This window comes from Cupressus sempervirens, chromosome 4 (assembly GCF_028749045.1).
Source record: "Cupressus sempervirens isolate cs-2001-9-10 chromosome 4, ASM2874904v1, whole genome shotgun sequence".
NCBI classification, from domain to species: domain Eukaryota; kingdom Viridiplantae; phylum Streptophyta; class Pinopsida; order Cupressales; family Cupressaceae; genus Cupressus; species Cupressus sempervirens.
The window spans coordinates 906,228,361-906,516,718 of record NC_143121.1 but is presented as its reverse complement, the minus strand read 5'-3'; the positions used below and the strand labels follow the sequence as shown (position 1 = coordinate 906,516,718).

The window sequence follows — 288,358 nt, the reverse complement described above, 5'->3', positions numbered from 1 at the left end:
TTGACGTTTGACATATTGGCACCTTTGCCATTGAAGTGAAAGGGGGAGAAGCTTAGTGAAACCCTTTGAGGAGAAGATTGAAAAACCTATGGGGGAGCAGATTCATTAGAGAAAATTGTTGCAAGATTGTATTATAGTTTGTAAAGGTTGTTTATGTTGAGGATATTCAAAAAATCGTGTTCAGTTATCAAACAAGTTACATGGTTGCTTTTGGATTGATGGTTTTTCACCATATGTTGCCATCAATGTCAACGGGGGAGATTGTTAGAAATAGAGGTTTGGTTGGCACTTGGATCTATTGTTTAAGACTTGTATTGATGACAGGTTTTGTCATTGATGATAACATATATGTATGTGATAATGACAAACATAGATTTTGTATATCGCAAGATGATTGTTAGTACAAAAAAGTTGGGACGTGATAGATTAAGTATGTGAGCTTAGATTTATGTAGAATAATGAGTGTAGACATCAGGTCTATGTTCCTTGGATCCTATGTTGAGTTCTGGATAAGTTATAGTATGGTTGGTGAATACTAGTAGTATATTAGTGTACAAGTTGGAATTATTGATAGAGATAGGTAATCATATATTTTTTGTATCTTATTAGCGAGATGGAATTAATGTCAATGAGCTTGGATCATGGTAGAACACTTGTTTGTGTAGCCATGTTTGTGATAACAAGGCTTTGGGATTATTTTGGAAAGGTTGTTGTGTAACATCATTATATTTTACTAGTAGCCAACAATATTAAGGAAGAGTTTAATTTATCATTGTAAAATGTAATATTTGTATTGTATTTGTATTGTAACTTGTGGGAACTATACTGTAATATGTGTAATGATTCTTATGAAGGTGTGTACGCCTTAGCATGGATCTATATAATTAATTGTATATTGGGGAAACCTTAACAAGGGAATCTAATTAATTATTTGTAAGGGTGTAAAGGAAAGTTGTTCTCCTTGGTTGAGAATTATCATGTATGTAATGTATGTGGTTAGTGGATGTGAGCTTTCATGTTGGATGATTATAACATAGCAATGATTGAGTTGGTTGATTGTGGGGAGCTTCAAAGGAATTGTTTTGGCAAGTAAGCTGCAAATCAATTAGTTCATTGATTTGGATATCTTATCCGAAAGATTTGTTCTTCACACATGTTGAAGCATTTAGGTAGTGGTTCTATTTGTTTCTTTATCAACCTTTAATAGGGTTAGAACCTTCTAACAAGGGTTCAAGGTCTCATAACAGGGAGTTGTCCTCTAGCAAGGACTGTTGTACTAAATGCATTGTAATCGGCTCTTAATAGTGTCACATACTTTCACAAGAGACTTATATATCAGTACACTATCTTGTGGATACCATCACCACCGGGGTTTTCCCTTTGATCAAGCGTTTCCTTAGTCAACAAATGTTTCCTATTTCTTTGCATCATTCTTTTAATTGTTAGAGTTTTGTTTTGATTTAAGTTCAATTGGTCACAATTGATTCACACACCTCCCCCCCCCCCCCCGCCCCCTCAATTATGTGTGGACTTTACTTCTTAATAGTTAGAACAATTTCTAATGTTGTTAAATCAAAAGGCACAAGATTTGATTGACCTCTTAGACCAGTGTTTTTGCCAAGACCAATTGACTATCTAATTGCGACCTCTTAGACCGATATTTTTTCCAAGACCAATGGAACACCTAACTGCAACCAATTCTAAGAGCCCTTAGGAGTACGAAGTTTCATCTCCATCAAAAATCCTTTAGATGCATCTATGTCTACAAGAATTTGTGCATAGGTAAAGTGAAAGATATCAAAAGAGTTAGAATCCACCATTAAAATATCTCCTAAAGCCACAACCTCTTTCTCGAGGACAAAATCCAACCAGAGATGAAGAGGAAGATTAGGAAGACGAACCCAGATTGGCATCTTCCAAAAAGATTCAAAAGATGGGTTGAATCCCATATTTCAAGGATTAGCCATCAAAGGAAAGTGATTTTCGCATGTAAAAAAGTGATCACAAAGAATGACCTTCATATCCTCTAGATTATTGATTAGGGCTACAAAGAAGCTTTTTGCCAAGGGAAAGATGTGGACTCAATCAATAATATAAGGTTCCCAATGCTTAGAAATCCAAGCATGGAGCCCTGAGAGAGTGGGCCAAAAAACCTTAAAACAACAAATAATAGCATCAATAACAAGAACCTTAGTCCTCTAATTAATATATGATATTGTTTCTTCATCGGGATTCAAGAGAAGATAATGACAAACTAGAAAAGGTTTAGCCTATGCCTACTAGAAACAACTCTAACAACCCCCTAAACTTAGAGTTTGGGCATAAAAGGCATACACAACCTAGCACAAAGGAAGCAAATAGGACATACCCACAAAACCCTTTGATTAGGTTTGTAGACCTACCAAAACCGGCATTCTTCACAATAACCTTCTCTCCAATTGCCAAAGCCAAAACAAGCAAAGTCACAAACAAACAAAATGCCCCTTAATCCAACAGGACCCGATGCACTGCCATCGCCAACATGCAACTTAGTTTTGACAAAAATTGTAGTCACTCCAATAGCCAACTTTGCCATAGAGATATCAACTAGAGAAGATCCAGAAGAAACCTAGTCGACACTATCAACCACAGGAAGAGAGTGTGGGGATCCTACGTCAGAGGAACCAAGGCCCACAATCACAAGAAAACCAACAAAGGAAAGATCCTTAAAGGCTAAAGATAATGCTGATTTGTCATGAGAAATGTTGTTTAGAGAAGATAAAGGCTTCAAATTCGAAGCCCTAAGAGGGACAGCATAAGCAGGAACCATGATGCAACGATGAATATCTTCAATATTTTGTATGTAAAGATCTTCCTAACAAACAAAGTTATGATTGGTCATGATATTAGCTTACCATAATAATGCTTAGGTAAGGGTCCCATGGGAGGGGCCTGGGCTCTATTTTTGTGGAGCAGGTGACCCCATGATAACATTTAAAGGAGGGCCAAAGGTTTATTTAGAATCTTTTCCTATAAAATAGGAGCCCCAACTTTTTAGCACTCTCAGTTTAAGGGGGTGAAAATAGGGTGGGGCTAGAATTAGCCCCACTAGCTTAGGGAAGGATTTTGCCATTTGTCAAAAAAGTCTTCAACTTCCCACCAAAATGAATTAATCTCTTTAATTTTAAATTTATAAGACAACTAGATTCCTTTATTTTAGAAGCTGGTCTTTTAAAGAGGATTCAGTTAAAAAATTCATGGGACTGCTTCCCTCTAAATATTACTAAAATATCTCAACAACACCAGCTCTATTTTTAAGGAAGCGAGCACCCATAGGACCCTAGCCTTATCCACTAATTGTTTTATTTGTTCTCTAATTATTAATGATTAATTGATTCCACTTTAGTATGTTATTTTTGGGATTGTTGTTTTTATGCTCAAAAAGGTAAAAGGAACATTACAGATCTCCCTTTGGGTTTTGGTTCAAAATTCACTTACACACCACATGTTGATCCACAAAGCCTACAAAAGGTAGTTGTCTCCCCTTCTAGTAGACCAAATGATGTAACAACCTTGATTGATTGTATGCATGGAACAAAGACATATATTGTGTTTCGGCGAGATGAATTATCTTCATCAGAAGTTCAAAATCAAAATGATCCCCCCACAATCACACCACATATTAATGAACAAAGGATAAAGTGTACCTTAGTTGATAATAGATCAAGTCTTAATCTTTGTAGCATTAACATGTTAAATAAGATCAATATGGATCTCCCCGATTCAACCTAATTCTTTCTCTATTTCTAGTTTTTATAATGTTGGTAGATTGTAGTTAGGTATAATGTGATTAACGTTGAGGATAAATCTAGGGTTTTGTGTGATCACTTTTTAAGTTGGGATGGTAAATCTATGTTGATAATTAAACTATGACATTATGATTTTAATCCCTCTTCTGAACTATCCAGCAAGATCCGAATATTGGTTAGACTTCCCAACCTTCCCCTTCATCTATGGGTTAATTCCCTATTAGAAGTGAGCGAGGCTTTGGGGGGTTTTTGGATGTTGTGTTGTGAATCTTAAGTATTTTCCACTCCACTTATACCTACATTTTGGTTGATCTAGATGTTTCTAAAGGTCTCCCTAGCGAAATCAAGATTGATTCTTCCATGGGGTCCTAGATTCAGTTGCTTGACTATAAAGGCATTCCCTTCAAATGTCAAAGATGTTTCAAGATTTTTAATGTCTTTGCTAAGTGTAGATTAAAGAAAAAATCAGCTTCTTGGTGGAAAGATGTTCTTTCTAAGAAATACACTCTTAGGAAAAAGAGTTTTTCCCCAGATGGTTGTGCAAGACTCTTAGAATGTTGTATCTAGTTTTCCTCTAGGAGATGATGTTGTTCATAGAGTTGATGATATTCCTGCTCAATGAGGTTCTATTTGTTTTGAATTCTATCGATGTTACTGTTGTTGTCCCTCACAAGAGTATTGTTGATCAAGTTTTGGGTGATGGTTGTCCCATCAAGAAAAATATTCATTTTGTATGCATCATCAAATTTATGACCATTCTACTAGTGCATGTCAACATTTCAAGTGTAACTCAACAACTTATCATAATTAGTATAATTCAAATGACCAATGATAATAAGTGGCACATTCGTCATGTTCCTTCTAAAAGAGCATTTATTTCCTATTATGTTACTCTTGCTATATGATATTGTTAGCTTACCTATTGGATAGTAATTTGCATTCACAGTGGTATGATTTCATGTGCATCATTCTTGATAGCAACATTATAGCCTAATTATTCTTCTCTCTAAGTTGGTGGGCAAGATAACTTTTTAAACATTCGTCACAATCTCTCTTTTTAGTGTTCACACCATGATATTCTTCACCAAAAAATCCCTCTCCTAGCAATGGGAAGGTATGAATGATTGATCTCCTTTATAGTCTTGAAGATGTCATCTTTATTAAAGACAACCTCTCTTTTCAAAGCTAAATATATTTATGCAAAAAAATCTTCCTCACGTTTGATAGTTATGTATTATTTGTAAGCATCCCTTTATACTTGTTACAAGATATCCTTACAACCATAGCTTCCTTGTTTGAAGATTCATATTATTGATAGAATCTTCTTCCTAACTTGCAATACATGTGTTTTCTTGAACAATATCTCCTTTGTATCAAAGGTGTTTCATCCTTGATGTGGATCACTATCTTCCTTAAAATATCAAAATAACAATATGTTTTATATCTTACGGGGGTATATGAGGCTTCATTTTTGCTTGTAGCAATTCACTGATGTGTCCCTGAAGTGGCATTACTATGTTACATAATACCTCATTTTTGCTTGTAGCAATTCACTGATGTGTCCCTAAAGTGGCATTACTATGTTACATAACACCTCAGAAGGTGAGATTTTCAATCTATATCTAGCAAACTTTGTAGCATTCAATCTTTGTTCTTGGATATCTAGTAGTGTGGTTGCTAATGTGAGCATTGTTGTCTACATCTCAAACGTTGAATACCAAGTCTAGTGTTGCATGCTCATGTGATCCTTTTGTTGCACTACAAATATCACCCAACACAACATAACTTGTTGGCCAATGGAATTCATGCTTTCTCTCATCAATCAATGTATGTCCTTGTCTCTTTTGATAAGTCCATGTGTTCTCTTGTAATAACAATCTGACAATGATATTAGCCACTAAGATAATTTTATTATCAAGGTCTCTTCAACTAGTTGACTTGGAACCTTTTACTTGCTTTAGTACCAAAGTTGTTTTCTTTGTGTATATTTGAAGGTTTTTGGATGGAATGATAGGATCCTACACTTGGGATCTTGATCATCACTCAACTTAGTGTCATTCGATCCCTAGCTTTTCTTGCTCTCAATTGCTCTATCTCTTCATCTATAATTTATCATGAGTATGTGCATAAGTTAATAATCCTACTAAAGTTGGGGCTAAATATATGTTGTAAATTATAAGCCATAAAATTTCACACCCTTTTTGGGCTCTTACTTTATTGTGCTTCCTTTTGGGTCATTTTGAGTCTATATTGGCTTTATTGCATCCAACTTGCCATCATATGCTCACGAGGTGACTTGATCCTATGTCCTGGGCATGTGTGCTTTGCAGTCACTTTCCTTTATCCTATTTTTGTTAGATTATGGCACCTAGTACCTTATTCCCTCCAAAATGGATTGAATTTTGAACATTTTATAGTTTCTTTTCTTAAAATTTGTGATATGATCTTGAACTTTTGATATGAACTTTCAAAGTCCGACTAAATGTGAACATACATTGAGAACTCTACATGGAAATCATTCATCATTCTAAAATCTTATTCCACTACTTAAAGTTCAAGCATTCTTGATTCCTTTAACAATTGATTTGATTACGAGGAGCATCAAGCTATAATAACTTATCCCTAAGCATGTTTTCATGATGGATTTTTCATTATTTGTTATGTTAATGCATCAATACTTGGAGGAATTATCTAAAGAGCATTGTATCACCACCATCATCAATGCCTATAATTTCAACTTAGCACACCATTCAAATTCAACCTCCACCCTACGAGGGACAAGTTCTCTTTTTCATCATTATAGCTTTATGGAGGTGGAAACACCAGTATGGGACTTGATTTTGGCATACCTAGATACGACATAACTATTTTTCACACTTCTTTATGTGCAAGTTACAAATTCAACAACATAAAGTCATAGATTTATTAAGAGAAAACTAAGACATACTTTCCAAAACTTTGAATAGGTGAAAACCCTTGGTTTGTGTCAATTTACACATGTGACCAACACTCTTGGGCTGAATTTCATATGGTACACTCTATAGATCATCTTGATCCAAAATCAAAAGATTTAGTTAATAGAAGCACCTCTAGGTCTATAGTGCCTAACACACTTGACTAATACTTTAAACTCCAAATTTTAGTGGCAAGTTCCTATTCACATCTCATTTCAAGATTTGCACTTTTGGACTGACTTTCAATTTCATATTTTTTGTTTATGTTGAATAATATCAATTTTCCATCATTTTACCGGGTCATTGCATATTCACATCAAACCAAATTAAACACAAAAATGATTAGCTAATCTCCTTTATGACTGAAGTTAATCTTGTTGGTTGTTGGCTATTTTTCCTAATGAATAATATTGGTTCCATATCTTTATTAATGTCTCTCAATTAGGATCGCATTTCCTACTATTTCAAAAAGTACATGAATGTATGCTACATTTTTGTTGTGTCGATTCTGAGGGTTCACAAACCTCTTTCCTAATGATCCATTAACTCTTTTTTACTCAAATCAACACACACTCAACCCTAATTAAACACCTATAAAAAAATTCCCATAAAATGGAAAAAGAAATCATTTTCCTATTTAGCTCACATTAATAAGTCTAAAATAACAAAAGTACAGATCAAAGAAAGAAGCTAAATATCAATCACACCCATAGGTACATTACATAAATAACTAGCGATGACATCTTGGAGTGCAATGGATATAGATGAAAAGCAAATGGAAAAAATGGAAATATTTGATAAATATATGTGTCCATTAACAAGTTGACACTACAAACAGTGTCATGTCCCCAAATTTTAATGTAATAATTGAATTTAATTAATTAATTAATTGGTCTCAGAATCTAAATAATATAATAAAAGGACCTTTAATTAGTTACTTTGATTTATTAATATGGGGCCCAAGTTAATATTTGTATTTGTGATTTTGATTGATTTAATATATCTCGGACATATTTTATTTTAGTTTCCATTGGTAAGTGTTGTCGTCGGCTATCTTTGTACACCCTCGGAAAGGTTTTTCCCGACAGGTATTTAAGCACAGTTTGTAGATAGTTGTAGGTATGCTATTTGGATTATTTTCTTTGTACTGCGAATTTCTGTTGGAGTTCTCTATTGTTCGCCATTTCAGAAGTGAAAGATCTTCCCTACTTGGCTTTCTGATTTCAGTGGGATTCAACCCTCACCCTATTCCATCGCCTGTAATACTTTGCTCGGATCTGGCAAATCGAAGCACCATCTTTGTCTGTGAGTATTAATTGGAGAATATCAGTATTCAATATCTATTCATGCTTGGCATTTATTTGATGGAGTTGTGTTCTAATATTATTTGCATATGAGTTTGTATGTTCTTTCCAATTTCTATAAAATACCCGACGTACTCCTCCATCCACCTCCCTTTGTACCTCTCCCTCCAATCTCCTCCCTCCATTTGAACTCCTCCCTCCATCTGTTGTACTACCTCCCTCCATCTGTACTCCTCCACCCACCTCTCTTTGTACTCCTCCCTCCACCCCTTTGTACTTCCTCCATCCCTCCGTACTCCTTGTACTCCTTCCGCTATCTTCCATCCACCTCCCTCTCTACCTCTCCCTCCATTCACACTCCTCCCTCCATTTGTCATATTACCTCCCTCAATTTGTACTCCTCCCTCCATCCGTCGTATTATCTCCCTCCATCCACCTCCCTCTATACCTCTCCCTCCAATTGTACTCCTCCATTTGTACTCCTCCCTCCATCTATACTCCCTCCATTCGTACTCCTCCCTCCATCTGTACTCCTCCCTCAGTTCGTACTCCTCCCTCCATCCATACTCCTTCATCCATCCATACTTCCCCCAACATCTGTCGTACTACCTCCTTCCATCTATACCTCCCCCTCCATCTATTGTACTCCTCCCTCCATCTGTCATTCATACTACACTCCCCCCCCCCCCCCTCCATACTCCTCCATACACTTCCATATTCTGCATTTCATATTCCATACATTTCTATTCCCTTCGTACTTCAATTTTGATCTTCCACTACCAACCACCGTACTAGGGTCTTCTTCACCATATGTATGGCACACTTCATATATCCCTCTGTATTCACAAAAAGTTTGATGTACAGTCTTGTATCCACCGTCTTTTTGTCCAAAGAAGGGACATTACAGTGGTATCAGAGCTGGTGATCTTGCTAGCCTATTGGGATGATTGAGAAATTTTGGTATTTGAATCACATTGTGGCGCTAGACAGCGATGGAGAGTGGTGGTTGAAGGCACTACAAAAGATTGGTGAAGAGCTCAGCAAGGGTGTTGATCTTCCATTAGATATATTGGAAGTATGTTTGTGTTAGGTGAACTAATTACCTTCAAGATTTATACATAAAATCCTCTCACCAATTAAGGATGTCTTAAGTCAACCCAAGCTTTTGAGACACCATGACAAGGATAAAAGATTGGCAGTTGCAGCATGTCTCAATGAGGTCTTGAGAATTCTAGCACCTAAATCACCATATGATGATAACACCATGATAGAGATATTGCAATTGATAGTTGATAGCTTTCAGAGTCTTGATGGCTTCAGTAGTGACCCTTTTGGTAGGAGATCTACAATATTGGAGAATTGTACAAATATCAAGGTAAGTAATCTTCTCTTAGATCTTGAATTGCAAAATTTGGTCCATGATATGTTTCATCACTTTTTGGTCACCATCAAGGAAGATCATGATACTACGATTCCAATTGCTATGGAGAGTCTTATGATTTCGTGCATTGAAGAAATGGATGAAATATCTCGACCCATCACATCTATGTTATGGGTTGTTCGTAATCTAGAATGTATCCCCTCTATAGCAACATATAGATTGGTCAGTAATGTTTTCAAGCATTGTGAAGAAAAACTAATGTATCATTTGCACAAGTGGGAGAAAATGGATAACGATAAGGGTGATGCTTTAAGTGAGGAGAATGAAGGCATGATTATAGGGCCATTCCAAGAGGATTTGTAAAATCTTGCTAGAGAGGATCAGGTGTGTACACTTTATACCTTAGCAGAGCTAGAGTCTGAGATTCATTTTCTTTTCAAATGCCCCATATACTACGAGATTAGAGGGAGATTTTATTGTCTATTTAGAGATTGCAGATCCCTTTTGGATTTTTTCAGGTACACTAATTAGAGTTGCATTGCACTCTATCTCTACGAGTCCTTACAGCTTCGTGACCATACTTTACAGCTTTCATTTCCCAGAAGTCAGACCCAGGCACAGCTTATTATGACCTTCTCACCCTTAACTCCAACTCGGGGTGTGAAGCGACCGTACAGTTTCCCTAACACGAGCTGTTTCAGATCGGTGAGACCCCACAGGGGACCTTTTTGCCAGCGACACTCCTCTCGTGGCACTCAGCTTCATCACAAGGCTTCTAGTAGCTACACAGATCAGTCACTGTTGGTCTTTTTCCCTGTGAAGATGGAGACCTAATCTTTTCCGTGATGTTTCTTGCTTTATTCTTCTTTTGTTGTGCTTGTTCTTTTTTGAACACCGTTTGGTGCTCCATTTGTCTGCTTTTTCCTTGTTGTAAGCTTCCAGTCCCATAGACCCACTTTGTGGTCTTTTGTTGGACATTAATAAATTTATCTTATCTTATCTTATCTTTATCTTATCTTATCTACTACACCAACATGGGGAGAACACCAAAAAAATGAAGAGGTTGCTTGCATGAATCTTGTGAAGACATGGACGGATCAAGTTGTGCCCATCATCGAAGTTGTACCCAAGGTTGTGTCTATCACCAAGGCACTATCCGTTGAGGAATTTTTGTCAATTGCTAAAGTTGTGTTCATCATAGAAGTTGTGTCTGTTGCTGAGGCTTGTTCTGTCATCAAGTTTGTGTTTGTCCCCAAGGCTATGTCTATCACTGAGGTTGTGTTTGTTGTCGAGGCTATGTGTGTCACTGAAGCTATGTCCACCATCGTGGTCTTGTAAGTCGGTGAGGTTGTATGTCTATCACCGTCGTGTCCATCGCCATCATGTTTGTCACTGACATTGAATTCGTGTCTGTCGTCGAATTCCTGTCCACCATCATGTATATCACTGACGTCAAGTTTGTGTCTATGCTCAAATTCGTGTCCATCATTGCCGTGTCCGTCATTGACGTCAAGTCTATATTTTTCATCGATTTCGTGTCTGTCACCATCATTTTGTCTGTCACCAACGTGTCCATCATTGTCATGTCCATCACCGACGCTGAGTTCCTATCTATCATCGAGTTCTTCTCCATCACTATCATGTTCGTCACTGACGTAGAGTCTATGTCCTTCATCAAGTTTGTATCCATCATCAAGTGTGTATCCATCACCATAGTTGTATCGATCAATGGCGTCATGGCTGTCTCTATCATCATTGTGTGTCTGTCATTGTGGCTGCATCGATTGTAATAGCTACGTTTGTTGCCATTGAGACATTGCTCGTTGTTGAGGCTCTATCCATCGTCGAGGCTTCAACCAAGGTTCTGTGTGCCATTGAGGTTTTATTTGTAGCTAAAATTTTGTTTGCAGCCGAGGTACTCTTTGTTCAGGTTTTTTCTGCCAAGGTTCTCTTTTCTGAAGTACTCTTTGTTGAGGCTCCCATCATCACGACACCCTTCACTGAAGCTCCTATCGCTGAGGTACTCACAGTCAAGCCCCCCTTCATTAACATTCTCACCACTGAAGTTCTCTTCGTCAAGGTTTCATCTGTCAAGAATATAATAGTGGTCGTTGTGATTATGTCAATGAGTAAGTTTGGGCCAGCATCAATGTCATTATGCATGACCATACCCAAAGAGATCATTGAACATAATGATGTGAAAGATTTCATCAATTTGTGTCATTGGGATCCTAGTGAAGGATATGATAATGTTTATATCAGAGTGGCACAAGGATGCTTAATGATAGTGTGGTGCAAGGGAGGTTTGATGACAATTCACTCATTTGGCCTACGTGTTTGGTTTGGGATCCTGGTGACTTAGGATACGACAATATTTATAGTAGACTAGCACAACAAAAGTTTGATGGCAATGTGGTGCTACAGAGTATTGATGTTATTTCACTTGTCTTGTCCGCGCATTTGATTTTGGACCTTGAAGCTGTTGGTGTTTCATTAGATGATAGATTGCTTGAGGGCAAGCAATCTTTGGGCAATGAGGATTTGTCATGTTCCCAAATTTTAATGTAATAATTGAATTAAATTAATTAATTAATTGGTCCCAGAATTTAAATGATATAATAAAAGGACCTTTATTAGTTACTTTAAATAATTAATATGGGGCCCAAGTTAATATTTGTATTTGTGATTTCGATTGATTTAATATATCTCAGACCTATTTTTATTTTAGTTTCCATTGGTAAGTGTTGTCATCGGTTATCTTTGTACACCCTCGGAAAGGTTTTTTCCAACGGGTATTTAAGCATGGCTTGTAGGTAGCCGTAGGTATGCTATTTGGATTGTTTTCTTTGTACTGTGAATTCCTATTAGAGTTCTCTATTGTTCGTCATTTTGGAAGTGAAAGATCTTCCCTACTTGGCTTTCCAATTTCATTGGGATTCAACCCTCACCCTATTCCATTGCCTATAATACTTTGCTCAAATCTGGAAAATCGGAGCACCATCTTTGTCTATGAGTATTAATTGGAGACTATCGGTATTCAATATCTATTCATACTTGGCATTTATTTAATGGAGTTGTGTTCTAATATTATTTGCATATGAGTTTGTATGTTCTTTCCAATTTCTATAAAATACCCGACATACTCCATCCACCTCCCTCTATACCTCTCTCTCCAATCGTACTCCTCCATCCATACTGCTCCCTCCATTCGTACTCCTCCCTCCATCTATTGTACTACCTCCCTTCATCCATACTCCTCCACCCACCTCTCTCTGTATTCCTCCCTCCATGCCTCCGTACTTCTTCCTCCATCCCTCTGCACTCCTTGTACTCCTTCCACCATCTTCCATCCACCTCCCTCTCTACCTCTCCCTCCAATCGTACTCCTCCATTCGTACTCCTCCCTCCATTCACACTCCTCCCTCCATCTGTCGTACTACCTCCCTCCATTCGTACTCCTCCCTCCATCTATCATACTATCTCCCTCCATCCACCTCCCTTTGTACCTCTCCCTCTAATCATACTCCTCCCTCCATTCGTACTCTTCCCTCCATCTATTGTACTACCTCCCTCCATCCGTACTCCTCCCTCCATCTAGCGCACTACCTCCCTCCATCTGTGCTCTATCCATCCATACTTCCCCCAATATATGTCATACTACCTCCTTCCATCTGTACTCCTCCCTCCATCTGTACCTCCCCCTCCATCTGTCATTCATACTACCCCCCCTCCATACTCCTCCATACACTTCCATATTCCACATTTCATATTCCATACATTTATATTCCCTTCGTACTTCAATTTTGATCTTCCACTACCAACCATCATACTAGGGTTGTCTTCACCGTATGTACACCATAGTTTATATATCCGTCTGTATTCACAATAAGGTTGACATACGGTCTTGTATCCACCGCCTTTTTGCTCGAACAAGGGACATTACAAACATTGTAAAAGAGAAAATGTAGTCCACTGATTATTAAACAAACAACTAACTCAATTGCACAGGGGGGTACAATGAGAAAGTTAAAAAAGTGACACAAAACCGAATAGTTAAGAGGCTTTCACAAAGAGAGAGAGAAAGAGAGAGAGAGAGAGAGAGAGAGAGAGAGAGAGAGAGAGAGAGAGAGAGAGAGAGAGAGAGAGAGAGAGAGAGTACAAACATTGTAAAAGAGAAAATGTAGTCCACTGATTATTAAACAAACAATTGACTCAATTGCACAGGGGGTACAAAGAGAAGGTTAAAAAAAGTGACACAAAATCGAACAGTTAAGAGGCTTTCAGTCGTCTTGCAAGCTTCTAATGCACTTGGAACCATTGATCTATGAAGTTAACACATTTTTCTCATAGAGGGAACACCTTTGGCATGATCATTAAATACTTTTAGCCTTGTAAAGAATAAATATAAAATATCTCTAATTTTTCATTTTATTTTTTAAAATGTACAAAATATTAGTGTAGCACCACCTTTGATAAGGTTGCCTCTAATCCTTCAACTTTTTTATTATAACTAATAAGAACCTTCCCAATATAAAACAAATATATGGTTTTAATACCTTTGACAAACAAAATAATCGAGACTAGAGGAATATGATGTGGAAACGAGAAATAAAGTTGTTAGAAGCACATAAACAATAAGTCTCTTTTTTCAAAATTTACTTTCTTTGCTTATGTCAAAAAAATTGAAGTTTGATTAATCTCCAAGCTATTCATTGCAAGTGACAATGATGTATCGTATTACTTTGATCGTAAGCTCATTGACATGAACAACTAATTACACTAGATATTCTAGTATATAATTGAGTTGTGAGAGGCATGGGAAATGAAAGGATACCGTATCATAACTATTTGTTCCTTGAACAACATCAAAATGGAGATGAGGAATGAGGTTGCAAGTTCGGAAGGAGGGAGTGGCCTCAAAAGACTAGGCATTGCAATATAGAAAATGGTGATAGAGTGTCACACCTCCTCTATAAATGATGTAAAACTTGTTGATGCCTTGAGTGCACTTTACATTTTGTGATGAAAAATCCAACATTATTGAAGATGTTGGCTAACCTAGATGGCATAGAAGTTTCAAGTGTGTTGATTGATATTCTTTTGTTAGATGTCTCAACACAAGTCCATACAACAAGAAGAAGAGTTCAATTATTCATGTTTGCAGACAATTATCAAAATTTTAGATTTTTGGGATCATATGGACTAAATAATTTTCAATCAAGATTTTTTTTATGCCAGTTCTTTCAATTTCAACCATTGGTTTGAAACCATAGATATACTTTGCTCAAGTGTTGCGCAAAAAGAGCACCCTTGGTAGCTTATATATTTAATGTTCCACAATGTGTCTAAAAATTCAAAACAAACTTATTCATGACTATTTTGGCTATTTTATACATGTTTTGGACCCATCATGATGTTCTAAATTTTGGGTTACATGGCCGAAAAGAAGGTTTTGAGAATTCCATAATTTATAAAATGCAATTAAGGCAAATTGCATGTATTCATTGCTTAGTTACTACATTGTTAATTTATGTTTGAGTTCTTGAATATATAAGCATGACCCCTGAAAACAATAGGATTGAACAAATTTTGGATATGTCTATAAGAAATATATATAAATACTTACTTATTTTAGCCTATCAATAGAAATTGAGTTGAGATAACTACAAGCATGCATCCAATAAACAAAGCAACCATAAAATACCAATTCAAAACTAATTTGTCAAACTCAAATGTCATGACAGGTATTCATTGTTCAATATTCAAATTATAAAATCAACAATTATCATCGTATTAGTCAGCATCATAATATATGACATGAGATGATGCAAGTAAATTAAAAGAACTACAATGAAATTGGCCATATATATATATATATATGCTGGCCACTTCTAAAAAGAATGAAGATTGTGATGCTAGTAGTAAGTAAGTCAAGTTGCTCTAACTCTACATCCCACAACTCTATTGTTCTAAATCTTGTACATTTACAAGATTAGCAATCCAACCTCTTTGAAAACTTAATAATCAATTTTCATCTTCATATGTGTGATGACGAGCAATAATAAAATTGAGTAAAATCCACTTGATTTGTGTGTTTTGTTTTCAAAATTAGGTTATGAGTTCAAGCTTGTGTGCTTTAAATTGTTTTGTGGTTCAGTTTAGGGCTTAGAGATAGATTTTCAGGTTGACCAATCTAACATGTGAACAAAAAAAACTCAAAAATTCATAAACTTGCTGCTAGCATGTTTTGGGATCTTCAGTTGCAGCCTATAGAAACTAATAGGCATACCTGAACAATTTCGGCCTACAATTGCATAATCTTATCCGCACCCACAGGGCACTGAAACTGAAACAAATCAAATCCAAAATCTAGGGCTGCAGGGGAGCGGAACTGGTAACAGAGATTTATTATTAATGGTTGTTCTGTTTTTCACCAGAGATAAATAGGCTTCAAAAATCCTATACCTAGAAAAACTTTGTTAGCTGTCAACATTTGGTCTATTAAGCACATCACGGCATATCAAATCCAAAAGTCGAAAGACTCAAACTTCATAATGATTCATCTGCTCATATATTCCATACTCTATTCAATCAGGAGCAATGCCGAAGTCCACAACAAGTTTTAGGCTCTATTGCTGGCATTCAACACTTCCATATATCATAGCCAGTCATTCAGCAAAGAGTAACCTCTGCCGAAAGGCATTTACAGCCACCCATATATTCGACATCAAATCCTTGAAAGTTCTACATAAGGACTGCTAAGAAACTCAGGCCTGCTTCCAAAAGCCTACGTCCCAATGTAGGTCTGAAGTTTCAGTTGTAGAACTCCACAATGGTCAACAAAAACCATGGGAAGGCCAAGAAGCAACAAGCTCAAAACTTTATCATAGGACTTCTGAAATCTGATTAACCATCACAAGATATCTGCTCGTGCATAAACATTAAATAATATAGAAGAGGACTGATCATGATACCCAGAACATAAACATTGACTAACATCAAAGAGGATTAACCCCTCTCTCTCTCTCTAATTAAACAGGAAATTCTTAATACATTACCAAACTGCTTAATTGTTGCAAATCTGAGAATACTGAATGTTATGTCTCCTAGCCTATTAGCACAATCTGTTATTTGCATAAATGGAGTCCCATTTGAAAAAAAATTGGCAAATAAATCTTACGGAGATGCATAGGATGCAACCTTGAAAATTTCTTTTTCTACAAGGAAACAAGCAAGCAAAGAAATGCTTAAAACAATCTTCCATTTTACTCTTCACTCACTCTTTTTTCTGTGCTTACATGTTGAAACAATCCATAATCCAGACTAAATAGTCCATGGTAACTCAGTGCAAGATCAATCCAACAGGCTATAAAAGTTCCTAGGTTCTAGATGGTCCGTATTTTTTACGAGATTATGTAGTTAAGCTATGAGTCCAGAGCATTACAATCTGGTTTCTAGAGTATATAACAATCCATATTAAACCTGCCTGGCAGCCTATGGGAGATTCCAAGTTCAAATCTTAGCTAGTATGTGGCAAAAACCTAATTTGCAATAAGCCAATCAAAATTGCAAGACAAACAGAGAAAAAAACATTAAAAATTCCTCTCAAAAGTCTATCTTCAATTTCTTTTCAACAAGCGACCAGGGCGTAAGGAAAACATGAAACCCAATCATCTTATCACCTTTCTTCCATTTCACCCTACCCAAGGGTTGCAAGAAGATGGACAGATTGCCAAAAGAAATGAGACCGCGAATTCCAAATAAATAGCAGGGATGAAAAAATCATATAAACGCTCCTCCCCCATTTACACTCCTCACCTCCAAATAGGACTTCACTCCCACTATAGACAAACGGAGAAGATAAACAAAATAATTAATTTCCGTACGCTTCTTCTTTATTTAGCATACCATAGTTCCTCACAACCCACGCTCAAACAAAAGAACATCACAATAGAAAAGCTCATGAAACTCATTACTTATTTGTATCCACGCAAGTCTGTTAGTTCGCCTAAGAGGGGAATAGCCACCATTACTCCACTCTTCCAACCTACTTTCCATCATCCCCCAGACACCCAAATTTTAGATTGCGTATTTAACATTTTCGAAGACAGGAAGAGTGGGTCCTTTCATCCTCATCAATTCTTACAGAAGCGAGAACGCTAAAACAAAAAATCCAAAAATGTTTTTATTTTATTCCTTAAGCCCGCAACAATCTCTTTAATTCAACCCGAGAGAACCCCCATTTTTCTGTGTTTCAATTTCATGTAACTTTCCTTATTCAATATACATTTTAAGTTGCTGGAACACTAAAATAAGACAACATTCACATACCTGTCTTCGGTGTATAATCCGCCTCGATCTAGAGCGCGGAAAAATAATCTTTACCAGTCCGAGCGCATGCAACTTGTCTTCGGAGCTATTAAAAAAAAGTTGCAACAAATAAAAAGACTACCTGTATGTTCAATAATGAACTATAAGATTTAGGTTCCATTTGGCACGGGGAATATAAAAATGGGAATAGCAATATCTATTCTGGAATATTTATTCTCGAACAGAAAATGGGGTTGCGTATTCGTATTTTTGATTGGTTCACCCAGAATTTGATGCGGAATACACAGACTCAAAAATTTATTTTTTCTAAAATTTTAAAAAAATTGGAGTAGGAATACGTATTCTTATTCCACCTATTTAGGTGGAATAGCAAATCCTCATTTTTGGGCCAAAGTTGGAATATGTATTCCAATTTTTTTCCTATTCCAATTCCGATTTGGTGCATCCAAACAGAGAATTCAAAATTTTAAGAATATACATATGCCTATTCCACTTGTATTCCCGTTGCCAAACAGTAATGTCTCCACCTCCACTTGGCGGGCAACGTCTATGCAGCACCCCAAAGACCCATTTACTATAAATTTCAATTAATTGAAAAAATGAAATGCAATCAGTATAATTTTTTCTCAAGAACTTCGTAGCTAGCAAATGAGTCATTTTGGTGTGGCATAGACAATGGTTATTAGAGAAGTATAACAATTGAAACTAGTTTTGTGTTTTTATTAAATTAATATATTTAAAATATCATATATTCATATGAGATATCCATGCATGAGCAAGGCAATAGGAAAATGTAAAAGTCATAAAAGAGTTGAGTTGCAACTCTTCCAAATCATGATGAATGCTACTTCAATTATGAATAGATTATATTTTGAAGGCTAAAAATAGTTTAAAACAACACAAATATGAAAAATGATTTCACCACAACATTCATGATGGAAAGAGATTTGCATTGACTATTTGAATACTAAAAAAATGACTCCCCATTTGCAAGTTATAGCAAAAACAAAATGTGTCCCCTTCACAAGCACTTAATGACTTACCTATTTATCGGTAGTTAAAATTTGTCAATTAGAAAAATGTAATGCTGGCTATGATTAGAAGGTATAGATTGGTTGCTCAGGTTGATATTTTGTTGTATTAGGAAGTAATGAGTTTATCTTAAGTTGGGTTACTTAATGAAACTTTATAGATTTATGGGACATTTGGGAGGAGACTCTTCATGTTAGCTACAATGTATTTTTCTTTCTTTGAAATTATCAGAGGAATTCAATAAGAAATGTTGAACGGTGATAGGGGCACTCTAGATTTTGGCTATCTCTATGCTTTTCTTGGCCTCCTAAGTATCCTAGCCTCTTCAATGTCCTCTCAAGGCTCCAATTTCCCAATGAATGTAATGAATTCAATTAATAAGATTCAACTCTAGAGTGTTCTATCAATTTAAAGAATTGCTCACCTACTTGTCAAATTGTCCATACCAACTCTATACTCAATCTTCCATCCCTCCAAGATTACCTTGCAGGAGTGCGGAGTCTTCCAATCCCATTTAGGAATCTTGAGAATGATCCAAAAAGATCAACTCTTGACAACTCTTCTCTACTGATCTCTTAGTTTTTCCAATTAGCCCACTAGCCTTTTAGGTCTCCAATTAGGCCTCTGTTTTGAGTTTTTGGGCCTGATGGAGTCTCCGATTTTTTATATAAAAAATTGTCATAAAAAAAAAATCGCATTTTCGGAAGGAAGAATTCAATAGTCAAGGAAAAGGGAGAAATTTTGCTATGTCGCAAACACGAAATTATTGGATGAATGTGACAATCTTCAAAGGTACAAATGAATGAGAAATCGTGCAGAATGTTTTGAAGTGACATTCAAATTTGGAGATCATTGAATTTTCCCGTTATATCACTAGGGCATGCCAGTTCAATATCGCAACAAAAAAATCTTAAAGCACAAGTTGCATATTTTTTATTTTGTGTTTGTGGGTTTTCACTTGGCAACGATGGGACTTCCAATTAAGAAGCATCAAGCGGACAAGGATGCGAAGCTAGTCATGCAACCAAGCCTAACTCTAGAGCCGGAGGATCAATTGGACATTCTTCACAGTATGTACACTACTGCTCAGGAATTAAGAACTAGCTACGCCAGTGACTGCCATGAGTTGGAGATTGACGAAGAGAAGGCCAAACTGCAACAACTATTGGCAGAGTTCCAAGACTTGCAGGGAAATCAACATTTTGACAAAATTGTTGAAATGATGTGAGAACTTTAGCCCTCTTGGGTTTTTGGTTTTTTGTTTGTGATTTTAATTTTAGTGGCTAGTTGCAATTAGTTATAGATTAGTTACAATTTTGAAAATATTTGAAGCTTTGTGCACCCTTTTTTTCTATAAGAAAGGGTACGAGGACCTTAGTTAAAAAGAGAGATGGATCAATATAGATAGAAATATAGATACATTACTGTAAAGGAAAAGGTTTTTGGCAATTTTTGGATAGGTATTGCAACCAATCGCAGCCCAATTGTACCTACTTTTTGAATTAATAAAAATATCTTCTTTTCTATTCCAAAGAAGGGATTTGGTCTTCATAACTGGCATTTGTGAATTGTCCTCTTGGATTCATATTACTATTAATGGATTGAAATTGATGCAAACCCGTTATTATTAAAGTTTATATGCATGTGTCTTCTTTGTGTAATTGGTCTTCATACATTGAAGTCAAAAATAATTAACTAGGGTTCTCTAATCTCAAATTCTTTGTCCAATAGTTGATGGTAGTGTGCTTGCCTCCAATCATACTGATATTTACAACCTATTTTGAATTGGACTCTATTTCTCAATTGGATAAGGAACTGGTCTTATTAATTCATCAAGATTTGTATCATTTTGTGGTTGGTGATATTCGCCACTATATACATCTACGTACTTTGCGCACATTCAATAAATTCTAAATAATTTTCTGAAAGCATTCAATTCATAAATTTTGATTTCTTCTTGAAAGATTACTTTTCATTTTCAAGAGTGTCATTTTGGAAACTTTCATTTAGAAGCATTAAACTAGTTTGATAGATCATATTTTAGGTACACCCACCTAGGTTGTACAAGGCATAAAGAGTAGGGGTATTTGATTCTTGAAGAATCAAACTCATTCGTTGGCCAAATTGTGTTGAATGTCTCAGCATTGAATAGCAAGCTCATAGGATTTCAACTAACAATTTGAGGAACCAACAGGCCTTAGTTCAAAACTTTTCCAAATGACTTACCAAGAAAATTCTTATTCATAATACCCATTTGGGAGCTCTACAAGATTTTGTAGGTTTTGGGCCTCTACCCATCCGTACAGTCTGAAACCCTAGTTTGGGTCTTTATAGGCCTAATTATAACTTAATTCACTTAGTTAACTCAAAGACCATTCAAGTGTATTCAACTATGCTTGATCCTACATCAAAATCTTGCCTACAATCCATTTCACACCATTGTGACATTGGATGGTGGATTTCAATACACTCTTGGAAGAATGAATAAATTGAAACTCACTTCACATAGTCGAATTGTCGCTCCACTCACCTAGGGCATGAGTTTAAGGATCAATGATTGTAGTTTTCGGCTTGCAACCAAAGAAATAAGAAAGTACATAGTCTCCACTTAAAGACATCCAATGGTCATGAAGATTTCATAGTGGAGTTTCAAGAATGAGACATTATTTGGCCAAAACCCTAGTCATAGCAATGAACAATCTAGTTGAGTTTTGATTTTTGTTTTGATCAACCTAAACTATACAAAATACAACCTTAAAGAACAAAATGTAAGAAAAAACACTTAACAAGCTATGTACATTGACATAAAGCCATTCCCAATCAATGATACACAAACTTCTCATTTTGCTACTTGATTGTGCATGATAACCAAAAAACTGTCACAACTTGATATTCTAAGTTGCTCAAAATGGCACCCAACCATATTAGAATGCCTTATGAGGTCTTAAATATACCTACTCAACATGTTTCAACTTATTTTGAGCACCCATAAATAAATAGACACAAAATGCAACTTTTTACCAAAAGTTGTCAATGCATTTTTGCAAAGTTGCAAATGTTGTCATGACGGGATTTTGCAACTTTTGTATCTATGTCTTGTCAATGAATTTACTCCACTGAAGGGTATATAATTTTATCTTAATCCATCCTAGCCTTATCTAGGCCCCAACTATGACCTCCTAATCACTATGATACCATTTTTGGGTAGCATGCCCATTTTTTGGCCTAGTTAACATTTTTTTTCCCCAAATGAGCAACAATTTTCCAAACTTGGAACAACTTTATTCAAACATTACAAACTCAAACCAAAATATATATGGGCTCCTCAACTATCCCTTATTCACTCCATGACCTATCTAAGGTCTTGCAAGCCAAAAACGTGTAGGGTTTATCATCAAAACCCTGGGTGCTCCTGCACCATTCTCCCTCAATGAAAAAAAATTCAAGCCACATCAAGGGATGGTAATGCCAAATCAATTCCTAACTTCTTGATGTATGTTTCCAGTACCCAAGTAGCTTCTACATCAGGCATGATATTCTAGTTGACCAAATGCTCCATGTAAACTTTGTGCATGGTCTTCTTTGCAGATCTTGATTCTAGAATCTTCTCTGCTTGTGGACTAGATATATGAGGTAGTTGCTTCAATTTAGTGTTCATATGTGCTTCATTAGAAAATCCCCCAGCCTTCTCCATATTGGAACTCTTATAAGGTACTAATTTTGTTGCACTGAAGATAGGAGACAGAGCTATGCTTTCTGGTAAATCAAACTTATACCCATTATTTCCATATTTGGCTAAGATCTTGCATGGACCAAGTCTTATCATTTGTAACTTGTTAGGAACTCCTTTTGGTAGCTTTGACTTGTTAAAATGCATAATTACTAAGTCTCCCATTTGTTATTGTGCATCTCTCTTCTTCTCATCTACTTTATCCTTGATCTTGTTAGTGTTCTCTGTCAAAGACTATTTAACCTACTCATGGATCTCTTTCATGGATTGAGAAAAATATTATACATATCTACTTCTCTTTTCCAAGCCTCCAAAGTATATAAGTTCAAACACTCCCTTAGGATGTAAGCCATAAACCACCTCAAAAGGACTCTTCCCTATTGTTATATTCATAGTATCATTATAGGTAAATTCAACTTGGTGGATGATCTAATCCCATGTCTGGCCATACTCCTTGATTAAGCACCTTAAAAAGTTTCCTAACATTCTATTAACCACTTATATCTTCCCATCTATTTGGGGATGGTAAAATGTCCCAAAGGAAAAATCAGTGCCTAGCCTCTTCAACAAAGTCTTCCAAAAATGGCCTATAAATTGAATCTCTATCAAATACTACACTAATTGGAAAACCATGAATCCTTATTGCCTCTTTGAAAAATAGGTTAGCTTTTTGGCATGCATCATGTGTTACCTTACAAGGGATGAAATTGGCCATCTTATTGAACCTGTCCACCACAACATATATGCTATCATATGCATTCTTTGTTTTAGGTAGCTCTGGAACAAAATCCATACTTACACATTCACATGGCTTGTTAAGAATGGGAAAGGGTTGATAGAGTTATGCATTTGAAGAAGTTCCCTTAGCTTTTTGATATATGGTGCAAGTTTCAACATACCTTCTTATGCCTTTGTGCATTTTTTTGCCAATAGTAAACTCTTTGGACCAATTCTAGTGTTTTATCCAAACCAAAATGACCACTTAAGATGTCATTGTGTTTTTCTTGACTTAGATTCTACCTCATTAACCCTCTTGGGACACAAAGTTGTCTACCCATAAACAATAGGCCTTTTTGAAAGGTGTAGTCTACATACTCATCCTGAAAAATGATTTGCAAAATTCTAACATACCTTGTTCGGATCAGAGAAACCTTCATCATCCTAGTAGAGCTCCTTAAAACTATCAACACCTATACTTTTGAGTTTTATTTCTTGAACAATCAATAACCTCATATTTAATGCATCAACCACTTTATTGTTTTTCCCGTTTTTGTGTTTAATGGTGAATGTATAGGACTGAATGTATTCATCCTAGTAGAGCTCCTTAAAAATGTCAACACCTATACTTTTGAGTTTCATTTCTTGAACAATCAATAACCTTGTATTTAATGTGTCAACCACTTTATTGGTTTTCCCATTTTTGTGTTTAATGGTGAATGTATAGGACTAAATGTATTCTACCCACTTCATATGTCTGTGTCTCAACTTATCTTGAGAGTTGAGGAAGCTCAAAGTCTGATTTATAGTATACATAACAAATTCCTTGGGTAGGATTTAGTGCCTCCATTTATTTAAGGTTTGAACCAATGCATATAGCTCCAATTCATGGGAGGAGTACATCTTCTTAGCTTCATTGAGTGATGTAGTACAAGGCAAAAAAATCCCCAAAGGAGATGTCCTCACCCCCAACAAATAACCACACAGTGAAATATTAAAAATAACATAGAGACTTAAATCCAGAATAACACCAATTCTCATAATAAAATCATAAGATTTACATCCAACATGTCTGACTGTAAGGTTTTACGAGCTATAGCCAAATACATAAGCAATTATAATATTAATTCTACAAGACCTTACAAGATCCAAACCCTAGCTAGACCAAATCCACAATCTGGTAGAAAACTCCAAGAAGAATCTAAACTTATGCTCGCAAGCCAACAAGCAACCTTCTTCTTCTCCAAGCCACACTTAGCTACTAGCTCTATTATACTTTGCTCCTTCTCAACGACTCCTTCTCTATGTTGGATGAATAATGACTCTAGACTCCACAAGACCCTCTACTTATACTAAACTAAGCCACAATTCAGCCTAGCAACCCTTACATTAAATAAAAATTCATATTAAATACACTCTCAAGCCACAAGTCAACTTGTAATAGACATTAAATACATGAGATAATTAAATACTTAGGACATGCCCCAAGTTTACAATGCATAGCTAACTCAAAAGGCCACATAAGAATTTTTGCACTTAGACATAGGTCCACGTGCCATCCAATAATCCAAATCCAAGAGAGCACAAGCTAACTCCCTCAAATCGAAGCTCAAGGAAACAATCTCCAAAGTCTGCCAGTAAATCAGGAACACATGACCAATAGTCACCAAATAACTCTAACTCCAAGATGATTACTCCAAACTCTATGTGCACTTAGGACAAGTTTTCTCAATATGCCTCAAACACATCCCCAACTGCATGAACCATAACTCCATAAATCTGAGCCTGAAGCCCCTACATACAATATTGTTGACTTCCCTAGGATGATCTTGCATCATTGAATTTTTAACTATAAAATGCCACATGTCTATTCTCTTGACTCAACACTTCTCCTATTGTTATGTTGCTACGATCACACTCCATTGTAAACAATTTGTCAAAACTAAATAATGTCAATACAGGTTGGCTAGGTACCTTCTCCTTCAAAGTTTCAAAACCCTTATCAGCTTTCTTTGTCCATTTAAACTTGGCTTTCATACCTCTTTTAATAGTGTTTAAAACTAGTGCACATATATCACTAAAGTGTCTGATAAACTTCCTATAAAATTTAGCCAAACCGTGAAAACTTCTCACCTCACTAGCTATCTTGGGAGTAGACCAACTGAGAATTGTTTAAACCTTGATGGGGTTTATTTTCAAATCACCCTTTGAGATCACAAAACCAAGATAAATAAGTTCTTGCTTCATGAATTCACACTTACAAAAATTAATGGTTAGTTTCTCATCATGCATTTTTTTCAAAATAATCTCCAAGTGTTTTAAGTGCTCTTCTTTTGTCTTACTAAATATCAATATGTCATCTACATAGACAACCACAAACTTACCAATGAAGTCCTTCAACACTTCATTCATCAACCTCATGAAGGTGCTAGGGGCATTAGTCATCCCAAATGGCATAATAAACCACTCATATAGCCCCTCCATGGTCTTAAAGGTTGTCTTCCACTCATCATCTTCCTTATTTAATGGTACCTACTTTCAAGGTCTATTTTAGTGAAACGCTTTGCTCCTTCCAAATATTCCATTAAATCCTCAATTCTACATATAGGGAATCTATATCTAATGGTTATCATATTAATACCTCTTGAGTCAATACACAATCTCCAAGTTTCCCCTTTCTTGGGTGTTAAAACTATTGGAACTGCACGAGGACTAATACTTTTTCTAATTAGACTATTATCGAGAAGCTCTTGTACATATTTTTTAATTTCCTAATTCTGCTAAGGTGTCATCTTGTAGGCATATTTTTTAGGAAGAGAAGCACCTAATTACATAAATTTTATGACTTATATCCCTTTGTGGTGTCAATGATGTTGGATTTCCATCACTTATAGTGTCTTTAAACTTAACTAATAGGACTTGCACCTCTATAGAGATTTTTAACTTTTTCTCTAATAGTTCATCCTTAGGCTTTACTACAAGAGAAAATCAAACACCGTCACCTTCCTTTAGGGTGTTTAGGAACTCCTCCTCCCCAACTAATAGTATATTAGGTCTTATTGACATCATCTCCTCTCCCTCTGCTATGGACTAGATTCTAAAAGTCACTTCATCCTTTTTGAAAGCATATGAATTTTTTTCCCCATCATGTATAGCCTTCCTATCATACTACCAAGGTCTACCTAATAACAATTGACAAGAACCCATTGACAACACATCACAAAACACCTTACCTTATAACCTCATATGATGAACTCTACCCAAGCTTTCTCATTAATTAAAACATGTTGACATTTACTGTGCCATGTGACTCTATAAGGATTACTATAGGGAATTATCTACAACTTTAGTTTACTAACTGCTTTCTTTGAAATTATATTATTAGTAGAGCCTGAGTCAATAATAAATTTACATACCTTATTTAAAATTTTGCACTTGATCCTGAATAAATACCTCCTCTAACTTGGTTCTTTGATCAGAGTTCTTCGAGGACTTTTCAAGGCACCAATAGATAGGTTGCCCATGTTGATTGCAATTGTAACCCTTCATTGAGGAGAAATGTGATCCTCTCCCTAATCTTCCAAACCTTCCTTTGCTACAACTAGACCCCCTTCCTCTGTAGCTCCCTCTGCTACTAGAATCGCCACCTTGCTCTACCGAATTGGGTTCCCCTTGGGATATTTGGGCTACATTCCTCCCACCAAAACTTCCCCTTTGACCTCTATTATATCTTCCTCTGCCTTTACCCCTATTACCTTGTTCATGCTTCTTTTTTCTCTTCCCTTCTACCTTGAGTGATAATTGATAGCACTTGTGGACTATAGTAGGAATTAATAAGCTAATTTCTTCCTAGATATCCCACCTCAACCCATATGAGTATCTTGAAACCTGTGTACTTTCATCCTCTACCACACTAGCCCTCAAACACAATTTATGAAACTCTTTTGTCTATGTGCTCTGATCAAGACCTCTTTGTCTAAACTTTTGCCTCTTTCTATTTTATTGGCATTTTATGGTTGACATGTTGTAACTAATTTTAACTTTAAAGAAAAAAAATACTTGTATAAAAGGGCATAGGGTTAGGGATTGTTTCATTATGTGTGATGTGAAATTGCTTCTTGCGGTGGTATTGAGCTATAAGGGATTACAGATTGTAATCAAGTTGTAATTACTGGATTGTAATAATATTGAACTTGTTGTTTGGTCGATGTAGCCTAGGGATTGGGTGAACCACGTTAAATTTTGGTGTCTTCTGTTCTCTTCTATGCAATCTATTATTTTCTAATATTGTTTATATTTGCATGCAATTGTTAGTTATGCACGTGTTTAATCCTAATAGGAAGTTGTTAGTACCATCAAAGTTACTAGAGGTGCCATCAATAATGAAGAATTTGTAAGTGAATTTCTTATAACACTTTTATCTATTTATGCTATACGATTATTTGCAATTTACGTATTTAGAGCTATGCCTGGTAATAATATCACTCTTGGTGGTTTAGTTGGTTGTCTGATTGCATTTGAATTAAGTAATTATGACAATAGTGTGCCTAGGATTGAGAATGTTTTCAAGTCATCACTAACCATTGGAAGTTCAAAGAAAGAGAAATACTAAGGATGAAAGTGATTTAGAATTAGAGGAAGAGTTGGATAAGATTGAATCATTTTTTGTAAGGAGACTACCAAGAGATAAAGGAAAAAATCAAAGGTAAACTACCCTTGATATGTTTTAAATGTAATGAAGTTGGTCATTTTGTTGCTAGATGTCGTAACAAGAATGTGAATGATAAAAATGATAAGAAGGAGCACTAATTAAAAAATAACAAGGATTACCAAAACAAATTGAAGAATTCATGCTATATTGCCAAGGAAGAGCACACCGAGTTAGACATAGAAGATGAAAAAGGAGTGGAAGTGGTATATGTTAAAGAAGATCCTAATGAGGAAAGGTATGACTAAAAAAATCCCTTATTTTTCATGTTAGTGAAAATAATACATGGATTGTCAATAATGGACATCCACATCACATGACTAGAGATATAAGTAAGTTTTATAAACTTGAGGAATATGATGGTGGAACTGTGTTGCATAAAAATGTAAGTAAGGAATAACACTAAACAACTAATGCATCTTCCTACATTATCATGCAAAACCTCAAAATATGAAAGAAGACATGTAAATAAGCAACATGAAACAAAAAAAGAGCATAAAAGCATTCAAAATATCACTATGCAAACCTTATGAAACCATCAAGTGATTGATGATTTCACATTTTTGTGGGATGTGGTTGCTCACAAGTCCAGCAGCATAACAATAAGGTAGACAGTGCTTGTGAAAATGAGGAGAGGGCTCTCCTTTTATAGGAAAATGGATGCAATGGATGGCTAAGATTGAATCCAAGATGGATGGCTAGGATCTCTCAGGATCAATGAGGTGTCCATGAGGTGGAGGCCAAGTAGGCTCCATGTGGATTAGGGTTTTGACCATTCAAAGGGGGAAAGATGCTCACACATGTGTGAGCAACCTTTGATGTGACATGTCAATGACAGGTGTAAGAGGTGTGTAAGATCATGTTTCCTCACACATGTGTGAGATACCTTTGAAAGTGATGGGTCAATGACATGTGTAAGAGGGTTGGAGGCTCAAGGTTTCTCACACATGTGTGAGACACATTGGTTTACATGTGAAGGGGGACAATGTTGTAAGAGATGTAAGAGTCACATGTCACATGTGACTAGGGGTTGCTAATCCTTTGATTAGGATTGTGCAAATGATTAGTGATGTGATTAGAAGGGAAACTAGGATTAATTAATGGGAAAGTGGATTGACCTAGGTTAGAAGGATGGGTTAGGTTAGGGAAGTGAGGTTAGGTGAGGGTTAAAGTTAGGAGCCATGTGCTCAAATAGGATTAAATTTAATATTTAATTCTAAGTGGGATTAGGAAAGGATTAATTAAGTAAATGAAATGCTTAATTAAAGTGAATGGATTAGCATGCAAGGGGAATAGGTTAGGATTTAAATAAACCTTAGTTTATTTAAATCAAGGTAAGGCAAACATAATTAAATAAATGTAAAATTTATTTAATTAAGGTAGGGGAATTAAATAAATAATAAATATTTATTTAATTGGTCAAGACACATGATTTGGACAATTTTAGGTGTCTACATTTTGCCCCTCTTTGATATAGCATTAGTAATGTTATATCAAAGAAGAATAAAATATAGTGGCTAGGAGGATAAGACTAGTAGCGTGATGCCCCAGTCATGAAAGGATGAGGAAGGATGACGAGGATGGAAGGGTATGGAAGGGTATGCCCCCTCGAGAGGACATGCGGGTTAGGAGAACACAGATGTTCTCTCGAAATGGAATGGAGGGGAAAATGAAAAGAGTGATAAAGCTATGCTGCAATGGTGTGAACAACCTAAGTTTGATATTGTACTTAACACTATGCACCAAGGTATGAGGAACCAAGATGACAATGTGTCTAGTACGTGATAAAAAGGGGTCTAATACAACCATATGCCTTATGAAACCATGATATGGAAGACCATGATTCCTGGGATAGTAGGATGCGAAGAGCATGATACATGCAGAAAATACTAATGCAGACAAGTAACAAGAAATCATGCACAAGAAACCAAAAGCGAACCAACATTTTGCCCCTAGTCAAGCTGAAAACCCATGAATGGACTGATTGATAACGATTGATTAAGGATGGAAAAGCTAATGTTAAGCGTAATGCACATCCAAAGATTGGGAAGGATTCATCCCATGATAATGATGTTTAAATATGGTCAATGGATTATCAGCTGATTGGGTCAAATTGATGAATTGATTAAGGATTGATGGACAAGATTACAAGATTAGATTGATTGAATTAGTATTGATTGCATAGTTGATATGTTTTTTGATTTTTTGATTTTATTGCGGATAGAAGAATGAACATGGATGAGAGTGGAAAAATAGATATTGATAGGATGCAAAATGATGAGAGTAGGATCGATATTGATGTGAAAGAATTAAAAGAATGGAAATTTGATTGAAGTATGAATTTGATTGAAGTGAGTTGGAAGAATTAAACTGAATGTGATATGAATGAATGCATATAATGGATAGAAATGAATCCATCCCATAATGTGTGAGAGAATGGATAAAATGAATGGATTGAATGAATGTGAGAGAGAATCAATAGAATGGAACCAATGACAAGGGAGGATCAAGGTATGGTAAATGGAGGAAAAGCAACGTGATGTTGGTGGATGCAAGGAATAGTGAAAGGATATGAGGGGCCAAATGATATGGTGGCAAAAAAATGCGGGGCCAAGGATCATGTTTCGAAGGAGTCCAAATGCCCCATACCAAGGATATGAAAATGGACGGAAATATGGGGGGAAAGGATGCGTGAAAATGGAAGGATAGTGCGAAGGCTAGTGTATGGAGGAAGAGAAGGCATGTGCTCTTCCAAAGCATGTATAAACCTTTTTTTGTTGTGCCTCTAGTATTGATCATGAACATGGGAATGAAAGTGGAATGAATATGGGATATGGGAGGGAGGGTATTAAAAAGGGGATGATGATATGGAGAGTATAACTGAAATGAGGGATATGAAATGGAAGGGAATGGATGAGATAACCAAGATCAAGGACATATGAAAGAAGGATGGAAATATGTAGGAGTATGGATGGAAAATGGACGAATGAACATGACAAGGACTATGGAATGCGAGAGATGGATGGTATGTCAAGATCCGCCAATGAAAGGAAAGTGAAAGTCAAGATCAAAGATGGAAGGGGATAATGAATGGTAGATGGAAGCATGGAATGATATGTATGGAAGCTTTGGTATGGATGGAGCTTGCCCCCAGTGTAGAGTGCAAGTGGACAAGGAAAAGTGAATAGATGGAAGGATAAGTGGAAGTGGAAGGCAATGGATACATGATAGGAGAATGAAGGGAGGACTCAAGCATCTAGATATATGGATGGTATCCCTTGAATTTTTATTATTCCTTTTGCCTTTTTTTTTTTTTTTTATTTGCAAGGAATTTTGATTATTTTCTCCTAGATGTTGGTAGGGTAGTGAATGGAGGAAAATGGCCTATGAAAAAGGTTTGATTAAGGGGGTGGAGTGGGTGGGAGGAAGACATGGTTGATGGATGCTAAGTTGGAAGCCTTTTGAATGGGTGGATGAAGGAGGCAAAAAGATCGTCATTGGCACACACCTTGAAGGGTGATGGAAAGGAGGAAATTGTGGGGGATAGGTAGGAGAAAGTTTGGATTTTGGGATATAGGGACCCAAAATGGAGGAAGGAGACGATGGATTTAGGATGGTGGATTTGGGTATATAAGGACCCAAAATGGATTTAGAAAATGGAAGTGTGGATGATTCATGAATGAGGGAAGCCTTTGGATTAGCAGAATTGGATGCCATTTGGAATCTTTCTTTGAGATTCATTGCTACATTAAGTAGCTTTGGTATCCACAAAATTTTTGCATTTTTGATTTTGAGCCTTTGTGGCTTTCTGATTTTGCTTTGGATCAAATTTTTCTTTTCTTGAACATGTCGTTTAGAAGGGACATGTTGATCCTTGGGATTTTGTGGATTTTTGACTTTATTCTCTTTTTCTTTAGCATCCAATTTGCTTCCATTGGCTATGGTATGGGTGCATGAAGGTAAATGAGATGGAGAGCGTATGGATGAGGAATGAGGGAAGGAAGTCAAGGATGTGTGCCTTTGTTGATCTTTAGTAGGAGTATGAGGGGATGAAGGGGAAAACATGGATACAGTGGATGGACGTATGTAAGGACCCAAAATGGATGGAAGTGATGAAGGGTTCAGATGTGGACTATAGGGACCTAGAATGGATGGAAGTGAGGAAGGAAGGGGAATATGGATATAAGGTCCCAAAATGGACTTGGAAGATGAATGATGGGAAGCTTTAAGTCTGGATGGAGGAATTTTGGATTTGGAAGGAGTGGAAGGTGTACCAACATCTTGAGCCCTATTTTCTTCGATGGGATACTTATTATTTTCAATACAAGATGCGAGTCCAGGTATATGGGGTTCATGAGTGGATGGGATAGGTGTGATAGGATCATGAGATGGAGGGGAATCATGAAAGGAAAATGAAGGGGTGCTTTGATCTTGACTTAGAAGAGGATCATGTAGTGGAATGAGTGGATCATGAGATGGAATAGGATCATTGAATGGAGTGGAGAGAATGGAACCATGAGATGGATTGATTTGATCTTGACATGGAGGAATGTTATTGGATGGAGTGGAAGTAATAACTTCATGAAGTGGAGGAGCTGTGGAGGCTAACTCTTGAGATGGAGTGGAATCAGTAATGTGCATGGTACATGGAGTGTCTTGATCTTGGTTAGGAATGGAAACATGGGATGGACTAGAAGGGAAAAATGGATCTTGAGGGATAAGGGAATGATGGGATGAAGAAAGGCTCGGATCTAGAGGAGAAGAGGCATCTATAATGACATGCTTTGGAGGAAGAACTTTGGGTGCTTGGCTCACTTTATCTTGTTCTTTACACTTAGTCAATAATGATGAAAAATACCCCTTCCGAGGTGGGGATGATGTGGATTTTGGAGGACTAGGATTGTGGAGGGAATTGCATGGAGGGTTGGGGTTGGATGGGACATGAGGACTAGGATCTTCGAAACATGGGGGAAGAGGACACATGGCATGGAAGGTGGCCTCTTGCTATTGGCTTGCCAATAGATAATTCTTTAATTGTTCAATTTCCATGGCAAGGGCATTTGTGTTGGAGTTGTGTGGGCTATGAATGGAATCATATGGAGTTGAAGGATAATGAGGTGGATTTCCCTTGTCAAAGGTAGAAGAATAATGAACATGAGGTGGATGAGAGTTGGATATGAAGTGGTGAGGATGGATTTGATATGCTGGTTGAATGGGAGGTATAACTCCATATTGTCTTTGAAGATTGTCAACCATTTGATTAAGCAAATTCAAATCCATAGATGTTAGAAGAAGAGTGATGAAAGATTTGATGAAGGATGGGATATAAACTTAGGACTAGGAGAAAATGTTGGACTTTTGACTTGATTCGAATTGGGTTGGACTTGATATTGATTGTAATTGATTTGATTGGATTTGATATGATTTGATATTGATATTGATTGGATGAGGGTTTGATTTGATATTGAATAAAAACCCTAACCAAGTGAATGTGAGATTTGAATGAAAGTCCAATGTGTGTGACTATGCTCCTATGTCCAAAGTAGAAAGATGTAATGCAAAGTTGAATTAGAAGAAGCTTTGAATGAAATTAGGAAGATTGAGTGTGGAGGAATATGTAAATGGATTGAATTAAGAATTGATTAGAAATGAATAAATTTGACAAGGGATTGGAGTAGAAGAATGATGATGTGGAGGAATGAATTAAGAATGCATTATGAGATTGGCGGAGGAAATTGGATCTGGATGATGATGAAGCATGACTAGGATGAACATTAGGAATGAGATTGAATGACGAGGAAATGATTTGGACAAGTGGAAATGATTAAGATGTGGAGGAATGGTTCGAATGATGTATGACTGTGATAAAGAAGATGTGATGTGGAAGTGATGTGGACAACTTGACTAAGAGGTCTTAAACCAAGACTTTTTTTTGTTGTTTTTGAAAAAAAAAATTGAATGTTTTTTGGATTTTTGAAGTTTTATGATTTTTTGGATTTTATGTTTTACGAAGTTTTTGGATTTTTAGGTTTTAAGATGCAAAAGCAAACAAGAAAATATGTACAAGGCAAGTGTGTTTCAAACACATAAGAACATCAAAAACACCAACAATCCTATAAAGTTTTGACTAGGATGTACAAGGATGAACTAAAGGGCGTCCTCGATATACGCAAGGTACATGAGGCCCAAATTTGTAGATGAAAAAAAATACTGCCACACAGCCGGGGGGAGACGGTAACCCAAATCTCCTCCTTCACTTCCCAAAGGTATAAAGTTCTTTGGGGCTTAGCCAAGAGTGACAATATTATGCTTCCAAGAGAGGTATCTTTCGATTCACCTCCCAATTTTTATACTCTTCCAAAACACGAGAGTTGAGGTCATCCCAAGGGGTGATGAAATCCCCAAGCAGACCTCCTAAAAAGAAAACAAGACCACTTATTTCTTGTGCACCCAAGATCACCCAAAGGCGCGAGGGGAGAGAATACGTAAGTGGCCTTGGGGTTCAAAAAGACACGCGTTCATTCCCAATGAAACTTTAGGTTACGTAATCTACTTGAAGACACACGTGTTTAAAGCATACAATGTTCTTTCCTATTTGAAATAGCGCCAACATAAATGAAATGCGGATTCGTCAACAAGAAAGTAAATCAAGCGTGTCCATAAGCAAAATGTTGAAAATGAAATCAAGATTGTGTGAGTTCGTTTTAAGCACCAATTCGAAATGTTTGCTAACCTAAGCATACATGTCCATTCCCTTAAGGCATTCAAGATTGAATTTGATTGTTTGAGTGTTTAACCATGCATTAAAAGATGAATGTTTATGCATACAAGTTCATTCCAAAATAAAATTAAGGCAAAATCTACAAGAAATATGATTAGTGACAAGATATCCCTGCAAAAACATAAGTTAGTGCATAAAAAATGTAGAGTGAACGTGAAACAAAGTTAGCACAAAGTTTTTCTTTGACAGAAAAAACAAAGATCTAAATAGCATCAAAAGTTCATGAAACCAACATCAACGTGACAAGCTCGAGATCAGCTTTCTGGTGATATTTTGTTTTGCAAAAATGAAGTTCGTATGCTCAAGTTATGAGCAAAAACGTGAAGGCTACTCCCTATGGTCTAAAAGGGCATGTGGACTGCTGATGCAGTGTTGACGTCAGCGACCTGCGAGGTTAAATTTGATGGTTAGGAGAAAGTCAAGAATTTTTTTTATATTTTTGAACATTTAAAAAAAAAAAGAAATCATGAAGAGTTAATTAAAAAGACAAAAGTTAGTTTATTAACAAAAGGCTAAAAAAAAAAATTGAAAAACAAAGTCCCCTTTACAATGCTTAGATAAATATTTTTTTTAAAAAGAAATAAACAAAAAAAAAGTTATAATAATAATAAAATAAAAAACGGAAGGGTTTGAAATGGGCGGAGGGGTCTGTGGCAGCAGGCTGAGGGAAGGGGAGAAGCGGCGGCGTTTGCAGAGGGGGGGGGGGGGGGTAGGAGGTAAGCCGCGGCAGAGGAGGCGGCGTTTTCAGTAGCTACAGCGGGGGAGGGAGATTGCTCACGAAGCGGAGGCGTTCGCAGGGGTTTCGGGCGGAGCGGTGGAAGGTTTGTGCCGAGGCGGTGGGTTGAGGAAAGGGGGGGTCAGCGACGGGGCAGTGGCGAGGGTTTGGCCGAGGCCGAGGGAGGCGGTGGTGAACGTGGATGAGGGTTTCGCGCGGCGGCATTTTCAGAGGGGGCCGAGCGCAGTGGGAGTCGACGTGAACAGGCGCGGCGGAGAGGTTGCGGGCCACGAGGGCAGAAAGAGGAGCGACAGGTTGGGAGCAGCAGCGGGGAGGAAGAGATGAGGCAGCGGGGGAGACAGGGTCGTGGCCGAATTGGAGTTGGAGCGGGAGCGGCAAGAATTGCTGGGGGGTGGGCCGTGGCGGTGACTGCGTCGCTCGTGGCTAAAACAAAGCTTTTTAATTTTAAAAAAAATTAATTTTGTTTTTTTTTTGTTTTTTTTTTTTTTTTTTTCTTTTTGATTTATTTAATATATAAATAAGAATGATTTTAAAAAGAAATGTGCATAAATAAGATAACACAAAATGAAGCCCACTCCTTTTTAAAATTTAAAATTTAAAATTAAAAAAAAAACTTTTGACTCCCTTTTTTTTTTTTTTTTAGTTTTTAAATTTGATTTTTGATTTTTAACTAATCTAACTCCATTTTTTTTTTTTTTTGCTCTCAACTTAGACAAAAAATGAAATGAATGAAACAAAAAATCTACCCACCCTTTTTTTTTCAAACAATTTATATATTAACAAAAAGGGAGTTTTTTTTTTTAAATTTTTCTAATAACGTATATTTAATGCATATGTACCCTCGAACTAGGAAATAAAGCCATAGGAAATGAAACATAGAGTTTTATATGTCAAAAAACTTTCCTTAGGTCCTCCAAATGCAATGAAGGGCTCCTTGACTTGATTAGAGGCTCCTCATGAAACTTGATCTCCAAATGCATGCTTTCAACCTACAAGCTTGAACACTCACAAAACACTAAAAAACACATTAGATGGTTAGTTCGAACCCGTGAAGTGGGTCCCACCGGGCGTGCCAAAATGTGTTGCATAAAAATGTAACTAAGGAATAACACTAAACAACTAATGCATCTTCCTACATTATCATGCAAAACCTCAAAATATGAAAGAAGACATGTAAATAAGCAACATGAAACAAAAAAAGAGCATAAAAGCATTCAAAATATCACTATGCAAACCTTATGAAACCATCAAGTGATTGATGATTTCACATTTTTGTGGGATGTGGTTGCTCACAAGTCCAGCAGCATAACAATAAGGTAGACAGTGCTTGTGAAAATGAGGAGAGGGCTCTCCTTTTATAGGAAAATGGATGCAATGGATGGCTAAGATTGAATCCAAGATGGATGGCTAGGATCTCTCAGGATCAATGAGGTGTCCATGAGGTGGAGGCCAAGTAGACTCCATGTGGATTAGGGTTTTGACCATTCAAAGGGGGAAAGATGCTCACACATGTGTGAGCAACCTTTGATGTGACATGTCAATGACAGGTGTAAGAGGTGTGTAAGATCATGTTTCCTCACACATGTGTGAGACACCTTTGAAAGTGATGGGTCAATGACATGTGTAAGAGGGTTGGAGGCTCAAGGTTTCTCACACATGTGTGAGACACATTGGTTTACATGTGAAGGGGGACAAGGTTGTAAGAGATGTAAGAGTCACATGTCACATGTGACTAGGGGTTGCTAATCCTTTGATTAGGATTGTGCAAATGATTAGTGATGTGATTAGAAGGGAAACTAGGATTAATTAATGGGAAAGTGGATTGACCTAGGTTAGAAAGATGGGTTAGGTTAGGGAAGTGAGGCTAGGTGAGGGTTAAAGTTAGGAGCCATGTGCTCAAATAGGATTAAATTTAATATTTAATTCCAAGTGGGATTAGGAAAGGATTAATTAAGTAAACGAAATACTTAATTAAAGTGAATGGATTAGCATGCAAGGGGAATAGGTTAGGATTTAAATAAACTTTAGTTTATTTAAATCAAGGTAAGGCAAACATAATTAAATAAATGTAAAATTTATTTAATTAAGGTAGGGGAATTAAATAAATAATAAATATTTATTTAATTGGTCAAGACACATGATTTGGACAATTTTAGGTGTCTACAGGAACTATTAAACTTGGGAATGATGTTCCATGTCCTATGAAAGGTAAAGACCTACATTGATGCTAAATGATAAAATTACATGCTATGATGCATATTATGTTCAAGGACTAAAGTATAATATGTTGAGTATTGCTCAGTTTTTGTAATACATGTCAGAAGTTGGAATTTTAGAATAGAAAAGTAAAGATCTATGATGACAATGAAAATTTGATTGAAAATAGAGAACAAATAAGAGGTAACCTATTTTACCTTGATCCTACTATTAATACATGTATGTTTGCAAAAGTTGAAGATGTGTGGTTGTGGCACAAAAGATTATGTCATGTCAATTTTTAAAATATGGTCAAACTTAGTAGAAAGAAGAAAGTGAGAGGTTTACTAAATCTGCATAAACAAGAAAATGCTATGTGCAAACAATGTCAACTCAGTAAGATGACTAAATCTAGTTTTTCAAGAAAACAACATTCAACTAGTGATGAAGTTAGTTCATATAGATTTATGTGGACTAATGAAAGTTGACAGCTACTATAGAGATAGATATTTTATATTGTTTGTTGATGATTATTTTAAAATAATAATAGTAATATTTTTGAAATTAAAATTTGATGATTTTCAAATGTTCAAATGGTATAAAGCTTTAGTTGAAAAAGAAATGGGTAAATAATTGAAATGTCTAAGATCTAATAGAGGTGGTGAGTTTATTTATGATGAATTCGCTAACTTTTATATTGAAAATGAAATTAAGAGATAGTTATCTACACCAAGGACTCCACAACAAAATGAGATTATTGAAAGAAGAAATAGATCAATTGTTGATTGTGCTAGAACACTGCTAATTGAAAAAGGTGTTGCACAAACATTTCAGAGCGCAGCCACAAGCACTGCACTATATACTCTAGTTTAGTTGAAGAAAGAAACAAGCAAGACATCGTATGAACTCTGGTATGGTCATACACTGAATGTAAGTTATTTCAAAATATTTGTAAGTAGGTGTTATATCCATACAAATGCAAGGACTAGGAAATTTGATTGTGATGAAGGCATGTTCCTAGCTTACTCTACTTAGATCAAGGCTTACAAATATTTGAATAATACTACTAATACCATGAATGGGAGTGCAAATGTGAGAATCGATGAGTTTGCAAATAAGAATGATGAAGAGAGCATAAAGGAACCTAAGGATTACAACAAGTTTCTTTATTTATTTGAAGATGCACCTAATATTAAACCTAAGAAATTGTCAAGAGCTACCGAGACTTGACCTACATTACCTGAGAAAAAGTATGTGAGAAAGAACAATTTTCCTGAATAAATCATTGGAGGTAAGAGTGTCGAAGTCATGACTAGAAGTAAGTTGAAGGATAATACTTATTTGATCACTAAGTTTGAGACAAGACCTATGAAAGATACACTTGATAATGAAGACTAGATCAATGCTATGAATGAATAAATAGATCATATTAAGAAGAGCAATACATGGACATTAGTGTTGAGACCTGCAAAGAACAATGTCATTGGAATGAAATGGATTTTTAAAAATAATTTGAATGAGAATGGAGAAGTTGTAAGGAAGAAAACCATATTAGTTTAGAAAGATTATGTCCAAGAAGAAGCTATTGACTATGGTGAGACCTTTGCACCTGTAGCAAGACTGGAAAGAGTTAGAACACTATTGGTGTATGCAAATTATAAGAAATTAAAGGTATATCAAATGGATGTTAAGTCTACATTCTTGAATGGAATCCTAGAAGAAGAGGTATACATTCAAAAGCCAAAAGGGTTTGTAGAGCCAAATCAAAAGCATCTAGTGTGCAAGTTGAAAAAAGCATTGTATGAACTGAACCAAGCATCAAGAACATGCTATGAAATGCTACATTCATATTTGATTAAGAGTGGATTTGTTAGAACAAGTGAAAAAAGTAACCTGTACTTGAAGAGTGATATTGAAAACAAGGTACTCATTGCTGAAATATTTGTGGATGATATCAAATTTGGTGGTAATGATTTGCATAAAAATCATTTTTTGATTAGATGAGTATGGAGTTTTAGATGTTTATGTTTGGTGATATCAAGTTTTTCGTTGCTTTGCAAGTTCATCAAATAGGAGGTATATATGTGACTCAATCTAAATACATTAAGGAGATCTTGAAGACATTTGATATGGATGAGTCAAGGCTAGTCAGTACACCTATGATGACTAGATGTAAATTATCTAAGGAAGATACTACTCTTGAAGTGAATGAGACACAATAAAGATCAATGATTGGGAAGTTACAATATGCTGTGCATAGTAGACTAGATATTGCACAAGAAGTTGGTATATTTGCAAGGTTTTCCTCTAATCCTAATGAAACACACATGATTTTTGTTAAAAGGATATTCAAATACTTGAAGGGAACAAAAGAATATGGATTGTGATACAAACAAGAAGGTGATTTTGAACTTAGAGTTTATACTGATGTTGATTGGGCTGAAAATATTGATGACATGAAAAGTAAAAGTGGTGGCGATTTCTTTTTATGAGAAATGTCGATTACATGGTTGAGAAAGAAAAAAAGATGCATATCACAATCTACAGCTAAAGTTGAGTATGTTGTTGTTGCAATTAACTATTCAAATATTGTTTAGATCAAGCAATTGTTGAAAAGAGTACAAAAGAAAGTTACTAAGCCAATCACTATCTATTGTGATAAGACAAGTTCAATAAGCATATCCAAGAATCATGTGATGCACACAAAAACCAAGCATATATCTATCAAGTATCATTATTTGAGGGAGTACATATAAGATAAGAAAATAAGGTTGGAGTATGTGAAGTCTAAGGAGAAAATTGAAGACATATTCACAAAGCCACTACTTAAGAATGCTTTTGAGTACTTGAGAGGTAAGTTAGGGGTCCTTCCCCTATCCAAGATTCACTAAACAAGGATCCATTTTGCATCGATTCATGGATAAACATATACTTTCTAGAGCTGATGCAAAAGTCCACTCTTTAGGGATTGTTTCCTAAAGTTGTTAAAGTGATTATAATGGAACTAATGTAATATGTACATACAAGGTACATGGTATAACTACAAGGTTTTATAAGTTTCACATTGGAATTTATAGTTACCTTTGGCATTGTTGCAAAAGGGGGAGAGAATCAGTAAGAAGAAAGATGAATTAATCAAGAGGAGATAATCTGTAATAAGAAAGAGCGATGATACCCTAAGGGGGGAAGTTGATATGAAAGTGAAGTACATACAACAGAGGAGAATTTGTCATGACACTGAGCTAGAAATGTTGAACCTATTGCAAAGAACCTGAATTAAGTTAGAGAGCTCAAGAGTCGTGTTGTTGTCAATAGTTGCATTTGATTATCTTATTATGTAATATAAAATCTTATGTTTATTTTTTGTCATCAATGCCAAAGGGGGAGATTGTTAGCCCCAACTGATAATGTTGATTAATGTATGTGTAAGTGTTAAAATCTTGGATCATTGCAAATGTGCTAACACTGCCATAATATTTGGTATGTATATTCCAAATGTAATAATCATTTACAATTATATTGAGAATAAGCCATGAATAGACATTTCCCTTGATGGGGCATGTCTATTCGATAATCAAATAATAATTTATATAATAATATATTAATTTTTTTATTAATATGTGTATTCATATATATATATATATATATATATATATATATATATATATATATATATATATATATGTATATATATATATATATGTATATATATATATATATATATATATATATATATATATATATATATATATATATATATATTAAAAAAGTTACATATATAAATTATATATCATATATGATGAACACACATATATAAAGGATAAAGACATCCGAATTGACTAAAATTTTAATACTCCCTCTTAGTTGAGAAGGATAAATACATTTTGATAATCAAAGGTAAAGGACGATCAATATTTGAATAACCCAAAGATGATCAATGAGATGATATCTAAGCTTTTAGTTATTAAAATACCTACTATGCATTTATAAAAACAACCCAAAGATAATCAATTTGTTGATATCTAAGCTCTTAGTTTTTAGGCTCACAAAATGCATACTTACCTCATACCCAATATGCATCTATAGGAACAACTCAAAGACAATCAATTTAATGACATCTAAGCACTTAGTTGTAAGTCTCACAAGATGGATATTCTCATGATTTAAGTACAACACTTACTCAAAATGTATAACATAGAATTTAGTCAACTAAATGTGCCAAACATCAACACTCCCTCTTAGTTAGGGAGGATAAAAACAAGACAAATATTAAACCATTGGTAATATTAGGCATGACAAATTTTAATGGTGTAGGAGCACCTAGGTTAGGTCACTAAGAAGAAAATAAGGGTCTAAGAGTCTAGATAAGAACTAAGACCTAGTAGTTAGGAATAAGGAGTAATGAGTGATGCATGTGAAACACTAAATACTAATGTAATGCATGAGATGAGCATATTAAATGTAATGATGCATTTTTGAGCAAAAAGTGTACAAAGTTGATTTAGAGGGCCAAATAAACATGATAGGGTAGGAAGACATGGGAATGGTTCAAATATGGCCTACATAACTTCCATGTATGTTTTTGATTCATAAGGCATAGTCCTACTAAGTGTAAGATGCAAAAATGCAAAAATTGTCAATTTTGCAAAAATTGCATATTGACAATTTTGCAAAAAGTGCAACTTTTCTTGTCAAAATTACAAAATTGGTTAATAGTTACTAGGAGGTTACCAATGAATTAAATTTGGTTGAGTTAGCTGTGGATTAAGTATGTAAAGCTCTGGAAGTCACTTTTGTACAATTCATAATTTTGGCACTGTACGAAATCATACAACAGAACAACAACTTAATGGTAGATGGAATGAAAGTTTGAGTTTTGGATTGTTATGTGATTAGATCAGTGTTTTTGTTTTGGAAATATAGTTTCTACATTGTTTTTAATAAGTTTTAGTTTTGGTTTGAATTTTTGCACAATCTATTGGTGTGCACAATAAATGTTTTCGTAAACAATCTACTTGTTGGCTTGTATTGGGAAGACTGGGCAAAATTGCGTCTACCAGAATTACCCATGGTTGAAACCTCATGAAACCTTGAGGAATTCTAGTAGAAATATTTAATATCATGTGAGAAAAAATATGGAGTCAATAGTGATTGCCCAAGCCTATTCCTTGGAAGCCCAAGGTGAGATAATGGTGTACTCGGCTAGAAATTGAGCCAATGAGGGTAGTTTACTTGCAAGGGTGTTATGGAAGACTAGAGGATGGAGTGAAGGTACTGTGGTTGAAAGGATAAACTCTGAAAGTTTCTAGGAAAAGAGTAAGAGCATATTTACTCTTGATTGGTTTAGATTGTGACTAAACCCTAGCAAACCCTAAAAAGTAGGGTTAGGACATCAGATAGAAGTTGGGACCTACAACCTCAAGAATATTGAGTAACTTGGAAAAGGGTATTAGCATCAAAAGTTTAATGGTAGTCTTCTTGAGGAAATGTTTTCACAAATCACAATTTAGTCCATTAAGAGGGCTAATTGAGGGTTACTAGGCCTAATAGAAGATTTACAAGAATTTGAAGGGATCGTATTAAAACCTAATGAATGGAGTGTGAGAAATGGTTGGAAAGAAGTCCAAGACACCCTAGGAAGAGCCTCTAACCCTTGCAAGAACTAGTAAACCAATAAGGAGGCATAAAATGAAGTTCAAGCTAATGAGCAAGCTTGAATAGATAGCATGGTCAAAGGGAAAAGCTTTTCTTAGTTGATTAAGGGTAACTTATGTAAGTAGGGGATTGCTAGGAGTGTTGATCTACTATCTACATTATCCTAGGCTAGTACTATCATTTAAGGATATCTTTGATCAGAAGATATCTGCCATTTAGATATCACATTTGATATCATGAGTATTGGTCTCCCAAATACATGATATTCATCAATTACTCAAATGTATGATATCACATCTAATATCAAGAGCATTGGCCTCCCAGAATATCAATGATATATTCAACAAGTACTCAAATTAAGGTTTGATATCACATAATACAAGTAATTGTAAGATCCTCACCTCTTAATGATAGACACAAGGGTTAGGCCTATTAAATCATGTAGTCACATGCATGATACCAAAAATTACACAAAGTCAAAACTCCCTTTGAATATTAATCTTATGAGATTCTCATCCAATGTCGTTTCCAATGGAGCACCAAACTCCCTCTGAATTTGATATCAGTCCTCATTTTCCTTATTTACAAGTCCCTTATATCCTTCAGGGCACGGCATGGCCCTTTTCATTTTCTATATTAGACCCACCTTTATTACCATTCTCATGCTTGTAGTGATGTGGCATATGGGTCTCTCATAATTTCCTTTATTGATTGCTCCTATTCCTTTGCAATGCTAGAGCTTTATATTATACATGGTTTCCAAAGTGATGATTAGCGATGGTTATTTATCTCCCTATCAATTTATGCCTTTGTCCGCAAGAATAGAATAATAACTTCCATTTACTAAGGGTTTGATTCCTAACATATCTCCATCTTTTGTCCCTATCTCATATTTTCTTAGCCTTTTGCGCAAACATCTAGAGGCCAAGTGTATGCTTTGAATTGCTTCTTATGTGTTCATCAGATGCAATTTGAAATTCAATGCCCCAATAAATTGAATCCATGTTGAATAAAATTTCTTTTATTTTGTTACATCTTCCATGCTCTTTCCAATGGTGGTGTGTCATCCCTTTGCACTTGTGTGTCACGTGAACTAGCACAAGTTCATAGCAAATACTTCATGTGCATTTCTCAAGCGATAGATGCAAACTCTGCCCATAACAATAAGCACTTATGATGCCCAATTTCATTTCTAATGGTAGCTTGGGAATTATAATTGAATGATTGAGAAAAATATTCTTCAAAAGTGAATACACTTCCTCCCATAAAAATTGTGGTCTTGAGATATAAATATCAATGTCTCCATACTTTCAAAATACTGATATTAGAAGTATTATCTCAATACTTGATTAACAGTCATGGCATAGTAAGATATCTTGCAAAAAGTGATAAACACTCCAAGTATTAATGATTTTGTTGATATTAAAGATAACCGTTCATGGTAGATTCAAATTGTATATGATGACTATATATGCTTCTTTTAACTCTTGTTGTTTATATCAGATTGATCCATGTTGGATACTAATGATATCACCATAATATTCTAGTTTATAACCTAACCACCATGTGCATAAACTGACTTGTTATAGACTATTCAACAATATATATATAGCCTTAGTCTTTTACCATTAAATGACTCTCTACATATGTGTTTCTCCTTGAACCTTTGTTCATTGATTTGATGGTAAGTAACCCACGAAATTGGTTCCCTAACAATTCCCTTCCATGTTTATTCATCTTCCTTTTCATTCACACATATGCCTTCTTAATATGAGGTGGAGAGTTCCCTTTTACGACATGCGTTTTAAGGTTATGTGATGGATATACATCATAATATAATTCTTATATGTATTTCATATTAGATGCATTATTTACCTTGACCAATTAAATTGATCCTCTTTTCATATATATATTTTGTTTTATGTAGATGTCTAACGGGGCCCATGCATTTACCCGTGAATTGGCACTCCTACTAGCATCCACTGTTTCTCTAGGCACGTGCATCTAATGGTCCCAATGCTGACAGGATTTGGTAATTTGATCTCTTTAATTTTGTCTATTTATCCTTTTGTAATCTCATTGGGGTCATTTGTTTTGTAAGTGGGTACTTACTTGGCACTTGATTCCTTTATATACCAACTCCCTTGAATATTTTTGCACATGTGGAAATGATGGCTTTAGTGGTGAGTCCCTTGTAACTCCCATGATCCATACAATGTCTTTAACTTTGATATATCCTTCATACTCTTATATTATTGGTGGGTCCCTTCATGATTACAAGGAACGAGAGTTCTATACTTATGTTAGTTATTTTTACTATCTTCTCCCATTAATCCACTTCTCTATCCTTATTAATGTTAGACTCCATATGCCCTAATCTTTGTCCATGGTGGTCTAATTACTAGACAACTCGTTTACTGGCTCTTCTTTAGATTTTGTCTCCCACTCTAATTGAAACTTGCCTACGTTAGTGGCGGTCTCTATCCCACTGCATTTTTCATTCTTTCATTATGTTTGAAAGGTAGTATGATAATCATGAATGTATTTCTTATGGGGACGGGCTTATCTGCAAACAAAATGCACTAAAGACAAAACAAAGTCGAACTTCTTTTTTTTTTTCTGATTCACGTAGTGATTTTTTTACAATTTTTTTGTTGTTTTCAACTACAAACTATGCAGATCATGAAGATTAAATGCTGAAATTTTCGGAAATATCCATGATGTTTTTGATTTTTTGAAAATTGATCAACTGTACAGTTTGTAAGAATGATAGCCACATCCTTTCCTATGTTAGTGGTGGTCTATATTCCACCGCATCTATTATTCTTTCGAGCCCGTGGCTATACAGCCATGAAAATGCACTTCCTTTACATTACTTTTTCTAACTTTTTAAAAAATTAACCAAGTCCTCTCCTTCGTATGGAAGTGCATTTTCGTGGCTGTATAGACGTTGCTGGGTTCGGTCCATCGCAATTGCTCTTTTGGTTTAGTTGACGCTTCTAACTGAATTTCAACTCCTCTTTTCCCAATTCTTTTGTCTAAATCGGGACAATGACTAGGGCTCCACTTCTTCAAAGAGAGACCAATTCTTGGTTTAAATGCGTTGGCAACCATTGCTGTATGACATGAAGACTTTTCGCATTCAGATTGTGATTAATGTTATCCTTCTGACATATCAATATGACGACGCCACAATCTTTGAAGTGGACAAAGATACCTCTTATTTCCAACAATATAACATATGCTCTATTCGAATTTCCTCCTGGTTTCTAAGGCCTTGCTATTACAGAAGACAACCCAACAAATGGGCTCTCAAAGACTATGCCCAAGCATGTTAAGTTCTACAAGAAATGTTTGAATCGTGTGAGAAGCACAAAGAGAAGTATCGACATAACCTCCTCAAATTACATATATTCTAAACTGCCTCATGCGGCACAAGCTTATTTTACAATGCATCTTCTTCACTGAAAAAATAGCCCAATTCGCATTTCCATTCAACGTAGCCCTTCGTAGGTCACACAAAGATTTGGACTCCATGAATTTAAAGCCGACGCGGATCCTTAAACCCATCACTTTATCCTAGCCAAAAGACAATGGGATACTGAAGCATTGAGATCTTCATGCTCACATCGCAGCAGACAAATGTTTCCCATGGAGAAAGATATTTCCGCCACTTTCATGCTTTCATCATTGGAAAATGACTTTCACTCCATGTTTTGCGAATAAATGAGCAGTGGTCTCACCCATGCCCTTTGATCCACCAGTGACAATTGCAACCTTGCAATGCAGTCTTCGACAGAGATAATCTATAACCTTTCCCATAGACATATTTTTGAATCAAGTGTACATGTTCAGGAAAGCAGCCACATAATCCTCATCAATTCTAGTCTCTCTTTTATGATGGGCTTCCTACCATATTCCAAATTAAATAATTTGATCACGAGTGATGTATTATCGTTAACAATCCTTTTATATACTCAAGGTGGAAGTGGCCCACTTTATTTCCCAGGGATAACAATGAATCATTTTATATATGAATACTTCATGTTCGCAACTATGTTACCAGAAACGAGAAACGAGAAACCTAACCGCAACGTAAACGTGACGAGAAACGAAAATTCTGAAAGGTTGTGTAAAAGAAACGTGTTATATATATATATATATATATATATATATATATATATATATATATATGCACACACACACATATATATAACTAACCAAACTAATTTATTTCTTAGAAATTGATTCTTAATTCTATTTTAAATTGTATTAATAAATTACGAATTCAATTGCACAAAAAAACTAATAGTTGACTGTTACTAAAGTAATTCTCTAGATTTTATAAAATCTTAAAACTTTTAAAAACAAACTTGATTAATAACACTCCACGTTTCTAAATATTAACAAAATTAAAACTACTGCTTTGTTAACAAGACTGAAACACAAACTAAAATAATACTAAAACTAAAACCACTAAAACTAATTTAACAAAACGAAAACTACTACTTCAGAGCCTGTTAAATTCAAATTCCCTATGCGCACTATAAAATATATTAATAGTTTTTTCTTTATAACATTATTGTCACACAGCACAGAAATTATTAATAGTTTTCCACACAGAAACGGCCGTTGCATGACGGGAAACCCGTTTCGCACGTTGCAACGTGAAACGGGGCTTCCCCGTCACGTTTCTGGCAACTATGATTCGCACGCAGAGAGATGAGCTTCCAATTCGCACACAGATAAATAGGAACACACAAACTCATCATTCTCACTTCTAAATTTGTTGTACCTACAACTTCATCTTCTCAACTATGCAATATTGTTGCATCGTGTGGTTCATATGTATTCCTTCATGCCTTTGGACCATACTAAGCATTATTCTCCACATTGCCATAATATGTGGTATGTATATTTGAGATGCAATAATTATTTACAATCATTTACATTTATATTGAAAATAAGCCATGATTATTGAGATGAAGGGAATGTCTATTCGATAATCAAATAATAATTTACATAATAATATATTCACATATATATATATATATAAACTTACATATATACATTATATTTCATATATGATGAACACACACATATATAAAGGATAAAGACATCCGAAATGACTAAAACTTTAACAATATTAATCATATCAATTGCTATGTTTTCATTGATGTCAAGCCTTAGTTGGTTAGACATAATGCTAATTTAGTAGAGTGCCATATCATTTCATTTATGAAGAGGATTTGAAAAAATTACAATGATGTAAGTATTGATAGGTGTATGGTATTCAATTGGCACTTGAATGCATTAGACTCTGACAGCATAATGTTGGTTTAATTTCTTTACATGATCTCAAGCAAGATGTATGTTCAAGTTACATTGATTGAATTGCATGTTGAATAAAAGAATACAATATTAACTAAGCTACTATAGTAGTCACCGAGCGCCAGAGAAAGAAGTGTTGAGTTTAGTGTTAAGTGAGTCATTTCAGTGTTAACCAAGTTGTGTATTGACTGAGCAAGTTGTAATGATCACCGAACATGAACACGAAGAGAAAGTTTGTAAAAGATTAATCTAAAGCCAACCTTTGGGGAAAAAAAAATGCTTGAGAAGTCTAAAGGATAAGGACAAAGAGCAACAACTGGAATAATTTAAAGAAGATCTACTAGAAAAGATTTAACAATTTGAAATGGAGCACAAAGTTCAAGATGGAAGTCTATTTTTTGAGTGTATTGATTTATTGAATTCAAATATGATGGAGATCTACAATTGTAATTAACTAACAAAATTTAGAAGATTCTGGAATGGAAAAACTAATCTATTTAAAGGGATGAACAAGATGTTATTTATTGCTAATGTCATTGATCATAGGTGATTGTTGTTGATGCAAATTGAGGTGGAAGAAGAAGACATAAGGTGAACCAAGAAAAATAGTATTGTGAAGATCAAGCAGATGAAGTGCTAAGTTGAAGTGTGAAGTGTGTGAATCAACCAGAAAAAGATAAGAGCAAAGCAGAGATATGAACAAAAAAAGGTAGTGCTAAAACCTAACATATCATTTAACCATTACTTTCTTACCATTGTAGCACATAAAATCTCTTAATCGAATAGACATGACAAGTCCTTAAAATCTTATATGGTAACATTCAATAGTAATTTTTGTAAGTCCTTTAGAGAAGACCACTCTTTAGAAATATCAAAGAATGATAAGGTCTAGATGGTCTTCGGTGAAAACCCTTTAACAAGGTCGTGCACTAAAAATGTGCATGCAACCTTTAACAAGGTTTATTCTTAGCATAGCTCACTTCAGAAGAGTGAAAATATTTGGGTTTCTGATTCCTAGGTGGTTTTTCCCTTCATAGAATTTCCACATTAAATACTTGTGTTAAATGTGTGATTATTTATTGTGTTGTAAAGTTTGTTTCATGTAATTGTTTAATGTTGCAACTCGGTACATGCTAGATGATTACTCTGATACTCGGTATATTAAAAAACAATAAGATAATAGTTTGATATGAAATTATTATAAGTTTGAATTATGATGTCTAATGTGATAACTGAGTTATTGATTTGAAAGTTTATGAAGTTGAAGTTGGTACATGAGTATTTTTAAGGCCCGTAGGATAACTATTGTAACTGATTCAACCCCCTCTCATAGTTATCTAACAAAAGAAGCCCAAGCTTCCAAAAATAAATAAATTAATTAATATACAATTTACAATCTAAAATTAAATGAAAATTAATTTAAATAATTAATTTGTCTTATAAAATAGAAAATTACTATACTCTAAATTTTGAGATATAGCTCCTCCATGAAATATGTGTCCCCCCTCTAAGAAAGTGTTGAAGTTGATGAAAGCTCAACCCCACAACTCCCAAGGATCACCTGCATGCAAACGTCTATCATAGAAAGAGAGAAGCAAAAGCTATGGAGGTTGGAATTCCTAGATCCATAAATGAGACATTCTTGATGAGCAAAAAGAGATATTGCCATAATCAAAAGTGAATGAATGTGATATAATGACAAAGAGAGATCGTCCTTATAAAAGGAGATCAAAACCCTAACATGAATCTTACCTAGGTTGCATTATAATAATTAATAAAATAACTAATTATTATATCCTCAAAATTTAGCTTAAGTAAACTAGAGATAATAAGTGACATAATAATTAAATCAATATGATTTAATTAATAAGAAAAAACTATATTACTCTAACACCTCTCTTGAGATAAACTTAGGGAGTAGCTAAAAAACCTAGAAACTACCACTGAAAGTAAATTTAGGTCCCAACAACAAATCTTGATGAGGTACCCAAGCACAACCAAATCTCTGAAAAGAGAGAAATAGAAAAAATCACATGGGAAAAACCCTAATCTAAAAAGAGATGGAAATAATGTTGAAAAGAACTAGTGAAGGAATGAATAAGCCTCCAAACTAGGGAATGTCCTAGAAGATAAGAACAAAGGATGATCATGAAGAAGACTAGTGAAGCATGAAGCTACAAACACTGCCAAACTACTAATTGAAATAACCTCTACTATATAGAACATGATCAGGTAGAGAAGACTAAGTCTAAAGAGCTGATCAATCAAAGATGGAAGGTGTCTCCATGGCCTCCAAAAATAGGAATGAAATAATATCTATATGATAAATGATTCATCTCACCGAAATGCATAAGTATCCAACCACTGCAATCGCCTAGTACATAGGATCAAATACTCAATACATAACTCACTCCATCGAACCAAGAAAGCAATAGAACCAACATAACCCCCTATGATGCTGAGAGGTAAGACATGAACACTAAAACTTAATGCAATATCTCCTGAAGAAAGAAGAACCAGGAACATCGAGAGTGCAAAAGAAGTACAAACACCTATAATGGCATGTCATTGACACATCATGAGGCTAATGTCGTGGAAGGAACATTCACTTGAAAAAGGAAGATGTCAAATATGGTCTACATGAAACCCCCCAAGGCACTTTATAATGTAGTGCGAGTACGAAAAAACACAAAGATGTGCAAGATCCTGAAATATAATAGAGTGACACTTTATCTCAGTGCGTTTGCAAAACTACTACAAAATGATGTCAACAAGGATCAAAAGAGACATAAGGTTGATACAAGAGATAATAAAACCCATGAAAAATCATTTGAAGCAACATGATTAATCTGGACCTAAAACAACCAATATATCCACCAGAATGCAAAAAAAAAAAAACTGAATGGGATGTACTTGCAGCAAAATCTGGAAAATAGAATGTCTCAAGATATGCAAAATAGAACCTATGACTTTGACTGCATAAATTGGCAACCAAAAAACATCAAAATTCAAAATAAATTGTACCATCACAATGGGCTCAGAATCATCTTTCTAACAATATCTCATTTGTGAAAAATGGAGTTCAGAGGAGCAAGTGACAATCAAAAAACCACAGGTAGGTCAAAAAAGAGTCGAAAAGGCAAAATAAAAAATCACCACCTCAAGACCCATGCCAAAATGCATCAGAAAGTGTTTTTTCTAGTACCAAAAATTATCTTAGGAAGTGTGCCAAAATGCATTGGTTTTCGTGCCCAAGTGTTTCAATTTGCATGCAAAAATCTAGATTTTTGTACCAAAAATTCTTGATTTGCATGCAAAAACATCTGAATTTCAGTGCCAAAAAGCTCAATTTCTACATTAAAAATCTCAATTTTTAGGAAAAAAACATGATTTATGTGCCAAAAAACCTAGATATTTGAGCTAAAATATCACAATTTCTATGCTAAAAATCACAAAATCAGTGCCTCGAGAAATGTACCCAATCTAGGAGCAATATTTGTTTTGCCTCAAATTCCAACTGTGTCCTAATTGGACAAATTTTATATGAAAATAGGAGTTTTTGGGTGCTCTCAGCTCAACAGTGAGATTTGTTTTTTCTCAACGTGCACTAAAAAATAAATGACCCCCCAGATCCAATACAAAAAACTTCTAAAAATTGAAACCCTTTGAAAGAAAAAATGCAGATCTAAAAGCCAAGTCAAACCTCTCATAAACAAAACAAGGGCATGAAGATTTGAAGCTCTGATACCATGTTGAAATTGATGAAAGCTCAACCCCACAACTCCCAAGAATCACCCGCATACAAACACCTATCATAGAAAGAGAAAAACAAAAGCTATGGAGGCTGGAATTCCTAAATGCATAGATGAGACGTTCTTGATGAACAAAAAGAGGTTGCTATAATCAAAAGTGAATGAATGTGATATAATTACAAAGAGAGATTGTCCTTATAAAAAGAGATCAAAACCCTAATAGAAATTTAATCTAAGTTGCATTATAATAATTAGTAAAAGAATTAATTATTATATGCCTAAAGTTTAGCTTAAGTAAACTAGAGATAATAAGAGACTTAATAATTAAATCAATATGATTTAATTAATAAGAAAAAACTTTATTACTCTAATAGAAAGTTGTAAGACACAAAATTTCAATACAAAAATAGGGAAAATGGAGACCCTCAACAAAATAAGTGCATGAGTAAAGAGTTAGAAACTGACCAAACTTTCAATTTAATCTTATGAAAAGAATAGTGAATGTTCACAATATGTTTGTCTTTCAATTTATTATAGTTCTTAAATTCCAACAACACAAATATTTTAAAGCATAAGGCATTAACTATTAGAAATACAATCATTTGCTTGTTTCAGTGTCTTTTGCACTTAAAATAAAATCCCTACAATTGGTTTAGATTAACTACCTAAGTTTTCATTTTAGTTTCAAAATTTATCCAACTCAAGCTACCAAGCATCAACACTCCCTCTTAACTAGGGAGGATAAACACAAGACATATATTACACCATTGGTAATACTAGGAATGACATATTTTAAGGGTATCTTTGATATGAAGATATCAACCATTTTGATATCATGAGTGTTCATCTTCGAGAATATTGACATTGATATTCACCACTTACTCAATAAGGTTTGATATCACATATGATATCAGGAGTATTGGTCTCCTAGAATATTGATATTCAATATTCACCAAGTGCTCAAAAATGTTTGATATCACATCTGATATCATGGGTATTGGTCTCCTAAAATATCAATGATATTTGTAAAATAATCTTTGAGTAATGGCCTTCTAGAATGTTGAAATGCAAGATATTTACCAAGTATTATGAGTAATGGCCTTCCAGAACATCAAGTCACATGATATTCACCAAGTACTCTGTGTAACGGCCTCCTAGAAAATCAATTTGCATACATTCACCATGTACTCATTATAATGTTTATAAAGTATGTGCATACACATTCTCATAATGCTTTTCATATAAGCATCCACCATGCAAAGTATAATCTATCACGATCTGCATAGAAATTGTAAGATATGCATCATAATAGAAAATTAAGTTATTGTGCGATCATCACCTTTCAATATATTCTACAAATTAAAGAGATGATCATTTGAAAGTCATCACTTCCTCATGATGTACACAAGGGGTATGTAGTGCCTACCCCTTGTTTACTTTTCATGTTATATTGCCAAATTCTTTTAGGCTAGCTTTATGGTTATGTTTTATGATTAGGGGTACTTGGTTACCTAATTTGATTGGATGATATTTCATACTCAGTTGATATATTTGATGAGCTACTTGATACTCAGTTATTTCATGTATTCATGATTACTCTTTCGATGATGATGGTCATATGTTCATATAGTGATTTCAATTATCTCACAGTGATAGATAGATGAACGATTTATATGTAGTTTCTATGGATACTTACCACATACTTGCATGTGTATGGTGTACATGTATGTTTTACTCTATGTTTGACATTTCTCATGTGGTTGAGGGAGGGAGTCTTAGTCACCTACTAGTCAAGATCTACACAATGCACCACTCCTTGCCGTTGCTAGTTTAGTTTAGATTTATATATATATGTACATGCTCAATTTTTATGTAGATTATGGGTACTGGACATCGACTTCCCTAAATTGCTACAATGACTATGTCTTATTGTAGTATCTCAATGGTAAAGAGGGGAGATAGTTCTTGAGTCCAAATCCCAACCCTAAGCCAATTGTCCTAGAAAGTAGGACAAGTATCTGAGTTATTTACCCTTCTGAATTTGTCAAGTGATGGGAATTCAAGATTTTGACCCTTGAGTTTGATTTAGTACTTTGTCGTTAAAATGAATTTTCTTATTTAGTTTTATGGGTTTGTTGTGATTTTCAGTTACAGTTAAATCAAATAAAAAGATTATTAAATGATTCGATTTAATGAAGAATTATATAAAGAACAAAAGAAAATTTTAATTATATTTAATTAATTGACAAATTAATTAAATTAAATAATTAAATTTTAAAAAATAAATTAAATTTTCCAAATTTGGTGTAATTATATTTATTTAGTTTAATAATAATTTATTTAGGAGTTTCATTTTAATAATAAACTCTAAATATTATTAAGTTAAATTAATAAATATACTATTAAATACATCTTGTGATTTAATAAAAGAGAGAGAAAATAAATTTAATAAAGTTTATTTTAATTAAAAATGCAAAAAGTTGCACATGAAATTAAAATAAATTAAATTAATAAAGAAAAGGGGTTTGCGTATTTGTAAAATTGAAATCCTAAAGGAGAAAGCTCTTTATTAAGAAATTAGAGCTCATTTCTCCACACACAGGTTTGGAGGAGCAAATTTTGAGAAAGAAGGTTTTTGAGAAGACAAGAATTCTTGCAAATTTTGAACATTTGTTCAATTAGCATCAAAATCAAGGTAGGATCTTGTTGATATTCTTGACAGTAATTTCCTTCAAATTTCCTCTGTCTTCTCCATGGTTGTTATGGATATGTTTTTAGAAATAATTATGGTTGAAACCCTTGTTGTTAAAATTATTGTTCTTTGTCATTGAAAAGGTCTGTGAATGAAATCAATTCGAATTGCTTGTTTGAGAAAACTCTTTTGGATAATTGGAATTGATTTAGAAAATTATGAATCAAGATGGACTTTGGAAAAGAAAACTAGATTTTAATTTTAAAAAAATTGATAGTTCATAATTATTTCCCTATCAAATCTATACTAGGTTTTGTTTCAAAAATAATATTATATAAAATTACCATAGTAAATAAAATATTGTGATGAGCATGAGCTCATAGCACAATGGTAGTTGTGAACCCGTGTTGATTAGGGTGTTCACGGTTCGAATCTCAGGATGTTCTCGCACACACAATGGGGAGGATATGATGTTGACTTTGCTTAGCGATAGAAGATGATGATGTAGTAGGCGGGAGTGGTGGTTGGTGACAGGTGTTGCCGATGATTGGTGTCTAAGTGGAGAACATGCTAGATACTTTGCACGGGGGTCAAGTTTGGAGCTAGCGCGGCTGCTAACTCACTGGTGGATGTGAATGACACAAGTTGGGAGACATAAGGAGACTGCCATGGAGTGATAAGGAGTGTGTAGCACTTGGAGTGATAAGGTGATTTGAAGAGACAAGGAGGTGTATTTTCATGGAGAGATAAGGTGCAACAGAGTGATAAGGGCAGGAGCAATAAGGTGCAACAAAGTGATAAGGGCTGGAGAGATAAGGTGTAGTGGAGCAATAAGGAGATGTGATTTGGAGTTAATGGAGAAATAAGGTGAAGTAGAGAGATAAGGGTGGTTTTTAGAACCAAATAGATGTAAAATGGTAGGTCCATCCAAGGGTGTTGGCTGATCAATGGCTGACCAAAATACCACATCAATTGTCAGCTCAAATAGTGACGATCTGGAATATTCAAAAATCACAAGGATGGGTCCCCCATTGTGACCCCACTAGTTCAAAGCTCCAGTCAAAAGCGACTATCGACCAAAAATAAATAAAAAACTATTGTGATAATTTTATATTAAAATGATAATTTTTTTTTTTACCCAAAAATCAGGTTTGCGATGTGTTTGAGGGGGGGCTTGGATCTTGATTTTCCTTCATTTTATACATGAAAAGTATATTTTTGAAAAAGGGATCAAGGGCCATTACCTCCCCCATCCCAAAGCTACTCGCAGCTTGGCTGCAAAGGCAGCCAAGGCTGCTAATAGCAACTGTAGCTGCTATGGTAGCTAAGGTTGCCTAAGCAGCCAAGGTTGCGATAGGCTACAACCTACGAGCCTTAAATTTTTTTAAAACTTTTTAATTAATATTTTTTTAATATAATTTTATTAATAAGTTTAATTAATATTAAATATTATTATTAAATATTAATAATTTATATTATATTATTAGATTAATAATTATTGTTATTAATAAATTAATAATATTTTTCTTAATAAATTAATATTATTGTTATTAATAATTTAATAGTTATTATTATTATTATTTAATATTAATTATTTAATTTAATAATATTTATTTATTAATGGATTTGGTTATAAGGTTATTAGTAATATGTAAATATAACTCAATTGTTTTAAAGTTTGGAGAATTTTTAATGAAGTTTGGATTTTATTAAATGGTAGTTCATTTTAATAAAAAAAATGGGTTTTTATATTTAGATGATTTTTAAATAGATGCTTGAGTCTTTGGAGATACTCATGAACTTGAAAATATTAGCAAATATGACACTGGAAAAAATGAAAACTCGAACCGTATTTGTAAATTGAACCAAGTATGTTTTTGAACCAAATGATTTATGAAACAACTTTTAGTGTGATGAATGGTTTATTTTATTGGGGTTGTGTTTGACTTATTATGTTGACTAGTTTTGGATCTTTACCAGAGGCTTGGGAGTTATTGTTTTGTGTTGTTATATGAGATGTCATGGTTATATGTTTTGATCTTTGAGTTATGGATCGATGGTTGTAGTATGATTTTCAATTGCTTGTATAGAGTTGATTTGGTCATTGTGACCTTATGAGCTTTTCTGCTATTTTGAGCTTAGGGTAGGTTGTCTTTATGTATGTTGGGAAGTTGCTTGCAATGAAGGTCAGAGCCCTAAAGAGGTTGCCTAGGTAACCCATTGTAGGTTTTTCTAATAGTGATAACATTTCATTAAATGAGTTTTAAAATGTATTAATAAGAGTTAGTGATTTACCTCGCCCATGCCTCGAGTGCTAGTACAAGCTAGGATGGGAGTAAAGAGGATGCTTGGTTGCAGCCTTGCCTTGTTAGTATGCCTTGTCTATATGAAAGGATATTGATGCCATATAGAGTCGCTAGGGGGCTAGAGTCCATAGAGGCTACCTGGGTAACCTTAGAGTTGACTAATGCGATGACACTTGCCCACTTACATAGTAGATTTCCTACATGTCTTTGTTGCCTCTAGGTTTAGATGTTACTTGTGTCTTGGTACCTCTATAATAGATTTCTATCAAGTTTTCTTTGACCTAGATGTTGGTATAAATGACTTTCGATTGATATTCATATGAGACTTGAGATTATCTCCTCAGCACGGTGGGAGTGGGCCAGTTGGGTTCCACGAGGTCGGGTGGTAGTGTTTCTTATACCATTGAGATCCAATAATTGGATGTTGTTACTAGATGTACTTGTGTAGTTGTTCCTTTCTTTCTAATCTTATGTTTATGTTTGATGGTTATATTTTGATTTACTGTACTTGATTATCTGGAGATCTTATGAGATGTTGTAATTATTCATGATGTATATTCTTTGAGCTTTTCATACCCTGTGACTTGTACGACGGATGATTATGCATTCTAGCTATGCCATGTGGTATCTTATGTTATTGTATATTATTTCATTAAATTTGTACTTATGGTTATTCTATGATGTAGATTTTGTTATGTATCATATTTAGTATTAATAAAACTTATGAATGTGATTCGACATCATGGAACCCTTAAGAGATGTAATCTATTTATGGATTGTTTGTATGTATGTAAGTTATTGCTTCTATTATCTCTTGTTGTTATAATCTTTAAAATAAAATGTTTGGCAAACTTAGTGAAACTTTAGGTTAATTTATTTTGGGTTCCCTAATAGGGTGTTATAAGGTAGGCCCATTAAATCATGAAGTCACATGCAGCATGAAGTCAAAACTCCCTTTGATTATGTCATGATCAAGATCTTCAAAGATCAATTGAAGCATATTCTCTATTTGCTCCTTCAGATGAATGTGTTAGACTCCCTCTAAAAATAAATATTCTAAACTCCTTTACCTTTGAGGAAGTGTCAAACTACCTCTAAGTTTGAAATCAATCTTGCTTTTTTCTTCGATGACATTCTCAGAAAAGATAAAGGAAAATAGCTCTTATAGTAGTAAAATCACCTTTAATAATTTCTCAATACTTATATTAATATTATAAAGAACACTAGAATTTTGATTCTATACTTAATTCATAATGAATTAATTCTATTATATTTATTGTTATAATCACATTGATTATTTTCTTATAATATTAATTTACCATATATATATATATATATATATATATATATATATATATATATATATATATATATATATAATGTCAACAAAATGAAATGAATAACACTAAGTCTACCTCCTCTTATTTGATTGATGGGTCCCTCTCATATGTGTAGTATTGGTACATGGTACCCCTTTTGGTGACCTGACATATCACAAGAGCTTACCCTTCATTTACTTCAATAATGTAAGGAAGTTTTAAATTTACTTACCTTAGTATCTATGGGGTTTGATGATTGGGTATTGTTCTCCCAAGTCTATCATCTTTTATTTCAAATCACACTAGGGTATAACAAAGGACCAATCACTAAATAGTACATAATTTAGAGATGCATAGAAGTTATCAATAGCAGGGCACAACTCTACCCAAATTCTTCTTGACGAGATCAAGGTACTTATACACTCTATCAGAGATGGAGTAGAAAATGACTCTTGTAACCTCAAGAGTTTTCTCATGCATTGTGCAAAATGGAAACACTAATCCAAGCTTGGTTTTCTACTTGACATGAAGTAGTAGCAATATATAGTCTTGGAAGTTAATAAGGGAATAAGTATTATTAGACCATTTAGGCTCACTCATTTTAAGCCATTGTCTGAAAGCATTATCCCAAATTGCAACAACTATGGAGGTTCATTCTTTTAGTGAAAATTATCCTCACAATTTCTTTTGACAGCCCCATGGGTATGGATTCAAACTTGATATCCGACATAAAACCCCAATCATATTCCTTATTATGATACTGATAAATTTGGTTGATATCTTTTGACTTTGAAGGGATTTTGATGATGCTTCCACTTCTATTTTTCATGGTCTAATTGGGAGCTTCTACACAAATTGTAATTTTAATGGAATTTCTCTACCTAATGCTCCTTCCTGCAATTGAAATTGTATTTGGGATGTGAGAAGACAAAGTGTGAGTTAATATTTTTATTTTTATTTTCACCACATAATGCAACTAGATGTAAAGACAATCGCTGGCTTCAACTAGAACCATTTTCCACCTCTACCTAACCCAACGTTCACATATAATTTTCTCTCATATCCGCATGCTTTCAAATTTTGAGAAATACAACATGAATCACATCCTTAATATTTGGATACATTGATGTCATCGGCTACCAACTTTGCCAATATGAACACTTCCTAACACCAAACATATAATTTAGTGTCTCAGAAAATATATTTCACTGACCCAATACAAATCCCTTCTTGAGTATATTATGTTCTGTAATATATGCAACACCATCTACCATATATTATGTTATCTCTCTTCTAATCTTTATTCCTTTTCTTACATTTGCAACCAACCTTGCTCTAACACCATGCTGGTTTTTCATGGATCATTCCAAATGTACTAAGCACTATCATATTGGTATGTGTTTTCCAATTTGCAACAATCTCTTATTTATATTGATAATTAAGAGGAGACATGTCCCTTCATAAGACATGTATATTCATAACATTATGTATTGCATATATGTAACTTCATTTTAGTCTCAAAATTTATCGAACTGAAGCTTAAAGTTACATTCTTTACTGATTTAAAATGATCTAAATTTATTTTCCTATATTATAGTCTTTTTAGATATGAACAAATAATTCAATACAATATTTGACTCAAAGACAAATACTTTTGAAAGAGAGATATATACCATACAAATATTCAAACAACTAACCTTTAGAATGTGATAGTAATTTGTTCAAAATAGAATACATGTACTTAAAGGTATATGAAGTTTTATCATGACAAATATTAGTTTTGTATTCTTCGCAAAAAGCATAATACCAAAATGAAAATGCAATCTGCTACTTCAACTTTGGATTTTCAGACTTACCATATTTTTCACTTCCCAACAAAATAGTTTTCCTTTCTTGATGTGGAGATTCCCTAGGATACTTACCAAGCTTGTGCATACTATGAAATTAAATGCAAACGCCAATAATATGAAAATGAAAATGACAAAATAATTACATCTACTCTAAAGCTGAAATAGATGAGGTTAAATTGTTTAACTTGTGTAGAATAAACTAGACAATGAAGATAGAACGAATTCTAGCTAACATTCAATAGATGAGATAAGGGGATCACAATTTACCATTGTGTTGTAAGCTCTTTCCTATACATCTTCTCATACTTGACTTGTATTTGTGGATTATTTTTCTAAAATTGAAACTAATAATAGTTGGCATCTTAGGGTTGATGCACTAACCTTGGAGTACACAAATGAATATCCATAACACTTCTGCACACAAAGCTACAAGGTTTCTTTGATACAAAAAATGAAATTGCAATCAAAAGATTGACAATATATTGCAAAGCATTTGTGTGAAACCAAAATTCGCATTCGCAATCAAAAAGAGCTTTCAAAAAAAGATATTTCATAGAACGTTCTAAAACTGAATCTATAGGCCTTTCGCCAAACACACACAACAATAATCCTCCCAATAAAACCTTCAACATAGAGACAGTTGCATGCCAAATACACTAGTAATCAACCATTTACATGGATTCATAATGTCATACAATCATAGTAGACATATTTAATAGAAGAATTATATCTTCATGATATTAAAAAAAACTAAACTAAAGAAAAGTTAAAAAAAACCCTCGAGAATATTTTGAACAAATAAACATAAAAAACAACAACACAGATGATGAAATGTTAGACTATATGTTGAAGTAGGAGATGACATATATATATATATATATATATATATATAAGTAAAATCATTTTCAAGGGGTGAAGCTTCATGTAGCATGATTTCTAAATAGTGGACCAGAAAATACTAAAAGCAAGGTCACATCTAAGAAATGGTAATCTCAGTTCTTTAAATGGCAACATTTCTTAAAGCAGGTGTTGAATATCAAAAAGAGACTCTTATAGTAATAGTAATCAGATGCTTTTTGAGGAAGTAACAAACACAAGACACAAATCCTCAAGGGTTGTGTAACAAAGATAATATGAAATTGAGGAATTCAAAAATATCAAGCCATGTAAACAATAAAGAAGAAAATAGGGTAACAAGTATATCACTTAAATGCTCAAAATAAATGCCACTTTTAATCTTTTTGAGGCACCTTCAAACCTTTGCAACTTAACTCATCTTTAAATCATGACACTATAAATTCAAAAGAATCTACATGATTCATATAATGAAAAAAGAGAAGTATGGGTGTCAGATGCCAATGTCAACCTTGTTCTAACCCTCTTGTAGAATGAAATTGTAGTGGGGTAAAAAAAATTAGCGATTTTCCATGAAATATACATTCACATAGTTTATGAATGCCATGGCTACCTACAACTCTCTCAAGTATTTAATACAGATGATGAAATGTTTTATGCAAAGCCCAACATTCAAAATAAGCATCTCTTTTGTATGGGTGGGCTTTTGGGCATAATATTGTAAATGGACCATCATGTTGGCTATATTTGAAGCTAGGTTTTTGGGTGTCTTTAGGTGTGTTTAAGTCTGTTGTTTCATTTGGGTGATGATTGTTGGAATTCTTTAGAATAACTTAGAGGTGGGGGGGGGAGGTTGAATCAGTTATCTAAGGTCCAGATGTACAAATAAAACTTTTCACAACTTAGTTAACCCATAAAACATTTACCATTATGCATGCATCCATAAGATTATGCAATAACTTAAAACTTGCAGCTTACTGTCAAACCAATTTGGAGAAATGTAAAGCATGAAACATAACAGATTCAAAAACACACATAACACAATGATTTACGTGGAAATCCAATTTGGAAAAAACCACCAATAACATGCTACCAATTGTTCACTCTTCTAAAGTGATGCCTTGTGAGAGGCCAACCTTGTTAAAGGTTACAATACACACTGTTAAGTGTGACCCTATTAAAGGATTTCAATCACCCTATTAGAAGTGACCCTTATTAGAGGACTTTAGGCCATTCACTTGGAATGCTACCCTGTTAAAGGATTTACAAATGACTATTAAGTCAACCTTAATCCAAAGGATTTACCTAAACTGATTGCAATTGCTAGAGAGTAACAGTAAGGCTTGATCTGATACAAACTTACAACTATACTTGCAGATTTTAGATCTCAATGTCAGTCTTCCATTCTTCTTGGCTTAAACTCATTGCAGCTTTGATAGCTTGTTCACCCTTCAAGCATTCATCTCCTTAAGACTTCTTGCTTATTATTCCATTGCAGACTCTTCTTCTAAGTCACTTGATGAAGCAAAACCCGTTATCTCTTCCTCTCCCTTAGGTTCTTTCCCATGACAACCTTTGCTTCATGACCAAACATTCCTTATAAAGGAAATTAAGATATTTTGTGACTCATTCTCCATCATCCAAATTAGGGTTAAGAAGGATTAGGTCGGATACAATGTATCTACCCCATATCTTGTCTATTCTAGAAACTTCCTCTAGAATCCACTTGAATTCACCTCAAAATGGCTTACCTAGAATTCTGTGCCACCAGCTCATCATCCTTATCTTCCACTTGGTTCACAACATCCAAGAAAATAAACTTGTTGACTTAGATTCATCAAATTCACAATCTTTTAAATAATGCAGCAACTCAACACTATCTCATTTATGATGCTCGACACACTGAGTTACTCGGCATCCACTACAAAATCACTCGGTATCAATTAAAGTTTACTGGTGCTCGAAACCTACTAAACTTTACTCGGCACTAACTAATTTTCTCAGCATCCATATTATAATTTTCATTTATTCAGCACTAACTAATTTTTTGTTTAGCTTGCACTAACTTTGCTCAGCACCTTTTATCAACTCGATCAAGCTTAGCAGACAAATTTTGTATCACATGTTCTTCTATTCTTTCTAAGTGTAGCCAACATTTGTAACCTTAAGTAGATAATCAATACATCATGTTACCACTGTCTTAACTGATCCTTGTACTTCATTACATTAACATAACTCAACCTTTCCTCTAGGTGTTGTTGTTACATCTATTGATCAAATCCTCTTCATCAATCAACTAAGTGATAGTACTTGAATCTATAAGCAATTGTCTTACCAGCAAACAACAGGTTTAGCAAGTTTGACATCAGTGAAAAAACAATGATTGAAACATATAACAATCTCCCTCATGACAATCTTTCTCATATGATATTTTCAATCAAATTTCAACAATCTCCCTCTTTGGCATTGATGGCAAACCAAATTGATGAACCCAAAAAAAAATCAAATGATGAACATCTTGTTCAATCAATCTGTCTGGGTTAAAATAGTAAGACAATACCAAAAATAAATTTTGTATCAGCATTACTCCCTCTAAGACAATACCATCTTCTGATTAGGTTACAAAAACTCTTACTTATAATTCCCTCTAAGTTTCTTCACTTGCATCTCCCTCTTACTAGGTAAATCAGGATTTCTCCCTCTTTCTTGTACTATTCTTTCTATCTCCCTTTCTGATCAACATAACATTAACCTCTTTGTCTATCAGCAACTTCTAAATATATCTCTCTTGTCCCTCTTGCATTTGATCAACTTATGTGCTATCTCCCTCTTTGACAACAATGCCAAAGACATATATCATCTTTACATCTTATCATGTAGATATAGATTTGTGCAATGTCTCCAATTTCTCCAATGGCTCCCTCTGTCACCTTACTAATGATTGTTGTGGAAATTTCAGCTCTTTTTTTACTTTAGGCATATGCTAAAGTAAGATCCTCTGCATCAATGTGTAACATATGTCAATTAAATGATTTGATGTAGGGCATCCCCTTTGTTACTTAGATAGCCTTAGATAGGGGTATCACCCCTAGTTTACCTCTTAGATACTCATGAGCATCCTTAGGTAATGCTTTTGTGAAGATATCAGCAATTTACTCCTTTGTGTTAACATATTCCCTCTTCACCTCTTTATCTTCAACTAATTCTCTTACATAATGATACTTGATTGCAATGTGCTTAGTTTTGGCATGCATAATTGGGTTCTTTGATATGTTTATAGCACTTGTATTATCACAATAAAGTATTATAGATTCTGTGATCTCCTCCTTCATTCCTTTGAGTAGCTATTTGATCCATATAATGTTTGTACAATTTACAGTAGTAGCAACATATTCAGCTCCAGTAGTAGATTGTGAGGTGCAATTTTGTTTCTTACTAGTCCATGTAATTAGTCTCTTGCCTAAGAAAAATGCTCCTCCACTGGTGCTCTTTATGTCGTCAATGTTTCTAGCCCAATCAACATTAATGTAGGCTCTCAATTCAAATTTTTCATTTTTCTTGTAGTATAGACCAAACTCCTTGTGTTCCTTTCAGATATCTCATTATTCTCTTCACAACCATTAAATGATTCTCCCTGGAATTAGTAGAGAATCTTGTAATTATCCCTATAGATAATGTAATGTTAGGTATGTTATGTACAACATATTACAATTTTCCAATCATAGACCTGTATATGTTTGATTTACTTCAGTTGAATCATCATTCTTTGACAACTTGTGTGCTGTCACCATAGGTGTACTTACTAGTTTGGAATCCTCTAATCCAAAAGTCTTCAATATCTCTCTAGCATACTTTGGCTAAGTGTCGTATATACCATATTTCATCTGATATACTTGCAAATCCACAAAAAATTTGATCTCTTCAAACATAGACATTTCAAATTCTTGCTTCATCTGATTTGCAAAATCCTTGCATAAAACATCTTGACCTCCAAATATGATATCATCAAAAAATATTTTAGATATCAAAATACCTTTTCCTTTATCTATCTTCATGTATAGATTACTATTATCACCAGTCCTCTCAAATCCAATCTTCACAAGATAGCTATGAAGTCTCTCGTACCATGCTCTTGGTGCTTGCTTTAAACCATATAAAGCTTTGTGAAGTCTACATACCATGTGTTCTTATTGTTAACATCAAAAAATCCTTCTATATAAACTTCTTTCTCCAATATGCCATTCAGAAATGTAGACTTAACATCCATTTGATAAACCTTAAAACCTTTGTATGCAGAGTAAGCAAGTAGAGTTCTTATTCCTTCCATTCTTTCAACAAGGGCAAATGTTTCTCAATAGTCAATTCCTTATTCTTGTGCATATCCCTTGCAAACTAATCTTGCTTTGTTTCTTGTCACTTCACCATTCTCATCTAGCTTGTTTCTAAATACCCATTTGGTACCAATCACATTTTTGTCTTATGGTCTAGGAACTAGACTCCATGTTTTGTTCTTCTAAATTTGTTCAATATCTTCTTCCATGGCCTTGTACTAATCATCATTTTCTAATACATCTTTTATTGTTTTGGGCTCCTTCATGCTTAGCAAACATGTATCACTTCTTAATCTATCTCTTGTCATTGGCCTAGCATCTTTTTCTCCAATGATTTGATCTGCATGATGATGTCTCTTGATATATTTAGACAATCTTGGCTCAGCTCTTATTTCTCCATTCAGTCTCTCAGCTTAAAAATTACCATGTGCATCTCTGTTAGGTATCTCGGCATTTCTCTCATGTATACTAACTTCAAAGTTAGAGTGTGCATTCACTTCATTATGTAACTCAGCATCTGAATGTAACTCAACATTCATAGGATGTGATTCAGTAGTCACTGGGACTTGTTCTTGATTTGTAGCATCTTCTTTAGTAGGCATACCTTCATAAAAATATACAAATTATTTGTATACTTCTAGTTCTTTCATAGGTTCAGCTTCATGTGTTTTTGTATATTCATCAAAGTTCACATTTGCACTTTTCACAATTTTGTTAGTGTTAGTATTCAAACACTTATAAGCTTTACTTATTGTGGAGTAACTAAGGAATATACCTTCCTCTCTTTTTTGCATCAAGTTTACCGTACCTGAAATCTTTAAGAATGTAACATTTGCTTCCAAATACTTTAAAATATTTCAAATACCTTAAAATATTTCACATTGGGTGAGTGTCCATACCATAGTTCAAAAGGTGTAGAATGAGTACCTTTCTTGACTTGCACACGATTCAAAGTATAGACAACTATACTTACAGCTTCTCTTCAATATTTCAAAGCAACATTCTTCTCCATCATAAGTGTTCTAGCACAGTCCATTATAGACCTATTTCTCCTTTCAACAATTCCATTTTGTGGAGGGGTTATAGGTGTAGATGTCTGTCTTTTGATTCCTCTATCATTACAAAACATCGCAAACTCATGTGATGTGAATTCTCCTCCTCTATCTAATCTCAAGCACTTTAGACTCTTACTTGTTTCTTTCTCAACTCTTGCTAAGTACCACTTGAACATTTGAAAAGCATCAAATTTCTATTTCAGAAACATAACTGTCATCAGTTTAGAATAATCATCAACAAACAACATAATGAATTTATCTCCTTTGTAGCTTTGCACATCTATTGGTCCACACAAGTCAATATGAACAATCTCAAGTATTTCTTTAGAGGTATAAGTTTTACTCTTAAAACTTGACTTTGTCACTTTGCCTAGCTGACATTGTTTGCACATTGTATTGTCAGGTTTCTTCAATTTAGGCAAACCTCTTACTTTCTTCATGTTAATGATACTAACCAAGTTATCAAAGTTAACATTACATAACCTCTTGTGCCATAGCCATACATCATCAGATTTGACAACTAGCTAAGTAACATCATCTATATCAAGGTAGAATAGATTTCCTCTAGTTTGATCACCCTTTCCAATCAATCTATCATCCGTATCAAATATCTTAGCAGTCTTATTCACAAATTCAACCTTACATCTTGAGTTATTCAGTTGTGACACACTCAAGAGATTATAATTCAGTCCTTCAACATAGTAAGCATTGTCACATGAAATATTGTCTATGAGTTTGATGGATTAAACATGGTGCATCATTACCAAATCTTACACTATTTCTTTCATAACAATTTAAGGTAATGAACTTACTTTTGTCTTTAGTCATGTGATGTGAGCACCCACTATCAATGATCCATCTATTATTCTTGTTCACACATGTCACAAGTGCAGTTGCCTCATCTTCATCAAATTTGTCCTTCATTGCAACATACACCACTTCATCATCATGATCATTAGTCCATAGTATCCATTTCAGCAATGTAGCATGACTTCTTTCCTTTTTCCCTGCAGTCCTTTTTGTTATCTTCTCTTCTGCTCTTATAATTGTTACCACCTTTATAGTTCTTCTTCTGTGGACATCTAGTGGCAATATGACTAACCTCATTACAATTAAAACAAATGATGGGTAACTTACCTTTGAACTTTCCTTTTCTACTATGGAATCTTCTTGCCAAAAATGCTTCAAGATGATCAACATCTTCCTCATCAGTGTCACTATCACTAAGACACACATTTTTCCTTTCTCCTCTTCTTTTGCTTGTAGGGCTCTTCAAAATCTTTCAACAGTAGTTTAGCTTTGAAAGTAGATTCAAGAGCTTCAAGTTTGTAATTATCAAAGTTAGAGAGCTCAAAAGTAGTGAGTCTACCTACTAGACCTTCAAGGGTTAGATCATTTCCTAGCATACATCTTAGTTCTTGAATTGTACTCTAATAGCATAGACAGGTAGCAATGTCCTCAAGACTTTACTTCACATAGTATCACCATCTATTTTACTAGTAGCACCTCTTATTGCACTCACAACTTCTTTTATCCTAGCAACATATTGACCAATATTCTCACCTTCTTCCATTCTCATGTCATCAAACTTACCTTTGAGATTTTCAAATTTGGCTCTTTGAACATTCTTGTCTCCTCCATAGATAGTGGTTAGGGCATCCCAGATTTTCTTTGTAGAGTTACAGCCTTTGATATCATCAAATCCAGCATAGCTTAGGGCAGAGGCAATCTCCAACATTGCCTAGTTGTGTTCTTTCTTTTTCTTCAAATCCTTAGCAGTAAGAGCTCCCGTTGGATCAACATGTTCCACATCAATAATAGTTTGTGCATGATCTCCAATACCTCCAAGGTGTAGCTTCATCAAACTTTTTCATGTAGGAAAGTTATCTCTATTGAGCTTGGGTACATCTCTTTTTGACATGTTGATCTTTGTGCTCCTAGTACCTTCAAACTAGTCCTCTTAAGCAGATGGCTCAAATACCAATTGTTGGAATTCTTTAGAATAACTGAGAACAGGGGGCGAGGGGAGGGGGGGATTGAATTAGTTATCCAAGGTCTAGATGTACAAATAAAACTTTTCACAACTTAGTGAACCCATAAAACATTTACCATTATGCATGCATCCATAAGATTATGCAATAACTTAAAACTTGCAACTTACTGTCAAACCAATTTGTAGAAATGTAAAGCATGAAACATAACAGATTCAACAACACACATAACACAATGATTTACGTGGAAACCCAATTTGGGAAAAACCACTAGTAACATGCTACTACTTTTTCACTCTTCTGAAGTGATGCCCTATGCGAGGCCAACCCTATTAAAGGTTACAATACACACTGTTACGTGTGACCCTGTTAAAGGATTTCAATCACCCTGTTAGAAGTGACCCCTGTTAGAGGACTTTAGGCCATTCACTTGAATGCCACCCTATTAAAGGATTTACAAATGACTGTTAAGTCAACCTTAATCCAAAGGAAACTGATTACAATTGTTAGAGAGTAACAATAAGGCTTGATCTGATACAAGCTTACAACTATACTTGTAGTTTTCAAATCTCAGTGTCAATTCTCCATTTTTCTTGGCTTAAACTCATTGCGGCTTTGATAGCTTGTTCACCCTTCAAGCATTCATCTCCTTAAGCCTTCTTGTTTATTATGTCATTGCAAACTCGTCTCCTAGGTCACTTGATGAAGTAGAAACCTCTTATCTCTTCTTCTCCCTTAGGTTCTTGCCCATTACAACCTTTGCTTCATGATCAGACATTCCTTATAAAGGAAATTGAGATATTTTGCAGCTCATTCTCCATCGTCTAAATTAGGGTTAAGATGGATTAGGTAGGATACAATGTATCTACCCCATATCTTGTCTATTCTAGAAACTTCCTCTAGAATCCACTTGAATTAGCCTCAAAATGTTTTATCTAGAATTTTGTGCCACTAGCTCATCATCCTTATCTTCCACCTAGTTCACAAAATCCAAGAAAATAAACTTGTCAGCTTAGATTCATCAAATTCACAATCTTTTAAATAATGCAGCAACTCGACACTATCTCATTTCTGATGCTCGACACACATTGGATTACTCGGCATCCACTATAAAATCACTCGGCATCAACTAAAGTTTACTGGTGCTCGACACCTACTAAACTTTACTTGGCACTAACTAATTTGCTTGACATCCATTAGAATTTGCATTTACTTGGCACTAACTAATTTTCTGTTCGGCTTGCACTAACTTTGCTTGGCACCTTCTATCCACTCAGTCAAGCTTAGCAGACAAATTCTATATCACATGTTCTTCTATTCTTTCTAAGTGTAGCCAACATTTATAACCTTAAGTAGATAATCAATACATCATGTTACCACTGTCTTAACTGATCCTTGTACTTCATTACATTAACATAACTCAACCTTTCCTCTAGGTGTTGTTGTTGCATCTATTGATCAAATCCTCTTCATCAATCAACTAAGTGATAGTACTTGAATCTATAAGCAATTTTCTAACTAGCAAACAACAGGTTTAGTAGGTTTGACATCAGTGACAAAATAGTGATTGAAACATATAAGAATCTCCCTCATGACAATCTTTCTCATATGATCTTTTCAATCAGATTTCAACAATGATGTGGAGCATTTCTTACATGTTCTTTTCTCCATGAGCTCTTTTTGAACCTAGAAAAAATTTGTAAAAATATTATGATATTAATATAAATATAAAGTTTTGCCCAAAAAAAGAGGAATAAGACTAACAAAAAATTCATATTAAAATATGGGATATGCTTTAAGCCTAAGGAGGTAGCTTGAGAATCTTAAGGAATAACACGTGCTCATTTCATAGAGAAGCACATACCATATTTATTTTCCTAAAAATTGAAAAGGGAAAATATTCACCAGACCTCCATTCATAATAACTTTATAAATATGTGAAATATGAAACATAATATAGATATGTTCTAGGAAGCAGTCTTTATAACTATGAAGTAATTCATAAAAAACACCTATGAGCTCTTCTCAAGCAAAATGTATGCACACACACAAACACACACACACACACACACACACACACACACACACACACACACACACACACACACACACACACACACACACACACACACACACACACACACACACACACACACACACACACACACACACACACACATCACCGTGAGTGCAATAGACAAACATAATATCTTCAAAAAATATATCACAACATTATCAATGTTAACAAATATGCATACCTAACAATACAAGGAGGGAAACAAAAAATTGCATGTTGATTGATCTGTTCACTCTAACAATAAAACCAAAAAAGAACAATGGGGAAGATTGCATTCATCTACGATCCTCAAAATAGCACAAAGAATGATTTTAAATTATTTGTGATCGAAATTCAAGATGAGCATAGGTTGTCAATTGTCATCATAAAACATTCTCTAAGATTTTACGTGGAAGAAGCCCATATGCATAAAGCCCTCATTTTTTTCCCAATATGTGTTGTCATTTCCCACCATGACACTTCACATTGGGTATTCTGACATTTTGTTTAGATTTTGGTAGAGCCATTCAAGATGAAAAAATATATCATAATCATTATATTAAAGAGGCAAAGAAATCAACAAAGACGCTGACAATAATTGCATTGGAGTACAATGTGTTTACTATTTAAACATGTTGACAATTAATATATACCCAACTTCAAAATGGCAACAATTACGCAACAATATTAATTGTTGAAAATAATACTAGTTGACAATGTAGAAACAATTATTTACAATTTCCGTTAAAATTCTACAAAAAATTACACCTCATTATTGTAGTGTGGGAAAAAAGTTTGGAAACCCTAGTGCACACCTTATGAATCAATTACAATTAGGGAATAATTTTTTTTTTAAATATGTAAACAAATTAGATACAAAGCAATATAAGATGTAAACAAATTTAAAACTTTCTCATTAGTCAACAAGTACCACATAGTGGCTTAGTACTTGCCTTTAGTTTTTATATACATATAGTTTTAATATAGTTTATAAAATATTTTAATTAATAAAAATATTATATATTTATAGTTTTTATAATGATATTAATTATAATTAAAATTTAAAATTTATTTATTTAATATTATTATTGATATATATGTTTTATTGCATATATATCATGTGATACTATTATATTATAAATAAATTATAATATCTTTATAATAATAATATATAATAATATTTCAAGTACAAGCCTACAATGCAATGGTAACTTGTGAGCCTCTCATGTGGGAGGTCTTGGGTTCGAATCTACCTTCGCTTAACATATAATAATAATTAATTCCAACAAATAATAATAATTAATCTAGGCTTCAGTCGTTTACCACTCAAAATTATATATATATATATATCTATATATATTATAATAATAATATTTTGTAGCTGACCAATTAAAATGAGTTATATTTGATCTTTTGTAATTAATATTATATTTTTACCAAAAAAATGTGAAAATGACTAGCAGAGCAGATTGCAAAGAAGAGAGAAATATGACCATTATAAATAGAGACGCACAACAAAGAAATCAAAGATGGTAGCCAAAGAAGTTAGGGTTTTTGGCGAAATTCAAAGAACCACCAGTTTGAACAATCAGAAACCCTAGCAGTAGATAGGATATGGCAATGAAAGACTCCGATCTTCGCCCATCCTCCATTAAAAATCTTGCAAAAATTGATTTCGCTATTAAAATGTCAAATCCGTTTGCCGTCTTAGACAAAACATGTGGATTGGAACTTCAAGACAAGCAACAAAATGATCACAAATTGAAGTCTACCTCAGAAGCAAACCTGACAAACAATGATGAAAAATTAGGGCATCAGACTTTGGAGACACCTAACGGCAATTTTAGTAGTTGAACCAAATGGCACCCATATCAGGTCTCTTCAGCTTCTCCTTCCCATGCCAATATTAATTTTAATAAACATATGGCTATAGCTCAGACCGAGGATAAGGGATCCCAACTTGCTTATCCTTTCAACATTTAGTCTTAACAGACAAATTCATTTTTTCAACCTTACCAAATATGTAGATTATAATAAAAATACCTTGTATGATCAATAGCCATGCTTTCTAGCAGATCCCCTTGTAGATCTTGATTCCCTCCACAAGAGTCACCCCTAGAAGATTGAGAACTCAAGTATCAATCCCCCCCCCTTCTACCCCTAAAACATATATCCCACCACAGAGAAGGAATCCAGACTCCAATCCCCATTCTCATTCTACTACTCCGCCCCTTTCTCTTTTCATCACTATCCCAGCCAAATCTGAAGAAAAAGTCATTATTATCAGTAATCAGGATAGCGAAAAACAATGGCAGGAGTGTCTAAATGTCAATGTATTGGCATTCTGGAATGGGCCTAGATTAGAAATGCTCAATCTTATTACTTGGCTTGAAGTTTTCTACGAAGAATAGGTAAGTATTTCTCACCATTCTAATAAACTATTATACATTCACTGTAAGGATGAGTTTATCAAAAAAGACTTCCTCTATGTTTTTGATTGCTTCTTCAAAGGATATGTGGTTAAATTCTTTGAATGGTTTCCAAATTATAAAGAAGATAATTTAGATTTCTTGATACCCACCTAGATCACCTTCATTCCACTCCACCAAAACTAATGCATATAGAAATAATTGGGAAAATAAGTTTTACTAGAGACTTGATTGGTTTGGATACCTCTTTCAAATTCTGTAATAATATTAAACTCTTAATTAAATGCAAAGCAAAGAACATGAAATTCAATCCCATTAACATAATTACCAACAGATCTCTCTATAAACTAAATTTCCAGAGATGGGAAAGTAAAATCTTAGAAATTATTAGACTAGATGATGAGAGGAAAATAACCTTCAAAAAGATGCAATCTACTATAGATCTTCCTACTACCTTCTCCATGATGAACATTAGAAATCAAAGATTATATCAAAAGAAATCCAAGATTATATCAAAAGAAATCCATAATTGAGATAAACAAGATGGAGGTTCATCAGGACATAGCAGAGAAAGTAGGTTTAGAAAAATAGTTGGGAGAAGTAGGAAAAGGCAAGCCAACTAAGTCAAACCCTCCCACAAAGGATCTCAGTAGTCCTCCACACACCGCAAAGAAAGATCAGGAAAAAGAACTTAAGTTTTCTCAAGAGGACAAAAAGGGGAGATCTCAAAATTTAGAATTGGAAAATCACCCTATATATCAGTTAAGAATATAGGATCTACTGAGATGACAATCATGAAGGAATCAAAGGGCACTAGGCCTAATAAGGAAATCTAGCCTAAGCAAGATGACATAAACTACAAAGACCTCAATGGAGGATTAAATGAAACCAACCAAGCTATGGCCAATACAAGAAGACAAAATTCAATAATGAGCAATAAAAACTGTAAAACAAAATCAAAGAATGCGAAGAAGGGTAAGAATCCAAAAGGCCTCAATAGAAAAAATAATTTTTTCAGATATAGCGCCTATGAGCCAGGATAAAAAGTCCCCTGACAGCATAACCAATAGCATAGAAGAGGTTGAAAATAACCTATTATTCTCTATTGAAACTCAAAATAATGAAAAGACTAAGCTTGTGGAAGGAAATATGGAGACCTTGTAGAAACAGCTAGAAGAAACTATGAAGGATCACAAAATCTCCAACATCAAGGCAATAAACATGTTCACTAAATTTTGGCAAACTCCTTCTATGAGGATAGATTCTCCAGATAATAACCTATGTGAACATAAGGCAAAGGATAATGGACATAGTGAAGCAAAATGAATATTAATTCAAGATCTCCAGAATTTTCTAAATAAGGATATGGAAAGGATAGAAGATTAGGAAATGGTAATGCTAAATGAGACTGAGAAGGAACACTTGGAACTTTTATCTAAAGAATTGATCCAAGTATTTGATTATGAGAATCTAGACAAGACCAATAAATCACAAAAAGAGGATCTTATGTAGTGAGTGTTAAAACTAGGTGGAGACAACTATACTTTTAAAGATCTAAAAAAGGACTTGATATTAATCGAGGAAGAAGAAAAGAACAGTATAACCTTCAAGAGGTAAGAACATAAATTACTTACAACATAGGGAGATGGTCCTGATGAGTATAGTCCTATAAAAGAAGAAGACTACCAAATGAATAACCATTTAATCAAAGAAATTTTAGCAGGGGACAATTAGGTAATAGAAGTATTTGAAATTGTAGAAAGAGTAAACAATCAAATAAATTTGGAAAATTTGGGTTTATCTATGAATCACAAAGGTTTAAAGACTCCAAATTGTGGAAAACTAAAATAGAAACGAGGATGAAAATCATTAAAAGAGTTAAGGGAGGTAGCAGGACAGGCAAAGGAACAAACTAAGATCATAGATATTCTACAAGGCAGGAAGGGGAAGAACCTTCCCAAGGAACAATGAAAATCACTACATAGAATGCTAGGGGCCTAAATGCCCCTAGCAAAAAATGCTTATTGAAGCATAATCTAACACTATTTGATACAGAGATTCTATTAATCCAAGAAACAAAATTAAGCAAAGAAGAAGGTCTAAAGTTAGGACAGGAATTAGGAAATTGGAAAGTAGAATTTAAACCACCATAGGGAGCCTTAGGAGGACTGAAAATTATTTGGAATTCCCAAAAATTCAATATAGAAGACATAACCTCCTACTCAACTTGGATGGGAAGCAGAGTTTCTAGCGCTAAAGCCAATCTACAGATGATAATTATTAATGTCTATGGGCCCACACAAACAACAGACAAATTAACAATTTGGAGCGAGATCAACTCTTTCCGTAATGCATTACAAAATGAGAACATCATTATTGGGGGAGACTTCAATGCAAGATTAAATAGAGATGAAAAATATGATGGGATGAGAACAATATCGAAAGCTACATAAGATTTCAGAGAATGGACAAAAATGAATTCTCTCATTGACATTCCAACAAAAAATAGAGTGTATACATGGAATAATAGAAGAAAAGGGTTTAGTTACATAGCAGAAAGATTGGACAAATTTTTCTTTAATGGAGAATTAAGCAACCTAAATAGAGAAATCAAGGTAGAAATTCTACCCATGGCAGGATCATATCACTTCTTGATTAAAATGAAAATCAAGGAATAGACTAAGCCCAACAGGAACCCTTTCAAATGTGAAAAGATGTGGTTTATGGACAAAAACTTTATGAAAAATATACAAAATTGGTGGCAAGAAGAACACTTTTAGGGATCCAAAATGTTTTGCTTTGTATCCAAACTAAAAACTAGAAAAGAAAAGATACTAAAATGGAATAAAACACAATTTAAAAACATATTTAAAGAAAAGTTAGACATAGAAGAGAAACTAGAAAAACTAAGAAAAGAAGTTATCAAAAAATGAATGAATAATGAAACCTACCAACTAGAAAAATAATATCTACTAAAACAAGAAGAAATACTAGCTAAAGAAGAGGTGTACTGGAAACAAAAATCCAAAGAAAAATGGCAAGTAGAAGGATATCACAACACTAATTTTTTTCATAACAACACCCTCCTTCATAGAGATCATAATAATATATCGAAAATATAAATTATGCAACGTGAAATGATAAAAAAACTAGATAAAATAGCAAAAATCTTTGTGGAATACTTTAAAAATATCCTCAATAATTATGATTCTTCTAATAGAATAGAACAAGAAGAAATGTTGAAAACTATAACTGAGGTAATTTCACTTGACAACAATATAATCCTCAATAAACCATTCACATTGCAAGAAATCAGAACAACTCTTTTTAATATTAATCCTAACAAATCACCTGGACCTGATGGATTTCAAGCTTTCTTCTTCCAAAAATGTTGGGAGATAGTAGGAGAAGATTTATGGAAAGCATTGGAAGTGTCTAGGAACGAAGGAACTCTATTAGCAAAAATCAACCACACCTTCTTGACTCTCATACCCAAGAAAAACAAGTGTGGAGAACCAAGGGACTTCAGACCTATTGCACTATGCAATACTATCTACAAAGTCTTCAAAAACCTTAGCAAATCAGCTCAAAAAACTCCTTCTTAAATTAATATCAAAAGAACAAATAGGATTTATAGCTGGGAGATCTATCCTAGATGGTATTTCAATCATTCAAGAAATGGTTCATCAATAAAAAATTATGAAGCATGTATGCTACTAAAATTAGATATACAAAAAGCTTATGATAAAGTAGACTGGAGATTCCTTTGCAAAACTCTCGAAGCTTTTAGTTTTACGAAACAATGGATAAACATCATCTTTCAATGCATCTCCACTCCAAAAATCTCACTCCTCATCAATGGAACCCCAAAAGGTTTCTTTAGTATATCTAGGGGGCTTAGACAAGGTGACCCTATTTCCCCTTTCCTCTTCATCATCATGGCAGAATCTTTTGGAAGAGAAATCAAATCTGCACAACTTCAAAATAAAATTAAAGGAGTAAAGATCACCAAAAATGTGGAAAATACCACGCACCAACAATTCACTAATGACACTATTTTAGCTAGATCAAGTACTAAGAAAGAGACAGACCACTTCAAAACAATTCTAAATAATTATTCAAAAGCCTTTGGTCAAAAAATCAATGCAGAAAAATCAAAAATCTTTTTCTTGGATACTATAGTAGACAGACAAGACTATAATGCAACAAACTAGGATTTAAAGAGGGTAACTTCCCTTTCAAATATCTAGGAATATATTTAGATAAAGGTAACAAAAATAACCAAGGATGGGAACAAACTTTGGGAAAAATAGACAACCAAATAGAAGCTTGGAAAGGGAAATGGTTGAGTAAGGCTAGGAAAACAACAAAAATTAAGGCCATATTATCAACTATACCTATCTATCAACTCTCATGCTTACAACTAACTAAGAACATAAATCTAAAAATGAAAAAGAAATTAAGAGATTTCTTTTGGAATGGCCTAGAAGATAGAAAGAAGGCAGAATTGATCAGATGGGAAAAAATATGTAGGCCTAAAGAAGCAAGAGGTTTAGGAATTAAACACCTAGAATGGCAAAATGAAGTGTTTGGAGCAAAACAAGTGTGGAGAATGTATCAAGAAAGAGATAGCAAAAGGGCTAGAATTCTATATAATAAATATCTTAATGCATCTAACAACACTTCACTATTTAGAACTAGGAATCCTCCCAGAGGTTTGATAGCATGGAATTTCTTTATGAAGTGTTGTCCACTCATAACTAAATTCACAACATGGGATATTGGGAAAGGTGATAAAGCTTTATTTTGGGAAGATTCTTGGAATGGCTACCCCCCCTTGAGCACTCCGATATAAACCATAATACCAAAATTCACTTTAAAACTATCTAGGGCTCTAAAGTTAAAGATTATATCAAAGAAACCCAAAGCAATGAAGAAACCTCATGGGAGTGGAAATCCTTAGTTGATTGTGGTCTAAATCAGACAGATCAGGAAATCCTAGAAAACATTTTGAAAGATCGGTCGATCATAGTTAAAAATAGGGAAGATAGACTTATCTAGGCAACATCTAAAGATGAAAGTTATAAAGTAAAAGAAGGATATAAACAAATTACAAACTCTCAGAGATGAGAATCATTAAATATCTCAATGAACCTCTGTTGGGATCTAATAGGGCTTCCCAAAGCTGGCATCTTCCTATGGGAAACCACCCAAAAAAGAATCCTTACAGTGGACATAATTAGAAAAATGGGATTTGAATGTCCCTCAAGATGTATTCTCTACAAAGAAGAATCCAAAACAACAGAGCACACTAGTACATCTGCACTTGTTTTTCTACCAAAATTTTTGACCAAAGCTTTTTTTTTTCAGTTTTCATCCCCGTGTTGGTCGAAAATGTCCTAAGTTTTCCCGAGTTGGTCAAAATTTTGACCAACTCAATCACATAACAAAGAAAATTGCAAGTTGGTCGAAAATGTCATAACAAAGAAAAGGTGAATGAAATTATTATTATACTGAGCTTCATTCCCATGTAGGTTGAAAATCATGAGTAATAGGCTTGCAGGCTACCTTCCCCTCCTTGCCAACCCCAATTTACTTTTATTCTTCTGTGTTGGCTTCGCCATGATTGTTGATGGTAGGGGAGCCAATGTCCATGACTGTAAACTAGCAGGAAATGCCATGGTGAGGGATTCTCTGACTCATTACAGATATAGAACAATCAGTGACGGCGATGGGGTTTCTATATTTGGGGGAAGTCATATTTGGGTCGATCATTGCTCATTTTCCAGTTGCACAGACGGACTCGTCAATGCCATGGACTGGTATATTAGTTGAGTTGAAGGTGCTTTATTAATAAGCATAGGGCCCTACTATCCTAATGGGCAGAAATGAACTTTTATGCATATGCACGGGCATGAAGATACATGGAATTTGATGTTGGCAATAACCTGGTCTATCCACTCCACCTTCTCTCCACCCCCCCCACTATCTACTCTCCCACAGGTCTGATTCGAACTGCCATAAGAAGCATATGGCAGTTCTGGATGTTAAATTCATCTCACCCATGGCACAGGGAGGGCCATGAGAAGCATAGGGTAGTTCTGGAACTGCCATTACCATCTCCAACAATTTTATGACTCACCATGACAAGGTTTGAAATTTTGAATCTCTGTTCACCCATGTTAGGTCTTGTTTTGGGATCCTTTCTGCAAATGAACAACACGTTTTTAAGTTTTAACATTTGGAAAATTTAGAGAACATTGTAGTTGTAACAAATTCTAAGTGTCATAATGCATGATGAATGTTAAGTTTCTTACATAAAAAGTGGCCAAGTTTGTAGTTCTATTTTTTGTCTTGCATGATGCCTATCTTACGAGGATATTTTCTGACCAACCAATCTTGAATGTTTTCCTTATAGGCAGCCAGGGAGCACTCCTCTGCACTTTGCTGCTAGAGGAGGCAACTTGGATTGTATATGGGAATTGTTAGCTTGGGGTGCAGACCGTATCCAACAAGATTTGTCATGGTAAGATCTTGGTTGATTTTATTGAAAATAATAAATAAAACATTTTACCTACATACCCTCATATTTATTATATTTTTGTTTTGCATTTGATTAGAAAAATGTACAACAATCCAGTGATATGTAAGGGTGCTATGGTGTATTTATTATTGTTTCTTTCTTGGCAAGTGCATACCTTATGCAGTAGCACTAAAGTTTAAGCATAGAATGTGTACAACATTACTGAATCCGGGTGCAGCAAAGCTGTTAGTTTGGCCTTCTCCATGGAATTTTATAAGAAAACTCAATCTCGAGGCAAAACACTTACTGGAAAAGGCCTTGATGGAGGCAAATTGAGCGAGAGAAAAACATATTGTTTGGATCCACCTCTTTAGCATCTTCATATACAGATCAAGAAGACAATATCGATGATTGTCTTTCTGATGTGGGTTCATGCTTTTCGTTTCTTTACAGCTTATGGCTTGGAGTTGGATAGAGTTAGGCCAATATTTGGAGTTATAGGATTATTCAATAGAATTGGGCCAAAATTGAAGTTAAAATTATGTTGTTTTATTTTAAATGGAAATAATGCATGCTGAAACCGATAATGTGTTATGAAAATCTACAAGATAGTGATGGTGGGGTTTGCTACATTTGCTTTGATCAACTATGTACCATTGAAGTTCAGGATTGTAGCCAACAAATGTGTGCTCTTTGCACATTGACATTATTTTGTCACAATAAACCAAATCCTACCATAGCAACTTCTTCTCCTCCCATCTGCCCTTTCTATCATAGTAGTAGCGTGCAACTGGTGGTTGTCCCTAAAAAAGAGGCTAGTGCAGACATAGAATCTTCTAAGATGCACAAACCAAGACAGTCAAAGTGTGTCAACGAAGGAAATAGTAGCTTCAAAGGACTGTCAACAAAGGGATCTTTTGGAAAATTAAATGGAAAGGGATCCAAAAAAATTTCTGATTGTAGTGATTGGATGGACAAAGCCTTGATATCTGAGTTTGGTGAACAATGACTACACTCCCGAATGGCAACATATCATACCAGTCTTTGTCCCTCACTAGGTTCATCATGTTCATTCGCCTTGCAAAAATTCTAGAGAGGATTCAACAATCCTACCATATACATGTACATTGAAAACATGTTGGTGAGATTCATAGGCCTCTTTCCCTACTTAGACATCTCCCACACTGAACCCACAAAGAGACGTCCTTCTTCCTCTATCACACTCTTCAATGACTCAATCCTTTTGGCATTCAACAACCCTACCACACATAGTTTCCTCATGTGTCTCCAATAAGGCCCATATGGAGCCATTGCCATGTCCTTGAAATTATACATGAGGTATTTCCCCATAACCATTACAGGTCTACTAGAGAACACTAGATCGTGGGTTTTCAACAACTCTTTCGCCATAGCAGAAGAAGAAACCACAATTCATGTGGGAAAAGAATCAAATTTCAACATCATAATGGGACCATATTTCTTAACTAGTTCACAAAGGTCATGATGAGGAAACCTTTTCAGTTGATTCAGATTTCCAATGATGGGCTCTGTGTCAACCCATGGTGGCATGGATGGAAAGAACCAAAATCCAGAGCTAAGCTATAGTTATGGATCTAGATACGAGCTAGAGGGTTACTTTAAAAATAAGGGCAGGATCGATGCTCCTGCTTGCTCTACCATTGCATTACTCTCTTCGCTATAGGTGTTGCTTTTGTTTGGTCAACTAGGTTTTCAACGTGCCTCTGCTTATGTCTGTTCTTGGGTTGGACTTTCTCGGTGGGTTGGCTTTGCTCGATTCAGGTGAATCTGACCTCTCCATCTCCGTTCTTGGGTTGGACTTGCTTCGTGGGTTGGCTTACTCCATTATTGGGTTGGACTTACTTGGTTTAGGTGAATCTGACCTCCCCATCTCCTTTCTTGGCTCCCTTGTTTATGAAGGGCATTTGCTATATTTTACTATATTTTAAGAATTTTTGTGGGCATGTTAAACATTTTTCATTTCTGTCAACATTCTTACACCACAATCTTTGGCATTCACATCTACCCTCATATTGTAGTCTTCATACTGTCTTTGAACTAGGTGTGCTTGATTGATTTTAGTGCAACTCACATATCTTGCGGTGTGTCCAAAACAATAAGCATCAAACTTACCAAATCTAATTCAGTGTCTTTGCCACATAGTGGGCATGCAATAAACAATAGTGTAGTTTAATACCATTTCAATTTCACTTGTTCATGCAAAAAATTGTCTTCCATTTAATTACTGTAGTAAATATTGGACTTGGTAGAAACACATATGGCAGCATGCTCCTCTCCATTTAATTCTAAGGAAAGAAACACTCACAAACACAAGTACCAACAATTCCAAGCTCAACAATAAGAAGACATGAGACAATATATTAATAAATTTCCAATGCAGCTTTCATTGTATCCAAATCTCTAGGAACAAATTCCTCTCTATAATGCCTTGCTAGTATGCAATATTCTTGCTGAATACTAGGAAACCCTTTCACCATATGCTTCTTTTGCAGCGAATTTGGTCCACCAAAATGTAAATCTCCATGCCATAAATGATATAGCTAGGATTCGTCTAAAATGTTTCGCTGAGCTTCTTCTTGGATACTTATCAATGATTATAAATACCAACTTGTTCTTTAAGAACACTTTACACATTTTCTTTATCATCTTCTAACACTTTATAGCAAAATGACCATGCTTTTGCAATAAAAACATTGTAAATTTGACTTATCAAACCTTTAGTTTCCTCGCTAGATGGCATTCCCCAGCAATCCATTGGATCCCCATTTGTCAAATTGGTTAAATGTGTGTGATCAAGGGAAAATTCATGTTTCTGAGTCACATTTCAAGTAAATATACTAAATGTAACCATTTTGGGTTGATAGAATGGTTGGAAGAGTAAAATGCAAAAAGTTGCTCAAAAGTTGTCAAGTGACTTAGTAACTTTTGTTGACAACTTTTCACCAATGGCTAATTTTAGCTAAAAAGTTGGTTGAGAGAAGTTGGGAAGGCTTAGAATGTATTTAAACACTCATGTACATGCCCAAAAAGATGGTGTGGAAGGATCTGGGTTGTAAGACAACAAATCTGATAATGCAAGATTTTCTCTGCAAATTGGTGGTTGCAAATCTTCTTTCTAATTGAAATCATATTGGACATAATAGAATACTATTCTAACATTCATTTGGTATGGTTTGAAGTTCATTTAAACCATTATGTTCAATTCACCTTAATTGTTCCTGTAGACTATTATATCTAACAATTTCTTCACAGTTTGAGGGTTATCATGTGGATATGACGCATTCCACTTTATGTGACAACTGTTCCTTGTGGAATGGGTTTGGAATGGTGTATTATAGGATGTTATAACACTAGGAGTGCAGAGGAGATCATGGAGATTACATGTTAATACCCTAAGGTAGAGGGTTAAAAGGGAAACTGCACATTCTTGGTGCCATGTATTGGTAGGGCCTTGCAGAGACCCTCTCATCCATCAATCAATCTCTGGATCAACTGTAAAGTGTATATTAATGTGAATCAGGACATGATGCCCAAGTTCGATGCAGGCATGGGGAAGAAAGCAAGAAAAAATGCCCTCTGCACATGGACAACTAGATTTTGTGGCACATGCTTCAACATTTCTTCTTCAAAAAGTAAATCTCAGTTATAGCACTACGTCTTATTGTTCTTTAAATAGCATAAAAATGCACTGCATTAAGTGTTTTAAAAATAACAGGTTAAAACAAGAAGAATTACTTAACACATAAGATTTACAATCATCTTTTCCTAATGTAATTGGATATCCCATAGTGATTAATCATTAATGTCTCTAATTAATGTATAATTGTTCATAATAGTGAGCTTCTTGAAGACTTGGTGGTGACATTGTAAATATTTGCGCTTAGTTTAAATGGTTTGAGCTGTAAATTGGTTTAGTTTGTGATGAAGGGCGAGGGGAAGCATTTCTATCACCTTAGCTAAAAAATATTGGAGAGAGCTCAATTGAAACAAGAACAAGGTAATAAATATGCTTTCTTCTCCAAAGGAAGTGGATTGCCTAAGTGGGTACATAAAAATAGAGTCAACCATGGCAAGAAGGAAAGAGGCTTCAAATGTAGTTGTCTGTATAAGTCCTGTTTTGGAAAGGCATCATTGCATAACTATGAGAATTTTTGTAAGAGTTCAGTTCCCATGAGGGTGATGTATTTTTGGAATGGCTCATGGAATGATTTTTTTGTCCAAGTTCTGGATTCACTTAGAGTTGAGTTTTTGGCTGACATGCCCACTGTAGAGTTGGCAATAGATGGCTCACCATATGTTGTTGATTTTTTGTGAATGTTGCAAATAGATTCGAGGGTAGGCTGTCAAAGGTCCATTGCTTGGATTGACAAGAATGGCTCATACTTTTTCCCCAAATTTATCATTGAGGATAATGCTGATGAAGAAGTTGCTTCTGAGGTTGAGGTTGAGATTGAAATTTGAGTAAGTCTAACAGAGGCCTCAAACACCGAGAATTGTGATACAGTTGCTGCTAATATGGATTGCAATACAAAGTTTGTAGCTGTGAAAAATTGTTTCCTTACTAGCCTAAATAAAATTGGACTTGCAACTAGTGTTACTGGTATTTATCAAAATTCACATACAGGTAGGCTGGGACAGGCTCGGCTGTAGATTTTCAACAAATAGGTTGAGATAACAAGAAATTCTCGTAGTAAAGCAAATGTTAAATATGCATGGCATGGGGCATCCGATACAAGTATATCATCAATTATACTACATGATTTTAGCAATAACAGATTAATGAATGGTGGTCCAACATATGGTGTCAGTGTTTATCTTACTCCTAAAGATTGCTCCTACCTAAGTTATGAAAGATTATGTTCAAAGATGATGTCTTTGGTGGGGATTTCTTTTAAATGTTGAATTCCAAAATATTCTTTCCTTTAATACACATATTCTTTATTTAAGAAAGAATGTTTGACTGAATATTATTGCTTATTCTTTACAGTGTTCCATTTTCAGACTTGGACATTAATGGGGAACAGTATGCTGTGTTGTGCTGAGTTATTTTTGGGAATGTTGAGGAAGTTCCTCTTGGCTCTCTTCAGTTTCATCCGAGTTGTGAAAAGCTTGATTCTGACATTAACGATATCGCCAATCCAAAGCATTACGTTATTTGGAGCACTTACATGAATACACACATTCTGCTAGAATATGTTGTCAGTTTTAAGCCTCCTCACCAGTCTCCTGGTATTGTTGAATTGTGCTTTTTAATACCATCTCAATTATGCTAAGCGATCTGCAATCTAGACAGTTGTATGTTTTGTTTACCTAGAGTAATAATGTGTTTTGAATGTTACAGCTTGTTTAGATAAATTGGGAGCAAGTGAACCTGCTTCTGATGTTTGCAGAAATGCAAGGAGTGATGCTCATGTAGCTAATGGATTTTCTATTTATGAGATGGTAATCTGAAACGGTCTAATTTCATAATTATGTTGATTAATATGTGTCACATACTTATTTTTTGTAAGAGCTTTCCAACAGGTGGCTTATTGAGCATGTACTTTCTTAATTGGTTTCCAGGAGCCATGCATAAACACAAACAAAGAAAACCAATATAAGGTAGAGGCGCCTAGAAGAGACCTGTGCGAGATCCCGGCATGGGGAGCATGCCATTTATGGAGTTATTGTCTATCATTAGAAAGTTTCTTCCCACAGCTAAAATAAAATTATTGGAACATCAATGCAATATGTACAAGGTAGATCATTGTTTATCAGAGTTTATGTTGTCATTGAGGTAGTGTTATAGTTTCAAGAGCAAATGCGCATAAGACTAGATCTATATAGTGCCTATAATTATCAGGTAGGAAGAATTAGCAAAGATACATTCATAAGGAGGGTGAGGACAATTGCCACTGATAAGTTGTTGATTAAAGTTATTTGAAACTTAAAAGAGTAGGTATTTTAGTTTTAAGCATAATTTGATATGGGTTTATTTGTTGCACTGAGTTATTCTCCTTGAAATCTTGTGGAAGTTGATTAAAAGGGATGTTGAATTTGTTTCCTATCTAGGTTGAAGACCCTATGAAATTGTTTGTACGTAAATACACTAAATAAATGGCGATTGCACATAACTGTCCATGTCTTGGTACAGTGTTGCTTAAAGTTAAGATTCTTTTCATTTAGTGTTGTTTGCAACTTTGTACATGGTTATTGTGATTTACTTACCATCAATAATGTTTGTCTGTTTATTGCTTTCAACTAGTTCTGTTTGTAGTTTTAGATGATTGGTTCATTTAAAATGTATAATTTCTTGCAACATAAATCTTGATATATATAAAAAAGAGTTTTCTTTATCATTACTGGCATTTTCATTCGATTTCTTGGTTTCTAACTTTTATTCTTTGGAGTCTTGGCCTGATCTGCCTCTATCTTTCATGGGTGATAAACTGATTGTTGTTGACTCCAAATTGTGTTTCAAATTTCCTCAAGGTTAATCTATATACAATGACTAGTATCTGATTATTTGTTCTTACATTCTTTCTACTTGTGTTAGTCTACTTGTATGCAATTTTCTTTTATCTTCTACCAATTTATTGCTTTGTTGTTGGCGATTAATATAATAGATAAATTTTCTATATGCCATTTTATATATTTATGTATTTCAAATAAACATTTTCCATTATAAAAGTATTCTACCTTGGAAATTACTAGCTAGAGATTAAGGGTGGTGTTCTGTGATGCTGAGAGAAAATTTAAAAACTCATATCATATCCTTTTAGGAACTGGGTATCACAAATGAACATGTCTTCATAATGTACAGAAAAACTAATATCTCATCTGTCCAATTTTTATTTATTTATCCTTTTCTTCCTTGAATTCTTATTATTTCTGTTAAGAAGTTGTGTGCTTTAGTAACTATGAATGTAGAAAAATGTTTTTTTGATGGTGCTTTGGAGACATTTGTCAAATACATCTTTATCATTGCATCTAGCTTGCAGAGAATGTGTAAGGACCAACCATTTCTAGCTGGTGCTAGAGTTCTTTAAAACTAACTACTAGAATATGTTTAGCTTTCCTGATTATGGTCTCAATTTTTTGATATTTTTAGTGTTGCCTTCATAATTGTATTATCTATGGTTATAGACACATCTTCAAATTAAATCTGTATTTCTGATTGCAACTTCCTCTTGTTGGGTTTATTCAGTTATGGTTGTGGAACAATTTTTTTTTTCATGAAGTCTAACTGCTTGATAGGTATTGAACTTTATACACATTGTATGACAAGTACCAGGTTTAGCTACTAGGCCAATCCACTGTTTTAAGTACCAAAATAAATTTGAATAAAGAAATAAATAATAATCATAATCATAGATTGTATCGGTGAATAGTATATTGTTTGCTTGCAAGATATTGGATCCCTCTTTTATTTTTCACATGCCGACATACTTTGTCTTTCATTCTCTTTTAATAAACTACTTTGATATCATTGTCTCTTTTATTATATGTAGCTTTCATTATATGTAATTGCTGTATCATTTTTATTTCATGTAAATACCCTTTATGCATTTTGATGGAGCCTTAATTTAACACAAAAATTAAGGCCCCCATACCCATTTCAATCTGAAAATTGCTGCAAGAACAAACTCGTAGACTTGGCAGCTTTACCAATTTTGGGGCAGTAACATTCACTTGCTTCATCATTCTTTAACATTTGGATTTAATTAAGCTTTTTTTGAAAAAGCTTATATCCATATCCACATACACCTCCACTTTGTATAGTCTAGAATAGTCAGAGTGCATATTCTTACCTTAGATATTTTAATAATATTCTATATCAAGCATAGTTTTAATCTAAATTTTAAAAAATTACTCAAGAAAAAAATGGCTAGTACAAACGAATAAATGAGTAGTAATCTCTATCTCCAAACTCTTGAAAGTAGACTTCAGTGTAAGCTACAAAGTCCTTCCTGCATTGTTAGGAACATGGTCTCTTTTATGCAAGTACAATGACCAAGCAAATAAATTAAAGTTTAATGATTTACAAGTGTTGCTTACACAATGATTTGAAGCATCTTTTTTTAGGAGAAAGTTGAATTCTACACTTCTCCAATCCAGGAAATGATCAAATATAAATAGTGTTTTACAATGTTGTACGAGGTCACAAACTATGTGGCTTGAAGCTCACTCCTCCACTCTCTACCGACACATAATAGTGAAGCTCCCAAATTTTGTCTAGACTCCAAGTGTGGTCGGTGCATCACAATTTGTGTTGAAAGAAACTGATGGCAAAGAAGATTAATAAGCCCCCTATTTCTTAATTTCAAAGGTGCCCACACTATTTATATTTGATCATTTCTTGGATTGGAGAAGTGTAGAATTCAACTTTTTTTTTGAGTTTGAGTTGAGCTGCTGCTTTTTTCTTGCTATTGACAATGAGGATGAGCATATGTGAGGAAAAATGGATGGGTTTAGGTCTAAATAAGAATACAACAACAAGTGTTTCTAGGAGGGCTACATGCAATACCCATGGAGAGGAATCTCCTTATTTTGTTGGGTGGGATGAATATAGAAAGAACCCATATGATGAAAAGCTCAATCCTAAGGGAGTTATCCAGATGGGCCTCGTAGAGAATAGGGTGATGGAGATAGCCCAAATTGTTAAGATTATTTTTTCATATGATTGTTATTTCTGGATTGAAGATTGCCAAAATTGTTATGTTGATTTGTTTTCTTATGATGTAGTTCATAATTGTTAGCAATGTTATTTCTAGATTGGAGTGTGTACAAGTTGTAACCTTTAAGAAATGTTCCATAATATTATATAATCTTGCTTTTATGATTAAGTATGTTGTATTTTCAATCAATGTAGGAAGCCTTCCAGGGTATTCCTTAGAATAGTTTTGTATTTTGTTTTTTTGGTATATATGGAGAAATCAACATAGTTACATGTCAAATGCTTTGACACCATAGATTGTAGTTATCATTTGATCTATTGGAAAAATGGTTGTCAAAGCACCCAGAAGCATTAATGGCATCGACTGAAAAGAGTTTATTCAAAGAATTGACACTTTATCAGGACTGCCATGGGTTGGAAGCTTTCAGAAAGGTAACATAAGACTTTCTAATATCCTTAAACAAAATTTGTTTTGGACTACTGATCATAATTTTCTTTCAAGTTTGTCAAATTCTAGGATGAATTCATAGTTTTGATTGTATTTTGAAATTTAAAGACTATGCATCATCTCCAAGTGCATATTACAAGTACATTTCAATTTTTTTCATTTCTTCCCAAGTCTTGTAGTGACTGTTTCAACTACAGCATATGCCTGGTCAGGGCAAGACATTTTTTGTTGGCCTATTTTGGTAAATATTGATTACTGAACAAGTACAATTTTTTTACGTAAATCGTACATGTGTCCTTGTTGGAAGAGTGATGTGAAACAAGATAAAGCCTCAACAAACAGGTTATTCCAAAGAATTTGAAATGATATTCACCTTAAAGGATTTTGGACTACATTAGCAAACAAGAATTTGTTTGACCTTGGTTTAAATGAGAAAATGAGTTCTATTGCAAGTGGCATTAGAAATTTTAGTTTGACATTAGGGAACCATTTTTGGTGCCCATTCCTACTAACATTAATCACATTATCCACCATCTTGACCAAGTCTTGGTGAGTACTTGCCAAGTTCTGACCTGAGACACTCTTGTACGGTTAGAAGCCTTAACTTGCACAATGGATTTGGCAGCCAAGACTTGTGAATCGAACTGTCAAATTTGCAAGTATGCTAAAAAATAGGAAGACAATTGAATATAAAAAAAGCATTAGAACAATTACATATTAGTTTTGAAAAATTGCTCTTGTTTGTCTGAGCTTTTCTGTCAGGTGTGAGTCATAAATTGGCTTGCCAAGCCTAAATCTTGCAACTATGATGTCTATTTGTGATGTTTTTTGTCATCAAGTCATACATTTATATTTTGTGAGCTTGTTCTGGCAAGGAGAGTGGAGAGCTATGACATTAACATTCTTTAAATTTTCTTCTTTTTAAGCCAGAATGCAAGGTGGAAGAAAGCCAAAAGCTTCATTCTTTTCAAAATTCCATTTTTTCCCCTTGTAGCCAGAACTTAATATTATGTGCAAGAGACAACACAATATTGTTCACTGGTTTCTCTTATTTAATACTTTTGGCACAATAAGTCTATCAATTGTAAATAATAAATATACTTGTGTAACTCTAATTTGGTATGTTTTGCAGCATCTCATTGTCACCTAACTCATATGGATAGTCATGACTTAACTCATATTTGCATCTTCTAACTAGATTTTCTTTAGCTTTGTGAATAAAGTGTCATATGGAAACCTCATAAAGTGCCCCCGTTTGTTGCTATATAATTATCTTGATAGGTTCACTAGATAAACCATTCTTCGAGGGCACAAATCATGTCTTGATCTCTAAAAGTTTTGATGATAATTGCACTAGCTATGTTTAGTTCTTTTTCATGGTACAAATATGAGATGGATTGTTGTGGCACTGTTGGCTCTTGATGGCAATCACACCACCTAATGTTACACACATTTGTTTCCATTTACAGCCTATGGAGATATACATTGACGATGAGGCAAAATTGACACTTCATGGTTTAGTTCAGGTATTGAATTTATTTGAGTTTAATAATGTTTGATAAAATAGTAAACTGTTCTCTCTTTTGTTGTGTTTGGTATTTATGTCTTGAGATTCTTCCAGCACTACATCAAACTAAGCGAGCTAGAGAAGAACCAGAAGCTGAATGATCTTCTTGATGCACTCATCTTCATTCAAGTTGTGATATTTGTCAAGAGTGTTAATAGAGCTGCAGAGCTGAACAAGCTTCTTGTGGAGTGCAACTTTCCATCAATCTGCATTCATTCTGGAATGCCACAAGAAGAAAGGTATGTTTGATGCTATTTTTCTTTTTGAATCTACCATGGTACTTAATGTAACAATTCCCTTTACTCTTTAATCTGGGATATGCAATTGAATTGAATTTGTATAATTCGGTCGTCTCACATTGCTAGTTGCTTCATTCATAAATAAATCTTGAAATGAAGGCATTTCCCCAATTCATAATTCAGGATCTATTCACACCAATTGTCTGTATCAACTTCTATCACCCAAATCTTGAAATGAAGGCATTTCCCCTCTACTAGACAAAAATTGGCACAAACCCTAATGTAACATCTAGGACTATTGTATGGTCCCCAACATGACATTTCCAAACTCCTCTAAGCATCCCAAGTCACCACTCACAAGGCCACTTCATGAAACTCTATTTCTTGATTATGTGACCTAGTAGGTCTAGAGCCCTAATTAGGCCTCCTGTTGAGGTTTTTGGGCTTTCTTTCTAAAAACTTCCAAAAAACCAATGGATTCTGATACCCTTTTCTCCATTCTAAAAAATTCAAAAAGCTATAGTACCCCACTCTGTCTATACAACACTTTACTATAATCAAGTCTAAAAATGAGGTTTCAAGAGTGTGCATTAGCATTAGCGAAGGGTTTGGTTTTTCACCCCTCAAAACTCCTCCTCAAAACTTCTCTTCTCACACATAGCTTCACCAAACATTTCTCCTCCTAGCAAGGTGGTAACCTAGACCCCTTCAATTCAACATGATGTCAAATCATGCACTTCTTCAGTCTGCTGGTCCCTAGCCAGTTACACTTCATCTGCCTAGGACCTCAACGAAACCTCCTCATACCTGCACTTAAAAATTTGAACAAAACATAAATACAAATCCCTAAGTGTCTAGTAGCCATTTTTACAATTTATTTACATGGTCTACCATGTGGAACAAGAACTATATGCAAGTTCTACGCCCAGCCCTATCCAAAATAGTTGACTGGCAAAAACAAGAAGATTTTCTAAAACAAAGAAAAACTTCACTCCAACACCTCAAATTGCAAACTTTGATTCAAATTTTATTGTTTTAACTAATCACAAGGTGCATTTGGCTCTGTCAATTCATGATCAAGGAAAGAAAGCCATGTTTGCTTGAAATTTGTTATCACAGTCACAAAAATTACTCCTAAACATGTCACAGTCTGTGCAATTGACTCCTCCCAACCTATCCTCGAGATTGACAAGGTAGTTTCTCCCCTTTCACATATGTTTAGGTCATTTTTAATCCTTTCCTAACACTTAGATTATACGTTTTGTGGCTTGCCATTAGACACAAAGTTGTCATGACAACTTTTTTAGTTTTTGCCCTATGTTGGTTTTAAGACCTAAAACACCGCTAACACCTTGAGGAAAGTTATATTATTGTTAAATAAGACTATTTCACTCACTTTCATGACTTTTTTCCACCTTTGACCAACATTTGACCAAGTTGGCCTATGTAGGCAACTTTAGCTTAAATGCTCAAAAACACTCTAAATGACCTTGCTATCTTTACTAACCTATGAAACCACTAAAGACTACTGACCCAACACACATGGGGTTGTATTCTAGACCTTAATTCTTGGTGGTTGGCTAAAATCACCTACAAGCTAAAATTGGGCAAACTAACTAGGTGTCCTGCACTAGTTTGCATTCTTGAAGCCAAGTTAGGCATATGTTTTATTCATGGGTGCTGTCATTTTTGGGCTATAGGTTCAGTTTGAAGAGATTTTTAACATGCAGAAATGCTTATATCTCCTAGCTACAAAGAAATTCTTTTGCTTGGGAGGTCATTGGTCCTACTATTACTCTAGGTAAGTACACTTAATGGTTAAAACTTAATTTTGATGGTAAGTGTCTGGATGTAGTTGAGAAAAATGTCTAAAGTGTACTTGTAGTTCTTTTTTTAATAACTATATCAAAGATTCAAAAGCTCAGTCTTTCCAACAATTTTTAGATTTATTTATCTGCAGGATTTTTGTAGAAACCTTATTGAAAGGAAAAGTTTTGTGTCATGAGTATTTTGTAAAGAAAATTCATCTTATTCTTAGGATTTTTTTTGTTTTGTTTTGGTATTAGATTACCTTTGTATTTTCTAATCATCATACAGACTCAATTTGCTATGTTGTTTGCTTCCTAGGTTAGCTTTATATTTTTTGAGTTTAGATGCCCTTAATTGTATTCTATCAACATAATGTTCATTGTAGATATTATTATATATTCTTTCTTTCATATTTTTAGTGAAGCATGGATGCCAAGCCATGTCTATTCCTTTGTTAGTGTGGATTGGCTTCAACATTTCTAAATGTGTTATCATGCACTCGTTTGGAACACAAGAAATTTTTTTCCTTAATGTCTAGTAGTTGTAGCACATTGGCTTTTGTCACCTTTTTCATGGGTTAAGTGAAGATTAATCTGCTGAGTGAGTCTAGAATATGGCAGCAGAGGGTAAGCCATTTGTGAAATACCATTGGCTTTCAACTAGTTTTCTGACATCAGTGCCGGTGCGAAGTAAAAATCACAAAATTTTAGTGCAAAGTAATTCCTATACATTGCATAATTACTGCCTCTCACTTTTGGGTCATATAGGTGATGTGCTTTCTACAAGGCACATTGTGTCAAGTTCAAGAACCCTCATCTACTCAATATCTACATCTGTAATAGAAACTTTCTCAGGGAGTTTGGGATTGTATTTTGATGCTCAAGAGAATAGCTACTCTGATAACTCTAATGGTCGTCTATTCAATATCATTGTCAATGATAGTTGGAAGGTCGATTCATTCCTATCTAGGCCAGAAAAAGTTGATGCCATGGAGTTGTTTGGGGTTCACTTTATAGGAGGTGACAGACCATATCTGATTTTAGGTTCAGATGATCATATAGCCAAGGTGCTCTTTACAAATTCCTTCCTGGTTGACGTTTGTTACTTTTTGTATGGATCTTTTTGAATAATAGTCCACTGCTCATTTTATTTGGTGTACTTGTATCAGGTGTGGGATTACTAGACAAAAAGTTGTATCCAGACTCTTGATGAACATACCCATAATGTATCAACAGTTTGCTTTCATCCTGAACTTCCTATCATTATCACTGGTTCTGAAGATGGTACTATATGCATTTGGCATTCAACAACCTACAGGCAAGTTTATTGAATTATTTTTTCACTGGATTTTTTAAAGCAAAATGTAATTTTGCATATCATTTTATTTTATAGTCATCGAATCATTTGTAATAATAAGGGCCAATACAAATTTATTAAATGATTATTATATACCCATTTTTTTTGTATGGGGCCTACATTATGTAAATTAATTTTGTCTTGGTTGAAGGTCTATTTACGTCCCATTTTGACTGTTGTGTCCTATTTTTGCAATTGCTTCCTAAACACAAGGCTTGCTTCTTGAGTAAATCCCTCTAAAATTTTCAAACAATAGTCATCCCTATTCATTTTCATAATTTGCATCATTTGAGTTAACAATCGAGTCAACTGCTGCTACCTTATAACAAGTCTTTCAAAAATTGTTGCATATTATTGTCTTCATGAGAATATCTTCTGTCAGACATGATTCATTCTTCCACCTGTCTCTTGACTGGAAAATCTACAATAGGAACTCCTTATGAGTTTCTTCGAGGATTAAAAGTTATTCTTGGATAATACCTATTTGTCTATTCAACATGATGCATGAACTTGTTCAACTACCCCAAAAACTAGTAGGATTGTGGCTGTAATACCACTGTAATATGCTTACGTTTCAATTTCCAACAGATTTGGATTTTTTTAACTTGAAAGTGTTTTATCAAGTAGTTGATGTATGGTCTCCTTCTCGGACTTAGTCAGCCACTGTTTCCCATTAGCCTATTCATGGGTTTCTATAGGCTAGTTGGTAGTGGTTAGGGGACCTCTAGCTTTCTTGGAGAGCTCAACATCAGTTTTTATGGCTTCCGACAGAGGTGTGGTGATCAGTTGGTGTTGTTGTTATTGGCGACACGCTTTGCAACATTTTTTGGCATTTTGGGTGGTTCTTGGAGGACACAACCATTTTAAGCAATTCCCCAATTTAGTGTCTGATATCGCTCTTCAACATCAATATTTCCTTGGAATGATTAGAATCAGATTTCCTTTTGCAATATGATCATGGGGGTTATCTTAATTATTAAACAAGCTATAAAGTAACATTATATTATTTACTTCAGTGTTTTAATTTTAATAAAGTGATGTTACATCCCACCAAGTTGGATGCCTACGAGAAAAAGGCACTTGGACATAATTTGTTTTATAATTGTAAAGACATTTGAACGGAAATGAATAAACATTTTAACTTATATTGTTCTTTTAGGATATTCTGGAATTTGTTTACTAATAATATTGTCAAATTTATGGTCACTTCAGCATTTGTTGTTTTGAATCTTTTTTTTTGTAGATTCCAAAGTTGCTACTTCACAGGATCTTCCCCAATGTGAATTATTCTTTGTGGATTGATGGGAAGCTTCAGCTTGTGGCTGATCCAATTCAAATTCTTGAAAGGTAAGTTTCCATAGTTTGTTTCTGATTGCTTTTGCTCCAATTGTATTCCTAATTATGTATTTCATTCTATCCTCCATAATGAGACAATTGATCGATTAAACAATTGTATATATATTATCTATTATGCATAAGTATCATAATGGAAAGAATAACAACATATAAATAAATATGAGCAATAATATGTTAACTGCTTACTAGATAACAAGTCAGCAAGATTGAAGTTCCATGCATTATGCATCATATCGAATACTTGAGTAGTATATAAGTCTGCTGACTAGTTTCATCAACTGGGAACTAAAAGTCTCTCCCTTGATTGATTGCCTTAGTTCTTTTCTTTGATGTTGTGACATGATTTGGTTAATATTTGAATGATTGATATTAGACTGATTGAATTGATGTATGAACTAATTGCTATTCTATTTGCTTGATTCCCAATTGATGTTTGATGGATGATTGAATTATTTTCTCTGATTTGATAATTTTTTGTATGCTTATTATTGCTCAGTCATATGTTGATTGATGTCCTCTTGATTATTTATATTTATTAATACAACTTCTCCTAATTTGTGTATCATCCTGTTACATAGTAATCATGGACCATCATTGGATATACATATGATCATTGATCAATTATCACTTGGTTTTTGGTCTTCATAGTAGCTATCATACTTATTAGCATTTGGGAACCGAAATACCCACTACAGATTCCTCATTTGCTATTCTGTATCACTCCATATTGATTTAGTAAGTGGTTCATTAACCAAATCACTTCTTCTCATGATGTTGATGTGTATTGACTACTCTTCAACTTCTTCCATGTATGATGCAGATTGATATCTTAGCTATTGGTGAAAATAGTTCTAAATGATGATTTATCCATAGTTGTGATTCTCTAATATGAGTACTATCATTAAACATAGAGTGTCTGATGTCGATGAAAGCCTATATATGAACTACTTGAGCTCTTCCTTTCCTCTTGTTGGCAGTTGTAATGATTTTTATGCATCCATAAACAAAATCCACATCAACCTCTGATTGAAGACAACATAATTTATAGTTTAGAAACTATCATGTGTATGCCTATTGCTCGATGAAGATAAATATTGACTTAATTCCTTTATTTTGTCATCTCCTATGCTGCATCTTCTCAGTGTGAAAACACAGGTTGTGATCATGTGTTTGACTATTTGTCATCTAGCGGTGCTGATGTATGTAACTTGATATCTTTTTGTTTTGATTTGTTTAATTTTGTAACAATATTAACTAGTTCCTATTGTATTCAGATTGGTGGAGGTTCTTACTCATCTTTGCATTTGAGTCATGGCATGGGTGGTGGATACTTACGTGGCAATGGCTCATCCTATTATTAAATTGTAAGTATAATTGTCAGATTTTCTACTGTAAAATTTTAGTCTCTGATAGTGAAGTCTAATCTTTTGTTTGTGAGAGCTTATTGGGGTCTGAGTAGTAGACTATAGAGCTGTCTTAGTATGATGTCTCCTTAACACATCTCTATGGCATATAGATATGTGATCATGAGGTTGTCATAGGCTGGAATAGAATTAGGCTCTGAGAGGCATAACTTAATTTTTTTAAGGCAGCATTCTTTTTATATGAGAAGAGGCTCTTGTAGCTTGAGGTGGCAGAATGAGAATAGAACTACAAAAATATTATACAAGCTGCTAGTTGGTAGCTTGAGAATTTGAAGAGATTCTAGTGGCAGCATTTACTGTTTCATAAATTAAAGATATTAATATCTCAAGTGTGGGAAGGCATAAGATGCAAAATGAGTAGCACATTATTGTTTTCTTGTATCTAGAACGTTGTTATTTTTGTAGGAATTTTCATAGAATGACTCTTGCAGGTAGAGGTTCTATGCATCATCTCCAAGTGCATATTACAAGTACATTTTAGTATTGTGGATCTTATGCTGATCTACAAATGTTTGCATGCCTTTTTGGCACTTTTAATGATGGGATGTTGTTAGATCAGCAAGATATATCTAAGTTTGAACCAGTATATGGAAAACTGGAAGATTTCCTTTGTGATTGTTGCAAAGTGCTTCATTATGCCCTTAATGATACTGTCAAAGCTTGCCATTAGAAAGAATGTTGGATGGTTTGCTTATAATTGAGATACAAACCAAGTTGGCATAAATGTTTCCATTATGAGATAATTATTGGTTTTTAGATTTGAGGGAAAGGCATGTCAGATCCTCTACTATAATGCCCATGTTGCTATAGAACTTAAGTGGTTTAATCTAGATTGATTTTTGTTATGTTTAGAACACAGTGTGAATAATAAAGGAGGGAATTAAACCCTCCCTGAGGCTCACACTTGTTGAAGTCCACTTCAGCAATGGCCCTTCCTATGAAATTGCTGCCTAAAACCTTTCTAATGAGATAATGTGTTATGAGCTCTTCATCAGTGGGATGGAACATGAATCCAGGAGGCACTTGTGCATCACCCATATCATGACTGTAACTAAAGTTAAGAGCCTCTATTATTGAATTCTCTTCCCTATCACCCATATTCACATTCCATACCACTGATGAAGAGCTCATAACACATTATCTCATTAGAAAGGTTTTAGATAGCAATTTCATAGGAAGGGCCATTGCTGAAGTGGACTTCAACAAGTGTGAGCCTCAATTTTTTTTGACCAAGTGTTGGTCGAAATTTCGACCAATGCTTGGAGTTTTCTACCAAGCATTGGTCGACATTTCGACCAATGCTTGAAGTTTTCTACCAAGCATTGGTCGAAATTTTGACCAATGCTTCTTGCAATGTTGGTCGAAATTTTGACCAATGTTATGGAGTTTTCCACCAAGCATTGGTCAAAATTTTGACCAATGCTTCTTGCAACATTGGTCAAAATTTTGACCAATGCTGTGGAGTTTTCTACCAAGCATTAGTCAAAATTTTGACCAACACTTGGTAGAAATTGATCAGAAATTTTGTACAATTTTTGACCAATGTGTTGGTCAAAATTTTGACAAGAAAATTATTGACCAATGGATTAGTCGAATTTGGTTGAATTTGGTCAAAATTTGGTCAAAAATTTTGACCAATAAAGGTCAAAAAATGACCTCAAATGTACTAGTGGCATCTTCTATATCATTGTAAATTTGTGAAGGAATGTTGGATATGGCTCAAATCAAAACTTAATTAGACAACCCCTCTTCTAGAAAAATGACAAGACCACTTAATAGGATGGCCAAAAAACTCAAACAAGAAAGTATATGGAAAACTGTAGAGCATTACTGCAGCAATTCTAGCTTGGGAGATATGGAAAGAGAGAAATAAACGAATCTTCCAAGACAAAGAACTAAACTTTCTATCTCTTTGCAACAAAATCGAGGCTATTATAGTGGAGGTAATAAATAGCGACATAAGGAAAAAGATGATAGAAGAAGGATCATTCACGAAATGGGATGCAAAAATTAAAAAACATTGGAAACTCTTAATCAATCCACCCCTCATATATAAGAGGAACAACAATACAACCAAAAAATAATGCAAATGGGAACCACCATTTGGCTTCTAGAGGCAATCCTGGCAAGGCAGGAATAGGGTGTATAGTTAGGGAAGAATCGGGGAACTGGCTAGAAAAAAGAGCAAAACCTTTAAGAGTTACTTCAAATAACATGGCAAAACTATAAGTAGTAGAAGAAGGTCTAAAAATTTGTATCAATCTAAGAATTAAGAAAATTATAATCGAAGGCGACTCCCAAATTGTCCTAAATGCACTCAAAAAAGGGGCAACTCCAAACTGGATATTAAACTCCCGATTGGAAGAAACATTAAATCTAGTAGAAGAATTTGAAGAAATTAGATTCTCTCATATTTTTAGATAAGGTAATTCTGAAGCAGATAATAATTTAGCAAACACGGGCACATATGGAGAACATATATCAACTTTTAATCATAACTAGTTCACAATTTTATACTTAGTTTATATCTTCTAGTGTCATTCCCATTGACACTTGGTTTCATGATTTTCCATATCTATGCAAATCTTGGATCACGCATTTGTGGAATCATAAAATCATCCTCACAGGGATATCATGAATTAAAGTATCACTTTAATTATAATTTTGAGAGGAGACTTATCATCCAAAAGCATGTCGATGGTGTCACCACATTTTGTTAGTACTTGTCATAGTTTGGGAAGTTTTTTGATGTATACTCTATTCATATTAATATAATATCCTTACTTAGATTATATCAATTTGTAATGCAACTGATATGGTTATGGCTTTCAGATGGCTTTGTTTTTTCAACATGTTTTGGCTTCTTCTTTCATTCTCACAAGTTTTTCATTTATCAACAAGTTATTCACATTCTTAAAAATCCTTTTAGCATGTAACAAGGCTGAATTTGGTACAATTATATAAGATAATTTAATATTATTTAAAGAGTTCAAAGGCTAAAATGGAATATCTCAAAACATTATTTCAAAACTACTTAGCAATATAATTACTAATAAGAACACTACTCATAACACGCTTTAATCTTCTCATGAACTTCAATTAACTAAATTTAACCCATAAAACAATTTTCTGAGTTTAGATTATATCTTCCTTTTTTTTGTTTTTTGCTCTAACCTTCAAATTTTGGACCATCCCTCTAATCTAGCTGGATATTTGGGTAATTCCTTCCTTTTTAAGGCTATTCTAGCTTGGTCTTTAACTTTTTTTCTTTCTTATGATTAATGTTTAACTCTGCTTAGTGGATTAGCCTGTGCTATTTTTCTTTTTAATAGGTCTCCTCCTTCTTCCCAAAGTAGCATTCCTTTGGGTGTTCTTGGATTAATTTCTCAAATTTATGGAGCAGAACTTTAAAGCAGTTCATAATAAGGTTTCTTTTATCTTCTTTCTCACTGGGGCATGCCCCTTTTTATTTCATGTATAATAAAGGACATTGGTCCCATGCTAGATCGGAGGTTTTCTTTCTCCGTTCTTTCCTACCAATGCCCGTTAGAATGGAGAATCTTGTAATCTTTATTTTTATCCAAAATAATATAAGGCTCTGGCCATTTACCAATCAAAATAATAATAATAATATTTCTTAAATGATTATATAATATAAGAAATATCATATTTTATATTTTTAATTGAATGACAAAAATTATATTATAAAATAATGCAATATTAAAAAAAAAAATCTAAACCAACCCTCTTACATTAATTTTTTTAAATTAAAAATGGATCACATTGACCTTAATAAAAACAGCTATACAATTCATTAAACCCGATCAATATAAGAGCTAAATGAATTCACCCAATCAAATTTTAGAACTATATTTTCTAAAAATTGTAAAGTTAAAAATCTTGCATCTATGCTATGCAACATATTAGTTTGATAACAAAAGTTAAAATCAATTAATTCTGACTCATACAAACCAAAAAAATTAATCACTAGTTAAAGTGTAAAATTCAAAATGTATCACAATAGTACTTAGCCTACCGACAAGTACTAACAAGAGATGCAATGCGTCAAAGTTCCTGCCAATAATTGAAAAAGAAGGAAAATAAAGATTTATAGATAGAAAGGAAGCATATGGAGAGAGAGCTAAAATAGAGAATGATATGTTATTATAAGGACAATTAAAGGTAGAATGATAGAGAGAGTTGAAGAGAATTTAAAAAATATTAAAAAATATATTATTTTCAGAAATAAATAAATAACAATAAAAATTATATTATATGAATGAACTACTTGTAAAGTTTTATTATGCTATGATCTTGATTGGTGTAAATCTCAATTTTATGAGTCTTGATAATGCAAACGTTAAGATACTATTTATTTATTTCTGGATGTTTATTGATGATTTAAATAATTTATTGAAACAGTATATATCCCTAATTTTTATGTATTATGATCTGCAAGTGTGAGAGTACGATTTCCACTGTTATTGATCTACTTCACACTGCAGATCATAATACATATATATGTATAGGTGTATAGATGAGAAGACGTGATGAAAGATCACGTACCAACAACCCAACGGTTATGAGTCAGGTCACAATGTTTGGCAATCGAAATACATTAGTTAGTATTCCTGTTTAAGCTTCCACTCACGGTGGTAAGCAAACACCACGTAATGTAATCTGCCAACTATGAGTGTAATTTGTATTATTTGTTATCAGCAATATAAGGTCTACGTGAGCATTAAGTTATTGGCAGAATATAATAAACATGTTCCATCAGTAGTATTAAAATAATCATGTGCTAATAGAGGTATAAACATATTATATTACATTATATTAATGCTTAATCTGAACTTGACTATATATATAATAATAGTAATAATGAGATGTGTGTGTGTGTGTGTGTGTGTGCGTGTGTGTGCGTGTATGTGTATGTATGTGTGTGTGTGTATATGTATGTATGTGTGTATGTATATGTGTGTGTGTGTATATGTATGTATGTATGTATGTATGTATGTATGTATATGTATATATGTATATATATCTATATATATATGTATGTATATATGCATGTATGTATGTATGTATATGTATATATGTATATATGTGTATATATATATATACATACATACACACACACACACACACACACACACACACAATTACAGTAATTAGTTATGCAAAATTTATTTGAGGATAGTCATAAAAAAATACATATTCAATTTCACACAAGCTAACATTTTTAACAATCCCTCTTTAGCAAGGGAAATTGAATTAAGTTTAACAAAAAATATAATCATCATTATGTTTTAAACTAAGAGAGAGAAAGAAGAAGGAAAACATAATGGATTTTCATAGTGTCCGACTATCACCCAAAAGACAAATGAAGGTTATCAATGTGTTCGGCAAAATCCGGCCCAAAGAACAAGGATAACCCAAACTTCCAAAATAATGAGTTTTCTTGGTGTCCGACTATCACCCAAAAGACCCATGAAGGTTATCAATGTGTCCAGCAAAATTTGCCCTAAAAGATAACAACAATTTCAACCATTGTTTGAAAATAGATCAAATAAAATAAAGTCATCACTTTATCATAGGATTAGAACACGCGAAAGGTCGTCACCTTTCTCAAGAAAAGTCATCACTTTTCACAATACAAGCTTGCAAGCAAAAATAAAATAAAATAATTTGTATTCATGAATAAAATGTATTTACAATAACATCATACCAAGTTTTCCTCGGAAGTACACAATTTTCAACTTCGCAAGCGGTTTGGTGAAAATATCAACATTTTGTTCATTTGTATTGATATAACTTAATTTAATGATATCTCTATTGACCATGTCTCTTATGTAGTGATAGGGAGTCTCATATGCTTTGATCAATTGTGGAAAACTGAATTTTTGGACAGTTTGATACAACTTTGATTATCACAATGAATCACAGTTGGTTTTAGAGGTTTTCCAAATAGCCCAAATAGAAGTTTTCTTAACCAAACTGCTTCACGTGCTCCCATGGAAGCGGCTACATACTTAGCTTTGGTAGAACTCAAGGCAACAATTGGTTGATTCCTATTGAACCAAGATATCATCACTGACCCAAGACTAAAGCAATAACCTGTAGTGCTCTTGTGGTTAGAGGAACATCCTGCCCAATCTAAGTCAGTATATCCTTCCAAATTTATCTCAACTTTTTCATACTTTAATCCAAAACTGATAGATCCTTGTAAATATCTTAATATATGTTTTGTAGCCATAAGGTGGATCTTCTTAGGTTTACACATAAAATGACTAAGGACATTTGTAGCATAGCATATGTCATGTCTAGAATTCACAAGATACGTAAGAGATCCAATTATTTGTTTGAAGAGAGCAGGATCAATGTCCTCAAATTTTGATGCTTCTTCTTTCAGCTTGTGTAAATTTGTTTCCATAAAAGTAGATAAGGGCTTACTATCCATCATTCCAAATCTGGTCAGAATATGTTGAGTGTACTTTCCTTGATGTAAGAAAATGTAGTCTTTCTTTTGATTAACTTCTAATCCCAAGAAGTAGTGTAGTAACCATAAATCTTTCATTTCAAATTCAGCTATTAGATCTTGTTTACATTTTTCAATTAATTTATCATCACCTGTTATTAGCAAGTCATCAACATATAGAACACGTATTACCATACCATCATCTGTGGTTTTGAAGTATATGTTAGAGTTAGCTTTATTTTTTGAGTATCCAAATTTGGAAAGGTAGTTATCTATCCTTTCATACCAAGCTCGAGGAACCTGTTTGAGACCATAGAGTGCTTTCTTGAGTTTACATACATATAATTTTTTATCTTTTATGGTGAACCCTTCAGGTTGTTCTATGTAGACTTCTTCATTAATGACCCCATTTAGGAAAGCAATTTTTACATCCATTTGATGAATCTTTCATCCTTTTGATGTTGCAATTACAATAATTATTCTTACAAAAGTGTAACGAGCTACTGGTGCAAAGGTTTCTTCATAGTCAATGCTAGCTTTCTAGGAGAATCCTCGAGCAACAAACCTAGCTTTGTGTTTTTCAATACTTCCATCAATGATGTATTTGATTTTGTATAACCATTTTGAAGATACAATTGTCTTGTCTTTAGGCCTATGTACAATATCCCAAACATCATTCTAAATTATGGAATTGTATTCTTCTACCATGGCATCTTTCCACTCTTGTAACTTTAGGGCTTCTTCAACTATAGTTGGTTTGATTTTGTTTCTTTCAATTATAAGAGCAGTATAACATGATTGATTTCGAGTTCTCTTGTTTTCTTTTGAGATCTCATGTGGTTCCACATTGTTTTCTTCAAGCATCTTCCTTGCCCATAATTGTCTTTTCTTCCCATTAGTTATATCTGGTTCTCTCTCTTTAGGTGTATGCTCCCTCTAATTTTTAGTTTGTCTAATTTCCTCATCATCTGAGATTGATTCATCTTCTATGCTAGTTGAAAGTTTTAAGGCAAAATCCTCTTCAAAAATTACATCTCTACTTATTTCAATTGATCTTTGTCCAGGAATGTAAATTCTATAACCCTTGGAATTTTCACAATATCCTATAAATATACCTCTCTTCCCAAAAGGTTCAAGTTTAGTTCTCTTTTCTTTGGGTATGTGAATGTATACTAGATATTTGAATATTCTAAGATGACTTAGATCTAGTTTGGTCTCTGAGAAGACTTCTTTAGGTGTGGTATTCTTTAGAAATGAATGTGGACATCTGTTTTGAATGTATACTGCAGTCTTAGAAGCTTTTGCCCAAAATGAGGCATGCATATTCTGATCATGTAACATAGCTTTTGCAGCTTCAATTATGGTTTTATTTTTCCTTTCTGCGACACCATTTTGTTGAGGATTATAAGGTACTGTAGACTCCCTCTTAATCCCAACAGAATTACAAATTTTTTTGAAGATATCTGATGTATATTGTCCTCCATTGTCTGATCTTAATGTTTTAATCCTTTTACTTGTCTGATTTTCTACTAATGCTCTGAAGGTTTTGAATTTTGATAGAACTTCATTTGATTCTTTGTCTTTCAAGAAAAAGATCCAGGTCTTCCTAGAAAAATCATCTATGAAGGATATGTAATAAAGGAAACCTCCTAGAGAAGGTGTGGGCATGGGTCCACAAAGGTCTGAATGGATTAGTTCCAAAACTAATTTTGACTTATGTTCACTAGAGGAAAAGGGTTTTTTTATGATTTTCCCTAGAGCACACCCTTTGCAAGTTCCTTTATGAGATGAGTCTAGTTTAGGAGTACCAGAAGTTATCTTATCTAAATTAGGAAGAGAACTGAACCCAATGTGCCCAAGTCATCTATGCCATAATTCATTAACATTGGATGTTTCAAGAATAAGAGCTTGAGTTTGAATATTGCTTAATTTATATAATATTCCAAATCTGGACTCTATGGTAATACCATTTTTCATATTTGAGTTATTAGGCCAATATAGTACTTTGTCTTTGTTAAAGGTGACATGATATCCATCATCGGTTAGAATTGAGATAGAAATTAGGTTCCTTTTTATGCCCGGTACAAATAAGACATCTTTAAGATTAAGTGTAGTTCCATCTTTCAATTTTATAGAACATGTCCCAATACCTTTTACAGGATAGGTACAATTGTCTCCAATTGTAACTCCTTTAGTGATATAAGTTCCAAATGTATCAAACATATCTTTGAATCCAGAGATGTGATAGGATGCACCACTATCTATGATCCAAGCTTCTTTATTTGAATTTAATTCACTTGAAAGTGTGGAATAGTATAGTTGATTTTCATCTTCCTTTGTTTCAGCAAGGAAGGCTAGAATTTTCTCTCTATCTAGATAGTTTTTGAAGGTGTGTCCTATTTTCTCACACTTAAAACACTTAACATGAGAATGATCTTTATTAAACTTATTATTATTATTATTAAATTTCCTTTTATTGAATTTTCTCTTTCTTTTGTTTGACACAGTGTGAAGAGCCTGATTTTCTCCCTCTTGATTTGAAGTGATCCCTCTAGAGATTAGCCTTGATTCTTTTGCTATGCATTCATTTTTCAATAGATCAAAAGTAGGAATTGAAGGTCTGCTTACAACTTGTATGAGAGTATTCCAAGACATTGGAAGCCCTCTTAGAGCTATTAATGAGAGTTCTTGATCTTCGATTTTGTTTCCAATGGAAGATAATTGTTTCTTTGTTTCGAAATTTTTTTCAAAGTAAGAGTGAATAGAATCTCCTTTTTCTATTTTAGTATTTAGTAATTGGGATTTTAAGGTGATTAGTATACTTGATTTATTTATCTCAAATGTATTTTTTATGGTCTTGAATACTTCATATGCACTTTTGATCTCTGATATGGAAGGAAGGATGTGATCTTTAACTGAATCAACAATGATTTTCCTTGCTTTATTATTGTGTCTTTTCCAGGTGAGTTTTTCGGTTTCATCTTGAGGTATTGGGATATCTTTTTCAATGTATTCTTCAAGTTCCAGTTCTTCTAGAATGGTAATGATACGAGTTTTCCAAGAGAAGAAATTTGATGCACCTTCAAGTCTGTCTTCCACCCTAACATTCTTTGCCATTATTTCTTCCTTCAAAAAAATTGAGATTTCTCTACCAATTTGGCGCTGATACCATGTAAAGTTTTATTATGCTATGATCTTGATTAGTGTAAATCTCAATTTTATGAGTCTTGATAATGCAAACGTTAAGATACTGTTTATTTATTTTTGGATGTTTATTGATGATTTAAATAATTTATTGAAACAATATATATCCCTGATTTTTATGTATTATGATCTGCAAGTGTGAGAGTACGATTTCCATTGTTATTGATCTACTTCACATTGCAGATCATAATATATATATATATATATATATATATATATATATATATATATATATATATATATATATATATATATATATATATATATATATATATATATATATATATATATATAGGTGTATAGATGAGAAGACGTGATGAAAGATCATGTACCAACAACCCAATAGTTATGAATCAGGTCAAAATGTTTGGCAATTGAAATACACTAGTTAGTATTCCTGTTTAAGCTTCCACTCACTGTGGTAAGCAAACACCACGTAATGTAATCTGCCAACTATTACGTGAGTGTAATTTGTACTATTTGCTCTTGACAGTATAAGGTCTACGTGAGCATTAAGTTATCGGCATAATATAATAAACATGTGCCATCGGTAGTATTAAAATAATCATGTGCTAACAGAGGTATAAACAGATTATATTACATTATATTAATGCTTAATCTGAACTTGACTCTCTCTCTCTCTCTCTATATATATATATATATATATATATATATATATATATATATATATATATATATATATATATATATATATATATATATATATATAGTCAAGTAATAATGTGACACACACACACACACACACACACACACACACAATTATAGTAATCAATTATGCAAAATTTATTTGAGGATAGTCATAAAAAAATGCAGATTCAATTTCACACAGGCTAACATTTTTAACACTACTCATTTCTACCAATTCAATTATAAATTGAAATATTTAATTTAAAATAAATAAATTGTTGATTGCTAAATTTAAACTACCAAAATATCTAGTAAGTTTGAGGGGTAGTGTTAGTTTTACAATGTGTAAAATGATATTAAAAAAGTAGAGCAAAATTGTAAAATGGTAGCTAGTAAAATATAGTGTAACTTTAAAAAAATGACATTTTACAATTGTCAAAAATAAACATTAATGTAAAATTAATAACAAATATACTTAAAATAAGGAATAAAAAACATTTTTGAAGGTGAAAGATAATATATATTTTTTTGGAAAAATCTAATCAACTTCTCACAAATGTAGAAAAGATAAAGTTGTAATTAATGTATTTATGATAGAATTAGAAAATATTTATATTTTTATTCCTTACCAAAAATAGTATGATATGAAAAATGTGATTTATAAAATAATGAAAAATTAAAAAAAATATAAACATTTGAAGTTTCTTTTAATCTTTTAAATTCTATGATTTGATTGGTCAATTGAATTAAAAAAAAAATTGAATGAAGACATTAGTATCCTACCAAGAACCAAATGTTAAGGATTACAATAGCTCAAACAGTCATCACTAAGGTCGTGAGCAACTAAACATAGCAACCTATCCTGTCATTGCAGAGGAACTGATAAAAAATTTCTTTCATTCATCTATATGTCCAAGCTGAGGATCTGTGAAAGTTCCCCGCCGAGGAGGGAGGCGATTAAAAAATATAACAGTCAAACAAGAATCGAGTTGCTATCCGTACACAGGATGCCAGGCGCTATTTCAACTTGGAATAAATTATCCGGTTGTCTGCATTCCCCAAGTGCACTACAAAATTCGAAAACACTGTTTCAATACAAGTTCAATTCCAGAGAAAAAAAAATTAAAAATATTCTATTGCGATTAAATTATACTTATCGGGGATCCTGTAAGCTGATGAAAATCATAATGGGTAACCAGAACGGTCTGCAAGCAATTCAACTAAAAATGCAGAAAAACATTTTCGTCCTACACTAATCTGGCAAAATCTGACGGCAATACCCTGGAACCTTACTTCTGAATTTGGGCTTCGGCTAGGGCTTTGGGTTTAAACTGTTAAAAAAAAACCACATTTTACACCATAAGCATCAAGGTTTGTATCAAATCCCGAGAATATTACGAGCACAGGAAAATCGGTTTGTACCAAAAATCCCAGGCTTTTCATCAAGAGATTTTAGCAAATATAGAATTGCCACAGGAATGGCAGGAGCTTTGGTTTTTTCAGCAACACTGCCTTGTGAAGAATGTTTCCGTTATTCTCAAATTGGTACCAGTTCCTCATCACGTAGATGCTCTTTCAAGCCTATGTATTTAAGTCTGCCAATAAAGAAAGTGCAGTGCGGTGTCAGTTGGAAGGTTGTAGACGAGGCATCTTATTTCTCTTCTTCTAACACAGATCATGCATACAAAACGAGAAGAAAAGTGCCTCTCGCCGCGGTTAATACAGAAAGGTTGGAGAAGTTTGATTTTGATGTTGTGATTGTTGGAGCAGGAATAATTGGTTTAACCATTGCTCGACAATTCCTGATGAATACCAATCTCTCTGTTGGGATTGTTGATGCGAAAAAGCCGTGCGCTGGTGCTACTGGTGCAGGTGTGTATGTCCCCCTTATTTTTTTTGAATCAACGTTCTTGAAGATTTTAAACTGAAGTTTCTGACAGGATCGCAAATAATGACTTATTTCTGCTTGGATCACGTCTTTGATGCGAGCGTGATAGAAAGTTTTATTCCAATGTTTTTATCAAGTTTTCCCTTAAGATCGTTTCTTCAACTTATGGTAGTTTTACTTTTACGCTTCTATTGGATTATTTTGGTCTTTTTCTTCATGATCTCCGTGCAGTTTTTTTATCGTGATTTGTTCTGATCATCGTGCCGGTTACGTTGAACTAGGTCAGGGATATATTTGGTTGGGCTATAGGACCCCAGATAGTGATAAATGGGAGCTGGAAGCAAGAAGCAAACAGTTGTGGGACAGATTTGTGTATGAGCTAGAGGCTTCTAGCCTTGATCCCCTAAAAGCACTCGGATGGAAGAAAACAGGTGGGTGATTTTGATTCATAAATCTAATGATTAATATGTTGCATATGTCAATTAATCGTTACTGATTTTACTCAGGAATGAGGGAATATTATAAATTTTTGAGGAGGTATAATTGCACACGTCTCTAAATCTTATACATCTTAGTTAATGTTTTTAGATACTATTAATTTGTTATGTTGGCGATGATAAATCTTTTTAACCCACGGTTTACAGGATTTTAAATGTGCTACTTTTACACAAGATATTGGAAAATTGAATTTAGACGAAATGTCATTTTCAAATAACAGTTGACTTTGGGAAGAACTGACAAAATTGGGTATTAAAAACTTTTAGAAATTAGGATTATACCGAGCAGAGTAGCTACTTGTCATTTCGCTCATAGAAATCAGACTAATTTAGTTGTGGAGTGTGAGTTTGTACTTCATACATTACAGGAGTATATATAATGTCTCCAAATTGGAATCCTAAACACTAAGTAATTTCATAATTATTTAAAATGATACTCAAAGTGAAATATGGTAAGAAATACAATTTTATTTTTTTGTATGATTTATTGAAACCTGAGATGAAACAAAGTATTTTCTGATTTGAACCGAGTCAGAAATATAGACAATTAAGTAAGTAAACTCTACATTTTTAATCTGTTTAGCTTCATGATTTTGAGCTCTCTAAATGCTATTTTGTCTTTGAAGAATTTGCATTTCTTTTGTGGGGATCTAACTTCATATTACTAGATTGCCATTTTGATTCTCAATCATTTGTATTTATAGTTTCATAGTTTCTATTTCCTTCACTGGTTTTCTGGTTTGCGTTTGTTTCACAGATTCTAACAAATATGTCCACAAGGGTGAAATGTTTTTTGAGATTGGTTAATGGTTACTCCGCCCAACACTCAATCATTTGTATTTGTAGTTTCATAGTTTCTAGTTCCTGCACCGGTTTTCTGGTTTGCGTTTGTTTCACAGATTCTAACAAATATGTCCACAAGGGTGAAATGTTTTTGAGATTGGTGAATAGCTACTCCACCCAACGCTCATACATAGCACAACAACAAATACTAGCACAAAAAATGCAAGGAGGAAAATGACCCACTTTCAATTTCTTCAATAATAGGGAATCATAGGTTTTGCACGGTCTAAAGGAAAATCTACAATTTGGATCACTAATCAACATCAATGGAGCTCTCCTTTGTAATCTTTGTTCCTCCCTTTATTTGGCACCAATAATCATCTTCAAAGAAAGAACTTTCCATTTTTATAACCAAATACTTTTTTCATTTGAAAGTTGAAATTTGGTAGCGCAACTTTCAGGAGCCATAAATTTTTACCTGAGCGTCCAATTTGCTAATATAATATGTCATTGGGAAGCTCTAGTAGAGATATACAATGTTGAAATACCTGAATATCAGTTCATCCAGTTTTCAAGCTTTTCTAAGGTTTATAAGGTCTTCAAATGTGAGTTTGAAGTTAACCTAGCTACACGGAACGGCAAACCTAGTGATCAAAATTTACTGTCAAAAAGCAGATTTAAAGAGGAAGTTACAAATTGTTTAAGGTTCTGGCACCCCATCTCGGAGTGTGTGCTATTTTAGGGGGTCCCATAGGCTGCTTGGGTCTCAGTTTTTATTAAATTTTTTCATTTCATCTCAAACGGTATAGGATATTGAGATTATTCTCTTACCATTCACATTTTTTTTGTAAACTTTGGTCCATGGTGTCAGTTTTCATGTCCATACATGCCTATTTAGGCTGAATTACTAAAAATAGCAGGTGATTGTTTTTGGCCTTATCAAAATTTTGACTGTTCTTTACTGTGTCAATGTCGTCATGGTCTTCAAAGAAACTAAAGAAACCTGCAAAATAGAAGGACTATTTGGGCAATACAAGATTGCCCTTACCCTACATTGAAGATGTCCATTAGGGCAGGGTGTTCTTAAGTCACTTGTATTATCAAGTGTCCTTGATGGCAAACATGGCCACAAACATTCAGTTTTGATTATAAATACTAATAAAAAAGTGCATTGCCTCTTGTGTTTGTTAGAAATAGATAATACTGAGAGGAGGGGGGGTGAATCAGTAATCTACAAACTTTTGCCCACAATTGAATATTGTTAATTACTTTATAATGTGCATATGAAAGTAAACCAACAATGCTGAACGGTAAATATAACCATGCACATAGAGAATTCATAATACCATTATTTTGTTAACTAGGGAAACCTTGGCCAAGGGAAAACCCCGGTGGGGATGAAACCCACTAGATGATTCACTAAACAGTAGGATCCTGTTAAAGATATTAACCTTGTTAGGAGTCTGTGAAATACATATAGTGTCTCGAGTCCTTATTAGAGGACTAGGCCTTGTTAGAAGCCTCAACCTTGTTAGGAGTTGGTGGATCAAATACAATGTATGCAAGAAGAGCCCACTGACCTAATATGCAATTATACAATTCAGTTCTTCACAAGAATAGATATACATACAATACTTTTGTCTGCTGTATTTCGCACTTGCTCTGATCATACATCAGACGTAGTTCGCATATCATCGACTTCACATCAATCACAAATCTTGCATAGATCATATATATGTCGCATAGTTCATCATACATTGCACCACTTATCTTCGCAAGATAAGATCTTTACTTATACCTTGCGCATTCATAATTCACTGCTTAGTCGGCCTACATGCTTTCACACGCTTGACATAATATAAAATAACTTATGGAATAATATCTATATAGTCGGCTCATCATGACTTAGTAATAATTTTGTCACCAAAATATTTCCTCAAGTTGTACAGTCCAATTCTCTGCTATGCTCTGTTCTGCACTGTTAAATACCTGTACTGATATTTCAATCATAACTTGCGCCGTACTGTTAGTACATACCTGCACACTAGTACCCGTCATCATGACAATGTCATAGAGCTTTCCTTAATTGCGCATAAGCTAACTCTCAACGAGTCGTCTGTACACATCACATCTGTTCTTTGTGCTGCTGCAAAGTGTCTAACACAGACAATTTTCTATCTCTAAATGCATAAATGAAATGTTGAATACATGTTGCCATAAATGACAACAATCAAAACATCTAGCTGACCATATTGCCAACAGTGTTTGCATTCTTATAACCTTGTTTTGGACTTAGGTTAGTAGATTGATATTGGTTATTTTGATATGAGCTGTTCTTGTCATATCATTTTGTATTGGCACTAGGACCACAATGCATACTGCAAGATACTTATATTATCATTACATTTATGTTTGTGCTTTGGCTATCGTATGCATGTAGCAAGTGTGCCTAATGTGGGAATTGAGCATGTGAGTACAAGGTATTTCTCCACTTGATTATGCAGGTCTGAATTATTTGTAGCAGTGGTTATTTCAAAGATGTCACATTGGGCCATTCTATTTAATATTTGCTGTATTCAATTTGACTACGGGATATGTCGTGTTTGACCTATGCTAACTCAGATCCAAAGGCTCTGATTGTTCAACATTTGGAGCCCTTGCCTCTTCTTTCTCCACCTTCTCTTTCTCAACTCTTGAATCTTTACTCCCTCTAATTGCAATCAAATACAATGCAAAAGTCTCCTTCCACCAAGAAGCCTCTTTATACACCCTCTTCTTTGAATAAATCGCAGCAACGTGTTTGCTCTAGAAGCATCCTCTATATCTAAAAGGAATGCCCTCATAGTCAACTAGTTGCACCCACATCCCACTTGCAATTTTTAGAGATAATTATGTTGGAAGGGCTTTAGTCATGCCCATTTCAATAAGGACATGAGAAAAGATTGTGTGAGAGTATCAAAGTGAATCCTTGTCCACCGCCAAAAATCTTCCTAAAGAATTACATATTGCTTCTATTGGAAATTTGTTCAGCGCTCCCCTTGGAATTCGTGATAAGGGCTTAACCGCCTCCTGTGTACTGTAAGTTTAGTGGTTGTATCGGGCATTGACAAATCGGTCTATGGTGCAACAACAACCCCACTCTAACAAGTGGTATCAGAGCTTTGTCATAGGTTTGAATCCTCAGACTCTTAGGTAATGTTGAGGGGGAGATTGTTGGAAATTTGTTCAGTGCTCCCCTCGGGATTCGTGACAAGGGCTTAATCACCCTCTGTGTACTATAAGTTGAGTGGTTGTATCGGGCATTGATAGATTGGTCTTTTGTTGCAATAACCCCACTCTAACAACTTCATAACACGAATTGAACCAGAACTAAAGCAACAAATTTGGTAATCTTACCCACATTGAGATCTTGTCAAAAGATTTGGTTACTAAATAAGTAAGGTACTATGGCTTCATCAACAACATATACTTGTCTTCTCGTCTGTATTGAGTGCACAACACTTTCTGCCTATCTTGCTCATTGTTAAACCTGAGCTCGAAAAAGCCCCACATTCCTAGGTATATCTGAACATCTGCTTTGAGAAACCCACTCCAATGCTCTGAGATCCGTTTGTGTAGATCCCCTAGATTGCGCCAGAAACCCTTGAACCTCCCTATCAAACATCATTTTGTAAAAAGCTTCTTGTTTTCTTCTATCTCTACTTTAATCTTCTCCATCCTAATCAAAATCCTATTTGCTAGGGGTTCAAGCCATTTTGGGGTATTTCCTTCACTATTCCCCTTGCAAGCCTAGTTAGCTATTGTGGTGAAAGAACCAGTTTGCAACACAGTACCCCCTTTTAGGTCCTTGGATTGCACCTCATTTCTTTTACCTATTTCCTCAATTGACAATCCTTGAACCACGACCAAGGGACGAAACCCATTGACAAGGGCTGGAAAGATTAACTATTCTCAAACCCTCAAAAGTTCTCATTTTTCGTCTGGGCCAATAAGGAGCCATCCCCATGTAATAAATCATCTTTACTTAAACTTCCTTGACCACTAGTGCAAGGCAGTCGAAAGATTAAGCCATTACACACCAACGCTTGCTAAGACCTCCTGTATGTAGGAGGTGTTGTTGATATTCCCGTGACACCATTACCATGCAGTAAGGGTGAAACCCTAGTTGCAGAAGCAGACAAATGTATTATCTCGGTCATAAAATAATATAAGATATAATTTTTGTTTAAGGAACCTGATCGATTTAGTTTATCTTGGGGCCCATTTTATTTTTATAGGTGTTTGCCACGTTGTGTGCTGACACATCATTTCTCTTCGGATTTTTCCTCAGACGGGTTATATATGTCCGTTGGGTCGGATGTCTTTGGTATGTGACTTGATTTGTTTTGTATTTGCGAATTATGTGGAATTCTGTTTTTGTTCACCATTTCGGAAGTGAAGGACCTTCCCTACTTGGCTTGTGCATTTTTGGTGGGTTTTAGTCCTACTCTTTTCTGCTTGATAGATTACTTTGCCAGGATTTTGCAAATCCGAGTACCATTATTGTTTACAACTAAATTTTCTTTTTGAGACAAGTTGAATAGTTCTTGTGCATTGGTGGATATTTTTACATCTTTGGCAATTCTCTTATAAGTTTGGTAAGTGGTATTTCATTAGATCGCATGACCCCTTTGGAATTTTGTCACTGCTCTAGGAAACCATCTCGCTCCTCCAACGCACTATAGGTCAGTCTTGGCAGCTCATCACACACCATATGCCACATATCCTTGCTTCCACACAGTCACTATCACATCCCTAATAACCATCAATGTGTTGTGATCTAATTATAACATTGCATGGGACCCCATCCCCTTTTTGTTCGCTTGGCCTGCTTGGTTTGCTGTCTTAGGTGGCTCTGAGATTTAAAAAAAAAATTTCCTCTTGGTCCAAGTAAGAAAGTGGGGAAATTTGCATAGGACAACTCAAACAAGGAATTTGCAAAATAAAAATCACATTGGAAGCTTATTTGCGCCCATGACACATACAACGGTGAATGAAAGGGTGCAAAAAATGTAATCCCTCACGAAGACTCGAACACACCTAAGCGTGTATTCATGTCAATAGAGGAGCATAAAAAATGAAATATTTCTAGCAGGTTCTAGTTACTTAAGTTTGGCCAGAGAATGCCTTCCACATACCTCATTCAAGATATCCCTGGACATCGTCAACAGATGAGTTTTCCATGGAGAAATTCTCGAGCAGTTGGTATATGTAGCTATGACACTATTGCAACCATACTCAAATCTTGCCCGAGCACCCACAATAGAAGACAAGAATGTTGGGGATATGTGGTGTCAAGGAACAATTCAAAATATCCATGTTGGTAGATGCTTATCACATGTTCAAACTCAAGCTTGAAAGGTTAAGGAAATTTCAATGGTGGATTCTCAAGTGAGCTTTCTAGGCAACTTTCTTGATGGCACCTCCGATATGTATGGAGTGAAGTTCAACACTTGTTGAGGATGGTCAACAACAAAACAAATCCTTCACTGGGTAGGGAATGCGCCTGGGCACACTTAAAACCATGTCATGGATTTTGTCTATGGTGGAAAAAATCCTTAACCTCCACAAAACGTCACTTTTCCTTTTCCTTGGTCGCATATTGCACGTTGTCACAAAATTCCTGCCATGGACAACGTTCGCGATGAAGTCAAATTCCCACTTAGGTGTTCATTGGAGCGCATTTTTTAAAGATATCATGGAATGTTTTCTGTGGATAAATATCCACGACATCCTCAAAATGTAAAATCCCTTACTTGCCTTTTACAAATTTGCTGGTTGAAAATGAGAAATGTTTGGATTTTGCATTTCTATTTTTGATTTGAAAACTATACCTTTTTAAAATTCTTTTCAGACATATATGAATTGACAATGAACAATATTGCAAAATGACACTCTCTTAGAATTCTCTAGAATTTATTTGCTCTAATTGAAATGCTGATGGAAAATATATTTGAGGTGCAAAATACAACAAATGATATATGAAGAGCATTTTTAAATTTGTAGGAAGCCACCACAAATGCGATTGAAAATTCAAGTCATTTGCATTCGTAAAATTTTGAAATAGATAAATAACCACTAGAACTTGATTGGCACAATCAGCATTATCGATTCCCCTTGAATTAATGAATTGCAAACTCAGAAACGCATATGCTGATCACCATGTGAGTGCAGAAGGTGCCATGATATCCAAAGTGGTATGCTGTCAATGATCCAAGCTGAAAGCTGAATCTACATAGCAGATCGCAGGTACTATGGTCGCCTTGGTTGCTGAATCACGTGCCGCTGACTGAGCAATCTCCACACAATTGAACCTGAATTGCAGACCTGTTAATGGATGTCGTCCAGACCAAGGGAAATGGTGTTGGTTCATAGTTAGCCTCCTAGAACCTCAAAACGCTGTTCCCAGATAACAGTCGGCAACTCTAACTTCTCTTGCCGATTCACTTCTTTGCCATAATTTGATAGCAAACCCTCATGCCTGCTTCCCTTTCAAATATGATAAATTTCTTTCTTCACACAATTCTTCGTAGACATAGATTAGACAGTTGGAGAAAGTTTGATCAGTTGCTATATAACTAGAAATACCTAGAAAGAATCCTCTTCTTAGCCACAACAAACAGCAGTAGGAGAAATTGCTAGCAAATATCAAATCCACTATACTTTAGCAGTGGAATGAAAACACTTCTCAGCTAAAACGATGAACAGTAGAGAAGTCGGGCAAACTTAGCTATCCCTCAATAGCTAAATTGCAAAAGAATTTCCAAACCCTTATATATCAGCAAGGGCATATAGTTAAGAACCCAGGAAAAAGCCACAAAGACACAAAATCAAATATATAATCAAGCGTGTCTTTCCTAATGAAATGAGCTCTCATTTATAAGCTTTTGTTGGCAAAAGTTTCCATAAAACTCCACTTCGGAAAACGTGGAAGTTTCCCAAAAGAACTCAACACTAGAAACTTTCCAACTTGCTTTTTAGAAATATTTTTAAAAGTCATTATTATAATAATATAATTATTATAATAATGCAACTCAATGAATAATAAATAAATAAGAGCCCATGCAATTATTGGCCTGATCAACTGTAGGTGACAACCAACTGCCAAGCCACCCACTGCACTGCCAAGAATAGCAATTACTAAAAATAGCAAATTCATAAATGAGACCCCCAAAATGCCCCGTCAGCTCACGAGGGTCGCTATGACGAGCTAACTCTATCAACCACACAGATTTGTCAAAAACGGGGATTGTAATCACCCAAAAATGGTCATCTAGAGTATGAGCCCCCTTTGTAGCATTTTTGCATAATTTTTCTAATGCTTATCCTTGATCAAATCTCCAAAAATCAATTTATTTGATTTTATCCTATAGTTTAACCACTTTATTCTAACTTCATATTTAATTAAAAGAACATCGCCCCCTTTTAATTAAATAAAATTTCCCACTCATCTTTTATCCTAAGTTGCACACATAAAGCATTATTCTTATTTTAGAAATAAAAGAAAAGGCATTTTTGTCTACACATGAATGCACATTTTTCTATGTGAGAGGAATCTTCTATTTTTAAAATAACTTCAATTCTCCTCCACACATTTCAAACTCTCTCAAAAGTCAACCATTAATTGTGATTGGTTGAGATGCTTGTGCACATGAATCACTCAAGATGCATTCTCCTCCATTGATCATGCCTCTTTTGCCGCTTAATCTCTATTGTCCATTTTTATTTAAAAGGGAGGGCTCTCTCCCCATTCAAAAAATCTTAGTCTCTCATTCTATTGTTATGCTACAGGTTTTCTTGGTGATTTTGGAGACTTGGAGCATTCTTGCATTTTTGCATTTTAGCTTAGCTTTCATTCTACTTACATTATGGCATAATTTTTAGCTTAGCTTCTTTTATGCTTTAGCTTAGTTCTCTTTTTTATCTTGCATTTCATTTAGAATAGCTTGCATTTGCATTGCATTCATTCTAGATTCTTGGATGCTAGCATTCTTGCTCCCTCTTTGAATCTCTCGTTCTATGGTGCACCTTGCAAGGGTTGCAAAGTTCGGTTCATTTGTAAGCCACCATCTCATAGCCTTTGCACGTCATAGATAGAGAGCTATAAGCCGGCTCTTGAGACTCCCTCTTCCATGGGTTCTCTCAAGAATAATGGTTTATAGAAGTGTGACACATTTTGTACGCATAGGGACATTACACAAAATCCCCACCCAAGCCCTCTTCTCAAGTACATATTTATGTTAGTCATGGAACTCGTCCAAGGCGGATAGAATCCACAATGCGCTCAAAAGTCCGCCAAAACCCTTTGCTCAAGTGCATATTTCCGTTAGTTATGGAGAACGTTGAAAAGGTTAAAAAAATGTGGGACCATGCCAAATCCTAGCCCACAAAGTTTTGGGAAGCACAAAATAAAGGGGCTCCTAGATTTTATTATCTTGGATGAAAATCCATGACATTCCTCAATCCATCCCTGAACATAATTAATGAATGAAGGATAAAATCCTCCATGACTACCAAAATGTGCTTAAGCCAACTAATTTGTGTGAAAATGGGAAAATCCATGACCAAACCCAAGTTGTGTCGGAGAGTGATTTAAATGAAGCAAAGGAATCCTAAAATGAAATAATCCGTGGTGGGCCACATATTTACACTCATCATTGTGAAAAGGATTTCGGAAAGAAGAAATCATAGTATGATTAAGATTGAAATTTGTTTTTCCAACTATCATATACATTCATTAGGTAGACTGTGAATGGTTCGAAAAAATTTGAAGTAAAAAAGAAATTCATAGGTTGTCAATTCAAGCTCAAGCGGAAATTATTCAAATTTTTGGATTTAAATCGAGAATAATCGAATATTAAATTCCATATTTAATATTTGATCATTAAATATTTCAAAAAATTGGGAAAACATACAAAAATCTTGGAAACTTTGAAAACTCAGAAAATTTTGGGTATTCAAAAAATTGAAAAGCAAAGGGTTTTGAAATTTAAATGCTTCGAAAAAACTTCAAAATTGAGAATGCTCGAAAGAAGAGAATTGAAAATCATGGGGAAAATGTGAAATTGCAACATCCAAAATGGAAAAATGTGAAAACCTCAAAATTTCAAAAAATTGAAACAAAAGCGAAAACTCAATTTAAAAAAAAAATCTTATTCTTGAAAGATGGATAAGATGGATTTAAAACAATTATTTTAATTAAATATTGATTTTTATCAATATTTAATTAATAAATTTCTAAAATTAAAAAAATGGTTTTTTTTGAAAATGCATGCGATTGTGAAATTTTGTTTTTTGATCGGTAAAAGGCATAAAACCCTATACATTGTATTCTATTTTAAAATCATTTACAACTATGTTTTCCCCATTCAGAGTGTAGGCATTGGGGGGGAATAAAACGGGAAAGAAAACCCCTAGTATAGCCTGGAACATTTAATGTCCTTTTTATGTAGTATTACATTTGCCTATGTTACTCATCAAAGGTCTTGAGAGGGCATACCCTCTCTTACATCGCCTCTTCCCTTGCATTTTTGGAAAGGTCTTGGAAGGCATACCTTCCTTTACAAAGTATATAATTATACATTAAAAGGCTTCTATTTTTGAGTTTATACAATTGATTATATATATAAACCTTCATTGATACTTCATCAAATTTTCTCACTGATCAGGTGCTTTATCTTATCGATTTGTCTTCTTAGCATTAGCTTGCTTTCCTAGTTAATGCATAAACTTGTTCATGTCCATATCATTCATCAATCAGAGATTAATTGCCACATTGAAATACGATTCCTTCCCCCACCTTATTTGAAGATAGTTGCAAAACTTGACTTTTCTTGACCAAGATTGTTGTTAGTTGAAATTCATATTATTTATATAAGAGAAAATCACAATCTTTAAAGGCAAAACAACAAAGGAGGTTAGATAATTTAGATACAAAGTCTCTAGGTGTAGTAATTTTAAGCTTTAGTTTATATCTTATAAGAATATTTCATAATGTATTGAATTTGTTGCTAATATATAATTTTAGATCTTTTTAATACTAAATTCTAGCTTTTGTGCTTAAGGTTTTATTTTAATTTGATAAGTGGGAGTTTTTTTTCAGACTTATGGTTTGTGCTTCTTATATGTTTTATAATCTCTTTATATCGAGTCTTATTTTTTATTAGATTCCTATTCATTTTATAATTTTTATTTTTGCCTCCTTAGTTTTTTTAGAATTATTAGGTATTCTTACAATTTGATGATTTTATGAAATGCATTTATTCAAGGGTTTAAGATACTTATTGCATCCTTTCCCATGTTAAGATACTTGTTACATCATATACAAAGAAAGGAATTGAGATATCCTTGCTAAGTCTTTAAATTTGAGTATTAACATTCTATTTGAATTAAAAAACCTTACTGCAATGTCGTTTAAAAGAAGGTATTGAATCATTTAGAAATTTTCTTGTTCTAATTAAACCCTTTGTAGGAATAATAATGAGAATGTTGTATAGCTCTAAATTAAGTTACTATTTAATGGGTAGGTAAATTACTCGCCATTAAATCTTCACTATCTACCCCTAAGCTAACCAAGGCATCTGCTTCTTTATTATCTTCTCCATATATGTGGTTAATTCTAGTCTTTTGAAATTTATCCAATAATTGAGTAGCTTCTTCCATTTAGAGTTAAGAACCCAATCAGGGGTGTTTTTTTCCTTAAAGCATTAAGGATAATTTGAGAGTCTCCTTCAATAATTAACTTAGTAATACCTTCCTCCAAACTTAGCTTTAACCTTTCTAGTAGAGCTTCTAATTCTGCCTGGTTATTGGATGTCATCCCTAGGTGTTTAGCCCGTTTAGCCACCCAAGAGCCAAACTCATTTTGTATGATATATCCTAATCCTGCAGCCTTGGGATTGTCCCTCGAAGCACCATCGAAATTTAATTTTGCCTATCCAACTGGGGGAGGTTCCCATTTGCAGTTAACCCTGACTAGTCTATTGGCTTTCATATAAGTCATCAAGGGATCGACTAATTTATACCAATTTCTTTGCATATTTGCATCCCAATTAGAGAATTAGCCTCCTTCTTTGTTTATGTTTCTTAGGCGATTGTTCACGACCTCTACTATACCAACCTCCACTGTACCGAGAAGGATTTGAAGGTCCATCTTTTCGTCTGAGAAGATTCTTTTGTTCCTTTCTTTCCATATTTCCCAGAGAATAATGGATGGGGAGATTTTCCATAGATTACTATAGACCTTAGGAGATCCTTTTGAGGCCAACTCTTTGAGAAATTCAAAAGATTGTTAGATAAAGCTGTTTGCCAATTAAGCTTATTACAAAGTCATTTCCAGCATAGATTTTAGAAAGTGCATTGAAACAAAAGATGTTCCGTAGTTTCAGATTTGTTTTCACATAACACACATCTTGAAGGCCCTTCAAACCCTATTTTCGTGAATCTGTCAATTGTTAGGATTCTACTTTGAAGCACAACCTATAGGAACATGCCAGCTTTAGGAAGACATGTTGTGTCCCAACATAAGTTAAAGGGAATTTCCATTTTTTCCCTTCCTTGAGAATTAACAATTGTTTCATAACCAATTTTAACACTATACTTCCCATTCTTAGCTCCTCCCCAAATTAATCTATCTCTTCTCTCTTTGTGATTTACTTGTCTATTATTAAAAAATTGCTCAAAGATTATTTCTTCTCCAGCTGATAGGTTCATTTTCGATACAGATTTCTAGTGCCATCTTCCATACCTATCTTCTCTTATTTCCTCTTTATATTTCTTAACTTTCAGACCCTAGAGTTGTATTACAATGTTTTTTTATGTTGATAGGTAAATTAGAGCTATCTGGAGGGCCATCCCATGAGGCTTCCCAGAAGAATTCGTCCTGTCCATTGCCTATAGCCCATGTAAGATTGTTGGTTATTAGATGCCGACATTGCATCATAAAGTTCCAGACTTTTGAGCCTTTAGGTAGATTTCTTGTTCGAAATAAAGAGATAGGTTTAGGTATTTATGGTAAAGGATTTTTGCCCATTTACTCTCATGTTCCTGATACATTCTCCACAATACTTTGGCCCCTAGTGCCTCTTTTTGCCAACTTAAATATTTAATACCTAAATCGCCATATTCCTTGGGTCTACAAATTTGATCCCATTTAATGAAAGCTTGTTTCTTTTTGTCATCTGTACCTTGCCAAAAGAATTTTATCAATTTACTATCCAGCTGTTTTTTAATATCTTTTGGTAACGACAAACATGACATCTGGTAAGTGGGTAGAGCTGATAAAACAACTTTTATCATTGTAGATCTACTGCCCTTAGTTAGCGATTTCCTTTCCCAACTTCCCTTTTTTTTGTCTAAATTTTCTGATATCAAGGTCTAGGTTTTACTCTCTCTAGGTCCCTTTTCCAATTAAATCCCAAGATACTTACAAGGGAATGTTCCTTTTTTGAATCCCATAGTATTGCATATACCCCTTAGATCCGGATGAGTATTAAGGAAAAAGGTCTCTGATTTGTTTGCGTAAACTTTTGACTTGAGTCCTCCATATATGTTTTAATAATTTCCTTAAATTTATTGGCTTCCTCTTTGTACTTTCTCCTGGCAAAATTGTATAATCCACAAATTGTTGATGTGTTATCTTGGCCACATCATCTGTCACTTTGATGCCTTTAATTTTTCCTTCTTCTCGAGTCTTCTTTATGGCTCTATCAAAGGCTTCAGCTATGATAATGAAGAGAAAGGGCGATATAGGGTCGCCTTGTCTTATACCTTTTGATATATTGCAAAAACCTTCGGCTGTACCATTGATAAGTTGGGAGATCTTTGGTTTTGAAATACAATTGAAGATTAGGTTAATCCATTGACGCGAGAAACCAAATGCTTCCATTGTTTTACAGAGAAATCTCCAATCCACTTTGTCGTAAGCTTTGTGGATATCTAATTTCATTGAGATACATGGTTCTTTGTTAACTTCAATAGAGTGAATTGTTTCTTGAATGATGATTATCCTGTTGTAAATAGACCTAATAGGAGCGAAATTAGTTTGTTCTTCTGAGATTAGTTTGTTTAGTTGTTTTTTGAGTCTAGTTGCCAGAGCTTTTGACAATATTTTGGAGTCCGTGTTGCAAAGAGTTATTGGTCTAAATTCCCTCGGAACTTCATGGTTGGGTTTCTTAGGAATGAGGGCTAGGAATGCAGTGTTAATCTTTGATACTAATGAGCTTGAATTCCTAGTAGCTTCTAGAGCTTCCCATAGGTCATTACCTAAAATGTCCCAACATTTCTGAAAAAAGAAGACCTAGAAACCGTCTGGTCCTAGGGATCTATCTAGATTGAGAGAAAAGCTATGTTCCCCCAAGATTCCGGTACGGGGACGGCGGGGGATGGGGGGACGGGTTTCCGGGACGGCAAATTTTTTTGGTGATTTTGGGGACGGGGGGGGGGGGGGGGGGGGGGCGGGGACGGCTATATATATAGGAAAATTTTAAAATATAATATATACATTGAAATTTGTAAATATACATGTCATTCATATGAAACTAAGCACAAAGCATGCCATTTAAACATTATAGAACCATAACATACAACATTTGAATGCCATCTATGAAATAATATCCGATTTTAGTATTTTACTATTTAGTATTTTAGTATCCAATTTTCAAAATGCATATCAATACAATATCAGAGAACACTGAACAATGAACATTAAGTTATTAACCATTGTCAATATCATAAGACTCATAATGATAAGCATGATAAATCATAAATTTGAAAATCAAAATCAAAATATGCCCAAAGCTATAGGCTGCCATAAAGTAATAAGTATCATATAATTAATGTATCATAATCATGTTCATGTTCAACATAAAAAGCAAAACATAGAAAATGAAGCAGACTGCTGCTCCTATTCTGCCTCTACTAATCCATGGCATCAAAATTAGAATCCTCCTCATTGTCATCCTCCACAGGAAGCGTAGTCTCATCTAATGGAACCCCAACTAGTCCTGGTGCTATGTCATCCTCATCTATTTGGGCCACATCCTCAGGCTCAACATTCCATCGCAAAGCTAGTGTCTGCCTATACTCTAGAGTCTGGCGATCGGCAAGTCGAAGAGCATGATGCACTGTCACTAGCTTCTCTGCTCTTTTAGAGGTAAGTCTATTCCTCTTGATAGAGTGGATATATGAATATGTGGACCAGTTCCTCTCTGCAGCTGAAGAACTAGCAACCTGTGAAAGGAGGCGACCGGCAAGTATCTTTAACTCAGGTGTATCTCTCCCATGCCAAGTCCACCATTTAATAGGATCCCTCTATGCCAAAACAACTCTATCCAACCTTGCTTGTGGCTTACCCAAGTTTGGGCCACGAAGGTTGGTGAAGTCAAGGAACTGTGGACGAAGAGTAGAGGCATCTTGAGCTGAATACATCTTATCAATTGCTTTTGTGAAGCCATCCAAAATCTTAGGATCATCACATGGGAGGCCCCTTCCACCCAACTGTGCATACCATTTGGGACTTAGAGCAAATGCTGCCATATGAAGCAGGGTATTCATTATGTTCCACCTCCGCGTCACAATAGGCCTAATATGCTCCTCATAAAAGCCCAATGTAGGATCCTTTGCCGCAACAATTCTCTTCATCTTACCCAACATGCTGTCAATAGTCTCATAGATCTCTCCTAAACTAGGAGCATCAGTATCAGCATATCTAATGACATCAACAATGGGTGCTATGACAGAGCAAATGTATCTGCAAGATCAAAATGCCAACAAAAAAAAAATCAGAATTAGAATTTTAAGAATTTTAAGATTATTAGTAGGAAAATCAGCAAGCAAAAGACTAATAGTAAATTTAAAAAACAACAACTTACTTCATTGTGGACCACCAACTCTCATCAAGGATCCTTTGCCTCACCGCTTTTCCTTCAGTGGACTTAGAATGAGACCATCGTCCCCACTCTGGATTCACCACCATCAATTGAAGGGCCTCATACACCTCAATCATCCTCTCCATCAAGATGAAATATGTGCAATACCTATAGCAACAATTAAAAATTTAAACTTAAACATTAATGATTAAAATTTAAAACAAAAAGCATCACATGTAAATAAACTTATAAATAATTTTTTTAAATAACTTAAAGTTAAAACAAACTAAAAGTAAACTATAATTATAATTGACATACCTTGTCTCGGCTGGTTTGAGGAACTCCTTCTTAGAGAAGGACCTGAATAGAGCAAGTGAAATGTGGTGGTTGCAAATAAACATTTGCACTTCTCTAGCTTCTAGCACCGCTTGCTTCACCCATTCAATCTTCCCTATGCCCTTCAATGCATTGTTCAAGGAATGAACACAACAAGGGGTCCAAAATATGTGCCTATAAGCACCCTCTATCATCAAACCTGCTGATTTGCACATAGGTGCAGAATCTATGATAACCTGTACAACATTAGAGGGCCCAATCTCCTCTATGGCATCTCGCAAAATGGTGAACTGAAAATCTGCATCCTTCTTCTTTCCTGAGCAATCTATGGCTCTCAAAAAATAAGAGCCAGCAGGGGATGTGACAATGATATTGATGAGTGGCCGATGTCTAACATCGGTCCACCCATCCATCACAATAGAGCAGCCTGTCCTAACCCAAGTGCGTCTCATATCCTCAAATAATAAAACAACCTTTGAGTAGTTTTCATCTAGGATAGTGGTTCGTAGCTTATGCTCACCGCGGGGCACAAATGAGGAATTCATGCTCATAATATCTTTCACCATTTGTTTATAATAAGTGGAACGGGCTGCATTATATGGGATACCATTAGCAACAAAGAATCTACCAATGGATGCCTCACACTTCTCCTTTGCCTGTGCATTAAACATACTTTCCACCGAGCCCTTCTCACTACTACTTATCTTTCTCTTCCCTCTAGACCCACTAGGGCTGCCATTAGTACCAATGGCGGATGAAATATGCCTAGATGATTGTGAGGGAATGGATGGTGATGTCACTCTCAAATTTTGCCCCTCCATTTCAGCCTCTTTTAAGTGCAATCTTTGACATTCTAATTTTTGTTCATCGGTTAGGTTAGGACAAGCTTTGACTCCTTGGCATGTAACACCTAAAAAATGTGACTTCACTCTTGTATAGCTGCCCCTAAAATCATCAAGACAAACATGACAATCTCACACCCTAGTCCCTCCCGAATTCTTTTTATCTTTTGGCCTAGGTGTGACATATTGGAGAAGAGGTTTTTTTCTATTGAAAGGACCCTTTGCAAAATTTTTCATAATGTCGGAAGGGCATTTAAACAAATCAGCTTTAGGATTGGGTTTTTGCCTAGTGTCACTACTAACAACATCAACCTCTACATTTTCTTCTTCACTACTACTACTTGTACTCGCACTGCTGCTCATTGTGTTTAAATATGCAATTGAATAGATATATGAGTTGAAACAATGAAAAAAAAATAAAAAATCAGACTTTGCAAGCTACAAATTTATTAAAAAAATGATAGATGAAAGCACAAAGAGTTTTATACTTACTTGGTGGACAAAATAGAAGATCAAACCTTTGGTCAAGCTCTTGGAAGCAAAACTATTACCTCCTCTACTTGCAAAATGAAAACTTCAGCCGGCTGCAACAGAAAATGAAAACCAAAGAATGGTTAAAACAATTTAAATGTGTTGAGTTATATACATTTTAGGGTTTTTGGAGGAGTGGGGCCCACTAGCCGACCAAAAAAGACACAACAAATGTTTTTTTTATGTTTTTTTTTTAATGTTTTGAGCTTGCAAAAAAGGGGGACGGTCGGCCGTACTCGGTACAGTCGGGGGACGGCTAGACGTCCCCTTTCCGTACCGGAGGCAGCTGGCCGTCCCCTTTTTGTCCCCCCCACGTCCCCAAGTTTCGGGGACGTCCCCTGCAAAAAAAGGGAATTTGGGGATGGCTGGGAGACGTCCCATACCCGTCCCCCCGTCCCCGAAACGAGGGGTTTTAGGCCGGGTACGCATCCTCGGGGAACATAGGAGAAAAGAGAGCTACTTTAATTTCTTCTAAGGTGAATTTCTTGTTTAAATATTTATTAAATCTTCATTAGAGAGTACTTTTGAGATATTCTTTAACATTTTATTTTGAGCCGCATAATCAGAGTATTCATAGTTATTTAGTATATTAGAATACTATTTGACAAAGGCTTTTGCTATTTGATTAGGATTTTCTACCTCCTGACCCATGGTATCTTCTATTTTAGTAATTCTATTAATATTTCATCTATTAATCGTGTTGTGAAAAAATTGTGTTTCTATCTTCTTTTGTTAACCATGTTTCTCTCGACTTTTGCTTCTAGTATATTAATATTTAATTGATTATTTTTTGAATAAATTGTGACATAACTTCTTCATGAAGTTAGAAAGGTCAAAATGGAAATTTCCCAATAACTGGAAGAAAAGCAAACAAGTAGCAAAGAAACTCTTCAAAAAACGAAATCTTGGAAGCCAAGTAAGGTAGCTATCTAATTTTAGCTCACAACTTTAAAGCAACTTTTCCTGAAGATAGTCTATATAAGAAACCATTTCATTCTTTCCCTCACATACGAGTTTGGAGAACGAAGTAAGAAGCAAAAGTTGAGATTTAGTAGGCTTGGAAAGGATTTTGAAGAGATTTGTTTGAAAAAGCATGAAAGTGCTCAGAATTCGTAAGGAGAGAGAGAGAGAGAGAGAAGGATATTATTTTGGAATTTGCAAAAGGATTGTGAACTTCATCAAAAAGAATTTTGTTAAGTTGGAAAAGCACAAGTTTCTGGAGAAATGAATAGAAAGCAAATTCTGGAGGAAATGGAGAAATCCAAACAAATTTCAAAAAACTTCTTCTCTTGGAGAAATTAACTCTTCTTTTTTTCCTTCTTTTTGCATGCTCTTATGTTTGAAATGAAGGAGAAATGGCTTAGCCCCAAGAAATAGGCAAAACTAGAGGACAATTGATAAAGAATGAGAAGAGAGGGTTGTACCCCAAATCAAATATAATTTGAAAATGGGCGGAAATTGGAAATATAGGCCTTAGCGGCCTCAATATGAACGAGTTCAATCAGAGGATGTTTGGATATAGAGACCATCAACCTACACATTTGGCTACTAGGATTATGAACAATGGAATCGTTTTTGCAACCAATTTCCCTCTAGCCTTACAACATCCCTAATTCATTGTGGAATGTGCAAAACATTATAGCCCCTGAGATAGAACAATCGAGGATTCAGATGAAAACATCCTCACAAACTTTTCTCAAGCATCCATATTTGAAGCATTTGGAATTCCTTCACTCCCAAGGATGGTGACAAAAACATAAGAGCTTGTCAGAGTCTATACAAGGATGGGACACAATTTTGTGAGGAAATCAATAAGAAATGGTTGAAAAAGAATAGGTTCAGCATTCCAAAGTTCCCAAGGAATTGGTTTGGCTTGACTTGCAGCCGGAATTAGTGACATGGTCATGATGCTCAGTCGTATTTTTGGGATGCCCCATTCTTATAAATTTGAAGTTTGGATGCGGTACTTAATTGAGAAAATGGTTGGAGAAGTCAGTAGGATAGATTGGGGTTCGTTCATTTGTGATAACCTAAATGAACAACTGATAAATTTGGAGCATACGAAGAAATTTTATATGAGCTCCTATGTCATCTATATGCTAGCTAGAAAGATGAAGAATGATGGACTGAGATGCAAAGGTCGAATGGGAGCAGAATCCATTACTTAAAAGTTCATGAATGCTACCCATAGTTGCATTTGCATTCCAAGGATGACTATGTCGAGTTAATGATGTCTGTGCCATGCACATTGTCAAAACTCTACCAAAGAGGCTGCATATGAGATTGTCAATTGGAGCAATGAAGTTAGTAGAAGATTATGGGGACTCGTTCATTTGATTCCCTACGTTTTCATACATCCAAGTTCAAATTTTTTCTTTGGAGCCATATAAGCTTCCAAGGTACTCAATGGATAAGCTGGTCTTGTTAGAGCTTACTTGGCAACTTACAGTTTACAACAATATTCAAAAGGGGAAGAAGAAACTGGGATCGTATTTCCCAATTTTCATAGGAGAAGGAAAAACTGAGATATACCCATGTCTAAAGGTAACAAAGAGATCATCAGATGAACTCAATTTCTTTCATCTGCCACTTTATCCAAAATGCCCTGATTATGATCCCTACAACAAGATCAAATCAGTAGAAGGATCTAAACACTAGCCTAAAGTGCACCTCAAAGATTTTTGGGAAAATGTTGTAGATGAGATCGAAATCAGAAAGAGAATGTATTCAAGATAGTCACTGAATATGATTAGAACATGCAACATATTCCAAGTGCCTGATCAAATTGAGGAAGACCCAAATGTAGTGCTAAAGGGATTCAATCAAGGAAAGGTAGTTCATCTATGCAAATGGCAAAGGAAGGTCACAAATCTTAACATATTGTCTAAGTCAGTCTTGGATTTTACAAAGCAGTGTGATCGTAAACTCACCAACTACTTGTGCAGGAAAATGGATTCACATATTGGTTAGGAGTTTATTTCTGAGATTATTGCTATGAGCTATACAATGAAGTTTTCGTTGAAGTTTGGTGAATACTTGATGCGTTTTAGTGCTTGCTTGTTCTCTTAAGCTCCTTCATTTAGATTAAGTTTAGTTTAGATAAAGTGTGGTGATTGCAATGGAAAAGATAATAGTGTTTTGATGAATTCCTTTGGTTCATACTTTTGACATTTTAGTGATTGTAAATTGTTTGCAAAGCTAGCCTGAACCCTTTCATGCGTATGCTTAACTTTTATTATTCATATACATTGTTGTCTACGATGGTGAATGTGGTGATATGAGTATCTTTCGCTTAACCCTTGAAGATTGCACGAGCTCATGTGTAATTGTAGTATAACTTGTCAAAGTGGAGCTTGCTAATTAAGGAATTTGTCCACTAAAGTACCATTTATTGTTATCACTGCCCTAAGGATTAGAATAGAATCTTTGAACCCTAATCCCCTTTTTATTTCCACATATTTCGTGAAAATTCCAAAAGTACCTTATTGCAAAACCTTTTGATTGCTCCCACATCCAGTATAACTTGAAATGAATCTTCAAAAAATCACATCAACCACCAAGCTTATCTACTATCAAGACTTGAAATTGAAGGAACCTTGGAGTCATCATATGATCTTCTTGCAATCTTAGCATACACAAGACTTTGTTCAAGAGTGGGTAAGATACCTTAGTATTTTGCTCTATTGGTTGGTGGGTCATAAAACACACATTAACACACCGCACACCAATTCAGGATACTGTAGGATAGTCCTTCCTTACTGCACAATAGTGTTCTTACTCACTGTACGCAACACCCACCCTCACCTGCGAACATAACTATTTGCCACTGTCCTCCATACTCCTCCAACCATGGTCCCTTGAACAATGCAACTAGCATCATTGTGCTGTCTCTCCTAGACCCTGTACAACCCCTCACTTTTGCCTTGAATCGTACATTGGCACTCCCGCCGTACATCTCCGTTGACATTTCCATTAGGCTATAGTGGATTTTATTGAGTGTGGGAGAATTCCTCACTATCATCTATAGGGGAACATTACAATAGCATCAGAGCTGGTGACCTTGCCAGCATGTAGGAAGTGAATGCAATTTTATGCTAGAAAGAGAGCTCATCAAGAATCAAGCCTAGATCATTGACATTTAGCGTCTCATGGAGGAAACATTACAAAAATTGGTAGAACGCAAAATATTTAGAGAGCACAATGGACATAGCAACAATTTGGTTACAAGAAGAGCAAACCTTTCATCCTTTATGCTCTCGCACCTCGATGCTGACTTTACCTGAAGGACTGAGACATTGCACAGAGGAAGGTAACCAACTTTCGAAGAAATGCAAGGATAGTCATGGGAAGATTGGAGGAATGCAAATATAGAAGTAGATATATCTTAGAAAAGATTATGCTGAGTTAAGAATGAGATACTCTTGTGGTGGCAATTGGGCTCACTTAATTATGACATTAAAGGAAGTTAAGCAAGGTAAATCTGTCTTTGATGGATTTTGATCAATCTCTGCTCGAGCTTGGGTGATGAAGGCTGACACATACTTCTAGTTCAATTTGATGCCCGAGGATCGATCAATTAATTTCGCCACACTCCAGTTGGAAGGAGTGGCACACAAATGTGGCATCACGGTATGTTTACTCTTGCACATGACCAAGTAAACACTTACGTGAGTTTATAGAAAGACTTATAGATTGATTTAATGGAAAAGTTCCAGAACTCAATTTTAAAAAATTGGTACAACTGAGGCAAACCGGGTCGGTTGATAGTTACATCACTGAGTTCTAGAGTCTCTTTGTGCTGGTTACAAATATTTCAAAGAGATGACAAATCATGCTATTCATAGATAGACTAATGGAACCACTGAAGGGATGGGTAAAAGGGTTCAACCCCAAGCCCCTCTCTGAGGCAATCAAGAAAGCCTGGAGCATGGTGACATCATCAACTTCATCTTCTCGAAATTATTTACACCAAACTAAAGTTGGCTCCGAAGGAAACAGACAACAAACCCCATCCGAAGAAATCATCGTTGGATGAAGTCACTAGACAAGATCTTAGGAGGAGAAAGCTTAGTTTTACCTACAAAGAGCCATGGGAACCTAGGCATAGATGCTTAGGAAAATGTAAAGTATACTACATTGAGATTATGTAAAATGGTGAGGAACAACAAGAGGATGCGATACTTGAAGGGGATGGCCAACAAGTTTCCAAGGAGGTTAACATAAATGATATGGAGAGGATCACTGCATTGGTACGACAAAAAGGAACTGTCACTCATGCTGGTATCTCAAGGTGTACAGTTTTTCGAGTACGGGGAACTCTCCAGTGATAGAGGGTCATAGTGAGGTTTGACAACAGGGCTACACTTAATTTCAATAACTCATCACTCATGAATCAAAGATATTTACCTACGAAGGTACATGAGGGATTCCAAGTCAAGGTGGCGGGAGGAACTCTCTTATCATGCACCCATCTGGTTTCACAACTGAGTATTCTCATGGCAAAACACACGGTCACATATGACTTCTTTATAGTAAATTTGGATGACATGGAGGTCATTCTAGGCATCCAATGAATGGAGACTCTCAACGGGTACACACAAAGCTTAAGTGGATGGAATTCTTCTTTGAAGTTGATCATAAAAAGGTTGTTTTGAGAGGAATGGAAAATGATGGGCCGAAGGAGATATCAACATGACAGATGGAGGCTATCTTTGGACATGATGACATTTCCTGGGTAGCGTAGTGCTTGATCTCGACATAACTTATAAATGGGCGATAGACACACTACCAAGACGATGAGCTTTAGGCCGTATTGGATAAGCATGATAGGGTTTTCGCCAACATTCCACTTGGCATACCTCTACATCGTGATTTTGAACACGATTGAATTGGAGGTTGGCGTCAAGCCCGTCATTACCACACCATACTGTCATCTCAAGAAGTATAAGGATGAGATTGAAAAGACAATTCAGGAGCTTCTTCATAAGTGATTGATCCAACCTAGTTCTAGCCCATTTGCATCATCATTGGTACTAGTTGTGAAGAAGGATGAGACTTTACGAATATGTGTGGTCTACTGTGCACTGAGCAAGAAGACAATCAAGAACAAATATCCCATTCCTAGGATCGATGAATTGCTAGATGAGTTGCATGGCTCAGTCTAGTTTTCCAAAATAGATCTCTGCTCCTTGATATCATTAGTTTCGCATGAGAGGACAAGATGTCCAAAAGATGGCTTTCCGATGTCACTACGAACATTATGAGTTTTTGGTCATGCCATTTGGATTAATGAATGCACCAGCCACATTACAGTCTTGCATGAACCACATATTCAAGAAACAACTGCGTAAGTTCCTCTTAGTATTTTTTGATGACATCCTCATTTACAGTAAAACATGGGAAGACATTTGAAGCATTTGGATAAAGTCCTTGAGATTATGGATTCGTAGTCGTTGTTTGCCCAACGGTCCAAGTGCGAGTTCCAGAGGACAAAGATATTATACCTGGGGCATGTTGCCAGTAGCTATGTAGTTCAAGTTCACCAAGAGAACATTTAATGTATTTTGTATTGGCCGCTACCAAAAACTCTCTTGGAATTTCGAAGATTCTTTGGGTTGTGCAATTACTGCAAAAGGTTCGTAAAAGGTTTTTCTTAGCTCAACCCATCATTGATGGATTTAACTAAGAAAGGATTTTTGTAGTGGAGTGAACAGGCACAACACATCTTCGATAAATTGAAGGAAGCTATGAGTACTTGTCTGGTTCTTGCATCACCAAAGTTTACTCGATCTTTCATCTTGGAATGTTAGGCCTTTGGTGAGGGCATTGGCACATTGTTGATGCACGATCATCACCCAATATCTTTCAAGAGTTGGAAACTCATACAAACCGAGTAGTTATACTCTATCTATGATAAGGAGATGATGGCCATCGTGCACACCTTGACCAAGTTTCAACAATACCTAGTTGGAGCCAAGTTTTTTGTTTGTATTGATTGCAATAGCCTGAGATATCTTCTTGAGTAGAGGGATTTGAATGAGAGACAATAGAAATGGGTAAGCAAGATTCAGGCATTTGACTTTAATATCTAGTATGTAAAAGAGAAGATTAATGTTGTGGCAAATGCTCTATCAAGAAAATCAGCCATTTGCTAATTATCCCAGGTCTCATCCGATTGGAAGGCATACTTGTTGGTGGAATTCTCCAAGAACACTTTTGCATGTAAACTAATGGATGACGAAATTCAAGACGATCCATACAAGGTAGTTGATGACATCATCTACTAGAAGGACATGATTTACTTATTGCCCGAATCCACAATGAAGCAAATTTTTTTGAAGGAAATGCACAACTTGTCGTTGGTCAACACCCCAGGTTTCCTCAAGACCTACATGAAGATCAAGGAAAGATTTTCATGGTAGGGACTTGAGAATGATGTTTCACAATACTTTCGAGAATGTGCTACGTGTCAGCAAAACAAATCCGAGCACACATTACTGACAGGCCTGTTGCAACCATTGCCAATACCAGAGCACAAGTGGGACAACATGTCTATGGACTTCATCACTGGACTTCCAAAGGTACATGTTAGGGATTGTATTTTTGTAGTGGTGGACAGTTTGACAAAGTATGCACATTTCTTTGCCATCTCCACCGGATTCTAGGTTGCACATGTGGCATACTTAATTTTTAGGGAGGTTTTCTACTTGCACGGGTTGCCACGAAACATAGTGAGCAATAGGACAATTGTTTTCTCAACACTTTTTTGAAATAACTGTTTTGACTTGTAGGGGCAAAAATGTCGCAAAGCACTAGCTATCACCCACAGGCCAATAGACATACGAAAATCATGAATAAGTGGTTGGAAGGGTACCTCTAGAATCATCTTTCAATACAAAAGAAGGCATGGGTTAAATGGTTTCATTTGGGAGACCGCTTCTACAACACTACTTACCACATGTTGATTGGAATAGTGCATTTCAAAGTACTCTATAGTTATGAATTCCCCTCATTTGTAGACATGGTTTTGGGTGACAACTGTGCACTGAGAGTGAAGAACTGGTTATAGGAAGGAGAAGACATTTTGAGGTCCCTGAAGGTGAATCTCTATTAGGCGCAAAATCAACAAAAGATCTATGCCAACAAGCATCAAATTGAGAGACGCTTTGAGGTGGATGACTTGGTATATGTCAACTTTAGTTGCACAGACAATCATCTTTGAAGGTAGGTAGCAAAAAAAAACAAGGCCACACTTCTACAAGCCATACTGTGTGATCTGACGCATGGGGGAATTTGTCTACGAATTACAGCTACCTGAGGGAAGTTGTATCCACAATGTCATCCATGTATCCTATTGGACGAAAGCTGTGGGACATTACATGACTGTGTCTACAGATTTGCCGCCTCTTGATAAAGAAGGGAAATTGGTTCTAGAACTTGCTGAGATCTTTGACATCCGTGTGAGGAAACTGAGGAACTGCACCATCAAGGAATTTTTGGTATATTGGAAAAATTTGTAGATGGACCATGCCACTTGGGAGGGTGAACAAATCTTGGAGCATCTGAATCTGCAATTGCTTGAGGACAAACAATTTTTGTGATGGGAGAACTGTAACATCCCCATCTTAAAATAAAATTTTTGTGTAAGGGACCCTATCAATTTAGTTTATCTTGGGGTCTATTTTTATTTTTATAGGTGTTTCCTTTGTTGTGTGTTGGCACAATGTTTCTCTCTCTCAAGCTTTCCTCCAACGGGGTATATATATCTGTTGGGTTAGATGTCTTTGGTATGTGACTTGATTTGTTTGGTATTTGCAAATTTTGCTATTGTTTGCCATTTCGGAAGTGAAAGACCTTCCCTACTTGGCTTGTACAGTTTTAGTGAGTTTTAGTTCTACCCTATATTGCTTGTTGCATTACTTTGCTTGAATATGGAAAATCTGAGCGACATTATTGCTTTCAACTATAATTCTGTTTCCAAGACAAGTTGAATAGTTCCTATGCATGGGTGGATATTTTTACATCTTTTGCAATTGTTATATAAGTTCGGTGATTGGTATTTCATTAGATCGGACAACCCCTTTAGAACTTTGTCGTTGCTCCAGGAAACCATCTCTCTCCTCCAACACACCATAGGTTAGTCTTGGCAACTCATCATACACCATATGCCACATATTGCTTCCACACAATCACCATACATATCCCTAAAAGCTATCACAACATGTCAATTCAAGATATTGTACGCTAGTCCTATCTATTCGTACGACAATGTTCTTACCCATCGTACATGACACCCAACCTCACCCACAGACTCAACTAATTTCCACCATCCACCATACTCCTTCGACCCTAGTCCATCGTACCTTGCAACTAGCCAAACCGTACGGTCTCCCCTAGACACCGTACGACCCCTCTCTTTTATTGTGTGTCGTACATTAACACTCCTATTATATGCCTCCATTTGCATTTCCGTCAGGCTATAGTCGAGTATACTGAGTGTGGGACAATTCTTCACTACCATATGTGTAAAAACCCTTGCTTGTCTTTCACGAATTTGCTGGTTTGTGTTTACCGCATAGGTTAATAAATGCACACAGATAATGAACACGAACAACATAACTCCTTAGATTATTTGCATATGCCAAAACATTACATTATGCTTCATAAGATGAATGATGATTTACAATGATCCCAGACGGGATACAAATACTATCCGTTGAACCTTCCCGAAGGAGTTCGTTGGCCACAACATTATGTCCGCTACAAACTATTTACCTGTCGTCTACAAAATCTTTACCGACGACGTCAGTGACAGAATACAAAAACACCGACGACAATCAAGTCGGCTGACATCATCCCCCCCAAAAAGAAAAGTCGTTTCCTGACGACTAACAAAATTAGGAGACAACCCACAGACAACAAAAGAAATACTAGAGAGAAGGAGGTGTCCCAGAAGAGTGCTGCTTGTGACGCAACTCATACACCTGCTCTGTCCTGATGCGCAGATCTGTCTGAATTTGAGAATTCACCTCCACGGCCTCCTTTAGTAGAAGGGCGACATCCATAGCCTGTCTCCTGGCTAACTGCAACTCGTGCTTAGCGGCATCTTTATCCCGTACAACTGGTTCGGCATCTCTGATAGCCGTGTCCTTACCCTGCACAATTGCTGCCATATCCCTCAATAGTGCTGCCCACTCCGCTGCCCAAGCTGTCTGCTGGTCGGCCAAATCGGCGGCTAACTTTTCTCTTGCCTCCCTCTCAACCGCCAAAGATCTCTGAGTTGCAACACTGTCCGCTACCCTATCCGCCTCTGCGTGCCGCCGAACATAGTAAACCTCCTTGTACAATCCCACAATCTCATGTGCCAGCCTCATCAACGGAGTGTCACTCGGTCCCAACTCCGGCTCAGTGGCCCAATCTGCCAACATCTCTGGTGTCTCAACCGCTGGCCAACCTCTATCCACAAAACAAGTCTGAAATCGTTGAGGGCAAACCCCACGAATATACGCTCGGATCAAATGCCACTCCCTTCGTCGAGTCATAGCCTGAATTGCCACATCGTGTCCCTTCTTCAACGCAAACTTCATAGTCCTGAGGTAGTCCCTGCACTTGTCCTCATCCGACCCGTAATCCTCCTTGGCGAAGCCCTCCAATGACCATTTCGCATCACTATTCTCCTCATTAGCGGGAGCCATGCCCACATCCGGTGCCACCTCCTCTGCTGTTGGCGCAACCACGGCCTGTGGCATTCCCTCCTCCTGAGGTTGAGGCTCTGGTACTACAGGTGATGCTCTTGAATGCCTGGGAGACTGAATGGACGGACCTCGCTTGGCAGGAGTGAGTCGGAACTGCTGCCTCAAAAACATACTAGCTCTATCCATCACCTCCGGTTGCTCTGACTGCGCGGGCTCCATATTCTCTTGCTGTACTGGCTGGGTTGACTCGGCTAGCTCGGCCTTTGCTAAAAAAGATGACGAAATAGTGACAACTGCATCGCAATCCATCACATCTAAACGAATCTTAGGCTTAGGCTTCGGCGCTGGCAATTGTGCTCTCTGTGAGACTGCCACTGTGACGACATCTGCTTGTGCAACTTGCTTTGCTGGTACAACTGGAATCAACTCCACTACAGCCGTCGGCAATATATCGGCGACTGTCCGTGGGACATTTGTCACTGTCTATGGGACAACCTCTGCCACCGTCGGAGGGGTCATCACAATCGGGGCATGGCGCTGGCCAAACAAGGGAATGACTGACGTGCAGGTAGTCAAGTGCGCCGAAGTTGACAGCTGAGGGGGGTAAAGAATGTGGACCCACTACCCGCTGCCTCACCGCCAACTTCCGCTGAAGTGCTCCCCTCCTCTTCCACGAACTCAGCCCCGTCATTCTCTGAAGTGTCCTCCCGTTCGCTATCTGTATCTCCGAAAGCGTCCAGTCCTCGGAATACTCTCTTTTGGCCTGCTGTTGTTCCCCCTGTATCCAAGTGGCGCCAATAGAATATGGGAGGCTCCTCGTCTGCCAACTTGCCCCTCGGAGGAGCCTCAAAATCATCCAATGGTATATGGCTAGCTGCAGCCTCCAGGAACAGCCCAATGGCATGGTGCGGCATCAAAAATGTTCGGTGCTGAAGGGTCATGAATTCCTCCATCCTATCGGCGAGGATTGAAGCCCAATCATATAACATCCCTTGCATGATGCCATTCATAAACACAACCTGCGGCAATGCTATATCTGAAGCCCGAGTGGCACCTGTCAACCTACTCTTGATGACGTCCATGATGCATTGCCAGTGACCCTCTCGAATAAAGTCCCTGCGAAGCCCTCTTCACTTTGACCCCTGAACCGCTGCGTCCCTCTCTACGGGTGTAAGATCCCGACACACTAGATCTATTCAATGCTCCTTCCGGTCTCGTGAGAGTTTGTGATTCTTGATTTCCACTTTCTTACCATCGAGGCCAGGAATGCCGAAAACCCTAGTGAACTCCCTAGGTTTAAAAGACACCATCATTTGATGCTTTTTGTACATGAATGTACTTGTTCTGCTTTGCGGGCTATATGTCTTTATCATGGTGTGCAAGACTGATTCGAACAACCAGATGGAGAGGATTGGAAGCTGAATCGTCCAATGCACCTGTGCCCATATCAGAATCTGCTTAATTTGATCCGCCTCTAGGGTCTCCTGTCACCATCTCCGACATTCGTTGCCATTAAGACCCTCGAACTGAACGGTGAGATAAGTGAGCTCCTCCTTGACCTTCTGCTTCTTGCTACTGGAACCCGACGACCCTGCAACGCGGATCCCAGATGCCAAGACTCTTGCATTCTTGTCCATATTTGCCGCTAGCTGACTCTTCCACTGCTGTTTCCCTGCCGATTCCAAGCAAAACGGCTTCTTCTTTATATAAGTTTCCTCCGTCTATTACAAAAATAATCTCACCCACGGAAGCGGCAAAAGAACATGCCGTAGCCAATCAGAGGACAACAGCCGGTAACCTTGGGAGAAATCTCAGTCCATCCTCCGGCAATGAGAAACAAAACCCAACCAATCTTTCACTGAAACTTCTCCACCGGCAATCAGAAACAATACCTGACCAACAAGCCTTTCTCCGTCGGAAATATCAAACCAATTGAAGCAATTAGAGCCTTTTCTTTGAAATTTCTCCTCCCTGAAGAAATTTGTGCGCTCCTTGAAACCCTTGACAACTCTTGCTCCTCAGATGGCGCCCCCAAAAACATAGGAAAGCTTCCTCGGCAGGAACAGCCCGAATGTCATAGCCGGATTCCAAAATCCTTCCTCCGAAAGCCCACGGTTAAGCACATAAGCCGCGGTGAAGAGAATAATGGGCCAATTGCAGCCGAAGGCGAGATCATTGATGCATAGCCAACTGTAGTCAGGGAGTCTCATCTGCCGAAGGGGACAGTTAACACAGTGGAAGGGAAAGTTATCAGTGGCAAAGGATGAGCTTGGCTTTGCTGAGAATATGGCTGTGGCACTGAATTTTATTCCTCTAACTGGGAGGCCGATTCGAATACTGTATTCAGATCGTGATCTGAGCATAGCAGATTGAAACGACAATGTTTCATAGCTCGTGGAAGGGTGACGTGTGGCGAGCAACAAGAACTCCGCGGCCAGTTAAAGGACTCCGCGGAAAGACTGTTTGACATTCGCAGGAGACTGTTCCATCGACTAGAAGGAGACCCCTGATTCTCACATCTTCACCGTCGGTTTGCCTGGGCTTCGAAGGAGGATCTACAGGTTGATTGTCGTCGTTTTGAAGTGCTTAAGTTTCCGCGTGAAGTTGAAATGAAACTAACTGTGGGGAGATGACACTGGAGGTTTGAGGCAACCCCGCGGGAAAAAACTTCCGCGAGTTGCTACTGTCCGCGGAAAGCCTGCCCGCGGGACACAGTCTGCGGACAAGTTGCCTGCGGGACGCAGTCTGCGGACAAGTTGCTCGTGGCTTTTTTTTTCTTTTTTCCAATTTTTTTTCCAATTTTTTTAAAAATATACAGAGCACCTCAAATTGGCGTCGAAGCCTCGCCATTTTTGAATGACGACGACGAAAGGGGAATCCTAGCGTTCGACGACGGCGACGACAAGTACGATGGCATCTTTCTAACATGGTACAGTTTCAGTTTGGATCCGTTGATTGCCTGAGGGACCTCTTCCTCGTCCAGGGTTGACAATTTGATTGCTCCATTGTCGCCAACCTCCCGGATCAGGTATGGTCCAACCCACCTAACCTTAAACTTCCCCGGCTTGATTTCATTGTGACTGTCGTACTTCAACACCAACTGTCTCGGCTGGAACCTACTACGTTTTAGATGTTTATCATGCCAAACCTTGCGTCTGTTCTATGTCACTTCTGTCGCCCACTGCGCCAACAATCGCTTCTCCTCTAGCTTATTCAAACTATTTAGTCGCTCCCGTAAGCTTTCCATGTCATCCAGCTTGTTTTCCAGTGCTATTCACAGGCTCGGAATCATGAATTCTGTTGGTACTACCGCTTCCTGTCCAAACATTAACTGGAATGGTGTGTGCCCTGTCGTCACCTTGTACGCCGTGCGGTAAGCCCAAAGGGCGGCAGGTAAATTTTCTTCCCAATCTGCACCTTAAACCGCACAAGATTTGTAGATGATTGATACTAGGATTTTATTTGTAGCCTCGGCCTGTTCGTTTGCTCTCGGGTAGTACCGACTCGACAGTGTGATAAATTTTGAACTGGGTGGTGAGCAGTCGAATGACATGATTAACAAAATGTCCTCCCCTATCACTTGTTAATTGCAACGGAATTCCATACCTGGTAATGATTTGTTCATAAATAAACTTTGCAGTGCTGACTGCCGAGTTATCTGGTAATGCCCGTGCCTCCGCCCACTTAGTCAGGTACTCTGTTGCAACAATGATGTACCGGCACCGTCGAGTCTTGCTCATCCGCAAGGGTCTAATGAAATCTAATCCCCATCGCTCAAAAAGTTCTTGCGCATGGGAGGGGTTAAGTGGCATGAAATCTCTCTTCAGCGGCTTCTCGACCCATTGGCAAGTGTCACATCCAACTATCCATTCCCGTGTGTCGTTGTACACCGTCGACCACCAAAGACCTGCGAGCAATATCTTCCACGCAGTGGTATTCGGTCCCATGTGTCCGCTCGCGGGACCCTCATGTGCTTCTTTTAACACCCGTGGTATCTCCTCTTCTAACACACACCGCCGAAGAATATGATCCGGCTCCATTTTGTAGAGCAATCTGTTGATCAATTGAAAGGTATGGCTCCAGATTATCAACTTGCGCCTTTCACTTGGTGGCATCCCAGTGGGAAACTGTCCTGTTGACAAGTACTTGTCGATACTCCTGTACCATTCCGACAGTACCGCAATCTAAAATAGCTACGCGTCAGGAAAGTCGTCATTCACACCCTCCGCTGGTTCCCCTGTTTTGATCTGCAACAGGTGGTCCACGCTGACATGTTTCTTCCCCGGCCGGACAATGATCTTGAAAGTAAACTCCTGTAACAGGAGTAGCCATTTGCTGATCCTTCCTTGGATGACAGGTTTATTAATCATGTACAATAGGGCCTGGTGATCAACATAGAACACAAATGGTGTAGCAAGCAAATAATGACAGAATTTTTGCATAGCATAGACCATCTCCAATGCTTCTCGTTCGGTCGTGCTGTAGTTCTGCTCCGCCTTTGATAACAATCGGCTGGTAAAGTATATCGGGTGATCCAGTCCATGGTTACCTGTCTGTGCCAGGGTCGCTCCGATCGCATAGTTGGAGGCATCTACATGAACATGAAATTCTTTATTCGAATTTGGGTATGCCAAGATGGGTGCCGTAGCTAGTCGTACTTTCAACCCTTCAAATGCCTCGTCCTGCTCTTTGTCCCATCTAAATGATTCTTCCTTGTAGGTTAACCTGTCTAGCGGGTAGGACACCTTGGCAATTTTTTTAATAAATCTCCTGTAATAACCTATATGCCTGAGGAAAGACTTTACCTCCGTCACATTAGTGAATGGCTGCATTTCGATAATGATTCTCACTTTGTCCGGGTCGGTCTTCAATCCTTCCTTATAGACAATGTGTTCGAGCAGTCTTCCCTGCGGAACCATGAATCTGCACTTCTTGGGATTCAACGCTAGCCGCGCCTTACAACATCTCTCCATGCATTCACCAAGTGCTGCTAGGTGTCTGTCCTGTGCACTGAACACTAACCAGTCATCCAGGAACGCTTTGAAGTTTCCCACGGACATCTTGTTGAAGATATGCAGTATAATCCGCTGGAAGGTGGCCGGCGCATTACACAACCCGAATGGCATTTGATTGTACGCATAGACCCCATCTTCGACGACAAACGTTGTTTTCAATTTGTCCTCCTCCGCTATAGAGATCTGATTGTATCCAGAGAACCCGTCCATAAAGGAGTAAATTTCATGTCCGACGACCTCCTCCAGAGTGCTGTCTGTGAATGGAATCGGGAAAGGATCCTTGATTGTGATTGCATTTAGGCATCTGAAATCGACGCATACAGTGCCGGTGGTGTTCTGAGGTGTTGCCGCTTGGGATGCTTTTTCAACCTCCGCCTGTGCTTTCGCAAATTTCCTCTTTTCTTCAGTGGGGTCCGGGTATTCTTTTGCTTGTTTCCGTGTAATTGCCAGAACTTCTTCCTCATCCATCCCGACAGTGATCAAGTTAACTCAGGATTTTGGACACTTGGAGTCATCGTGATCGCCGGGTCCGCACCATCGACACAATAGTTTGGGTTTATTCACCGTTGGACACTCCCGTGCAAAATGCCCCCACAAATTACATGCTCGACATTGTACGATTGGGCGTCCGTTCGCATCATACTGGATTCGGCTTTTGCTGGTATTGTTATTGTTATTGTTTGCATTGTTATTATTGTTTTGTCCACGCCTATTATTCCTGTATCCTCCGGATGTGGCACCTACATTATTGGTGTTCTTGCTACTACTTGACGGGGAAGTCTCCTGTGTAAGAAGCACCTGGGGTGATCCTCTGGTTTTCATGTTAAAGGGGCATTCCTTTGTCGAGTGGCCCATGATTTGACAAATATCGTAGAATTGATTCTTTGGACAAGATCCTTTAGTATGACCATGGGTCTTGCACTCCGTGCACCACAGCTCACTGCTTTTTGGCTCCTTCTGTATGCTTTTAAACTCCTTCATCATGCGGATCATGTCCTTCTGTAGGGCGCGAACCTTCTTGCTACTGTCTTCATCATTGCTGCTATCTTCTTCGGAAGGCTCGTCGTCATCAGAATCAGAGGAGCTACTCTTCTTCTTCTTCTTCGTCTTTTGCTCACTTTCCAAGTTCAATGCTTTGTTATAAGCTTCTGTGTATGATGATGGTGGCACGATTTTCATTTTCTTCCGCAACTTTGGGCGTAGACCATCCACAAACCATCTTTTTTGAAGTCCGTTTGCTGGCTTATTTTCCATTTTGTTTATCAAGTCTTTTAATCTCCTGGCGTAGACGCGGACAGTTTCATTCTTCCCCTGCTTAGTATTGAAGATCTCACCAACAATTTCATTATCATTGCGCAATAGCTGAAATTCTGCGAGAAACTCCTTTTTAATGTTATTCCAACTATCTAGCTTCTGTTGATCTGTACTAGTAAACCGGTCAATTGCCACCCCCTTGTAGGGTGGCTGGAAATTGCCTCATCCAGTCGTCTTCATCAGTTATGCCATTTTCCCTCCAGATCGTTTCACATGTTTTGCAGTGTCGAATGGGATCGGCCGTACCATCGCCATCGAACTTCGGCAGTTTCTCTTTTGGTCCCGCCACCACGATTGGTTTTTGTAAACAGGCGTTGCTCGGTCCTGCAATACTGGCGCTGTTTACTCCCACATTGGCGGTCTGCACTCCCACACCGGCGATCTATACTCCCACACCGGCGGACTGCTCTCCCACACCGGCGCACTGTTCTCCCACACTGGCGGACTATTTTCCTACACCGTCAGACTCAACAGTTGAGAACTTTGGTGAAGAAGGATCTTCTGAAGTTGTCCCCTGCAGAAGTGTATCTCGGACGAAGAGTTCACTCCACGCTCTTGCTCCGTCGGTACTCCGAGCCGTGCGAGTCGATACTCTTCCGTCTGGATTCTCTTCCCTCGGCGAACACAAATTCAAAAACTCCTCCCGTGCTTCTTCCACCAATTCCATCCGCTGCCGAGTTTCCTCCAATAATCCCTCCGTGCTCCAGTTTCCGTCGGCAATCTTCTGGAATCTCCTTCGGCGTTCGGCTTGCTGTGCTAGAATTAAATTTTCTTGCGTAGTACGAATTCCATCTTTTCCCTTGGCCTTATTTCGATCCTTGTTAAGCTGATTTGGCATTAATCTTCTTTCCTCCCACCTTCTAGGTTCATAAGGCAACGGTGCCAAATGTTTACTGCATAGGTTAATAAATGCACACAGATAATGAACACTAACAGTAGAACTCTTTAGATTATTTGCATATGCCAAAACATTACATTATGCTTCATAAGATGAATGATGATTTATAATGATCCCAGACGGGATATAAATACTATCTGCCGAACATTCCCGAAGGAGTCCGTCGGCCACAACATTATGTTCGCTACAAACTATTTACCCGTCGGCTACAAAATCTTTACCGACGATGTCGGCGACAAAATACAAAAACATCGACGACAATCAAATTGGTTGACAGTTTGAAAATGAGAAAGATTTTTTTTGTTTCTGATCTTGTCAGGATATATACTTTTGTATATTTGTTTTTATGCAAATAGATACATAAGGGAAGCAAGAAATAACTTGGCCAAGAAAACACTACTTTCAGAATTTTCAGAATTACGTATGCTAATTAGAAAAGTCTGAATATTGAATTGCTTTCACTACATACAATTTCAGAAAAAATGAGAACCTGTTGTATTTGCCAACGTCAACCTCCAAAATGAAACACAAAACTTCTATTTCAGATCGCAGCTTCTCCCAACTTCAACATAGGCTTTCTAGACGTCCAAGTATTAAAAATGTAGACCCTGCTAGCTGATCCTAGGCCTTATAAAAAGTTCTCCAGTGCAGAAATATGTTGACGCTGCTACAGGAAGAATGAAATGGCAGCCCCAAACAAGCGCAGAAAACCTTCCCAAGAAAACACGGCTAGTACTGGATTATCACAATAGTAAATGATGTCCGAACCACCTTAGTTTCCTTCAGCAGTAATTAAATCTTCTTGCAAACTCAATTCCACAGCCACATTCAAAACAGTAGAGGAATAATATAATAATAAAGATTGTTCTCCTTAGCTACATAAAATATAGTAGGAGAATGTTGACCAATTGCATATTTCAGCACAATTGCCAAGAAACTTCTCAGACTTAACCCTTATACCTCAGCAAGGGCAACAAAATTGAGTACCTCAGAAAGCCACGAAGGCAACAAAAGCAAATAGATATTCAAGCATGCTTTTCTCAACAAATGGGCTTGTATTTATAACCTCCAAATTCTCTTTTGTTGCCAAAATATAACTTCACTCAAGAAGCTTCACATACAACATTAATTAGAAGCTTCCTCTAAATTCTCTCACTTGACTTGGCTTAACTAATAAATAAATGACACTTTCCAATGATAACTCAACTCCTAACTTAAGTGAAATTATAAAGTTAAATTATAACTTTATAATAAGCCATTTAATAATTAATAATAATTTGGCCACTAAAAATATAATAACTCCCAAAATACTCATCATTCAAATATGTCGTCTGAAATAGGAGTCATACCTATTATTTCTCCATGTGACCAAATGTAGTTTCCAAAAATAAAAAGGGTCCATCTCGATCAACACCAACTTACCACAAATACTAAGTACACAAAACTAAGCCCAAACAAAGTCCGATCTGAGCCAAACGAAGGCGAACCTGTAGCTTATTGAAATGTGGAGAAGATAAGACCCTCCCAAGCCAAGCCTCTGCCATAGAAGACCCTCTATCCACAATAATTAGTCTACGAGGATCACAATAATAGGCTAAGCCCTAAAACTCAAATGCCGACAAAATTGGGGACGTTACAGTCCTCCCTCTCCACGATTGCTTGTCCTCAAGCAATCCGACAATACAATGAACTCCAACCTCCACTTGGATCCCAAATGAAGAAGTACATGGCATCCTTGACAACACTGAACCAACTACATTCCAATATCATCGGGTTGATCAACATCGCCTGCAATATAGCACCCAACACCTGTGCTAATGATGTGATAGTCAAGGCATCACTAGAAGATAACTCTAGAGGAGATCTCAGAATAGTCTTCTTCCCCATAGCCACCCATATAATATATATTGGACTGGAATCGTGATCATCGCCAATAATCCCAGAAAAAGACGTAGCTACAGGAGAACCATATGCACTCATGCCAACTGTACCTGTAACTACATCCTCATTAGAAACTGTGGCTACAAGAACAACACGAACTGTGGCTATAGAAAACTGAACTGCATCTACAAATGGTGAAAACTGAGACCAACTTCTCTCTAGTGGGTGATCAACATCAATCTCAAACAGCGGATTGTCATAAGATAATGTTGCATTCATCTCAAATATAGCATTGTCCACAAAGTGTACCTCATCATCATTGACATGTGTACTATCATCAGGCCACACATCTACAACCACTACATGCGTAGTGCTAAACTCCTTGCTAGATGGGTCAACCAACACATAAGTGGTTGCTGATATGACAGTATCCTCGCATGCTCCTACTCCCACTACCGTTGCATCGCCATCAACTACATAACCTTGGGAACTCATACCAACAACTGCATCATCTGACTCAACCTGGCATGAATATTCTCATCACATTCCACCACAATTGTGCCCCATTCGTGGTGTTTCATAAGAAATGTCCCGCACATCTGTAGCTGCAACTATATCATCACATTTCGCTCTTCCAAAAAGTGATATCAAGCTCTGCTCAAATCTCGGATTTGAAATCAGCTGGGTCATCTGTTTGTGATTTTGTTTCAGCTCATTCACTAACACATCCAACTATTTCACAATACCCTATATCTCAGATTCTCCATCCCTAGGCAGAGAAGTACGTCCTCTGCGAGTATAATATCTACCTGGAATGAATCTCCTATCACTATCCATGTCAATATACAAATCACAAAATTAATTTGGCAATCTCAGAAGTAAGCACCGAACAAAATAATAACTCAGCCCAATTCTTGCTGGCTGGGAGGAAACCGCTCTAATACCATTGTAAAAACCCTTGCTTGTCTTTAACGAATTTGCTAGTTTGAAAATGAGAAATGTTTTTTGTGTTTCCGATTTTGTCAGGATATATACTTTTGTATGTTTGTTTTTATGCAAATAGATACATAAGGGAAACAAGAAATAACTTGGCCAAGAAAACACTACTTTCAGAATTTCCAGAATTACGTATGCTAATTAGAAAAGTCTGACTATTGAATTGCTTCCACTACATTCAATTTTAGAAAAAATGAGAACCTGCTGTATTTGCCAACGTCAACCTCCAAAATCAAATGCAAAACTTCTGTTTTAGATCGCAGCTTCTCCCACCTTCAACACAGGCTTTCTAGACGTCCAAGTATTAAAAATGCAGACCCTACTAGCTGATCCCAGGCCTTATAGAAAGTTCTCCAGTGGAGAAATATGTCGACGCTGCTACAGGAAGAATGAAATGGCAGCCCCAAACAAGTGCAGAAAACCTTCCCAAGAAAACACGGCTAGTACTGGATTATCACAATAGTAAATGATGTCCGAACCACCTTAGTTTCCATCAGTAGTAATTAAATATTCTTGCAGACTCAATTCCTCAGCCACAGTTAGAACAGTAGAGGAATAATATAATAATAAAGATTGTTCCCTTTAGCTACAGAAAATACAGTAGGAGAATGTTGGCCAATTGTATACTTCAACACAATTGCCAAAAAACTTCTTAGACTTAACCCTTATACCTCAGCAAGGGCAACAAAATTGAGTACCTCAGAAAGCCACAAAGGCAACAAAAGCAAATATATATTCAAGCATGCTTTTCTCAACAAATGGGCTTGTATTTATAACCTCCAAATTCTCTTTTGTTGCCAAAATGTAACTTCATGTAATGACCCTTACTCAAAGGTCACTAAAAACTACTAACACTGAACTATGCAATTACGTCAAACACTTGGCATGTAGTCTGAACTGTGCAATGTAACATACTGAATATGTGCTAAGCAATTTCATCAAACACTTGGCAAGCAATCAACTACACTGTTGAGATATAAAATGCTGAAAGAAATATTTGTTAAATTATAATTCCACCCTACTCCATGATACCTAAACAGTGCCAATATATATATATATGCGCATTCAATTAAGATGTTGCTGCTTTTACAATCAATTACAACTTCAGATTACCAATAGTTTATGGTCTTCTACTAAGTTAACAGTGCACTGACATGACTGATTACAAAGGATTAAACATGCTTTTTGTGTTACTATCCAAGATATACCAATGTCCTATGCAGCTGGGTACAAACAGAGACAAAATTCATAGTCTTTCTTGTCACATGAACAATAATTGACATTTAGAAATGCATCTCGCATATAGAGCAGTGACTTTATCCATTAAACTCTCATATACAACATATATTCAGATAATGGTAATTAAAAGAAGAACCTGGGAATGATGCAACAATGTTGTCTATATGTTGAAGATACAGTGATCAGGCTGCAACCTTAATCTGTCCCAAATCCAGCAACTGTACGGTTTGCAAGTACAGCCGTACTTGTACGGCCCTGTTTGATTTTAGTATAAATTGTTTCCTTCTTCAAATGGTACTAAATCAAGCATAGTCTGAATCGCCCAGGTCTTAGGAATGCAAAGAAATTGGCAACTTAAATTTCAAACCAGGTATGATGAATTTATGACTCCAAATATGCTCCCAATTTGATCTTTGAAAATGACCAGTTCTGCATCAGATTTGTGCATAAATATTGTCCCAGACTTTACAAAACCCTTCTAACAAATATGATGCAATCTTTTCACCAAAATGACTCCAGAGATGTTCACTTTCAACCCTAGTTTGAAAACTCAATGAAGCTCAACTTGAAACGCTTTTTCAAATTGCTTTTTCGGATCTGTTTTTTCGTATCTGCTTTTTCGAGTTGCTTTTTCGGACCTGCTTTTTCAGACAGTTTTTTCGATTCTGCGCTTTTCTACTTGCTTTTTTTTTAGATTTGCTTTTTCGCTTTTCTTTTTTGGCTTTTTTTTTTTCGGTTCTGCTTTTTTCGAAGAAATCAAATCCTCAGGTAGTCCGAGTATACAAATTAAGCTCAACTTGAAATAGCTGAATACCACTTCTAAAGTGCAACCCTTCAGAAGGTCTTTCACTTCCTCAGTTATGCAATTTCTTGAGAGGTATCGTTTTCAAGGATTATGCTGAATATTTGCAGACCTGGATGGTCCCACAAATGCTCAAAGAGAACGTAGTTGAATTATCAAATCCCGTCCATGCAAATGAGAGGCCAAGCCCTCTATTTATTCACTTTTCTAAGAAGTTACTAAGAACTTCTAGAAGCATCCATTATAAAAACTCATTATAATGCACTTTTATAATTAAATAACTTTATAAAATAAAAAGTGCAACTCAAATTAAAATTATAACATGTAGGTCGCGTATAAAAAAGTAATGATAAAATAATATCTCCAAGAGCATAATAAGCCATCCAATCCTCAAATAAATGCCAGAATGACCCTCTCATCACAACCACCAGTCTACGAGAGTTCGTGATAGACTGATTTGGCACGCAAAATGATGTCAACCAAAATGGGGACATTACACTTCACTCAAGAAGCTTCACCACACAACATTAATTAGAAGCTTCCTCTAAATTCTGTCACTTGATTTGGCTTAACTAATAAATAAATGGCACTTTCCAATGATAACCCAACTCCCAACTTAAGTGAAATTATAACTTTATAATAAGTCATTTAATAATTAATAATAATTTGGCCACTAAAAATATAATAACTCCCAAAATACTCATCATTTAAATATGTCGTCTGAAATAGGAGTCATACCTATTATTTCTTCATGTGACCAAATACACTTTCCAAAAATAGAAAGGGTCCATCTTGATCAACACCAACTTACCACAAATAGTAAGTACACAAAACTAAGCCCAAACGAAGTCCAATCTGAGCCAAATGTCAGCCGATTGGATGGTCCCGACAGTGTTTCTGTAGCCGACGAAATGATTGTTGTCGGTGTTTTGTATTTTGTAGCCAACGGGTAAATAGTTTGTAGCGAACATAATGTTTGTGGCCGACGGACTCCTCCGGGAAGGTTCGGCAGATAGTATTTATATTCCGTCTGGGATCATTGTAATTCATCATTAATCTTTTATTACGGATATTATGAAGCATAATGTATGTCTGGTATATGCGAATATAATTCTGCTATTCTGTTCCATTGTCTGTATGCGTTGATTTCTTTACTAGTACGGTAAACACCAAATGAAGGCCAACCTGTATCTTACTAAAATGTAGAGAAGATAAGACCCTCCCAAGCCAAGCCTCTACCATAGAAGACCCTCTATCCACAATAATTAGCCTACGAGGATCACAATAATAGGCTAAGCCCTAAAACTCAAATGTCGACAAAATTGGGGACATCACAATTTGCATAGGAACATTGGAACATAAGTGACACCATTTTTACAACAAATTTGAAATGAGATGGAAGATATTGGCAATTGCTAATATGGACTTTGATACTCCAAATGCAAGTATTATGCTATCGCAATGTGATTTGTTTAAGGTTTTTAGGTCTTCCTCCTTGCTGCTTGCGCTTCTATAGACTCTTGTTTTTCTTCTAATGTTACACTTGTCCTCTTTTCTTGCCAATATAATGAAATGAAATCCCTTTTAGGGTTGCAATGAACAAATAACACAAAAAAGTTTGACTTAAAACTTTATATCTCTATTTTGCTTTTGTATTTTTGACTAGAAACACTGGCCAAGTCCCATCATTAGAACTTGCCAAGTCACCCTTGGAATCGCTAACTCACAAGTTTGTTGTGTCATGCCTTGGACTTGTCAAGTCTCGCTCTAGGTCATTGGGACTTGTGCAGGGTTATGTAACTTGTGACTTGGCGAGATTTAGGCGAACAAGGTGAGTTTAGGAACTTTGGTTTGAAATGATGCTACAGATATTATACAAATATCATGTGTTTTGGATTAACTCTAATAATAATATATTATGCATGTGTATATGCTTCTTATGTTATCATTGCAGGTTTCAAATCCATGACCACACTATTTGAAGAGATAATTTTACTTGGTAAGATGTAACCCTAAATTTAATTTGTTACAATTGTGATTCTATGGCAAATTTGAGAGAAAATTAGGAAGGGGACATCACATTGTTCTCTTAGCTTTTTGTTCATATTGGAGGTATTAGATGTCCTTGAAATTCCACAATTGTTTACTCTACCAAAGAAAAATCAATGAGGTGGTGGACTTATGCTCTCACAACATCTAGATGTACTTGAGAAAGGGATCTTCCTGTTCTTACTCGAGGCACCGCACTCTTTTTATTGGTCACTCCTAGTTGGGGTCTCATATTTAGGGGCACGTTGCCAACTTTTTTCCTAGCTCCAACAATATTTCTTTATTTAGGTGGACACACCAGCTTGTTTCCTAGCTCCAATATTTTTCCTATGGTGTATTGTGATTGACCATGAATGTTTGGAGAGCTTTAGATAGTGTTTTGGGACAACATTTTTTGTGCCCCTAGGGTTATCAAGCATAGGTCCCTTGGCCTAGTGCATTCAATAGGAATATCATTGGTTATTTCATTAGTGCCTTCATAATCATGAGCAAGTATATGGTTTCTCTTCTAGTGATGAAGATTATATCTACTTCATTTTTTTTGACAATTTGGTGTGCTCAACTCTTTATTTGGTGACAAGTCCTTTCTCTTGGATACTTGGACTTTCTTTAGACTATTTATAGCGACTTTCATGGTCTCATGGTTTCTTTCCCTTTTGATAGGATTACGATCTCCCATCTCTAGGCTGACACCTTTTTGTTTGTGAAAACGACTTTCAGCTATCAGCTTTTGTTTTTCTTTTAGTTATCTTTTACTCTGTAGCCTCTTATTGGCTGCTCCTTACTATTGTGTCCAGCTGTTATTTGAAGTCCCATTGATCTACTTTGGTTAGTTGTGGAGTTAAATATAAATTTTCAGTTTCTTTTGTTCTAAAAAAACTTCAATCTGCTAGTTCGAAAGTTAGGTGGTCCTCGTTTATGTCTGCAGCTACCTTCTTTTGTTGTCTTTATACAAAATGGACCAGGTTGCACAAATTGTCCATTGTTATGATTGGATCCTGTTCTAGAAAATATGACTTGGGAAAGAGCAGGCACTTCTTGTGACTCTGCTGCTTCTACCATCCCTAGTGTTCTGCAAATCATCATGCGTAAGACTGCAAATGTTTCTTGGTGTTCTTCTTTATATGAGTCTCCTGGTACATCAAGGGGCATCTAAAAGTAATTTTTTTACTTATTTCATCATCTATTTTGGTATTTTTCACTATTAACTAATTATTTTCATGTTCAATGTTGTTTCAATGTTTCGTCATTTGGAGATATGGGTTTATCAAGAGCTGTCCTTCTGTAGTTGTTGACGATTATGACTATTATTAGTTTGCACTGGTGACCGTTTGAGTTTAATTCTTGTTTGATTAAATTTTCTTTTGAATATTGTGACTTAGCAGGCAGCTTGTTAGTTGGCACTACATCAAAAGAGTCTGTTATGTTGCAAGAGAGAGTAAAGCTGTTATCTAAAGCTGGTATTAGAGCAGAGTTCATTCCTGCTTCTAATTTGCATCAGGTGGAACCTGCACTTGAAATTGGAAAGGAAGGAGGGGCCGCTTTCATTCCTGATGACAGTCAGATAGATGCCAGGCTGGCTGTGTCCTTCATAGAGGAGGTATCTAGCCATCACAAAATTTTGAGACACGCTTTCATACCTAATCAGTGTGCTTTCAACTCCACTGTAAGACATGTAAGGTGTCTACTTAATTTATTGTCAGCTTTAATGTCAGTGGTTTTATTATGGGCAGAACAACAAAGCATTTGTTTCACAAGGCAGATACAAAGAATTTTTTGAGAACCCGGTTGTCAGTTTCTTACGGTACTTTGCTATGCACCATTGGATGTTTCACCTTTAAATTTATCTAGACCATAGTTTCCAAACTTTGAGAGTTCATTATTCAAGTAGATGACTTGGATAAATGTTTTATGGCAGATCCTCTACAATTTGACTCTTTTGTTTGTTAATCAGATCTAAACGTTCTGGCCATGTTGAAGGAGTGGAGACCTCAAGCAATGTATTATATGGCAATAAAGCAGTGATAGTTGCAGCAGGTGCTTGGAGTTGTTCCTTAATTGATAAATTCGCCAAAGAATTAAATTTTCCATTGCATGTTCCTGTTAAGCCTCGGAAGGTGAGAGATAAATGATGCCTAAAATATGAAGTAGGAGCACCATGGTTATGCTTTTTTTTCTCGGTATTTTATTCCATTTATATAATAAGCTTTAGTACTTACACTTGCTTTGTTTTCCTGATTATATCTTTTGATTTTATCCTCATGGTGTCTAACAACATAATAATTAGGAATTTCTCTTCTAGGTAAATTATAAACGATATACTTAGTAAGATATGTTGTTATGCCAACTTGAAAGTTATAAATACCCATTTGGAATATTGGTGAAATAAATCCATCATTCAAATCAGTTAAGCTTCAGGAATGATGCTTGAAGTTCTTCTATTACAATATTATTAGTATTTGATGTGAAGGGTTTCCATAATCATTTTTAGTATTTACTATTTATGTTTAGTAGTCATTATTGGTGTGTAGCAGCCCCTATTCATGTTCCATATTTATTATAGTTTGCATCAATAAAGACAAACTTGTTTTGTAGGGTTTATAAATATTCTGAAATTGGACATTATAGTGGTATCAGAACAATGCTTTTGTCAATGTGCAGGGTTTATGATCTTATCAATGTGAAGGGTTAGAGTTAAAACATTCTTAATGCAGTGTAATGACCCCTTTCTAGGACGACAAACATTTGTTCATGGATTGGCCTACTACTGGAGTTCCCATAGGCCAATAGAGTGTGTAGGGGACTCATATAGGGCATATAGACTTAGGCATGAGCTTGTCAGGCTGGTTTGGGCAGTCAACAACAGGTTTCTAAAATTTAGGAGGGATCCTTAATTTTAGGGGACTAATTGGGAGTTGTCTAGGAGGCTTCCAGAGACCACTGGGGACATTCTGGAGACATTGGACTCATCTCTTAATTTTTAGGAATAACTTTTACTTCACTGATACACTCTGAAGATGCACACAATAGAGGAGATTCATTAGTACTCAGTTTTAGAGTGACAGACTCAATCTCCTACTTTTTAGGAGGCAGTTCCTTGATCGTAGGAGGAGATTCCTACCTTTTAGGAGGTTGTGACATTTTTCAGAGTTGAGGTTCTATGAGATCACCCCCTGGTCTCAATATTAGGAGATTTGGGTGTGTTCCCTATTTTTTAGGAGTATCCCTTGATTTGAGGGTGAGATTGCCAGTTGGCCTAGGTTGTCCAACATTAGTCACAGGCAAGTGACAAACTCAGTTTCATGTTTTGGAGGTGTATTGGTTGTTCTTTGGCCACTTGGGAAATATTTTAATATATTTAAATATTCTCCTCAGTTAGCATTTTAATAATTTAAATAAAGTTAAGTGTTTAGCCACTTTGGAGTAATAAGGAGTTTTTTGGTTCCATTTGGGTCGATTTGCCTATGTGTGATAGCTCGTTGGAAAGTGCTCAGTCTCTACTATTTGATTATCACTTACTGGGTCCTATTTGATGCTTGGAGCTATTTGTCATTAATAAAGTAATGATTTTTTTCTATTTGGACAGCTTTATTGGGGAAAATAATGTTATATTATAAAGTTCAAATGAATTCCACTTTAGGGTTCGTTTAGGGTTCGAATTGCCTTGGAGAGGGGATATAAGGAGAAGGCAACCTAAAGGTGAGTATCATATATCATTTTGTCAACCCATTTTGGACGCCGTTACTCTGGAAGAGCATTCCTCACCTAGGACACAAACCCTAATGCTGAGAGCAGATTTGTTGGGACATAGCCCTCAACAAGATCAGATTCGAAGTTCTTATGCATACAGTTTGATCAAGGCAAATGATCGATTTCTATTATTGTAGTCACACTTTGCAGGTAGTGGAATTTTAGGGAAGGTGGCTGCTTTGGTTCAGCCTGGCGTTTCTTTATAGCAGCTCACATGAGGACTTTTGGGGTGTTTATTTGCAACAGACTGGAATTGTTTTATTGCAACAGCTTGGACTTTATCATTTGAACTTGTTTGACTATAGCTGTTTCCCATCTTTAGCTGGCGTCAACCTTGTTTGAAGTACATCTATATTGGTACTATTCTGAAATAAATCAGACTTTGTTGGTACGATTTTAGAATCATTTCCAGATTAGTATGTATTGCTGCATATGATTTCTATCATTTCTATTTTATTAGTTACTGCTATTTATTCATCGTAATACCTATATTCTGAAAAATACAAAAAGAAACAACATTCTTCTGCAACTTTTGTCTAGCTCTATAAGATTAAAGAAAAATCTATAGGAAAATATTTTTTTATATAATTAAACATTATAGCAGCAGCAAAGAAAATATCCATTTGGGATATTTCATGCAGCCTAGTGAAACAAAAAAGATTTTATCAATGAGCATGGAGAAAGTTGTATGACTAGTGTGAAGAAATAAAATAAGTGGAAATGGGGGGAAGAAGTAAAAGAAGGCTTCAATGGACACAAAGAAGATAGAGATCCAATATGATGCCATTGCTAGTATGAGCTAGAGGCAATAGCAAATGACACATCTCATGGCATAGTTACATACAATGTAGTATCTGATATTCCAAGGCCAGTTCAATCTCTTATAGGTGAAGGAATTACTATTGCAAATAACAGAACTGTTGGTGGTGTTGCATCCAGGCCTTTCTAGCTTAATTTATTACAAAGAGAAAAACCACCACTGTAGGAAGGACAAAATCATGTGGAGATAACTTTGCCACTTATTTTGATGAATACAATGTCCATAGAGTTGAATTTAATGCAAAAGATCTCATTAATTTCAACAATTTGAAGATGAAGAGTGGTCAAAGTTATGCAAAAGACAAAATGCAAATCAGTCTCACAAGGTTCGCAACATAGATCAAATAAGTTAACCATTCCTTTGTTTTGATGACTTAAAGTTTAAACAAATGTATAGCTTGTGCTTGGGTCAAGAAATCGGACACATTTTTCTCCCTGAAGTCTATGCATAAAGAAGTTATAATGTTTGCTACCTTGCTTCTAGAGGGTGTAGCTCATGAGTGGTGGTACCATAGATTGGTTACTCAAGGGCATTGTGTCATTAACACATGTTTCTAATCAACCATTAATTGACAGGTTTGACAGGAAAGACCCTGAAATATATATTACAGAGTTGGTTTAGTTGAGGTATTATAATAATGTGCATAGTTGTGTGGTAGAGATTCAAAAATGATCAGTGGTGGTTTTCGGTGTCCTAGAAAGAAGGCTTATCATTCTTTTATGGAGGGCGTAATCAAACTTCTCAACTATTGGGTGTAATCATTTGATCCAACATCTTTACAAAAAGCCATTATACCCATGAATAAATTCTTCTCAAAGACATCATCTTAGGTACAATGGAAGAAATCATTTCAGATGGGGGGATCTCGTCAAAAAAATATGCCACAAAGATCAAGAAAAGATAAACAAAGTAGGATTGAGCACATAAGTCGGAAACTGTGCTTCTCTTGCAAGGAACTATGAGAACCTGATCACAAATATCTAGGTTGAGGTACATTATGTAGAGTTAATATTAGATGAAGAGTCAAAATTAGAGGAACTTGAACTAGAAATAGCAGATAAGGAATCAGAACTTAAAAGAATGGAAGAGGGAGAAACTTGGAGGTATGTCTGTAATGTCCCCTTTAAGTCTTCTTAGCTTATGGAACTGATCCCTTCAATTATGAAAGACTTCTTTAATCTTTGATTAGTACTTGGTTCACCACCAACGTATAAAAACAATGTTCTTCAATGGAGTAGTGCAAGGTAGCTTATTTGCAATATCAATGTCTTAATGTCCCACTCCTATCACTATCCTACATGGATAGGAATAACTTTATACGAGGTTGTGGTAAAATTGGAAGTATAGCTTTAGGGAAGATTGCATGATTACTTATTGATTTTCTGGTTCAGTGGGCTGATCGGAAGAAGTAGTATTCCATTAATGATCTCTAATTGGCAAAGAGGGAAAACTAAGTTGTACTGCATGCCCTCTTATAATTCTGATATATACCGATCAGATTTCTGGGCCTGATTGTATATAGTTTATCAGATATCTTAGTTCTCATGACTTGATGTTTAATGCCCAATGATGCCTGTAATATCCAAGTCTCTTTCTCGACTACATTCGTGGCCTATTGAGCATGAATAGAAAATAAATAGAGATGGATCAATGAATTGTTGGTTTCAACACTGACTAGTGTTTAGTGCTGGCGGTGTTGTATCTGCTGATGATATCCTTAATATTCGCTTGAGGACATTCTTAAATATTCGTTGTTAATGATTCAGCGTTTCATAGGAACTCCAGTTCAATGGAATTGACTGTCAGACGGGTATTAGAAATGCTGAGCTGGTGGTAACCGCAAATTTTATTCATTCCGTCCAAGGACCATGATCGCGTTCTGGTATGTGCCATATGTAATAACGCATGATTAATGAATCTGTTCTTTCCCAAATGTTTACTGCCCTGTATTAACCATTCATATCTCTCCTGTGTTAGCTATTTATTCATCCCTCAATTACCAGTATTTATATCTGTAGACTGTCTTCTTGATTCCAGAGGCATTTGGGTGATTTTCCTCCATCACTGTGCGTTGGTTCCTGTTTGTTCCCTTTTTCTGTATCCCTCTTTTAAGTATCTATCTTTCTTATCTTTCTTCCTAAGCTCATGCAAAGTCCATGTATTCGTTTCTCCCCACGAGCATTGTGGGTTCTTCCTGACTGTGTAATCTTGTTAACGCCGATTGTATTCACTGCAGTTGTTGATGTATCTGCTGATTGGGCAGTAATCTCCTTTTTCTTATTCACCCATGTCTCCTCTTTCCTATTTGATGATGTAATGTATGTGGGAAGGCTAAGGGAAAGGTTGTGACCTTTGGTCCACCTTGCTATTAACAAATATATAATTATTATCATAAATGAATGTAGATTTACAATTATATATATTATTATCACACACACACATGTATGTATGTATATATATGTTATATACAGTATTAATGATAATATTTTATGTTGTTAGTTACCCATTATTATTATATAAAAAAAAATGTTATAATATAAAATATTACATGTTATTATATTAATATTTTAATATTTTTATTAGTCTTTGTATTATATTTTAAATATATGATGCTTCATACATATGTTATTTATTTATTTGTAATACCATTATATTCTATTACTTATCTATTTCTATATATTAAGTTCTCTTTCATTATTATTTATTTAATAATTATATTTTGTAATTATTAATTTATTATTAAACTCTATTTTGGTGGGGACATTATAGTCCGCCTTTCCCAAAATTGCTTGTCCTCAAGCAATTCAATATTCTCGCTCGTGATTTAATTAATAGTTCCGCAACAACAATTTTAATTGGACATCAATAGACATTAGTAGAAAAAATAATATGTAATAGAAAACATATTACTGATTTCCATTGTATGTAAATAAAAGTTTGAGTTAAATACATATCATGGACCGAAAAGTAAGTGCAACTACTCAGTAAATTTGAGTTTAATATATATTATAGACCACAAAATAACTACAATCAATGAATGCATGTTAACATCAAGTTTTAGTATCAAGTAAAATTATAAATTTTAACGACTAAAAAATGTCCATTGCCGCAGTGTGGGTTTTTTCAAAGTAGATGATACATGATACTGTTAGCATGAATGCTGATGATACTACTTTGGGGAGTATCCTGAGCAGTGGAGAGTATTGATATGTTGCATTCATGACTGTGTTTGTCATTGATGTCAACATAGCATGGTTTCTGTAAAGACTGGCTGAATAGCAGATAGAGATCTTGATGCTACGGACAATGGTTTGATTGTCTGGTGATGTGTAGTTATTGACATGTTCAGCACAGTGTCCTGATCACGTGGTCAAGTGCGCAGAGTCTAACTCGAAGATGTATCTGATTTACAGAGAGCAGTTTAGAGACAGAGTATTGGGAAAGCAGTTCCTGATGTTTGTTGGCTATCTTACATCTAAGATGTAATGAAGGGATGCACAGTCAGGCAGTGACATAGGACAGTCAGCTAATGACATTAGCGAGTGCGCAAGCTTTAGTATCGCACATGTGAAGTTTTGTATAGACTAAGAGCGGACAGTGAAATTGTAATTGTAAATTATTAATTATCTTATTATAATTTATTGGGAAAGCCTCAAGGCCGACTCAAGGAATTATTATGAAGATATGGTATAAAGGAAAGATGTTTTCCTTGATTGTAAAATGTATGATGAGTAATGAGATTGTTGTTGAAGTACAAAGTGCGAAAAGTAGCATAGTGCTTACTGAATGTAAGCGATCGAAGGGATTATTGGATGCGAGATTCGGGATCTGGTTACAAGATCTAAAGGAGTAGAGTTCTGGTTGACAGGACAGAGAAAGAGGAAGGAACAATACAGTACCAATTCTATTATTCTACAAGGAATAATACAAAGATCATTTGGATAGTGGGTTCATTGGTCTTGCTCTAGAAGTTGTTTGGGCAGTGGGTCTAGCTGTCTTCCACAACTCCTAACAGGGATTCAAAGTTTGCTAACAGGGACTCATATGTATTGAATGTTGTAATAGCCTCCTAACAGGGTCTATCCTCTAACAAGGAATATTTATATTAGTACATGTTGTGGGTACCATCCCCACCGAGGTTTTCTCTCTGATTAAGGGTTTCCCTAGTTAACATATATGGTGTTATTGTGTATGAGTATCTTGTTGTGGTGTTAGTTTATATTACTCATATGGTTAAAGATTGTTTAAGGTTGATAATTGTGATAATAGTTGGATAACTGATTCAGCCCCCCCTCAGTTATATCAATGGACTATATATATTCTAACAGAGACAATTGCAATAGCCTCAATAGGTGCCTTATTTATAGTGATAGGATGAGGTTCAAGCTATGCATGTGAGGAACTTGCCTTTGTTGGATGACCAAGCTTGCCTTCTGCCTCTTTATGTGTTGTCCCTTATGTCTCCCATTCAATTGTCTCTCTCTCTAATTCAAGTAAGACATCGTCAATAAAGAATGCATCCACATCAACATCATTAGGCTCATCAATCCAATTTTCTGAATATGGATCAATGTTATCAAGGTCAAGTGCTTAATTTGAACCCTGCCCTTCTACCTTCTTTCCATGTAATTGAAGGTAGTATATAGACAAGCGCATTCATGTGCCTTTCGATCATGTATCGCAGTCCTTGTGTCAAAAAGTAGTGGATTATGGCCACTAAAATAATTGTTTTCTAGTCAAAATTCAATTGACACCCTTAATTCTAACCAATTCTACTAGGGGTATCTCATATATGCAAAGTAATGCCCCCTTTCAAACAATTATGCAAAGTAATTGGTAAAATATTTGATGTATTAATAAATAATCGAAGAGATCATTATGAAGAATTACAAATGTACAAAATAGAAAGTTTCTAAATACAAACTGGCACTGTACAATAAGCGCTAATACTAGCTAGACTTGGCTTTGGTCTTATCCTTGATTTATATAGTGGACTGAATTGCATAACCGCTTGAGGTTGTTTCCTTACAATGAGTACCTTGTTTCCCACCAAGGCAAACCTCTCTACTTGGGTTCTATCATAAAAAAAAATGTGGTGTTCCGGTCCAAAAACAACAAATAATTCCCATAGGTACAATCTGAAGCATAAGATGAGGAGTTCAAATTCAATAGTGTGATCACTTGCAGTTCATTATGTTATGGCACCCATACGAGGATGTACAACACACGATATGACCCATGTGGTCAAATGGCCATTTGGAAGTGTATGTTGCATGGTTAGTAGCTGGCCATACAATATGGTAGGGTTTGGGCATGCGGATGACATAATGAATTTGGAGTGTGAGCGCCATACGGAGGTGGGCAGGTGGATGCTGTACGATTGTATTACTATAGTCTTACAACTTTGTGAGAGTCATTGTACGGTGGCTCTGGATGTGACGAGACTTAGGGTGTACGGTTTGCATGACGAATGGTAGGTAGGTCATATGGTTACAAGTGTTTTGTGAAAATGAAATCAAGGCTCCAAACAATCAATAACAATTTGGCGGTGCGATTAATCTGTCACCTGATGTATAGTCTTTACCAGTACTAAGATAATCAATTTTGCATGCGTAGATCTAGTTTTGAAAAACACTAGATTGAAGGCAATAGAGATTCATAGGATAAGAATTGGTCCATGTAATATATTGACCAAGTATGGAAACAATGCTTACAAAATTGTCTCCTGTTTTCAATGTGACCAACATAGTTTGCTATAAAATTTACTGATGTTACAGAGGTGATCATTGATTTTACTCTACCTTCTCAACTTAAGCCACAAGCAGAGAAAATACTATATTCAAGAATTGCAAAGAAGACAAGGCATGAAACCTACATGGAGCACCTAATCAAGTGGAAGAATATGCCTGAAGCTGAGGCCACTTGGGTCTTTGAAAGTGATTTCAAAAATATGTGTATTCTTCTTGAACTCTTTTCACCTGATGTGACTTGACTTATTTTCTATTGGGGGAGAATGGTGTAGGAGCACCTAGGCGTTATGTGTTTTCAACCCTCAAATTTTGTTGTGTAATATCCAATAAGGGTCAAGATTAGAATAAGGACTAATCAATAGTTTGATAGGTAAGTTTGTGAAGGTTTGAATGTGTTTGTGTGTCATTGCCAAAGTTGGGGAAAGCTTGTCAATGTATTGGCCAAAAGTTGCCATGCAAGCAAGCCAAATTTAGGTATAGGATTAAAAATGGCACAAGAGTGCACAAAATGATGTGTTTGGATGGTAGACAAGTTTAGGGGGTGATATCCCATCATTATGTATCCATAGGTGACGAGTTTGTATGAGAAAATGAAAAGTTGCAATAGTTGCAAAAATGTTGTCATGACAACATTTGCAACTTTGCAATGTTTCATGACAATATTTTGCAAGAAATTGCATTTTGCCCAAAATTCAGTTATGGGTCCAAACCAACAATTGAGACATGATGGGGGGACATATTTAAAGCCTTCGATGACATTGTATAGGGGTTGGATGAAGTTTAGAAGTTTGAACAATATCAATACAGTGACAGTTTTCTAGAAAACATAACACAATCTCATTGCAATTGATATAGTTTGTGTCATATAGATTGAGTCTTGAAATTTCGCACTGTAATTAGTTAGAGTAGTTTGTTTTCTTGCATTGTGTGCTTTGGTGCTAGATCTTGTACCATTTCGATTGTCTAAAGAAAATTCAAACTCTTGAACACAGTTTACTGGACTGAATAGGGTTTGGTCTAATGAAATGACCCTACATTGAAACCTCACCATGGGAATTTCATGGCCTTTGGGGGTCTGAAAGTGGGGTCTATGAGCTTTCTTTTTCTTTTTGTTGGATCCCGGAAAGCAACGTATGCTATTTTTAATCACGTGCCCTAGGCGAGCTTTGCTATAGCCCAAATAGGAGAAAAGAGTAACAAAGGTGTATAACTTGTAGATGTAGATTGGATCAGTGAACCCAATGGTGTGGGGATGTGTAGGGAGTCTATATTGCACCTTGGTAAGGAGTTGAAGAGCAATTGAACCCATTTGAGTGGATTTCCACTCAAAAGATCGAACACAAGCTTGATTCCTTTGTAAATCATCTACATTAGGGTTTGGGCATTGTACGAATAGTCCGAAACTTTAAAGCTCCAAAATCCTAAAGAACTCTCAAATGGGTATCAACAACGGTGATTTGTTTGTGGGATTGTTTGGCACCTTTTCAAACTAGAGCCCAAAAATTGAATTTGAAGGTCTAATTGAGACCTAATAGGGCTAGTAGGCCTAAAAACAAGGAAACTTGAAATCGATAGAGAAATGGTTAAAAGATCAAACTAGATGGAGCATTTGGTGATTGAAATGAAATGAGTGATTTGGATGCCCTAGGCTTCGGCAAGGTGACTGTGAAAGGGCTAGGAAGTTGGTAGTTAAGCTTGCCTTTGTGAGCTTAAGGTAGAAGAGAGTTGCGAATTGACTTGATAGAGGAGCTCTAGGAGAGTAGGAGGAAAGTGAGTTGAATCCTCCTAAGGTAGTAGGGTTTGAGGTTGAAAAGAAACCCTAGAAGTGACCTAGAGAAGAGTTCAGAGTAGCTCATTGAAGAGCCTCCCTATCATGTAGTAAGTTTGGGACTCCCCCATCACATAGAAAAACATATACTTTGATTCAGAGGGCCACAAGGAGATATTTCCTTGGCAAGATTATGAAGACTAGTTCCTTTCTCGAACACCTTAAGTGGTAGGATGGGTCTTTTTTTCTTGATATATCTACTAAGCAGATCTATGACATGCTAAAAGTAGACTCCAACGTCCTGCTGTGGATCAATCAGTGCTGGGAAATTGACTGGCAAATGATACAAGGTTAAATCATTTGATAGTGTGATACTTCATCATTGATCAAGATAAATATTAAATGACAATTGATAGTTCACTAATAACTTAATAAGCCATATCATATACATCTATGTTCATGATTCCAATGCAAATCAGAAAATCATTACGATTTGGCATATCTTTTGGTGATATCTTGCAGAATTATCTTACACTTAATCTTTTCAAGTTTAGGTTTGAGGTTTAGCACTGTTGCCAAATATGGTCTCTCATGTCCGCAGCCTGTCACTATAGAAACTATTGGCATTAAATCCAAATGTGCTACTGTATTTATATTTTGGAGGTATATCATCCACCCAAAAGTTTGTGGAGTTGCTGGTTAATTCACATTTAGAATTTTTTTGTCTTGCAGATATGTTTTTGAAGACCAATTATATTGCCAGTGAGCAATATGTGAATTGCTTCAGTCCCCATGTTGATAATATCTATATGATAGAATAGTCTAGTTAAAAAAGGAGATAAATTTTTGGGCATTTGTTGGAAATCAGTGATATAGAGTAAGGCAATGTCAAAAGGAAATTCAAAGGTAATGTGAACAAAATTATTGTAATTTTTGTCCTGTTAAGTGAAAAATTGAAGTTTTAATTGGGCACCATCAATGTGGCCATAATTCAAATTTTTGGAACTTGTGAGTTGATATCTATGTGATAAAATATTATATAATCTAAAACAAAAAGAATATAATTTTTTGGCAATGTGTTGGAAGCAAAGAAACCGGTATCACTGCGATTCGTCTGATTCAACTTGAGCTGGCCGATTTCTTTTGATTCATTGAATTTGCTCGGCGATTTTTTGCCAAAAATTGCCTTGAATTTCTGAGTTAGGCAATTTTTGGCATTTTTTGTATAAATCGCCAAGTTATGTGCCTCAGGACTCTTTTTTGATTTTTTTAGTTGGTTTCTTTTTTTTGGTTGCATTTCAATTATGATTTATGATTATTTAAATTTTTACTGTTCGATCAACAGATATTGGTATTTGGAAACACAAGATATCTAGTTACCAATTACTTCGAGAATACTTGGTTGAACATACTGTTGACCCTGAAGGTAACTTGTCTATTAGTGCAAAACATTTAGTCATTTACTAGGAAATGTTGGTCGGTCATCATTGCGACCGAGCCACCATACGGGCCAAGCTACAACATAAAGAAGTGAATAAGTTTAGTAGGTGCTGAGGTAGTTATAGTTGCCGAGTGCACATAAGCGTCACCGAGCAATCCATAGTCACCTAGCATTTCCGTGGTTGCTGAGTGATTCAGGAGGCAACATGTGCCAAGCAATTCAGAAGGTAAATTCAGTTTTGGCTGAGGCAAGTTCATGCCGAGGGACATCATGAAGAACAAGCATAGCTGAGTGCCAGGAACTATCTGTGTCGAGTAACACAGTTGTTGTATTTGAGTTTGGAATGGCACAAAATCATCTGTAAACCATTTTTGCTGAGCTGGAAATGTGTTTGTAAGTTTGAGGTGTGAATCAAGGAGGTAATTACGCCTGTAATTGCAGATCATTAATCAGTATGTTGTGTGATCAACCATTCAGATAAATGGAATGTCTAAGCGGCAAAAGTGATGAATCTTAATCGTTGATCAAGATCTAGAAGTTTCTTTAGATGGCTATAAAGAAGGGTTTAAGACAAAATCACATTGTTGAAGTTGTTAGCAAGAGGATTGTGCAGTCAAGGGTGAATTAGAGGTTGAAGGACTAAGGCTGCTAAGTAGTGCAGGGAGGAGATATTGCATATCTGTCACATTGAGGTGATTATATATTGAAAAGAGAAGATTTGTCATCAGCAATCAAGTGCAAACCAAAGGATCATGGTATTGATTATTTTCTAACTGAGTGGTCCTAATAGGCCCATTTAAATCTCCTAACAGAGTGCTCACTCTATTGTGATGTATAAATCCTTTAATCAAGGTGGACTTAATAGTCTTGTAAGCTTTTAACAGAGCAGACCCCTCATAGGGTAGATCATCAGAAGTGATCAAAATTATAGCCCTAATAGGCATACTTTATTGCTGCAGTACTGAAGATTTTGTGAGTGCCATCCCTACCGCAATTTTACCTTCACCTTGGAGGGTTTCTGCATTACCACATCTTGTGTTATGTATTAATCTATTGTTTATGTGTGTTGTTCATGTTATTAGATTGTAGATCTGATATTACATTTTGATATATGATGATGCATGGTTAATGTTAAGGTTGACATGTGTGGTGAATTAAGTTTGAATGTGATTCATGTTTGAAGTGGTAAAAGTTTGAGAGATCCTGATTCACCCCCCTTCCCCTCTCAGCATCTCACTTTCCCATTAGATTTCCAACAAATGGTATCAGAGCAGTTTTCTCTAAACAAGAAGTCTAACCACTTGAGAGTCAAAGATTTTGGAGATAGAAGCATATAAACTAGAAGGTAATTGAGAATCAAAAGCATGATTTGTAGCTTGCATTTGAGCAAGTCAAGGCTGCAAAGGAGGAATTGAAGAAATCCTTGAAGAGAAGGAAGGGGATGGCAATCCAACAAAATGACACACAATACAAGGAAGAAAGCATTGAGGACTTATATGATGAAGGCAATATTATGATAAAAGATAGTTTCTATTATCTCTGTTTAGTATCTAATGGTTATCTATTGTAATCTTTTGTAAATATTAGAATGTTTCTAATACTTAGTTTTTTGTTTCTAGAATAGAATGTTTCTATTCTTTATGATTGTTTCTTAACCATAGTTCTGAGAATTGCCATGAAATTGCCTAAATCGCCGATTTGGCGATTCGATTCAGGTTGGGCGATTTTTTTGGAGTCGTGAATTGGCTCAGGCGATTTTTTACCATGAATCTCCTGAATTGCCGATTCATGCGATTCATGGAAAAAATTGCCCGAATTGGCTACGCAGCAAGCCATAAAGTGGACTTAATTTAAAAATAAAACACGTTTTTTTTGTTTTCTTTTTGGCCTTTCCTCTTTGTTTTAACCCTAAAGGGCCTTCTAATTGTTAAGCATAAGTAGAAGAGAGGAAAAGTGAGAGAGAAGAAGAGAAAAAAAATAACAGATTTCCAACCAGCAAGAAGGAAGAGCACCAAAGAGATTAGAAGTCCGTTTGGGGAGGCCATAAATTGCATTGGAAACATTAAAGAGTCAATAGAAACACTCCTCAACTCATTTGCAAGAGGTAAGTGGTGATTTTTTTTTTTGCATGTTAGTGTATTATGCATTTTTTGTTAAATTTTTTTAGTTTTTATTTACAGATCTTGAATTTTTTTAGTTTTACTAAATTGCAAAATAGGGTTTGTTGTTTTGTAGCTTTTGTTTATTATTTTCAAACTTTGATATTTTACTTGAATTTTCTTATTGCAGCAGCCCTTTGCTTTTATTTTCCGCAATGGGTAAAAAAGATGAATGTTGGAAATATACCGAAGAGTTTCCTAGAAGAAACAAATTTCAAATGAAATGTATGTTTTGTGAAGAAATAAATTCTGGTGGTATTTATAGATTCAAATACCACGTTGCTGCTATACCTGGATATAATATTACAATTTGCACTCAACAAATTGCTGAGGCAAAACGTGCTTGTTTAGTGGCATTAGGAAAACATGAACAAGAGAAATTGAATAAGAAAATGTAACTTGAAGGATTAAGGGCTATTGGGCTCCCATGCTCCCATAGCCACATCTGCATTTGCATCAGCTTCCACATCCATAGGTTGTGTTGGAGAGGGTTCTTCCAGGCCTCTATTTTGTCCTAACTCTAGTGCTCATGTGAGTGCTAGTGTGTGTTGGTCTTATATTGAGATTGTTTTCCAACTCCAACCTATTGCGACTTAGAGTGTGCAAAAATAGAATGGATAGTTACTTTGTACCCCGCACTACTCTTGGCTCACAACCCACGCTTGAGGGCAGGGGTTTAAACAAGCAGATTCATGATGCTGCTGGAAAATAGATTTGTAAATTTTGGTACTTTTGCAACATTCTATTTGTTGCAGCCAAGTAATTGATTCTTTTTTCTTTGTTTTCTTTAAAGTTAAACTTAAAAGTAAAACTTTAATTATATCTACTTGTTTTATGATTCATTGATTAATCATAGATTCGCTTTACAAGCTTATATAATGATTTGATATCTAAATTTCTAATCATAATCTATTTGTGATAGGGCTCTTTATTGGCAAATCATGATAGATGCAGCTGCTATTTGTGGTCCGGGGTTTAAAGCCTCAACTGAGGCTAAGTTGAGTGGATACCTCTTGGATGAAATGGTAAAGGATATGAAGGTTGAGCTTGATGAGCACCGAAAAGAGTGGATTGAGAAGGGTTGCACAATCATGACTGATGGTTGGACATATAGGAAGAATAGAACACTCTTCAATTTTCTTGTATCTTGTGGAGGTGATTGATCATTCTACTTTCCTACATACATAATTGTGAATCGTGATTGAATATTTCGAATTTTGATTTGTTGATTGCTAATTTGTTGATAATCCATTATAATTCATTGTTTTGTAGGATATACCATGTTCCTCAAATCCATTGATGCTTCCGCTCATATAAAACATGCCACATACTTATGTAAGGTTATTGAGGAAGTCATAGCAGAGGTGGGGGAGCAACATATGGTGCAGGTGGTGACAGCTAATGCAACAAGTTATGTTGTTGCGGGTCAACTTTTAACTTTTCAAGTTTTGAAAATAAATTTATTTGAATTTTGAACTTTTCTAATTCTAAGTTTCCTAAGTTTTAACATGTTTGAATTTCTAATTAACTTAAAATTGTTGTAGGTAAACTTTTGATGGAGAGGCACCCCACCATATTTTGGTCCCCTTGTGCAACACACTGCATTGACCTCATGTTGGAGGAAATTGACAAGCTTGAGTGAGTCAAATCGTGTGTCGAAAGGGCAAAAAATATATGCAAGTTTATTTATAATCATTCATTTGTCCTTAGCACAAGGAGGAAGTACACAGGAGGCAAGGAGTTAGCTCATCCAGGCATCATGAGGTTTGCCTCGAATTTCATCACACTATAGTCTTTGTTGACATCAAGGGACAATTTGAGGAGCATGTTTGTTGGGCGGGAGTGGATTTCATCTTCCTATTCTCCGACCACTGCAGGGGTAGATGTGGTGAATTGCATATTTGATGATGATGGCTTTTGGAAACCTACTAAAGAAATCTTTAAGGTAAATTTATTGCAATTTAACATTTAGTATTTTACAGTTTACTATTTAGTATTTAATATTTAATATTTAATTGTTTAATGATTTAGTTTTACTTTAAGTTATATTATTTTATATTTAAGTTTTGACTCAAAATTTTCATTTTACTTTATATGCAGGTCATTGAACCCCTTTTATCTCTCCTACGAACTGCTAATAGGGAGAAGCCCTCTATGGGCTACATATATGAGGGCATGGATAGGGCCAAGGAGACCATTAGAGCCTAGTATGCAGGAGTGCAGGAGAAGTATGCCCCTATTTGGGATATCATTGATAGGAGATGGTAGAATTAGCTCCACCGACCCATCCATTTTGCAGTTTACTTTCTGAATCCGACATTTCGTTTCTGTCTTTACTTCAAGGTAGATGAGGAGGTTCTCACCGGCTTATATACAGTGATCTAGAGGTTGAGTAGTGATGAGGATAGCTCAGCTGGAATCATTGAGCTCGACAAGTTCAATAATAAAGAAGGGTCACTTTTCTCTGGCAGGATGGCGATAGATACTTGGACAACAATATAGCTAGGTAAAAATTTAATAATATATTCATGAATCTAAAGTTTATGACTTATAAGTTGTGCATTTTAAATTTTAATTGTTGATTATGTAATTTTGAAGTTGTAAATGAGATTAATTGTTTTTGTTTTCCCTTATTTTAGATAGATGGTGGCAAATGTTTGGGCCCACAATCCCAAAACTTCAAAAAATTGCCATCCGTATTCTGAGTCAGCCAAGTAGCGCTTCTGGATGTGAGTATAGTTGGTCCATGTTCGAGCACATCCACTCAAAGAGGAGAAATAGGTTGACTATGCAGAGGTTGAATGATCTTGTCTTTGTTCATTACAACCTTCGTCTTAGGATCAGACAGATTTTGAGCGTTGACTCCTCTCCGATCATTCTGGAGGAGATTGATCTAGAACCACAGTGGCTCATTGAGGTTGTCGATCTAGTCTTCACTGAGGAAGACCACGAATGGGTTGATCAGGTGGATATAGAAGTTGAGGCTGTAGTCATGGTAGAGGAGGCAACTAGAGCACGTTCAGGCACTGGTAGACGCACATGCGCATGCACAAACACAAGCCGTAGTGATGTTGTTCGTGAGCCCATCTTACATGTGGGGGATATGGCTCGGCAGTCTTCTAGGACCTACCTTAGATGCTTTTCTAGTAGGCATACTGGATACTCAGAGGCTAAGGCTGAGGCTGCGACTGAGCCTGAGGATGATGATGAGGATGATAAGGCTTGAGCTAGAGCCTTGTTTTTTGATTTTGTTTACAAATATTGATACTGATAGACATACATTTCATGAATCTTCATCTTAGATTCTTACATACATTTATGATTTGACATCTTATGGATCTTCATCTTACATACATTCTATGATTTGAATCATTATGATCATATGATTTCTATTTACTTTAGCTAGCCTACAATTTACATTTTACATGTAACATAGTTTCGTATGTGATGGATTTATCATTTATGTTCCATGTTTATATATGTTAAGTTTTAACTTCTATTTGATGATGTTATAGTGTGTTTAAGTTATATTCAGTAAAGGGTGCATGAAATAAGTTTTAAATTGTTAAAATCTCTAAATTTAAAGGGTTTTTAAAAATTTGCCAATTCATAGCCGATTCATGGCCGATTCATGATTCGATTTGGCCTTGCCGATTCTGATCTGATTCTGATTCTTGTTACTTTGTTCTTAACGAAACATCATTGGTCTCTTGTATAAATTGATCTCTTGATCACTGTAAATAACAAGCAAATATTTTCCAATTACTTCGTAATATGGTATCAAAGCCAACACTCTAAATTTTTTTGAAGATGATTATAATTTCTTGGTTGAAATGACCTGCCTTTTATTTTCGAAATTATTTAGATGCATATTTTTTTCCAATTCTCTCTATAATCCGACTAGGGTTTCCGTTGTAACATACAAATTTTCCTAACCAATTTAAAACAAATATTTAACTAACAACTAATCCCATTCACATGACAATGACTTCCATTAACTAATTATAACTAGAAAGAAGTAATTGCTACCTAATCTATTTGCATTTTAAATTCAACGGGTGTAAAGAAAATAAATAAATGATTACATTGCTATCATTTAAATCAATCTAACATGTTCAACAGAAAGTAAAGTAACAACTACCATTTTAAACATCTAATATATTCATGCATATATATCTATTTATGCTTCCATGATTCCAAAGGTAAAAGTGCAAAAGAACATACAGAAATGATGGAGAAATCCCTTTGTCTTGTTGTTCAAGCCTCGACCTTGGTTGGAGGAGAAGCATTGACATAGACTTAACCTCCCAACTGTGGACCATACTTATCCCCACACATCCTAACTTAATAGAACGGCCCTCCTTACCTCGAGATTGAGCTTGGGATGTTCTTAAGTCCAGCCATCCGAGCAACCCAGTGGTTTGAGTGTCCCATCAGTTATTCTTAAATAACTGAAGCTTCTGGACAAACAAAAAGATCTCATGATCGACACATCTGCCTATATCTACCTTGGCCAAAAATTTCAAATTGGGTTCATGCACCCGGTCTCCACCACTCGACTTGACAACAGGTTCCTTTATTAGGACATGCATGAGCTATTCAATTATTTATTCCAATCTGATTTCTTGATTTTATTTGCAGTTTAAGTTTACATCTCTTCACCATTCATTGGCCTCTTTGCCAGGTGAATTCCTTGGTGTCAAAGTATTTTGATTTCAAGCCAGGAATTATATATGTTATGAGTATTGCAATCATATGGATTTGTTCAACATTCATATTTATCTCAGTCTTCAATAGGCTGCATAATTGATGTAAGCTCAAGAATGTTTGGAAATTGGTATCATAAACACCTCAAACATTTATAGATTTCATATTAGGTTATCTCTACAAATCATTTCTAACCAATTGAGGGGAATATGTAGATACAGAAAGGAAGAGCAGAAATAAAAATTTAGAATGGAAGTACATATGCATTATATTTGCATTCGGCTAAGTTCAGATAAGATTGGTTCCATATTATCACTATTTCTAAGCAATAAACTTGCCATTGCAATACTACACAATCGGTTCCCAAGGATTACAAAACAAAAGTATAACTTGCGAGTTCGGGTGTAACCTGTTCTTCCGCAATCATAGGTTGGGCTTCCGGCCTCACTTCTGTAGCAGTGGATGTATCGAGTTCACATCAGATGACTATGATTGTAATTGCAAGGATTCGGTTGCATAAATAAAATGATGTTCGGAAGTAAAGAAAGAGTGTTCAGAGCAATGATTAATCATGGAGTAAATGAAAATGTGAGAGAGACATATTCTCAAACTTGATCATGACTCCTTTAAAAGTTAAGCCGAGACTCCTCGGCTTCCATACGTTTCCAAGAAGTCTGTTCGGATGCTTCAAGAATTTCAATTTTGAAAAGAAAAGAATAAAAGTGGGAAGTTAAATGAGGAGAAAAAGAAAAGATCAAATCTTTTATTATTATTATTATTATTGTAAGCTCTTATCTACATTCTCGTATGTAAATTGACGAGGTGGCATCATTAGATTATTTATTTATAATTTATTGGTGCCACTTCATTTTTATTTATATAAGTTTGTATTTATGAGTTTATAATAATGATTAAATAAAAGAGATTCAATAATTCTTAAAAGGTATGAATTATATTTAGTTTTGATTTTTTAAAGTTGTTATTATATTGTTTTCTCAATAGCTCATGCAGTCCCTTAACGAAACCTAAGGTCAAGTCTTCGTATCCTTTCCAAGGCAGTTTAGGTCATACCTGTCGATCGTGATGATTGGGCCATTTCGACCATCCCATTCCGATGATCTCGTTTAGCAATGCTTCCCCTCTCCTCAGTCTTCTTCTTGCAACCACTTCAAGCAAAACATTCTCACCAATACATTCATTCAAAAATATAAATATACATATTGATTGTCAATTCCACTTAAATGTCGTTCAATCATCAAATGACAATTATAAGTTGTGTAATCATTTTCTTTAACATCTATATTAACTAACTCATTTCACATGATCATGAAGGAATAATTCGTTATCAGTTGGTACGACATATATATTTTAACTAACTTGCTTCACATGATTAGGAAAAGAAATAATCAATTGATTCAACTTATATAATTAACTAACTTGTTTCACATGATTAGGAAAAATTTTTTTTTTTTTTCTTAAACCAACGATCATAACCAAAATTAAAATTAGGGCAAAATTTGGGATGTAACATCTGTTCTGAGAGATCTGAATCCATTGATTTTTGGTTCGGTTCTGCAATCCATTTCTATTCAGATCCGTCTATTTTTTTCTGCACATTTCTGCCATTTTTTGAAGCTTTTTGGCAGCCAGGGCCATTTTTGTTCAAAACCCTAATTTTCTGTATCGGATTAATTTTTTGTACAGATTCTTGGTGGGTTTTTTGAGAGCTCAATTGGGTTGTCTAATTTTTTTGGGTGCCTCGATTTTTGAGCCAATGGATCGAGAAACGGATAATATAATTTTTTTGAGTTTTTTCGAGCTCTCTTTTGGGTCATCCTTCAAATTTTACGGGTCTTCCATTTTTTTGCCTCAAAGAATGTGTCTTCACAATTTTTCACGCTTTTTCATTGAAAAATGTGCTATTGCAGCTTTGACTAATATTTTTCTCGAGGGAATCAGAAGTTCAACGGTCACCATTATGGCATGTGGAAATAGCGATGCTAACCATTCTCGAATATCATGACAACAATAAGGTCGTTTTGGTTCACAGTCTTCTCAACAGAGGTCCTCTGCTCCAGCATCAGAAGGCTCTGGGAAGAAAAACATTCAATGCGACTATTGCCACAAGTTTGGGCACATGAAGGCTGAATGTTAGAAGCGCTTAGTTCTATTATCTCTAGATAGATTAACCATAAAGGGAGGGTATTATGATAATAGATAGTTTCTATTATCTCTATTTAGTATTTAATGGTTATCTATTGTAATCTTCTGTAAATATTAGAATGTTTCTAATATTTAGTTTTTTGTTTCCAAAATCGAATGTTTCTATTCTTTAGTTAGCTGTAAATAACTGTTAGTTTTCTCTTAGCTAGAATAAAATGTTTCCATTCTTTATGATTGTTTCTTAAGGAAACATCGTTCAGTTTCTTGTATAAATTGATCTCTTAATCACTGTTAATAACAAGCAAATATTGTCCAATTGCTTCGTAATAGGTAGATCCGGTGAAATTGATGCAATAATAGTAGATCTATTGGAGAAGAACAACATACTGAATGAAGAAGTAAGAGAACTTAAAAGAGAAGATGAAATACAACCAGTGAGACTATGTGAAGTTACTAAACAAAAGAAAAAGGTTGAAGAAGACAAGGTGATGGATGATGAAGATAAAAGACAAATGGCTACAAGTCTCGATGAGAGGATCAATGAAGTACAAAGGCTAACTCACAATCAATTTGACATGGTCAATTAGTTATTGAGTGCCAATCATGAGATTGCTAGAAAGATGGAAGAGATTGCAAATGTGGGATCTGAGAACAATCAACTGAAAACTGAGTTGAGAGCTGAAAAGGAAATCATTGAAAGAATGAACAAATTTAGAGAAGCCGTGAGGTAACTCGATGAACAACTACAAGTACAAAGAAGACCTCATGATACTATTGGATTGGGCTAGACCGAGTTCATATCATCTATTGAGCAAGGATAGTTATCAAAGCATGGAGAACAAAGGAATGCAAAACCAAAGAACAAGAAGCCTACATGCTATCACTGTGCAAAACCAGGTCATACAACAAATGTTTGCAAGAGCAAAATTGGTAAGTCAAATCCTAAGCCTAAATTCAATGGTAATTGTTTCAATTGCAACAAGCATGGACATCAAGCACATGAATGTAGATCAAAGACCAGTAAGAAACAAGCTACATCTAGATTTGAACGTTATTGCTACACTTGTCAGAAGTAAGGGCATAAGGCACAAGATTGCAAATCTAATGCAAAACACGGTTGGATACCTAAAGGTCAAGGCAATGCAACTAGGCAAGGCAATACTATAAATTGGGATTACAATACTTGGGTCAGTTGTCAACTATGTGGAAAGTATGGACATATTGCAGCAAATTGTGCAAGGATACATCTCAGAGGAAGATCAAGAAACTGGAGAAATTTTGGTCTAGTATGTTTTCACTATTAGAAGGTTGGTCATTGAAGTAGAGACTATATGAACCGAGCATTAGCATCTAATAATGAAGAAAACAATGGCAAAACAAAGGTTAATGTTGAAGAAGTGAGAAGCTAGATGAATCAAATCTGGAAGAAGAAATATGATGAAGGCAACAGTTCAAATGGTGATGTTGTGATCACCCAATCCAATGGATTAGGGGATTCCCCCACCTTAAACTAAATAAAGAGGTATGTATGGCACTGTATTTTAAATTGCTAAATCATACATCAATTCCTAATATTGAAGGCATGCAAGTCCAAATTAGCATATTAATAGATGCATAAGGACAGATTTGAAGTTTGAACCGAGTAATGCGTATGGATGCCGAGCTGCTAAATTAGGGATAGTCGAGTGTCAGTATTGGAGGATGAAAGTGTTAAGTGATCGAGTAAAGATTGTTAGTATTAACCGAGTTGTGGTACTAGCTGAGTTGATGGAGTGTGAAGTGTTATTACCAAGCTTTGCAGAATTGGCCGAGATACTTGTTATAGACCCACTGTGCACAAAACATTTATGAGGCCCTAAAATTGAATTTTCAAACTATATAGCAAATTACACCATTCATTTTATCACATTGCATTTGAGTTTCCAAGAGCTAACATAGTTTGAGTGATTCTTGAGAATAGTTGAGTGAATTTGTGGAGATCCAAGTGCGTGCCATCGACATTGAGAGTGATTTGGAGCAGTCGTGTAGATGCCAAAGTAAAGCAGTGTTGCAATATCAAACCCTAGTTGAAGAAGATGGCATCGAGTTCGATTGTTGAGAAGGGTGAAGTATCAAATGTTAGTAATGTGCAATTAATTCAAAATGAAGTTAAACCACCAAAGTTTAAGGCATATCCAAAGATTGCAATGAAAGGAGATGCATTTGGTGCCCTATCTTCTATCCCATTGAGGGTAATCATGATCCATGATGTGAGATCTTGTTATATATGTAAAATTGGTGAACTAGGTGATTTCGAGTTGAGGAATGCGTATGAGAGGTTGTACATTGATGGGAAATTGAAAGAGCAGCACAAGCATATTGTAGAGGCTGGACTCATGCTTGCCCTAGATTTCCCTAGGGTTTTCAAAATAGAGCGGGTAAAGATCGTTTTGAACCTAGTACATGAGATGAAGTTGTGGCTAGGTGGACTAGTTGAGATCACTAAACAAATTGTTCACCGAGTGACTGGATACCCTATTATAGATAAAGTAAAGACCATTCGTTGTTAAAGCAAGGATGCAAATGAAGCCAACACAATGGTAGTGTGGAACAAGTGTGGAATGACGATTTCCACCTTCAAGGACGCTAAGACAAACTTCGTAGTGAGGGTTATTGCTCACAAGTTCTATCAATCAAGTTGACCAGATAGCGTCCCCAGTGTTGCAGTTTTTGTCGCTTGGAAGATTGTGAAGAAGAGTCACACCTACGACTTTGCCGACCTGCAATTGCAACAATTGGATGAGAATTTGAGAAGCACTAGAAAAGCGACGAACACAATGTGTAAGTTTGGTTCATTGCTAGTTTGTATATTCTTTTATGTGCAAAATTATTTTCCTACCAAAGGCGATATCACATGGAGCAAGAAGAAGCTAGTTACCCAACAGATTAATGAGTTTATTAGTCAATTGGGAGACAACGTTGGAATAGTAATGGATGGATATTTTGATGAATTCAAACAGAAGATAAAAAGTAGTTCAAGGATCCCTAAATCATTGGTTGATAAGTACTATGAGAACATTTGTTTTCTAGTAGATACATATAGGATCTATATTGAAGCAATCATGCTGAGAATTGCATGGCTAAAGCCATTAGGATATGAAATCAATATTGATGAAGCTGTTGTAGCAATCACAACATTGCTAGATGAGCCCATTAATAAGGGTGCTGAGCCATTCGGCACATATGAAACTGCCAAAGTGAAGATTATGATGGAGATTGTGTTGGAAATATAAGAGGAGTAATTGAGAGGGGAGGGGTGAATCAGTTACCACCAGAATAAATCCCAGATCCCTTAGATGTCAACATAGAATATAAACAAGTATTTTGCTCGGCAAACTCACAGGTACTCGGTTAATATTGATAATATGTTGTAACTTGGTAACCACTTGAATAACAACTGTAACTATGCAAATCTTAAGATATTATTTGTGATTAACCTCACTTAACTTAGTTGCATACACATAAAGGAAATATCATGAACACAAGTGACACCAAGATTTAATGTGGAAACCCAATTTGGGAAAAACCACCAATTGCAACTAGTTACTGATTTTCACTCTTTTGAAGTGAGCCCTGTTAGGAGCCAACTTTGTTAAAGGTTACAAAACACACTCTTAGGTGTGACCCTGTTAGAGGATTTAATCACGCTGTTAGGAGTGGCCTTGTTAGAAGTCTTTAGACAATTTAATCTAGAAATGCCACCTTGTTAGAGGATTTACAAATAGTTGTTAAGCCAACTCTGTTAAGAGATTTAGATCACTACTACAAGGGTTAGAGAGTAACAATGAGATGACCTGATTTCTGATGTAACTGAATTGCTGATTAGAGATCTCAATTCTGGCTTGAATACTTGATCCTTTCTGATCGAATGTATCTTTGCAACTCCTCAAGGATATTTTTCTTATCCTTCTAATTTGCTTCCTCTTGGCATCTTATATTCTTTCATACACTTGCACACATTCAATCCTCAAATTGACCTTATACTTATACATTGTCAAGTCGGTTTGAATATAACTTAGAATAATTAATATCTCCTCAGTCGGCTAGAATCAACAAACAACTTCATTAAATTCAATATGCCAAAACAAGAAAATCCTTTGTTAGCCGACTCTGCTTGGTAGATACTAACTTAGAAATGATTTTCCTGTATTAACCAAGTGAACTCGGTTAACATTGCATCTTCACAAACCTTCTTTGGTAACCGAGTGAGCTCAGTTAACACTGGTTACATCCAACTTTTCCTTCATTAACTGAGTGAGCTCGATTAACACTCAACTTTTGCGAACTTCTCTTTGTTGCCCGAGTGAACTTGGTTGACATTGTCTTTTGAACTTGGCAGACACTAGAATGTTCAATGGACACAGGAAACTGTCTTCATCACTTGAGTGAGCTCGACATATACTGACTGGCAAAGATATGACATTTTGTGTAACATCAAAGACAATACACAATTAACCAATTATTTTCAACAGACTAAAGTCCCTACGTTGCAAAGAAAAAGAAAAGGGATGATAAAGAATTTGGAGAGAGTTTTGGGAGGTGCCGAGCAAAAGGTACCACTACAAATAATTGAAGGAAAAGGTGAAGATCTATCAAGTGATGATGAAGAAGAAGGAAATGAAGAAGAGAAAGTCAAAGGAAAAGGAAAAGAGATAGTTGTGGCAGAGCCATAGACTAGCAAAGGGAAGAAGAAAGATTCAAAGCCTACACTTGATACATTAAGAGTTATTGGGCAGAGAACAGGGGCAACTACTACTACAGTTGCCGAGCCACAGAAGAAGAGAGTGGTCAAAGTTAAAAAACCAGCATAAGGCAAAAGTTCAACCAAGAGAAAGAATACCCAGATAAGGTCGAGTCAAGCAAACCTGTGGAGAAGCCAAGGAGAAGGCTTGTAATTTCAAAGGATGAAGATTATGAAGAAAGAATTGTATCAGAGGACACAAGTCAGTTCAGGGTTGTTGTACATAAGAAACCTCATACAATTGACGAGGTATGTGAAAACATTAGGGGGAGTGCATGATTATCTGGATTTCATTTTATAAAGTTTGACAAATTGAGTAGGGAGGATAAGAACAAAGTAGAAGCATTAATTGACATGATGACAAACTTCAAATATACTCCATTAGAGCTAGGAAGTATGATACCTAATGATTTATATGGAAGAATAGATTAGAAATGGAAGTTTGCATTAATGATTGAAAGGCAAATAAAGGAAGGCACATTGCTCAAGTGATGCCAAAATTGAATAAGAAACAAATTTTCAAAGCCATGAAAGACTCCATCGCTAGATTTGTTCCCAAGAGGAGAGCTTTCCTGATTTTGAAGAGCAAAGTAGAAAATGTCGTAGTGGAAAGCAAAATAATATGGAAGAAAATATTTGGACTAATTCCTAATGATGAGCAAAAAGATGAGGCAGAAAAAGATGAGTAGGAACAAGTTGAATTGGACAACAAAGAAGAAATTTATGATGATACAAAAAATCTTGTTGACACAATTCACAATATGGTACAACATAGTGAAGGGCACATAGAAACAATGGTGATAGATGATAAACCAGGAATGAGACCAACGAGGGATACAACAAATGTAGAGAATGTCATAGTTGAGCTAGACAAGCTAAGTGCAGGTCATATACAGACCGATTCAGTACATATACCAACTCGCAAGACATTGATGGACCCTAATCCTATAATAGTGCAATTCAAAGACTATCCCAAGATTGGTGCACAAGAGTCCACACAACATGTAGAATCTACACCTGTCACATCTACTATTTCTATTGTTATGTCATAACCCCAATTGGCTATATCCTTACCAATCATCAATTTGCCTTTGCTAATCAACAGTCTAACATTTCGTTAAACATTTGGGAGTCTTTACTTATTGTTACAAATTTGATAATCTAATTTTTGAAATCACACTAGAGAATGCAATTGGGCACTTACAATTTCAGATCAATTTAATACTAAGAAGTTTGCATGAATGCCAACATTGATTCATAATTTTGCCCTACGAACTGTGCAATTATATAATTCTGAAAGATAAAGAATTTGCTCCAGCTTTAATTTATTACCAACAATGTTTCAAACATACAGTAGCAACAATAATATATTAAAATGACAAGAACTTGGAAATATAGATTGGCTTTGACTTTTAATTTGTAGTCCAATATGAATCTATAGCAGCCCCTGTAATATATATCACAAGCCTTCCAAGGATAAACGCAGCCCTTAAAATATCAAACCGCTGCCTTGAGGAATATCAACAGCCCTTTAGCATGCACAATGACTCACCAAAATTAATCATAGGTCTTCCAACATTTTCAACAGTCAATGAATTCTCTTCCAAATCAAACAAATCCTTTAGCATAAAACAACTTCTCAGATACAATGTAAGACAGTAGAGAAGCTTCAACCAATGCAGCATATAACAATCACTATACTTCAGCAGTGATTCGAAATAACTCTTAAGAACTAATTCACAATACCTCAGCTGTGAATTACTAAGCAGGTCAGAACAAAATCTCAGATACGAATCTACAATACTTCAGCTGTAGATCCAATGGAACAACTCAGAATTTTGACCCTTATATTTCAGCAAAGGCATAAAATTCAGAACTCAGAAAAAGCCACAAAGGCAAATAAATATTCAAGTGTGCTTCATCAACAAATGAGCTTGTATTTATAACCTCCAAATTTCCTTTTGTTGCCAAAATGTAACTTCACTCAAGAAGCTTCACCACACAACATTAATTAAAAGCTTCCATTAGATTCTCTCACTTGACTTGGCTTAACTAATTAATAAATGACACTTTCTAATGATCACTCAATTCTCAATTTAAGTGAAATTATAAAGTTAAATTATAACTTTATAATAAGCCATTTAATAATTAATAATAATTTGGCCACTAAAAATATAATAACTCCCAAAATACTCATCATTTAAATATGTAGTATGAAATAGGAGTCATACCTATTATTTCTCCATGTGACCGAATGCACTTTCCAAAAATAGAAAAGGTCCATCTTGATCAACACCAACTTACCACAAATAGTAAGTACACAAAACCAAGCCCAAGCAATGTTTGATCTGAGCCAAATGAAGAACAACTTATAGCTTACTGAGATGTGGAGAAGATAAGACCCTCCCAAGCCAAGCCACTGCTACAAAAGACCCTCTATCCACAATAATTAGCCTACGAGGATCACAATAATAGGCTAATCCCTGAAACTCCAATGTTGAGAAAAATGGGACATTACATGTTGCAGTTAGTCCAAATCAAGAACAAAGGGAAGGAAATGATGGCCATGTCGAGCAACAGAGTTTTCTGGTCACTGAATAAGAAAATGCACAAGTGCTTGAACATCAAAATGATGCCATGGAGGGCAATGTCAATGTAAATTCAGAGGAAGAGAAGGACGAGAAGAGTAGATCATTCTACCTTTGGTGAGACACCGAGTGCCTCAGGACCTTAGATTGAGGGAATTAAGGAGGCTGGACAACTGAATTCCATTAGTGAACTCCAAATTGATGGTGATAAGGAAAAACAAAATGAGCTTGTACAACGAATTGCTGGTATAGAATAGAATAAGATTTTTGATACTGAAGAGTAGAATAAGATTTTTGATATTGAAGAGACAAGATCAAATGTGGAGCATAAACAATTTGAGGAGACTAGAGAAGAAACCCAAAGGCCGAGTCTAGAGATACAAATACAAGAACATCAAACTGTGTCAAGCTCCAGCATGCTAGACTCGAAGGGCAAAAGAATGAAGAAGGTGAAGCATTCACCACAGGGCATTAAAGGTAAATCTGTTACTTTAGATGAGGAGATTGTGATCCCTAATTGGGACACAAATAGTTTAACTTATGATCGGATGAAAATACTCTGTGATTTGTTAGCTAGAAAGGCTAAGCAAGAGGAAATGCAAAGAGAACATTAACAAAAATAGGTACCGCATGAAATCAAAGATATAGTTTTTGTAACTATTGACGTTGAAGATTTGAATGAACATGCTCTTATCATTGATCAATTGATAAAAAATGCGGAGAAGTTAAATGACCCTGATATAGATACAAGGGATATGATCGGATGAAAATACTTTGTGATTTGTTAGCTAGAAAGGCTAAGCAAGAGGAAATGCAAAGAGAACATTAACAAAAATAGGTACCGCATGAAATCAAAGAAATAGTTTTTGTAACTATTGACGTTGAAGATTTGAATGAACATGCTCTTATCATTGATCAATTGATAAAAAATGTGGAGAAGTTAAATGACCCTGATATAGATACAAGGGAAAAATTAATGCAGAGGTCAGAAAGGAAATTTGAGAATAAGGTGATGGAGAAAGTTACAACAGAAATTGCAGTAAAACAAGATGAACTTTCTACTATTGTAAATGAGTTTGAAAAGATAGTTCAAAATGTAAATATATTGTTTCTGAAGTTATGTCATGTCCCATCATTTACAAAAGACATAAGAGATCAACTGGACAAGATTGATGCTGATTTATAGCAGAGTGAGAATACACTGACCTTGGATGCAAGTTCAAGTTCAGTACATTTTTCAAAGTTAAGATTTTTGCAAGGTTACAACAATTCAAGCTTTGTTGACACCTCATTTGGAGGTAATGTAAAGACATTTGTAGACTGCCAAGGATCTGATTTAGAGCAATCAGAATTTATCTATTGCAGATAATATGGTGAACTTAGCAACCAGATTGGAGATTGTACACCAAGTTCTTGTGACACTCAAGACAAATTGGGATCCTACAATCTCTATTGTGATGAAATGACATCACCCAGTTTTGGCCAAGTTTGGTATATTTCTTGGTCCTCAGCTTAATGTTACTATGAGACAACCGTGACAAAAACAAGGAGGAAACAAATGTTGTATAGAGAAATACAAGGGAGAAATTTTAATTGCCACTTAACATGAGATCAAAACCAATGGAAAGATAGTTCAATGCACTAACAAAATCTAGAAAATTAAAATTTTCCAACTATTAGAAGTAGATATATCAACCTATTCTGATTCAAAGTTATAGTGTTACTATTTACAATTTTACACTTTACTGTTATAGATACGTATTTGATGGAACATTTGATGTCATTGGTTTCAAACTTTCATGGATTTTACATACATTTATGATTTGACAACATTTATAATTCTATATATCGATGTCAAATGATTATGTTTTCTATTTCCTTCAACCACAATTTACATTTTACGTATGTGATAGATTTATCATTTACGTTCCTTGTTTATGTACATTAGCTTCTATTTGATGATGTTATATGTAGTAACCCCTATCTGGCTATATCCTTAAGAAACATCAATTTGCTTTTGCTAATCAACAGTTTGATATTTTGTCAAACATTTGGCAGAGAAATTATTATCACTCAATAAATAATGCTTTAAATTCACAGCTAGTTGCTCACAATTTTAATGGGTTAAGTCTTTATCAATTTGGACAAATGAACACCACCAAACAATTCAGAAGTAATTCTATAATTGATGGCAATGTTACTAATATCCAATTTGAAAATTGACTTCTGAAAATTTACAAGCATGCAATAATGAACTTAGAAATTGACTTCTAAAAGATGAAATATGGATCGCAGCTCTCAAGAAATAATCCAATTTATTCGTAGGTTTAGAAATACATGCTTCTTGCTTATAATCTCAGGTGCTTTAAAACCTGATCACTGCTCTTCACTAATTGATTGCAGCCTTCCACAAAGTCTGAAATCGCTGCCAAATACAAGGACGACAACCACAGTACATTCCTCTTATAACCACGCCAAACAGTAGACAATAATGGCATTCCAAATCGCAAATTCTCCAGCCACAATGAAATTCCCAGGTAAAGTACATAATAGTCAGGAAATACTATAATTTAATTAAGACAATTCTCAGAATTAATTCACAATACCTCAGCTGTGAATTACCAAACACTTCTTAATTCCAAACCCTTATATTTTAGCAAAGGCAAAGAAATTGGCAAACTTAGAAACTTTTTTTCAGGCAGCAAAAGAAAATAATCAATCAGATGCTTTACCTATCAAATGGTCTCATATGTATAATCTCCAAATGACATAGTTTCCCAAATGGAGTTCACTTAAGAAGCTTCCCACACACAACATTAAAATTTAATAAAGTGCCATTATAATCTAATTTATTAATTGCTTTTGGCTCCGAAAATGACCTTTTCCACCATTACTTAATATTTTGACACTTAAAGCCACTGTTTCTTGTTCTCACGATTTAAAACTTTTCATCCAGGTTCCAATGAGCTATGACATCAAGGTGACCAACAAAAATAATAACCTCAGTGTATTTAGATGAGTAATAATAATTCACCCGTCTTGCGAAAACAACTCAAGAAGCATCAGAATTGAAATATGACAACACTAAAGTGATCGTGATGATGAAAGAGATGAATGAACTTGACGGGGTGACTTACTATTAATAGACGCTCCCTCCAAGATTCTTGTAGCTCAAACCGGAAACTCGAAATAAAAACTGAGAGCATCACCCAACTCCTCTAACTCAACTGAGCTCATTGGATCCAACAAATTGAGTTACTGTAAATAGTAAGTCCCTCAAATGAAGCCAAAACACACCATAGGTTGCTAGAAAGCTTCTAACCACAATTGAGACCCTCAAATCCCATTGTCAGCTCACAAGGGTGGCAATGGTGAACTGACCTGGCCAACTATAGGAACTCGCTAAAAATGGGGACATTACAATCCTCCCTCCCTAAGATTGCTTGTCCCCAAACAATCCAGGACCAAAATGAACATCACAGTTCACTTGGTTCCCATAGGTAGAATTGCGTACTATCCTTGTTGTGTACAAGCAACTCTTGTAGCACCAACACCCAAATAATGGGCATCAACATCACAATCATCTGAAAACTAACGCTTGGCGTTGATGAAGGCAACAACACGTCAGAATTCAACCCAACCGAAATACCAAGTCTATCCACACTTGAGTCCCCATCAAACTGACGCTCATAACCAACTGAACTGTGGAGATGGTAACAACCATAGATACTTGAAACACTGATATCAATTCCAACCTCTACTAAACTATCTAGGGTATCTAGATACTACAAGTAGTCTAAGTTGCAGTTGCCAATCCCATCTGCAAAAGATGGTGCTAACCCATCCCATAATGGATGGTATGAAACTGGAGTCAACCTACCCTGATGTGAAACCAAATCCTCTACTTGTGGGTCCAAAGAAAAATGATGAGCACACCTCATAGTTTAATGCTGATATTGATAATAACTTCCAATCTCTGTCAAGGGTTCATCAGTATTAGTCTGCGAATCAGAAGGTAGCTCCAATCTCTGACTCTGAACTACTGGTTGGGCAGGATCTTGGGAAATCCTCTCAGCAAACCCAACCTCGAAATCCTTGTAGGGATCCATTTTACCTACGCTCGTGCCGAGACGTAGTTCCGAAGGTAGCCTTCAAGCCATTTGTTCACAACCTTGGTTTGACCGTCTGTTTGTGGGTGGTAACTCGTGGTTGGTGATAATTTTGTTCCTGCCATCCGAAACAATTCTGTCCAGTAGATACTGAGGAATCGTCCATCCTGATCATTGACGATGTTTCGGGGTAACCCGTGTAGACAAAAGACTTCTCTAAAAAACAGATCGACAAGGGGATGGCAAAGAAATGTGCATACTTTGTCAACCTGTCAACCACTTCGAAGATACAATCCTTTTCGTTCACCTTTGGAAGACCTGTTATGAAGTCCATTGACATACTTTCCCATTTATGTTCAGGAATTGGGAAAGGTTGAAGCAGCCCGGCAAGAAGAGTATGTTCGGATTTGTTCTGTTGGTAGACCGTACATTCTCTTACATGTTGCAACACGTACCCTTTTAGCCCTTTCTGTGAAAACCTCTCTTGAAGACTTCTATAAGTTTTGAGGAAATCGGGGTGTCTAGCCAGAGGTGAGTCGTGCACTTCATTCAAGATTTTTTGCTTCAATTTGGATTCCGGCACCAGGTATATCCGGTCTTTATAGTAGATGATATCATCCGCCACTCTGTACCGATCATCGCGAGTGTGGCCATCCATTATTTCATAGGCAAATGTATTCTTGGAATATTCCACTAGCAGATGTGCCTTCCAGTCAGTTGAAATCCGGTCTAGTGAGCAGATTGTGGGTTTTTTGGACAAGGCATCTGCAACAACATTGTTTTTCCCTTTCACATAATGTCAAAATCAAAAGCTCAAACTTTGCTTACCCATTTTTGTTGCCGTTCGTTCAGGTCCCACTGCTCTAGAAAATATCTTAGATTGTTGTGATTTGTACGAACGACAAACTTGGCACCTACCAAATATTGCCGGAACTTGGTTAGCACGTGCACGATGGCCAACATTTCTTTGTCGTAGATGGAATACAAGCGTTTTGCTGGTGTAAGCTTTTTGCTCTCATGAGCGATAGGGTGTCTATCTTGCATCAGTACTGCTCCAATGCCTTCCTTGGACGTGTCGCACTCCAAAATGAATGACCGAGTGAAGTCAGGTAGCGCAAGTACGGGACAAGTGCTCATGGCCTCTTTTAGCTTATCAAAAGTGAGTTGTGCCTTTTCGTTCCACTAGAATGACCCCTTCTTCGTCTGATCCGTTAAAGGTGCTCTGAGCTGAGAAAATCCTTTAACAAACCTTTTGGAGTAATTGCACAGTTTGAAGAGTCCTCGCAAATCCGTGAGTGATTTTGGGGGAGGCCAGTCGAGGATAACTTGAATCTTATCTTGATGCACTTGAACCCCGTATTTACTGACAACATGCCCCAAGTACTATATCTCTGTCATACCAAACTCACATTTGGACTGCTTGGCAAACAAGGATTGTTCCTTCATGATACTTAGAACTTCATTCAGATGCTTCAGGTGCTCCTCCCATGTCCTGCTATAAAGAAGAAGATCATCAAGAATACCAATAGATACTTACACAATTGTTTGTTGAAGATGCGATTCATGCATGATTGAAATGTAGCAGGTGCATTGGTCAATCCGAATGGCATGACTAGGAACTCATAATGTCCGTAGTGGTAGCAGAAAGCTGTTTTCTCCACATCTTCTTCCCTCATTCAGATCTGATGGTATCCGAAACGGAGATCTTTTTTTGAAAAATAGATCGCGCCATGCAATTCATCCAACAACTCATCTATCCTTGGAATGGGAAACCTATTCTTTATTATTTTCTTGTTCAACGCGTGGTAGTCCACACACATGCGCATCATCCTGTCCTTCTTGACCAACACTACAGATGATGTGAATGGGCTGGAACTGGGGCAAATCCATCCTTTCTGTAGCAATTCCTGAATCGTCCTTTCGATCTCATCTTTGAATTTCTTGGGGTGACGGTACGGTGTGGTTATGACTGGCTTTGCTCTTGATTCCAACTCGATTGTGTGTTCAAAACCTCGATGAGGTGGTATGCCTAGAGGAATATCCATGAAAACTTTACCATGTCTACTTAAAATATCCTGAAGTTCATCATTCTGTGGAGGTGTTCGATGCCCCTTTATAGGTTCTGCCGAGATAAAACAATGCGCGGCCCACGCACCATCATCGTCCCACAAGATTGCCTCCATCCGATGTGTGGAAACTTCTTTCAAACCTTCATTTGCCATTCCTCAGAGGACAACCTTCTTTCTGTCAGCCACAAAAGTGAAGTCCATCCACTTGAAACTCTGAGTGAATTCATCAAGGGTCTCCATCCACTGTATGCCGAGAATAACTTCCATGTCAGCCAGGTCCACTATTATGAAGTCCTCAGTCACCAGGTGATTCGCCATTGTGATGCTCAGTTGAGGAATAAGGTGCGTGCAAGGCAGGAAAGTCCCTCTGGCAACCTTGACCTAAAGGCCTGTGTGTGCCTCCGTAGGGAGACTTTTTTGTCTTACCAAGGATGAGTTGATGAAATTTAGAGTAGCGCCGCTATCCAACATCACCGCAACCCTTTGTCCTTGAAGGGTACCCCGTACACGAAAAATTGTGCACCTTGGGTTGCCAGCCAATGCAATGGCTCCTCCGTGCTGTACCAAAGCAACAATTCTCTCCATACGGTTCAGACTGATGTTGGTGTCATGGTGGGGTTGGTTATCTTCAGACGACATATCTTCCTGTTCGTCCTCATCATCAGACATGACCTCAATGTAATGGATCTTCCCCTTTCCGAGACATCGATGACCTAGCTCCCAAGGTCCTTTGCAATTGAAAAACAATTTCTTCCTTCGGAGTTCTAGTCTGGTAGCTTCATCCAATGACAACTTCTTGGCCGGAGGCTTGTCCCTTGGAAATGTTGGTGGTTTAGGATGTAACTTTGAGAAGATGAGGATGATGCCTGTAATGACCCTCTCTATAAAGGCCACAGAAACCCTCAAACTGAACTTAGGAATTTTGTCAAACACTTGGCGTGTAACAGTAACAATATTCAGAATATGGTAATTTCAGATTTGAGACTTTCAGAATATACTCACAGAATTACAATATATATTAAAGCCATTGAACTATATTTCAATTACAATGCAATAAATTCTGAAATTATTTTATTACCAATTCTGGACTGATTATTACAATGACTGTATGACAGCAAATTTACCCAAAAATTGACATATATTTCAAAATGCAAGAACCTGGTTTGAAGAACTATGGAAGAACACCACGTTTTGCTGCAGATCGTTGATGAAGACCTCCAACCGCACCCCCAAACTGTCCTTAATTTGCTGCTGCTGCCCAAACTAGCAAGGTCGTACCAGGCCGTACCTGTACGGCTGCTGAAATAAAATAATATTAGGGTTTTGGGACCCCCAAATGCAAGGAAAATGGGCGCCTAGGGTTAGGTAGTAACCCTGTAAAACCATAAAAAATAACTCCAAGGGGTTGAGGAGATATGAGCAATTATGTGGTTCCGAACCCTGCTTTGCCAATTCTGAAAATGCACTTATTCTGTCTTCAAACTCTTGTCAAATGCTTCTCCAATGATAGGGCAAATCTGAAATCCTTATTCCAACCAAAAACAAACCCTAACAGCGAATTCTCAATAAGCTCCAATGAGATGGCTGAATACCAACTCCAATTATGCAACAATAAAGGTGATATTTCACACCCTCAAAGTCGCTAATCCAAGGGAGTGATTTGTTCCCAAAGATCGAATAATTTGCAGATCCAAAGTCCACAAATGTCTTCACAATGAAGAAGTAGAAGAGTTCTCCAATCCAAGCATGTCCAAATGAGAGGCCCAGCCCTCTATTTATTCACTTTTCTAAGAAGTTGCTAGAACTTCTAGAAACATCCTTTATAATTTCTCATTATAATGCACTTTTTTATAATAAAGTAATTTTATAAAATAAAAAGTGCAACTCAAATTAAAATTATAACATGTGGGCCCCAATATCACATAATGATAAAATATAACCTCTTAACACTTCTTCAAGAGTAAGATATGACTATCTGATCCGCAGAATTAACTCTCTTTCCACACCATTTGCCTACGAGAGTCTGGAATAGGCAAATCCATGATCAATGCCATGTCGAACTAAAGAGGGGACATTACAGTCCGCCCCTCCTGAAATTGCTTGGCCTCAAGCAATCTCAACGCCGGGTGCTGCAAAATAGCCTCCCCCTCCCAAGTAGCATCCTCAACAGGTAAATCTTTCCACTTAACCAAGTATTCTCTGATCACCCTTCTACGAAGCTGCTTTTCTCTGCTCTCCAGGATGGATTCTAGTACTAAAATCAATTTTCCCTCATCGTCTAAAGGAGGTAATACTGCAGAAGGCACCACATTCTGACCCAACGCCTTCTTGAGGCGTGACACATGAAACATATTGTGCACTCTGCTGTCTGCGGGAAGCTCCAACTCATAAGCCACTTCACCAACTCGCCTGATAATCCTGAATGGTCCATAATAGCGTGGCTTAAGTTTCTCTGCCCCACTCTTCTTAAGAGTAGATTGCCTGTATGGCTGCAACATGAGGTAAACCATATCATCTACCTCAAAACTACGCTCAGTTCTCTTCTGGTCTGCATACTGCTTCTGCTGGTTCTGAGCTCTTGCAATATTGTCTTTGAGGGTAGCAACTATATCCTTACTCTCCTGTAATAATTCACCTGCACTGGGTACCCGACTGTCGCTCAACAACAAATCCAAGAAACTAGGTGCTTCATAACTGTAAAGTGCCATGAAGGGTGTCATCTGTATAGTCATATGATATGTAGTATTGTAACAATACTCGCAGAGATATATCCATCTGACCCAAGCTCGCTGCTGAGCTGCCACATAATTCCTTAAATACCCTTCCACCCATTTGTTCACAATTTCTGTCTGACCATCGGTTTGTGGGTGATAGCTAGCGCTGGGTGTAAGCTCCGTGCCACATAACCGGAATACCTCCTGCCAAAAGTGACTCATGAAACGGCTATCCCTATCACTCACAATGTTCTGAGGCAAGCCGTGCAATCTGAAAACCTCCCGAAAGAAAACCTCTGCCACCTGAGCTGCTGAATGTGTAGTGGTGATAGGAAAGAAATGAGCATATTTCGTTAATCTATCTACCACCACATAAATACAATCTCGTCCTTGTACCTTGGGCAAACCTGTGATAAAGTCCATGGAGATGCATTCCCACTTCCTGTCGGGAATCGGAAGTGGCTGTAGGAGCCCTACCGGATAGCTGTGTTCTTGTTTGTTTTGCTGGCAAACAAGACACTCTCAAACATACTGCAAAACATCAGCTTTCAGCCCTTTCCAAGTGAACCGCTCTCTAACTGACTTGTAAGTCTTGAAGTACCCGGGATGGCCTGCTGTCGGTGAGTCGTGAAGTGCTTTCATAATCAGTTGCTTAACCTTCGATCCTGGGACTAGGTAAATCCTGTTCTTGTGAATGATCAAATCATCCACAAGTGTGTATCTGGTATCAATCACTGTTCCCTCTACTATATCGGAGGCCCATGTATCCCTGGCATACTCTGCTATAATCAAGTGTCGCCAATCCTCTGATATCTGAACCATAAGAGTGAGGTGTGGCCTTCGAGATAGAGCATCTGCAACAACATTCTGAGTTACCTTGAGATATGAGATGTCAAAATCATATGCCTGCAACTTACTTACCCACTTTTGTTGGCGATCATTCAGGTCCTGCTATCCCAAGAAATGCCTCAGACTGTTATAATCAGTTTTAATACAAAATTTGCTACCCACAAGATATTGTCTGAATTTGGCCAAAGCATGCATGATGGCCAACATCTCCTTATCATATATACTGAATGAACGCTCAGGGCCTCTGAGCTTCCTGCTCTCATAAGTTATGGGGTGCTTATTCTGCATAAGTACAGCACCTACTCCCTCTCCAGATGCATCACATTGAAGCTCAAATGGCTTCGTGAAATCAGGTAATGCTAGAACTGGGCACGTAGTCATTATCTCCTTAAATCTCATAAAACAGTCCTGTGCCTTCTGAGTCCACACAAATTCCCCTTTTTTCAGTAAATCTGTCATGGGAGCTGCATGTCGTGAGTAGCCACTGACAAACCTGCGATAAAAACCACATCAACCAAGGAAGCCCCTTAACTGTGTAAGGTTCTCTGGTGGAGGCCAATCAACAATAGCGCGAATCTTTTCAGGATCCATCCGCACTCCCTCTGCACTAATGATGTGTCCTAAATATAACAGCTCGGTCATCCCTAAGTGTAATAATTTAATCAACTATCCCACAACAATTTACTGTTAAACTCTGGTAGTTCTGTCCTTATCTATTTTTCTTCCTTTGATGAACAATTCAGGAGTCTTAAATATTCATTTTCTTTTGCCAAACAAATCATAAACTTCTGGAGTACCCCTTTGATTGTAAATTCTGAATGTTGTATTATTAGTCCAGGCACTATGGAAAAAAAATACACGAGGACATTACAGCAAACAGTTGTCAAGTGACCGATATCTGTCACTACAGATTGTTACAACATGAAGATTAAATACTAATACTCGTTACTGCCTGGAGCTGAGTCTAGAATTTGTTCACAATGTGCATCTACAGTAATGTGCCAGTCGAACTCGAGTCACAATATCTTGAAACCAATTTCAGTGTTCATACAGATTAATTTCTAATTAATGACTCCAGGAATGTCAAAGGATTTTCAGAACTAACCTTCGATTTGTATAGAACTGGAATAGGGGATTTAATGCAGTCCCGTTAATCTGATGATGCTCAGGGACGTGTGCAAGGATTTAAACTGGCTTTATAACCTTGGTCCGATTACCTCTGTGTACACCTGCTGCGTGTATTAGTCTTCACTCCATAACCGGCTGCTGCACTAAGCTGGAACTGGCGTCTTCAATCCCAAATTAAACACCTGCACTCGCCCGACCTATGTGGATGTGATTCAGTTGAATCCGACTGCGTCTTTGTTCCTGGGACGTCACGAGTGGAAGATGGCTTGGTCGACCCTATCACTCGTTCATCCACTCCCTTCCATGCGTGAGCGGCTCTACTCCAGTCGGGGTAATACGTGGTCGCTGGGAATGGCGTGGACGTTTGCAAAGACCCGACGTGAGCAATGTAACTCAATCACCTCTGGCTTATGGCACTTGTTTCTGATTCACCACTGAAAACCTGCTCGGCTCAACAAAATCTCCTTGCGTAATAGTTATACTGTTCCCGTTTACTCGCAGGAGCAGATAGTATAAACAACCGAACGTATACTTTTCCCTAGATTCAACTCGCCCAACACACAATCACTTCTAAATAATATTCACTTGTACACTCACCTGAAAGTTATTGCCGAACTGCCCATATCATTGAGATTAAGAAATTTAAGGAAGTCTGGGGCTACGTCCAACTCCCTTGGTATTCCCAACCTTGAGAGTTTTCGTCCTCCCAGTCACATTCAAGCAACCAGCCTTATCTGAACATTTAATATCAACTTCGTGGTGACAATCCCAATGTAGGCTCTCCTTTTTATAACCTCGAAATGAGGGAAAAGAGTTGGTATGGGATATGTGGGATAAAAACCACAGTTTCGTCCTGTAGTGACTTAAGTCACTTTATAAAGTAAAACTTTATAAACATAAAGTGACTTTATAACTGAATGTCCAAATTAATATCAGATAAGCCTTTAAATTAAAGTTCAGTGTGACTGGTAAAACATCCTGATTGATGCCGTTAATCTATCCGGATGCGGAGATAGATTAACTCGGCGCCGCCACTAACGCGGAGAAGGGGACATGACAGTCCTCCCTTCTCGGAATTGCTTGCCCTCAAGCAATCTCAAAGCTGGATGCTGCAATATAGACTCGCCTTCCCATGTGGCGTCCTCATAAGGCAAGTCCTTCCACCGAATTAGAAATTCCCTGACAGTTCTGTTTCGCAGCTTCCTCTCTCTGCTTTCAATTACTTCTTCCGGCACCAAAATAAGCTTACCCTCTTCATCAAGCGGGGGTAAAATCTCAGAAGGCACAATTCGTTGTCCCACAGCTTCCTTGAGGCACGAAACATGGAACACATTGTGAATCCGGCTGTCACCTGGCAGCTCTAGCTCATAAGCAACTTCTCCTACCCGCTTGGTGATAGAGTATGGTCCATAAAATCTGGGCTTCAGTTTCTCGGATCCACTCTTCTTTAAGGAGCTCTGTCTGTAAGGCTGTAGACGTAGGAAAACTCTATCCCCAACCTCAAAACTTCTCTCGGTACGATGCCGGTCAGCGTACAATTTTTGCTGATTCTGCGCCTGCTGGATATTATCCCTGAGTGCTCGAAGGATGTCCTGCTGCTCCTCAATCCAATCTCTGGCTAACGGTGCTCTGCTGTCTGATAATGCCAAATCAACAAAAGAGAGAGGCTCATAACCATAGAGAGCACGGAAAGGGGTCATCCGAATAGACATATGATAGGTGGAATTATAACAGTGTTCTCCCAAATACAGCCACTTGACCCACGCTCTCTGCTGTCCTGCAATGTAGTTCCTCAAGTAACCTTCCACCCACTTGTTCACTATCTCGGTCTGCCCATCAGTCTGTGGATGATAACTTGTGCTCGGAGTCAGTTGTGTACCAGTCAATCTAAAGATCTCCTGCCAAAAAGTGCTGAGAAATCTGCTGTCCCTGTCACTCACAATGGTTTTGGGTAGTCCATGGAGTCTAAAAATCTCTCGGAAAAACAATTCAGCCACCTGAGAAGCTGACCAATCTGCTGATATCGCAAAAAAATGTGCATATTTGGTCAACCTGTCCACCACTACGAAGATGCAATCCCTACCTTGGACCCTCGGCAACCCGGTAATGAAATCCATAGAAATGCTCTCCCATCTTTGGGCTGGAATGGGAAGAGGCTGAAGTAATCCAGCAGGAAATCCCTGTTCTGACTTGTTCTGTTGACAAGTCTGGCACTCTCTAACATACTGAAGAATATCATCCTTGAGCCCCTTCCAAGAGAATCTCTCTCTAATTTGCCTGTAGGTTTTGAAAAATCCTAGGTGCCCTGCCGTGTGTGCATCATGAAAGGTGCGCATAATATCCTCCTTTAATTTAGAATCAGGTACTAGGTAGATCCTATTCTTGTAGTAAATGATATCGTTCAACACCTTGTACCTCTCATCCTGAAGTATGCCATCCATAATCTGACAAGCGTGTACATTTTTGGAATACTCCACTAGAAGTTGTGATTTCCAATCCGCTGAAATTTCAGAAATGATGTAACAATCCCGCGCTGGGGGTTTGCGTGAAAGGGCATCAGCAACAGTATTATGTTTCCCTTTGACATATTCAATGTCAAAATCATACGCTTGTATCTTGCTGACCCATTTCTGTTGTCTTTCATTTAATTCTTTCTGTTCAAGGAAGTAACGTAGGCTGTTATGATCAGTTTTGACTATAAAGTTACTCCCTACCAAATATTGTCTAAATTTTGCCAATGCATGCATTATGGCCAGCATCTCCTTATCATATGTGGAATACAATATCTCGCTGCCCCGAAGTTTCTTGCTCTCGAAGGCAATGGGGTGCCGGTCCTGCATCAAAACTGCCCCTATTCCACTTCCCGATGCATCACATTCTAGAACAAAGGGCTTAGAGAAATCCGGGAGTGCTAGAACTGGGCATGAACTCATCACCTGTTTCAGCCTATCAAATGCAATCATGGCCTCCTCTGTCCAAGAAAAAGCCCCTTTCCGAGTCAAATCAGTAAGGGGTGCAGCAACCTGTGAAAAACCCTTAGCAAACCGCCTATAATAGGAACAAAGACCAAGGAAACCACGTAACTCTGATACATCCTTCGGTGGCGGCCAATCCAATATCGCTCGGATCTTCTCCTGGTGCACCTTAACTCCCTCAGCTCCAATCACATGACCCAAGTAGAGAATCTCAGTCAATCCAAATTCGCACTTAGATTCCTTCGCAAATAAAAAGTTCTCCACTAAGATGCTAAGAACCTCATCCAAATGCTGTATGTGTTCCCCCCAAGTTCTGCTGTAAACCAATATATCATCAAAGAATACTAAAACACACTTCCTTAGCTGTTTCTTAAAAATATGGTTCATGCAAGACTGGAAGGTGGCTGGTGCGTTAGTGAGCCCAAAAGGCATCACCAAGAACTCATAATGTCCGTAATGGCATCTGAACGCTGTTTTATGCACATCTTCTTTCCGAACCCGAATCTGATGGTACCCCGAGCGAAGATCTATCTTGGAGAAATAAACTGCCCCATGAAGCTCATCTAACAACTCATCAATACGGGGAATCGGGTATCTGTTCTTTATCGTTCTCTTGTTCAGTGCGCGGTAGTCTATGCACATCCGAAGGGTGCCATCCTTCTTCTTAACCAACACTACTGAAGATGCGAAGGGACTAGAGCTAGGTCTGATATGCCCCATATCCAAAAGCTCCTTTATCGTCTTCTCTATTTCCTCTTTGTAATGCCTAGGATGACGATAAGGTGTAGTAATAATAGGTTTAGCTCCCTCCTCAAGCTCAATGATATGCTCAAATCCCCTATCGGGAGGAATCCCTGGAGGAATATCCTCGAACACTTTCCTATGTTTGTCTATAACTGTCTGGATATCACAGTGATATCGCTGTCCTGTACCCTGTATCTCCTTGGACGAGATAAAACACTGAGTAGCCCACTCTATATCCTCATGTCTCAAGATAGCCTCCATCCTGTGAGCTGAAATCACCCGGGGAATACTATCCGAGATAGCTCTAAGGATCACCAATTTATCACCCTGTGAAAACTCCAACTGCATAGTCACATGATCAAATGTATATCTACGAAGAGTACTCAGCCACTGTCTGCCCAAAATAGCATCCAACCCATCTAGATCAACCACATAAAAATCAGACTCTAGAAGATAACCCTCAAACTGAATCCGAAGCCCGGCTACCTTCTTTGTGCACCTCAAAACATCTCCACCAGCTACCTTAACATCAAACTCAGGTATGGCCACTGTCTGTAATCCCCTCCTAGATACCATCTGTGTGCTAATGAAATTATGCGAGGCTCCTGTATCTAAAAGGCAAATAATACGCTGGCCTCTAACAACCCCTTTCACCCTGAAAGGATGACATGCTGGTTCACTAGATAGGGTAGCTAAAACTGGAGATTGTTCAAGAGTAGTTTGTTCCTTTTTCTTATCTTTACCCATCTGCTCTTCATCTTCCTTCTCATCTTCGCTGTCCCTACTGCTATCCTCTTCCCGTGGTTCTTCTACCTCTTCCTCCTCTTCAGAATGGATCTCAACATAGTGGATTTTGCCCTTACCCAAACATCTGTGATCAGGAGTCCAAGGCTCCCTGCAAGTAAAGCATAACTTCTTCCTCCTCAATTCATTGCGTGACTCAAAATCCAATCTGGGGGTATTTGTTTTTTGCTGTTTTTTGTTCCCCTTGTAAGAAGAGGATCCTTTATAGGATTTCTTAGGAGGCTGCGACAACGAAGGAGTGTCCAAATCGTGAGCAATCTTAATGGCGTCATCCAAGGTGTTTGGTTTTAGGACCTTGACCAAGCCTCTAAATCTGTCCTGCAATCCTTCTGTGAATAACATCACCTTGCGTTGCTCGGACATGTCAGGTACCATTACTGAAATCCGCTGAAACTCATCTATATAATGATCCAAAGCCCCGCTCTGTCGTAACTGAGCCAAATCTCTATAGTAAACCTCGATGTCTTTCCTGTCAAAACGGGTGATCAGCTTTGAGCTGAAAACTTCATATGAAGTGATGAGTCCGTGATCTTGAGTGACTAGACCGTGGTGCCACCAATCATAGGCTGCGCCTTCAAGATGCATTGTAGCAAATCGGATAGCTTCTGTTTCTGTCATGGGCTTGAGTGTTAGGTAAGTATCCAATTTATGAATCCACGCCCTTGCTGTAGTTTTATTGCTGCCATCAAACGTGGGAAGTGTTAATTTGTTCATAGCATGTTTAAGATCCCTGTTTTGCATCCTGGGCCCTCCTATCGTGATGGATTTTTTCAGCTTCCCTCTTTTGGTTCAAATATTGATTAAAATTCAGGTTTTGTTTTATATGATCCGGAAGTAAATCCCACTCGTCATAAGTAACTATAACATTATCAGCTAACAAGGCTGGAGTTTCAGGATGAGCCACTACTTCTCCAGCGTTATTTCCCACAAAAACAGGCATCAAGGGTCTATCTGTATTCCGAGTAGGAGTCCTTACTGTGCGGGGTGTTCCTGCAATGCTACCACCTCCACTATGGTGGCTGGGAGCTCTCCTATTAACCGGAGCTAACTGCTGCATGGCACCTGTGAGCTGTTGTAATGCTGCAACAATATTATTTTGTCCTTCCCTGATAGCTCGCATGGTCTCCATTACTTCCCTATCCATTGCTTCCTCATTATGTGCCATAGGAGAAACCTGTACTTGTTCCTGAACCTGTTCAACTCTAGTCGTTTGTTCAACCTGGATTTCTGGCCCAAAGCTTATATCCTCATCCACCGAATAACTGTCTTCCACTACCAAATGTTCTGAAGACTCTGTCCTTTCCGGCTGAAGATGTCGGAATGTATACTGCCTCTTACTCATTCATAAACCTGCAATAATAGTTTTCCACAGGCTGGCAGGGTCTCTAGCTCTGATACCACTGTAATAATTTAATCAACTATCCCACAGCAATTTATTGTTAAACTCTGGTAGTTCTGTCCTTATCTATTTTTCTTCCTTTGATGAACACTTCAGGAGTCTTAAATATTCATTTTCTTTTGCCAAACAAATCATAAACTTCTGGAGTACCCCTTTGATTGTAAATTCTGAATGTTGTATTATTAGTCCAGGCACTATGGAAAAAAAATACACGAGGACATTACAGCAAACAGTTGTCAAGTGACCGATATCTGTCACTACAGATTGTTACAACATGAAGATTAAATACTAATACTCGTTACTGCCTGGAGCTGAGTCTAGAATTTGTTCACAATGTGCATCTACAGTAATGTGCCAGTCGAACTCGAGTCACAATATCTTGAAACCAATTTCAGTGTTCATACAGATTAATTTCTAATTAATGACTCCAGGAATGTCAAAGGATTTTCAGAACTAACCTTCGATTTGTATAGAACTGGAATAGGGGATTTAATGCAGTCCCGTTAATCTGATGATGCTCAGGGACGTGTGCAAGGATTTAAACTGGCTTTATAACCTTGGTCCGATTACCTCTGTGTACACCTGCTGCGTGTATTAGTCTTCACTCCATAACCGGCTGCTGCACTAAGCTGGAACTGGCGTCTTCAATCCCAAATTAAACACCTGCACTCGCCCGACCTATGTGGATGTGATTCAGTTGAATCCGACTGCGTCTTTGTTCCTGGGACGTCACGAGTGGAAGATGGCTTGGTCGACCCTATCACTCGTTCATCCACTCCCTTCCATGCGTGAGTGGCTCTACTCCAGTCGGGGTAATACGTGGTCGCTGGGAATGGCGTGGACGTTTGCAAAGACCCGACGTGAGCAATGTAACCCAATCACCTCTGGCTTATGGCACTTGTTTCTGATTCACCACTGAAAACCTGCTCGGCTCAACAAAATCTCCTTGCGTAATAGTTATACTGTTCCCGTTTACTCGCAGGAGCAGATAGTATAAACAACCGAACGTATACTTTTCCCTAGATTCAACTCGCCCAACACACAATCACTTCTAAATAATATTCACTTGTACACTCACCTGAAAGTTATTGCCGAACTGCCCATATCATTGAGATTAAGAAATTTAAGGAAGTCTGGGGCTACGTCCAACTCCCTTGGTATTCCCAACCTTGAGGGTTTTCGTCCTCCCAGTCACATTCAAGCAACCAGCCTTATCTGAACATTTAATATCAACTTCGTGGTGACAATCCCAATGTAGGCTCTCCTTTTTATAACCTCGAAATGAGGGAAAAGAGTTGGCATGGGATATGTGGGATAAAAACCACTGTTTCGTCCTGTAGTGACTTAAGTCACTTTATAAAGTAAAACTTTATAAACATAAAGTGACTTTATAACTGAATGTCCAAATTAATATCAGATAAGCCTTTAAATTAAAGTTCAGTGTGACTGGTAAAACATCCTGATTGATGCCGTTAATCTATCCGGATGCGGAGATAGATTAACTCGGCGCCGCCACTAACGCGGAGAAGGGGACATGACACTAAGTCACATTTGGACTCCTTTGCATACAAGGACTCCTTCTGTAGAATGCTCAACACCGTCTCCAAATGCTCTAGATGCTCCTGCCATGATCGGCTATAGATCAAAATGTCATCAAAAAACACCAGCACGAATTTCCTCAACTGATGGTGGAAAACTCTGTTCATAGTGGACTGGAAAGTGGCAGGTGCATTGGTCAGGCCGAAAGGCATGACTACAAACTCAAAGTGCCCACAATGACATCTGAAAGCAGTTTTCTCAATATCCTGTTCACGGACTCTGATCTGGTGATATCCTGATCTCAAATCAATTTTCGTGAAATAACAGGCCCCATGCAATTCATCTATCAACTCATCAATGCGAGGAATAGGATACCTGTTCTTAATGGTTCTCTTATTTAATGCCCTGTAATCAATACACATCCGAAGCGTTCCATCCTTCTTTTTTACCAAAACAACAGAAGATGCAAAAGGTGACTTACTGGGTCGGATGTGCCCCATCGCTAGCAACTCCTCAATGGTCCTTTCGATCTCATCCTTGAGTCGCTTTGGATGTCGATATGGTGTGACCATGATAGGTTTAGCACCTTCCTCCAGCTCAATAATATGCTCAATGCCTCTGTCCGGTGGCCTGCCTGGTGGAATCTCACTGAATACCTTTTCGTACTTAATCCTCAACTTCTGAATATCAGGATGATATTCTGCCTTATGTTGCTCCTCCTGTGTAGGTATCAAAGTACAAACTGCTGCCCACTCTATATCATTATGCCTAGTTAATCTCTCCAGCCGCCTAAATGAGATAGTCCTGATGTCTCCATTACGGATAGCCTTTAGCACATGAGTCCTACCATTCATTTCGAATTGTATCTCCATATCCTCTAATCTTAGGGTAACCACCTTCAATGAATGTAGCCACTGCATTCCAAGTACTATGTCCATGTCACCCATGTTGACCACATGATAGTCCGCCTTAAACTCATAGTTGTTCAAGCGCAAAGGTAAGTCTCGTACCATCCTGTCACAACGAAGAGTGTATCCATCAGCTACCTTGACTCTTAGTTCCTCGAATTCCTCAGTAATGAGTCCACGCTTCTCTACGAATCGTGCATCAATGAAATTATGCGTGGCACCTGTGTCCAACAATGTAATAACCTTCTGTCCAGCCAAGACTCCCCGAAGTCTGAAAGATCCCTCTCTCTGGATACTAGACAGTCGTGCTTCCTGTAAATGTAGCTCTGTTTCCTGCCTTTGCCCTGCACTGTCTATCTCCTGCTCTCCCTCTGCTTCATCAGGATCCTCATCATGATGTTCTGAACCATCTGAATCTGAGCCTTCGTAATGAGCCCATATTGCCCGGTTGGCCTTCCCTTTTGGCCTCATAGGACAGTCATGGCCGTACTCATACGGGCCTTTGCAATAGAAGCATAGCTTCTTCCTACGCAAGTCATTAAGTGTCTCCTTGTCCAGCCTCTTACTTTCTTCCTTAGGTAGCTGTGCCTCTCTATGAAAGGGTTTCCTGTCCTTATCTTTTCCTGAAGGGAAACTCTTTGCCTAAAATTTATTTTTAGAAGTTGAAGAGGAATCCATGTCACGAGCTTTCTTAATGGCTTCCTGTAAAGTGGGAGGGTTGAGAGCTTTAATCCACCCTCTCAACGGATCAACTAACCCATCCATAAATAAAACCAATAGCCTTCGTTCAGATACATCTGTTACTAACACTGCAAGTTTCTGAAACTCTGAAATGTATGTTTCCAATGAACCCCACTGTTTAAGCTGGGCTAATTCCTTGAAATGGAGTTCTGGATCTTTCTTATCAAAACGTTCAATCAGTCTCTCCGTAAACTCCACATATGAAGTAATGTGTGCATGACCCATAGTGATCATACCATGATGCCACCATTCGTGTGCTAACCCATCCAGGTGAATTTCTGCATACTTAATAGCTTCTTCCTCAGACATAGGGTTCAATTGAAAGTATGTGTCAAGCTTTTGAACCCAAGCTCTTGCTGTAGACTTCCCTGAGCCATCATAATATGGTAACTGTAGTTTGCCTACTTTCTTTCGTAGCTCATAGTTCTGAGTCCTGTCTTGTCCACGGGGCATATGCTTCATCCGCACATCCATATACTCTCTAAAGGTGATTGCAGCTGTAAAATCTGGACCTCCTGCTTCCCAATCTCTCCTTAGCTGATCCTGTATGTCAGTGATCTGGGGTTCTGGTACCGGCTGCTCTGGAGCTCTAGGAAGGAACGTAGGAATCATAGGCCTCGAACTCACTGTCCTAGCTTGCTGGGGGGCATGACCGAAATTGTTCCCAATTCGTTCGCCTCCATTATGTATCTCATCCTGATTATTCTCATTCTGGTTGTGACCATTTTGATTATTTCCTCCACCTATGTTAGCGTTCAACCCCATTTGTCGAGCCATCATCTGCATCATAAGCTCCATTCTCTGGTTCTGTTCCTGTGCTCTCTGTTCTGCTAATCGCTGTCCCTGTGCCAAAGTGTCTAATGACTGTAAAAATCTCTCCTCTCGCTGATCTGGACCAATATTCCCACCTCTATCCATATTGTAGTCGTAGTCTTGATCAAAGAATACCTCCCCTGTGTCAGTATGACTGGATTCTATGTCCACCTGGATAGATGAGCTAGACTGTTCGCTCTGCAGGTCTGAAATCCTATCTTGTCTTGCTTTGGTATTGTGGAAATTATAAGGCCTTTGTCGCATGCTCTGATTTTAGTGTTTTGACATTTCGTCAAACACTTTCCCTCCTATCCAGCTGTTCCAAATTCCCTATAAGACCTCCACAGGATGGCAGGACTTATAGCTCTGATACCACTGTAATGACCCTCTCTATAAAGGCCACAGAAACCCTCAAACTGAACTTAGGAATTTTGTCAAACACTTGGCGTGTAACAGTAACAATATTCAGAATATGGTAATTTCAGATTTGAGACTTTCAGAATATACTCACAGAATTACAATTTATATTAAAGCCATTGAACTATATTTCAATTACAATGCAATAAATTCTGAAATTATTTTATTACCAATTCTGGACTGATTATTACAATGACTGTATGACAACAAATTTACCCAAAAATTGATATATATTTCAGAATGCAAGAACCTGGTTTGAAGAACTATGGAAGAACACCACGTTTTGCTGCAGATCCTTGATGAAGACCTCCAACCACACCCCCAAACTGTCCTTAATTTGCTGCTGCTGCCCAAACTAGCAAGGTCGTACCAGGCCGTACCTGTACGGCTGCTGAAATAAAATAATATTAGGGTTTTGGGACCCCCAAATGCAAGGAAAATGGGCGCCTAGGGTTAGGTAGTAACCCTGTAAAACCATAAAAAATAACTCCAAGGGGTTGAGGAGATATGAGCAATTATGTGGTTCCGAACCCTGCTTTGCCAATTTTGAAAATGCACTTATTCTGTCTTCAAACTCTTGTCAAATGCTTCTCCAATGATAGGGCAAATCTGAAATCCTTATTCCAACCAAAAACAAACCCTAACAACGAATTCTCAATAAGCTCCAATGAGATGGCTGAATACCAACTCCAATTATGCAACAATTCAGGTGATATTTCACACCCTCAAAGTCGCCAATCCAAGGGAGTGATTCGTTCCCAAAGATCGAATAATTTGCAGATCCAAAGTCCACAAATGTCTTCACAATGAAGAAGTAGAAGAGTTCTCCAATCCAAGCATGTCCAAATGAGAGGCCCAGCCCTCTATTTATTCACTTTTCTAAGAAGTTGCTAGAACTTCTAGAAACATCCTTTATAATTTCTCATTATAATGCACTTTTTTATAATAAAGTAATTTTATAAAATAAAAAGTGCAACTCAAATTAAAATTATAACATGTGGGCCCCAATATCACATAATGATAAAATATAACCTCTTAACACTTCTTCAAGAGTAAGATATGACTATCTGATCCGCAGAATTAACTCTCTTTCCACACCATTTGCCTACGAGAGTCTGGAATAGGCAAATCCATGATCAATGCCATGTCAAACTAAAGAGGGGACATTACAATGCCGATGACGATGCCATACTTCGTGTTTTACTGATTGCTTTCGATAGGGTAGCCGGATTGAATCCCTTCACCCAACCTTTGAGAGGTTTAGTCAATCCATCCATGAAGAGCACTACCCGCCTTCTTTTGGAAATGTTCGTGACCAAAACAAAGAGTTTCTGAAAGTTTGCAATGAACTGATCTACTGATCCAGTTTGCCTCAGTTGCGTCAAATCTTTGAAATTGAGCTCCGGATCTTTACCATCAAATCGTTCTATCAATCTCTCTGTGAATTCCGCATAAGTCTTTATTTGATCATGCCCTAATGTGATGGTGCCGTGGTGCCACCATTTGTGCGCAACTCCCTTCAAGTTTAATGCGGCAAATTTGATTGCTTCTTTTGGCATTGGATTCAGCTGGAAGTAGGTATCAGCTTTCATAACCCACGCTTGTGTTGATATGGAACCCGATCTGTCAAATGGTGACAGATTTACCTTACTCAACTTTCTCTTCAGATCATTGTTAAAGTATCCCCTGTTTCTGCCTACTGAATATCTCATTCTCAGATCTGCGTAATCTTTATAGGATATATCTTCTTCAGGGTTTGCATTCTTCTAGTCTTCTCTCATCTCTTCGAAAGTTGGTTGTCTCCCTCCATGTTGTGCCTCTGTCCATGGTGGAAAAGTCGGCATGGAAGGTCAGGAGCGTGCTGGCTGAGGGATTGATTTCCCTGACACTGAGTCCGCACTGTGACCGTTTTGGTCTCCACCAACTTCTTGAGAGTTTCTTCCATAAGTCGCTGCGTGTCAGTGATTTGTGCTTGATTCCTGGCAAGCTTCCTCAGAAGAGCCACAAGTTTGGCAGTGGTCGGTTCCCGTTCGTCAGCCATTTGATCAATGAAATGTGTCCTCTTCCGGCTATAAACTCTCATTCACTGTCCACAGGTTGGCAGGATTGAAGGCTCTGATACCACTGTAGTGTTTTGCACCTGCGATGTACCTTTAAAACAATGTACCAACCCAGAATTGAGGTCGTACGGTCACAAAGTGTAGGCAAATACTTGAACTAAGATTGAATAGAGACGTACGACTAGTGAAAGAAGGTCGTATGGTGCTGGAAGCTTGGCTGTACGGTTGAGAAAGTACGGCAAGCCGTACGGATGAGATAAAGACGGATGGTGTGAGGGGAAAAGATTGTTGTACGATGTAGATTGGAGGTTGTATGGGTTATTCCAGGGTCATACGGTTGAAAAATGTAATGTGTCTGATGGGATGATTGCAGTATCCGTACGCCGTGTAGATGGGGTTTCCTTGTGTGAGTACCAAGGTATAGAGAACGTCTCACAAACTCATACAAATATTTATTATGGTTGAATGTACATTCATATAACCAAAGATTTTAGATGCAAATAAGGCAACAAGATGAACCAATCTTCGATTAGTATTTGCCACAGATGGTGTTCCGACTTGCCCAATCTGAGTGAAGAAGTACAATGCAACAACGAAATAGGGTGAGGGTTGAATCCCACCGAAACCACACTAGCCAAATAGAGAAGATCTTTCACTTCTGAAATGGCGAATAATCCAGAACTCCAACAGGAATTCGTAGTACAGAGAAATATAATCAGAAGCATACCTAAGACTTCCTACAAGCCGTGCTTAAATACCCGTCTAAAAACCATTCCGAGGGTGTACAAAGGTAGCCGACGGCGACACAAACTTTGGACACAAAAATAAAAATGGGACCGAGATAAATTAAATCAATCGGTCCGTTACAAAGTTTAATTAAATACATTTATTTTATGACAGGGACATTACAGTCAACCACAATATGCAACTGAACTGGATCTGGGGTTGGTCTGGTCCGAACATGCTCCAACTCTACGGTCACCTCATCCAATCGTGACTGTGACCCTTGAATAGCCAACTGAGTACACTGAAGAGAGTCCACAGTCACCTCAAGCTCTTGGGTGAGCTCAACCACCTCCTCTTTCTCGAACAATGTCTCATAATAGGTGCTACCCCACTCCAAAAGGTAATCCTTGTCAACAACTAACTAAGAGTAATTATGCTTCAAGATCCTAACAGCCTCTTCAAGCGCATGGACCTCTGCTAGGGAAAAACTACTATCACCGTGCTCATCTGACACAAGAGCACCTCAACCAGATGTAGCTATCATCTAATGGATAACATCATAATGCTCAAGAGCTAAAGAAATGTCATTATCACTCACCTTCAACTAACAAGTCACATAATGCCTCTGTAACCCTTGACTCCTATGCAAGCTCCCAATCTCACTAACTGCACTGTGATAGGAAACTGAATCATAACTGCCCACCACAAGATGACTCACTGCATGTGTGTTATCGTCCTTACGCACTGCTACATCCGAGATAATACTACTCGGTACCTCAACCAACACTTCATACGAAGAAATGGAAGCCCTCGTAGTATCAATCTCCTCGCATACCTCAACTTCTACCTCAATAGTAAAATCTTGTAAACATCGATCCTGGGACCCATCCAAAACCTCCTCAGAGTCATCAACTGATACGTGACAAGGGATATGATACTTGGTGCAGCTCATAGCATCATCAAATGTATCATTAGACGTATCCATACTATCTGCATCCATATCTCCTAATAAAGCCCTAATTGCTAACACCTGACTCTGTACACATGACTCAACGTCAACCTATGAATCAATAATGATAGAGTATGAACCCACATCTACTGACTCCGTTGTATCGCCCAAATCACGAACATCAAAGCTAGGTGACTCCATACATGCATTGGTCCCACCTAAGGAAGCAACTGTCCTCTGCATTGGAGCAACACTATGACAACTCACATACAAGTCTCCAATAATAATCCCCTCGAGAGAGTGTGAAGTATAAGTAGTAAAAATGGCATCAACTGTCTTTGCACTAACTGCAACAACTCTGGGAGCCTCAACTTGTTGAAGCTCAGTGCCACTATCTTCTGCTGCCATTGACACGACCACGTCCTTGTGAAATAAGTCCATCATCAATATTGTGGATAGGACTAGCAAGTGTTGTAGTAAATATAGGTGCATCTGCATCATGGGCACCTGTCGGAGAAAACTCAAGCCTCCTTCTCGCTAACCTTCTAAAGTCGGTAACCATGTACCTCGCAACTCTCTCAATTGTCTCTAGATTCAACAAGTTCTCTGCCAACCTCTGCTGATGAAGCTTAAGTTTCTCCATACTCTCCCTCAAAGCATTTAATTTCCTACTATCTTTGTCACTACTTTGCTAGCTCCCGAAACTACCAGGCCTCCAATATTTGTCCATAGCTGGAAAAAGCTACAGTGCTGGTCACTCCGCAAACAACAATAGATCTGAAATAAAAAATATTTTCCTACCTCACAGGATGGAAGGAAACCGATCTGATACCATTGTAGTTACCCTTATCCGGCTATATCCTTAACAAACATCAATTTGCTTTTTCTAATCAATAGTTTGATATTTTGTCAAACATTTGGCAGGCAAATTATTATCACTTAATAAATAATGCTTTAAATTCACAACCAACCACTCACAATTTTAATTGGTTAAGTCGTTATCAATTTGGACAAATGAACACCACTAAACAATTCAGAAGTAATTCTATAATTGATGGCAATGCTACTAATATGCAATTTAAAAATTGACTTTTGGAAATTTACAAGCATGCAATAATGAACCTAGAAATTGACTTCTAACAGATGAAATATAGATTGCAGCTCTCAAGAAATAATCCAATTTACTTGTAGGTTCAAAAATACATGCTCCTTGCTTATAATCTCAGGTGCTCTAAAACCTGATTGCTGCCCTCAACTAAGTGATTGCAACCTTCTACAAAGTCTGAGATCGCTACCAAATACAGGGACGATAGCCATAGTACAATTCTCTTATAACCATGCCAAATAGTAGACAATAATGGCATTCCAAATCACAATTTCTCCAGCCACAATGAAATTCCCAGGTACAGTACATAACAGTCGGGGAATACTATAATTTAATTAAGACAATTCTCAAAATTAATTCACAATACCTCAGCTATGAATTACTAGGCACTTCTTAATTCCAAACCCTTATACAAGGGCAAAGAAATTGGCAAACTCAGAAACTCTTCGTAGGCAACAAAAGAAAATAATCAATCAAATGCTTTACTCATCAAATGATCTCATATTTAAAATCTCCAAATGGCACAAAGTTTCCCAGATGGACTTCACCTAAGAAGCTTCTCACACACAACATTAAAATATAATAAAGTGCCATTATAGTATAATTTATTAATTGCTTCTGGCTCCGAAAATGACCTTTTCTACCTTAATATTCTGACATGTAAGGCCACTGTTTCTTGTTCCCACGATTTAAAACTTTTCGTCCGAGTTCCAATGAGCTATGATATTGAGGTGACCAACAAACAACACCAACAACATTAGCAACCTCAGCGTATTTAGATGAATAATAATAATTCACCCGTCTTGCAAAAATAGTTGAAGAAGCATCAAAATCGAAATCTGACAACACTAAAGTGATCGCGATGATGGAAGATGATGAATGAACTTGATGGGGTGACTTACTATAAATACACGCTCCCTCCAAGATGCTTGGAGCTCAAACCAGAAGCCCGAAATAAAAACTGAGAGCATCACCCAACTCCTTTAACTCAACTGAGCTCATTGGAACCAACAGATTGAGTTACTATAAATAGTAAGTCCCTCAAATGGAGCCAAAACACACCATAGGTTGTTGGAAAACCTATAACCACAACTAAAACCCTCAAATCCCATTGTCAACTCGCAAGGGTTGCGATGGTGAACTGACCTGGCCAATTGCAAGAACCTGCTAAAAACGGGGACATTACATTATAGTGTGTTTAAGTTATATTCAATCAAGGGTGCATGAATTAAGTTTCATATCGTTAAAACCTCTAAACTTAAAGAGTTTTTTCACTTTGCTGATTAATAGCCGATTCATGGGCAATTCATAGCCGATTCATGAGTTGAGTAGGCCTTTTTGATTCCAAGCCGATTTCGAGTTTTGGTTCTCTGGTTGGAAGTCAGTGATAAATAAGGTTATGTTGAAAGGAAAAATAGATGTAAAATTTTGAACTGATATGGGAAAAATTGAAGTTTTAACTAGGCACCATTAATGTGGAACATAGTTCAAAAAATTGCAATAGTACTAAGGGAACTCGTAAGTCGATATTTACATGATTGTATAATCTAAAACAAAGAGAAGAATTTTTTGGCAATACATTGGAAATTAGTGATATAGTTTGTGATTTACCCTGGACGTGTCTAGGGAATGCATCACAGGGTCTGGATGCCCTGTGAATGTGCTCCAGCACCTCCACAGTCTTGTGGTCCACTTCCTGGGCAACTCTGGAGAGCATCTGCTTCCAAATCTGCATCCCTACACACCCAAGTCTGTATCTAAGCTGAGGAGAGAATTTGGTAACTGAGCTAGATATTGATCACTCCTAGGAAGATTTCCTAATGATGGGGCTGACTGTAGTAACAGTCTAGTAGGGTCATGGGACTATCATGACTCAAGTCCTCTTATTTTAATTCCATTTTCAGATCTGCTGCTAGTGATAAACTCTCGTTGTAATACTAACATAAACTTTTAGGTGGTTAATATCTATCTATAGGATAGATTGATAGTTTTAAAGGTATAGTTATATTTTGAGCAACTCTATGTGATGAACTCTTGTTTGAGCTATCATTAAAATTAAATAATGATACATACAAATACCTATGCAGATAAGTGTATACACATAAACCAACACAAATGTAGGCGCATATACATATGCATAGACCTACATCTCTTGATGTACAATTACATTGCTATTTGCGTACGCATGTGTTAACAAATACACAACATGAATATAAATACATACACAAACGTCAACAAAAAACATAAACGAGTACATATACATACAAAGTACATACACACAAGCAAACAAAAAACATACTTGCATGCATACATAGACACACTCGTAGAGACATTTATGTACAAAACTGTAAATTAAAAATGACTAAAAGACAAGCATGCTTTACAAATATGGGACAAAATTGCAGAAATGACATAAGAAAAATACAGTATGAGTATCTTAAAGAGAAACGTTCATAAAAAAGAGGAGGAAAAACCAGAAGGAAACATAAGGGCATATACAAATATATACATAAACCAAGACAATTTTTTTTAAATATATGTTCATAAAAATAAACAAATACAAACAAATGTAATAACCAAAATAATGTGAACATAAAGTAAACAAGTATGCATACATGTACAGACATAGACAATGCATAGATATTTACGAATATACAAAATACATAAGTATATATATAAGCAACAAAATCTATGTTACATAGGTGTGTACAGATACTGAAGCTCAGGCAACTACATGCATTTCACATATACCTATACAATTGCAAATACATAAGTGCATACCTAAATATACACCTAGACATACCCAAACAACAATAAGTGTACAAAAGCATCCAAGAACAAATACATACAAAAACCCAAACTGGTACAATGAAGAAGGGAATGAGATCTAGGGGTGATGAGGGAAGCTTGATGGGAAGGGCGAAATGTTAGGCCAAGAAAACTGAGGGAGGGGAAGGAAAGAAAGAAACACTTCAAGGAGGGAGGAACAATTGAGTATAAGAAGGTTGGAGAAAAAACAATGGGGAAAATGGGAGGATGAGGGGATAGAAAAGGAAGGGGGCAGGTTTGGGAGAAGGATAGGGAGGAGCTGTTTGGTCTAGCTATGGGAAGCATAGGGCAAGTGTGGGGGACTAGGGGATTGGTTTGGAAGGTGGGACAGTAGGAGTTGCCAAGAGAAAGTAAGGTTTCAAGCACGTCTTGGTTGAGTTTGGAAGCATGATTAGATATTTAAATGGCTTGTAAGAGTTTTCTGAAGAAATTGTTTTCTCGGCTAGGACTTGGGTGTCTTCTAAAGTGATGTGGTGTTTGGTTTTGGTGGAATGTTTGGCAAGTGCTGATTTCAAGACTCTCTCATGAGTCATGTCAGCTTGATGCTCTTTGATTCTATTGTAAAGCAAGTGACCTGTCTCTTCAATGCAGAGGATGCCACAAGAGAAAGACACTTGTGTATGTTTATGTATATGTATGTTAATGCATGTTTTTTGTTTGCATGCATGTATGTATATGCACTTGTTTGTGTTTTTGGTTGATGTCTTTTTATGTGTTTATATTTATTGGTAGTTGTATTACTTTTACATTACTAATCAGGCACACTGAATCTTCTCTTGCTTTTAAAAATTTAATGTTCTTTATTTGATTTTTGATTTTGGTATAGTTAATCTGATAATCAAGCAGGGCTTCAAGCCAAGTCTATATAACAATAAAATTGGCTTCATGGTGACTGCCAAAAAGTTTTGTGATTCTTACTACATTTTTTGATGGATTAAGTTTTGTATTATAGGGAAATGTGTAAAGCTCATTTATATATCTAAAATGCTATTACTATTTCCTTGAATGTCAGGGACATTTGCTTGTTTTGGAAAGACATCAACCATTTCATTTAAGCCATGGTTTGATGGAGATTGGCTACAGTGATCATCAGATTGCTTCAAGCTTGCAAGATGATTCTTCTATGGACAATAGTTCTTCTCTTGATGCATTGTCAGTTTCTATGACAGCTACCACAGATTCCCATGGAAACCTTGTTCTAGGTAAGGTCTAATTGATTTAATTGTTTTTAGCTTTTTCTAGAACAATAGCCTTAAAACCTTCCTGTTGTAACTTTTTGGAAAGTTTTCACTATGTAAGTACTGATATAATATTGAGTCTTTACATGAGTTGAAATGAGCTTGCATTAATCTTTGAGACTAAAGGTGGACAACTTGGACTAGACAATATCTCGGCCGACCATTTTTTTTTTTGAAAATCTCAGAATCACCAAAAACTCAGCGAAAAATTTGTCAATAAATTGACACTTTTATTGAACGTTTGAAAATATAGAATACTTGAAAATACACACACATACACTATATTTCTAGAACATAAACTTATTTGAGATATCCACCATATATTAATGAAAGTTTTGAGTTAGATACATAGGAATAAAAACTTAGTAGATTAGCATAGAATCACATACCAAAAAACAAGTACGACATTTGAATAAAAATAAGTCCAATACATATAGAAGTCAAACTCCATGAAACTACAAATTTTGAATACATATTAAGTTCAAGTTTCAGTATTAATGAAAACTAGAAGTAGAAATCATAAATTGCATCCAAAGCTCAAAAGGGATTGCTGCTACTGCGTGGGTGGTATTGAAGTAGTTGCAGCATCCTCAAAAGATGCTTGAATAGGTGTCTCAAGCTTAATAAAAGCCTTTGATGGATGACCAAGCTCACATTCCTCTTCACATGCTGCCACTTCTGCATCCTAGGCATTTTCCTCCATCTCAAAGTCAATAAAGGATCCACATGTGCATCTGCATCACCACCATCGATAGGAGCAGTCCAATATGTTGAATATGGATCAATCTCATCCAAGTCAAGTGCTTCATATGAAGCTTGCCCTTGTACCTTCTTTTCACTTTGGTTGCACGACACATAAACGAAGTCATTCAAGCGGTTTTGAGTTAACCTATTATGCTTCTTTGTGTGTATGTTCTCAAAAGTAGTCCAGTTTTTCTCGCAACTAGAATCACTACAAGGCTGCAATAAATTCAGATGGCAAGTATTTGAACAGTAGTGCAGGTCAGAAATGGATTTTGACCACAATTAATTATTTTACATGCTGGACCGAAGCTGTAGCGCTAAAGAAAGCCAACGAACCTTCTGTTTTAAGCTTCTATAATGATCTGATAACCAGGTTTGGTGTTCCTCAATCAATTATTTTTGATAATACTTTAGCATTTGTAGGAGCTAAGGTTACTGAATGGGCTGTAAAGAATGGCATATATCTTAATACATCCTCAAATTATTACCCTCAGGGTAATGGTTTAGCAAAAAGTACAAACAAGAATTTGTTGAGGATAAAAAAGAACTCTGGAGTAGAATAATCGTGATTGACATTCGAAATTGAAATCAGCCCTTTGGCTGCATAGTGTTGTGAAGGTTTCACATCATCGCCCCAAAATTTTTGAGGACCACTTTTTTTGGGCAAGCCTTGGCAATCTTTGCAGATCTTTGAAATTTTTTCGGTTGCCTTAACAAATATTTTTTGAAGTTGTCCAAAAATTTCCGATTTTAGAAAATTTTACGCCTTGGACGCCTTTGGGTCAAGAGGGAGGAGGTTAAATTTATTTTTCATCTGGTCTTAGCTTGATTTTTCCGGAGCTTGTATTTTTATCCTTAGGCCAGACAAATTTCAAAGGCAATGTTTTCTCGATAATTTGGACTATAACTTGGTAGGATAAAATTTACAAATTTTGTGGACTTAGACGGCTTTATTTTGAAAATTGGATGTAGTTATATAATCTTTAGCATTTTCAAAATGAAATTAAACATTTTATAGATTTATTTGTTTCAGAAAATCTTGAATTTTTTTTGTGAATTTTTTTTTTTGGGATGGTGAAATCAAATAGGAAAATCGATTTTAGACTCTGGAGAAATGATTTTATTTTTGTTAAAAAACTAAATTGCATGTTAGCCGATTGGATGGTCCCGGCGGTGTTTCTGTAGTTGACAGAATGATTGTCGTCGGTGTTTTGTATTTTGTAGCCGACAGGTAAATAGTTTGTAGCGGATATAATGTTTGTGGCCGACGGACTCCTTCGGGAAGGTTCGGCGGATAGTATTTATATCCCGTCTGGGATCATTGTAAATCATTAATCATCTTCTATTACAGATCTTATGAAGCATAATGTAATGTCTGGCATATGCGAATATAATTCTGCTATTTCTGTTCAATTGTCTGTATGCGTTGATTTCTTTACCAGTACGGTAAACATTTGGCGCCGTTGCCTTATGAACCTGGAAGGTGGGAGGAATGAAGATTAATGCCAAATCAGCTTAACAAGGATCGGAATAAGGTCAAGGGAAAAGATGGAATCCGTACTGCGCAAGAGAATTTAATTTTGGCATAGCAAGCCGAACGCCGACGGAGATTTCAGAAGAGTGCCGACGGAAACTGGAGCATGGAGGATTTGTTGGAGGAGACTCGGCGGCGGGTGGAATTGGTGGAAGAAGCACGGGAGGAGTTTTTGAATTTGTGTTCGCCGAGGGAAGAGAATCCAGACAGAAGAGCATCGACTCGCACAGCTTGGAGGGCCGACAGAGCAAGAGCGTGGAGTGAACTCTTCGTTCGGAATATACTTCCGTAGGGGACAACTTCAAAACACCCTTCTTCACCAAGGTTCGTAGTTGTTGAGTCTGATGGTGTGGGAAAACAGTTCGCCGGTGTAGGAGTGCAGTCCCCCGGTGTGGGAGAGTAATCCGCCGGTGTGGGAGAGCAGTCCGTCGGTGTGGGAGAGCAATCCGCCGGTGTGGGAGTGTAGTCTGCCGGTGTGGGAGAGCAGTCCGCCGGTGTGGGAGTGCAGACCGCCAGTGTGGAAGACCAGTCCGCTGGTGTGGTAGTACAGACCAACGATGTAGAAAACCAGTCCACCGGTGTGGGAGTACAGATCGCCGGTGTGGGAGTGCAAAGCCACGGTGTGGGAGTGAAGAGCGGCAGTGTTGCAGGATTGAGCAACGCCTGTTTACAGAAACCAATTATGATGGCGGGATCGAAAGAGAAATTGTCGAAGTTCAATGGCGATGGTACGGCCGATCCCATTCGACATTGCAAAACATGTGAAACGATCTGGAAGGCAAATGGGATAACTGATGAAGACGACTGGATGAGGCAATTTCCGGCCACCTTTCGGGGCGTAGAAATTGATTGGTTTACTGATACAGATCCACAAAAGCTAAAAAGTTGGGATAACATTGAAGGCAAATGGGATAACTGATGAAGACGACTGGATGAGGCAATTTTCGGCCATCCTACGGGGCGTAGCAATTGATTGGTGTATAGATGCAAATCCAGAAAAGCTAAATAGTTGGGATAACATTAAAAAAGAGTTTCTGGTAGAATTTAAACTGTTGCGGGATGATAATGAAATTGTAGCAGAGATCTTCAATACTAAGCAGGGGAAGAACTAAACCGTCCGTGTTTATGCCACAAAATTAAAAGACTTGATAAACAAAATGGAAAGTAAGCTGGCAAACAGACTTCAGAAAAGATGGTTCGTGGAAGGCCTACGCTCGAAGTTGCGGAGGAAAATGAAAATTGTGCCACCGTTGTCATACACGGAAGCTTATAACAGAGCATTGGACCTCGAAAGTGAGCAGAAAAAAAAGAAGAAGAACACCAACTCATTTGATTCTGATGACGACGAGCCTACTAGAGAAGATAACAGCGACGATGAAGGCAGTAGCAAGAAGGTCCGCATTTTACAGAAGGGACTTCAGAAAAGATGGTTCGTGGAAGGCCTATGCTCGAAGTTGCGGAGGAAAATGAAAATTGTGCCACCGTCGTCATACAGGGAAGCTTATAACAAAGCATTGGACCTCGAAAGTGAGCAGAAAACAAAGAAGAAGAACACCAACTCATCTGATTCTGATGACGACGAGCCTACCAGAGAAGATAACAGCGACGATGAAGGCAGTAGCAAGAAGGTCTGTGCTTTACAGAAGGACATGATCCGCATGATGGAGTTTAAAAACATGCAGAAGGAGCCAAAAGGCAGTGAGTTGTGGTGCACGGAGTGTAAGACCGACGGTCATACTAAAGGATTGTGTCCAAAGAACCAATTCTGTGACATTTGTCAGATCATGGGCCATTCGACAAAAGAGTGCCCCTTTAACATCAAGACAAGAGGATCTGCGCAGGTGCTTCTCACACAGGAGGCTTCCCTGTCGGGCAGTAGCGGAAATTTGAATAGCGCAGGTGCCACATCCGAAGGGTACATGAATAATAACAAAGGGCAAAATAACAACAATGCGAATAATAACAATAATAATGGGAGCCAAAGTCGAACTCGGTATGATGCAAACGGACGGCTGATCGTTCAATGCCGAGCATGTAATTTGTGGGGTCATTTTGCGCGGGATTGTACAACAGCAAACACACCGAAATTATTATGCAGATGGTGCGGACCCGGCGATGACGAAGATTCCAAGTGTCCAAAGTCTGGAGTAAACTTGATCATTGTCAGCATGGATGTAGAGGAGGTTCTGACAATTACACGAAGGCAAGCGGAGGAAAAGAGAAAATTGGGGGAAGCGCAAGCGGAAATTGCAAAGGCATCGTTGGTAGGGACATCTCAGTTCAAGGACATCACCGACACCTTGGCAAGGAACTTCGCAGAACAAAACATTGTACGACAGATCTTACAAACGGAGATACCAGTCAAGATAAGTGACCTCCTTCTCACAATGCCCTAGTTACGGACGAGCATTATGAATCATACACCATTTCTTAAAGCAATGGAGGACATAGGGAGGGACAGTAGGGAAGTGATAACAACAGACTCAATGTTGCTGGCACTCACATCCGGACGACATTCGGCGGTCGTCGAGATGGAGATTTTGGGAAACGTTCTGACAGACACAATTGTCGATGGAGGGTCTGGTGTGAATGTGTTGCCGGAGGATACTTGGAAGAAGTTGGGAAAGCCGACACTGTGGCCACCTACATTCCAGTTGCTCATGGTGGACCAGCACGGGATCAAACCGTTAGGAACCTTGAGGGCACAACCGATAACCATTGGTACGCAACCATTTTTATTGGATTTTGTTGTCATTCCATTGAAAAGAAAAGGATATGATGCTATTCTCGGACGGACTTGGTTGGTGCAAGCAAAAGTAAAACATGATTGGAAACAAAATACCCTATCAATGGAGCGCGGAGGCAAAAGATTCATAATTGACCTGCACACACAAATGGTAGGTGAGGAGGCAGCATCGTCAGATTTTGAAAGTGAAGGCGAGAGTGATGATGAAGGAAAGAGGAGAATGGAACTGGACGAAGGAGGAGTATTGAGACTTGACGGAGGATCGAATGATGACGACCTGGACTCGGTGAATGGCCTTTTCCACTTGCAGATAGAAGACTATGAATTGTTCCCGAGTTGTAATATGTTAAGGGTCGATGAAGGTGAAAAAACAGAGGCAAATGAATGTCTGAAGGAATACAGAGAAATGGAAGAAGGAAAGGCAGTTATGGCTGAAGCTGAGGGAAAGAACATACAGTCCAAACCAAGAAAAAAGAAAGATCCCATTGTCCAGTACAAGGTGAACGGACCGCGCGGAAAGAAAAGGTTACACCGCAGCATAAAATTAGTTGAAGGGTGCCGACGGCAAGGAAATAATCTAGATGCGCAACGACCGCAGGCAGAGTGGGCGACGGAGGTGGCACAGAACAGGCATAAGGCGTGGCATGACAAACTCAACAGGTTTCAGTTGGGGCAGTTGGTACTCATGTATGACGGTCGGAATGAAATCAAATAGGAAAGGTTTAAGGCAAGATGGGTTGGACCATATCAGATCCGGGAGCTCGGCGACAATCGAGTGATAAAATTGGGGACGTTGGACGTGCAAGATGTACCTCAAGCAGTCAACGGATCCTACCGTGCCAGGAAGATGCCGTCGCCGTCACCGTTGCAGAATGATTAGATGATTCCCTCGTCGTCGTCGTTGCAAAATGGCGATGTCGGGAGGCAAAATTGAGGTGCTGTTCAAATTTTTTGAAAAAAAAAAGGAAAAAAAAAAATGAAAAAATTTGGAAAAAAAAAAAAAGAAAAAAAAAAGAAGAAAAAAAAGAAAAAAAGAAAAAAAATTGGAAATAAAAAAAATAAAAATAAAAAAACTGTCGGAGGTGGTCTGCGGGCATCTGTCCGCGGGAGGTGCTCCGCGGGCATCTGTCCGCGGGAGGTGCTCCGCGGGCACCTATCCATGGGCACTTGTCCTCGGGCACCTGTCCGCGGGAGGTGCACCGCGGGCATCTGTCCACGAGCACTTGTCTGTGGGAGGTGCTCTGCAGGCACCTGTCCGCGGGCACCTATCTGCAGGAGGTCTTCCGCGGAACCTTTCCGTTTAGTTTTTTCATGCACTTCCGCGCGACAACAGAATTTTTCGCGAATTTCCTCTTTCACTCTCTGCGCAGGGACGGTTGAGGCTACCTTTTTGCAGTCTTCCGTGGGTTCCTGTTCATTGCATTTGGTGGAAGACCTGTTCCCACGGCATTATCTGGAGGCCGCGGATTTCAATCTATTTGATGCGTGGAAAACAACATGCCGGTGATGTTATTCTTCTATGCGATTTCGCTGCAAGAAAACTTGAAGGCTTGAGACGGGGGAACGACAATTGAAGACGAAGAGGCGATTTTTTTCATTTTTCTCCCTATGTGCTTCGCGGACATTCTTCCGTGGGCAGTGTCTCTCGGCAGGAAGTTTTTATCAAGGCCGCGCATTCATTTCTACGGGTGTTTTTTATTTCTACGGCATCTGCGAATGGTGTTGGTATATTAATGTCATGAGTTGTTTATTTTGGCAGCTGAAGGAAGAGACGACTTCATCGCAGGCAATGATAGTTGTTGGGTTCATGTTAGGCAGAGGAATTTTGCAAAAAAAAAAAAACGACGACAGATTCAAGTTATTCAGAATGAGTAGCTGATGATGCCAAAGGGAAGGGGAAGCATCAGTGGTTGCCAAAAAGAGTGTAGAATCGGCAGAAAATGGCAAAAATGGTGTGTTCCATGCAGTTTTGTGTGGGTTTCGGAGTGCTAATTTGGTCTTGGCGGCGAGGGGCGTTGCCCCTCGACCTCGCCCTGGCTGCCCCAGGACCCCTTAGGGCCACTGCCCCTCGACCGCGCCGGGGGCGTTGCCCCCTGGACCCCTAGTCCTTGCGGATATCAGTCGTGGGAGTCTGACCAATTGAGAAGAGTTGAAGTTGTTGTAGGCATGGACTTTCTGTGTACCAAAGGCACTGGGAGTAGGTGTTGGCCGAGACGCTGTCTTGGTGGATGCATAGAGAGTTCGGGAGGAGTGGGTCATCCAGAAGGCAGTACAGCGACACTTAGCTCAGTGGACCCAATGTTAGAAGCAGAGAAAGCAGAATGGGTGGCTATCAAGGTCAGCTTGAGGAGACAGTATTGTGTTAGTAGAGGCTATAGCTGTAATGGGAAGAATGTGGAAGTGATGTGACAGAAGCGGATTTCTTTTGTTGTAGTCACTTTGTTAATGTATTTTGTTTGTTAATTTGTTTAAGATATTTTGTAATTGTCGTCCAGAGACGACTTTTCTTTTTGGGGGGGGGGGATGGTGTCAGCCGACTGGATGGTCCCGGCGGTGTTTCTGTAGCCGACAGAATGATTGTCGTCGGTGTTTTGTATTTTGTAGCCGACGGGTAAATAGTTTGTAGCGGATATAATGTTTGTGGCCGATGGACTCCTTCGGGAAGGTTCGGCGGATGGTATTTATATCCCGTTTGGGATCATTGTAAATCATTAATCATCTTCTATTACGGATCTTATGAAGCATAATGTAATGTCTGGCATATGCGAATATAATTCTGCTATTTCTGTTCCATTGTCTGTATGTGTTGATTTCTTTACCAGTACAGTAAACATTGCATAGCAAAATCAATTTAGATTAAATTGCAAAAGTTGGCATTAAATGGGTTAATTTTGCCTTGAAGATTTTAAAATCTTTCAAGAATTTAGTAATTTAAAATTGAAAAAATCAATTTTGGCTTGCCAAATCCGATTTTTAATGATATATCAATTATTAAATCGTTATTGAATGAAAATGTTTAGCATCTCCAAGGCTTTATTAATTTTATTTTTGCAATTTTGGTCTGACCGGCAATTTAATAATGCAAATCTCATTATGGCAAAATTTATTTTTGGCTTATTGTTTAATTGAGACCGGATTGTGCACTAATTAACTTTTGTTTTTTCTCCTCTCCTAGGTGCAAATCGGCCAGCTAGGGAAGGCAAGTGAATTGGGTATAAGAAGGCTCTCCCTCCCCTTGTCCCCTCATTCTTCCATCTTCCTCTTCCATGCTTGGAGTAGCTCTTCCTCCTTGGACGATTTTTGGCAAAGGGCAGATTTGCTTATGGGAGCAGCTCTTCTTCCTTGACGTTTTTTTCATAGGGCAGTTCTTGGAGATTTTTATAAGGCAGATATGATTTTCCTTGCCCTAGATGATTCTTGATTAATGCTTGATTTCCATAGAGAGCTGTGAATTTTGTGGAGTTGCGATTTTTGTGGAGCTGAAATTTGTGGAAGTCTGATTTTCTTGAGGAGCTGTGATTTTGCATCAGATCTGGACAGTATTATTTGGTAAAGGAAATAGGTGATTAAAGTCTAATTTTTTTTGCACATGCATGGGCAATTTCAAGTGGGTAGAATTCTGATTTTTCTAGCTAGGGCATCAATATTTACAAGGGGCTTGAAATTCTTAGGTTTGATCTGAAATTCAAAAGAAGACCCGACCATTGGTAAAGGTAAGTTCAATTTATTTAGAGTTGAAAGTGGTCCTTAAGCGGATTTCGCTCTTTTGTTCTTGTCTAGTTTTGTTTCCTTTGGTTCTTTTTGCATTCATCATCCACCACTTCATCATCCCATCATAGGTTGAAGATGAGAGATTGATAAGTGTAGAATCCATGATAGGACATTTGAAGAGGCAGAAATAAGCTAGACCACCCTAATAATGAAGTTGGGAGATATAAGTGTAGTCAATCCTAAGGCAATGCCGAGGCAGAAATAAGTGTTTAGGATGGTAGATGTTAGTGCAAGCAAGAACCCTAAGGGAACAAATACTAAGAAAGACAAAGAGGATATGATGCCCAAAACAACTTTCTTCTAAAAAATGAGACAAATAACCGATATCAATGTCGGTACAGTAAATATGATAAAGGTAAATGATAGACTAAAGGAAGGACAATTCTCCATGGCAAAGATCAACAAAAGCAGAATTGGCTACACGAAGGAAAGAAAGGAGTCACCAGATCATTGAGGTTCACAATGGTAGACTTCAAATCGGAATATGGCGATCTCATGGTGCTTCTCAGCCGGATCATGGGCCTAGCTCAAGGTATGCAATTCGAGAACTAGATGTCCTTCTTTATTGATGAAATTGCAAATGGAAGGGGCAAATTTGATTGCGCTAGAATTATAAGTGAAAATCTAGAATTACAACTTAGGACAGTGTAAAACTAGAAGCAATTCCACATGGGGTCCTAGCCCTTCTAGTTGATTGCAAGCTGGCAAAGGTTGAAGTGCGAGCTTTGGTGAAGAATGAAATCAGGTGAAGGGCGAATTTGATTGAAGATTAAGATTTAAGAAGCCCTGTAATTTCAAGAAAGAGCGGATTAGTAAAAGAGATTTGAAAATATTTGAGGTTAGGCAAGGCTTGGCTATTCGTGCAAGCTAGCTTGGTTGAATTCGAATGGGAAGGTTGGAAGACCAGGAAGGCAGGGATAATGGGGGAGACTAAGTTCGATTTCAAGGTAATGGCCAAGAGCAAGGCTCTCAAGTTGCAAAGAAGTTTGCATCTAGGGAAGCCACCGAGGCCAAGACAAGATTACCCCAAGTGCATGAAGACCTCATCCTTTCAGGGTCAGGACATCAAGTACAAGCAAGTTCGAGTGGTGATGAGAAAGTTTCTAAGGACAAGCTCAAGCATCCAAGGCTTCACCTTATTTCAAGGATTGAATAGATTTATAAGATAAGGTTGATGAGGTGGCACTTTCATGTGCATGCAATCAAATCATGCCAAGTGCCCTATGTTCTCATTGGTTGACAAATTATTGTAATTTTCTCATTGGCCCACAAAGTTGGTGCCCTCATGTAATTGGTTGAATAATGGTGACCCTAATTAGGGTTTGTAAGATATAAACTTGGCCCTTGATTTTGCCTTTTAATCTCGGCCATTCATTGTAATTTGGAGCCTCTATATAAGGCCATTTTGCTCTCATTTGTAAGAGAGTTATGTTGGAGAAAAATTGTTGCTAAGATAATGCCAAAATTGCTTTTCTTTGTCATTGTTGTGACTTGCATGGTGATTAAGAGCTTTTGATATTGTTGCATGGTTTCTACTTCCAAATAGTTAGAACAAAATTTCTTTTCAAGTTGTTAAAACAAATTGCATTTCAAATTGTTAAGTAAAGAGTAAAGTAGATGGATAGTTGCATGGTAGCATTAGTAGATGTTTGATAGGGATCAATACTAGGCCACTAGCATCCTAACGGTTTGTTGGGAAGCCTTGTGTGGTAAACTAGTTCATTTTCCTTTGAATCATTGCATCTATGGAGGTGGAACCACCGGTTAACTTTCATTAGACTCGATTCTCGTCCATCTGCTAATCTTTCCATTCATAGGAGTAGGAGTAGAATAGCGAGTAGTTAGGAGTTTCAGTTTTGAAGAGGAAAGTTAGAAAGGTATAAGTCATAAGAACATTCATCCTCCATCATCATCACCATCTCATCAAAAGTCCAAGTTGTCCACAAGAAATCAGCGTAAGGCCGCCTACGTGATTACTAACAAATCACATCGATAAAACTGAGTTAATATCCACAGGTGTAAGGAACATTGGAGTTTTGCTTATGTCTTCATAAGTATTGACTATTGAAAAGAGGGATTGTGTGTTTGATACTCCGTATCAGATATTCAATTGCTATATGTTATGTAGTGGTACAAAACTGACATCAACAGATATAATCGCACAAAACAAGATTCTTGGAAATTCTCTTTATGTGTTTGTATATGGTAAACCAGCTAGATTGCCTATTTCAACAGAGTTCCCATCATTGAAACTAGCTGATCAATTGATGATACTTGAGGAGGATGATCCCCTCAAATTATGCTATGCTAAGTTGCTTGAATTAGATGAAGAAAGAAGAACAACATTGCAGGAAATGGAACATCAACAGCTTCTTACCAAGAGAACTTTTGACAAAAAGGCCACTGATCGTCATTTCAAAGAAGGAGATTTGGTATTGAAATGGGATGTTCTCAAGACAAGACTCAGGCAACATGCTAAGTTTGATCATTTCTAGGCAGATCCTTCTCAAATAATTGAATGCAAAGAACACAATGCATTTCAACTCGCAACTATCGAAGGAGATGTTCTACTAATCCCTGTCAATGGAATACACCTCAAGGCTTGCTTTGAGGTATGATCTATCTTTTTAGTTTTTTTCTAGGTTTAGGTTTTCCCTCAGTGTTGTCCAAACACATGTCAGTTTTCTTCTTTCTTAGTGTAGTTTCCCGTTTTTCATTAGGTATAGTTGCTATTTTAAGTTGCTGGTTCAGGTCAAGTCAGGTGTCATTTTCATAGATGCCTACATCATTCATGCACATATGAATGTTTTGTTGCATAAATGCATGTACTTGGTACTTGCATGCCTACACATATGACTGGAATGTACAGCTAGAGTCAAGTTTCAAAAGGTCTATATCTAAAAACTTGCTATTTACGCCACCTACATGTATATACATGAGTCAGCCAATCACATGCATTTACCCAGCAAACAAATGCATACATACATGGCTAATATACAAAACAGTGAAAAAATTTCTACTCCTAAAGTTGTTACTTAAGTTTGGTCATGCATATAAATCAGTCCAACAAGTGTTTTAGGTCTCATTAGGCTTATTCATATACATACGCAAACCTAACCAACAACTTTAGAGGTCGTGTTAGTTTCCATTTGCCTAAGTTTTTTAAACACATTTTTTAGTTCAAAGTTGCTGTCAAAATCAGTTATGTACATGTGCATCATTTCAAAAGGAAACAAAACACTCACATGTATATCAACAAACTAGCAGGTCATCACATCTTGCCTAGTTCATCCCTACACGTGTGATTGTTGTTCACCGCATAGGGTAAAAAGTTCAACGCATGTATAACACGATTCAATTCAGAACAGGTATTTTATTCATGTATGCACTTGCAGATTACAATCCGATTACAATGACTGCAATGATCTATCGATGATTCCGAGGACATTTGTTTACCGCATAGGGTAAAAAGTTCAATGCATGTATAACACGATTCAATTCAGAATAGGTACTTTATTCATGTATGCACTTGCAATTGTTCCAAACAAAAAACTCAAAGAAGAAGAAAGATGTATGTTGTCAGGACTTTGATGCCCAATGGATGTCAAGGCAACTGGTCAAAAGTCTAGAAGGTAGACAATCAGCAAAGGTTGCCAAAAATGTTAATTTTAACTCATGTTAAAATTCAGTTCTGAAAAATCAAATGAAGTAAGGCATACATGTTTATCGCTTTCAAGTCATATTCAAAATTGCAAAAAGAAACACTTTTAATATTAAAAGAATAGATAATGTCCTTGTATTATTCATCATGATAATACAATTGATATTTACAAACATGAAATGATAAAGGAATGCTGAAAATGAAATTTTCTCACACAATCGACCATGAGAGTAGTCCCTAAACTACTGATATATATTCCTACTTTGCCAAAATAAATAACATGAAAGAAGAAGAAAGAGAGGAAAGGTCACGGGCACCAGTCATTGCTTGTAATGACTGGTTGAGTTGCATCTATTTGCTTTCACCCATTTGTTGCATCGAACTGCGTGCCATCCATGCCTTGAACGCTGTATTCATAGAAAAGATTGTTAGATCCAATGGATCTAAGCAATGACTGTGTCTCATCTCGCCTCACATTCATACTCCTATCATGCCATTCATCTTTGCAAAATAACAATATATATCAGCAGAAAAGGCAAACAATCATGCCAAAATGTTTTATTATTGACATGTTTGTTTACTATGCAGAGTCTTGTTTCTAACAGGTACGCGGATATAACGGTAGGCTCCCTCAAGGGTTATTGAGCCCGGCATACCCATTAGAAATAGTACCTATGAAGCTGATCAAAACAAGTACAACAAAGTGTAAAAGGGACGTATTCATATATGAAACCTTTTGCTTCTACAATAGATATATGTTTCAGCAAGTTCAACAAAGATATGCTATAGTAGAAGAAAACATTAAAGCAATAGATATATGTTTCAGCAAGTTCAACAACGATATGCTACAGTAAAAGAAAACATTAAAGGGACAAGTCATCATAGCTTGAAACCTTTTGTTACAAACATATCAGAAAAGAAATAAATGTTTTAGTTGAAGGTGTTCAACAAGTGCAAGCGCAAGTATACTGAAAGAAGAGTCGACAAGTAGCCACATGAAATATCAGCAAAAAAATGAGAGATTCAGCAAGAATGTTCTATATTGCATTAAAAGTAAACGATCATTATGAATTCCTGAGTGTAAATGTACAGATGAAGCAATCATTATACAAATAAAGGGAGGAGCTATCTAAGGACTAGGGCTGTTTCAAAAATATGAAGAAATCAAACAATGAAAGAGGGATAATGATAGGTATGTGCATGGTAACATGGTTTTGAGCTAACGGTGAGCACATCAAATTCTGGTAACATTATTTGCAATCTATATACTTTCAAGCCTTGTCATTAGAAATGCCAACTGCAGCGTGATATAAATGAACAATCATATGGAAAGTTTCCAGCTATAGTGTTCCAAAAAGGGTAGACAAAAGGTTTTTGTAGCATTCATCGAGATACAAGAATTTTTGCATTCATCAGTAATAGTAAAAAACTTGCAATAACAACTGCTGATTAGAAAGTTAAAAAATGAATGAAACTACAACAGGTATATGATAATTGTATATAAAAGGGCTGCAAAGTGCAATTACAAAGAGAATGGATGTTATTTAGATCAGACATATGAATAGCAAGCATATCAAGATTAGCTACAGCAACAAATAAGGACGTCTAAATGCAACGAAAAGAGTCATGTTTTGCTCTCCAAAATATCAAATGACAACTCCTAGCAAACGGAACCTAATCACGGCAAGGAAAGTCACAAGAGAATGCCAAAAATGCAGCCATATTTTCTTAAGGTTGAGACCCAGAAGTGACCATAGGATTAGATCCTCACCAAATGCAAAGAGAATAATCAGGAAAGTGCAGAGGTATTATGTGCAAAAAAGATCCTTTTTGGGTTTTAAGTCCAGTATAACAGGAAGAAACCTCATTGTTTAAACAAGTCTCTGGAAAGTCCACACAACTACAGTCATACCCATAAAAGCTCAGTTAATGAAAACAACAGAGGATCTATCCATTAGAGCTTACTCAAGTAAAACCCTCAAAATTAGATGGATGGACAGTTTGTAGTGCAAAGCAAGTCTTATTGTTAGTAAATAATGGCCAAATGTTCAAGCAAAGCCTCGTTTTAACCAACTGTACACCCCAATCATGGTGTTGAATTCTTCCAGGTCTCTAGCGAAAACAACAAGTGGCAAGTGTTCGAGAAGAGACACCTAGTTATGGTTATGGAACCAACTCCAGAATGCCAAAAGGAAATGTCAGAAATCAGGCCTGTGAAATGCTTCAGAAGACTCGAGATCTCTTTCATGGCCAGCTAGGGTTTCTTAACACTTGGAGATCAAGGTAACAACTTTGAGAAGAAGCATCCAGTCACAACTAAAGGAGCCAAATGACGTGTAAAATAACCATCAAATACAATAGACAAAGAGAGGCCACAGCCAGAACAACTCCAGACATTCGTTTCATGGAAAATAAATAGGAGAAAAGGAAGAAAACTCCAAAATGTTGTTTGAAAGTAATAGAGAAGGCATACCATGAAAGATGAATAGGCCAAATACACAACTTCAGCCTGGGGAAAACCAATCACGACAACAACAATAAGCAAAAAGAGAATGCCATGAAATATAGGCAAATAAAGGCCCGCAAAATTCTAGATCTCCTCTCCAAGCGAAGAAATCTCCAGGCACTCTCTGCATGGGTAAAAACTAAGAAAAAATGCAAAGCAAAATTTCCAGATTCATTCATCATTGATGGCAAGGGTTTTCTCAAACCCTCTCCTCTCTCCATGTATCGACTCATGCAAAATGAGCAATAGGTTTTAGGTTTTACCTTTTTGCATTTTGTTTCTTCCACCCAATTTCATATTGCTTTCGGGTCCACCCAAGATTTGTTTTGAGGAAGTAATAGTTATTTATTTACATAGTTTTATAACTTTATTTATATAAAGCTATATATTATGTTAAATAAATATATTATTGTTTTGATTTGAATAAGTAAAAATTTGTAATTATCATTATAATAATTGGTGCTTTATAAATGGATTATTTAATAATAATTTTTTATACATCAAAATAGTGATCAAGAGAGAGCTTGAGTCATTAAGGGAATTGTGTGTAGCATGCGTTGCCATGTGTTAAGAGTTTGACTTAGCTCTTAAGTTGTTAACTGAAGATGATCAATGACTTGTTAAACACAGACCCTTTGTGATTACCAAGTTTCTTAGTTATCATTTTGATACTTTCAGTCTTAGGGATAACTTTTGAGTCTTTTGTGGAGACACTTTTGGAAACTTCTAAGTTGTAATTGAGTGTTCATCATAAAGACTTGGTGGAAGCACAGTTTGGAATCCATGTGGCCTGTTTCCTTAGCTTCTAGAGTCAATTTTGGAGCAGATTTCCCTTAAATTTGACCTACAGTCCCTATTTTGGAGAGAGAGTGGTGGAGTTTCATTATTGTTATATACTTCTATTTTTGAAAGAGAAAGGGTTCATAGTTTGAGAGGAAAGGGATGTATATGTTATATTTTTTTCTTAGCACCTTTTTCTCAATTTTTCTGAGTTGTTCATGCAAATGTATTGTTCTTTGGGCTTTTGATTATAATATAGTTTTCATTGGACTCAACTTTTTGGAGTAAGATTTGGTTGTATGTCTTTGGTGATTGATGTTATTTAATTGTGTTTCATTTAGAAACCTTTTGGGTAATGTCTCGTTTTACATTTTCCATGTCTAATATCTATTATGCATAGGTCTTGAGTTGTGTTTCTTTGATGATATATTTGACTGTGAAATATTTCCTTTCGTAATATTCATTTTTTGCCTTCTCTTGAAATATTTATATGTATTAACATTTCCTTCAAGGTGTGTCTTGTGGTTATCTGTTGAAAGTGTTCATTTTGTCATATAATAAAACAGTAATCTGCATTACTGTTCAGGTGTATCACCTTATTTTTGATATTTTAGGTTTTCCATTTACAAGTCTCCCTTTTAACCCCTTTTCCATACAAGTTGACATATTTTATTAGTATAGGTGAGTTCATCAGATATATCATATAGGAACCAGCCTAGAACTCAGAGATTTAGTCGGATCATAGGTTACCCACAACCTCTGATTGATCCCATGTTGCTCCAAAATTGGTGAAGTTTTAGGACATTAGCATCAGGGTGCAAATTTTGGAGATAACAATGCGAACCGACATCATCAGAACTGACAACATGACCTGTAGCATAGCACCTAATACCTGTATTGATGATGTAGGAGTCAGGATATCCATAGAAGACAACTCAACAGAGATCCCAACATACTCTTCTTCGCTGAAACCTGTTCAATTATCCCACAAAAAATCCAATTTAGGTGTAGACCAACTCTGCACCTGATGCAAATCTTGAATAGTGAGTCAAATGACAAATACCAAATTGAAAACATTCATCAGAGTATAAACTCTATCGCTAGTATGATCATCTCCATTGCCAACCTCATGCTGCTGTGATGAATCCTCAATCACATCAGTGTAAATCGACATGCCATGGTTCATTTCCCCCTGCGGCCTCAATGCGCAAGTATGACATTTAGAGAAAGGCCCCTTGCACCAATAGCAGAGCTATTGCCTCCTCAAATCCTCTCTAGAAGTATCATCAAATCTCCCTACTAATTTTCCGTTGTCCTCAACAACTGGTGGGGACTCCTCATCAACAGGGGGGACAAAAGATTTCGAAGTAACCTAACCTTGGTTTGAGAAGATGACTCCAAGTCTCGTGCCTTCCTCATCGCTATCTGTAGAGAAGATGGGTTCAATGATTTGACCAATCCATAGAGTGGCTCAGTCAATCCCTCCATAAATAGCATCCGTAAATAGCATCACTCATCTGCACTCCAAAATATCACAAACCATGATTGAGAGCGTTTGGAACTCACTGATGTAACTCTCTAATCCATCAGACTGCTTCAGTTGAGCCAACTCATGGAAGTGGACACCTAGATCCTTCCTATCATATCTCTCGATTAGGCGATCCACGTGATGAAGCCCAAAATTTGAGTCTCCAATTTTTGTCAAGATTGGGCAAATGTGAAAAGTTTTTTATTGATTGTGGCTAAGGAGACTAAGATGAGAGGATCAAAATATTATAACATCAGACTCTAATATAGCAGAACCATAAAAGTATCAAGAGCAAGACAAGGTCTTCAGCGCTATTGACATTGCATTTCTCTACCTATCAAGGATTCGCTGTCTGGGTATGTCAATTAATAACATTTTGGTGGATTGATTTCCTGCATTCTATATTTACTTGTTCACTTGCTTGGAGAAGGTAACTTTCATCATCACCAAAAAAAAAGCTTTCTGAGAAGCTTGTAGATATCAGCTACTTGACTGTGGAGAGCAATCTGAAGTTTGTATTGTCAGAAGAATGCAGAAGAAACACTGAAATTCTTCAGATGGGCACAAAGTCAAACAATTTTCAAACTTATTTCAGTAGTATATGATCTTTTCCTCTCATTGCTGATTAATGATATGCAGAAAAATTACAGAATCCACTCAAGGATATGAGCACCAATGTAATTGAACCAATAGTTGATTCTCATGTAGATATTGCAAATATCTATACCATTGTAAGATTGCTAAGTTAACTGATATTGAAAGTTTGGGAAGTAAAATATCTGTGTTAAAGTGTATCCTTGACCTGTGTGTCTATTACTGTGGCTACAACATGAGGCATCAGTTTTGGCTTTAACAGTGATTCTGGAACTGCTATTATCTTCTACTGAATATGTATATGTGTGTGTAAAATTGAGCACACCAGCAAATAGAAAGTCCTTAGGAACATTTAAAGGCTGAGGCAAATAAACTAAAAGGTCATTGGATGTTAAAATCTGTATACTTAAACAGAGGACATCAGACCTATGAGATGAAGTCACCGATAAATAAATTGCTTTGAAATTAACGTGCTGGTTCCTCAAATGAATGAGCAGATGTTGCATAAAAAGATGACTTGAAGAGACATATAATGAAGGATACTGGACAGTGATCAAAGGCAGAAGTAATCATCAAAGACAGTAATATATCCAGATTTCTGCATTAAACCTTCATCATTTATAGAGGATGACACATCAGAATGTATGGAGGCAAACCTTGATTATCTTTCCTTCCTTGAGAATATTCGAAATTGATGAACTTATTTTCTATGGAATTGCATCGTTGTTCATGGAATGGGCACTGGAATTAAGAAGCAAAGAAGTCTTGGAAACACCAAAATGTGAAGAGTCAATTATAGGTGTCTTGAGCAGGTCTAAAGATTATCTTTGCAAGCAAGTGCAAGGCTTGGCAATTAATCCATATATAAAACACCAGGTTTAATAAATACACGTAGAAAAGGATGGGGATAATAAGAAACACTTGTGAAGCCTGTGTGCAAGCATAGTCGATTGGCAACAAAATTGAATTTTGGTGTCAAATACACTAGGAATGACAGGTGCATTTGGAACCAGTAACAGATACTACAACACAAAAAAAATGGGAAGCCAAGCAATTAGCATACAAGTTTATAGAAAGCGACAGAAGTTTTCGTGTTCTTCAGATGATTGAAGCCAAGAACCATGTGTATGAAAGGTATCTTGTGCGTAAACAATGAATCTTCATACAGGCAAAGTGATTCACAATGGGAGAAATAAATAATTTTCACCAAAGTTATAATTATGGAGATGCCGTCAAGGATTAAAAGGTCCCAAGGGATACATTAAGACTTTAAAAGATTAAAAATTGTATGACTGCGGATTTAAAAGTGATTGGTTATCGGGAGTCATTAGTTTTATTTTAAAAAGAGGCGTGATTAATATGTGAAGGGGTATGATTTTTAAATTTAAAAGTCATAACTTTAGAATAGGAAGATATAAATAGGAGTTGTTTTATTCAAAAAATAACAACAATATTCATCATCTGAACACATTTATTCTGTGAGGAGAAAAATATTTTTATTTTATTATTGTATGGAGGAATAAGGGGTCTATTATGATTTTGTAATATAAAGTCCATTATTTTATTTTTAAATAAAATAAAATGTCTTTTGTTTATTTTTAAATGGCGTGGAGATTTAAACTACAGGCGAATCATCCTTCATAATTATATTTTAGAATTCTGTATATGATTTCGATATTAGATAAGTGGGCATGGTCAATTAGTATTTTAGATTTGATCATCATAGGTGTTGTGAAATATTAAATTGTTTCCGTACCTCTGTCCAATTTGTCTCCTTCTCAGCGGAGTTAAAACTCAATCTGGACTAATTTAAGATTGCATTATAATTGGTTTGTTGCATCTGGATTATTAAAATTGTTGGCAATATAAGTGCATTGAACATTATGAAGTTGTATGTGAAAGTTCACCGAAGTTGACTCTATCGCCTGGATGAACAGAAGCACTGGTCTTTTGTTATTAAAGTCAGAAAATCTATATATATTCCTTCTGAAAGCATCAATTCCATTATTTTCAAAATTTATACAAAACATTCAATTACCAAATATTCAGCATTCAGTTTCAGTTTCATCGAGTTCGAAGACCTTGCTAGTCAAAGAACTCCAAGTTTAAATTCGCTATAGAAAAACCTTGAACCGGACAGTCAGTGTTTAAGGTAAAGGTTAACCTGCCTGGGTATCGCAAAGCCTGAAGTGCAGGGAAATCTAAGCGATTTTCATTTGTTGGCCAAAATTTGATTGAGAGATCCTACCAGAGAAGTGATAGGTTCTTGGATTTCCAATCTGCGGTTTTGGGAACCAACACCACAAACTCCTGATAGGAAGTTATTTGATCATGTTGTAAAGAAACTAACCCATGGTACCACCAGTCAAGGGCAACTCCATCCAGATGCAACACTTCGAATTTGATAGCATCCACCTCTAACATAGAACGTTGAGCCAAATATGTGCTGAGCTTATGGATCCAAGCTCGAGTTGTAACTCCCACTACCATTGAAGTGCTCCAACGTCATCTTACTGGCAACTTGTTGTAACTTTGTTGAGGCTTCTGTCTCTCAGGTGTAGGCCTTGCTTTGGAATGGTCCCGTTTCTGAGTCAGGAACCTATCAAAATTTAGATGCTCTTTAATCACTTGTGGTAAAGCATCCCACTCCGCAAAGTGTGCCACCACGCCATCAACAAAAGGAGTGGCCTCTGACTCAAGACTAATCGCATCCACCTTGGGTTTCAGAAATGTGGGCATCTATGGCCTATCATGAGTGCCAATATGTATGTCAGCTAACTCGCCTTGATCCTCATCTCGAAGCGTCTTCGTAATTATCACCATATCGAGTTCTATCCTCGATTTGAGATCTATGAGAATTAGCAGAAACATCTCGAGCTCTCTCCCTACTCTGACATCAAGGAAGTGCTATTTGTTGCAAAGTGGTAGACAACTATTGTAGTACTCATGTCATTTGTTGCTGTCCAACTGCCAAGTTTCTGAATGTTTGCAGAGCCTCTTTGTCAATCTCTACATCAACATCTCTAACTCTCGAACCACTTGAACCACCCGGACTACCAACAAAACCAAACTGTATCTTAGGTTCACCTTCCCCAGGTGGAGTGGTAGGACCTCTATGGGTATGGTGTGTACTTGGCTCAAATCTTCTATCATCAACCATGATATTGGAAAGCAGATAATAAATCAAATATTGATTGCAACCCTAACCAAGCACTGACCACTATCAACTAAGCTCAATTTCTATAGGTTGGCAGGAAACCACTCTGATACCACCATTAATAACCTTGTCTTGGCACCACTGAAATGCTAATGGAAATTGCTTGTTTTCTTTGTAGTTTTGTAGTTTTCTCATTTTTTGATGTTTTGGAATATATGCTTTTTTGAAATAAATAGACTCAACGGAAATACTGAATTTTAAAAAGAAATGAAATAACTTGAATTTATGAATCTAGCTATCAATTATGCAATTATTTAATGTCCTATCACATGGAAAATTATAAACAATAGATTAGAACTTGTGTGTACAACTCAGTTGATTAGCGACATTATAGAACCTAGACAAAAATGAGATCAACTTCCAATTCTACCAAATTGCAGTCCCTAAAATGGAATGATATTGCAACTTGCATAAAATCATGGCTTTGAAAAACTGATTTTTAGCCTTAGATCATCCCACACAGGCCCTAGATCAGATTGGCGGCCCTAATTTAATAATCATCTAGCAGAGATGGGCAACAACAACCCAATTATTAATAGTGCCAAGCTCTAATTTGGCTCCCAAGTCCAAATCAGAGGTGGTGAGAAATGTGTGCTAAGCCCCCAAAATTGATTGCAGCTCCCTCTAGACAAATTGCCAGGCTTGTATTGCTGACTCCTAGCCTGCAAATTGATACAAGAGGTTATGGTTTGGTCAATGAAGCTTGTTATTCATAGATCGCTTTCGTCCAGAAAGTAATTGGCAGCCACAATAATCCAAATTGATGCCTCCTTAATTATAGTTGCAGGTTGGCAATAATTCTCCAACATATCCTCTAAATTAATCGTCACAATTACTTCCAACAACCAATCTCCTTAGACACAACAAGAACAATAGGAGAGATGGCAAAATAAATTGCAAATGCAGTCTCCGATTTTTTCTCTGACTTAAATTCTTAGAATTACCAATTCCCTATTACGATAATAAATAATCGTCTATTATTAGTTAATGGTAATCTATTTGTAAACTATTGTAAATATTAGAATGTTTCTAATATTTAGTTAGCTTTAGTTAGTTGTAGCTTTTTTAGCTTTCTTTCAGCTAGAATAGAATGTTTTTGTTCTTTACGATCGTTTCCTAAGGAAACATGGTTCCATTCTTTTGTATATAATGACCTTTTGGTCTCTGCTAATAACAAACAAATATTTTCCAATTAGTTCGTAATATGATATTAGAGCCAATACTCAATTTTTTTCAAAAATAATTATAATTTCTTGGTTGAAATTATCTACTTTCTATTTTCGAAATTATTTACATGCATATTGTTTATCGCATAGATTAATTAAGAAACAAACAATAAATACGAACATGAACAGCAACCAGCAGAACTCTTATTATTATTCGCATATGCCCACAGTACATTATACTCGATGGTATGATATGATCTCCTGATTACAATGCTTCCCGAAGGGGTTATAAATACTTTTCGAAGAACTTTCCCGAAGGGACCTGTCGGCTTCCTTTCCGAAGGGACCCATCGGCTGATACACAATTTCCTTTCCGAAGGGACCTGTTGGCCGATAACAATTTCCTTTCCGAAGGGACCCATCAGCCGATACACAATTTCCTTTCCGAAGGGACCCGTCGGCCGATACACAATTTCCTTTCCGAAGGGACCTGTCGGCCGATACACAATTTCTACCGATGACATCATCCCCCGCAAAAAGAAAATTCGTCTCCTGAAGACTACAGAAAAAAACTTAAACAACTAATACAACAATATTGATCTGCCATATCACTTTCACATTCATCCCGTTGCATCTAATGCCTTTGCTAACACAATACTGACTCCTCAAGCTGACCTTGATAGCCACCTGTGCTGCTTTCTCTGCTCCCAACTCCTCAGTACCCTGAGCCAAGTGTCGCCACACTGCCTCCAACTGGATGATCAGCTCCTCTCGAGCTCTCTACGTATCTCATAGCCAACACCTACTCTCAGTGCCTTTGATACACAGACACTCCAAGTCTTCGCAACTAGTCAGACTCCCACGACTGATATCCGCATTGATTTGTCGACTTTTTTTTTTTTAAATTTTTAGAAAACCTCCTGTCACCCTTTTGTGCTACCAAATAGCAAGTAGAAGCCGTACGCCAAAACCCCACTCTTCAAAATCTATAATCTTGCAATCCAAATTCGTACACATGATATGTTTGAAAAATCTGTACAATCACCTTGCATTCCCAACTACAATTTCCGTATGCTGCTTTCCTTTAAAAATTCGTATAGAAAAATGGCTCTAAAATCCGTATGCTTAATATATTTGCTTGAAAATCCGTACGAGACACAAGCTTATAACAAGCCATACGGTATCTTCCTCCAAAAATCCGTACAGCAGCCTCTTGAGAACCCGTACAATTAATTTATCTGGAAAGCCGTACACCATCCTCCAGACATTGAAAACCGTACGATAGTCCTTTTTTACTGTGAAATCCGTACGATAGCAATGAAATCCGTACGGTGGCAATGAAATCCGTGCTCTGGCAGTGAAATCCGTACGTTAGCAATGAAATCCATACGGTGGCAATGAAATCCGTACTCCAAACATGAAATCCGTACGTTGGCTTTAAAAATCGTACTACAAGCATGAAATCCGTACATCCTCCTTCAGATATGAAAAACCGTACGTTACTTCTGTTTCCCTTCAGATGAGAACCCGTACGGTGTTGTCCCATGCAATTATGAAATCGTACGGTGCTTTCCAGAAATCATACGGAACTTTTTTTTTTTTGAACAAGTATGTACAATATTTACATATGTACAGTACTTACAGTCTTCTTCTCTTAGTTGTTCGTCCATGGAGGTGCATTACTTCTTTCATGGCAGACATTCAACTTCGACCTATTCACTGTGTCGGCAACTTCCTTTCCATCTAGCATCCATTGTTTTATTGCTCCATTATCACCCACTTCCTGAATTTGATATTGTCCGACCCACTTAACTCTGAACTTGCCTAGGTTGATCTTATTCCGTCCATCATCCCTCAATGCCAACTGTCCTGGTTGAAACCTGCTACGCCTGTTCTGTGTCATCTCCATATCGCCCAGTTTGTTCTCGAAGCTCTGTACGATGGACTCCGTCAGCTGCCCCTTCTGGCTGTGAATAACACGTCCACTCCGTACTGCTGCAACTTTTATTAAACCCTTCCTCTTTGTTGCCTGTGCAGACTGTATCATGTGTTTTCCTTGCCGCCGGTACCTTTCTGCTATATCTATGGTTCGACGTAATACTTTCTTCCTGCGCAGTCGTACAGTAGAAACTTTCCTTCTTTTGGGTTTGTACTGTATGTTCTCTCCTTTAGCTTTAGTCATATCCGCGTTTTCTTCTTCGGCTTCTCTGTGTTGCTTCGAACATTCATTTCTTCCTTCGGCTTCTCCGTGTTCCTTTAGACATTCATTTCCTCCGTCAGCTTCTCTGTGTTTCTTCGGACAGTCATTTCCTCCTTCGGCTTCTCTGTGTTCCTACGGACATTCATTTCCTTCTTCTTTCTTACCTTCGTCGATCCTTAGCATATTACAACTTGGAAAGAGCTCGTAATCCTCTATGTGCCAGTGGTAAAGACCATTTATTGAATCCAAATCGTCATCTCCTTCCAATCGTAGGACTCCCTCCTGATCGGGTTCCATAATCTGCCTCCTCTCATCGTCTTTCCCTTCAGAATCTGACGATAGAGCTTCTTCTCCAACCATCTGAGTGTGTAGATCAATGACATACTTCCAGCCTTTGCTTTCAAGTGATAAAGTATTTTTCTTCCAATCGTGCTTTGCCTTGGCCTGTATCAGCCACCCCCGGCCCATAATGGCATCATATCCTCTCCGCTTCAGTGGGATCACGACAAAATCCAACAAGAATGGCTGTGTTCCAATCATGACTAGTTGTGCTATCAGGACTCCCAATGGCTTGATTCCATGTTGATCGGCTGTTAGCAGCTGGAATGTAGGCGGCCATAATGTTGGCTGTCCCAACTTTTTCCAAGTGTCTTCAGGCAACACATTGACACCGGACCCTCCGTCCACAATTGTTTCCGTCAATACAGTCCCGAGAATTCCCATTTCGACGACTGCCGGATGGTGTTCGGATGAGAGGGCTAACAACATCGGATCTTCTGCACTTGCGCCACTTTCCTTCTCCTTTTTGTCCACTGTACTTGCTTCACTTTCCTGCTTCCTTCCATGTTCTCCTGGTAGTTGAGTAGCGGGAACGATGTTTGTGAGTGCCGATCGAAGCTGAGGCATAGTGAGCAATAGATCACTTATCCTGACAGGTATCTCGGCTTGCAAAATTTGTTGTACAATGTTCTGTTCTGCGCAGTTCCGTACGGAAGTACTCGGCGTGTCCTTCAGGTGTGTCGTTTCTGCCTGTGTTGTTTTTTGGATCTCTACCCGTGCTTCCTCCAGTCTCTTCTTTTCTTCCATCGGGTCGGGGTACACTTTCGCTTGCTTTCGTGTGATGGCCAGAACCTCTTCTTCGTTCGTCCTGACGGTGATTAAGTTTACTCCCGACTTCGAACACCTAGCATCTTCATGATCACCAGGTCCACACCATCGGCATAGCAACTTCGGTGTGTTCGCCGTTGTACACTCTTGGGCGAAGTGACCCCATAGATTGCGTGCGCGACATTGAACAATTGGTCGACCATTCGCATCATACTGAATTCGACTCCTTCTGCCTGTATTGTTGTTGCTGCTATTGTTGTTATTTTGACCGTGCCAGTTGTTTCTGTATCCACCCGATGTGGCACCTTCCGTACTGGTGTTCCCGTTCCCTCCTGACGGGGATGCCTTTTGTGTCAGGAACACTTGCTGCGGTGTTCTTGTTTTCAGATTGAAAGGGCATTCCTTTACCGAGTGTCCCATAATTTGGCAGATCTCGCAAAATTGCTGTTTCGGGCAGGATCCCTTCGTATGGCCTTCCTTCTTGCACTCCGTGCACCACAGTTCATTGCCCTTAGTCTCCTTGTTCATGTTTTTGAATTCCCTCATCATCCGCATCATATCCTTCTGGAGGGCACGGACCTTCCTGTTGCTTCCCTCGTCATCGCTGCTATCCTCTCCTGAAGATGCATCGTCATCTGAATCGGACAAGCTGTTCTTCTTCTTCTTCTTTGTCTTCTGGTCACTTTCGAGGTTCATTGCCCGATTGTACGCTTCATCGTATGTTGATGGTGGCACGATCTTCATCTTTTTCCACAGCTTCGGGTGAAGGCCTTCAATGAACCATCTTTTCTGGAGCCCATCTGCCGGCTTATTCTCCATTTTACTGATTAAGTCCTTCAATCTCCTAGCAAAGACCCATACTGTTTCATTCTTTTTTTGCTTGGTATTGAATATCTCGGCTACAATTTCATTATCATCACGCAAAAGTTGAAATTTTGCGATGAACTCCTTAATGTTATCCCAACTATTTAATTTTTCTGGATCAGCATCAGTAAACCAATCAATCGCAACACCCTGTAGGGTAGCGGGAAATTGTCGGATCCATTTGTTTGTATCTGTTATGCCATTTGCCCTCCAGATTGTTTCACATGTTATACAATGTCGAATGGGATCAGCTGCTTCATCACCATCAAATTTAGGCAACTTTTCCTTCGGACCTGCCATTATCACTATATGTTGGGGGTTTTGTTGTGTACCTACGCTGTTTTGCACTCCCGCGCTGTTTTGAAAATCCGCGCTGTTCTGAGCTCCCGCGCTGTTTTGAACACCCGTGCTGTTCTGCACACCCGCGTTGTTTCCAACACCCGCGCTGTTTTCAACACCCACGCTGTTTTCTGCTTCCGCATTGTTTTCAACACTCGCGTTGTTTTCAACTCCTACGCTGTTTGGTGAAGAAGAGGGTTCGTCAACCGAAGCTGTCCGTTCCGGAAGTGTATCTCGGACGAAGAGGTCACTCCACGCTCATGCTCCTTCGGCACTCCGAGCCGTGCGAGTCGATCTCCTTCCGTCAGGATTCTCTTCCTGTGGCGTATGCAGGTTCAGAAACTCCTCCCTCTCTTCTTCCACCAACTCAAGCCGTTGTCGAGTCTCCTTCAACAATCCTTCGGCACTCTTGTTCCCGTCGGCAATCTTCTGGAATCGCCTTCGGCGCTCTGTCTGCTGAGTCAAAATTAAATTTTCTTGCGCAACGTGTATGTCATCTTTTTTCTTCAACTTATTCTTATCTTTGTTCAACTGATTCGACATTTAATTCATATCCGCTTGCCTACATACTAGGTCCATCGGGCAACGGCGCCAAATGTTTATCGCATAGATTAATTAAGAAACAGACAATGAATATGAACATGAACAGCAACCAGCAGAACTCTTATTATTATTCGCATATGCCCACAGTACATTATACTCGATGGTATGATATGATCTCCTGATTACAATGCTTCCCGAAGGGACTCGTCGGCTGATACACAATTTCCTTTCCGAAGGGACCCGTCGGCTGATACACAATTTCCTTTCCGAAGGGATCCGTTGGCCGATACACAATTTCCCTTCCGAAGGGACCCATCGGCCGATACACAATTTCCTTCCCGAGGGGACCCATCGGCCGATACACAATTTCCTTTCCGAAGGGACCCGTCGACCGATACACAATTTCTACCGACGACACATATTTTCTTCCAACTCTCTATAATTCGACTAGGGTTTTCGTTTTGAGAGATTTGAATTCGCAGACTTCTATTTCGGTTCTGCAACCCATTTCTTTCCAGGCTTGTCTGTTTTTTTGGCATAATTTTGCCATTTTCTCCTTTTTTTTTGCAGTAGGGCCGTTTTTGTTCAAAACCCTAATTTTTGTACTTGATTAAAAGAAATTTACAGATTCTTGTTGGGCTTTTTGAGATCTCAATTGGGTTTATTTTTTTGGGTGCCTCGATTTTTGTGCCTTAATTTTTGAGCTAGCAGATCCAGAAATTGACAACATAGTCTTTTTGGGTTTTCAAGCTCTCTTCTGGGTCACTCCAAAATTTTTGGGTCTTCCATTTTTTTGCCTCGAAGAATGTGCCTTCACACAAATTTTCACATTTTTTCATTGAAAAACATGCCATGACATATCTGATGAACATTTAGCTTGAGCACAACTCCAAATTCAATGATTGAAATTATAGCACTTGGAAGCAGCTGATCATCGCAATTTGTGAATATTTGAACACCAATCAACTTGTTTTGGGTGTTATGAAGCGTCTGACTGCTCTTGGTCTTGATTAGGATACATGGGATTTAAATAACCTAGACGTGGTGATACTTCTCAAATTATCCGTGGCTGATGATCAACTCTCTCAGATTCCATCTGGCAAGACAACTGCTGAGATTTGGACACATCTCAAAAGTCTTCAGGAGACTTTTGACAAAAGCAGAGCTTTCTTCTTGAAGAACACTCTATTTTCTATTATCATGGATGAGCATACCTCGCTCCAGGCACACTTGCATAGGATTTAGGAAATCCGTGATCACTTGTTTGCCATTGGTCGCAAGATGGAGGAAGAGGATATTGTGGTTATCACTCTTTGGAGTTTACCAAAGTCCCACACGCATTTTATCAAGACTATCAACATCACGTCTTCTAGTGTTGATCTGAAGTTCACTGATCTTTGCACACTTCTGCTTTAGCAAGATCAATGGAAACAACAATTCAGTAATAGTTCTAGCTCCACCTCCACAGAGCAAGCCTTTCTTGCTAAATCCTTTTAGAAGGATAAAGGCAAGTTTCAGCAGCTGTCTTAGCAAAAGTCTTTTGCTCTAGCATCAGATGGCTCCCAAAAGAAGAACATTCAATGCAACTATTGCCACCAGTTTGGTCACATGAAGGTTGAATGTCAGAAATGCTTAGCTCCACAATCTAAGCAATCGGATCTACAGCCCAAAGCAAATAGTGCAGAGCACACTGAGCAGACGGAATCTTCCTTTTACGTCTTCATGGCTAAAAGATTTGCAGATCATGTCAAGTCGTTTGCCTGGTACATTGATTCAAGTGCCTCTCATCACTTCACTCACTGCAGAGACTGGTTTAGTAACTACTAGCCTTATTCTAATTTGGTTATTTTTGGTGGTGGATAAGAGTACACTGTTATCGGCAAAGGCAACATTCAGATTTAGTCTACTGGGAGAAATCTCATTTTCCTCGATGTGTACTATGTTCTAGGGATAGAACTAAATCTACTCTCAGTTAGTCAGTTGTTGCGACATTCTCCACAGTTGGATGTTAACTTCAGTAAATATCAGTATACCATCACTAAAAGGGACACTCAGTCTACTATTGCAGTGGGTTTTGAGGATCATGGTCTTTTCAGACTTACTGATTCTGGTGATTCTCGGGACTTAGCTATGGTTGCTCAACGGTCTTCTGTTAGCACATTTTGGCATCAACGATATGGGCACTTAAATGTGCATTATTTCTCATAGCTTGCTCGGGATGAGCTTGTTCTTGGATTGCCAGAGATTCAGACTCAACAACTTGGAGTTTGTGATGCATGTTAGGCTGGGAAGCAACATCGCACACCTTTCGCCAGTAGCAATTCATGGCGATCTTCTCAGGTACTTTAGCTTGTTCATGCCGATATTTGCAGCCCTATGGTCACTCCTGTTCTTGGGTCCAAAGATTTTCTATTGTTTGTTGACGATTTCAGTAGAAAAATGTGGGTGTATTTCCTTAAAAAGAAATCAAATGCATTCCTTGTATTTCATAAGTTTAAACCTTTAGTTGAAAAAGAGTCTAGGAAATCTATTATTACTCTTCGATCAGAGAATGGGAGGAATTTTGTTCTATTGATTTCTCTAGCTTCTTGGATACTCATGGCATCAAACGCCAGTTAACCACACCCCACACACCACAACAAAATAGTGTAGTTGATCGATGGAACAAAACAATCATCGAGATGGCTTGATCCATGCTTGAACACAGGCATGTTTCGAAGAATTTTTGAGCAGAAGTAGTCAACATTACAATTTATCTTTTGAATCAATCACCCATAGTGGCGGTCAAAGGTAAAACTCCGAAAAAGGCCTAGTCAGGTCGCAAGCCCAGAATTAGTCACTTGAAGGTTTTTGGCTCCCTTGCTTTTGTTTGGATCCCTGATGCATTACGCACCAAGTTGGATGCCAAGAGTCAGAAAATCATGCTTATTAGATACAATAGTCTTCACAAAGTCTACCGCTTGATCGATGTTGAGACATCTCGTCTCATCTATAGTCGTGATGTAGTCATTGATGAACAACGAGGACTTTTCATACTTGTTTCTTCTGTTCCTGATCCAACAAACTTACCTATGAAGGCTAATGATTTGGGAGTTAGGCTTCCATTAGGTCCACCTAATGTGAAGGCTCCAGTAGCTCCTATAGCTCCAGTTATAACAGTGATACCTATACAGACACCTCCAACTTCTCCTACAAGATCACCTTGATTTGTAGATGCTTCACTTAAGTTTGATCCAGATTCTTTTGATGAGGAACCTGATCACCAAACATCTCCTAATACTAATGTTGGCCGTTCTCCTCTTCGGCCTAAGTGGTGGGCTAAGACACTTGTTGATCTTCGTGATAATGAGCTCATTATGGGAGAACTGCTCGGAAAAAGAGAAAACCTACAGAGTCTATTAACTTTGCTCTCATGGCCAACATTCATAGTGTGTTTGAACCTCAAACATACTCCGAGGCTAAAGGAATTCCAGAGTGGGAACATGCCATGACATCTGAACATCAGAGCCTACTGAAGAATAACACCTGGGTCCTTTTTGATCTTCCACCAGGGAAGAAACCCATTGGCTGAAAATGGTTTCACAAAATCAAATACAAATTAGATAGTACTTTGAATAAGTACAAAGCTCGTTTAGTTGCGAAGGGCTTTTCTTAGTGTTAGGGTATTGATTATGAGGAGAACTTTGCTCCCACTACAAATATGAGCACCATTAGATTAGTCCTAGCCATGACAACACAGTTTGGCCGGAAGGTCCATCAGATGGACGTCAAGAGTGCTTTCTTGAATGGTGATCTCCATGAAGAGGTTTACATGATGCAACATCCTGGTTTCAAGGTTGTTGGTAAATACCATCAGGTTCTCAGATTAGTAAAAGCTCTCTATGGCTTGAATTAGGTCCCTCTGGCATGGTACATAAAAATTGATAAGTACCTCAGTGATCAAGGCTTCTAGAGGAGTTCTTCAGAATCAATTTTGTACATCAAGACTACTGACAGTGACATCATCCTTTTGGTCATTTATGTGGATCATTTGATCATCACTGGTAGTTTGGCATCTATGATTCAAGGAGTCAAATAGAATTTATGCCAGTCTTTTGATATGACTGACCTTGGGCTCATGCATTATTGCCTGGGTGTTGAAGTTTGGCAATAGTCTTCTGGCATATTCATCTCTCAGTCCAAACATGCCAGGGCTCTGTTAGACAAATTCCATATGAAGGATTGCAAGCCTGTATCTACACCTATGGAGAAAAGACTCAAGTTATCCGCAAAGTCCGATCCTCCTTCCATTGATGATACTACATACAGGCAACTAGTAGGCAGCCTCATCTACCTCTTTGCTACTAGGCTTGATATCAGCTTCGCAGTCAGCTACATCTCATGCTTTATGATAGCTCCTAAGGCTGATCTTTGGATGGCCACAAAGCGTTGGCTTTCTTATCTGAAAGGCACTTCCGATTATAGACTTCTGTACTCTTGAAGTTCTAATCCTAGACGGGTTCACAAATTCAAATTGGGCAGGCTTTGTTGACGATAAAAAGTCGACTTTTGAATGTGTTCAGTTTGGAATTCGGTGTAGTCATATGGACTAGTAAAAAGTAGCGGACAGTTTCTCTCTTCTCTACAGAGGCCGAATATAGAGGGACTATTAAGGTAGGATGTGAAGTTGTTTGGCTTCGTCAGATGCTTGGGGATATGCAAATGTCACCAGCAAGACCGACTACTCTGTTTGTTGATAACGAAGGCGTTATCAAGTTAGCATAGAATTCGGTCTTCTATGAGTGAACCAAGCATGTGGATGTTAACTGTCACTATATACGACAGCTGGTTGAAGACGGGACGATAGACTTGCAGTATGTTCCTACCACATATCAAACTGCAGAAATTGTCACCAAGCCTCTTAGTCCTAATAAGTTTGTTAAATTCAAAGGACAACTTGGTGTTGTAGATAGATTAACTATTAAGGGAGGGTATTACGATAATAGATAATCGTCTATTATTAGTTAATGGTAATCTATTTGTAAACTATTGTAGATATTAGAATGTTTTTAATATTTAGTTAGATTTAGTTAGCTGTAGCTTTTTAGCTTTCTTTTAGCTAGAATAGAATGTTTCTATTCTTTATGATCGTTTCCTAAGGGAACATCGTTTGCTAAAAAAACATCATTCCATTCTTTTGTATATAATGACCTCTTGGTCTCTGTTAATAACTAACAAATATTTTCCAATTACTTTTTAATATTCTTAACATAGTAAAGATAGAAGGGAAACAATAACAATTGCAATACCTCGGTTGCAATTGCTCTAATGAATCAAGGAGAATCAGTCTCCAAGCTAGATCACAAGATCCCTTATACCTCAGCATGGGCGAAGAAATCAATAAACTTAGAAACTCTTGCATAAAGCAACAAAAACAAATAAATATTCAAGGATGCTTTTTCAATGAAATGAGCTCATATTTATAATCCTTTATTACCAAAAGTTTCTGTTACTAAAATTTTGCACACGTGTAAAATTAAGTATGAAGACACAAAGTGCATAAATGCTATTCATTTCATAAAGAATGTCCTTGTTTCATCAATCAAAAAATAGATACAATTGATATTTGCATGATGAAATGAAATATAGTGCTGAAAGTAAATTCTTTGACACAAGTGACTGTGAGAGTAGCCCCTAACGTCTGCTGATACACATTCTTACTCTATCAAAATGCATAGCATGAAACAAAGAAACATAGAGTAAAGAGGGTCATAGGGCACCAATCATTGCCTGTAATGACTGGTTGTTTTGCATTTGTCCGTTTCTGTCTGTCCGCTGCCCCGAACTGCATCTCCTTTGAACCTCCAAATCTTGCATTCACAGAGGAAAAAGTGTTAGATCCAATGGATCTAAGCAATGATAGAGCATTTCATCTCATATATAAAACATCCATGCTACTCTTATGCTATACAATTTCATAAAGCAAATGCATCTATCAGTAGAAGTCGAGGCAAATAATCAGGTCCAAAGTGTTTTACTACTAACATGTTTGTTTGTTGTGCAGCATCCTATTTCTAACGAATACACGGATATAATTGTAGGCTCCCACAAGGGTTATCGAGCTTGACGTACCCGTTACAAAGGGAACCTACAAAACTTATCAAGACAAATAAACAGATGTTGCAAAAGACTATAAAGAACAAAAGCCATGAGAGCTTTCAACAAACATATAGAAAGGAAATCAGTTTGCTTTCCTAAACGGTTTTTGTGCCAAAAACATGAGTGTCATCAGCAAAGCATAGTAAAGATAATGCCCAGATTTTCATGTCTCTATGACTGAAAAATCATAAAAAAATCTCAAGGAGACATTTTTATTATCTTTCCATAAGTGCATATTGCCATGAAAAGTTTTATCTTTTCATTTTCAGAACTATAAGAACCGGTTCATGCATCTAGAAGCTCAAATCTGAGCAAGAGATTTTGGAAAAAAGTCAAAATTCCTCATGGCACTAAGTGTAATTTTCAGATTGTGGCAAATATTTGTTTTCCCATGGAATATGTGTTTTTTAAAAAACAGCAATAAAGGAAAGCAGCCATTTGAAGATATCCAGCAGAAGCCACGAAAAATACATCAGATTTTTGTGCATAAAAGGGAATAAGAGGAAAGCTACATTTTTTTTCTTTTTTAATGCAATAAAAAAGAGTAAACATCAAAAGACATGAAAAGGTACCAGACAGAATTGTTGCATACTATGATTATCTTCAGTCAAAATTGCAGATTTAAACCTAATGTTTCAAGCCCAGAAAGCTCTGATTTTCGAATTACACATGGCTTCAAAGTGTCATCAAAATCCTTGTTTCTATCTCAAGGTTACAGACCAGCAGAATATGAAGATGCAAATGCATAGAAGTGCCCAGATTTTTTCTTTTACAATAACAAAATGTCTGCGACAGCATCAAAAAATGCCCAACAATGTGATCTACGATCAAAGCTCCAAAAAAGAGCTAAAAATGATGTAAATGAGAGGAGAAAACTGCCTAAAAAAAAATGCAGACAAGAAAGTGCAGCAAGTTTTTTTTTACCTTCAAAACTCTCTTTATTTTGCTCCAAAAATGGCGGTCCAGCAAGGAGAGTAGCAGAAATGTCAAAACATGAATGAAGTATACACTTAGCTCCAAATAGCAAGCAATAAATCTGTCTTCTATCTCAGAAAATTCCCAGCTATCAAAAACAACTAGCAAAAGAGAAATCAAGCCATGAAAAGCACAGAGATCTCCATTCTTTTATCTCCTCCAAACCCTCTTCTTCCTTACTGCTGGAGCTCATCAATAGGGCAAATGAAGTGAAAGAATGAAGATTTTAGGTTTCTTTTTCCCTAATATCTCTTCACTCTTCACTTGAATGAGAAAGTAAGAGGGAAAAAAGACTTTAGCTTTTAATTAAAACATTTCGCTTCATAAAGTCTCCCAAGGGATGTTTTAAATTTTTTTAAATTTTTGCATAGTGTATGCAAAATATCCAAATTTAAAGTTCCCCACTTTAAATGTAAGTCAATATTAATCAAAGTTATATTTTATAAATCACTTTATTAATATTTGATTTAAAATTTAAAATATTTATTGTTTTTAAATAATATAAACATATTTATTATTTATGATGTATTTTAATTTTTTTTGAAATTGTTTAAAATTAATTATATATATATATATAAATATAAATATATATATAAATATAAACTATATTAATGTTATTAATCTGATTTGAAAAAAAATCATTTTTATAATATCAACAGGGTTTGTGTATTTATTATTAATAGGTTTATTTTATAATAAAAATATAAAATAGGTTAATGTTATTAAGTGATTTAATTATCATTTACATAACAATTAATATGTTTAATATTTATTATAAGGTAATATAATGTCTCAAAAAAATTTAAATAAATTGAAATTAAATATCTATTTTTATATTTTTAAATTAATAGATATTTTTTTAAGTGATGAATGAAAGCAAGTTGCAGATTCTTTTCAGGCTGAGGAGAGTTATTGCATTTTAGAGACTTTTGGAGTTCTTTTTGGGGATAAGATTGCATTTATGAAGGGCATTTATGATGATATTATCAGGCCATGACTTTTGGGCCATTTGTACACTTTTTTGAAGTCTTTTTATGGGCTCAAAAAGTGCCTTTTTGATTGAGCTCGCCCAAGGAGCAGGTGTTTTGCATTTATGATGCAAGTTGCTGTAAAATGCCTTTGGGCTCATTTTGTAGGAGGTTTTTTGGAAGAAGTTCAGAGTTCTGATTATGCAGAGGAGATTTTCGTGACATATTCGTGTCCTTGGTATTTTCTGCATCTTTTGTGATTCAGTTTTGAGATACTTGATATATGTACTAAGTCATTTAGTGATAGTTTTTCTGATTTTGGATATCCATCCTTAATCCTTTTTGTTACTATGTGTGAGTAATATCTGATTGATATAATGTTATGTGAGTTTTAGGATTCCTTATCGTTCTGTCTCAGTTGTCACCTAGTTGCGGTTTGTACTTTTGTTTGCAAGTCATAATTTGTGTTCTTCTGTTTTGGGACTGTTATGTGAACGTTTTCATGTTTTCCTTAACTCTCATTATCAGGATCTTATTATGAAGTATTAATGCAAGCCAGTATAGGATTTACGTGTTGTGATCAACAAGGGGAGTTTCATTGTTTTGATACCAGTCATATATTCAATACTCATAAGTTTTTGGTGTATCACCTTTTAGCTAGTTTCAGTTTTAGGTTTATTTCTGCATCTTTCTCCTTGTTCCTATCAAGTTTAGTTCGTTTTAAGTTATGAGAGCAAATAGGTGATTATCCAATAAGAGCCAGCCTAGAACCCGAAGATTCACTCCTATTTCTAGTATACCCACTACCTAGGAGTGTTTCCATATTTCTTGGAGTGACTAAGTTTTAGGATTTAGTTAGGGTGCAACTTTTAGAGATAACAATTTTCCCAACAGAACTCAACTCCAGAAACTGCAGAGTTTCCCAAAAGTACTTGTAACATACCATTTTTACTAAGCTGAAAAATAGAGAACATATTTTAAGATTATAACTAAATATCACAATGAAATGACATAAAGTACTTAAAAACCATTACATCATATAGAAAGGAGCTATCAACTAAATTCATTATATAAAGATAAATAATCATAATTTAAGCAACGACTATATCCATTTCATATGAAAGATAACTAATATAACTTCCATAACCAACTTCTACAAGTACATTTTGAAAGAAACTGATAATTTAACTATATTTACAATTATGCACTTCAAGGCAACATAAAAAATATGAAAAAGTAAAAGCTTAAAATTTCATAGATGTGATAATTGTTGATGTGTTGTGCAAGCCTCGACATCTGGTGAAGAGGAGAAGCATTGACATAGGCTTAACCTCCCAACCATGGACCTTAACATATCCCCACACAATCTCTTATGAGAAAGACCCTCCCTACCTTAGGTTTAGGCTTGGGGCACCATAGTCCTGCCATCCAAGCATTTCGGTATTAGAGTGTCGATTAAGCAGCAAATGAGGTTGAGGAATTCCGCCATCAACTTTTCCTCTGTCAGCTAGCACTCCTGATCTCTAGGATTTTATGTTGTGGTTTGGCAACACGGCTCCAACACAAAAATATTGTCAAAGTGTGGCCTATACTACAATTGAGGTATTGTAATATGGTCCTCCAAGAACTGCTGGCCTCAGAAAAAAAAAATGTAATGCAAAGAGAAAGAGCTTCGGCTCAAAGCAATCACATGAGGAAGAGAAATGATTTCTGAATGCCTGACTCTAGCCGCGTGGAGAGTAGGTAATGTCTCCTATGGCTTCATTAGTTATAAGAAGGAATCTTGATTAAAGCCAAATATTGGTTACAAGAAACTTCTCATGTCTTTCAAATTTTGAAAGAAAATAATGTCGATATGAAGGTGAAAGCGCTCATTGACATGGAACCAAAATTAAGACATAAAGATTATACTTTCTCATGATTTATATATCAAATATATTAAATATATATTGTCATTGTGCTATTGGATTTCTACCTATAATTGTACACACACACACACACATATATACATGTGTAATTTTGAGAGCACGTATAATTCCTTTTTATCATTACATTCTATTTACGTACGCACACATATATGTATATATACATGTAAGTGCAAATTATAGATATTAACAGAATATCATGGTGACATTATATATTAATATATATAAAGTTACAATTTTTGATCACTTCCACAATCTCAAAAATAAAAGAAAGGTAATAGTTCCTCTAATGATATTAAATGTTTAATGTTTTCTCTTGTTTTAAGAACTGACCGAGTAGCTCATGACTGTCTAAGGTATACTTTGTTGCTTAGCTATTAAATCCTTCATCAAGATAGTTAGAACTCATACCTGATGGTTTGACGATGGACTAAATTGGTGCCCCATTCCTTAAATCCCGTTTAGCAATGCTTTCCCCCCTTCGTTTGCTCCTGAATCCAAAAGTGCATATTTCCACAACAATAACATGTTCCCCTCCATTTTAAGTCAAAATATAAAAAAAGAAAAGTAAAGTGATAATTGTCACAATGGCTAACCACCACTAACATTTATCTTAAAATATAAACTTTCATTTTCAATTGAAATAACAATGAACAATTAACAAGTCATTTTCATATGAATAAAAAATGGTCAACGATAATTTCCATTTCACAAGATCATGACATCCGAGAGTTCTAACTAACCATTGCAACAGCTATAAGATTATTTAAAAGAATATCAAAATTTGGGATGTAACAAATCTCAAGTGTAGAAACTTTCCAACACAACTCATTTAGTAATATCTCTTAATGACATTATTATAATAAAATATTATTATTAGAATAATGTGACTTTAATAATGAATAAATAAATAAGAGTTCATGCAATTAATAACCACATCCACTGCAAGTGACAACCAACTGCCAAAGCCACCCATTGCACTGCCAAAAATAGATTTACTAAAAATAGTAAGTCCACAATTGGGACCACCAAAACACCCTGTCAACTCACAAGCGTTGCTGTGAGGAGCTAATTCCATCAACTGCACAGACTAGCCAAAAACAGGGACATTACACATGGAAAAATTGGAAACGAGACTGCCCAAACTAAATAAAACTCATAGTGGGACAACAAAGTTTGTACCTTAGGGAAAAACATTAAGATAACTTTTGAAAATAGTTTGAGCAGAGCCAAAAATATATTGGAATTAGTCCACTTTGACTTATGTGGACCCATGTCTACCCCTTCCGTGGGAGGTTTCCTATATTATGTAATTTTTGTGGATGACTTTTCTAGAAATACTTGGATCTATTTCCTTAAGTGTAAAGAGTCAAAAGATATACTTAAAAGGTCCAAAGAGTTTAAATCCCTAACGAAAAATTCTTTTGGAAAGATAATTAAAACACTGAGAATAGACAATGGAAAAGAATACACCTCAGGAATCTTTAAAGAGGGATTTTTTTTGTACCTTGTAATCCTCAACAAAATGGGGTAGTTGAGAGGAAAAATATAACTATTGTAGAGGCTGTAAAATCGATGATCTATAACCAAAACATAGATACCTCATTTTGAGCAGAAGCATCAAGAACAGTTGTTTACATCCAAAACAAGATATCCCCATGCACATCTTGATAATAAAACTCCCGAAGAGGCTTTTACTGGTATAAAACTTGGCATAAGCCACCTAAGGATATTTGTTTGTCTTGTTTATATCCATGTGCCTAAAGAGGAGGTCAAAATTAGTCTCCTGGAAGAAAATGATTTTTGTAGGCTATAGTGAACCATCAAATGAGTACAGGATATACATACTTGGACAAAGACAAATGGAACTGAGTAGAGATGTGATCTTTGAAGAAGACATTGTCTTCAAAGAGGCAAAGAGCTAATGAGTTAGAAATTTAGGATTCACCTAAAGATATGGAGGACCCTACTCTTGAGTTTCCGAGGGAGTATCAAGAAGAAACCTCAAATAAAAACCCAACTACTCCTCAGAATCAGAGGGAGTATCAAGAGGCAAATCAAAATAATAACAAGAAAAGACTGCTTTGGGCTAGAAAAATGATTGAGGAAGCTAAGAACTTTGCAACACCCAAAGGAACGTTTAGAGAAAGCAAGAGTGCTAATGAATTCTCAAGTTGCGTTGCCCTAATGAATGAAATCATTAATTCAGAACCGACTAGTGTAACTAAAGCCCTCAAACATCAAGTATGGAAGGATACCATGATAGAAGAGTATCAATCCATTTTGAAATATGATGTATGTGACATAGTACCTAGACCTAAAGAGAAATATGTTGTCTCTTCTAAATGGCTCTTCAAAATCAAACATGTTGCAGATGGTAGTATAGAGAAACAAAAAGCACGCTTTGTTTCCATAAGGTTTTCTCAAAAGGAAGGTGTTGATTATGAGGAGACATTTGCACCTATTGTCTGACATACTTCTGTTAGAGCAGTCATAGCTATTGCAACAACTAAAGATTGGAAGATTCACTAGATGGGTGTGAAAACTGCATTCTTGAATGGGATTATCGAAGAAGTCCATTTATAACAGCCTAAAGGTATTGTGATTCACAATGCAACATCACATGTATTCAAATTGAAGAAAGCCCTATATGGACTCAGATAGGCTCCTCGAGCCTGGTATGAAAGAATTGACAACTATCTTATGGGACTATGGTTTACAAAGATTGATGTAGACCCAAATCTCTATTTTAAAATTATTAAAGGTGATATGTTAATACTAATCTTATATGTTGATGACCTGCTAATCACAACAGAAGATCTCCTTATTGTCCAATGTAAGGACTTGGGCCTAGAATTTGACATGAAGGACTTAGTCATTTTACACTACTTCTTTGGTTTGAAAGTTTGGCAAAAATCTAATGGTATTCTTCTAAATCAAGGAAAATACATTATTGACATCTTGAAGAAATTTGGTATCTTAAATTGCAGACTGATCTCTACACCTATGGAAAGCAACTTACATAAGCTAAAAGAGGTAGAGACAAAATCTAGATTTGCATATCCTACTCTTTATAGACAGATAATTGGATCACTAATCTACTTGGTTAATACTCAACCAGATATTTGTTATGTAGTAAATGCTTTGAACCAGTTTATGTGTGAACCACGAGAGATACATCTGGCTGCTACAAAACATTTATTTAGGTATCTCCAAGGTTCCATTGGATATAGTCTCAAAAATGGTAAAGTTGACCTAGATCTACATGGATATTTTGATTTAGATTGGGTTGGAAGTGTAACTGATTGGAAAAACACATCAAGATGTTGTTTCAGTTTGGGATCAGCCATGATTTCTTGGATAAGTAGGAAATAGTCTTTAGTAGCACAAAGTTCAACAAAAGCCAAATACATTGTAGCCTCTATGGGAGCTAGAGAAGTAGTATGACTTCGAAAGTTGATTGTGGGACTTTTTGATGAGCCCTTAAAACCTACTATCCACTGTGACAATCAAAGTTGTATTAAGCTCTTAGAGAATCTAGTGTTCCATGATCGATCTAAGAAAATAGAGATCCTTACCACTATGGACAAATATGGTAGAAAGGAATGTGATCCAAGTGGAGTATATTAGTACAAGCGACCAAACAACAAACATTCTCACCAAGCCTCTCTCCAGAGTTGAATTATTGAGACTAAGTCTCAAAATTGTTTTTTTTTGTACATATATATATATATATGAGGTGTTTAATGTGTAAACTCTTTTGTCATAGTTGTGACTATGACTTTAAGGGCCCCCCTTGTGTAAATTATTTAAAGGTGACGATCTTTGAAACAATATACACTTGTATCCAACATTGTAAGGTGACGAATTTACAATGTTCACTATCATGATGAATATCATGTGACTTGATATTCATAGACATTTCATGATAGTTAATATCTCTTGAAAATTTTGATTGATATCATGAGACGTCATGTATGTTGTAGATCATTATGTTCTTTAATGAGGCAATCATGATGGATGTTATGTGACATAATATCCGTGGATATGCCATAACTTGTTATGGTAGACATCATGAGACTTGTTGTTAGGGCACATACAGTAACTTGGATATAATAATGTCATGTGACTTGATGTTATTTAGATCTTTTGATATCACGAGTTAGGTGATATCTCTTTCTGAATAGATGAGCCTATTATGACGTATATGTACTTGTTTCGACTCTTTATTTTCCCTAGCTAAGAGGGAGTGTTGATGAACAGATGCGTTTAGATAAATGGGATGATAAAATTGGATCTGCAAATAACATTCATACACATACCCAAATTCTTTTAATACATATACACAAATATGTTGTAGATCAGTATATGTGCATCCTCTATATCTGTTTCAAGTATATATGCAATCTGCTATAGCAGATTGTAATGTCCCCATTTTGGCTGACATCGTTTTGCGTGCCGGATCAGTGTATCACGGACTCTTGTAGACAAGTGGTTGTGATGAGAGAATCATTTTGGCATTTATTTGGAGATTGGATGGTTTATTATTCTCTTAGAGATATTATTTATATTTTATCATTACTTCTTATATTGGGCCTACATGTTATAATTCTAAGTTGAGTTGCACTTTTTATTTTATAAAGTTATTTAATTATAAAAGTGCATTATAATGGGATTTTATAATGGATGTTTCTAGAAGTTCTTAGTAACTTCTTAGAGAAGGATGCTTCTAGAAGTTCTTAGTAACTTCTTAGAAAAGTGAATAAATAGAGGGTTTGGCCTCTCATTTGAACACACTTGATTTGATGATTCTACTGCCTTGTCTCTATGAGCATTTGTGGCACCATCTAGGTCTGCAAATATTCAATATAATCCTTTGAGAACGATACCTCTCAAGAGATTGCATAACTAAGGAAGTGAAAGACCTTCTGAAGGGTTGCACTTTGGAAGTGCTATTCAGCTATTTCAAGTTGAGCTTAATTTGTATACTTAGACTACTTGAGGGTTTGAGTTTTTGGAAGCAGATCCGAAAAGGCAGTCCAAAAATGTAGATCCGAAAAAGTAGGTCCGAAAAAGAAGATCCGAAAAAGTAGTTGGAAAAACAAAGCAGAAAAGCAGATCCGAAAAAAGCAAGTGAAAAAGCAGATCAAAAAAAGCAAAGTAGAAAGGCAGTATTGGAGAAAATTATTATAGCCATCTACAATTAGGTTCCTTTGGATATTACATGCATTGTTTTTATCATTTAGATGCATATTAGAAGGTAAGGCTGTAGGTGAAAGTTGTAACAGATTTAAGCATTATTCTTGTAGATGTAAGCCAAGAGTCTTGGCCATTTCATACTAGCATTGTAGTTAACATTTTATGTGCAATAAAGGAGACATAATTTGTTGGTCTGATATAGCGTAATTGAATATGTACTTATCATTCATGATCAGCTTATTAGTTTGCATGCCAATTGTTTGACAAAATGTCAATTGGCTGTAAGTTCTCTTTTTGGCATAAATAATGTTATAATTTTGCATACCAAGTGTTTGTATTAATGCCACTTGGCTGTAAGTGCATTAACACTATCACAGGTTGCATCCCAAGTGTTTGTCAAAATTACTAGTTGCTGTAGCTGCATATTGCAAGTAGTTTCAATCACACATATGCATTGAATATTGTCAAAATAAGTTGCACATTCATGTTAGATCATTGTTTAGTCAATTTAGAGTCTTCTTGCAAGCATTCTTATTGATGCTAAGTGAAGGAAAGAGCCATAAAAGCAAATTGAAATTTTATATCAGTCATATAACCCTTGTATGCAAAGTGTTTTCTTGAACTTTTATCAGCATTTTGGGATCAGATTTGAGCAATTTTCTGCCAGCTTGACTGGGTTATTTCAGAATGAATTCAATTATCAGTATGGCGTTAACAGGAGACAGGGATTTGGAAGAAAGAATGCACAATGCAAAGAAGAAATTAGATTGCCCATTTCAGCGAATAGAGGACCTTCTAAACACTTTGGAGGAGTTGGAAAATTATTTAGGCAAGATTGATCAGTCAAAACTCGATGCTATGCAAACAGCTTTATCTCCAGCATTTGGTTCGTTGGTTAAGCCTCGCTTATTGAGACATCATGATGAGGTGATAAGACTTGCAACTCTCTCTTGCATTAGTGAAATCATGAGGATAATAGCTGGCCTTAATTGTTATCACGATCAGATTATGAGAGATACTTCATGCCATGGTAAAAAGCTTCGAAAATTTGGACAACATCCGGGACCCTTATTTCACAAAAAGGGCAAGATTACTTGAAGTATTTGCAAGTTGTAGATTTGAAAACATTATGCTGGCAATAGGTTGTATTGGTGACATTTGGAGGGTGTTTAACACATTTTGGAATATTATGGATGAGTTTTATCCCAACAGCATATTAGCATCGATGCACTCCATCATGTTCACAATCTTGTTTGAGGAGGAGGATGGAATTTCTAAACTTGTGGCAGAAGATTTATGTTGGGTTTGGACAAAAAAGAGGAATGTGTCACCTATGGCATGTACGTGGTTAAAGAGCTTGATTGATAGGCCTATGGATCAAAGTACTTTTTCCTATGACAGGTAGAAACTTGTATGAGCATTTTAACAGACATGTTGATTCGATATAGGGAGACATTAGCACATCTTCAGGTAATGGTTTATCTGCATCATCTTCACAGGAAGAAGTGGTTACAGATGTTGTGCAGGTTGAGCCAGTTGCATCAGAAGGTGATATCACAGGCACACTGGACTAAGTGATTGACATAGATAGTGATTCTAGTACAATTGGGCTGGATGAAGTTACAGCAGTTGAGGATACTGTCATGTTTGAGAATAGTAGAGTTGATCAAAAAGTGAGCATTCAGGACTTTGCAGAAAATGAGTATCAGGCATAGTTGGATGCTTCTTCGCATGAGATAGAGGCTAGTAGTTCTTCACGTGTTTTGGCAAGCCAGCTGAAGATGAAGAAAAAGGATATTGTCGCGGCTTTATCTCATCATGACAGGATGCATGGATTGATCGAGAATCACATTTGGATGATTCAACTGCAGGAGAGACAGAAAGGAGTCACAACAGGTTCTTCTTGTGACGACTTACAACAGATCAAGTAAGGCATGGAAGCAATGAAAGTAAGTTACATACACCTACTTTCAGATCGCGATCATCTCCTTAATCTTGTGGGGATCTATTCAGATGCATTGAAGAAGGAATAAGAGGTCGACCGATTTTCTCATGAGCTGGAGGATACTCGAAATTCCTTGATGTATACTCAGTTGGCTCTCCAGAATTTTGAGAGACATTTGGACGAGCTTTGTCTCGAGGTGAGTTCAATTAAGGAGTTAGCGAATATGGCAGGGACTCAGTTTTCTTTTACAGTCGAGTCACATGTTGATGATGATATGAGTATGTCTAGCATTCACACTCCGGATTCAGAGATTGTAGTGGGTATAGTAGACAGGTGCGTGAAGTCAATTGGTATTATTCACATTACTCAGGTAAGGAGTTTAGTTGAGTTGCCAGTTGATTTTCGTTCATGGATTAGTTGTTGGGATCCTTATCTTAGTACTTGGGAATGTTTTGATCGGAGATGTCTATCATTTTTTGGTGATACTATCTGTTGCACCATCATGGATTTGATTAGTAGTTTACCAAGTGTAGTTCTCATCCATGCTAGCAGCTTGTTTGATGTTGGAATTAGTTTTTATACACTTGTGTTGGGCATTGTTCATGTATCTAGACGACCATTCTTGTTGGAATGGGTTGATGATCTCTCAGATATGATAGAGTTTACAGAAGAGTCCCAAGATTTGATTATTACAGATGACACCCAAGGGGATGTTGTGGATAGTGTCGAGGACTTAGTCTCTTCAGTAGGTTCCTTTGATACAGAGGTTTATGTTGATGCTTCAGTCACTCCGTTTGATGATATGAGTTCAGCAGTTGGACTACAAAATTTGGATGGCAGTATTACAGACGATAGCTATTCTGAGGTTAATCCTTTGGACAGTGTACCGAGGGTAGAGTATAGGAGTTTGACCAGCCAACACAATCATGTGTCTAGTCAATTGAGAGTTAGTGAGCAAGACATTGCTATCGTTTGTGAGCATTTTGATGCTACTCGTCAGTTGTTAGTAGTTTATGGATGGGGTTCTCCTACTAGTGATGAGCGGGGGGCAATTATCTTTCCTTGATAGAGATCCACTCTTTATGGGAGGCTATCTAGATTCTGAGACAGAATTATATGCAGTTGGTAGTCGACAGAGATTATCTTATGAAGTGGGGCAGTACAACATGTGACACATTATTGGTCAAGGAAGATGAGGTGAGTGAGCTTACTCAGCAGCTCGAGGTGACTTTTGAGTTCCTTGAGAGTACACAGTTGGCTTTCGAGGAGTCACATTTTCATTTGGCTGAGGTGACCATGGAGTTAGAGCGACTTCAGTCTTTATCAGATTCTATACAATCACAGACCGCGGTGTCTAGTGATCCGAGGATGTCCATGGTCAAGGTTGATAGAGGCAGTGGAGATGAGGATATATCTGTCCTCGATACCAGTATTGGCATGTTTGGTTCGTTTCCACTGGAGGTAGGATCAGTTGAGTTGGGTGTTGCAACTGAGCATGGTGGTATGTTTGACTTGGTGGTGGTCTCTACTACGGATGGCAAGGAGACTAGTGATGTTGGTGAGCCGACAGTTGGCATGGTTCCTGCTAGTGACACTACTCCCTTGGCAATATCTTCGGAAGTAGTAGTTAGTTTCGGTTTGGTTAATGATCAGTTGCAGTGGGTTGGATCACCTGTGTATGGCAAGCTGTCGACTGAGGCTGGTTCTTTTAATCAGCATTACACTGCAGGGTATGTTCATTAGTTTGCATTGGATCTAGGTGTTGAGGACTTGATGGCCATCAGATTTGGTTTGGGTTCTAGTGCTTGCTATCTATCATGTGATGACTATTTGCCATCAGCAATGCATGGGAGTTATGGTTATGAGATAGTGGCCGGTGATTTGTAGAGTTGTGCTGATTGCAGTAGGTGTACAATGTGTGGATTCTCTGTATTTGGTGCAATTTCTTGCGGGAGTGGTCACCATTGTAGCAGAGTTGGAGTGTGCATTCCGCATAACACGGTGGGTTGTGTTGGCAGTTTGGGTTGCTCACTCTACTTGGGTTTTGATGTTTTGAGAGTTTGTGTCTCCTGAGTTTTTGACTATGGCAATAGTGGATTTGGAGTTCAGTTGCGCAGTGGTTCACGATCCATTCATGGATTCCTCTTGGTTATATTTCAGAGGTTGTCGTTGGAGCCTACGCTGACTGACAGTAGTATGGTTCATGACTACATTTGGGATCCAGGTGGATTGATTGGTTTGTTGTTCGGCCATTGCTTGGGGTCAAGCAATTTCAGGAAGGGCGAACTGTAATGTCCCCGTTTTGGCTGACATCATTTTGCGTGCCGGATCAGTCTATCACGAACTCTCGTAGACGGTTGGTTGTGATGAGAGAATCATTCTGGCGTTTATTTGGGGATTGGATGGTTTATTATGCTTTTGGAGATATTATTTATATTTTATCATTTCTTCTTATATTGGGCCTACATGTTATAATTCTAAGTTGAGTTGCACTTTTTATTTTATAAAATTATTTAATTATAAAAGTGCATTGTAATGGGATTTTATAATAGATGTTTCTAAAAATTCTTAGTAACTTCTTAGAAAAGTGAATAAATAGAGGGCTTGGCCTCTCATTTGAACACACTTGATTTGATGATTCTACTACCTTGTCTCTATGAGCATTTGTGGCACCATTTAGGTCTGCAAATATTCAGCATAATCCCTTGAGAACGATATCTCTCAAGAGGTTGCATAACTAAGGAAGTGAAAGACCTTCTGAAGGGTTGCACTTTGGAAGTGGTATTTAGCCATTTCAAGTTGAGCTTAATTTGTATACTCAGACTACTTGAGGGTTTGAGTTTCTTAAAGCAGATCCGAAAAAGCAGATCCAAAAAAGTAGTTCGAAAAAGCAAAGCGAAAAAGCAAATTTGAAAAAGGCAAGTGAAAAAGTAGATCAAAAAAAGCAAAGCAGAAAGGCAACATTGGAGAAAATTATTATAGCCATCTACAATCAGATTCTTTTGGATATTACATGCATTGTTTTTATCATTTAGATGCATATTAGAAGGTAAGGCTGTAGGTGAAAGTTGTAATAGATTTAAGCATTATTCTTGCGGATGTAAGCCAAGAGTCTTGGCCATTTCATACTAGCATTGTAGTTAACATTTTATGTGCAATAAAGGAGACATAATTTGCTGGTCTGATATAGTGTAATTGAATATGTAATTATCATTCATGATCAACTTATTAGTTTGCATGCCAATTGTTTGACAAAATGTCAATTGGCTGTAAGTTCTCTTTTTGACATAAATAATGTTATAATTCTGCATACCAAGTGTTTGTATTAATGCCACTTGGCTATAAGTGCATTAATGCCATCATAGGTTGCATGCCAAGTGTTTGTCAAAATTACTAGTTGCTGTAGTTGCATATTGCAAGTAGTTTCAATCACATATATGCATTGAATATTGTCAAAATAAGTTGCACATTCATGTTAGGTCATTGTTTAGTCAATTTAGAGTCTTCTTGCAAGCATTCTTATTGATGCTAAGTGAAGGAAAGAGCCATAAAAGCAAACTGAAATTTTATATCAGTCATATGACCCTTGTATGCAAAGTGTTTTCTTAAACTTTTATCAGCATTTTGGGATCAGATTTGAGCAGGGTCATTGCACAGATTGTCTGTTGTTTTCATGTCAAACTGAATATCATTGAATCATGATTATGGTCAACTATGCACAGACTTAAGTCTGAAAATGTCCTTGCAAGATTGGCGACTTGTTTAGAGGTTTGTTAAAATAGCTAAACACAAACAACGATTGGTAATCTGTGCAGATCGTTGCTAAATGAAAAGGCATCTATTGGTTGGACATGTCTTCTCTTTGAGGAGACACGTCCAACCAACATTTGCCCCTCCTCATTTTATATTTACACCAATACCCAGTCGATCAAAAGGTTATAGAAATCAACAAATGCTCTTCTACATCAAGACCTGTGTGGTCATCTTCAGAATTCAGTATTTATAAATGTTGGATCAATTTCTCATACCTATTGAATAGTATCAAGACAAATAAACATTCTGATCATAATCTGCATATCATAGACAGGGTTTAGAAATTACTGAGGGCTGATTTAGAAGTCATCTGCATTCAAAGAAATCTGATATAAATTTAATTACATTGACAACCTCGAATAACTTTTGACTTGGGAATCAGAATTCAAAAATTCAAAATGCTAGAGGGAGCTGGGAACAAACTGGAGACTTTGGAATCATAAAATTACCAAAAAATTGATAAACGTTTGACCTTTTTAAAGCTTGAAGTTTGGTATATGTTTTCTCATTTGTTCCCAAAACTGAAAAAACTTTGAAAATTAAAATTGGTGCATACCATGACAAATATGCGTGACAACATAATTACATAGACTCTATATTTGACCTTGGCTAATATATGAAAAATTTGAAAAATTGTGGCTAATGTGAACAGCAAATATGAAAAGATCAAGAAACACTTTCTATAAATAGAAACTGTAAAGTTCTATGATTGTTGCAAATGTAATAGCATTGCCTATTCGGTATGTGTTTTTCAAAGGCATCAATCTTTCTCTTATATATATTGTGAATGAGACATGGAGAGACATGTCCCTTCATGGGACATGTCTATTCATTATTACCTAATTAATATAGTGACAATCTAAATTATATATATATATATATATATATATATATATATATATATATATATATATATATATATATATATATATATATAAAATTTTCATGAATCATTATTATACTAAATTCTCTTCAATAGTTTAGTCTCATATGCTTATCCAGTTGAAGATACCAAACATTAACACTCCCTCCTAGTTAGGGAGGATAAACACAAGATTACCTCAATATAAAATCAGGAATGACAAGTTTTAAGGAAATATTTGATAAGAAGATATCCAATATTTTAAACATCGTCTCATGATATCAAGAGTAATGGCCTCCTAAAAGTCAAGTCACGTGACATTCACCAAGTGCTCTGAGTAATGAGTAATGGCCTCCTAAATGTCAAGTATTCACCAATTAGTCTGAGTAATGGCCTCCTAAATATCAAGTTTAATTCACCAAGTACTCAAAAATGTTCATAAAGTATGTGCACACATATCCTCAATGATACTTATCATATGAACATTCATGGTCCGTTTATGGAGCTTAATCCACCGTGCAAGATATAATCTATCATGATCTGCTTAGACATCGTAAGATGTCCATCACAATAGAAGGTTAAATTTATTGAGAAATCATCACCTTTCAATAACATCTATAGATACAAGTCATAATCATTTGGAAGTCGTCACTTCCTCATGATTTACATAGGGGGCAGGCCCACTAAAATCATGCAGTCACACATGGATTTTTAGAGTCCCTCCGAATATCAAATCTTCTAATGTCCTTATCCAATGTTGCCTTTCATGAAGTGTTAGACTCCCTTTGAATCTGATATCAATCTTCTTTTCTTGCAATAACATCCTTGTAAAAGATAAGGCAAATAGCTCTTATATTACATATTGAAATAAAAACAAGAGACTACAATACTTAAGGATAATAAATACTTATTTGTACGTCAACATCCTTTATTGTCTTCATCATCGCTGATTTGTTCATCTTATGACTTTATTTAAATTATACTATTTATCCTCCTTGTACTCGGTATGGACTTATCCATTTAATAAATTTCCTTTATTCCAAAGCTAATCATTCTTCTTTTATATTGAAAAGAATGTCTCTCTTTATAAGAGACATATAGTTAGATATGATTTTTCTGTTTTCATAAACAAATTTTATGTCCTTCAAAATGAAATGCAACTTTGTTTATAAGTTGGCCGCCACCTTGATTTTATGTACATAAACATATTGACAACCTTTCTTGGAGCGCTACATAGTGAGCTACCATCATATAGAACTGTCCATTTTAGCTGTGCAAGTTTGATTGCTGGATTTCTTTATTGCTATATTCTTTTTATGTTATCATATCACACTGGTGATTCCTTCATTCATACTACCAATGTATCGATATTGTGTAGATTAATTGTGTATCATCATAGTTGTCAATGTGTTTGATTGCATATTATATTATAATTGCCATCTTGTTCTAGACGGACTTGCTTCCTTGTATGCTTCTAGCATTGGAATGTAGCTGTCTTTGGTTGGGTAACAGATTTGCTGTCATATTTTATAGATGATTATCATATACTTAGCCACGTAGCCTCTCTTTTGGTCCCTCCTATTTAGATTTTTCTTTGACTGTCATGACTTGGTTGCCCTACGATGATGTGGATTTTGTCCTAACTTTTAGTGAGCAATCCTCTTTAATTACCCCCATTACTTGTCACATGACTCAAGCAAGGTATGTATTGCCATATATTGTTTGTTCCCATCTTGCCAACGTGTAGATATAACCATAGTAACGAGAATCAGAATCGTATCGGAATCAGCACGGCCGAATCGAATTGTGAATCGGGGGTGAATCGCCGGTGAATCGGCAAATTTGAAAAAACTTTTTAAATATAGAGATTTTAACAATTTAAGACTTATTTCATGCACCATTATTGAATATAACTTAAACACACTATAACATCATCAAAGAGAAGTTAAAACTTAACATACATAAACATGAAACATAAAATCCATCACATACGTAACTATGTTATCATTATGTACTAAAATGTAAATTGTAGGCTAGCTGAAGCAAATAAAAATCAAATGATCATAATGATTCAAATCATAGAATGTAAGATGAAATCATGAAGATCTATAAGACATCAAATCATAAATGTATGTATAAATCTAAGATGAAGATCCATGAAAGTTTGAAATGTATGTTTATCAGTGATTCAATATCACTATCAATATGTATACAGTGTAAACAAAATATAAAAACAAGGCTCCAGCTCAAGCTTCATCATCCTCTAGCTCTGTTGCAGCCTCAACCTCAGCCTCTGAGTATCCAGTATGCCTATGAGAAAGGCGTCTAAAGTAGGTCCTTGAGGATCACCGAGCCATGTCCCTTGCACGGGCAATGGGCTCACGAACAACGTTGCTAGGGCCTGCGTCTGTGCGTGCGCGTGTGCATCTACCAATGCCTGAACGTGCTCTAGCTGCCTCCTCTGCCATGGCCACAACCTCAGCCTCTACATCCACCTAGTCAACCCATGCGCAGTCTTCCTCAGTGAAGACTGGTTCCACGGTCTTTGTGATCCACTCTGATTCTGGATCAATCTCCTCCAGAATGATCGGAGAGGAGTCAGCGCCCAAAATATGTCTGATCCTAAGATGAAGGTTGTAATGAACGAAGACAAGATCATTCAACCTTTGCACTGTCAACCTGTTTCTCCTCTTTGAGTGGATGTGCTCGAACATGGACCAACTGCGCTCACATCCAGAAGCGTTGCTCGGCTGACTCAGAATATGGATGGCAATTTTTTGAAGGTTTGGGGTTGTGGCCCCAAACATTTGCCACCATTTATTTGAAATAAGGAAAAACAAAAACAGTTAGTCTCATTTACAAATTAGAACTCTAAAATTAATGCATTATATAATCAACTTTAAGTTTAGAATCTAGATTCATGAACATGGAATATATTTATTATTATTTAATTTTTACTTGGCTGTAGTGTTGTCTGAGCATTTATGGCCATCCTGCCAAAGAAAAGTGGCCCCTCTTTATTGTTGAACTGGTCTAGCTCAACAATCACAGCAGCGCTATTTTCATCGCTACTCAACCTCTGAATCACTGTGTATAAGCCAGTGAGAACCTCCGCATCCGCCTTGAACTCAGGATGAAAACGAAATGCCGAATTCAGATAGTAAGCTGTTGCATGGATAGGTCGATGGAACTGATTTTGCCATCTCCTATCGATGATGTCCCAAATAGGGCCATACCTCTCCTGCACTCCTGCATATTGGGCTCTGATGGCCTCTTTGGCCCTATCCATGCCCTCATAAATATAGCCCATAGAGGGCTTCTCCCGATCAGCAGTTCATAGCAAAGCTACAAGGGGCTCAGTGACCTACATATAAAGTAAAACGAAAAATTTGAGTCAAAACCTAAATATAAAATAATATAACTTAAAGTAAAATTAAAATACTAAATGTTAAATTGCAATAAATTTACCTTAAGGATTTCTCTAGCGGGTTTTCAAAAACCATCCTCATCAAATATGCAATCCGCCACATCTAACCCTACAGTGGTCGTAGCATAGGAAGAGCAAATCCACTCCTCCCCAACAAACATGCTCCTCAATCCATCGCTTGATGTCAACAAGGACTGCAAGGTGATGAAATTCGAGGCAAACTTCGTGATACCTGGGCGAGCTAACTCCTTGCCTCTTGTGTACTTCTTTGTTGTGCTAAGGACAAATGAATGATTATAAATGAACTTGCATATGTTTTTTGCCCTTTCCACACGACTTGACAAACTCAAGTTTGCCAATTTCCTCCAACATGAGGTCAATGCATTGTGCCGCACAAGGGGACCAAAATATGGTGGGGTGCCTCTCCATCAAAAGTTTACCTACAACAATTTTAAGTCAATTAGAAATTCAAATTTCAAAATTCAAATAAATTTATTTTCAAAACTTGAAAAGTTAAAAGTTTACCTGCAGCAACATAACTTGCTGCATTATCCGTCACCACCTGGATCACATTTTGTTCCCCCACCTCTGCTATGACTTCCTCAATAGCCTCACATAAGTATGTAGCATTTTTTACATGTGCGGAAGCATCAATGGATTTGATGAACATGGTATATCCTACAAGTAACAAAACAAGGAATTATAATATTAAATGGATCATCAACAAATTAGAATTCAACAAATCAAAATTTACAATTATGTATGTGGGAAAGTAGAATGATCAATCACCTCCACAGGATACAAGGAAATTGAGAAGTGTTCTATTCCTCCTATCTGTCCAACCATCAGTCATGATTTTGCAACCCTTTGCAATCGACTCCTTTCGGTTCTCCTCGAGGTCAACCCTCATGTCCTCTACCATCTCATCCAAGAGGTATCCGCTCAACTCAGCTTCAGTTGGGGCTTTAAACCTCGGACCACAAATAGCAACTGCATCTATCATATTCTGCCAATAAGGAGCCTTGTCAGAAATAAAAATTTAGATGTCAAAGACTCAAATTATAAAACAAGTAGATATAATTAAAGTTTTACTTTTACTTTTAATTTTAACTTTAAAGAAAACAAAGAAAAAAGAATTAATTACTTGGCTGCAATAAATGCAATGTTGCAAAAGTACCAAAATTTGCATATCTCCTTTCTGGCAGCATCATGAATCTCCTTGTTCAAACCCATGCCCTCAAGCGTGGGTTGGGAACCAGGAGTAGTGCGGAGCACAAATTAACTATCCATTTTGTTTTTCCACACTCTAGGCTACAATAGGTTGGTGTGAGACTCTGTCTCAGTATGTGACCGACTAGCACTAGCACTAGCACTAGCATGAGCAGAAGAACTAGGATAAAAAGGAGGCCTAGAAGAACCCTCTCCAACACAACCTATGGATGCAGAAGTTGATGCAGATGCAGATGTGGATGCGGGAACATGGGAGTCAATACCCCTTAACCCTTCAACTTGTATTTTCCTATTTGCTTTGTCTTTTTCAATTTTTTCTAATGCCATTAAGCAAGTGCGTTTTGCCTCAAGAGTTTGGTGAGTGCAAACTATAACATCGTGTCTAGGTATACCAACCATGTGGAATTTCAATCTATAAATACCCTTGGAAGTTATTTTTTCTTTACAAAACATACATTTTGTTTGATATTTGGTTCTTCCAGCAAACTCTTCGTTATATTTCCAACATTTATCTTTTTTACCCATTGCGAATTTGCGAAAAATGAGAGCAAAGACTGCTGCAATAATTTTTTTTATGTTAAATATCAAAGTTTGAAGCTAATAAAAACTACAAAACAACAAACCCTAGTTTGCAACTTAGTAAAAATAAAGAACATTCAAGATTTACACTAAAAATCTTGAAAACTATAGAAATTTAACAAAAAATGCATAATACACAAACATGCAAGAAAAAAATGAGCACTTACCTCTTGCAAATGAGTTGAGGAGTGTTGATATTGGCTCCTTAATGCTCCCAATGCAATTGATAGGCTCCCCAAATGGCCTGCTGATCTCTTTGGTGCTCTTCCTTCTTGCCGGTTAGAAACCTATGGCTTTTCTTTTTTCTTCTTCTCTCTCACTTTTCCTCTCTTCTACTCATGCTTAACAAATAGAAGGCCCTTTAGGGTTATAACAAAGAGAATAGGTCAAAAAGAAAGTAAAAAAAACAAGTTATTTTTTTAAAATTTCCAACTCCATACTTTACATGCCACGGCCGATTTCTTGGCGATTTTTTGAGCCGATTCATGCGATTTTTGCATGAATCGCCGATATCAGTGATTCATGCGATTCACCCAGGAAAAATCGGCTATGGCGATTTCCGATTCAAAAAAAATCGCCTAGGGTGAATCTGATCGATGAATCACCGATTCACACGATTTTTAAGCGATTCTCGTTACTATGGATATAACGCTTTATTGATACATTCGTTGGCCAAATCAAGGGGCCCTTCCTTGGTACTTAGCATGTTGGTGTCATATATGTTGGATGCCATGATATAAACTTGGTTGATATTTTAGTCTATGCATAAATGGTTGAACGAATGAGATATCACCCATAATATTGGTTCTGACCTTTTTGGTCCTTAATTTGCCTGTCAAGGGTATTATTTAATAGATATACTTCATATATACATTTTCCACTGTTGATAATGTACGACGCCACATATGCAAGCTTTAGGCTTATTCTTCTCCTTGCATGATGTAGGGGCATGCTTGGTTGGCTAGCAATCCTGCATGTTGGGGTGTTCTGGCTTTGGAGTTAGAGGACTCGGTCAGTGAAGAGGTGGTACTCGGTCTTTACTGGGTAGTTTGTGGTTGTTGTGTTAACCGAGTGACTCAATTAATGAAGGCATTCGACGATGCTTGGGGAACTTGGCGTATATTGTGGCTCAGTTTTCACTGGGAACTAGACAGTAGTGTTGCCCGAGTTGGCTCGGTTATGCTTGAAGATTTGCTAATGCTCGGTGGTGGTTTTTGACACTTGGTCATGTCTTGGTGTCTGTGTTGTCCGAGTTGTCAGTGAGCTGACCTTTTAGCATTTAATTTGGGCTATAACTATTTAACGAGTGTTGCAGCTGATTTGTGGCTTATGCATATATTTAATGTAAGGGTTTATTTTAATTTGTAATGGGTTAGGCTGACTTTTGGCTTAGTTGGGTATAAGTAGGGGGTTTTGTGGAGTCTTAAGTCATTATTCATCCAGCTTGGAGAAGAGGATGTGGCAGAGTTGTGAGTTTGAGAAGGGTTAGTAGCTGAGGCTTGGGAAACAAGGAGATTACTTGGTGGGCTTGCGAGCTCAAGTTGAGATTTACCTTGGAGGTTTTTATGAGAGAGTGGATTTGGACTAGCTAGTGTTTGAGTTGGAGCTTGGGGAATCTTGCAGAACTGTTATTGTAATTGCTATTGCATTTGGCCCTAACTTGGAAGGCCTTACAGTCGGGCACATTGCATGTAAATAGTTATTTTATGAATCAAGTATTGTGAATTGGTATCAGATCTTGCATTGTTGTTGTGTTTCAGCTGTGTGGTTATTTGTAGGGATCCAGATTACCTCCAATAGGGGTACCCTCTGATTCTCGCTGCATCACTACACTTCACTTATTAGGATTTGGTGAATTACTACATTGGGTCCATATGGATCTGTACACGTTGGTCCTTTTTAAAATATTTCCCTTTTCAATGCCTATCCTTCTCTCTTACGTATGTATCACTACCCCTTATTTCTTCCCTGCATTTTCACTATTAACTTTTATCATCTATCTCCCCTGTTCTATCCGTGTGTGTCATTTTTCTACCTTATTTCTCATGGCTATTTGTTTTATAACTTGTCTGCTTCGACTCATTGTCCTTTTTAAATATTTCCCTTTTCGATGACTATCCTTCTCTCTTATGTATGTATCGCTGCCCCTTATTTCTTCCCTGCATTTTCACTATTAACTTTTATCATCTATTTCCCCTCTTCTATCCATGGGATATATTCTTCCCCCTTCGTTTGGTGTTAGAGATGTGTGATTCTTCCAAAGATGCCTGCGATGCCTTGAGACGATGGTTGATAGGATAATAGGAGGACTGATTTGATCTGAATATGCATAGGTTCTTCAATATGCACTTTCCGGTATTTCCAATATCCTCTGCAATTATGAATCACTATAATGATATTGTTTCCTTTAGTCAAGATTGGTCTTGTCTCATTCACTGCCGATGACACATAGTCTTCTTCCATATTTAACAGGTTTGTAGATCCACCTTCAAGCTATTTAGGCTTTATAGAAGGAACTTGGCTCTGATACCATGGAAAGTTTTATGATTGCTGCAAATGTAATAGCACTGCCTATTTGGTATGTGTTTTTCAAAGGCAACAATCTTTCTCTTATATATATTGTGAATGAGACATGGATAGACATGTCGCATGAAGGTACATGTCTATTCATTATTACATAATTAATATAATGACAATCCAAATACATACATACATACATACATATATATATATATATATATATATATATATAATTTTCATGAATTATTATTATATTAAATTCTCTTCAATAGTTTAGTCTCATAGGTTTATCTGACTCAAGCTACCAAACATCAACAGGAACTACTTTCAAAACACATTAAAACTGAAAATTGAGCTCACCAGGAATATTGGAACTCTCACAATGTATATGGAAACTTACAAGAAACCTTGAAAACTGTGCAATGTTTACAGATGGCGTAAAAATGAGGGCATTGCAACATCCCAATGGGGGGGTGCCTCTGAATTTCCCTTACTCTAGCACTTAGGAATGACCTCTTTTGTTGGTGGTGGTAGTGGGGGCTGATTTGGGTATTTTGTCCTTGTTTTCCCTTCCCAAGGATATTGCCATTTCCAAAATGTAGCATTTCGCAAGATGGGGAATGGATCCTCCTGAAACACTAGCAAACAAAAATTGGTGAATCGCTGTACCCAAATGTGGACTATTAACTCAGGATTTAAAGTATACTAATCAATGAACATTCAATCACATGTGGCATTAGCTAGTTTGCTTCTAGAATATTATAACAAAAAAGCCTTTAGCACCCATATTTGAGTCTATTGGTAGACATCTATTGTTTGTCTTCTCTGTTCTAAAATGCATTTAAATTATAAATTTTATTGTGGTTTTCATTAATGTTCTCTACTCCCTGCTTATGGCCCATTTTATTGATGTAATAAATGCATTTGCACATGTAATGCTTGGCTTAAACTGTCTACATGATAAAATTATTCAGATTAATATCTTTCTGACATTCCTTCCAGGTAGCAGCCGCCAATTTGCAGGGTTTGATTGCCAAATAGAAAAAGCAGTTATAATTTCAATACTGGAACGTGCAGCAAAATTTCTGCCAGCATTGAGTAAAATTTCTCCTCTTCAACTTACTCAGGATGGTCACATAAGGATTGGTTTACGACCTTACAGTAAGTTTACCAGTGCTAGGAACTTTTTATCAAGTTCAATTTTTTTTCTTTTCATGAAAAGGCATAAGAGCTCAGAATAACATTGTTATGATGTACTGTGTAGTGGCTGATGGAAAACCAGTCATTGGACCTGTTCCTGATTTGCCAAAACTTGTCCTGGCAACTGGTCATGAAGGTGCAGGGTTGTGCATGGTAATGCTTCACTTATATTTGATTATGACATCTTTTTTGTTTCTGCTAATTGAAAAGATACATATGTGAGAATAAAAGTTAATGAACATTTGAGTAAAAAATTGGTGATTTAAGCATTCTGATTAAGCCTTCATAGGAGGGGTGCAAATTTACAATTTCTTTAAAGCGACCTGGTACTTAGACCTGCCTAGAGATGGCTTTTTTGTAGGTCCATGAATGAGCTAAAAGGCACAATAAGTAGCAGTTTTTGTAAACTCTTGATTATGTTTCCCATCTAGGGGAAATTTCATGGACCATTCTTTCAGTATCATGTGGCACATCTTCCCATAGTTGATGTGACTTAATTAGTGATGGGAGAGTGTTGAAACCATGTTCTCAATAACCAAAGCAGTGGTTTGAGAAGGAAACACACAAAGAAAAAGATGGGAACTGTAAGAACCCCAACTAGTTCCCAGTCTAACAAATCATCAACTGCTTCACTTTTTAGATGTTTGACATTTTGTCAAACACTTTGCATGCAAACTCTCTCTCGCTGTATTTTGTTTTCAGATCATGTTTATTTGTTTGGATTGGTTTTGAATTATATTTAATTGCTTGCAAAATTTTACCAAGAAGTCTAGGAAAAGAACTAAGTTACAATGCAATCCCTTTTAACCATTTCAAATGCATCCACATGATTTCTAAATGTGAAAAGTGCAGCTACAGCTAGTAGACATTAATGCAAACAATTGGCATGAAACCAAAATATCTATGAGGCATAAATAATTATAACAATTCTCATTTAAATTTCAATTATAATGAGAGAACTTGTGAATAACTGCTATATAGATCAACTTGTAGCAGATTAATTGATGAAGACCACATACAACAGTGTGCTCTTCCAGCCCAATGCCAAACATTGCTATGCATATGATAGATGTTGTTGGTAAATTCTATATTGTAGCTCACAGGTAGAATAGTATCCGAACAGGCGCGTGATGGTTGAGTCACCCCTTCGGGAAAGTATATGTACACTGTCCGGGAGAGACTTTGTATCATCATTGTAAGCATTGAGTGCATATTGCATATATGAATAAAATATCTGTTCTGTGTTATAACTTACTATACTACATGCGCTAAGTATTCTTTTACCCTATACAGTAAATATTTGGCATCGTTGCTAGTCGAACCTAGAGTGAAGTGTGATGAAGATTAATGCCTAATTTGCTCAATAAGGATAGGAATAAGATAAAAGATAAGGATGAAATACGCACAACACAAGAAGTTTTAATTTTAGCACAATAGGTGGAGCGCAGACAGAAGTTTCAGCAGATTGTTGACGAAGATTGAGGGGGTGAAGGAGTATAGATGGAGGGAGTGCATTCACTTAATAGACTGAGGAGTTGTCAATCCCGTACGAGGTGGCCCCATTCACTACATTTCTTGCACTTTATCATTGTACATCCCTCTGTGTCGTACTCTATGCGGCTTTGTGGCATGTTGTTGTTGTTGCCTCCATATCTTTTGTTCTCGTAGCCTCTTGGGGAGGCATTTGAGGTGGTGTTCTTGGCATGTGGTAGGCAGGCTGGCCTGTTCAGTTATAAGGAGTACTTGGGTACTCATTACTTTTAATTATACTAGCACTCTTTGAGAGAGTTTCCTAGTACTTGATAGATGTTGCAGAATGAATTTTTGGCACAATTGTCTCTTGTATACCCTTCATTTTTGTGCTTTGTACACCAATGCTCCTTGCCTTTGCCTTGGCAATTTCCTCTTCTTCTCGCATTTCCTTTATCATCCTTATCATGTCCTTCCCAAGGGCCTGTATGGTGTGAGACTCCCCTTTGCTCTCCCCATCCATACTATCCTCGTCACTAGTTCGTTTCTTTCCTTTTGATGTCTTATTTTCAATTTCAATATTTGTTTCTCAAATGTAGGCTTTCATGTATGAGGATGGCTATACAACCTTCATTTCTTTCAGAGGGAGGGGTTCAACCCTTAAACGAACTACCTTTTCTTTAAACCATATGTTAGTTGTATTACGAAGTAATTGGTAAAATACTTGCTTGTTTCTTTTTTTTTTGTTCAGTAAATGGCCGAAGCCTAGATTAATTATTATTATATGTTTAGCGAAGGTAGATTCAAACCCAAGACCTCCCACATGAGAGGCTCGCAAGTTACTGTTGCGATGTAGGCTTTTGCCTAAATACTTGCTTGTTATTAATAGAGATCGAGAGGTCAATTTATACAAAAGAATGATCGTAAAGAATAGAAACTTTCTATTCTAGAGAAAGCAAAAAATGAAAGCAAACTAAAACTTAAGATATTTACAAGATAACCATTAACTAATAAAAGACAACTTATCTATTATTGTAATACCCTCCCTTAACGGTTAATCTATCGAACACACCAAGCTGTCCTTTGAATTTGACAAACTTATCAGGACCAAGAGGCTTGGTGAGAATGTTTGCAATCTGATCTGTGGTAGGAACATACTGTAGGTCTATAGTCCCATCTTCAACTAGTTGTCGTATGTAATGACAATGAACATCCACATGCTTGGTTCATTCATGGAAGACTGGATTCCATGCTAACTTGATAACGCCTTTGTTATCAACAAACAGAGTAGTCGGTCTTGCTGGTGACATCTGCATATCCCCAAGCATCTGATGAAGCCAAACAGCTTCACATCCTGCCTTAACAGTTGCTCTGTATTCAGCCTCTGTAGAAGAGAGAGAAACTGCTTGCTGCTTCTTGCTGGTCCATGTGACTGCACCGAATCCCAAACTGAACACATATCCAAATGTTGACTTTTTATCATCAACATAGCCTGCCCAATCTAAATCTGTGAACCCACTGAGTTTAGGATTAGAACTCCGAGAGTATAGAAATCCATAATTTGAAGTGCTCTTCACATAATGAAGCACACGCTTTGCTATCATCCAATGATCAGCCTTAGGAGCTGTCATAAAGCGTGAAATATAGCTGACTGTGAAGCTGCTATCAGGCCTAGTAGCAGTGAGGTAGATGAGGCTACCTACTAGTTGCCTGTATGTAGTATCATCAACGGAAGGAGAATTAGACTTTGCTGATAACTTGAGACCTTTCTCCATAGGTGTAGATGCAGGTTTGCAATCCTGCATTCAGAATTTGTCTAATAGGGCCCTGGCATATTTGGACTGAGAGATGAATATACTAGAAGACTGTTGCCAAACTTCAACACCTAAGCAATAATGCATGAGCCTAAGGTTAGTCATATCAAAAGACTGGCACAAGTTTTGTTTGATTCCCTGAATCAAAGATGCCAAACTGCCAGTGATGATCAGATCATCCACATAGATAACCAGAAGGATGATGTCACTATCAGTAGTCTTGATGTACAGATTTGAGTCTAAAGAACTCCTCTTGAAGCCTTGAGCACTAAGGTACTTATCAATCTTGATGTACCATGCCCGAGGGGCCTGCTTCAAACCATAGAGAGCTTTTACCAATCTGAGAACCTGATGGTCTTTACCAGCAACCTTGAAACCAGGAGGTTGCGTCATGTAGACCTCTTCATGGAGATTGCCATTCAGGAAAGCACTCTTTACATCCATCTGATGGACCTTCCAGCCAAACTGTGCTGCCATGGCTAGGACTAATCTGATGGTGCTCATCTTTGCAGTAGGAGCAAAGGTCTCCTCATAATCAATGCCCTGATGTTGAGAAAAGCCCTTCGCCACTAAACGGGCTTTGTACTTATCCAAAGTACCATCTGATTTGTATTTGATTTTGTAGACCCATTTGCAGCCAGTGGGTTTCTTCCTTGGTGGAAGATCAGAAAGGACCCAAGTGTTGTTCTTTAGTAGGCTCTGGTGTTCAGATGTCATGGTTTGTTTCCACTCTAGAATTCCTTTAGCCTTGGAATATGTTTGAGGTTCAAACACACTGTGAATGTTGGCCATAAGAGCAAAGTTAACAGAATCTGTAGTTTTTCTCTTTTTCCAAGCAGTTCTCCCATCAATGAGCTCATCATCATGAAGATCAGCAAGTGTCTTAGCCCACCACTTAGGCCGGATAGGAAAATGACCAACAGTAGTACTAGAAGATGCTTGATCAGCAGGATCATCATCGGAAGAAGCTGGATCAAACTCAGGTGAAGCATCTACAAAGCGAGGTGATCCTATAGGAGACGCCGAAGGTGTCTGTACAGGTATCATTGGAAGAACTAGCACTGCAGGAGCTTCTGGAGCCCTCCCATCAGGTGGACCTAATGGAAGTTGAACTCCCAAATCATGAGTCTGCATAGGCTGGACTGCTGGATCAGGAACAAGAGAAACAGGCATAAATGGTCCTCACTGCTCATCAAAGACTACATCACGGCTGTATATGAGACGAGATGTCTCAACATCAATCAAGCGGTAGGCTTTGTGAAGACTGCTATATCCAACAAGCATCAGTTTCTGACTCTTGGCATCCAACTTGGTGCGTGAAGCATCAAGGATCCAAACAAAAGCAAGAGAGCCAAAAACCTTCAAGTGACTGATTTTGGGCTTGCGACCTGACCAAGCCTCTTCTGGAGTTTTACCTTTGACCGCCACTGTGGATGATCAGTTCAACAGATAAACTGTAGTCTTAACTGCTTCTGCCCAAAATTGCTTTGGAACATGTTTGTGTTCTAGCGTGGAACGAGCCATTTCGGTGATTGTCTTGTTCCGACATTCAACTACACCGTTCTGTTGTGGCATGTGGGGTGTGGTGAACTAGCGTTGGATGCCATGTGTATCCAAGAAGCTGGAGAAAACATTAGAACAAAATTCCCCCATTGTCTGATCTAAGATTAATAATAGATTTCCTAGACTCTTTTTCAACTAAGGGTTTAAACTTCTGAAATACAGTAAATACATCTGATTTCTTTTTAAGGAAATACAACCACATTTTTCTAATGAAATCATCTACAAACAATAGAAAATACCTGGACTCAAGAATAAGAGTGGCCATAGGGCCGTAGATATCGACATGAACAAGCTGAAGTACCTAAGAAGCTCTCCAAGAATCGCCACTGGTGAAGAGTGTACGATGTTGCTTCCCAGCCTGACATGTGTCACAAACTCCAAGGTTTTGAGTCTGAATCTCTAGCAAACCAAGAACAAGCTCATCTTGAGCAAGCTGTGAGAGATAATGCACATTTAAGTACCCATATCGTTGATGCCAAAGTGTGCTAATAGAAGATCGCCGAGCAGCCATAGCTAAGTCCTGAGAATCACCAGAATCAGTAAGTCTGAAAAGACCATGATCCTCAAGACCTACTGCAATAGTAGACTTAGTTGCCCGATCAGTAATGGTGCACTGATGTGAACTGAAGGTGATTGCCAAGTGTAGAGAATGTTGCAGCAGTTGGCTGATTGAGAGTAGATTTAGTTCCATCCCTGGAATGTAGTACACATCAAGGAATATGAGATTCCTCCCAACAGACTGAATCTGAATGTTGCCTTTATCGACAACTGTGTGCTCTTCTCCGCCACCAAAAATAATAGAATCTGAATAAGGTTGGTAGTCAGTAAACAAGTCTCTACGATGAGTGAAATGTCGAGAGGCACCTGAATCAATGTACCAGGCAGACGACTTCACATGCTCTGCAGGTCTTTTAGCCATAAAGGCGTAAAAGGAAGATTCTGCCTGCTCATTGTGCTCAGCACTATTCGCTTTAGGTTGTGAACCTAATTGCTTACACTGGGTAGCTAAGTGTTTCCGACATTCAACCTTCATGTGACCATACTTGTGGCAGTAGTTGCATTGAATGTTCTTCTTTCTAGTACCATTGGATGTTGGAGTAGAAGACTTCTACTGAGATGGTTGCTGAAACTTGCCCTTATCCTTCTGAAAGGATTTTGCAGCAAAGGCTTGCTCAGTGGAGGTGGAACTGCAACTACTACCGAACTGTTGTTTCCACCAATCTTGTTGAAGCAGCAGGGTGCAAAGATTAGTGAATTTCAGATCAACACCAGTAGATGTGATGTTGAGAGTCTTGATAAAATGCTCATAGGATTTTGGTAAACTCTGAAGAGTGATTATCACAATATCCTCTTCCTCCATCTTGCAACCGATGGCAAGTAGCTGATCACAGATTTCTTGAATCTGATTCAGGTGTGCCTGGAGCATCGTGCGCTCATCCATGACAATAGAAAACGGTGGTTTTCTAAAAAAAGGCTCTGCTCTTGTCAGAAGTCTCATGAAGACCTTTCAGATGTGTCCAGATTTCGGCAGCTGTCTTGTCAGATGGAATCTGAGAAAGCTGATCATCAGCCACGGATAATTTGAGAAGCATCATTGCCTCTCGATTATTCGAATCCCATGTATCTTGATCAAGACCTGGAGAAGTTGGATGCTGCGTAACAACCAGAACAAGTTGGTCGATGTTTTGATGTTCAAAAATTGCAATGATGTGTTGCTTCCAGGTTCCATAATTATGACCATTGAATTTGGAATTATGCTTGAGCAGAATATTTGTCAAAGATGTCATGGCACGTTTTTCAAGGAAAAATTGTGAAAATTTGTGAAGGCACATTCTTCAAGACAAAAATATGAAAGACCCAGAGGAATCAGAGAGTGACCCAAAATAGAGCTCGAAAAACTCAGAAGGAATCTGTTGTCGTTTTTTGGATCCGCTGGCTCAAAAATTGAGGCACAAAAAATGAGGTACCCAGAAAAAACAGACAACCCAATTGAGGTCTCGAAAAACCCACCAAGAATTTGCAAACAATAAAAATTTTGACCTCAAAAATTAGGGTTTCGGGCTAAACCCTAGCTTGCAGCAATGAAGGTCAATTTTGTAAAAAAATGGTGGTTTTTTATAGTTCACTGAAGTCCAGACGCAGGCCGACCATGCACAGACCTCTAGTCATGCTTAATGTCCTAGATTTTACCTTCCAAAAACAGGGGCAGATTTAGGAAATCACAGAGACATGATCACAAAGCCATTTAAAAAAAAAAAGTCAGAAAAAAACCTCTTGATCTGGTCACGAGTTTATCCAAGTCTGGGCAGCATGGGAGTTCAAGTTTGCAAAAAAAAAACTCATGGGTTGCAGGCCGACCAAGATTAAGCCGCGATTTGCAGAATTCGGTCCGTAAAAAAATCGTGTGTTGCAGAGTTCGGCCACGATTTCCAGAAAAAATTGCAAGAAATCGAGCAGTAGAACAATGCGTTTTGAAGTCGCAATTGTTAGGGCAGATTGGTCTTCTTCAACTCGCCCGAACAGAAACCCTAGCCGGGTTTTTTTTTTTTGTGAAAGATCAGAAATAATTTCGAAAAATCTTAACAAATAATTTCAATAGAAATTATTAAATTTTCGAAATTTTTTGAAGTATTTTCTCTAATACCATATTATGAAGTAATTGGTAAAATACTTGCTCGGCCATGATTTCCAAAAAAAATTGCAAGAAATCGAGCAGTAGAACAATGCGTTTTGAAGTCGCAATTGTTAGGGCAGATTGGTCTTCTTGAACTCGCCCGAACAGAAACCCTAGCCGGGTTTTTTTTTTTGTGAAAGATCAGAAATAATTTCGAAAAATCTTAACAAATAATTTCAATAAAAATTATAAAATTTTCGAAAATTTTTGAAGTATTTGCTCTAATACCATATTATGAAGTAATTGGTAAAATACTTGCTTGTTATTAACAGAGACCGAGAGGTCAATTTATACAAAAGAATGATCGTAAAGAATAGAAACTTTCTATTCTAGAGAAAGCAAAAAACAAAAGAAAACTAAAGCTTAAGATATTTACAAGATAACCATTAACTAATAATAGACAACTTATCTATTATTGTAATAAGCTGGTTATCTAACTTGCGAATAAGTTCTTTCAACCTTCGATAGTAGGACTGTACAATCTCATTTTTCCCTTTCTTTGTTTTGTAGATTCCTGCTACCACTTCATCGTTGTCACAAAGCAATCTAAACTCCTCCTGGAATGCCTTCTTCAGATTATCTCAAGTCACATTATCTCTTGCTGGCTGGTCCATAACCCAATCAATTGCAATCCCTCATAGGATAGAAGCAAAAGACCTCAACCAATAGTCATGACCATGCTGGCCATTTGCTTCCCATATCGTCACACATGTTTTACAATGGCAGACCTGAATGGATCCTTTGATCAGTCTGTTTTGAACTTGGGCAGTTTCTAAGGAGTGAGTAGACGGGAAGAGTCTAAAAGTGCGAGCTAGAACTTGAGGAGGTGGGCTTGGTGCATAACGCGTGGGAATCTGCCGAATAGTTCGGGCCAAATCCTGAATTTGCCACGTACAATAGGTACCACGCACTTGTTCAAACTTTGGTGGGTTGGTTCCTCCTTCGTGTCCTTGTGCATCTTCTGTAACTTCGGCTACATGCAGGTTCTCTACGCCTCCACCTTCTATCATTCACATCTTGGTTGCTTCCTTCATAGTGGTAGCGATACTTTCTTCTCCCTAGAGTCTCTAGTTCTGTTCTCCCTATCCTTGTTTTTGATATAGAAAGACTCCCTATTCTTCGTAAGGTGGTCTCAAAGAGATCTACTACATCTTCAAGTTCTTTTTGTTTTTCAGAGCATTTGATTCTGCATGTTGTAGTGGAACAAGACTCACATCAACAGGTTGGGGACATGGTCTTCGCGTGCCTTCAACCCTAAATACAGAGTGCACTTAAGTGGAGTGGGGAAGAGCAATTCAAGTTAAGGTTTTACAGGCCATAAAGAGTATTGAGGATGATCGGAGAGGTGGCCTACAAGCTTGAGTTACCTTCTAAGAGAAAGATACATAATATATTTCATGTATAATGCTTGAAGAAGGCTTTGGGGCAGCATATTGTATCTTCTCCTGAGTTTACCTCCATTGAATGAGGAGAACAGATTGATTCTGATTCCTACTGAGATTTTAGACATAAGGGACAGGAGGTTGCAGAGCAGAGTTATTAGAGAGTACTTGGTACATTGGAGGAATTCGCCCTTGGTGGATGCCAATGGGAAGGAGAGGCTATACTTTAGCATCCATCTTTGCAGTTGCTTGTGGACAAGCAACTTCAAGAAGAGAGAACTATAATGTATCCTCCTTAGATTGATCAGCAATTGGTAGAGGGTTGATTAAGTGACCTATCATTCAAGTTCTTGTAGGTCAATAGTGTGATATGGGACTTGGTCATAGTATCAAGGAGCTCTGCAAGTTGTTTCAGACTTTTAGATGGTAGATCATTCCTTCTAGGAATGGTCCTATTTTTTAGGGAAGTCTCAGTTGACTGGTTGACCACTCGGAGGATTGTGGAGTAGAGCAGGATCCCTTTTGAGCAGTTTCAATGAATTGGATATAGTCTCCTAGTTTTCAAGGCAGATCCCTACTTTTTAAGAGGAATTGCCAGTTGGCTTGCACGACCCAGACATCATTAGTGATCAGGTAGTTTCAGTCAGATTCCAATAGCAATTCCAGATTAGTGTTTTTTGAAAAAATTGGGAAATATTTCAATATTTCTTAAGTTAAGATTAAATAAATTAATGATAAAGTGAGTATTACTACCACTTTATTTTATAATAAGTTATAATAAATCCGTGGGCCCATTTCCCTAGGAGTGATGATGATAAGTTATTTTAGTAAAAGGGCTCATTTTATTAATGATAGATAATGTCTTGAGGTTAAAATTTTTGGAGGCAAATATTTTATGAAAAAGTTATTAAAATAAAAAGAGAAACCCTAGAGAAATTGGAACTTGATGGAGGAGGAATAAAAGAAAGTTGGAAGATTCATTTTGGCTATCTAGGTCTTATTATTTTTATTACAGATTGTGGTCAGAGTTCTGAAATGAAGGTTTGCAGCAATTGTATCCTTCAAGAATAAAAACTCTTGAAGACGACAAGCTGGACACCCCTATAGTTTACCTGTAGGTTGGATTTTCACTGTTATATCAGCTGTTGAGAGCAATTTGGGCAGTATTGGAGCATTTCTAGAATGTAAGGTTGCAGATTAGACTGAGAGATAAGCATTGTTTCCTACATAATTACAGATCAAAGGAATTGCAATTTTTTTTTTTTGATGAAGGGTTTAGACCTGCAAGTCAACCCAGAAAAGGCACAAGGCCTGCTACCAACCAGCGAAGGCCACCACTGAAATGATTTAGGAACCCGATACGGGCCCACTTGTGCCTGAAACCTGTTTGGCTTAGAGCCAAGGACTGAGGGGCATCCATGTCATCAAAATCACCCAGGGCATGATCCTGGTCTCATCCGTTATGATGTCGGAACCTTGCACTTAGCATGACTTGATCCCTGGTTGGCTCTTTGTCAGCCATTCAACTTCACCAGTAGACCAAGGGCCCATTGACAAAGCAATTACAATTTGAATTAGGGTGCTACAGGCAATTCCTCCTCGACCATCGATTTGGAGAAGTCAGTCATTGAATCAGATTGTATCAGGCAGAATGAGTACTCCAGTCTGCAGATCGGTGATCAAAGGAGAGATTTTCAGACTTTCCCTTAGCTTCCATAGCTAGCCGTACCTCCTCCAGGGTGGCATCACTCCATTCCAGGGTTGGCATTAGGTTTGGAGGACACATTCAGAATGGATCAGAACTACAGGGTGGACCAGAATATTTAGAATTGTTCAGCAATATCAGCTCAGGCATAGAGAGGTTAATTTGTATGCATCTTGTGGCTGAAAAGCTTACTTAGGCCATACAGACCTGGTTCAGGTGTGGTATTATTCTATTTGAGGAACAAAATCAGTATATAGTTTTAGTTTGAAGTTTGTTATTTGCTGCTCAGTATTGCCTAGTTCAATTTTAACATTTGCATTCTAAATATCCAGAAATACCAAAAAAATCGGAAAAACTAGAAAAAAGCACAGAAGATCATAAATTGCAAAACCCCCCAAAAAAAGACTTCTCTTCTAAACCCTGATCAAAGTCAAGAAAATCAGAGGACGCAATCAGTTTTGCCTTGGAATCCTATTTGGGATCTTTCAGTATGTATACATATCAGTACACACACACACACACATCTGAAGGAGGCTGACCTGGATCATAGGCAGTGTTAGGCAACCTAAACAAGGCTTTCAATCCAAAGTTCACTAGACAGTCCTTAGACTAGATTACCAATGTTAATATGGTGAAGAAGTCAGGCCTCTGAGATGGTGATGTACTAATTTCTCAGCATAAAATGAAATCCTGGCTTGAAGTGTCTGCTTGGATAAGTGTAGAATACAATAGACAAGAATAAATTACTTTCCAGACAACAATAATGTCTATTGGGGTTGACTAAGATTATCTTTAGCATTTCAATCAATGGTGTGAGGTTCTGCATTTAACATATTCAAATATTAAAGAATATAATGATGTGCATTTTTCCTCTAGTCTAAAGTGTCCCGGGGTTAATGATTTTGACTATAAACACAAATATGAGTTACACCCTCTACCTTCATACGATCACAAAAATGAGCCTTTGTAAATGTGCATGGTGCATATTTGCACAAGGATCAGAGCCAATATCTCCACATATGCAGATATATTGTATTTGTAGGTTATCTGCAGAATATTGTTATATTTCTTTCTCACTAGATACTCTACAATAAAGAGTGGGGTTGTGCACCATAGAGTGTAATGGAATCACTTTGCTAGTTCATTTTTCTCTACTGCTCCAAGAATTGTCTTATACTCCCTGCATTATTTCATAATGTTCAGTAAATCGAGTGCAGATACTAATTTGTTAGGTGTATTTGTATTGGAGGATATGTAATATGCTGAGTCCCAATTAAACATTTCACATTTGGTCCCACACACTATCTTTTGTGCACAATTTGTGCGAGCATTTGTCCACAATCACATGAAAGCTTTTGTTTTCACTGTTTTTTATCTGTCTGAAAACTTATCCCATCTTGTTCTTGGTTCATTTCAAACTCCTACAGCACTTTCAGGAGAAACATAAAATGGAATCAGGTGTCTGCATCTAATTAGAATTAGATAGTGATCTGCATCTATATAGTTTTGATCAGTGGTTTTTGTTGAGAAACTTAGCGTCAATAGTGAATTGAAGCAAATTCCATTTGTAATACATGTTAATATATATGTGTGTTGATGGATTTATGTTGATATCCTTAAATATACCATTCCAAGAATATCATACTGAGATGATATCTCTTCATATACTTAAGAGGATAATGTATTTTATATCAATCCTCCCTAACTAAGAGGGAGTGTTAAGATTATAGCTGCAGTCGAATTGATTTAATCTTAACATACAATGTTGATATAATATATTATATAAATAATATTATAATTATACTATATATATATATATATATATATATAGTATAATTATATATACACACTATGTATAATATATATGTTATATTGTGATTTATATTGTTAATATATTAACTAATAATGATTAATCATAGAGACATGTCTCTTCATAAGACATGTTTCTTACTCTTATATTTATAAGAGATTGGGATCTGCATTTGGAACACAACAATAACAATGGCAGTGTAAATACATTTTTAGAAATGATCCATATTACTCGACAGTTTCCTGCAATAGTTTAACCAAATGATTATTCAGCCTATACCAGAGTGAATCAAAGGACTGAAGATGTCTCCAATCTGACAGCTGTATACCCTATGGGTAAATAGATCAATGCATACAGACAATAAACAGAAACATGTAACAGCAGTACTCCTTTTATTATTCGCATATGCCAAAGAGATTACATAATACCTCCCCTTCTGATTACAATGATTTCCCACGGTGTACATATATTGTTCCGAAGAACCTTCCTGAAGGGGTCCGTCGGCTACATAATAAATCATTACCAACTACATGCTAATCTACCTGTCGGCTACACAATATCTACCGACGACATCAACCTGTCGGCTACACAATATTTGCCGATGACATCAACCCGTTGGCTAAACAATATTTACCGACGGCAACAGCAATGCCTGCTGAAGCAACTGTATCTGCTTCAGCACTTACAGTTTTGTAGTGTTCACCATCTTAAGAACATTTTTGTTAACTCCTGCTCCTGGGGATCAAATCCCCACAACATAGATTAGATCTGAATAACAAAAGCATAAATATCAAATAATCCACTCTTGTTGATTGAGGGCCTTCAGGCACATGAGTGATGTCAGATCATTTATACAGTCAACCTTTAATTACAAGCAAATTGAGGTATTAGCATGGCAGGAATCATTAACTGATAAGCTAATATGATTTCTACATTATTTGAAAGATTGTAAGATTCAAATAGTATTTGTAAGATTGTTATATGTACTTATCTGGTTGGAGATGTTGCCTGCCAGCTTGTTAATAGTTTATGCTTGTTCCAAGATAATTAAATATAAAAGCATTGGTTGGTCTTGTTAACTATTGTCAAGTGTTTTTAATTTTCTCAGATTGACTTTATGCAAACAGGCTATATAAATGTTTTGCTAAATGTAATTTCCAACATGTGCAGGCACTTGGAACAGCTGAAATGGTTGTTGATATGGTTTTGGGTAATTCTACAAAAGTTGATCCAAGACCTTTTTCTCCGGTGAACAGATGTTGCAAGTAGCACATGCTTCATACTTGTCAAACTTCTATTATACTGAGCTTTCCATAGCTCCTAATTTTAGAGCAAAAACCATTTCTAGAGCTCATTGACTTGGTTTGGATGCATACAACAGGAAAGCCATGGCAGTTTACATAAGTTAATTAGCAGCCTAGCAGAAGGTGAAATAGAAACAATTAATGGCATTTTTCTGGAGAAATGAATAGTGCATAGTGCATAAAGGGTGTAGGGTTTTTTAATACTCGAAATCTCTGAGGAATGTAAGCATTTTCATTTTTTTTTCCTGAAGCATAACTATGCCCATGAAACAGGCCATAATATCTTTGGTTCTACTACCACATCTGCTTAGTATCAGACTACAATCTAAAAACCAACTTGAATATATTTCTGATCCCCTGGAAAGTTCTCTATGAAGGAGTATTGCTGTTTAAATATACATATTTTCCTACCTATCTAGTTACATATTTTGAATCTGCTTCATTATACATTTGTCCAAATTGTTATAGATCATGTTGACAGATTGTGGGTGAGCAAGGAATCCCTGTGATAATCCTCGAAACATGTACGGAATATCATTCCCTAAAAATTGATGAAGCTAAGTGTTCCAAAAAGTGCGAAATGAACCTGTATTTAACATTGTTATTCACTATTGTAGCTTCACCTTCATTAGCATGTCTAGAGCTTGGCCTCTTATACGTGCTTTGAGCAATACTTCCTTATTGCTTCCCTTGATATGTAGTTCCTTTTACATTCTCTTTGTTTTTTTCTTTTCAAAATAAATGGGAATATGACCTAACTAGTTGACTAGAAATTGGAGTGATTCTTCATTCTTGAATTACTAGCATGGTTACCAAATTTACATCACTATATATTGATAATTGTTTCAACAAACAGTATATGCACACTACAGTTTAAGCAAAACACTTCCACTGACAATTCGCTTTACATACCCAGTTACCTCATGTGTTGCAGGCCCAGTGCCAAGTGCTTTTTCTAGATAAATGTCTGCTAATTGCCAATGAACCACCAAAAGTCACGAATGAAAAATGCCCATCTTTAAGAGACCAAAGAGGAGTCTTCACAGAAGATGCTACAGGGGCTGGTTACCTGCTCTGATCTTTATGTTATTTTATGTAGTTTAGTTTTCTTTTTATTTACCTGCTTTTCTTCTCACCCACACATGCTTATCCTTTTTGCCTGTCAGCAAAATGCCCACAACTATTTTAGTCTCTTATTGTTTTCTTAAATTTTTTATCAAGCCAAAAGTGCAGATTGTCTTTCCATGATGCGACTCGTGCTCAAAAATGCAAATGGCAGAATTCTGAACTGTGGAGAATTAGCACTTATATACAGTAATGTTTCTCCAGGCAATTAAACTTGGAGATTCAGTTCATCATGATGGTTTTCCTGTATTTCGTGAGCCCAAAAAAATTAAAATAGGCTGAATCATATAATGAACTAGGGACCAGGGGCTAAAGGACCAGTGCACCATTTTCTCAAATTCAGCTATAAGAATAAATGAAGAGCTATATCAATATATAAAACAAATATAATGACCATGAGATGGGTCCAGGCCCTATGCTGGAGATGCTTCCTAGTGACAATGGTTGATTACTATGCTTTACTTATTTCATGAAAATGCTAGAAGTTAATGGCAATATTTAATTTTCAACAGATTGTTTGTGAGGTCTTGTGAAATAGGATTGCCAAGGCAAGATATGTAGGCAGCCATATAGCCTCGAGGCAAATGGCTATTTATTATGGTGCATCCTGCATTGAATTTTGGAATTCTCTAGAAACAAAACATTCTATTGTTCCTTACAAATAGAGATCCAAGCAGTGTCATCCTTGTATGGTAATAAAGAAGTTACAATGACTTGAATACATTTCAGGAAAATCCAAATGGTTACACTAATAGAGTTTGCAGCTTTGTAGATTCTGAATATAATGAAATGATCTGAAAGCTATTGAGTGCTACACAATATGGTTTTCAAGTGTTGCAAACTCAATTGATATGAAAAACCTCTAGATGATTACAATAGTCACTTGAATCAGTTCAAGTTTGTTGCTATTCATTTCTTTTGATGTCATTTGTTAAGGAACAAAGACTGGGTGAATCAAACTCGGGAAAGTACTAAATTGGGAGTTCAGTGAATGCAATTTGATACTCTTAAACAATTCATTGATATCTACTTCTTGACTACTCAAAAATTACTTAGCACAAAAATTGTTAGTGCTTTCATTTGTATTGCAATGGGAAAAAAATGTATTTGCATCTAGGTGACATCATACAAACATGGCGACTTGTATTCAGGCAATGTGAGGTCCTCATATTCATAAATAATTTAATAATTTTGTATTGCCCCAAAATATAAGTTTTATCTCTCGGACCCATTTTTATTTTTTTGTTAGTAGTGTGTTGGCCATATTGGCACTTTTTGTAATCCTTTGAAAGTTTCCTTGAAGCCATATTTGAGGCCAGCTAGTAGGTTGTTAGTATGCGAACTTGATATTTTGTTTGCGATTGCGATTTCTAGTTGGAGTTCAGTAATCTGCCATTTTGGAGGTTGAAGATCCTCCTTACTTGGCATCTGCAGTTTTGGTGGGAGTAACTCCTCACCCTATTTTGTTTTGCTCTCATTGCGAGATTGTTGTAATATGAAGTGCTATCATTATTAATATAATTTTCCTTTGTATGTGCGAGTTTCGAACTTGTTCTTTGTGCATTGCATTAATTTTTGTGTTCTATTTCACACATACACACAAATTTGATAATCAATGTCTCTGTACATCATCCAAGGAGGGCAAATTGTGGTCCTATGACCTTTATTCAGCATGTTGTAGTGAAAGCAAGTGATCGTATGCTAGTCAAAAACCATTGTACGAAAAACTTTCTTGTTCATCATACAACATGCCTTCATTTACCATAAACCAAACATTCTCTTCATTCCTTCGACATAATTCTTATCCATCATATGATATCACTTCATGAGCCTCATCCTTTCTATATGACTAATTTCTCACTGTAGGGACTCCAAAATGGGAGTTGTTGCCATTAGCACTGTACAACCTTGTCACAATTACATATATAGGTAATTGCCAACATCAGGGACAAACTGAAAGGTGATGATAGCAATGTGGTTGCCGAATAGGAGTTGGTGTCATTACATTGGTATTAGAGTCAGTGATTCTACTAGCCTATTAGGTCGTGATGCATAAGGCACTCAAAGTATACAATAGAAGGAGACCCCAGGGCCTTGCAGTTGAAGCCATGGCCCTATTAAGAGAGCTAATCAAAAGCCAAGCGCAAGTCAACAACACAATGGTAAGAGGAGAAGAACAACGATGACACATGGAATAGACATCGCAAAGGTTGGCAGAAGGGAAGATGAATGGAGAATAAAATGGGCACAACGATAATTCTGTCACAAGGAGAGAAAACCATTAGCATCCATGCTCTCGACCATCAATGCCCACATTTGCTTCGAGAATTTAGTACCCTATAGAGAGTGAGAGCCCACATTTCCTTTGAGAACTGAGTACCCTATAGAGAGCGAAAGCCCACCTTTGAGGAAATGAAAGTACGACTAAGGCAAGACTGGAGGAACAAAGACTCCAAAGGAGACATGACCTTCAAGGATTATGTTGCTCTGCAAATGAGATATTTAGGAAGCATCAGTTGTGGCCACTACAATTATGACCTTAAACGAATGTTAGACAAGGTAAAGTTATCATCCTTTGATAGATTTGGATCAATCTCTGCATGAGCATGGGTACAAAAGGCATACACATATTCTTAGCTTAACTTGATGTTGGAGAATGAGGCAATCAAATTTGTGGTGCTTAACTTAGAAGGGATTGCTCATGAATGGTAGCATCATGGAATTGTTACCCTTGACCACGACCAAATAACCTCATGTTGAATTCGCAAAGGCTAATGGATCACTTTGATGAAAAAGATCCAAAACTTAATTTTAAGGAGTTGGTGTAGTTGAAGCAATTTGGATCAATTGATAGTTAAATAACCAAATTCTAAAGGTTGAATGTACTCGTAACAAATATTTGGGAGAGACCATTGATTGTGTTGTTCATGGACAAGTTAATCGAACCTCTGAAAGGTTGGGTGAAGGGATTCAACCTTATCACACTTACCAAAGCAATTAAGAATGCATGTGGCATGCAAACATCCTCTTCTTCTTCCTCTAGGAATTATTCACATCCCAAGCCACCCCTTTATCTGAATATAAAAAGAGCAAACCCTATCCTAAAAAGCCATCGTTCGATGAAGGCATCAAATAGGAGCTCAGGAAGAGGAAACTTTGTTTAAATTGCAATGGACCTTGTGACCCAGGGCATCAAAGGCAAAGTAAAAAATCATTACATTGAGGTGATGTCTAGTGGTGAGGAGCATGAAGAACTTGAAATCAAAGGAAATGGTCAACAAGTTTCCCAAGAGGTTAACATAAACCTCACAAAGATGATTTCTACATTGGTATGGTGAGGAGGCACCATCACGACACTTGCTAGTACTTAGAGGTGCACTATGTTTTGGGTATGGGGTACACTCCATGGATAGCAGATTGTGGTCATGATCAACAAGGGGGCCACACTCAGCTTCATCGACTCCTCAATGCATCACTCGTGAACCGAAGGGATTTGCATACAAAGGTGAGCAAGATCCTAATAGGTCGGGAGCACAAATACTCTACACGATGAGTCTCAAAAGGAGTTCTAAATCCCTTAACATGGTAGATCCTAATAGGTCTATTGTAAAGCTCCTAATAGGGCTAAATACTCTTAATCGAGTGGATGTAATGCTTCTAATAAGGCAACTTATTATTGCAATAGTGAGA

The 288,358-nt window shown here is 36.8% G+C and overlaps 3 protein-coding genes and 2 long non-coding RNA genes across 7 annotated transcripts; 2 read left to right on the top strand and 3 right to left on the bottom strand.

Moving 5' to 3' along the window:
* Positions 1-107,667: 107,667 nt before the first annotated feature.
* Positions 107,668-246,430, bottom strand: LOC149564320 (uncharacterized). 3 transcript variants are annotated; one of them, XR_016364185.1, is made up of 5 exons: positions 246,103-246,430; positions 245,065-245,167; positions 244,810-244,889; positions 224,514-224,603; positions 107,668-108,094 (listed from the first exon to the last, which is right to left on the bottom strand). It is a non-coding gene; the product is annotated as an uncharacterized LOC149564320 (long non-coding RNA). The 3 variants fall into 3 exon arrangements; XR_016364186.1 differs by lacking the exon at positions 245,065-245,167 and having other exon boundaries at positions 224,514-224,876; XR_016364187.1 differs by lacking the exons at positions 224,514-224,603; positions 245,065-245,167 and having other exon boundaries at positions 246,103-246,429.
* On the top strand, positions 107,863-283,955 carry LOC149564318 (FAD-dependent oxidoreductase family protein). The gene is made up of 9 exons (XM_089827381.1): positions 107,863-108,899; positions 109,197-109,346; positions 153,084-153,298; positions 153,432-153,502; positions 153,653-153,815; positions 211,515-211,704; positions 269,624-269,782; positions 269,886-269,974; positions 283,410-283,955. Exons 1-9 carry the CDS (start codon positions 108,506-108,508, stop codon positions 283,506-283,508), a joined length of 1,530 nt encoding a protein of 509 aa, XP_089683507.1. The 5' UTR covers positions 107,863-108,505; the 3' UTR covers positions 283,509-283,955.
* On the bottom strand, positions 124,045-127,575 carry LOC149564322 (uncharacterized). The gene is made up of 3 exons (XM_089827382.1): positions 125,420-127,575; positions 125,105-125,269; positions 124,045-124,983 (listed from the first exon to the last, which is right to left on the bottom strand). The coding sequence occupies exons 1-3, from the start codon at positions 126,256-126,258 to the stop codon at positions 124,545-124,547; spliced, it is 1,443 nt and encodes a 480-aa protein (XP_089683508.1). The 5' UTR covers positions 126,259-127,575; the 3' UTR covers positions 124,045-124,544.
* LOC149564321 (uncharacterized) lies at positions 168,313-169,887 on the top strand. Its single transcript, XM_089827384.1, has 5 exons — positions 168,313-168,541; positions 168,659-168,796; positions 168,931-169,150; positions 169,264-169,331; positions 169,487-169,887. The coding sequence occupies exons 1-3, from the start codon at positions 168,328-168,330 to the stop codon at positions 169,026-169,028; spliced, it is 450 nt and encodes a 149-aa protein (XP_089683510.1). The 5' UTR covers positions 168,313-168,327; the 3' UTR covers positions 169,029-169,150; positions 169,264-169,331; positions 169,487-169,887.
* LOC149564319 (uncharacterized) lies at positions 264,587-264,965 on the bottom strand. Its single transcript, XR_016363609.1, has 2 exons — positions 264,818-264,965; positions 264,587-264,732 (listed from the first exon to the last, which is right to left on the bottom strand). It is a non-coding gene; the product is annotated as an uncharacterized LOC149564319 (long non-coding RNA).
* Positions 283,956-288,358: the final 4,403 nt, after the last annotated feature.

What these genes read in the sequence shown, in the direction of transcription:
- LOC149564321 (XM_089827384.1), top strand. Translation starts at nt 168,328, where the DNA reads ATGATAGATGCAGCTGCTATTTGTGGTCCGGGGTTTAAAGCCTCAACT. An exon ending in TTTTCTTGTATCTTGTGGAG is followed by an intron (nt 168,542 to 168,658) that starts GTGATTGATCAT and finishes ATTGTTTTGTAG; the next exon opens with GATATACCATGTTCCTCAAA. An exon ending in GGTGACAGCTAATGCAACAA is followed by an intron (nt 168,797 to 168,930) that starts GTTATGTTGTTG and finishes AAATTGTTGTAG; the next exon opens with GTAAACTTTTGATGGAGAGG.
- LOC149564322 (XM_089827382.1), bottom strand. Translation starts at nt 126,258, where the DNA reads ATGGAGGGGCAAAATTTGAGAGTGACATCACCATCCATTCCCTCACAA. An exon ending in CTCAAACCAGCCGAGACAAG is followed by an intron (nt 125,270 to 125,419) that starts GTATGTCAATTA and finishes TTGTTGCTATAG; the next exon opens with GTATTGCACATATTTCATCT. An exon ending in AGTTGGTGGTCCACAATGAA is followed by an intron (nt 124,984 to 125,104) that starts GTAAGTTGTTGT and finishes TTGATCTTGCAG; the next exon opens with ATACATTTGCTCTGTCATAG.
- LOC149564318 (XM_089827381.1), top strand. Translation starts at nt 108,506, where the DNA reads ATGGCAGGAGCTTTGGTTTTTTCAGCAACACTGCCTTGTGAAGAATGT. An exon ending in TTCCTGTTAAGCCTCGGAAG is followed by an intron (nt 153,816 to 211,514) that starts GTGAGAGATAAA and finishes CTTGAATGTCAG; the next exon opens with GGACATTTGCTTGTTTTGGA. An exon ending in AAGGTGCAGGGTTGTGCATG is followed by an intron (nt 269,975 to 283,409) that starts GTAATGCTTCAC and finishes CAACATGTGCAG; the next exon opens with GCACTTGGAACAGCTGAAAT.